This window comes from Carcharodon carcharias, chromosome 6 (assembly GCF_017639515.1).
Source record: "Carcharodon carcharias isolate sCarCar2 chromosome 6, sCarCar2.pri, whole genome shotgun sequence".
In the NCBI taxonomy this organism is placed as follows: Eukaryota; Metazoa; Chordata; class Chondrichthyes; order Lamniformes; family Lamnidae; genus Carcharodon; species Carcharodon carcharias.
The window spans coordinates 65,862,041-66,150,398 of NC_054472.1; positions in this window are offsets into that span (position 1 = coordinate 65,862,041).

The following is a 288,358-nucleotide window of genomic DNA, read 5'->3' on the forward strand; positions in this document are numbered from 1 at the left end:
TTGCTGCTTCAGAGAAGTTCCTGCTGTTCCTTTTATTTATTTTATTCATTTTAGTTCATCTAACCCCTTGTTAAATTTATTTCTGAGATGCTGTATGCTGTGCAATGCTGCCACTACCTGTTTGTTGCCGCCTTTACTGTTGTCTGCTCCTGCTGTTACTGCTATCTACTACTTCTATTGCTAAACACGTTCCTTAAAACTACCAAAAAAAAATCACATCCATGATAATGATTGCCGTAAACCTCTCCCCAAATCTGTGTTTTCTTACATATTGTAACAATCTCATACCCTGGTTCATGAATAGTCCATTCACATGTGTAAGTGGTTTTGATAGGCAAGGTTCTGGTTTTCATATCTTTTTTAAAATTCATCCATGAGATGTGGGCTTCGCTGGCTGGGCCACCATTTATTGCCCATCCCTAGTTGCCCTTGAGAAAGTAGTGGTGAGCTGCCTTCTTGAACCACTGCAATCCATGTGGTATAGGTACGCCCACAGTGCTGTTAGGAAAGGCGTTCCAGGATTTTGACCCAGTGACAGTGAAGGAGCGGCGATATATTTCCAAGTCAGGATGGTGAGTGACTTGGAGGGAAACTTCCAGGTGGCAGTGTCCCTATCTATCTGCTGCCCTTGTCCTTCTAGATGGTAATGGTCGTGGGTTTGGAAGGTGCTGTCCAAGGAGCCTTGGTGAATTCCTGCAGTGTTTCTTGTAGATGGTACACACTGCTGCTACTGTGCGTTGGTGGTGGAAGGAGTGAATGCTTGTGGATGTGGTGCCAATCAAGCGGGTTGCTTTGTCCTGGACAGAAGAAGTTTGGTTTTGATATCAGCTAGGTTTCACTCTAATCAAAATCTGGGATTAACATTTGCAAGGAATGCGGGAGACATTCAGACATAGTGGGCAGAATTTTGCCTTTGGTGGGCTTGCGGGCCCCACCGGCTCGGCGGTGGGTGGACAGCCGACCCCACCACCGAAATGGGACTCGCCACCATTTTAAGTGGGTGGGCCAATTAAGGCCCATCAAGTGACCTGCCCAACAAGAAACGCTATGTGCAGAGGGGGGAGGGAATCCCCAGCTGTCAAAGTGCGTGTGAAAGAACGCACTGCCCTCTGAGACAAAGTGCTGCCTCAGGGACATTACTGACAGTTCAGAAAACTTTAAAAATAGAAAAATTAAAAAATTATTAACATGTCCCCCTCACGTAACAATGTCACACAAGATGGGACATGTTAATAAATATCACATAAAATGGATTAAAGTTTTTAAAAACGGACATGAAATCTCATCCCGTCAGTAGATGAGGTTTCATGTATTATCTGAAGCCCACTGGGTCTCCTGGCCTGCCCGCCAGCCTTAAGCTTGGACAGGCAGGTCTTTAATTATCTTAATTAGCCTGTCAATGGCTGCAATTGGCCATTGACAGGTCGGCGGGCGAACAGCTGATTTCGCTGTCTACCCACCTTCTTAAAAATTTAAAGGGATTGGGGTGACGTTGACGTCATCTCGCGTCATTTTCCTGTCGGCGAGCAGGCCCCGCCCCCAAATCGTCAATGGGAAAATTCAGGCCAATGGCTCCCTAAAGCTTGAGAACCTGTAGATATTGTTTCCAGTTCTATAGTTTTGGCCACAGGAGTTCAACGGTTGAGATAAATTATTACCTGGATAGACACCTACCTATTGTGTGGTCTGATGTTTTTGTTAGTTGTCTCTTGACTAAGATATTGAAAAAGTCACTCATTGGCCAGAATTTTCCAGCCCCAGATGCTGGCAGGAGCTTCCGTTCCCATCGACATGACCGGAGATTTCAATGGCTCACTGGCCCTGCTGTGGGTGAACCCACCACTGGGGGGATGGAAAATTCCAGCCATTGCGTCAATGTAAGGTTTTCAATGTTCTGTGGAATGCTGGGAGTCAATGTTTGGCCAATTTCTGACAATTGTCTATTACCAAACAGATTTTTGTTTTTGCATTACCATTGTTTGGGCTTTTACATGTTGGCTTCTTTTAAGTTAGATGCATTCTTGTTGAAGGACCAGCTATAGTACTCGACCCCCAAGTGACTGATGTCTGAATCCTCAGAATATTTGTCACTTTTAAAATACTTCTCCTGTTTCTTGCTGAGCCAAGACCTCACACATTAACTTTTGCTGTTAGCTTTTAAAGTTGAATGCATTCTTGCTGAATGACTGTCGACAATCAATCTGTTCTCCACCCGATCAATAGACTGCTGAGATGTCGCCCTGGGGGAATGGTAGCGCTTCCATGGAATACGAACCTGCTTTCCTCTCTACAGACAACAGCATTTGTGCTCCCACCACTGCCACTCCATCAGTGCCTTCTCTGTTGCCAGTCAGCCAATCAGCCCAGACTATTACAGTTCAAGCTGCAATGGTATAGCCTGAAGACAGATCCACTTGTCCCTGAGCTATTTGAGGTCATCCTACAAGGCCATCTGATGTCTCCCCAATTAAAGATCAGCGATCTTCCATGACTTATGTTGTAACCACTTGAGAAGCACTTGTAGGAAAGCTAAGAGAGACAAAGGAACATGGAAGGCAGGCCCAAGGAAAACATACAAGGGTGATTAGTTTATTTTTGTATGCATTAATTCATGATTGAATTTTCAAAATTGTATCAGAATGTGAAGCTTCTATTGTTTTCATTTTATCTCTTTTTGTAAAGAGCACAATGGTCAGTGATAGATGAAAGGAGAGGAGCATGAGACTATTAGTAGACAGGGTCGTGTGGCTGAGGGTCCACATATCGCTCATGAATTATTTGATACCATAGAAATCAGGCAGAAATGGATTGTCTACCTTGTAGCCTGTCTGTCTCTTCATCTTCTTCCACTCCCAGTTGCAATTAACCTACTTCCTCCAATTGCTCCTGCACTTGCTCTTCATCTTCATGCTCCTGCTCCGCTGCTTCTCACTTAGTAGGTTGTGGCATGAGCTATTCCTTCACAATAGCCAGGTCATGCAATATACTACTACAAATCTTGACACTCAGTCAGCTGAGTACAAAAAGACTCCTCCAGAGTCTTGTGACAGTCTGTTCTTGTGACAGCATGGTTCTCATTGTAGGCCTGCTCTGCCCAAGAGCATGGGTTCCTTACTGGAATCAAGAGTCGCGTTATGATTGGATAACCCCTGTTGTGCAGTTGCCAACTTTTGACTTGCTATGTTATGGGTCAAATACAGCTGGCACAGAGGACTGCCAGAGAACAAAGCATTTGTGACTACAGCCAGGATAAGGGGCATTCATCTGCGAGATGAGATACCTATGGTTGCACACCAGCTGCACATTGAGGGAGTATTTTTGCACATAAAGAGCCCCAGTTTACTCCTTTATGCAGCAGTGTGCTGCAAACTGCAAAATGTTGGCTGAATTTCCACCATGATGGAGAAGCTTTCCATTGTAGAAAAAATCCGAGAAATGGTTGAAAATTCTAAGTCCCTCCCCGAACCCGGCATTTCCCATCTTCATGGGGGCAGAACTGGAGTCATGCCGGGTTCATGCATATGCGATTTGTGGAGGCAGCTGGCCATTTAAATAACCAACTGCCTCCACTGAAGTGGCATTTTGGAAGAACCGGAGTGTGGAACCCAGAGATTAGAACATGTAAGATCAGGTCTGAATTTATTGGATTCTTATGAATAGCCAGGATGTCCCTTTGGAGAGGTAAAGGAGCCCTGTGGATAGGGTCCCAGAACACCTTTGGGAGAGGTAATGCACCCTTTGGGAGAACTAAGACACCCTTTGGGAGAGGTAAGGCACCCTTCGAGATTGATAAAATTAAACATGATTATGGGTTTTCTATGCACAAACTCATTGGAACTGTCAAATCATAAAATAACTGCCCCAGCTGTCGAAGAACTGCCCCAGCTGTCAAGGAAGTGTTAAGGGGCTGTCTAGCTGTCAAACTTGTCAAAGCTACTCAGGAAGTGTCAAACCTGTCCAAGCTGCCAAAGTTACCTAGCAAGTGTCAAAACTGTCAAGGAACTATCTAAGGATGCCATGTGAGTTGGCATGGAGGGGGTAAGGGGAAAGGGTGGTGGATGGTGACATGGGTTGGCACGAGTTGGCACTAAGTTAGCATAGGGGTTTGGGGCAACAATCATGGGTACAGGGGCACTAAATTGGTATCGGGCGTATGGACCCATGGGGGTAGGTGGGGGGCATGGGTTGATATAGGTTACATGGGGCATAGGGAGTGTGTTGGGATGAGTAAGAGCTGGAGGAATTTTTTTTACTAATATTTTTATTTACTTAAACACAGTGCCCGAGCACAGAGGCAGGCCTTGTGCCCAGCCTACACATTCATTCCAGGGTTGCCCGCCCAGACTCCTGTTTCAGGCCGCACCACTGCGCACACCCGCTCTGCCCCTGCTACCCTGACCAAAAATCTGATTCTCAGGCGGACCTGCCGGGAAATCTCCCAACTCTGCAAATCCAGCCAGGGGATGAAAATCTGGGCCATTTCCTCTGTGTCCAACAGCAGTCTGGGGAAGGAACCAGATATGTGGAAGTTAAGGATCACAGTCTCCTTGACAGCCATAGGCAATACTGTCCTCACCTATTTGAGTTTGCATTTGTGGCCACAAATGGGTTAGCAAGTTTCGGTCACAACCTCTTTTCTTAAGCAAAGACGTCTCATGCATCAATTGGTCCTCTCGAAGTTGAGGTAAATGAATTGCATCTGAAAGACACTTGGTGGATATGGTCATCTGCTGAGAACCATCCCCCACTCCTCTGCCCTCATCTAGCATCTTGCACTGCTCTGTGTGGCATCTTGACATTTCCCCAGGCATACACAGGAAATGCTACCAGGAAGCAATTGAAAGCAACTTGCCTGGAAGCAACTTGTTGCTACATAAATTTTTAAACCAATAAATAAAGTATTTCAGTGCCTGTAGACTATTCAAACTTCAAAGAATATGGAGGTTTCGAAAACAAGTACAATTGCATCAACGGACATAAGCAATAATTCAGCAACCAACCTGTAAGTAGTTCATGATCAGGTGAGGGGGAGGGATGTGCAGGGGGTGGGGGTAGGATGTGCATTCCTTCATTTCATTTAACGTCATGATTAACTGTGCTAGTTTATAAATGGCAGCGTTGCCACCTAGTCAGTATTGAGGAACTGATTGAGATTGCAATCTGCCTGCTCTTTATGGTGCTGGCAGACGTTAGAGGTATGTATGCACAAATCCCTTTAGGAAAATAGCGTCCTGCACATTCCCCATTGGAAGTGTGCACATCCATCATGGACACATTTTCCATGCTTTAGGAGCTGACTTAGTGCCTAAAAATAGGCACGAAATAGCCCAATTTCACTTCTAATATGTCTTAGAACCTTCCTAGATTTAGTGAATGGTTGACAAACTATTACTTTTTTAACAATCTAAGAGTAAGAGAGCATATTATGAAAAATGAAGATAATATGATTGAATTTGATGTTAGATTTGAGAGAGAGTATTTGAAATTTAAATAGGTAACTTTGGAGGGATGAGAAATAAATGATCTTTAGTAATCTAGTCTGAACAGGTCAACCTACAGACAAGCAGTGGGAAAAATTCAGGGAACCATTTGGTACAGTATAAAAACAGTATGCCCTTCTAGAAGCCAAAACCTCCACTTGTAGTTAAGTAACCGTGGTCCACAAATTAAGTAGGATCCTAAAGGAGAGGCTTACACAAAATGCAAAGAAAAATGAAAACAGACTAGGAAATCTATAAAACAAACAAAACAGCACATAAAAGGAAGTCATAAGAGCATTGAAAAAAATAGGAGCATTAAAATACTTGAAAGGGATATCAAAACAAAAGTAAATATTATATAAATATATTAAGTGAAAGAAAGAACTAATGGTAAGTGTGGGCCCATTAAAGAAATACACAGCTGAGGCAAATAAACCATTCAGAAAAGACAGACTTGTTAAATGAATACATTTGTATCCATTTTCACAGTACAGGAAGAGGGGAAAATGTCAGCAGAATATTAAAGCTAAAAATTATTGGGTTTAATATCAATTTTTAAAATTACAATGGGAGAAAAATAATGGGCAGAATTTAGCCCTTGGCTGGCGGACGGGCCCCACCAACTCGGCGGCGGGTGGGCAGCTGAACCCCGCCGCCGAAACTGGGCCTGCCGCCATTTTGAGTGGGCGGGCCAATTAAGGCCCACCCAGCGGCATCCCTGATGCGAAGCGCTATGCGCTTCCTGTGCGAGGGGTGGAGGGAATCCCCATCTGTCAAAGTGAGCTCTTTTGCGCATGCACGAAAGAGGGCATTGCTCCCTTCATGACAGGTAAGTAAACTCTAAAAATAGATAAATATTAAAATTATTAACATGTCACCCTCATGTGACAATTTCACATGAGATGGGACATGTTAATAATAAACACACAAAATGTATTAAATTTTTAAAAATCGGACACGAAACTTCATCCCGCCAGTGGATGAAGTTTCATGAATAATCTGCAGCTCTCTGGGGCTCCTGGCCTGCCCGCCAGCCTTAAGGTTGGCCGGGTAGGGTGTTTAATAATGTTAATTATCCTGTCAATGGCCTTAATTGGCCACAGACAGGTCAGCGGGCGGACAGCTGATTTTGCTGTCCGCTTGTCTTTGTGAATATTTAAAGGGACCGGGATGACGTCGGGGGTTCCTTCTGACGCCATCCCGTGTCATTTTCCCATCGGCAAGTGGGCCCCGCCGCCAAATCGCCGCGGGGAAAATCCTGGCCAATAGGACTGAAGATAACCAAATCACCAGGGCCTCAATGTCACCCTTGACGTGCGCGCCTAGACAGCGGAAGCAGAAGTGGACGTGGACCCGGCTCCTAACTGCGGTCGCACTGCAAACGCAATTTCACACTGGATGGCCAATTAAGGTCCAACCACTGTGAAACGGGTCTTCTCAATGATCAGGAAGGGCCATACAGGAGTGGGAGCCTGTTGGGTGCCGGGTCCAATGGTGACCTGGTGGGTGCTTTAAAACCAGCAGAGGCAGCTCCCTGAAGGCTGCCAGGGAAGAATCTTTGGAGTCTGTCCAGGAAACCATTTCATTCAAACAATGGCCTCACCAGTGGCTAGAGATGTCAGACAGGAGGGCAAGTTGGGTGGGCACTCAGTCCCCCTATTTCTCGGACAAGTGTCTCGAGGAAATTGTGGAGGAGGTCAGTGTCAGGCGGGATACTATCCTGCCCAGGGATGGCAGGAGACGGCTGCCTCACCTAATCAGAAAAGCTTGGGAAAAGGTGGCAGCTGATGTCAATGGCCACAATGTTGTGCGGGGCAGATGGATGCAGTGCCACAAAAAGTTCAACAATCTGCACGGGTCGGTGGCATGGATTGGTGTGGAGAAGTGTTACAGGTTGGCCCGTGGAGCTCAGGGGTGTTAGAGTCTGAGTGCCAACTGTCACTGACACTGGCTCTAGCCAAGGGGATGAGCCCTGGCTACTTGGCTTGAGTGCCTTGCTGGTCAAGTGCCACAACTCAATGTGCCATGCAAGCTGTCCCAATGTGGGGGACTGCTGGAGACCAGGATGATGCTGATTAGAAGGCATTTGATGAATCTCTGGATTTGTCCATTAGGTTGCAGATGTCCAATGGGATGTGTGGGAGGATCTGGCAGACCCATGAGGGTATGCATGTCATGGTCTCTGTTATGGAGGAGTCCATGTGGAGCGTGAGCACTGTGTCTGTCATGGCCGAACGCACTGCCTCCTCCATTGAGAGAGTGGCGACTCTCATGGAGAGGCAGCTCCAGGGGCAGAATCAGAGATTCCTGGCATTGTGCTCGGACCTGCAAGTCCTCATATGGGCAATGGCCTCAGGAGGTCAGTGTCAGTGTGGTTAATGGATGAGGTACCCACTATCCCAGCTAGGTGCCCATCCTTTAATGGTCCAGAACGGCCTTATGTTGGTGCACGAGCTGCTTGTCATCTCTGCAGGCTCGTCTCTCGGCACTCTGGATGATGGCAGCAGCTCCATCACCCCTCCGCCAGTGACCCTGGCATCTGATCAGGCTGTGGCAACTGGGGAGATGCCAGCCATGGCACTGGTTGCTCCCTCTCAGGTGGGGCCAGCACAGGCTGCACTGGCCAGAGGACAACTGCCAAGGTCATCAAGGCCAACAAGACAGCAGAGTGAGCAGGCTGTCTCCAATTCCACTGCCAGCGAGGTGGGGGCAACAAGATGCAACACTCGTAAACATAAGTTTAAGACACTGTGAGTACAAGAGGGGCTGTTCACGAGTGATCTTCTGTTCTGCCTTGTTTTGCTAATATGTTTACTGGTGTGACCATTAACACCATATATCATTATTTTCATCTGATGTGCATGCCAACATGATATAAATGTTGCTTTTGTCTTAATGGCCTAAGTATGCAGCACTTGCTTTGTAGATGCAGGGCACACCAGTATCTGCTGGACATGAGTGGCTCTAAACTTCATTGCACAGGTCCTGAGTGGACTTTGGGTTCAAATGAAAGGTTAACTTCAGACATTCGAGATGGAGGTGGCAGCCCTGGCATGAGGCGGAAGCACATCTTTGGCATAAGCTGAAGGAGCGTTGGATCAAGGTGTCTCTTGTGTCCCTGTCTCTCTGAACGATCCAGAGGTCTGCCTCCACGTCCTCACTGGGCTCCTCTTCTGACTCAGCACTGAATTTATCATCTGTGGCCTGTGGAGTTGCGTCAACATCCACTTACTCCAGTGGGTCACCAGTGGCAGGTTGTGGAGAATGCAGCACACAACCACGATCAGTGATACCCGCTCTGGAGGGTATTGTAATGCTCCCCCTAAACAGTCCAGTCACTGAAAGTGTATATTCGGGAGACCTATGGTCCTCTGTATCACCACCTTTTTGGAGGCATGACTTCTATTATAATGCTGCTCTGCCTCTGTTCTTGGGTGGCAGAGAGATGTCATAAACCATCTTTTCAATGAATAGCCCTTGTCACCCAGCAGCCGTCCATTCAGTTGGGCTGGAGCACTGAATAGCCTCGGCACCTGAGGATATAAGCATCATGGGAGCTGCCCACGGACCTTGCACAGACTTGCAGAATCTGCATCTTGTGGTCACAAACTATCTGGATGTTCATAGAGTGGAAGCCCTTCCTGTTGACAACTGCCCCTAGTTGACCCACTGGTGGTTTGATGGCCACATGTGTGCAGTCTATTGCACCCTGGATGCGGGGGAACCCAGCAATTGCTGCAAACCCTCTGGCTTGCTCAGCCTGGCTGGCCTCATCCATACAGAAATGAATAAATGTCATTACCTGTCTGAACAGAGCTTCTGTCACCAGCTTGACATAACTGTGGACAGTTGATTGGGACACTCCACACAGATCCCCCACTGACCTTTGAAAACAGCCAGAGGCATGGAAATTGAGGGCCACTGTGACCTTCAGAGCCACTGGACAAATGGAGGTCACGGTCTCCCTGGAGAGGTGGAAACTCCTTCGGCAGCTGCATTGCTGCCTGTAAACCCTGGCAGCAGGGTATTGGTATCTTCTGCGGCCTCTTCTGCCTTGGACTACCTGCTGGCCCTGCACCCATTGTGCCTGCGCCTCTCTTCCCACAGGTCGCTCCCCTGGAAGCTGCATAGGGACACCTGTCCACCTGTCCTTTCTGCCCCTCTCTTGCTCCTCAGGAGGTGCCATCAGGGAGAACACAATCCCCATTACCAGGCTAACAGAAGGCTAATAAAAACAAAAAAACTGCGGATGCTGGAAATCCAAAACAAAAACAGAATTACCTTGAAAAACTCAGCAGTTCTGGCAGCATCAGCGGAGAAGAAAAGAGTTGACGTTTCGAGTCCTCATGACCATTTGACAGAACTTGAGTTCGAGTCCAAGAAAGAGTTGAAATATAAGCTGGTTTAAGGTGTGTGTGGGGGTTGGGGGTGGGGGGGGGGGGGGGGGGCGTGGTGGGGGGGGTGCGGAGAGAGAGAGAAGTGGAGTGGGGGGTGTGGTTGTAGGGACAAACAAGCAGTGATAGAAGCAGATCCTCAAAAGATGTCACCAACAATAGAACAAAAGAACACATGGGTGTTAAAGTTGGTGATATTATCTAAACGAATGTGCTAATTAAGAATGGATGGTAGGACACTCAAGGTATAGCTCTAGTGGGGGTGGGGAGAGCATAAAAGATTTTAAAATATTTAAAAATAATGGAAATAGGTGGGAAAAGAAAAATCTATATAATTTATTGGAAAAAAACAAAAGGAAGGGGGAAGCAGAAAAGGGGTGGGGATGGGGGAGGGAGCTCAAGACCTAAAGTTGTTGAATTCAATATTCAGTCCGGAAGGCTGTAAAGTGCCTAGTCGGAAGATGAGGTGTTGTTCCTCCAGTTTGCGTTGGGCTTCACTGGAACAATGCAGCAAGCCAAGGACAGACATGTGGGCAAGAGAGCAGGGTGGAGTGTTAAAATGGCAAGCAACAGGGAGGTTTGAGTCATTCTTGCAGACAGACCGCAGGTGTTCTGCAAAGCGGTCGCCCAGTTTACGTTTGGTCTCTCCAATGTAGAGGAGACCACATTGGGAGCAACGAATGCAGTAGACTAAGTTGGGGGAAATGCAAGTGAAATGCTGCTTCACTTGAAAGGAGTGTTTGGGCCCTTGGACGGTGAGGAGAGAGGAAGTGAAGGGGCAGGTGTTGCATCTTTTGCGTGGGCATGGGGTGGTGTCATAGGAGGGGGTTGAGGAGTAGGGGGTGATGGAGGAGTGGACCAGGGTGTCCCGGAGGGAGGGATCCCTACGGAATGCCGATAGGGGGGTTGAAGGGAAGATGTGTTTTGTGGTGGCATCATGCTGGAGTTGGCGGAAATGGCGGAGGATGATCCTTTGAATGCGGAGGCTGGTGGGGTGATAAGTGAGGACAAGGGGGACCCTATCATGTTTCTGGGAGGGAGGAGAAGGCGTGAGGGCGGATGCGCAGGAGATGGGCCGGACACGGTTGAGGGCCCTGTCAACGACCGTGGGTGGAAAACTTCGGTTAAAGAAGAAGGAGGACATGTCAGAGGAACTGTTTTTGAAGGTAGCATCATCGGAACAGATGCGATGGAGGCGAAGGAACTGAGAGAATGGGATGGAGTCCTTACAGGAAGCGGGGTGTGAGGAGCTGTAGTCGAGATAGCTGTGGGAGTCGGTGGGTTTGTAATGGATATTGGTGGACAGTCTATCACCAGAGATTGAGACAGAGAGGTCAAGCAAGGGAAGGGAAGGGAAGTTTCAGAGATGGACCACGTGAAAATGATGGAGGGGTGGAGATTGGAAGCAAAATTAATAAATTTTTCCAAGTCCCGACGAGAGCATGAAGCAGCACCGAAGTAATCATCGATGTACCGGAGAAAGAGTTGTGGAAGGGGGCCGGAGTAGGACTGGAACAAGGAATGTTCCACATACCCCATAAAGAGACAGGCATAGCTGGGGCCCATGCGGGTAACCATAGCCACACCTTTTATTTGGAGGAAGTGAGAGGAGTTGAAGGAGAAATTGTTCAGCGTGAGAACAAGTTCAGCCAGACGGAGGAGTGTAGTGGTAGATGGGGATTGTTCGGGCCTCTGTTCGAGGAAGAAGCTAAGGGCCCTCAGACCATCCTGGTGGGGGATGGAGGTGTAGAGGGATTTGACGTCCATGGTGAAGAGGAAGCGTTTGGGACCAGGGAAATGGAAATTGTTGATGTGACGTAAGGTGTCAGAGAAATCACGGATGTAGGTGGGAAGGGACTGGACAAGGGGAGAGAGAAGGGAGTCAAGCTAACGAGAAATGAGTTCTGTGGGGCAGGAGCAAGCTGAGACGATCGGTCTACCGGGGCAGTTCTGTTGTGGATTTTGGGTAGGAGATAGAAGCGGGCCATCCGAGATTGGGCGACTATCAGGTTGGAAGCTGTGGGAGGAAGATCCCCAGAGGAGATGAGGTCAGTGACAGTCCTGGAAACAATGGCTTGATGTTCAGTGGTGGGGTCATGGTCCAGGGAGAGGTAGGAGGAAGTGTCTGCGAGTTGACGCTCAGCCTCCGCGAGGCTGTCTGGTGCCTGGAAGGATTCACACGGTCATAATCCTCTGGGGACCTTGGAGACACCAATGAGTCCTGAAATGAAGCCTAGAAATGCTAAGAATGAAGCTCAGAACAGAGGTGAAGCTGTGAAGTTCAAATAAGCAACCAGCAGCAAACTATCTCCTAAACTTCTCACTACTCACAATGGCAATGCTGCTGACCCTTTTTCTCCCACCCTTGGATGAGGTTTCATTAAAAGTGGGCTACCCACCTGCCTGTTTTGCCTATACGACAAATGCAAAATTGCACAGGCATTGTGAAATCAGGATCAATTGTCTTTTTTGCACGTGCTGCCAACCTGAAGATTGCTCACACGTGGGATGACATCGGGATGCTTGCTCGATGTCGTTTGTGCTAGTTCACGTCTGTTTGGGTCAGCCACCTGCCTGCCTGCAAGACGTAAAATTCTGGCTCAGGGGTTGATATTTTCTACCATCAGGTATTAAAAGAAATAGATGAGGAAATCATAATTGCTTTGATCATAATTTTCCAAAGTTCTCTGTAATTGGGAATTGTGCATTCATATTGGCAAATTGTTAATAACACTCCATTACTTAAGAGAGAATTGACGGGAGTAACAGAAAATTACAGATCTGTTTGGTTAACATCAGTTGTTTGCAGTTTACGGGAATCTATCGTCAGGGACCAAGGCCTGAATTTTACATTTGGTGTGCAGCTCGGCGGGAGCAGGCGGAGGTGGTCTGGAAACATACCACCGCCCGCAATCAGCTCTGCACCGTAATTTCACGTGGGTGGGCCAATTAATGCCCACCCTACATGGATCGCAAGCAGCAGTGCTGAGCGCTGGCTGTGCACGAAGAGGGAGGAAAGAGAATTGGGTCTAGCGTGCAGATTGCGCAGGCGCTCAGAGGTGCGCTTCGATCTCCCTGATGCACAGAACTGTCTCAGGGAGATTGAAGCGCCTTTAAAAAAAGATATTAAAGACATAAAAAATTTAATGAAACATGTTGCCTCATGTGACTGTGTCACATGAGATGGGACATGTTTTTAATGGGAAAGGAAAGTTTTTGTTTAATTTGTATTAGCTTTAGGAATCCTTATCCCACTTGTGGATGAGGTTTCCTAAAAATGTAAAGGCCGCTTGGCATAATATTCAACTTAATTACTTTGTTAATGCCCTTAATAGGCTTTTCAATTATCGACGGGCACACAGCTGACTCCGGCGCATGCCTGCCGAACGAAATATCATCCGAGTTCACAATGATGTCGGGACACACGCCCTACGTCATCGTGCATCATTTTACATTACAGTGTGTTGGGCACGTGCCCGCACGCCAAACGTAACATTCTGGCCCAAGTGGCTGAGCATATGTCAACTATGAGCTGATCAAAAACAGCCAGCTTGGATTTGTGAAGAGTAGTTAATCTCTAACTAATCTAACTGATTTTTTTTTTGTCCCTAGTGTGGTGGATAAGGGAGTGCCTATAGATGTTCTTTAATTGTTTTCTCCATGGACTTTCTGAAGGTATTAGATAAGACTTTCCACAAGTGGTTATTAGCTGAGATAAAAATGTGAGGTGTAGGTAACCTTGTGGCATTTGTCAGCAATTAGCTTGGAAGCAGGGGGTAGAAAATAGGGATGGATGTGACAACTGGTGTTCCTCAGGGGTCTATACAGGGTGGGAGGTGGGGAGGAGTAGGGGGGAAGGTGCAAATGTTTTCACAACATATAGGCAGCTTATTATTCTTTTGTGACACTGATGGATCCTAATCGTGGCATATCTTGATTCTCCTCAAGGGAGGCCAATTGCAGAATACTGCTCAGGAGGAAAGTCACCATCACTGGCATCCTCTGGAAGTAATGCTTTCAGAAGTTGTGGAGATCTCTTGAAACTCCTTCAGCCCTGGATTAAAAGCTGCAGTCTGCATTGCCTTTAATTTGAAAATTGAAAAAAACAGAGACAATAAATACCCTTTTAACATAAAACTCTTCTAGAAATTAAATAGTAATGAAATTAATACATTTGAAGAAATTTAAATCTTGTGCAAAGTTTGGTGTCCTCCAAAAGTCTGTACTGCAATGTATATCTTGCTTGCTAGGCTTGTCTATTATTTACCAGTGTGCCAGTGGCATATGGAAGAACAGAATGATAGGAAATTTGGAGCTTTTGTTGCTTAATCATCCTGCCTACCACTAAGTTTTGAGCAGGCGGCAATCCAATAATCAATATTGCAGGGTCGGGGTGCAGGAGGAAGCTGGTTGGAAAACCTGGCAAAAAAAGGGCACTGTGGCACTTGAGCATGAATCAGTTTCCACCCACTTACCTGATGATTTTTAGGCTGCCAGGACTCCAAATAGCTGAGCCTGATGGCAGCACCAAGCCCAACACATTTCATTATAGGAAGACTAAAGGTGTTCCCTACTTTGTATTCACGACAGCACCTTCCCCAAGACTGGCAGAGGAATTTGAACTTGCAAAACTTTCAGTGACATAAGAGTTAAGCACAATCATAGACTGCTGTAGAATATATAGATTACATTGGTACTAAATGTGCTGCTACTACAGATGTTAGCAATAATCTGAATTTTAACTTGCTGGTGAGGTATGCGTGTGTGTGTGTGCGGGGGGGGTGGGGGGGGGGGGATGGTGCAGCGAGATGCCGTCGTGAGATGGGGCTGAAAGAGTGTCCTGCCTATACTTCCTAAGACATAATTATAGAAATATGCATCAATGGCAGACTTGACAATTGATCAATAGATGGAATTATACATCCCACCTTTCAAAATCATGTAAAGAAGAGTCCGCCATACTTTGAACTGAATTATCTGGGTCACACCTTTGTTTCATCTATGTAGAAGTTCATGTCTCTAGAAAATGCTGCTGAAATTCCCCTTATAAATAATAGTCATTCAATCCAAAGGATTATCTTACACACTTGAAAAAAAAACTCAATTTCTAGCATGCTTTTCAGGTCAATAATATTTTCAACATCTGAACATCAGCCTGTGTTTATTGAAGATTTTTTTTTGTCTTCACTGCCCGGTTGGAAATGACTGCTGAATATGCTCTGTCCTCATTCCATTAATTTCAATTGAAATTGGAATATTATACACTTGGTCTGAGTGCTATGTCAATAATTCATATTTCGGCTGAGGTTTCTTTGGCCCTCCATTTACTTCTGGTAGGGTTGTCACTTCATCTCCCACATCCATCCAAATGTTGCAAACTCCCTGTTCAACAGGGAGGTGTCTCTGGCATCTAAAGTGTAGCCACCTCAGGTCAGAACTCTCCTGCTTCTAATTTTCTTTAACTCTCTAGAGTTGTATCAAAAACTCTCTCTCTCTCTCTCCACCACCCCCCCACCCCCCACCACCACCCCCCCACTGCTCTCCCTCTCCATCTCTCTCTCTCTTTCACTCCCTCTTTTGCTTGAACCCAGAAAAACACTCCTATAATTAAATTATTTGACATTTTTCTCTATTGTTTATCTCCCAGGCAACTTGGTCATGTGATAATTTACAGAAGGCCAGTAACAGTTCACGTGGAATCAGGCCTGAATTTTTCGGATGGCAGATCTCCCTTCCCACGATCTGAAGAATCAGCAGGGAACACATCCCCACCAACTCCAAGTGCCCCACAGCTATTCCGCACTCAAATGAGCACCAATTGGTTGTAAGCAGGACTTCCTCCCCTCACTCGAGAGGAAGTCCATCCCACTTTTGAGAACTGCTGGCCCAACAACAGCTGGAGTGGACTGAAGAGGAAGTGCCTCAACATGCCTGAGACTAAGTCCTGGGACCAAAGGACAAGGTAAGATTAAGGGCTCCCAGGGTAGGGTGGGTAGGGAAGGCCTGGGGAGGTGCAAAGGGATGATTGGGGTGTTGGGGGAGAGGCCAGGGGTTGGGGGAATATCCAGCGGCCACTGGACCTTAAGCAGGGGGTGCCTGCAATCAGAAGGCGGCTCCTGATGGAGGCGTCACCCACTTCCCATCCGGGATCTAAGCCTATTCGTTCTCGTGCTTTCCCCACACTAGGTAAATCACCCGCCAGCCAAAACATTGAGGCAGGGCTGGCAACGGTCCTTAAGTAGCCAATAATTGGCCACATTAGGGCCTCAATTTGGGCAAAGTTGGGCTTCCTGTCCGAGGCCTTTCCCACCCCTGCGTAAAATCGCTGCATGGTCAGGGTGGATGGGAACCCAGAGACAATCGCGCTCCTTCAATTTTACAGCCCCTCCTCCCACCACGCCGAAAAACTTGACAGCAGGTAAGCATGAAATTCTGACCCAGAATCTAGAGAAAACTAGTTCTTAAAGGGATCAGCACCCCAAGATTAGAGATATTTTTTCTCCCCAAAAGCATATGTGCCATCACAGTTGACTAGTCTGACGCACTCATCAGTAACATTAGTTAGCTGTGGGGCATTGTTTTTCAAAATTATGGAAATGGTTGGAATCATCACTAATAATGGGTCCAATTTTATATAATTTTGCCTGTGTCAATAGGAAATAAAAATTATTGAGACAAAATATTGAAGTGATATTGTTGATAGTAAACATGTGTGAGCCTTAATATCATTTTGTGTGAGTAATGGAGAGCTCAACATCTAAAAGGTAAAGGGCTTGAAGCTTATAATTGCATCTTTACAATTAATGGAAAGTGACAATTTGTAATAAGTTTAATGGATGACTGTTAGGAAACGCTCACAAAGAGCTCAATTGCTCTTTTACTAGAAACGAAGTAAGGCATGTAAAATGAACAGGAGTGGTAATTTTAATTTCTCTATTATCTCTGTGAGACAATTATGACTTTAAAAAGAAAAAAAAAATGATGGAGAAACCCAGCAGATCAGGCAGCATCTGTTGAGGGAAACAGCGTTAACGTTTCAAGTCGATGGTCTTTCATCAGAACTTTGAAAAGTCATCGACCTGAAATGTTAACTTTGTTTCTCTCCACAGATGCTGCCTGACCTGCTGAGTTTTTTTCCTCACTTTTTGTTCTTATTTCAGATTTCCAGCATCTGCAGTATTTTGATTTTGTATTAGTGTGACTTTAATAGTTCAGTTTTTAAAAGCACAGTAAAAACAAATGAACAATTTAACCCAAGCCAGTTCTCTCAATAAAAAGTACACAGGATTGTTAAATGTATGAAGAAGAAAAATAGAAACAGAACTATAGTCTTAAAAATAATGCATCTAAAAAGTTACTTGGGAGGACTTTTTACATTAATGGTGTTACTAAATGCAATTTGTTGTTAACTTCCCTTGCTTTATTTTAGTATAGATTTCATATTTTCATGCTTGTATACCATTATTGTTTGTGGTAAATGCTTAGCTGAAATATCATCAGGATAAGGTGACCATGAGGAAGACTATGACGTTGGAAGCAGACTAGGGAGATTTTGCAGGTATAGAGTTGCACAATTGCATTTGTTTGTCTGTGTATTATGCCAGAAGCAATATTGAGGACCAATATATGTGATCTTAAAAATTTTAAAATGAATGGATTCTTGATAAGTAATTTCAAATTTAAGTCAAAACTGTCATAATTCAGATTGTAATCCCTTATAATAAGAAATTAAAATGCCATGTGCTTTTCTGAAAACATCTGCAAATAATCATTTATTTTTTTTTCCTGTGGCTACAAAAGACAATTGCCTAAAAGTCAAAGTTGAAAACAGTGAAGATTTTGTAAGTCCTTTCCTTCCAGGATAAATTGATTGTGAGGACCAGCGTTTTTAGCACAAAAGTAATTTCCTTCAGCTACAGGCACTTCATGAAATATAAGGCACATTTATTTCCCATGGGTCATGTTTCATAACCACAAGCTTGTTGTGGAATGATAAAGACGCAAAAATGGCTGAACTTGCTATCAGAGTTAAACTTGTTCTCAGCATAGAATCTGATGAATATGCAGCCCTGAGATGCTAGGCAGCAATTAATCATGGTTGTTTCGTAATTTAAAACATTGATATGATGACACAAAGCCCCTCAGTTTCTGACAACAATTGTTATTTGAAATGTAATAGGAGTAATTTTCCAATAAATATCACAACTCAGTGTACCAGATAAAGCACCAGAATGCAAAAAATATATGTAAGTGGTCAATAGGGGAAAGAAAATGAAGCTTAAAGATCTTATTATGCAGCAAAATTAAAATTGTTAAAACCTTAATAATAACTAAACAAATTGAGAAGTCATTTAGTATTATAACTGTTTCCAGCTTTTTCACCCATATTATTTATCAGTATTCTTTATGGAGTGGGAAATTGGTCTACACCAGCAGTGCAAAATGGACTCTGTGAATCGGCAGCCAATTTTTCCACCACACCAGAACTTCTTTACGTTGAATTTCACAGGATGAGAGTTCAAACTCTTTTGGGGGGCTCTATTCCTAGTCTCGCTGTTGCTTTCACTTGGTTTGAAGTTGAGAAGTCAGTGGAAAATAAAAATTAGCAGTGAAGAATTGGCTGCTGATTCACTATGAGCCCGTCATCCCCGATATATTTATATGTTGAATGTTTAAAATACAAGAATTAAACTGCCTTGAAAAATTATCTTGATTATTTGTGCTACCTATTAATGGATACTTTCTGCTCTCAGCAATTGCTCACACTTCATAGAATCATAGAACTTTACAACATAGAGGGCCACTCTTAGCTTCCTTGTGCTGGTGCTGTCTCTTATAAACAGCTGTCAAATTTAGTCACACATACTAACATTCTCTCATAACACTGCAGACTCGCCCTTGTCAAGTACATGTCCAATTGCCATTTGAAAGTTCCGATAGGATCTGCTTCCATTCCATCTTCAGGTGGAGTGTTCCAGATCTTAGCTTTTGATATGAAACAAAACTTTCACATTTCCACAGATCTTTTGTCAATTACTTTAAATTCATGATCTCCAGTTAGTGACCCACTTTCCAGGAGAAAAAAAGATTTTCCTTACTTGATTTATTAAAATCTTTCATAATTTTGAATACCTCAATTGAAACTCCCTTTAATCTTCCCTGCACTGAGAAGAACAATCCCAGTTTATCCAGTCTCTCCATATAACTGACTTCCTTCGTTTCTGATGTCATCCTGATGAGTCTCCTCCATACGTGCTCCAAACCTTTAGATCCTTCCTAAAATGTGCTGCCCTGAATTGTACACAATACTCCAGCAGAAGACGAACCAGTGAGTTGTAAGCTTTCAACATGATTGACTTGCTTTTGCAGTCAATCCCATCCAATTTGCACAGTCTAGATACCTATATGCTTCCTTAACCACTTATCAACTTGCCCTGCCAACTTCAAAGATTTTTGAATATGCATGAGGCCCCTCTGTTCTTGCCCTCAAATTAGTATGAGGTCAATTATACTGTTTCTCCATATTGTTCACCCCAGAGTGCATCACCTTACACTTATCCATATTCAGTTACTGTTGCCATGTGTCTGCCCATTTCACCAGTCTGTCTATGCCCCCCTGAAGTCTGCTACTATCCTGTTCATGATTTCCAACATAATCTTGTTTGTATCATCCACAAACTTAGAAATGGTACTCCCTATACCCAATGACATTTCTATATAACAGGAGAAACAATGGTCCTAAAACTGACCCCTGGGGACCACACTGCATGCTTCTCTCCAGTCAATTAAACTGCTCTCTTTCTCCTAGTCCTTAGTCAATTACTTACCCAAGTTATCACAATTCTTTTAATTCCCTTGTGCTTTTATACTCTGAATGAGTTATGTGATACTTGATCAAATGCATTTTGAAAGTGCATATATACATTTACTATACTACCATCATCAACCTTCGCTGTTGCTTTATCAAAGAGCTCCTTAGGTTAGTCAGACGTGATTTATCTTTCACAAATCAGTATTAGTTGTCTCTTGCTACTCCCAAGTGCAAATTCATTTTGACCTTGACAATTGGTTACCATTATTTTTCCCAACAATGATGTTAAACTGACTATTCTGTATTTATCAGGTTGAAATCTCTCCCCTGTTTTGAACAGGGGTGCTAAATTGGCAATTCCCCCAATGGTCTAGCACGACTTCCATATCCAAGGAGGAGTGAAAGATTGTGACTAGAGCTTCTGCTGTCTCTGCCTTTACTTCACTCAGCAACTTAGATTGTATCTCATGTGGACCAAATGACTTGCTAACTTTGAGAGATGCCAACCTTTTTAGTATTAGACCCATGCACTTACTGTTAAAAATTCCATGCTGTAGTTGTATAACCAATTTACACCAAACCATTGATCAGTAGGACAGAAAGAACATATTTTTTGGCAGCTTCATCTTCTACTTTGCACCATTCTAACTTGAACTTTTGAATGAAAAACACAGATGAAGACTAGGTGGAAAGGTATAATAGAACAATGTCCCCTTACTCCAGGAAACTTGTTTTTAACTCTCTCTCTCTCTCTGCTTAAGGATTCTTCATCAAATCTAAACCCAGTTAAAAGTGAATAATGGAACACTGCATAAAACAGCCCTGATTTGCAATCTCACTGAGAGAGACCCCACCTTTTACTTTCCTCTCTCTTGCTTTGTGTTTATGGCTTCATGTGAAATAATGAGAGGAAATCTTCACAAATACCATTGCTACTCCGGTGATGACAGAAGTATTCATGATAACCAAATGCAAAGAATACCTTGTATCCTTGTTTATGTAGTATAAGGGTCCGGCACATATAGGGTTAACGTGGGACTGAGTACAGTACCACCCACAAAGTGATGTAAGAGAACACGACCCACACCTAGGGGTCTGTCTTGTGTTGGACGGAGCCATGTGCACAAGCAAGCATGGCAACAGCTCCTAGCTTGAGCCCTATGTACATATAGCTAATTAATACATAGGGAAGAATCTTCTGCCTGTCGGGCTGGTCAGGAGCAGGGTGGGTGGGTACGGAGCCGATCGCTACCCGCGATTGGCCGCACTTCACCACTTTGAATGGGTGGACCAATTAAAGCCCGCCCAGCATGATGCGCACCAGGAAGAGCTCAGCACTACCTGTGCAGGCAGGGGAAAGAGGAAGAGTTGGGGCCTGCACTCTTTTGCACATGTGCACGAAAGAATGCAGAAATCTCCCTTGAGGCACAGAGCTGCTTCAGGGAGATTAAGTTCAATTTGAAACTTCAAAATAAATAAAGTTAAACATCATTTACACATGCCCCCTCATGTGTCATGACCTGGGACATGTTTATGAAATTTTTTTAAAAAATTATTAATTTAATAAACCCTTCATGGAGCCTCATCCTGCCCATGGATGAGGTTTTATGAAAAATGCCAAGGCCGCTTGGTCTTTCCGCCGGCCCGCCAACCTTAAGGTTGGACGGGCAGCCTTGCCAATTTGGTTAATTGGTTAATTAATGGCCGTAACAAGCTTTTGATAGTTCGGCCGAACAAAAGATCATAATGACGCGCGGTGATGTTGGGACGCATTCCTGACGTCACCATGTGTTATTTTATGTGTCGGTGTGCGGGGCCCACCCCGGCACGACGAAGGGAAAATTCTGCCAATACAGTTAACCTATTTAAGACTATGAAGACTTCATTAAGACCTACTGAATGGTATCCAACACCCTACAGCAGTTTATTTATTTTGTGCACCAGCGGTCGTTAATTGGTCTTTTGAAAGAAAAACACAAATGAGACAGGAGGGTGTATTTACACCTGGCTTATGCATGACCTTGAAAAATACAACGCTGCTAAAATAGAAGATCTCTCCATTCCCAATATTTAGTGCATGACCTTGATCTTTAAAATTTCAGCACAATAAAATATGAGGGCTTTTCTTGCCAACCCCCTGTCAAGTGTATGAAGATAAATCTCAGCTTCAAATTACAGCCTTGAAATTTAACGGTAAACCAGAATCCCATGCCAAATCCTCAACCAATAATCGAGAGGCTAGAATTAATGCTGCAGATAAAAGAGACCAAGTTCCAGCACGGCCAGCTGGAGAATTTAAAATTCAATTAACTAATTCAATTTTTAATTTAAAATAGTATCAGTAATAGTGACCATGAAACTACCAGATTGTTGTAAGAGTTCATCTGGTTCACAAATGTTCTTTAGGGAAGGAAATGCACAATTGATGCCCACTTAAGGGCCTCATCCTGGCACTGCTGGTACTCCCCCAGCAGGGGGCAGGGGCCTCGCCATGCAGGGAGCCCAAAAAGCAAACCCTGTTGGGGTTGTTTGAGGACTTCCAGGGGTCTCCCTCATAGTCAGGCACTCAACGCCTGATTGAGGAACCAGCCACAGGGAGGGAGGTGTCTGCTAAGAGCTATGCTCCTGTCCTATCTGCCAACCACCCTCTCCAGCCCCCCACAGTTCCCACCCATCGAACCCCACTCTGCCATTACTCACTTGTGGCCTGGGCCTTGGGTGGGTGCATTACTGCAGTAGCAGTTGCCTCCCTGTCATGCTGCTGAACAGTGCACAGCTGCTGGTCCCTGATAGGCCAGCAGCTCCTTGGGGCAGGATTTCCACTCCAGGTGTCCTTGATCCTGGGGAAGGCCTGCTGCCACCCAGTTAAGTGGCTGAGTGGCACTTAATACGGCGAGCCTTCCAAAAAATAGGTGAGATGGGACCCTTGCCTGGTCTCCAGCCAATAGGGAAGACCCCCTTCACTTTCATTAAATTTCATGCAATGATCTATCTCAGCTTTTTCCTGATGTCCCCGCCATCACAAATGCCATTTTAGTTAGTTTGATGAATTAATTAATTGAATTAATCAATTTGATTAATTCTACACAAGATCAAGAAATGACTGAGCACATTGGATTCAGGAAAGGCAATGGATCCTGACAACATTTACACTCTAGTCCTGAAGGCTGGTGCTCCAGAACTAGCCACAACCTTAGCCGAGTTGTTCCAATACAGTTACAACATTGACATGTACCAAACAAAATGAAAAATTGCCCAGCTATGTAGTGTCCACAAAAAGCAGGACAACCTGCTGGCAGCAAACTGGGTAAGTTGGGGGTCAGGTAAGCATTTCAAAAATCTCAAACCCAAGCTCAAACCACCCACTTATGGATATAATGGAGGTGAGACAGAGAGCAGGCAACCAGGCCACACCCAGGAGGCAAGTTGGACATTTAAATATTCTAATGAAGCTGCAAAGCAGTTAACCTGTTTTCAGGTTTCATCCTGACAGGCCATGTTTCTAAGCCTCAAGGGAACCTGCGGCAGCTGAAGAGAGGAGGGGACAGCTTCTGGGAAAAGGTAAATGTACTTACGTCACTGCTTGTGTTCAGGGGAGCAGAAGTGCTTCCCTCCCAGCACCATCCACAAGCGTCCTTTCTTCCCTGTCATTGGACTCCACTAAATCTTACATCTAAAGTGCCTTCCCCCAGGGATCAGCTGTCCGACTACCCCCTCACCCCTCATCCCAGTGAGAGATTGGAGTCCCACCCATGGTCTAACTAAGGTAGCTGCAGTTTCCTTACCTGCTCTTGCTGCCTCTTCCAGCATGGTCCTTGTCTGACAAGGAGGCAAGACATCCAAATTTCCTGACTGAAGCTCCTTATCCCGGCTTAGAAAACCCACCTTTGTCAATACTGGGGCCAAATCTCCAATGTGTACGTCATTAATGTTGTCACTTGTTTATTGTTAGACCTTGTGCGTACAAGCTTTGCTTCATGATATAACTTGTGTGAGACATGAGCATGGTCCATCTCTGACACTTCCCTTCCCTTCCTTGACCTCTCTGTCTCAATTTCTGGTGATAGACTGTCCACCAATATCCATTACAAGCCCACCGACTCCCACAGCTACTTTGACTACAGCTCCTCACACCCTGCTTCCTGTAAGGACTCCATCCCATTCTCTTAGTTCCTTCGCCTCCGTCGCATCTCTTCTGATGATGCCACTTTCAAAAACAATTCTTCTGACATATCTTCCTTCTTCCTTAACTGAGGTTTTCCACCCACAGTCGTTAACAGGGCCCTCAACCGTGTCTGGCCCATCTCCTGCACATCCACCCTCACACCTTCCTCTCCCTCCCAGAAACTTGATAGGGTCCCCCTTGTCCTCACTTATCACCCCACCAGCTTCCGCATTCAAAGGATCATCCCCCGCTATTTCCGCCAACTCCAGCATGATGCCACCATCAAACACATCTTCCCTTCACCCGCCCCCCCCAACCCCCCCCCCCCCAACCCCACCCCACACACCCCGCCCCCCCCACCCCACACCCCCGGCGGCATTCCGCTGGAATCGTTCCCTCTATGACACCCTGGTCCACTCCTCCATCACCCCTAAACCTCAACCCCCTCCCACGGCAAATTCCCATGCAACACCTGCCCCTTTACTTCCCCTCTCCTCACTGTCCAAGGGCCCAAACACTCCTTTCAAGTAAAGCAGCATTTCACTTGCACTTCCCGCAATTTAGTCTACTGCATTTGTTGCTCCCAATGCGGTTTCCTCTACATTGGAGAGACCAAAAGCAGACTGGATGACCACTTTGCAGAACACCTTCGGTCTGTCCACAAGCATTAGCCAAACCTCCCTGTCGCTTGCTATTTCAACACTCCACCCTGCTCTCTTGCCCACATGTCCGTCCTTGGCCTGCTGCATTGTTCAAGTGAAGCTCAACGTAAACTGGAGGAACAGCACCACATCTTCCGACTAGGCACTTTACAGCCTTCTGGACTGAATATTGAGTTCAATAATTTTAGATCGTGAACTCTCTCCACTCCCTTTCCGATCCCCCTCTTTTTTTTCCAATAATTTATATAGATTTTTTTCCCACCTATTTCCATTATTTTTAAATGTATTTCCATCCATTGTTTTATCTCTACCTTTTAGCCTTTTTTGATTCCTTCACCCCACCCCACCCCCACTAGGGCTATCTGTACCCTGCTTGTCCTGCTTTCTACCCATAATTAGCACATTCCTTAGATAATATCACCACCTTCAACATCTCTTTGTCCTTTTGTCTATGACATCTTTTGGCTATCTCCACCCATCACTGGCCCTCTATCCAGCTCTACTTGTCCCAACCCCCCTTAAACCAGCTTATTTTTCACCCAGTTCTGTTGAAGGGTCATGAGGACTCAAAATGTCGACTCTTTTCTTCTCCGCCGATGCTGCCAGACCTGCTGAGTTTTTTCCAGGTAATTCTGTTTTTGTTTTATATTTCACCTCTCTTCTATTTTTACTTACTTCTGTTGAACAGTCATACGGACTCGAAACATTAATTGTGTTCCTCTCCGCAGATGCTGCCAGACCTGCTGAGTTTTTCCAGGTATTTTTATTTTTGTTTTGTGTGAGATATGGCTGTGTATATATAAATTTTGAACTCACCACAGTACCTAGGATTATTTAAACAGTGTGCGTTGTATTAAGCGACTTCACACTGCTGCTGTAAAAGTTCAATTTTAAAAGTACTCTCATCACGGTGTGCATTCCCATACAGTTCAGTCAAAGCACTCAATAAACTGCACATTTGCTTTCTGTTAAATAAGCCTTCATCAATTCCCAATAATGTTACATCAACAACATCAACTTTCATTTATATTACACCTTTAATGTGGCAAAAAATCCCAAGGCCCTTCACGGGAGCATTATAAGACAAAATTTAACAACCAGCTATATAAGCAGACATTAGGGCAGATAACCAAAAGTTCGATCAAAGAGGCAGGTTTGAAAGAGCAACTTAAAGAAGGAGGGAGAGGTAGAGAGGCAGGGAAAAAGGAGGGAATTCCAGAGCTCAGCGCCTAACCAGCTGAAGGCATAGTTGTCAATGCTGGAGTGATGAAAATCGGAGATGTGCAAGAAACCAGAATTATGGGAGCGCAGAGATCTCAAGAAAATTGTAGGTCCAAGGGAGGTTATGAAGATAGTGAGTGGGTAAGGCCAGAGAAGCAATAGCCAGAACATTCAAGATTAGTTTGGATAGACTGATAAGGAAAAGGGATTGAAGAGATATGGAAATAGGGTGGGTAAACATGGTTAGAATTATTTGCTCAAATGTAGGCTAAATGCCAACAAAAATTGGTTGGGCCAAATTGCCTACTTCCTTTCTGGAATTCTCATGTAAGAATGTGGTCAATTTGAGAAGAATGGACCAATAGACTATCTGTCCATATCTAGTGTTATTCAGAGGACCCCAACCCTCCAAAAGAACCAGCAACAGGAACAAATGAGAAAAGAAAGCTGATTTTCCTCTGTTGAAGTAATGAGATGGAATTGTGTAGAATTCTGCAGCTGCACTGTCAAATCATGAAGCAAGTGCTTTATACCAGGCCAGTCCTCCAAATTGTTCAGCTGTTCTAGTAAGTTCCTGTTGCCACTTCGGTGGGTGTTCAATGCAAAAATCACAAACACCAGGACCTGAATTTTACCCTTGGCCAGTGGGCGCGATCAGCAGGCCCATGACCAGTCCGGAAACGGGCTGCCACCTGTAATTGGCCCCCGACCGCGATTCCACACTGGCTGGCCAATTAATGTCTGCCCAGTGTGAAATGCATTCTCCCAAAGGTCAGGAAGGGATGGGCAGGGACAGGGGCCTGTTAGCCACTGGGTCCAATGGCAACATAGCAGCCGGTTTAGAAACGTCACAGGCAGCTCCTTGAAGGTGGCCATAGAATAACATATTTGCAGTATGCAAAAGAGCAAAGTAATGGCCTCAAGTTCGGCTGGAGACGCCAGGTAGGAGGACAGGTCAGGTGGGCATTTGATCCCTGGATTTCAGATGAGTGCCTCATGATCCTCCGGGAGGAGGTGGCTGCCAGGACAGGCACCCCTGTCCCCAGAGAGGGAAGGAAGAGGCCACCAGACCATCAAAAAGAGTTTGGGAGGAGGTGGCAGCTGAGGCCAGCAGCCACAATGTTGTGCAGTGTACGTGGGTCCAGTGCTGCAAAAGGTTTAACGATATGCTGCGCTCAGTAAGGGTGAGTACCGTGTCGACATGAATCAGTGTGTTGAAGTGTTAAGGTCTGGCCATTTCGCCCCCACCACCTCCCACCCCCCCCCCCCCGCCACCGTGGAGCTCAGGGGTGCTAGAGTGCCAACTGTCAGTGACGCCGGAGCTGACCAAGGGGGTCAACCCTGGTTGCTTGGACTGAGTGCCTTGCAGCTCGAGGGCTGCCACTCGGATTTTCCCTGCAAGCCATTTCTCAGATGGGGTTGGCCAGGCTGCAATGGTGCTGTAGGTAGAGAGTGCACTAATCCATGCTCCTCTGCCCTTTTAGGACAAGATGGCCCATAACAACATTGAGAGGTCACAGACAGGCAAAGGGCCCCAAACCTCCTACTCCTATCCAGATTTGAGCAAGAGCTTGGAGCTGGAGAGGTGCCACACATCTCGGTCAACCGCCCACGGAGAGGCTGGGGTGTCAGAAGAAGGTAACAGTGAAGTGCACAGAAGTGAGAGTTTCAGACGATGCAAACATTCTTGTGTAGTCTCATCATTGATGCGAGCCTCAAAACTAAAATCCCCATTGATGATTGAAAGACGATGGCACTGTGATGTACATCTCCATTGTCTTATCAGGGTGTCTGGCATGCACAGTGACGGTGTGATGACTTAAACTAATGACATGTTGTTGTTCTTCCTTAGATTTACCAGCGCGCACTCAATCGCAGGACCCCGAAGACCCACCACTGACACCAGAGGATCGCTGGGCTTCACATGCACCTGAGTTGCACCCGCTCTCTGAAACAGGCACCAGCGCAGATACCAACCCCTCAGTGGGAGTTAGATCCTCAGCTAGAATGTCATTGCACAGTGCACTTCACTGTTACCTTCTTCTGATGTGTGGCACATCATGCTCACTTAAGGAGCAAGCGGAGGTGGAGACTGCCCAAGATGCCGGCATTCGGAGAACTGCTGGAGATCAGGACGATACTGGGTTGAAGGCAGATGATGAGCCTCTGGAGTCGTGCATTAGGCAGCAGATGCTGGATGTCCAGTGAGAGGATCTGGCGGAGATACATGAGGGTATGTGTGCAATGGTATCTTGTGGAGGAGCCCATGTAGAGCATGAACACTGACCCTTATGGCCTAGCCTACTGCCTCCTCCATTGAGAGATTGGCTCATGGAGAGGCAGCTCCAGGAACAGAATCAGGGGTTCCTGGTGTTGCGCTCGGACCTACAAGCTCTCACACTGGCAATGACCTCAGGTGGTCAGTGCCAGTGTGGGGGATGGATGAGACACCCAGTATCCCAGCTAAGTGCCCATCCATCAATAGCAAGCAGGGATGTCCAGAGCAACCTCATGGTGGATCATGAGCAGCTTGTCATCTCGACGGGTACCTATCAGGGTGTTCTGGATGATGGCAGCAGCTCCTCTGCCCCTCTGTCAGTGACTGTGGCATCTGATGAGGTTGCGATGACTGGAGAGATGCCAGAGATGGCACTGTCTGCTCCCTCCCAGGTAGGGTCAACACAGGCTCCACTGGCCAGAGGACGACCGCCACGGTCATCAAGGCCAACAAGATATCAGAGTCAGCAGGCTGACTCCAATGCCACTGCCAGCGAGTTGGGGGGGACACCAAGGTGTAGCACTGGCAAACGTAAGTTTAAGGCTCAAAGGACCAAATGGCCTACTCCTGCTCCTAGTTTCTATGTTTCTATGTGCCATGAGCACAGGATAGACTAGATCTTTTGTTGTGTAATATTTTGTTTATGTTTGCTTGTCTGGGAATGAAGACCTGAGAAGGTTATGTAGTTTTTTTTTGGATTGCCAAAATGAGATAAGTTTTGTTTTTGATGTAATGGCCTGAGTATGCTTCACCTTTTTATTTTTTGGTGCAGGGCACACTAGTATCTAATGCTGGTTGTGAGTGGCTCTAAATTTTACTGCACAGGCACTGAGTGGACTTTAATTTCAAATGAAAGGGTCATTTCAGACATCTGGGATGGAGGCGGCAGCCCTGGCATGAGGTGGAAGCAGATCTTTTGCAGCCTAGCTGAAAGAGTGTTGGATCAAGGTGTCCCTCGTGTCCTAGCCTCCCTGAAGGATACAGAGGTCTGCCTCCACGCCCTCAGCGCTCTCCTCACCGTGCTCCTCTTCTGACTCACCACTGGATGCACACTCTGTGGCCTGTGGAGCTGCCTCAAGATCCTCTTCCTCCAGTGGTTCCCCCCCTTGCCAGTGCCAGATTGTGAAGAGCGCAGCATGCAACCACTATCAGTGCCATCCTTTCTGGGGAGCATTGTAGTGCTCCCCCTGAATGGTCCAGGCAGCGAAAGCGCATCTTCAGAAGACCTATGGTCCCCTCTATTGCTGCCCTTGTGGAGGCATGATTCCTATTATAACGTTGCCCCGCCTCTGTTGTTGGTGACGAAGAGGCTTCATAGACCATCTTTTCAAGGGATAGTCCTTGTCACCCAGCAGCCATCCATCCAGTCAGGCTGGAGCACTGAATAGCCTCGGCACCTGGGAGTGTCTGAGGATATAATTGTCATGGGAGCTGCCAGGGTACCTTGCACAGACTTGCAGAACCTGCGTCCTGTGGACTCACACTATCTGGACGTTCAGTGAGTGGAAGCCCTTCCTGTTGATGAAGGCACCCGGCTCACCCACTGGCGCTTTGATGGACACATGTGAGCAGTTGATTGCACCCTGGATGCAGGGGAACCCAGCAATCGCTGCAAAGCCTCTGGCTCAATCAGCCTGGATGGCCTCATCCATATGGAAATGAATAAATGTTAATACCCACCTGAACAGAGCTTCTGTCATCAGCTTGATGCAACTGTGGACAACTGATTGGGACACTCCACACAGATCCCCCACTGACCCCTGGAACGAGCCGAAGGCATAGAAGTTGAGGGCCACCGTGACCTTCAGAGCCACTGGCATGGGATGTCCACCCACAGAGTTGGAGGTGATCTCAGGCCCAATCATCTGACAAATGGAGGTCACAGTCTCCCTGGAAAGGTGGAGCCTCCTTTGGCATTGCATCTCGGACATATTGAATTAGCTGCATCGCCGCCTGTAAACCCTGGCTGCAGGATAGAGGCGCCTTCTGCGGTGCCTTCTGCCTTGGACTACTTACTGGCCCTGCGCCCCTCTCCTCCCACAGGTCGCTCCCCTGGAAGCTGCATTGGGACACCTGGCCTCCTCTCGCTTCTGCCCCTCTCTTCTTCCTCAGAGGAAATGCCGCCAGCGGAGACCACAACCCCCATTACCAGGGTAACAGAAGCTTGCCTGATACCTGGAAGAGTCCATATGGTCAAAATCTTCCGGGGGCCTTGGAGACACCAATGAGTCCTGAAATGAAGCCTGGAAATGCTAAGAATGAAGCCCAGAAGATGAAGTTGTCAAGTTCAAATGAGCAACCAGTAGCAAACTATCTCCTTCACTTACACTGGCAATGCTGTTGACTCTTTTCAACTCCATCCTTGGATGAGGTTTTGCAAAATGTGGCCTGCCCACCTGCCTGTTTTACCCATGCGATGAGCGTGAAATCGCACGGGCAACATAAAATCAGGATCAATTGGGTTTTTAATGGCCTTATGTGGTCTCTTAATTGATGGCAGGCAAAGCTCTGACACCCACATGCACCCACCGACCTGAAGATTGAGTGCGTGTGTAAAATTCTGCTCAAGGTCTCAAAGTATTGCTGGAGTTTCCAGTGGTCTTGTTTGGAGGTGAAGCTGCTCCCTGCTAATGTGCAGGCAGAGAGGACTAAGATAAGGATTCCCTGTGCCACAGCTGTTGAAAAACTGCATCGTGCAGAGAACATTCTGTTGGAAAGCATGAGTATTGAATGGGGTATGAGTTATCAGTAATTATATCATGGTGTTGTAGTAGACAGAGTAGGGGGTTGTGGGAGCACAGATCACATGGGAGCAAAACATATCTATTACACTGGCTCTAAAGTTCAAGGACCAGTTAATATAGTTGCAGTAAAATAGCAACGTAACTTCAACTGGATTCCATCAAGCAACAGCTTACCGGCTTCCCAATATCCATTTCTAGTCAATCATATAATATAATTTATATTAATTGCACAAATTTGTCATGTGCAATTCAGCCTGCACATCCACAAAGCCCTGCCTCTGAACCTTTCAAAGCCTTTTGTCCCACAAAGCCCAGGGTTCAGTGCAAAGTGAGCTGAGGCCTCCATTCTTAATTCTATTAGTGCTGCTGGGGATGAGTTGCACCACAGAATTTGTTCTTCTGTATTGGTAGTGAATATCACCCACTAGTAAATGCTTTTTAAAATTGAGGGAATGTTGCAAATGGATGGGCTGCATGTTGCTGACTGGTGTCATCCTTGATGTACCTGCATCACTGCCAGGAGCGATCTTCTGTAGTTTCATTGATTTCAAAAGAAGCACCTCCTGTCTCTCATACTGGCATGGAACTGTTGCTGATATGAATTCCAACCAGTTGTCACATAATATTTCACAGTTATACCACTGCTTCTGATAAACACTGAGCAATTATGAGGTTCTAGATTTCCTCCAATGTGGTTACTCCTACTGTTGAAATGAAGTTGGCATGTACACTAATACCTCTGTAGCATTAATGGGAGTAATACCGAGAGTAGCGACTACTGTGCTTCTGGCCTGTAATTGTGAGTTCAGTATTGTGGGTGCCACTTGCTGATTATCAGACTGCAATGCATACAAGCTTTGCTCCATGACATGACTTTTATGGGTTATGGCTGTGCATATTTTATGAGCCCCATTAAGACCGATAGCTTTTATAAAGAAAGGAATCCACACGGCGCCAATGTAAAGAAAACCACTGAACAAGATTTCACTTTTTAAAACTTGTACTATAACAAAGCAATCAAAATCAACATAACTCAAACATTAATTAACAGGTGAAGGATATTTCAAATAAAAAGGCAAATTTTGCTTTAACTGGTTGATACAACAAAGATACACCTCACATTGTTATAAGCACTTGCAATACTTGCTGCACAAATGTGGCATTATGTGCAATCTCTCAGTCCTTCCAACCCGGCCTTTGTTTTGTAGCATCTTTCACTTCTCATCAGCTTTCAGCTCTTGAGTCACATTCACCAGCAGCCAAATTCCATCTGGAGTCCCTGAACAGTTACTACTGACAAGGTGCATGTCTACGAACCCTCTCTCACTTGGATCACGGCAGTCCTGATGGTACAGAACCTAGCGAATCCCTTCTCTGACTCCTTCAAATGGTCTTTTGGGCTCTGGCACCACTTCAGCAGCTGCACTGGGCATTCTCCAATCCACAGCCCCTCAGTCTCGGATTTCTGTCCTTTTCAACTGTATAACACACATAGTAATAAGTCACTGCTCTATTCTCAGGGATCTATTTAACACAAGGATCTGTTTGAAGGCAGCTAAACAGGAAAAAAAAGACAGACTGAAATCCAACTCCACTTCAATTAGCTTTCTATTTATCCTTTGCTCTTTGGCTATTCATCCCTATGATAAACCCAGGTCACATGGGCATTTCTTCTACTCTAATGATGTCATAATCAGCAAACCAATTTATGTTCTTTCATAATACACACCAGCACATTATGTTCTTAAAGTTTCATTGCAAAAAAGAAAGCAGAGGTTTTTCCAAGCACATGGGTCATCATTATATTTAGGTGTTCCCCTCTGCTATAATGCCCATGCCATTGTTAAATATATTGCACATGGAGTGAAGTAATTCTCCCATGCTTCATATATATGTGCTGGTACCACCTTTAAGTGAGGATGTTAATTCTAAGCTGTGTTGTGTCCTTCGGGCATAGCTGTTGGTTTATTGGGTTATCTGGATAGCTTTATGATGAAAGCAGATGAAATATTAGGAGAATAAATGCTAATTTATCAATGTGGGTTTTTCCTTGTTATCACGTGTTTAAGCTCAATTATTATTTAAGGGATAAGTGATTTAAAATATTTAGCAATCCATGGCATATATAATAGCAACAGTAACAAACAGTATTTATATAGCACCTTAAACATAGTGAACCATTGCAAAGTGCTTTGCAGGACTATTTTGGCATTGAGCTGCATAAAGAGATATTAGACAGGTGGCCAAAAGCCAGCTCAAAAAGGTAGATTTTAAAGAATCTCTGAAAGGATAATTTAGGGATGGAATTCCAGAACTTAGGGCTTTGACAAATCAAGATGTGGCCATCAATGGTGGAATGTTGAAAATTGGAGATGTGCAAGAGGCCAGAATTGGAAGAGCACAGGTATCTCGGAGGGTTGTGAGCTGGAAGAGATTACAGAGACAGGGAGGGCCAAGGCCATGGAGGAATTTGAAAATGAGGATGAGAATTTTAAAATCAAGCTCGTACAAATTCCTCTCAGGTAATGGCACAAAGCAAGAGGTATTGCATTGACCACCAGTATTACACAACACCTGTTATTTAGTTCTATCAGCTGCAATGGGACTGAATATCAGCTGCTGTGTATAACAGGCAGCCAATTTGATATTGTCGATTCTGCTCCATCACCCAAGGCAAATTTCTACCCCAAGGCAGAGCTGGACCAAGAGTCAGTGTCAAAAGAAGGGGACAGGATTGATGGATGAATGGAATTTGGGTGCAGGTGGGATTTGAAAGAGCTCAAAGTGTGGAAGCTGCAGGGGCAGCAAGGAGAGCATTAGAATTCTTGAGTCTATAGATAGCAAAGGCATTGGTGAGGGTTTCAGCAGTAGATGAGCTGAGAAGGAGGTGGAATTTGGAAGTTTTGATGATGAATGAATATGGATCAAACATTCATCTGAGGGTCAATTAGGATGCAAAGATTGTGAACAGTATGATTCAGCCTCTGACTGAGGGAGAGTGATAGAAATGGTGGATAGAATACTGCGTTTGTGATGGGGACTGAAGGCAATGGCTAGATCTTCCAGTCCCACCGAAGTCTATTGATGTTTAAAAGGCTCGCCACATCTGCCACGGGGAACATGCCATGGTGGGGCCAGAAAATCCTGACCTCTGGCTTTGCTATTCCCAATATTTAATATTTAACCGGGGGAGGCGATGGTGTAGTGGTATTGTCACTGGACTCATAATCTACAAACCCAGGGTAATGCTCTGGGACCTGGGCTTGAATCCCACCATGGCAGATGGTGAAATCTGAATTCAATAAAAAAACCTGGAAATAAAGGTCGAATGATGACCATGAAACTATTGTCGATTGTCATAAAAACACATCTGGTTCACTCATGTCCTTTAGGGAAGGAAATCTGCCATCCTCACCTGGTCTGGCCTACATGTGGCTCCAGACCAAAAACAGTGTGGTTGACTCTTAAATGCCCTCTGAGCAAGGGCAATTAGGGATGGGCAATAAATGCTGGCCTAGCCAGCAATGCCCACATCCCATGAATGAATTTAAAAAAAATAATTGGATGAATTTTCTGCTCATCTACTACCGGATGTTAGACAAGCTTCATGACTACCCAGAGGCAGTGCAAGGAAAGAGATAGATGGTGAGGTAGAGTTTGGTGTCATCAGCGTATATATAGAACCTGAGGTTATGTGCTCCATAGGAGTTCTTCTGTTGACCCCTTCAATCCCCATTGTCTCAGTGCCTTCCAGACTTTCTGAATCATAAGGAAGAATCTTCTATCCTCTCTAGTGGCGTGTTTGGAAGTGGGGAGCGTGAGATGGTACCTGGTAAGCACCTCGCTGCTTTTCCACCTCGACCCCAATTAAGTATGGAGCAAGAAGGCCCATGGTTGACTTTCCCACCTTGCTGCCAATTGAGGCCCTTAAGTGGATAGTTAATTACCACCTAAGGGCTTTATCCCACTGCCACTGGTATTAACCGAGCTGCGGGTGTGCCCATCACCATGCGGCAATACAGGACAAGTAAATCTGCACAGGCTGCTTGTTGTCTCCCAAGGTGGGGGAGGGTCTCTTCTTCAAAGGCACTCAGTGCCTGATCGAAGGACCACACATTGGGAAAGTGGGGACCCGCTGAGAGCCACGCCTCTGCCCTTGCTGCTCTTCCTGCCCTTCGATCCCCACACGTGAAACCCCTTCCATCATCATTTACCTGTGGCCTGTGTCACTCCATGATCCTGGGCCTCCAGTAGCTGTCATTCCAGGAGCAGCCACCTACTCCCCAGTGATGTTGCTGAGCAAAAGAGCTGCTGGCCTCTAACTGGGCGGCAGCTCTCGGTGGGGAGGGTTTTCCTTCTCAGGGTCTTAATCCAGGGGAAAGGCCCGCTGGTGGCCTCTCAACTGCCTGATTGCCTCATGATTCGGCCTGCCTTCCCCAAAGGAGGCAACGTGGATCTTTCGCCAGCTCTCCAGCCAGCAGGCAAGGCCCCCTCCTAATATGGAGTGAGCTGTTTCATGTCAGGAGGTGGGGGAGGCATCCTTGACTTATTTCACATTGTAGCTTCTTGTTGTATCAAGGTTTTATCTTTCCAAGTGGGATATGAAATGTAAGCATTTTAAGCCTGGAAGTTACCTCCTACAGGGTATTCTCTTTTTTTACCATGGCATATAAAATTCAATCTGTACAACCCTGATACTTCATTCTTAAAGACTGAAGTTGTAAGACACTGAATCTCACAGTACACAAGCAAGAATGACAGACCTGAAGCTGCATTAATAAAGACCTATCTCTAATGCAAGGCCTTGGAAGCACAGCCCTGCAATTTCAGCTCTCTAATACCTTGCTTGTTGCCTCCTTGTTAATAGTGGCTCTGTCAGTCAGAGGTTTTGAAAATAGCTTTGCACCGTGCAGGTTTCTTTCATGTCCTTAAGTATATCTTGTGCTGTATTTTAGCTTACATGCCTTACATTTGGGTTTGTTTTCCCCATTACAGGCTTTGAGCCAGGTCCTCTGAGTTGTTGAGGTCATGTCACTTTTTGAATGACATATTGCCAGATTTAGTTCCTCGATTTGGGGTTATTTTCACTCAACAAAAATCTGCTCAGGTTCCTTCAGAGGTTAACAGAATTTTTAGGCTTTTGAACCATTTTCCATATAAAATTGTACTTTCCACAGTTGAAATTGCAAACCATTTTAGTGTTCATACAAATAAATGGCTCATTAGTTGCTGAATACACATTACTGTATTATGGCTTCCAAGTGTTGTTACCACTATTGATTGGCCCTGATTTTAACTGCGGACGTAAGGGAGGTGCCAGCAGGTTGGGCTGGGGGTGGGATGGGGGAATGGCCATGATGGCACTCTTGCAAGGCCCAGGTAATTTTAAACCTAGCAGTTATAATGGCAAACGTGTCAGCAATGCAGCAGTAAGCATCCAATCACCCCATTTCCACCAGGCAGGCAAGCTTATAATCGGCCATAGGAATTGTGTTTCAAAGCAAGCAAGTTATATGAACAAAGTGGACTTCCCCTCTCTAATGAAAAAAACAATGTAAGACTAATGTGAGGAATAGTCCATTAACCCAAATAAGTACCGTCCCTCACTTACTTTATGTTCGATTTGCTACCTGAGGTGATCATTCATATCCAGAAACTCATGCAGAGTTAACTTGCAGGAGACAAATCAGTCAGCTGCTGAGAAGCCATACGTTAAGGATGGGGTTTTAACAATGTTGTATTTCTGGGAGACTTTAAATAATGTTCTGTTACAAATGCTCTAAAGTCATCTCGGAATATTAAATCAGGCATCATTTCTTTTAACTGAGTGAAGGTTAATTAGAGAAACAATCTATCACTCAGTAAATAAAAGATGCTTCATAACACCAACGCCTTGCGCAGTAATATTGAAAACATTGTGGTAATCAAGATCCTGAAAGCCTGGGCAAAGATCCAGTCCTTTTCAGCCCTTGACAAGAAATCCATAATTAATAATTACTTGCTCTGAATGTATGAAACTCATAGCACAATGAACACATTCATAAATCTGTTATTAAATGAGTTGGAACCTTTGTCAATGAATGCTAGTTCCTTCAACTATTGCTTATCTAAGCTATAGACCATACTGAGAATTGCAATACAGCTAATTTCTGTTATCTGTCACATCAAGAAATTATATCAAAAGGGTAAAACAATCAAATTTTATCCAATTGAAGTAAAACTTGTGGATTCAGGGCAAATAGAGGTTCAGAGCAAGTCGGCAACATTTGTCATTTCACATTGCTGACTGCAATATCTCCACAAATGTGCTTCACCAGGACACTCACAAGAAATTAAAATGATAAATGATTGATGGCTATGAAGAAAAATATTTATCCAGCCTGAATGTTGACCATTATGTATTCTCTTTAAAGTGCATTTGAAAGATAATCTTTAAATAAATTTATGATTTTATGCTTTCCCAGAGTGAAATTATGATACCTTCTAGAGGCCTGCAGACATTTGTAGCCATTGATAAATATGTAGGACTGTGCTTTGGTTCATTTAGCTTGGGAGGTCTGCTTATCCAACGACCACACCTGTTTTCTGCTTTTGACAGAAAATCTTTTTGTAAATTTGGCTTCCAAATTTCTGGACATCTCTGGACTACACTTTAAGGCTCACCTGCCATGTCTCTCTGATCTTCTGTTCTGTTGTTAACTTTCATCCGTTTACAGCACTTCTTTTATCATTGCTGTTCCCTAATGAGCCTGTGACCGACCAACTGGATCTACTGGATTTCAGCTTCAGCTGCAAATTGTTCCTGACCAGAGGTTCATTCTCCGGATGTGAAGTATATTTTTCTACCATTTCTGGATCTTACAGTGACCTCCAGTTTTGGCATCATTTTTCTTCAGTCCAACATCCATTTCTGTACACCTCCTGAATCTTCATCCGCATGAAAATCATGGCTCACCATCACTTCCTCAAGGAGAGTTAGGGATGGGCATTAAATGCTGGTCTGGCAGTGATATCATTTCTTTCACCCCGTGAAAGAATTTAAAAAAATAATCCTAGGTAGTGCATCCTTCAATTCTCCACCCCTTCAAATAGCCTCAGGTCTTCACTCGCCCACAATACATGTCTCTGAATTTGGACAGTTTGCCAGTGTGCCATGCTGACTCCACCCTACCTATATCAGCTTTATCCCAACACAGAACCACTGGCTTTAGCTCTAGGCTCCCTCCTATTTTCAAAATAAAAATTGGTATTCATATAGCACTTTTAACATAATAAAATGTTGCAAGGCACTTCGCAGCGAATTATAAAACAAAATGTCACTGAGCCAGTAAGATGATATTAGGGCAGATGACCAAAAGCTTGGTCAAAAAGATAGTTTTTAAGAAGTGCCTTAAAGGAGGAAAGCAAGGTAGAGGAGTGAAAAGATTTGCGGAGAGAATTACTGAGTACAGGGCTTACTGCTGAAGGCATGGCCATTAATGATACAACAATTAAAATCAGAGATGCTCAAGAGGCCGGAACTAGAGGAGCACAGATATCTTGGAGAGATTTTAGGCTGGAGGAGATTATAGGGATAGGGAGGGGTGAGGCCATGGAGGGGTTTGAAAACAGGGATAAGAATTTTAAAACCAAAGCATTGTTTAACACCATTATGACAGCACTCATCAAACTGTCAAATCTCCTGCCACTGCCCCAGGCCTGACCCTCTCTTAAATATTCCCGGAATGCTTTCTTCTGTACCTGTTGTTATCCTATGAAGGGTCCATGGAGGCACTCCTCACGGCCTCCAATTGAGGAATACTTTGAAGTGCTCTAGGGACCAAACTAAAATGCAGAACATCAAAGGCAATCATCTCTGGATTGTTACCTGACTCACACAGAAATTGAATTAGGGTCAAACAGATTAGAGAATTAAACATATGGTTCAAAGAGTGGTGTGGGAAGAAAGGGTTTCAATTCATGGGGTGCTGACATTAGTACTGAGGGAAGACTGAGCTATTCCATTTGGATGGGCACCACTTGAACAGGACTGGGACCAGTGGCCTGGCCAATTATAAAGCTAAGGCTGTGGACAGGGTTTTAAACTAACAGGGGTGGGGTAGGGTTCAAGTGAAGGGAGATTTCGAAATCCAAAGAGAAAGGTGGAGGCATCAGAATAGCAATGTGGGAAAAGACAAGCAGAATGGGTCAGGGAGGGTCAGAGAGTTTAACAAAATTTGTACATTGATAAATAAGGACATTGAAGGGAATAAAAGTAAAAAAAAATAAAATTATAGGTTCTTTATCCGAATGTACATAACATCCACAATTTTTTATATTTAATTGCCATTACAGAGACCTGGGGCAGAATTTTGCCATTGGCGAGCGGGTGGGGCGGGGCCCACTCGCCGACGTGTAAAATGGTGCATGGTGAGGTTGGGCGGAACCCCCGATGTTATCCTGGTCCATTTAAATTTTCAGGAAGGCGGGGGGCGCAGAAAAATCAGCTGCAGGCCTGCTGACCTGTCAATGGCCAATTGAAGCCATTGATGGGATCATTTAAACAATTAAAGGACCTGCCCGTCCAACCTTAAGGTTGGCGGGCAGGCCAAGAGCCCCGGCGGCAAATAGAAAAAACGTGAAATCTCATCCACCAGCGGGATGAGGTTTCATGTAGGGTTTCAAAAATTTCAGTAAAGTTATTCTGTAAATTATGAACATGTCCCATCTCATGTGACATTGTCACATGAGGGGGACATGTTAGGAAGTATTTTAAAAATATTTTTAATCTTTTTCAAGATGTAAGCTATCTCCCTGAGGCAACACTTAGCCTCAGGGAGCTCTGCGCTCTTTCGTGCGCATGCGCGAAAGAGCGCACTTTCGCCTTTGGGGAATCCCACCCACCCATACAGGCAGCGCACAGCGCTTCCCGCCGTACATCATGCCGGGTGGGCCTTACCCGACAGGCAGAAAATTCTGCCCATGGAATCTCTTATTAAGGAAGTCTTAACAATGCACTTAGAAAAGCATAGTATGATTAGAACAAGTCAACATGGTTTTACTAAGGGGAAACCCTGTGTGACAAATTTATCAGAGTCTTTTGTGGATGTAACTAGTAGGTTAGATAAAGAGGAGCTAGTAGATGTAATATACCTGGATTTCCAAAAGAAATTTAATAAGATGCTACACAAAAGGTTAATAGGCAAGATAAGGGCTCACAGAGTTGAGGGTGGTATTTTAGTATAAGTAAAGGATTGCTAAACGGACAGAGAGCAGAGAGTGGGCATAAAAAAAGACTTTTTCAAGTTGGCAGGCTGTGAATAGTGGAGTGCCACAAGGATCAGTGCTGGGGCCTCAACTACATTCTATCTATATTAATGGCTTAGATGAAGAGATAGAGAGTAATATATCTAAGTTTGCTGATGATACCAAATTTGGTGGAAAGGTGAGCTGTTGGGAAGACACAGAGAGGCTGTAAAGAGGTATAGATCTGGTTAAGTGAGTTGGCAACAAGATGGCCAATGGAGTATAATGTGGTGAAGTGTGGAGTTATTCACTTTGGTTGTAAGAATAAAAATAAGAATTTTTTTTAGAAGATGCAAAACTTCTAAGTGTTGATGTTCAAAGAGGCTTGGGTGTGCTTGGACATGGAACACAATGTTAGCATGCAAGTGCAGCAAGCAATTAGGAAGGCAAACGGCTTGTTGGCCTTTATTGCAAGGGGGATTGGAGTACAGGAATAAAGAAGTCTTGCTACAATTGTACAGGGTTTTGGTAAGACCACATCTGTGTGCAGTTTTGGTCTCCACGTTTAAGAATTTAAGAAAGTAAATACTTACATTGGAGCCAGTACATCAAAGGTTCACTAGCTTAGTCCCTGGAATGAGGGAGTTGTTCTATGATATGAGGCTAAATAGATTGGGTTTATATTCTCTGGAGTTTAGAAGAATGAGAGGCAATCTCATTGAAATCTACAAAACTCTGAGGGGCTTGATTGGGTAGGTGCTGAGAGATTGTTTCTGCTGGTTGATGACTCTAAAACAAGGGGGCACAGTCTCAGGATAAAGTTCCAATCAGTTAGGTGCGAAATAAGGAGAAATTAGTTCATGCAAAGAGTCCTGTATATTTGGAATTTTCTACCACAGAGGGTTGTGGATGTTCCATCGTTGAACACATTTAAGGCTGGGATAAACAGGTTTCTGGTCTCTCGGGGAATTAACGGATATGGAAATCAGGCAGGAAAATGGAGTTGAAGCCCAAGATCACCCATGATTGTATTGAATGGCGGAGCAGGCTTAACGGGCCATATTTGTTCTTGCTCCTACTACTTGTGTCCTTGTGCATCCTACTCTCTCGCTGAACTTGCCACTCACCATGCCCACTGGGAAATAATCTTCCAATCTCCTACCTGTCAACCTCCCTCTTCCCAGCGCAGATACTGTGGACTGTGCCAGCAGATCAGCTATCACTGCCCCTTTTGCAACACCACCCCCCAATATGTCCATTCATTCAAGAACATGGCCCTTGCCATCCATGAGCTCATTGTGGATGATTGCATTGACATCATGGCTTTGACAGAAACTTGGTTAAGGAATGATGGCACTTTCTCCTCCTTTGAACAACTGACTTTGTTCCTCCCCATTCATCTCTCATTTATAATGCTTGTTCTCTACAGCCCAACCTAATACCATAAGTTTTCTCACTGAGGTATCTTTACTGCTTTCCTCCCTTAGCCTCTGCACTTGGCAACTTCTCACCTTTGGTGAGTTAAACTTCATCACACCTTATCATTCCCTCTTTACTCTGAATTCGTTGCCCTCCTATCCTCAATTAATCTCTCTCTCCATATGAACTCCCCTGTTCATGGTCACCCCATTGAACTTGCACATAGCTCACATATTCTCATTGCTTCCACCATGTACAATTATGACCTTCGCTGATCACTTCCAAGAACTGTACCACACTCCACCTCCATACTCTTCCCAACTTCCAACCCCAGTTCCCTCTGCATCCATCTCTGAAAAAACTCCCCCTGTTCACTGACAACTACACTCTCAAAGTCTCAATTTTCTATCATCCATCCCTCCATTCAGCATGAGATTTTTGTAGTTAATCAATCTGCTCAAACACATCATCACCTCTACCTTTGATGCCCTAGTCTCAGTTAAACCATAATTGTATCTTGCTCTATTTCCCCAGTATTGCCCTCATCTCCACTTCCTTAAGTCTAAGGGATGCAGGCTTAAGTGGATATGGTGGACAACTAGTTTAGCCATTCACCAGCAGATCTGGCTGGGCCACATCAAGTATTAGCCGGTCCAACTCTTGTTTGCTCACTATTCCAGGATTAGCCCTAGAATGCAAAGCTAAATCCCAGCTTCTTTTCTCCACAGCAAACTGTCCTCTTAACCCCATCTCCTCTGTCTCCACCACCCTCAAGCCCAATAACTAACTATTATAAGGAATGTTTGGACTTTATCACTAAGATTGACCTCTGCTTCTCCCTCCTCCCCTGTAGCACATTGAGCCAAACCTCTTCTAAGGATTCCATCTGCATTAACCCTGAACTTTCATTTTTCTTTAGCTTCTCTCCTATCTCCCCTCAGCCCTTTCCCAAGCTCATCTTATTCATGAGAACTACTTCTGCTCGCTTGACCCTATTCTATGCTTACCACTCAATTTCTATTCCTGGCTCCCATGTTTATCTTATATTGTTAAGGACTTTTTATCCTCAGGTGTTGACCCTGTCTTCTTCAAACCTGGCATCATTGCCCTTTCTCTCAAAAAACCCTTGACCTCCCTGTCAGATTTTCATCCCTGCCATGGTACCGCAACTTCTGAAATCAAAGTCACAGATGATATCCCATTTGGCTGTGACAAAGATAAACTATCCCTCCTCATTCTTCTTGACCAGTACAGAATCTTTGAAGTAAAACAAAATAGTGAAATATTTTACAGGCACGCCAATAAAATAAGGGAAGGCTGCGATGGGAATTAAACTATTAAACTATAATACCACAAGTAATAATAGAAAGATAGCAGAAATATTAAATAAAAACATTTCTTTGGTATTTACCCAGGAGATAGAAAAGGTAGACTTGAAATTGAATAATGAGATGAACAATGAAATAAGTGCATTTAAAATTTAAAAAAGGGATGTATTGAATAAACTGCTCAAACTCAAAGAGGATAAAGCCCAGGTGGACTGCATCAAGTATTTTTAAAGATAAAGCAGAGGCATTAGCTTACGTAGGGCAGAATTTAGCCTTTGGTGGGCGGGTGTGGTGGGGGCGGGTGAGGGTGTCGGGAGGCTGACTGCTGCCCACGATCGAGGCCAGAAGGTGATTTCACGCTGGTGGGCCAATTAAGGCCCGCCCAGCGTGAAACGCGAGCTGTAGCGCTCAGCACTGCATGTGCGGGAGGGGGGAGGAGGACGAGCGGAGTGAGGGCGAAATTCACGCATGTGCGAGAGGGCGCACTTAAGAATCTCCCTGAGGCACGGAGCTGCCTCAGGGAGATGAAGTGATTAAAGAAAATAAAGAAATGAAAAGTGATTCAAAACCTATCCCCTCATGTGACTCTGTTACATGAGCAGGGACATTTTATTAATTAACTTTTAAAATTTTTAAATTTTTGTTTTGCTTTTATTTGATGTTGGAAACCTCATCCCGCCCGTGGATGAGGTTTCCTATAAAGTGCAAAGGCCGCTTGGCCTTTTTGCCAGCCCGCCATCTGTAAGGTTGGATGGGCAGCGAAAACCTTCTTTTAATTACCTTGCTAATGGCCTTAATAGGCCTTTCAATTGTCAGTGAGCATGCAGCTGACTCCAGCGTGCGCCCGGCGACTGAAATATAGTGTGACTGTGTGTTGACATTGGGACGCATGCCCGGTATCAACGTGAGTCATTTTACACTTGAGCATGTCGGGCGTGCACCCATCCACCAAGGTAAAAATTTTGTCCATAGTTAATCATTCATTAGAACAGATTGTAGCCCCATAAGACTGGTGGATAGCTAATGTAGTGTCGGTATTCAAAAGAGGAAGATAGAACATCCCCAGGGAGTTATAGATCAATCAGCTTAAAATCAGTGGTAGGAAATTAATGGAATCCCTACTAAAGGAGACAATAACAGATCACGTAGAAATGAGAAATATAATAATGAAAAGTCAGCTTGGATTTTAAAAGGGGAAAGTTTGTCTGACCAGCCTGATTGAATATTTTCAATATTTCAATATTTTCAGGGGTAACAGAAAGAGTAGACAATAGTAATATAGTAGATGTAATTTTTCTGAATTTTTATTAAGTGCCCCAAAATAGACTAAAAATAAGTTCAGAGAATGTGGAGGCAGGGGACAAGTGGAAGAATTGATTTCCAGCTGTTCATGAAACAGAAAGAAAAGAGGTGGAGCAAAGGATAGATACTCAGAGTGGCAAAATCACTCTGGAAGATGGGAAAGGGAATTCCACAAGAATCAGTGCTTGCATTACTGCTGTGCAAAATTTACATTAACAATTCCACAAGGATCAGTGCTAGCATTACTGCTCTGCAAAATTTACATTAACAATTCCACAAGGATCAGTGCTTGCATTACTGCTGTGCAAAATTTACATTAACAATTCCACAAGGATCAGTGCTTGCATTACTTCTCTGCAAAAGTTACATTAACAATTCCACAAGGATCAGTGCTTGCATTACTGCTCTGCAAAATTTACATTAACTATTTGCAATTGGGAATCAAAAGCATAATTTCTAAATTTGTGATGACATCAAATTGGGTGGAATGGATAATCAATACCAAGGAGAGCTGCAACAAATCACAGGGGGACATCAATAAACTTGCAGAATGGGTAAATAATTGGTAAATGAAGTTCAACACGGACAAATGTGAGGTAGTACATTTTGGTAGGAAGAATGGGGCTGTCACTTGTTTCTTGGAAGGTGTGAGTCTAGGTGGGGTAAAGGAACAAAAGGTTCACAGAATACAAAAACATCGATCACTCAAAGTGGTGCCACAGTTTAGGAAGCAAACCAAGCACTAAGCTTTATTTCTAGAGAAATAAAATTAAAATGTAGGAAAGTTATGCTAAACTTGTGTCAAACCTGGGTCTGGACATACATGCAGCAGTGCTCACTGGAGAGGGTGCAGAGAAGATTTACAAAGATGATACCAGAAGTGCATGTGTAGATATGGCAGGAAATGGTTGACAGGCTGGCTCCCTTTACTCTTGAAAATAGAAGGCTGCGGGCTAACCTAGTTAAGGTCTTCAAAATTATGAAAGATTTTGATAAAGTAGACACAGACAGAATGTCTCTCCTTGTGGGGAAGAGCATAACAGGAGGCCATCAATCCAAGATAGTCACCAAGAAATCCAATAGGGAACTCAGAAGGAACTTCTTTACTCAAAGAGTGGTGAGAATGTGGAACTTGCTACCATAGGAAAAAGTTCAACTGAATAGCTTAGATGCTTTTAAGAGGAAGCTAGATAATCATATAAGGGAAAAGAGAATAGAGGGCTATAATGGCAGATTTAACTAAGGAATAATGGGAGGAGGCTCAGAAGGAACATAAATGCCAGCATACGCTGGTTGGGCTGAAGGGCCTATTTCTCTACCACGTATCTTATGTAATTCTATGTAACCATCCTCCTCTGACTCTTTTTCACATTTACCCTGTTGACTGGGATTGCACTCTCCTGGTTCCATTCTTATCTATTCAATCATGGCTAGAGAACCCATGCCCCTCTACCCACACCCCCCATGGCCCTCCATATCCTCCATGCCAACATAGGCCCATCTACACAACCCTCATTGCCCTTTATAGCCCCTATGCCAATTTAGTGCCAACTCATGCCAATGCATGCCCCCCAACCACACCCTTTGACATTACACCCTCCATGCCAACTCACCCAGAGTCCACCATGGGCAGTCCTCAGGAGCTATACTGAGGTGAAATAAAATAAAGATCTAATTATCTATTATAGGCTTCACTACATTGAAAACACACCATCATTGATAAAAGCCCATTGGGTACATTTAAATTTCTTCAAATACTTCATCCCTCATGAAAACAAACATCCAGAAACCAAATGGACTAAAAGGAAATACACAGACATATGGACCAGGAGCATACATCTATGCTCAGTTTGCTGATCCCACCCAGGGTTGGGAAGAGGAAAGATCAACCAAAATTGTGCTCCTGATAAGTGATCCAGTGATTCCAAACATAATCTTTGTATGTGTATACATTAGATGAAAATGGGATTTCCCTCAGCTGCAAAGCCTCAGGGTCAAAAATCTTACCAGCAGCACTCATTGTCTAATCTCACTCATAAAGAATGACCACTTGGACAAGGTATTAATTTTCATGTTGTCCAGTCTGTTAATGGTCAGTATGATTACATAGCATGACATGAAAGCAATTATGCACAGTTTTTATTGCTGGTGCATAATTATGAAGTAATTATGTGTGCACCTGCTAAGTTATTGCTCATAATTTTTATGGTGTTCCATAATTCATTGACTAATAAACAGTGGAAAATTCACTTTGCTTCAATCTATTATTTGTAATTTTGTTGATGTAAGGGGCTGTGTACAAATACATATTTAGCTATGTATACCAATGCTGAGGAAGCAGTCATATTGGGCACGATAACCTGCTGCTCTTACAAACTTCATTACAATAGGTTTGATTAAAACAGGGAGAACGTATGTTTCTCAAAATACCTGCTCCTAATATCCATATATTTTATTTACCATATATTCATATACCATCCCTTGTGCATCTTGTTTTTAACAGTGAAATATTATTGTAAATAACTGAATATTTCTTTTGTTTTGTAAAATTAAATTACCCAGCCCTCAGCCATTATTGTGCTGTGCTTTTTTTTCTGCTAGCTGCTTTTATTCAATGCTCTAGAAGTTTCATCTAATGTTGGACCTGGTGCTAACAGAGCAGACATTATCACAATAATTACCCTGTCTTCTATTGTGCAATAAACAGTATTCTTCAGCCATAGTTGACTTATCCTTTAACACACAGGCACACCGAAAATGCGTTCATTGTTCAACTGTGGGGCCTGTAACAACATCACAAGTTAGCAAACACCTGCTGATACTAATGTTAAGGGAATTTCTGATTGCCATAATGTCAATTTTTTTTTTGGCTCCATTGATGTTGATTATAGTACTGTTACCAAATATCTTGATGCAAGTGTATTTTTATGAAGTATCGAAATTTCCATACTCTTTTGCAAGAAAGGGTTACATATGACATTGGTTATTTAAACAGCTGCTTCTCATCAAAAGTTTGGACTGCCAGAGGGAAAAAGAGGATGGAAAAGGTAAAGGGCCATACATCACCAGTCCGAATCAGGAGATAAATGTGCAATTTTAATAATTAGGTAAATAGCTCCTATCTCAGCCTGACAAACTTTTGTTCCACCTTTTCCTGCCTGGCCTAAGATTCTTTTAAGGGATGATCTGTGTTAATCAGTAACACTAAGCAAATGTACAGAGCTGCAAGAAATCCCAATGTACATACTTTCAAGTAACATATATGCTACGACGTAGCAAAGATAGTGTACGTTATTGTGACTTGATGAAGCCTGCAAACTTTGTATAGTCAATTGGATTAAAATATACACAATTACAGGGTTGGACCTCTGCTATGGGATTTTTGGCTATGCACTGATTAATACATTTGCTGAAATGTTCGTTTTAAACAGAGCAATGGCTGGGTTAAAGCTTAAGCAGAAACGTTTAAAACAAACATTAAAATATGTAGCAACATTTCAACCACAAAGATACTTTCACGCCAGTACTGATGAGTGGGTGGGAATGGTTGCCTATGGTGTGGATAAGCCAAATTATTTTATTCCCAAAAGAATTGTGATCCCATTGAAATGTGAGTCCAAGATTCTGTCAACTAAAAAAGGGGATTACTTGTAGTAACGTGAATTTTATTCTAGTGACAACAAGCAAAACAAATGCCAGATATAAAAGATTCAGTCCATAGGTTTCGTATCCACTTCACTGGACCCATCACTGCAGATTGGGAAATTAGATATTTGGTCTAATTCTTGCCCAATTCTAATGAGTTCCATTTTGCAGCTGGAAAAAATAACAGCATAAGACCATAATTGTACAAAGTATGAGGAAGCCTCAATAGAGATCATGAAATTATTTAATTTATTAAAGGTGAAATTTTCCAACTTTTCCATCAGGAATTTTGTAATTTGCTTTAGAACTCATTTCAATTAGATATAAAGCAAGCATTTGTGATGCAGCTCTCTTCACAATGCAAGTCTTCTGGGTGCCTTAGAACAATGCTTAGGACATCCATACTTGAACCCAATTGTGCAGCAGTGCTTCCATGTTCTCAGCCACCAAATACCTGGGCTAAAGTTTTGCTTCCTGATGCTAACAAAACATTGGGAGGGCAAAAACGGGAGATAAGCAGGCCACATTTTTATACTTTCTCTCTGATTCCTGCTGCCTGCCATTTTCACTGGGTTGGGAAAAGTGATGGGTTGTGACCTGATGCTCACACAAAGTGAGGATGGGTTTGCTATTTAAATATTTGCTGCAAATTCAATTTTCCCTGTCATTGCTACCTTCATGAAGGTAGGTCGGTTTACGAAGGCTTTGGGTGCTATGCCAGGTAAGCCAGTTTGTGAACCTTGGGGAAACCTGCTGTGGAGTCAGGAAACTTTTGGCAGCCATGTTTAAAAGCTCTTGCAAATTTTTGTAATGGTGTTTAACAATTTACTAGGACTTTGCTCTTAAAAGGTAAGAAAGCATAAAATTAATCAGCACTGTGTTAGGGGTCAGATGATGTGAGTGCTTTCTCCAGTGGATAAAGCCCTCTTCTGCAGTTTACAATAAGGAAAATCTGATATAAATGTATGTAGGGAACCATGTGGTTTGATTTTCATTTTGATTTTATTTCCTAACATCTGCTGAGCCATTGATGCGCTATTCCAGTATGCACTGGGTGTACAACCAATGAACCATATAATACCACTGGCAAGCCTTTCAAACCTCATGAAGGGACAAAACAAATGAGCCACTCAAAAATTCCTTTGAAAAAAATTGCCCCTCTTGTATTCTCTTAAAATGTTCAATCAGATACAGACAGTGAAAGTCCCTTTGAAGAAACCTTGCAATCCACTTACTTCCTAATCTTGTCTAAATAAACAAACAGACAGTGAAAAAACCTTTCAAAGAAAGATAAATTTATTACAAGCTCATGAATCAAATAAAGCTAGCAGTCCCCTCCAAGCTATGCAAACAACCCCCCACAGGGCTGAATGGCCATCTGTTCAGCCTGCTTCTGTTGGTGCATTTGCCAAATGCCCTCATAATGAATGTTTGGCTGAGTTCCAAGAATTGGTGCTGGGTGAGTGGACATGGTAGATACATGGGAGGCATAGGAGATATGAGATGGAATGGAGCAGGCGTAAGAGATTAGAAAGGGCATGGATGGGCATGGAGGCATGCAGGGAACATGGGGGTGGCAGTAGGTTAAATGAATAGAGGTCCTAACAATAGTACTGGGCTGATGTCCCAGTAAATGGAGGTGGGCCTTCTAATTTGTGAGCCTCACCATTTGCCTGTCTCCATTGCTGCCTCAGGCGACCACAGCTTTCACTCCAGTGCATACCCAAATCTTAGAGCCCAAAATACCAATTGAATGGACTGCCTTTTAGAAGTCAGAAACACAACATTTGGAACTTGCCCAACTTGTGGCTTCTGATCCAAAGATGAAGATCTGTTTCTTAGTTTGGGATACTGCGCCACCATTTGAGTTGTACATATAATTTTTTTTCCTGAAACCATATTTGCTTTGCCTTCCATTTGCTTTTGCCAGGCATTTCTTTCAGATTTTGGGAAGGCTAACAAATATTTGCAACCTTTTTGTTGCAGATGTGAACTGTTTCTTTAAAATATTTGATGCAACTGTTGAAGGCTGGTTTTATATGTTTTTGCCTGCATTTCCTTGGTCAAGCTATTGTTTGTAGGTATAAGCTTGGCCAGAAACAACCTGTGCACCAAAATTAAGAAATAGTTTCATTGTATTCAAGATCTGCACAACAAAATACAAATTTCTATTGATTGCTCTTATTCTGCTGCATTGAAAGACTGTGCGTAAAACATTGTTAGTGATGACAAATAAGGAAGCAGCTGCTAATAAATGTATTAAAATATACAGCTTTGTTTGCATGCCACTAAATACTGTTAACTCTGCACATTATAGGACAAGGCTGTTTATCAATAACACAAAGGTAATCAAATTCTGTCCCTCGAGTTTTCCATTATTCAGCTTTAAAATGTCACTTCTCTTTGAGTCATTGCCACCAAATGTTACTTTTATTGTTTTATGGTGGATCTGCACAAATTATGTGTGTGTGAATTCTGTGGTTTATAGGTTCTTACAAATTATTCATTTTGACTTCTAATTCAAGAAAATTTCATTTTGACAATTTATTGGATATATTTCCCTTTCAGAATTGAAATGCAGGAGATATTACCTATCCATAAGATTTAAGATAAAATTAAGCCTTGGTACAAAATGTAATGCTTTAATAACAAATGATGTGTTATTACATGGCAATCCTCTGAAAAAATATTGGATGAAAACAGAATATATTATGTAACCATTGCAAAATAATTATATTGCTAATTATATAGAAAAGAAAGCTGGTTTATTTTTCAGTGAAGCAACATAAAAATTATCATGATTTTAGATGCACTCCAGTGGAAACTTTGATAAATTCATTGAAGTTTAAAATTTCATGGCTCACAAACTTTATCCAATGTTAAAAAAATGCCAAAGTTTCTATTTAATGCAATTGACATTTAAAAATATTATTAATGGATGCCAAGAAATTTTCATTATGATACACAATCTAACCATCCATGGGCAGCATGCAAATAATGATGTTACATGGAATGTCATGCAGCAGACTACTGGGATGCTTAAACCATGCACCTGCTGCCTAGGCCAGTCCTGGAGTACTTGCCAGAGTGTGCATCACGATTCATCATGGTCTGCTGCATCATGTACAACCTTGCCATCATGAAGGCACATCATTACTACTAGGTAGACCGAGACCAACTGAGCAGGAGGAGAAGAGGATGAGGTGGAGGAAGAGTAGGGAGAAGATCAGGAGGGGGTAGGATGAAGATAAGGAGACAACCAACACACCCCTCGCCTGACTGGGCCTGTGCATGATCAATTCATCCAACTGTGATACTAATGAACACAACCCCAATTCCCCATTCAACAGCCGAGCCACAATTTATCATCCTTCTGTTACTGGCTAGCAGGGAGAATCACTAACCAGCACTGTATAAAGGAATCATTAACTACTCTCAGGTCTGTTACCTCTTGGGCATAAAGTTGAAATAAAAGCCACATCAAAACAAACACTCAAAACAAACTTTATCAAACAAATCACCCCAGTTTCCATTCAAAAGTCAACCAATTATGCTTGTGCATTCCCTTAAAACCTGTCTTCCATGCATCTTTTTTTGTTCAAGTGCTTGTGCACAGTGCTACCCCAGTGACTGCAGAATGGCTGGTGGAAGACTGCTGACTTTCAGTGACACAAACTGGTGATGACTCCCACTTGAATGGTTCCCTGTGTCATGGTGTCATTGGTAGTTTACTCATCCACCCTGCAACCCCTGCTTTCGTCCATAAAAGCTACAAGAAGTTCAAACCTTTTGGACAATTGCAAGGGTTGAGTCTCCTCCACTTGTACCTTCTCAGTTCCCATAGCTGCTTTGCTCGCAGTAATGCCTTCCTGCCCCTGACCATGGACCAAATCAGAAGAGCCTAGCCAAAGGGGTGTTCTGGAACAAAGTATACAGATAAACTTCCCCATCCCTGACGCAAGACAGTGTCTGAAGGCTAAGCTTAAGCTCATTAATTCTGAATCAAAGTCCCTTGAGTCACAGGCACTTACTGCAGGTGTGGTTGCTGTGAATCGCACTGGCATCCACCAGTCCCACATACTACAGCTGTAACACATCACCTGTCATGCCATCATTTTTGTGTTTTAAATAATTAATTAATTAATTTCTTACTTGAATTTTAATTAAACCTTTTAGTCCTGCTTGTGCTTATATTTTTATTCTTGTTATTTCAATTAATGTTATACCTACTCTGATTACACTTTTTCCTGTTACCTCATACTTTAATTTTTGTTAGAATGCTCTGAACCCACAGACTCACCCCTGTAGCACTTCACACTCTCACCACTGTCTCTAGGTTGCCCTCTATTTCTGGTATGCAGCTTGTCTTTTCTGGAGTCTGAAAAAATCTAGGAAAAGGAGCACCTCTTTCCCTGCCTCCACCGCCCCCACTGCTTCCGCTCCCCCCCACCGCCCCCCACCCCCGCCGCCCCCCCCACCCCCCCACCACCACCGCCCCACAACAAATTCTCGTGTGAACAAAGTTCCTGACTTCACATTCAGTCTACATCGCCCTTAGACATTTCTCCTCTCCTTTTCTTTCTATGCATCCCCTTCACCTTATCAGGAGGATCAGGTAGGAACATATATTCATCTTCAATCTTTTCAGCACTGCTGCTGGCCATGGCCTCAGAGATGGTTGCTCCAATGATGGCGAGCACTGTCTCCTCTACCGGGGTAAAAACATGCAGCCCTGCCTGGCCCCACCAAGTAGGCTGATGCTTTTGGCTCTGTGTTCAACATGGAGGAGTACTTATTCATCAGCTAAGGGTGGTAATTAGGTGGTAATCAATTAGAGATTTCCTTTCCTATATTTGACCTGATGTCATGAGACTTTATGGGGCCAGGAATCAATGTTAATGATTCTCAGGCCACTCCTTCCAGACTATACACAACTGTGCTGCACCTCTTTTGGATATGCCCTCTTAGGGGGGCAGAGCATACCTAGCAATGGTGATGAATGGTGATGATGGTGCCTGGACCATTGGCTGTAAGGGATGGTTCTGTGAGTATGACTTTGTCAAACTGTTGCTTGACTAGTCTCTGGGACAGGTCTCCTAATTTTGGTGCATGCCATCAGATGCTAGTGAGGAAGACTTTGCAAAGTCTACCAAACAGAAAGTGGCTTTATCATTTCTGGTGCCAAAGTCAGTGCCAGATGCTCCATCCAATGTTATTCTTATCCATCTTTTCTGTAGCGATTTGATACAACTGAGTGCCTTGATAGGCCATTTCAGAGGGCAGTTAAGACTCATATGTGTAAGCTGTGAAATGTGGGTGTGGCCTTGTGTATGAGAGTGAGATGAAGCTGTTAATATTAGGTATGAGTTGTGATTGATGGAGAATTTTGCCAGGTAAGTGATGGGGATGTGGTGCATCGAGTAGTGTCTGAGGGTAGTAGCGAAGTTGCTGAAGCGCATTAACTAACCTTCACCACTCATCTGAGATCATTGAAATTTTTCGGCACCGCATTCAGGTCCTCAGGGTCACACTGCTGTCATTAACCTCCATGGTGATTTACTTCCATTGCATTTTAAAGTTTGTCTGGAGGGCCTCCTGGCCCCTTCTGGGTAGTGGATTTGTCTGCACCTGCTCACCTCCTGTGCCAAGGTATCCAGTGCTGCATCAGAGAAGCTTGAAGCAGGCTTTTCAGCCATGTTGCACAATTTCTATGCCTTTTGTAGTTCCAAGTAATTCCTGCAAAGAACTCCAGCAACTGCTCAAGTCAAAATACACTTTGCTTTCAGGAGATGCAGGCTTGCTTTAAGTAAAGCAGACTAGCATGCTGGCTTTTCAAGACCGACCTCTGTTCAGCTATGCAGCTGTTTAACAGCATGCTTTGGACTGGCTTCATTCTGTAATTATGTAAATGAGAAGGCTCCTTAAAGTTTGTATCTAGAATGAACTAGGCATGACTAAAGCGCACATTGTAATTCCCGTGCCCAATATCCAACTTTTCCCTCATTTAATCTGAAATTTTAGGGAGATGCAAGATTAGTGCATCATCACCTAGCAGAGAGCCAGAGCCCAGTTTCAACTGAATTCCACCCGCTCTAACCAGCATTGCAAATCCTTATTGAGGAACAGTGGACAAACCTTTCACTCACCCCTCCTACGTAAAATGCTTTTCTGAGGAGTTCCCAGAATATTCCATTTTTTATGCATTCGCAAGGACTTAAAAGGAACTTCCAGCAGTTGCAAGATGGCTTAAGTTTTGTCTAAGCTCTTAGAAAGGCACCAGAACTTAGTAAGATAAATTGATTACTGAGGGAATCTGTAGCTTATTAAAATCCTTAATAATTCAGAGCTGAAGAAGAACATAATTTTGTTTCCTTTGGCTTGGGAAGGATGGGTGGTGCAGTGGTTAGTGCTGCTGCCTCACAGCTTCAGGGACTTGAGTTCAATTCTAACCTCAGGCTTCTGTCTGTGTGAAGTTTGTCCATTCTCCCCATGTTCACATGGGTTTCCACTGGGTGCCCCTGTTTCCTCCCACCCTCCAAAGATGCGCTGGTTAGGTGGATTGGCTCCAGTTAAATTTCGCCTTGGTGCGCATGTGAGTGAACATCCTGGTCTGGGTGTACCCCATCAGGGCAGACTCTGATTCCCTGTGACCCTGAATTGGATAAAGTGGTTCTGGAAAAGTGAGTGAGTGGCCTGGGAAGGGCTATGTGATCCCCTTGGTGGAGTAACTGTGGACCACTCTGTGGTTTGCCAGTTAAACAGGTGTGCCCTTAAATGCAAAGGTGGACCTACCCAAATCCCCACAATTTGGGATATGAGGCTTGCAACCTGCACTGTGGGCAGATCAGAGTTTTGTTTTGCCATGTACATTCCCACCTGTCGAGCATGACGTGCCCAGCATTTCCCGGCTCCTTCTATCATGACAATAGGTAAAATATGCCAGAAGCTATTACAGCTACAATATCTGCCAGATTATGTCTCACGCAAGCTGGCAGGGCAGGAGGCTCACAACCACTTGTACCCATTTCTGAGGCAGGTGGGAAAGCCCAACAAGTGACAATCAATCCTTAATGAGAGAGGAGTACATGCAAAGATTTACACTGCCCAGGAAGCTGGTTACTGACCTATAACACTTCAGTGATAGCTGCAGGGACTGCCTTTAATGAGCATTCATTTGCTGTGATAACTATCAAACAGATGGCTGTTGCACTGTCTGGCCCTGCTTGCTACTGCAGCAACATTTTCACAAAGCAGTGCCAATGAATCTAAATTTTAATGCTAGCTTTTTGAATTGTTTGCCTATTACTTCTATGTTCATTGTCAGTTCTTCATGTGATAGTTTAATTTATTCATTGTATGCTTATTATGATGTTCATGCACTTCAGCAATACAAAAACAGAGAATTAATTGCTCAAGACATCAAAACATCAATAACAACTTGTATCCGTGGAGCACCTTTAACATAATGAAACATCCTAAGGTGCATTATCAAACAAAATTTGACAGTGAATCACATAAGGAGACATTAAGACAGGTGACATAAAACTTGGTCAAAGGCAGCTAGATAACAATGACAGCAGGCATATGGAAAAAGCAACATCTCCAAGTCCCCCTCCAAGTCACAACCGATCCTGACTTGGAAATAGAGTGTTGTTCCTTCATCATCACAAGGTGCAAATCCTGGAACACCCTCCCTAACAGCACTGTGAGTATACCTACAATACACAGACTGCAGCGGTTCAAGAAGATGGTTCAGCACCTTCTGAAGAGCAATTAAGGATGGGCATTTTGTGCTGGCCTTATCAGCAAAGCCCACAGCCCATGAATTAACAAAAAAAAAGTAGATTTTAAGGCGCTCTTAAAGGAGGAGAGAGAAGTAGAGAGGCAGAGATGGAGAGATTCCAGAGTTTAGGACCAAGGCAGCTCAAGACATGGCTGCCAATAGTGGAGCAATGTAAATAACAGATGCGCAAGAAGCCAGACTTAGAAGAGCAGAAAGACCTCAGAGGATTGTAGGACTAGAGGAGATTACAGAGATAAGGAGGGAGGCCATGAAAAATACTTGAAAACAAGAATGAGAATTTTAAAATGGTAGCATTCCCAACCCAGGAGCTATTATTTCACACTGTGATAAATTTGGCTTTTGGGCAATCAGCTGGCAACTTTGGATTTGCAGCACCAGCTTTATTTACATCTGTGAGCAGCAGCTAGGTGCAGCTTGCCAGATTAAGAATAGCAAATATTAGCCAGTGTCAAGGTAAATATGGGGTGAAGTCGGAGAGTGGGGCTCAGGTCCTGGGCAGTGACTAAGGCCCAGGTGATTTCAATGGGGCCCAGAAAATCACTCCTGCTCCTTCATGGCCCACAAAAATACCATTTTACCTTTGGCTGAATGTCTTCAGTTTGCTCGCCTGTAGGAATTATTGGTACATTCATGGCACATGTTCTGATCATTTCAAAACTAAAATGCAATTGGTGTCCCGGGGGCCCAATGTGCATGTGAAACAAGTAGGTATTTTTGACGTCCCTTTCAATATGATGTTAGTCGTAGTACCGAGGTTAAAAGGATGGTAAGACTGCTGAAAGCCATTACTGCCCCAGTAACAGCAGACAAATCACAGAGAACTGTTATGGTGCTGAAGGTCGCCATTCAGTCTATTGTATCTGTACTGACTCCCCGAATGAACATTGTGATTGAGGGCAATTCTCCTGCCTTTCCCCTGTAACTCTGCACATTGTTTATATTTATATAATCAACCAATGCCCTCTTGAATGTCTCAAATGAACCTGTCTCCACCACACTTCCAGGCATTCCAGACTCGAACCACTCGCTGTGTGAAAAGCTTTTTTTCACATTGCTTTTGATTGTTTTGCAAATCACTTTAAATCTGTGCCTTCTTGCTCTCGATCCTTTTATGAGTGGGAACACTTTTTCCCTATCTGCTCTGTCCACCCCCTCATGATTTTGAACACCTCTATCACATTTCCTCTTAGCTTTCTCCTCTCAGCTTTCTCCTCCCCAAGGAGAACAGTCCCAACTTCTCCAATCTATCTTCAAAACTGAAGTTTCTCATCCCAGGAACCATTTTTGTAGACCTTTCCTGCACTCTCACCAATGTGTTCACATCCTTCATATAGTGTGGCACCCAGAACTGTACACATTACTCCAGCTGAAGTCTAACTGCTGTCCAATACAAGTTTTTAAAAATTCATTCATGGGATGTGGGCTTCGATGGCTGGGCCAGCAATTATTGCCCATGCCAAGTCGCCCTTGAGAAGGTGATGGTGAGCTGCTTTCTTCAACTGCTGCAGTCCATGTGGTGTAGGTATACCTGCAATGCTTTTAGGAAGGGAGTTCCAAGATTTTGACCTGGCAACAGTGAAGGAACGGTGATATATTTCCAAGTCAGGATGGTGAGTGACTTGGAGGGGAACTTCCAGGTGGTGGTCTTGCCATCTATCTCATGCCCATGTATTCCTCGATGGTAGAGGTCCTGGATTTGGAAGGTGCTGTCGTAGGAGCCTTGGTGAATCCCTGCAGTGCATCTTGTAGATGGTACACACTGCTGCTACTTGTGTCAGTGGCGGAGGGAGTGAATGTTTGTGGAACAAAAACAAAAATTGTTGGAAAAACTCAGCAGGTCTGGCAGCATCTATGGAGAGAAAAAGAATGTTTGTGGATGTGGTGCCAATCTGCTTTGTCCTGGACGGTGTCAAGCTTGTTGAGTGTTGTGGGAGCTGCACTCATCCAGACAAGTGGGGAATATTCCACCGCACTCCTAACTTGTACCTTGTAGATGGTGGACAGGCTTTGGGGAGTCAGGAGGTGCATTACCCGTCACATGATTCCTAGCCTCTGACCTGCTCTTATAGTCACAGTATTTATATGGCTAGTCCAGTTCAGTTTCTGGTCAATGGTAATCCTCAGGATATTGATAGTGGGTCATTCAGTGATGTTAATGCCATTGAACATCAAAGAGTGATGTTTGGATTCTCTCTTGTTGGAGATGGTCATTGCCTGGCACTTGTGTGGCATGAATGCTACTTGCCACTTGTCAGCCCAAGCCTGGATATTGTCCAGGTCTTGCTGCATTTGGACATGGACTGCTTCAGTATCTGAGGAGTCACGAACTGAAGCAGTCCATGTTCAAATTCAGCAAGACCTGGACAATATCCAGGCTTGGGCTGACAAGTTCAATATAACTTCCTTGCTCTTGTACTCTTTGCTCTTATTGATACAGCTTAGGATACAGTATACTTTATTAACTTTTCTCTCCACCTGTCCTGCCACCTTTAATGACCTTTGCACATATACACCCAGGTCCCTCTGCTCCTGCACACCCTTTAGAATTGTACCCCATATTTTATATTGTCCCTCCATGTTCCTCCTACCAAAATTAATCACCTCACAATTCTCTGCATTGAAATTCATCTGCCACCTATCTGCCCACTCTACCAGTTTGTCTATGTCCTTTTGAAGTTCTACACTGTCCTCCTCACAATTTACAATGCTTCCAAGTTTTGCAAATTTTGAAATTGTGCCCCACACACCAAGATCTAGATCATTATTACATATCAGGAAAAGCAAGCATCCCAATACGACAAACATTCCTCCAGCCCCAAAGGATATCCATTAACCATTACTCGTTGTTTCCTATTCCTCAGCCAATTGTGTATCCATGTTGCTACTGTCCCTTTTATTCCATAACTTTTCCCACAAGTTTGTTGCATGGCACTGTATCAAATGCCCTTTGGAAGTCCATGTGTATCACATCAACAGCATTACTCTCATCAACCCTCTCTGTTACCTATTAAAAATCTCCAGCAAGTTAGTTAAACATGATTTTCCCTTAAGAAATCCATGCTGGCCCTTCCAAATCAACCTACATTTTCCTATGTGACTATTAGTTCTATTCTGAATAATTGTTTCTATAAGCTTCCTCATCACTGAAGTTAAACTGACTGGTCTGTAATTGCTGGGCTTATCCTTACAACCTTTTTTGAACAAGGGTGTAATGTTTGCCATCCTCCCGTCCTTTGGCCCCTCACCTGAATATGGTGAAGACTGAAAGATTAGGGCCAATGCTCCTGCAATTCCTTCAATATCTTTTGGCATCTCATCTGGTCCTGGTGCCTTGTCAACTTTAAGTACCAACAGTTCATCCAATATTTTCTCCTTATCAATTTTGAACCCTTCTAGTGACAGAATTTCCTCCTCTATCACCATGGCCTGGTTATCATCTGCTTCCTTGGTAAAGACAGATATAAAGTATTTATTTAACATCTCAGCCATGCCCCCACCTCCATCTGTAAATCTCCATTTTGGTCCCTAATCACCCCTACTCCTCCTTTTACCTCCTCTTACTATTTATGCACCTATAGAAGTCTTTGGGATTCCCCTTTATGTTGGCTGCCAGTCTTTTCTCATAACCGCACCCCCCTTTTCTTCTCTTATTTGCTTTCTCACCTCCCCTCTGAACGTTCTGTATTCCGTTTGGTTCTCGATTGTGTTTTCTATCTGGCATCTGCCGTAAGCACACTTTTTCTTTTTTAATCTTAATTTCTATCTCATTTTTCATCCAGGGAGCTCTGGATTTGTTTGTCCTACCTTTCCCTTTGAGGGAATATGCCTTGACTGTACCCGAACCATTTCTTCTTTGAAGGTACCCTATTGTTCAGCTACAGTTTTTCCTGCCAACCTTTGGTCCCAGTCTACCTGGCCCAGTTCCGTTCTTGCCCCATTGATGTTGGCTCTCCCCTAGTTAATTATTCTCACTCTGGATTGTCCGTTTTCCTTTTCTACCATCATCCTAAACCTTATGATGCAATGATCACTGTCCCCTAAATGTTCCCCCACTGACATTAGATCTACTTGGCCCACCTCATTTCCAAGAAGCCGGTCTAGCAGTACCTCCTTTCTTATTGGACTGGACACATACTGCTGTAGAAAATTCTTCTGCACACACTCCAAGGACTCTTGCCTCTCTCTGCCCCTTACACTACCACTATCCCAGTCTCTATTTGGGTAATTGAAGTTCTCCATTATAACTGCTAAGAACATAAGAACTAGGAGCAGGAGTAGGCAATTCAGCCCCTCATGCCTGCCTCACCATTTAATACGATCATGGCTGATCTCATTTTGGCCTCGACTCCAATTTCCCGCCCTCTCCCCATAAAACTTCAACCCATTACTAATTAAAAATCTGTCTATCTCCTCCTTAAAGTTATTCAGCGTCCTGGCATCCACTGCACTCTGAGGTAGTGAATTCCAAAGATTCACGACCCTTTGTGAAAAGTAATTCCTCCTCATCTCTGATTTAAATCTACCACCCCTTAGCCTAAAACTATGGCCTCTCATTCTAGAATGCCCCACAAGGGGGAACATCCACTCCACATCTACATTGTCTAACCCCTTTAGCATCTTATATATCTCAATGAGATCTCCTCTCATCCTTCTAAACTGTAGCAAGTATAGGCCTAAACTGCTCAATCTCTCCTCATAAGACAAGCCCCACATCTCTGGAATCAATCAAGTGAACCCTCTCTGAACTGCCTCCAATGGAACTATATCCTTCCTCAAGTAAGGGGACCAAAACTGTGCACAGTGCCCCAAGTGCGGTCTCACCAAAGCCTTGTACAATTGCAACAACACTTCCCTATTTTTATACTCTATTCCTTTTGCAATAAATGCCAAAATTCCATTTGCCTTCCTTATTATCTGCTGTACCTGCATACTAGCTTTCAGCGATTCATCCACGAGTACACCCAGATCCCTCTGCACTGAAGCATTCTGAAGTTTCTCTCCATTTAAATAATAAGTTGCCTTTTTATTCTTCTGACCAAAATGGATTACCTCACACTTATCCACGTTAAATTCCATCTGTCAGATTTTGGCCCATTCACTTAACCTGTCCATATCCATTTGTAAATTCCTTATTTCTTCATTGCAACTTACTTTCCCACCTATTTTCCACCTATTATAATGTTTGCACCTCTCTGTAATTTCCCTACAGATTTATTTCTCTACATACTTCCCAGTAGTGGGTGGCCTGTAGACTACACCATGCAATATAATTTTTGTTCCTTAGCTCTAGGCAAACTGTTTCTGACCTTGAACCCACTGGGACACCCTTCTTCGGCAGCACAGCAATGTTCTCCTTAACCAATAAAGCCATCCCTTCTCCTTTTCTCCCTGCACTAACTTCCCTGAAAGCCTTGTATCCAGGAGTATTTAACACTCAGTCCTGCCCTTCCTTGCGCCAGATCTCTGTTATTGCCACTACATAATTCCACATGGCAATCTGCACCTCTAACTTGCCATTCTTATTTACTATACTCCATGCATTCAGATACATTCAGTATAGCCCTGATTTTGAATTCATTACTTTCTCCTTTATTCCGACTCTAGCTATTAACTTACTATTCTCTATTCTAGTGCTTTCAATCTCTCCCAGTATTTTGTGCACCTTGGCATTACTCTCTAATATTCTCTCCTGGTTCCCACGCCCCTGCAGAGTCAGTTTAAAGCCCCCCCTAATGGCACTAGCAAACGCCCCACAAGGAACTCGGTCCTGGCTCTGCTCAGGTGCAAACCATCTGGCTTGTACAGGTGCCATTTCCCCCAGAGCTGTACCAGAAATCTAAAGTCCTCCTTCCTGCATCATCTTTCCAGCTATGCTTTCATCTGCCTTATCCTCCTCTTTCTGACAAAACAAGATAAAATCGACTCCCACAACTGGACGTATTAACATGTATTTACAAAGAAGATTGATCAATCAAGGAACAGACAAAACTCACGATCACAGGATAAAAGGGGCAAATATAAAGAGATCCATTGCATCTATCTAACACCTTTTCAACTTCTGGAATATTTTATAATTATCAGTGTTTAATTTGGCATGTGTGTGACCAATTATTTCATTGCTATGTGTCCACTTGCAGATCTTTAGCTGCATGCTAGGTCTCCCTATGTGTTATCAGTAAACATGCCCAACCTACAATTGCTTTCTATATAGACAAAATTGAAATGCCAATCTGGTTAAGCCACTAGCATAATGTAGGTAGGGAAGAGGGAGGAACTTGGATCAGGAACTGATTCCATTTGGGTCATGCCACCCTGCCCTCATTGAGAAATTTTGACGGTGGAGTTGCAGAATTTCTTCAGCCACACCAACACAGCCACCACCACCACCCTCTATTATAAATGTACCGTCACTTTTAGAGAAAGGCCTCATTAACAACCAATTGCCAGCTGCCTGCCAGATACAATTTGAGGCAGCAACAGTTTTAGGCCTATAAACATCAGGAGACCCAAAGGCCACCTGGCTGACAGCCAAATAAGTCAAGGTGGTAGTGGTGGGGTTGGGGCTGTGGTCGTGGTTGGGGGAGTGTGGGAGGGGGGGCGGGGGAGATGGTTTGTAGGTGCTAAGGGAGGCAGGACCAAGGCAGCGGCCATGCAAGCCTTTTTGTGAAGATTGGAGCAGCACCATGGCTCCTCTGGGTCTCAGAACACTCAGTTTTAAACTCACGTGACAACATTTGTGCCTGTCAGAATGAGTGAACCTCGGTAGGAAGAGCCCATTTATTGGATAGTTAGAACAATCTCATCTAAGTGATTTAATCATCAATTTGCATATTTCTATGAGACTCCTGTTTGAGTTACGTTGGCAGTTCAATCAACCAAGGAAACAGCAGGGATGAAATAGTGGCAAATCAGAAGTGTCGAGCTTGGATTTCAAATATTTTTCTACATGGTTTTCATTAGGTGGAGGGAATTGAAATTACCCTTGTATTTTAAATGAAAAGTGTATAATTAAACAAATAAAATTTACTAATGGTCTAAAGGAAAGCTTACTGAACTTGGATAAACTTATAAAACTTATACTTTGATTAACTTTGTACAACCAATCACATTATATACCAATAATAACATTATTGAAATACACACTTTACTCACTCAGCCATAATGTTCAAAAGCATCCAGTACATAGCCCTGAAAACAAGAATGAAAGCTTCCATTTTACAGTTCAGTAACTCTTTTTTTTACTGTGTTTTTTTCCCCTATATTGGAATGCTTCTATGGCTCCACCACCTTTAATTAATTAGTTCTTGTTTAACTTCCATGCATTAACTAAACTCCATATATCCTGGAAAGCAGGAAATTAATTTTGTAGATTGTGTCCCAGATTTTTGCTACTCAGATGGGTAGCCTGAGCCGAGAAATTTTCCGAATCGTGGTAGAAAAGCCGCTGAATACCGTGATCTTCACTTTTGGGCGGGTGGGTGTGGGATGGAATCGGGCCCGCCATCTCCAGAAGCAGAGCGCAGGTGGCCATGGGGCCAGCCAAGTGCCGAGCCGGGCTGGTTAAAAGGCCCACCTTCTTTCTCTGGGACTTTGTCCCAGTTGTACTGTGATATTTTAGGCCTTCTAGCCCTCACCAAAAAGTGCTAAAAGCATATTTGCCAGTTGCACCCACGTCCCAAGAAAATATTTAAAAAATAAATTAATAGAAATTATTATTTTGAATAATTGCCCACCATGGGCGACATTCCTACACAATAGCTTCTAACATCTTATGTCTCCAATTGCAAGTGAGCTAATAAAACAACAATCTCCAGAGAGAGTCACCCCCTCACCTTCCCACGCACTTCCCATGGCCCCTTATACCTCCATGCCAACTCATGCCAACACACCCACCACCTTTGGCCTTATGCCCTTCATGCCAACTCAACCAGTTTCCACCGTGGGTAGAACTCAGGCACCATGTTAAGAAAAAGTAAAATTCTAAAAATCTAATACAGCCTTCACTATATTAAAAAACAACCTCCCATTCTTGAAATCTTATTCAAAGTTTTTAAATCTCAAGTAGTTAATCTCTTATAAAAACAAGCATGCTTTTGTTCATATCATATCAAAGGCAGCTAAATCCCTAATAGGCTCTTTGAGCTGTTAATCAAACTGTGAGTTCAGACCACCTGCTGGGACAATTATAGCTTTTGGAATTCAGCCAAATATTCATAAGCAACCCTTAGGGAAATGTCAACAAACATTTTTTGAAATTGCGGGAACAGATTCTACACTATGCCCCAAATTTTGTATTTGTTGGGCGCTTGCGATTGGTGGGCCCAGAAGTTGACGAGAAATGTGCATTCGGCTGCGATTGGCCCCCGACTGCAATTTCATACTGGCTTGCCAATTAATGGCCAGCTAACGTGAAATACTCGCTGAGAAATGCTCAGCACTATTGGAGTGGGGGCGGGAAGATGGTGGGTGCTGACCTAACTGAGGGTGCAGGTTAGCGCTTCTAGTGAACTCCCATAAGGCAGAGAGCTGCCCCAGGGAGCTGCAGACCTCCACAGAATAAAGGGAACAACAACAATTCTGCAAAATATGTCCACACAGCACAATCAAGCACCTGAAAGCATACCTCATAAAATATCAGTCCCCAGATATCTTTTATTTTATTTCCCCACATAGGTTTCATCCTGCCCTGGGTCAAGGTTTGAGAATAAATGTGAATGCCACCTAGGAGAATGGTCCATCTGCCAACCATAAGTGTGAACAGGCCATGTAAAATCGCTGTTAATTGTATCGTTAATGGGCTTAATTGCCCACTTAATTGTCCGCTGGTGCACTTCCGCCTACCGAGCGAAATATCGCGTGAGTGCGCGATGAAGTCGGTACACATGGCTGATGTCATGTTGCGTTATCACACGGCCATTCAGGTCAGGCACGCACCCACCCGAGGGATGTAAAATCCTGGCCCATGTGTCTAGCCGGCTGTTTTTTTTATTAAACTCCTACTGACAACTGTCATCAGTTTTTTTTTTAAAGTTTAAGGAGTGGGGATTTTAAAAATCTTTGCATTATATCAGTTGAACAGACCTTATCTGCCTTTCAAGAGCATTTGCATCCACTGTGTAAATTCATGACTCCCACCATGCGGCTTAAGTCCCTTGGAGCAGCCAAAATGGGATATGTTGGAAATATGCACTGAGTTCAAATGACCTGCTGAGTTTGGGTTTCCCCCATGTGTGAATCATATTCCCCACCACGACACCGCCACCCCAACCACCCCTCCACCCCTCCCATCCACCCCACCCCATCTCACAATCCTTCACCTCTACCAGCAAAAAATAGATCTGTTGGAAATGGGGACGAGTCTTCCACACCCGGGTCCCATCCACTATTTTGGAAGTTCCACCAATTCTCCACGTCTCCCCGAAAATCTGGATCTATATCCTGCCTGACACTTGTATATCTTGTCCGACACCTGTATTGTACTGTAACTGTTAAATAGACAAAAGAAAATGCGCAGTTAAGGCATCAGTCCAAGTGAGATTTTAATAAGCTATCAGTGGCTAGAGATTGTACATTGGAAATTTTGGGGTGTGGGGGTTGCAATTTGTGACCCGCCCATGTGTGTTGAGATTGAGATGGGGAATACACAAATTTGGTGTACCCACCTCAACTACATTGTAGTGTTAGCATGAATAACTCCTGATCTGCTCTCAACTCCTGAATCTTGTCTATAGTCTTTGCATTCATTAGGAGAGCCAGGTAGCTTTGTTAAGAAACTATGTGGGTAGCCAGCCTTCACTTTTTAAAGGCAAGCTGTCCCTCTTAAAGGGAAATTGCATTGAAGAAAATTGCTTCAGTTTTAAACATCAGAAAATTGAACACCAGGCCAGGGCGAGGTTTCCAGAGTGATGGATACAATGCTGGAGGTATTTGTGATGGAGTTGGGTAGGAGATGAGATGACATGAATCTGTGGTGAGCCAGGAGGCCTTTAAGACCACCCTCAGAAGGGAGTAGGAGCAGGTGACCAGGGTTGTCAAATCCCAGATTCTTGAGCCTAGGACCTAGCAGCAGTGCCACAAGAGATCTAATGGTCTCATGTTGGTGGTCAAGGTCACTGAATGCATCTTCACATGACATCTTCAACCCACTAGACCACTAACCTCTCAATCTGTTCAATGCACCATACCCCCATTACTCACCCAACTGCACTTTCTCACACCAAGATATTTCGTCTCGCCCTCAGTCACTTATCAATTTTGCCAGCCTCACATCCACCTCACACTGCCCTCTTATGCCTTCAGCTATTCATCTAAGGCAAATGTCAGGGGGCTAAGACCTCGCTCCAAATAAAATTAACCTTTTTATAAACTAGGCAAAGGCTTTAAACTGACTGAAGCCATTACTGGCTATGACTCACACAAAAGGAATTCTGGCCTTCTGAACAGCAGCAACCCTGTTATCTCTAAAGTTGGGCTAATGCCTCTGTGACTGCAGAGATCAAATCCCAAGGAGTTTACAAAGACCATTTAAATTTCTAAGGCCAGCCTCTGTCCAATAGAAATTATCTGTCAATGAGGACAAAGGACCCTTAAGCCTTGTTTTGAAATTATTAATGGATGAAGGATTAACCATCTCAAGAATCCAGACAAATAATATATGTTTTTTTGTCCAACCAAGGCAGAGAAGTGGGAATTATGTCACATGACACCTTCCCCAAGCCTCCAGAGCTGTAGCATCGCCTTGTGGAGTCGGAAAAAATGCAGACTGCCATTTTCTGTCCAGCAGTCTGCAGCAGAAAAAGGACTCTGCCCAGGTTTTTGAATAACTGGCTCCCCACCTACACTATTTTCCACTGGAATTTTGGAACTTCTGTACCAGCGCCTACAAGACTAATTTATCTTTACATGCCTCTTCCATCATGTAAGTCGTCTCTACTGAAAAAATGGATTACGCAGCATCAGCTTCAGCCTGCTAACCTCCCTGAAAGAATACACCATTGAACTTTTGATTCTAGTCTCTGGATTAACATCAAACAATTCTTAGTTTGTCTGTGGTCTTTGCCCTGTACCTCTTCTTTCCCTTATCCCTCTTTCATTGTATGAATGTATTGGAGGCAATATAGTGACTCCCCCTCACGCGTTTTGAGTGTGTGTAAAATAAACTAACCCTTTTAGTTCACCCTATCATGAGTTTGCTGGGAGGTTATTCATTGAGAATTGGATCACACCAAAACTGAAGGGTTGGGAAAATAGAGCACCAAATATGAAGGGGGATGCCATTCCGCGCTAGCACGATATTTTGGTCAGCAGGCATGCGCAAAAGTTGGAAAGGCACTCGTTGACAATTAAGAGGACAATTAAGCCCATTAATGGTGCAATTGACTCCCTTTTTCTGTGGCCTGTGCAACCTTACGGTCGGCGGACCGGGGTATCGGCCAGGCAGCCTTTACATTTTTCAGGAAACCTCAGCCATGCGTGGGATGAGGTTTTGATGAAATAAAATATAAGTAAATTTCCATGGGCAGCATTTTCAATAGTTAAATTTTCAGGTGATTTATTATGATACAAGCATACTTTCAGCTTCTGAAATCTTTAATTTTGATTTTTCAGGTCTTTGGCTCCCTCAGGCAACTCTCTGTCTTCAAGAAGTTTTCTCAGTGCTCACCCGATCCTGTGTTGATGTCAGTGCCAGCCTTCTTCCCGCCCCCCACCCCAGCAGTGCTGAGTTTATTAATTGACGAGCCACCGTGAAATGGCAGTCGGGGGCTGATTGCAGTCGCAGTCCATTCCCCGGCCGATCCCGGACCCCCAATCGCACCCACCCGCCAACCTAAAAATTCACGTAATGAGACACCGGACTTAAAGGGTAATCATCCCCATCAGCTGCAGAATCAGTCAACCAATGTCACAGCTTACATTGCAACACAAATAACTTCCTTCAAAGATTTGAGAGCTATAGTGAAAGCTCATAGACGGTTGCCTTGCTCAGGCATGTCATGTCCACAAAAGGCAGGACACGTCCAATCTGGCAAAGTAACGAAAGATGTCATCAACAGTGCTATCAAGCAGCACTTTACTCAGCAATAAACTGCTCCCCTTTGCTCATCTGGGTCTTGCTAGGAGCACTTAGCTCCAAACCTCATTAAAGCCTTGATTTAAATCTGCATGAAGGAATAGAAATCCAGAGAGGAGGTGAGAGTTAAAAACAAAAAATTGCAGATGCTGGAAATCCAAAACAAAAAATAAAAAATACCTGGAAAAACTCAGCAGGTCTGGCAGCATCGGCAGAGAAGAGTACAGTTGACGTTTCGAGTCCTCATGACCCTTCAACAGAACTAAGTAAAAAGAGGAGAGGGGTGAAATAAACTGCGCTTGGCATCAAGGCAGTATTTGACTGAATGTGCCCTCAGAGAGCCCTAACAAAACTGAAATCAATAGGAATCAGGAGAAAAATAACTCACTGGCTGGAGTCATGCCTATCAAAAAGGAAATGGTTGTGATTGTTGGAGGCCAATCATCTCTGGTCCAGGACATTGCTGGAGTCCCTCAGGGTAGTGTCCTAGACTCAACCATCCTCAGTTTCTTCATCAATGACCTACACTTCAAATTAAAGATAGAAATGGGGATATTTGCTGATGTTTGTATAGTGTTTAGTGCCATATACTCAACTTCTCAGATACTAAAGCAGTCGTACCACATGTAGCAAGACCGGGACAACATTCAGGCTTGGACTGATAAGTGGCAAGTAATATTTGAGCCACACAAGCGCCAGGCTATGACAATGTCCAACAAGAGAAAATCTCACCATCTCCCTTGACATTCAGCAGCATTGCTATTGCTGAACACCCCACCATCAACATCTGGGGGATACCATTGACCAGAAACTGAACTGAACCAGCCATATAAAAGCAATCCACTTGATAGGCACTGCACCTACCACCTTAAACGTCACAATCTCTCACACCAACGTATCATGTTTGCATTGTGTACCATTTACCAGGTGCACTGCAGCAACTCACCAAGATGTCTTCAACAGCACCTTCCAAACCTGTGACCTCTAGTGCTTAGAAGGACAAGTGCAGCAGGTTCCTGGAGCTGCAAATTCTCCTCTAAGTCACACCATTCTGATTGGAACTATCACTATTCCTTCACCATCACTGGGTCAAAATTCTGGAACTCCTATCAAACAGCATGGTGGATATATCTATGTCACAAGGGCTGCAGTAGTTCAAGGAGGCAGCTCAGCACCACCTTCTTGGGACTAATTAGAGGTGGGCAATAAATGCTGGCTTTTTCAGCAATGCTCACATCCCATGAACAAATAAAAAAAAACATTTCATTAGACATTATGCATTCAGCATCAGACTCTAGTCAGAATGTTTAGAATTTGTGTATTGAGCAGTTCATCAATTGCTGTCATACTCAACTATAGTCCCCACAGTTAGATAGACAAGAGGTTGTTTTAATCTTCCTCTTTACAAACTCAATTCTTTTAAATGAGGACACTGCCTTAGCTTTGAAATTTCAGAAATCTTTGCAATTTGGGAATAATCTTGAAAGTTAAATGAAAAAATGTTGCTGGATTCTGAATTGGTTCTATCTGAATGCTCAGATTTAGTGAGGTTTTTATTTTCAAATAAATGGGTCACACTTGCACAGAGGAGAAAATTGTACTGTTCCATTTATGGTGCTGTGGGATTCTTTAGACTTTTTCCTGTGATCACCCTTCATACAAACTAATTTGTTGTTTTGCTATTCATAGTGCAGAGAGGAAATCTTACGAACTGTAACACCAAAATTTCATCTCCAGCCAACATGCTTCCCATAAAATAAAAATAAAAATACCTGGAAAAACTCAGCAGGTCTGACAGCATCTGCAGAGAGGAACACAGTTAACGTTTCGAGTCTGTATGACTCTTCAGCAGAAGAGTCATACGGACTCAAAACATTAACTGTGTTCCTCTCCGCAGATGCTGCCAGACCTGCTGAGTTTTTCCAGGTATTTTTATTTTTATTTTGGATTTCCAGCATCTGCAGTTTTTTTGCTTTTATTTTTACTTTGCATAAAGATAGAGATTAAATTATGTTCTGCATGTTTAAAAAATCATTATCTGTGTTCTGATGTGTTTTCTTGCAATGATGTTAAATGGGGTCTGTGAATTGTGGCTTATGGATACACTTTTAAAAATGAAAGCAGTTTGTAAGAAAAGGTTTCAAAACCATTTCTTGATAGAAATCGAAATCTAATCAAATCCAAGGCAGACTGAGCAATATTACTTGTTAACAATATAACTGATGAGTCAAGGCTAAAGAGAAGGTACTATAAACAAATGTTGTTCACCACAGCATGTTAGTCCAATATATTCATTACTGAAATCTGGCTCGGCTGAACACTTCTCAATTGTTCTGTTCATACTTGCCAACAAATAAAAATATTTACTTACAAGCACTTGGCACAAAAGTAGAATTTTTATCACTCAAATCTTGAATTACAGTTCAGACTTCTTCCCAATTCTTTTGACTTACCCCAATGCAAATAAAAACCCTATCTTTCATAGCTAAGTCTATGAACCATCACCATCCAAATGCGTAAAGTGAAATAGAATGTCACAGTGTTGCCTCTGTAAGAGCTGCAAAGTTAATTGCCCGCCCTCCCCTCCTTAAAGCCAACTATTTTACCAAGCTTTTATCTTCTTTGGTTTGCTGTCATTTTTGTCTGATGACAATCTTGTGAAGAGCCTTGGTAGATTTTCCTACATTAGAGGCACAATATAAATGCAAGCATTTGTTGACGATGCTGATCCTGCCCACCACAAATTATGTTCATTAGCTACCAATTCCATCCCCATCCCTGGCCATTGTTATGGGATGAACCAGACTGTTCAGAACCTCAATGTTTTATTTGACTCTGAGCTGATCTTCTGACCCCAAATCTTCATCATCACAAAGACTGTCCACTTCCACTTTCATAATCGTGCCCATTTCTGCCCCAGCTTAAGCCTATCTAATGTTGAAAGGCACATTTATGCATTTGTTACCTCCAAACTCAAATTCCAAAGGTCCCCTGGCCAGCTTCCCATATTCCACTCTCCATAAATGTGAGCACATCCCAAACTCTGCTGCCCATATCGTAACTCTCACCCAATCCCTTTTACACACCGCTCTGTTCTTATTGACCTACATTGTCTTCAGCTTCCCAAGCTGCTTGATTTTAAAATTATTATCCACATATGTTCAAAGCCCTCCAGGGCATTATACTTCTCTTATTTTTGTAACCTTCCCCAGCCCTGCAACCCTTCAGTAATTCTGTCTTCCTCCAACTCTTCACCTCCTGTCCTTGCTACACTTATTTCCCACCATTACTGGTGACCATTTCTTCAGCTGCCTAGGCCCTAAACTCTGGAATTCATTCCCTGAACATCTCCACCTTTCTCTCCTCCTTTAAGACGCTCCTTAAAACCAATCTATTTGACCAAGCCTTTGCCCATTTATCTTAATAAGCACTTCAATGGCTCTGTCTTTTTTTGTTTGATTACATTCCTGTAAAACACTTTGCAGATGTTTAGCTATAGTAAAGATGCTATATAAATGCAAGTAGCTGTTATTGTCCCGGAAGGTGAAACAAAATAGACTAAGAGCAGAATTTGGCCATCGGTGAGCAGGGGGTGGGGCCCGCTCGCTGACACGTAAAATGACATGGGATGACGTCAGGCGGAATCCCCGACATTATCCCGGCCCATTTAAATTTTCAGGAAGGCGGGGGGCGCAGCAAAATCAGCTGTGCACCCGCCAACCTGTCAATGGCCAATTGAGGCCATTGACAGGATCATTTAAACAATTAAGGGACCTGTCCGTCCAACCTTAATGTTGCCGGGTCGGCCAGGAGCCCCGACGGGGAATACTGGCGGGATGAGGTTTCATGCAGTGTTTTAAACAGTTTAATAAAGTTTTACTGTAATTTATGAACATGTCCCATCTCATGTGACATTGTCACACGAGGAGGACATGTTAAGGATTTTTTTTATTTCTATTTTTAATCTTTTTTAAAGTGTCAGTGATCTCCCTGAGACAGCACTTAGCCTCAGGGAGCTGTGCGCTCTTTCGTGCGCATGCGCGAAAGAGCGCACTCTCGCTTTTGGGGAATCCCCCCGCCCCCACACGGAAGCACATAGCGCTTCCTGCCGGATGTCATGCTGGGTGGGCCTTAATTGACCCGTCCACGTAAAATGGCGGCGGGGCCCGCTTCTGCAGCAGAGATTGGCTCCCCTCTCGCCGGAGATTTGGTAGGGCCCGCCCACCCGGCAGGCAGAAAATTCTGCCCTAAGAAATGATCAATAGTTAAAACAGAGGCTGATTGTGAATAAGTCACAAATTTGAGCATGTGTAAAACTGGTGTGCTTCATTATCAGCTGTTTTCTGTGACCACTGACGATCAATTGCACCCCTTGGTGTCTGAAAGGATACTTTATCAAAGTATATAGCATGCACCAGTAGCCCTTATGATAATTTCAAAGTGCCATTTGACCCTGTTATCTCTTTAAAATTATTTTGAATTTTGAGTTTTATATATATCTCCCTGCTTTAAATGACGCTGCGTACATGTATGCATATGCATAACTATGGATTTTGGAAATGAGATGATGGATAAATAAATACTGAAGAATATTACAAGATTTTAATAACGCTCTATTAAATCAATGAGAACATAATTGGAAAATTGATTTTCCTCACTAAGTTCAAATTCTAATTGAGTTAACAGGACAATATAAAGGGGGATAAGAAAGAAAAATAAACTTTACAAGTCAATAAGTAGAAAAGGAAGGAGCCCAATGAGAAAAATACTGGACCTCCTAAAAATATTTTAAACATTAATTACATGGGCAAAGAGGCAACCAGAAATGGCAGCAGAATCCCAATTGAAGAATAAACAGTTCTTTCAGTTTTATAATAACAACACTGTTATCAGAACAGAATTTAAATCCCATTAGGATGTAAATGAGATTGAAAATTAAAAACAAAGCTGAAAGTGATTAAAATGCTAAATTCACTGAGCTCCAGTCACATGCAGTTGACATGTGTATCCCTGTCTCCACTCTGTACTCTTACTGAACACAGATCCACACTGGGAACATGGGATTAGCAAATTCACTCTCCAGGTATGTTTGCTGGTCAGAAATGAAGGAAATGGAAACCAAGTGTACAGGTGCGAGCCTGCAGGCAGTAACTGAGGCCATGATTTTCCAGCCCAATGGTTGCGGGACCTACGCGGGGGATTCAGCGGCCCAGCCATATGTCCATTGACTTTCAGTGTGACCGGATGGTCCCGGGAGCAAGCAGGGCCTGAAATCCTCCCCGAGTTTCCCAGTAATTAATCAAACCACCCCATCCCCACTTCTGATGGCTGCTAAAATGGAGGTGATGCTGTTTGAGGTTGCTGTGGCATGGAGAGTCATCCTGTTTGCCAAAATCAATATTGTAGCATTCCTGCAAGGAGCTGGAAGCAGATTTGAGTTTGCAGCTGGGCAGTATTGCAAGTCTCCTTGAAACAGCTCTGAATCTGGGTCACTGCACAGAAATCCAATCCAAATCCAGAAATGGTAGCATCTGGGCAGATATGTCCAATAAAACTATGCTGGTAGTTGTTCAGCCTGGCATGCCTCCCTTTATGCAATACCACTGAAATAATGTGCTTCCAAAGAACTACCAAGTAGTATGGTTAGTTGCCTATTCACATATTATACTTGCATCATCAGGACCACTGTCACGATCTCCCTTAGTAATTGTATCCTCTTGATGCATTAATCTTTTACAACAATTATGCAAAGAGTTTGCAAAGAAGTATTTTCACCTTTGTGTGTAGATGTGAGCTGAACAATCTCGGTCACTTGCAATTCATTGGTGTAAATGTGACTGAATATCCTACATCCTTCTGTTCAACATTCAGAAGGCCAAGTCATTGCCTTCTCTCCTCTCCACAAACTTTATATATTGCCCCCAACAATTTCATCTGCCTGTCCAGCCACCGTCTCAGGTTAAAGCCGACTGTTCAAAATTTTGGTAAACTATTTGACCCTAAGCTGAACTTCTGACCATATATCCAGTTTATCATAAAACTTGGCCTCCCATCGCCAACCTTTAGAGGAATCAAGTCATCCAAAGCTCTAGTGCTTGGATTCTAAAATGTACAAAGGCCTATTCATCCAGCAATCCCATGTATAATGGTTTATATTGGCTCCTGGACCCCAAGACTGCAAATTTAAATTATCATCTTCAAAAACATTAATTTGTCCATTCCTATGTCTGTTACCTCTTCTACTCCACAACCCTCCTAAATTACTGCACTCCTCAAATTCTAACTTCTTTTTCTATCCAGCTCCTTTCACCCCACCATCACCTAAGCCATGAATTTCCTAACCCAAACTTCTCTGCTCTTCCATCTCTCCCTCCTGCTTTTAAGACTCTCCTTAAAACTTACACTTTTGGCCAAGCATTTAGTCAAATCTCATCATATAATTTATTTTCAGTTGGTGACAACTCCTGCCTGATTATGCTTTTGTGAAGTTCCTTGGGATATTTCTCCATGTTAAATATTCTATTTAAATACCACTGCTGTTATATTAAATATAATACAGAAAGAAACTACACTGCTTTGGATAAAAGCTTCCTGTTTCTGATTTTCCTGGCCTAGAAATGTGTAAGCAGTGCAGAGTGGGGGAAAATCTTAATATTATTGATGGCCATCCAATTTTCCTTTTGAGTTCACTCAATTTGCACCTATAAATTGGATGAACCCAATTGTAAAATCTTGGCTGCTACACTTATCTGTTGGAGTGTTTTGGAAATGAAAGGGTAAGTGGGTTAGACATAGTCTGTATTTGGTACCTAAAGTTGCTGCAACAAGTTATTCTTGAATAACAACTTGCATTTGAATAGCATCTTTAAGGTTAAAAAATAAATGTTTCATTGTACTTCAAAAATAAGAAAAAAAATGAACACCAAATCCAAAGTAGGAACTAATACAAGGAGTGACCAAAGACATGGTCAAAGAGAGTGAGGATATTCAAAGGAGAAAAGAGGTCAGTGTAGGGATCAAATTCTGGGGTAGGGAGGGGTGCAGGGTTTGATGTGGTCGAAGGCATGACTACCAACACTGGACAAAAGGGAAGGATCATGTTCGTGAGTGGCCATAATTATAGGAATGGACTTCAGGGGATGGAGTTATAATGCTGGTGAAGGTTATAGACTTGGGGTTTGGGGTTGGACAGGGAAGGAAACACAGAGGGATGAATGCTTGCATTCGTCAATTTATTTAAAATGTAAAACATTATTGAAATAAGAAACTAAGTTCCTGGAGCGCTGAATTGATCAGACAACAGTTCCAATGCACATGGCTACAATTAGTCACTTAAGATAATGTTCTCTGCCATACTGCACCTATGTAATCATGTATGTGGCTTCCCGGAAGTGTCATTTCTATTTTGTGCATGACCCTATTAATAAAAAATCTTCCCCTCAGCTACAGTGGGTGGAATCTTCTGTTCTGAAGACTAAGTCCGGTGGCGAGCAGGAAAGTTGAAGTGACTCCTGCTGGGCAATGGGACGGCTGAACACGAGCAATCTTATGCCATTCAACTCATTACTCACGCATCCGCAAGGAGCGGGGTAAATTTCATGGTGGGGTGGACAAGAAGTCGCTCATGGGAATGAAAGTCCTGGCGCCATATTTAAACGGCACCTGGACAGACGTTCATTCGCTGCAGGCCAGGTGCACCAGATAACTTATCTAGGATGGCCCCAAAACGGAGATAACCTTTAACCCCATGGCTCAGTGGAACCTCTCTGGAGGCTCTCCTCCAAGCCGTCCTGGCAAGACAGGAGGTCCTATTCCTGATGGGTGGGAGCAGAAGGTCCTCCCACCTGACCATGCAGGCCTGGGAAGTGGTCGCTGGGGCGATTCTTCCCCCTGGAGTCCAAAAAACAGCCACCCTGCAGTGCAGGAAGAGAATGAAAGATCTGCTGTCCTCCATCGGGCCAAGTGTACTCATATTCTCAGAAGGGCATCAGACAGTCTAAGGATTAGAGTCCACAGGAATGTCACACACCACCAGCAGATAGGACATCAGACACTGAATGTGTGGCAGCCACTTTAAGCTCCCCATCTAATAATAGTTCCCAGACAAACCGTTTCTCAATCACTGACTGGGGAGAGATCAGTATCTATAATCAGTATGCATCTTTCTGAACTATTCATTCACCCACTGTCCTCCCAAGCAATCCTTCTGACTTTCTGCAGGACAAGATAGCTGATAACAAAAGAGAACATGGGAGTTGGCACGTCGGAGATCTGTCCCGTCACTAGTTTTGAGGGACAGGCCACATAGCTGGAAGGAGAGGAGGTAGTACATGCCTGCATGGAAGATGAGATGAGCTTCCCCTATCAAACCAGTATACATCTACAAGATGCGGGCATTGACTGTGTGTGATTTTTAGCGTATGAGCCTGCTTGGTCAGTCACTTTCATTTCTCTAATCCATCAAGAAAAGGAGGAGGAAGTCCTCCAGCCACCACAGCCCCAGCTCCCAGCTCCCAGCCCACCTCTGAGGAGGAAACCGCAGTATCTTCAGTGAAGAACCATCACTGACTTCAACTACACCCTCCACCAGTGCAGATACACGCACCTTGATGTGGTCTAGATGTAGAGTGGACTCAGGTTCACAATCTGGTAATCACCTCAGACACGAGTCCACAGCTGGTGGAGACAGTGACAGCCAGCGTCTCTGATACTTGCAGGACTGCTGGAGGCTAGGCCCCCGCTGAGACCGAGTCCAATAATCAGCCTCAGGGCATGGCCCTAAGAGATATGTTGCAGATGCAGTAACAGGCAGGGAACATCAGAGAAAGTTGTCAGAAGCCATCCGCAGGCTGGATTGAAGGATGGAAGAGTCCGCCCATGTTCCATCTGCTGTCATGGCTCCGGCCTGTGAGTGCATTAAAGTCTCCATGGGAAGGGCGGCAGCCATCTTGGAGACACAGGTCCAGCGGTTTATGCCAGATTTGCGTTCAGAGCTACACACCATCACTCTAGTAATGGGTGTGTTCCAGCAGTGGCTAGGCAAGACTGGGGGGTGGTGGGAAGCAGGGAAAGGGGCCACCTGGACCTCCATCCAGGTGCCCCTTCTTCTCAAAGAGTCAGGGAGGTGCCATCTGACACCCAAAAGGAGCAGCCAGGGATTCTGTGGGCATCCACCCAGATCATTCCAAGGATGCCCTGCTTCTCCACTTCCCCTCTGGCAGTGACCCCATCAACTTCAGCAGTCAGGCTGAAGAGGATGCACCTGAACCTGAGCAGGAGACCTTTAGCAGGTGGGGGCCTTCAGCCACTATAGGACGCCCACCGAAGTCATCTCAGACAACAGGGCATAGCAGCCAGCAGGCTGCCCCCACTTCTGCAGACATCGGGGCTATACCTAAACTTAGTGGTAAGGTTGGAAAAATTAAGAAGTGTTGAATGCACACTGTGGCATGGGCACTGGTGGCAGGTGGCATTGTATATAGTTGTAACTTTTGTAAATATATGTTCAATTTATCCATTGCCAAGTCTCATGGATTCCATTTTTATTCAATTTGCTTCAATGTTTCGCGCTCATATAAGGGTCCAGAATGTTACCCCCACAATGTAGTCCCACCAGGATCTTCAATTGCATAAATTCTCCCACATTTTCCTCACAGTGAGTAGTCTATAATTCCACATCAGCAACATCACGCAATGCATATCATTTGTAACATTACTGCTTGGCCAATACACCTGTCAGCCAACTATCACAGGGAACTGTGCTTTGGCCTCGGGAAAAGTGCTGTTCAAGGTTATTGATTTAACTGCTGCTGTTTCAGTGATGTTTGTTGTTTGTGGATGGCACGAGTAGTCGTCGCAACTCGAATTAGATTTATCTGTCCAATGTATCGTTTAGAATGGATTTTACTGTCTGCAAAACTGTTTTTGGGAACTGTACTGAAAACCTTTGAAGCCCTTAGGCTTCCATGCCTCCCTGCAGGAAGATGTACTGTCTGAGTTTAAGGCTGAATGTCCTTCCTAGGTGATTTGTCATTCTCTGCACACATGGCACAGATCCAGCCAAGTAAGGATACAACGGGCTTCTTAAGCTTAACTGCAGAGGGGTTAGAGTGTATGATTTAAGAGGTGTGTGTTCATCTTGATGAAGCCATTTCCTGACCTCCCACAATCTTTATTTGGACCTGCACGGATCTTTAGCAAGGCCTGGGTAAAGACACGGCACTCAGCTCAATTTGGAATTCATTGCATGACAGAGTTCTCATTGATGTAGGATATATAGATAGGAATGGTCTTGTGTGCTGTGCCATCTTGAGGAGTGTGATGCTCTCAGTGTTATGCAAATCCAACTCTCCTTAGGCCTCAACTGGGTCCATGCAGGGAAGAATTGCTCATTGACTGTGGTGACGAGAATAACTGCTCAAAGTTTCACCCTAATTCAAAGGACATCTGGGACAGAGACTTGTCAGTCTTCCGATGACTGCAGGGTCCCAAGTGGTTGCACCTCAGTCCTGATGAGGCACTCTCTGTGAGGGCAATGCAAACAAACCTTGAAACTTTACTGTATGATCTAGAGGTTAACGGTTACTGCTTAATGATATACAAATGGTGATTGGGGCAGTAGCAAGTTGATGCTGCAGCATTCTGCATTGATGGGAGCTGGTGATGGCACATGTGGTGCTCTCATGATGCTGTTCTCTGTTGGGTCATCCATCTGATTCGTCTGAAAAAGTGATATGTGTGGGCCTTAGCGAGCAGGTGTCAGGGTGACATGAGTGCATCCCTGTGTAATTTGGATTTCCAGCTGCTTATAAGCTGCCATACATACTGACTTGGTGAGAGCATGGGTGAAAGCACTATGTGAAGTGTTATGGCATCAGGTTAAATATGAGCAAGGAAACCTCCTGCTGATTACCGTATACCACACCCCCTTAACTGATAAATCAGTGCTCCCCCGTGTTGAACACCACTTGGAGGAAGCATTGAGGGTGGAAAGAATGCAGAATGCACTCTGGATGGGGGACTTCAATTTCCATCACCAAAAGTGGCTCAGTGGCACCACTACTAACCGAGCAGGCCAAGTTCTAAAGGACATAGCTGCTAGACTGGGTCTGTAGCAGGTGGTGAGGGAAACAACAAGAGGAAAAACATACTTGACCTCATCCTCACCAACCTGCCTGCTGCAGATGCATCTGTCCATGACAGTATTGGTAGGAGTGAGCATCACACAGTCTTTGTGGAGACAAAGTTCCATCTTCACATTGAGGATACCCTCCATCGTGTTGTGTGGCACCAGGCTAAATGGGGTAGATTTTTTTAAATTCTAGCAACTCAAGGGCATCCATGAGGTGCTGTGGGCCATCACAGCAGCAGAATTGCACTCAACCGCAACTGTAACCTTATGGCATGACTTATCCCTGACTCAATCATTACCACCAAGCCAGGGAATCAACCCTGGTCCAATGAAGAGTGCAGGAGGGCATGTCAGGAGTAGCACCAGGTGTACCTAAAAATGAGGTGCCAACCTGGTGAAGCTACAACTCAGGACGACATGCATGCCAAACAGCATAAGAAGCAAGCGATAACAGAGCAAAGTGATTCCACAACCAACAGATCAGATCTAAGCTCTGCAACCCTGCCACATCCAGTCGTGAATGGTGGTGGACAGTTAACCAACTCACTGGAGAAGGAGGTTCCACAAATATCCCCATCTTCAATGATGGGGGAGCCCAGCATATCAGTGTAGAAGATAAGGCTGAAGCAATTGCAACAATCTTCAGCCAAAAGTGCCGAGTGGATGAGTGGATATGGGGTGGCGAATGTGTAGGGCTATTGTTGCTGGACTAGTAATTCAGATACCCAGGTTAATGCTCTGGGGGCCCGGGTTCGAATCCCGCCACAGCAGGATTCAATAAGAATTTGGAATGAAAAGTCTAATGATGACCATGAAACCATTGTCAATTGTTGTAAAAGTCCATCTGGTTCACTAATGTCCTTTAGGGAAGGAACACTGCTGTCCTTACCTGGTCTGGCCTACATGTGACCCCAGACACACAGTAAAGTGGTTGACTCTTAAATGCCCTCTGAACCAGGGTAATAAATGCAGGCCTGGCCAGCGCTGCCCACATCCCATAAATAAATTAAAAAAAACCTATCCATCTCGGCCTCCTCCAGATGTCCCCAGATCACAGGTGCCAGTCTTCAGCCAATTTGATTCACTCCAAATGATATCAAGAAACTGCTGAAGGCACTGGATACTGTAAAGGCTATGGGCCCTGACAATATTCCAGTAATAGTACTGAAGACTTGTGCTCCAGAACTTGCCACACCCCTAGCAAAGATGTTCCAATACAGCTACAACACTGGCATCTACCCGTCTATGTGGAAAATTGCTCAGGTACATCCTGTACACAAAAAGCAGGACAAATCCAACCTGGCACCATCAGTCCACTCTCAATCATCAGTAAAGTGACTGAAGGGGTCATCAACAGTGCTATCAAGCGGCACTTGCTTAGCAATAACCTGCTCACTGACGCTCAGTTTGGATTCTGCCAGGGCCACTCAGCCTTGGTTCAAACTTGGACAAAGGAGCTGAACTCCAGAGGTGAAGTGAGAATGACTGCCCTTGACATCAAGGCAGCATTTGACTAAGTGTGGCATCAAGGAGCCTTAGCTTAACTAGAGTCAATGGGAATCAGGGGGAAAACTCTCTACTGATTGGAGTCATACCGAGCACAAAGGAAGACGTTTGTGATTGTTGGAGGTCAGTCATCTCAGTTCCAGGACATCACTTCAGGAGTTCCTCAGGATAGTGTCCTGGGCTCAACCATCTTCAGATTCTTCACCAATGACCTTCCTTCCATCATAAGGGCAGAAGTGGGGATGTTCATTGATGATTACAAAATGTTCAGCACCATTCACAACTTCTCAGTTGCAGATGCAGTCCATGTCCAAATGCAGCAAGACCTGGACAATATCCAGGCTTGGGCTGACAAATGGCAAGTAACATTCGTGCCACACAAGTTCCAGGCAATGACCATCTCCAACAAGAGAGAACCAAACCTTCGCCACTTGACATTCAATGGCATTACCATTTGTGAATTCCCTACTATCAACATCCTGGGGTCCACCATTGACCAGATACTGAACTGGACTAGCCATTTAAAAACTGGGGCTACAAGAGCAGCTCAGAGGCTAGGAATCCTGTGGCGAGTAACTCACCTCCTGATTCCCCAAATCCTGTCCACCATCTATAAGGCACAATTCAGGAGTGCGATGGAATACTTCCCTCTTGCCTGGATGAGTGCAGCTCCAACAACACTCAAGAAGCTGGATACCTTCCAGGACAAAACGGCCCTCTTGATTGGCAACTCATCAATAAACGTTCACACCCTCCACCACTGAGGCACAGTAGCGGCAGTATGTACCACCTACAAGATACAACACAATAACTCACTAAGGCTCCTTAGACAGCACCTTCCAAACCCACAACCGCTACCACCTAGAAGCACATGGGAGCACCATCACCTGGAGGTTCCCCTCCAAGCAGCTCACCATCCTGACTTAGAAAGATACCACCATTTCTTCATTGTCGTTGGGTCAAAACCCTGGAACTCCATCCCTAACAGCCCTGTGAGTGTATTTCCACCATAGGCGCTTCAGCAGTTCAAGAAGGCAGCTTACCACTTGTTCCAAAAGTATAGTAACGTTCATAATTGTTGTGATTGATTGTAAAAATAGGTTAATAGTGGGGTTTGGATAGTTTCTGTGTGTGCGTGTGTGTAGTATTTAATTGAATTGGAGACCGCTGGTCTGGAGGCTTGGAAGTATCAAAAGAAGTAGGTAGAGAAGGGTTTGAAATGCTTAATACGCAAATGTGGCTGAAGTCTTAGAATGTAAAGTGTGAAGAGAATTTGTATTTTTAGATACATCGAGATAGTTTGAATTTCAAAGAGAAAGTAGAATGTTTACATCTAACAAGAGAAGCTAGGCCAAGCAGTGTTTATTTTTCCCAAATGTTACTGACAATATTAGCACCATGAAAAGTTTATTTTATGGGAAAGAACATTTTCAAAGACATATGGGACAATGAAATTTACAGATTAAAGAGAGAAACACATGTAAGGGAGAATGAAAGGTACTGTGGCATCTAGTAGAAGTTTGCAGACATGGCTGGAGACTGTTTTGCATGAGACTGCTGCAGCCAGCCCTTAAAGGTCATGATTGTGCTGGCCTAGTTTTTTCCTAACTTTAAAATCTATTTGGGACTGTTGCCTTACAAGGGGGTGTACTTGGGAGTCAGGTTAGGTAGGAAATTTAGTATTTACTATTAAGTAACTGAAATATTATGTATGTGTTTGACATCTTTTCTTTTGTTAATAAATATTTTAAGTTAGTTTTTTTTAAATTTCTAAAAGTTTTGGTGGACTTGTTACTTCTGAATTCAATGCATGCATCTCAAAATAAGTACAAATTGCAAAACTGTTGTGGTAGTGGGATTTGATTCCGGCTGGCACAAATCATTCGCCACCATTACTATGCTGATGGTGAGGTCAGCGGTGCTCAACCAAGTGAAAATCCAGCAATGCAACTTCCATCAGACATCCAACAACCATGCTGTGAGTGATGTGTCCTGTTCTGCAGTCCCCTGCCAAGCATTAATTGTCCCCCCTTACTTTCTCAGGCATATCTGTGAAGCAGTTGAGGGGATCCATGATCCAGGTTCTCCACTCAAGCCCCAAAGACACCTCGGAAGAAGAATCTGTTGACACCTCAATTGAAGATTAGCTCACCCACACCCTCAACCAGTATAGAGACACACACTTTGGTGGGATCTTGTTCTAGAGTAGCCTCAGGAGCACAATCACGTGAGCACATCGCACTGTCTGATCCACAGCAGGTGGAGGCAGGGACTTCCCAGAGTTCCGGCACTGTGAGGATGCTGGAGGCCAGAAATCTGCTGAGTCCGAGTCAGATGATGAGCCTCTGGACTCGGTCATGTCACAGTTGCTTGAATTGTAAAGGCAAGCTCAGGAACATCAGGAAGGGATGTCCGCTGCACTCCTCTGGTTACAAGGCATGATGGAGGAGTCCATCCACCTTCACTTTGAGGAGATAGCGCTGGTATACCAACACACTGTGGTCAACACTGGTAGCATGGTGGCCGCAATGGAGACCTTAGTCCAGGACATCAATCCTGCATTGCTGCGCATTTTGAACTCCTTCGCTAACATCATAGTTGGCCTCCAACAGTGTCAACATGAGAGGGGTATGGGATAGCTCAATTTCACTGTAGCTTCCCCTTCTCTTCAAGAAGTCAGCCAGGGGCCATTGGGCACCCACAACAAGGAGGATCAACAGGTGCACACCCTGAGGCCATCCACCCATTAGACTCTGGCAGTGCCCGGCCCATCCAAATCCCCTCTTCCTGTGACCCCAGCAGCTCCATATCCACAGGCCAAGGAGGATGCTACTGCCACACAGCAGGACGCTGAAAGCAGGTTGGGGTTCTCCAGGTCTCGGCCCTCCAGAGGACACTCACCATGGCCATCGCAGACAGGGCGTCATAGTCAGCAGGCTGCCTCCACCTCCACTTTGGGTGTTGGGGGAGCACCAAGAAGTAGCGGCAGGGTTAGGAAGGTTAAGAAGATGTAGTTGCTCAGCCTGTGCAAGGGTGTTAATCACTGATACTTAACATTCACTATTGTAAATAAACTCCCAAGAATGTGTCCCTGTCTATGGCTCCTTGTTCTGATGAGCAGTGTTCTTCTCACTCAGATGTGAAATCTTAGTTCCTGCACAAAATAAAGGCAGGTATCTCAGGTCAGTACCTGTTCCCTGTGCAGTATTTAACCTTCAGAGCAAAGTGATGGTCCAGCTTCACACTCACTGGAAACATTACTGATACCTACACATCGATAGTGCTTGTCATTGCTGCTAGAATGTTGTGGATGGGCATCACGGAGTTCCGTCATTCTCTCTGTTTGCTCTCAGCATCTTTGAGGTAGGGCTGACCGCCCATCTCTTCAGCATCTGAGACCGGTGAATCTGTGCTCCTGAAGGGGTCACGTGCTGAAGGCTGACAGAAGATCAGGTGCATCTAAAGTTTCACACCTGCCTCTCCATGATATGACACTGATCATAGTGCACAAGTGAGCTGCCTTTAGCCAGAAAGGAGTCAGGCATTCATAGAGGCAAAGTAAAGATCCATCTGCATGACCTCATCATCCTCCTGGAATCCAGTGACTATTAGGGCTTCCACTGCATCTCCATGACATGAGCCTGAGCACTGAGGGTATGAGCACTGCCATCAGATACCCAGGAGTCAAACATTCACAGATGCAAGGTGTGGATGTCAGGATCCTCACTGCAACTCATTATCATCCTCCACGTTTCTTGCGACTATGAGGGTCTCCCGAGCGTGCCTGCCTCCTCTGGTCAGTGTGATGGCCTCATCACTGGCATCCTCACCTTCGAGGACCTCATTATCGCGTCCTCCTCATTGGAGGATACGAGCAGCTCCTCCATCTCCTCCTCAGCCAGGTCCTCCCCCCATTGCAGTGCCAGGTTGTGGAGCATGCAGCAAGAAACAATGATGTGCGACACCCTCTGAGGCCTATACTACGGTGCTCCACAGGACCTGTCGAGGCACTGGAAACTCATTTTCAAAATGCTTATTGTTTGCTTCACCAAAGTTCTGGTCACGGCATGAACCTCATTATACCATCGCTCTGTTGCATTCTGATGCACCCACATGGGTTTCATTAGTCACATCCTCTGAGAGTAGCCCTTGTCCCTGAGGAGCCCTGCAGCCTCTCTGGACCCTGGAAAATATCAGGGATCTGAGACCTGCTAAGGATGTAGGGGTCATGGAAGCTGCCTGGGAATCATGTGCAGACCTGGAGGATGTGTTTGTGGTGGTCACACACCAGCTGAAAATTCAGGGAGTGGAAGCTCTTGCAGTTGATGCAGTTGACTGCTTGTAACCACAGAGATCAAAGCGGCATGTGAGTGCCTGCATCTGTGGAAAGCCGTGCAAATCCCAGCGCTCTTGCATCCTGGCTTTCCGGATCCTGGGCAAAATGCACAAAGTTCTGAGCTTTTGTGAAGATGGTGCCCAAGAATTCCCGGATAGACTTGTGCGTGGAGGCTTGCAAGATCCCCCACAAGTCACCTGTGGGGCCCTGGAAGGAGCCACTGGCATAAAAATGGCCAGAGTCACTTTCACAGCCCCTGGCAGTGGATGGTCTCCAAGTCCCCATGGCGCCAAATCCTGCAGCATGTGGCATATGTGACTGACCAGTTCCCTAGACAGGTGCAGACTTCAGCGACACTCGTTCTCGGTCAAATTCAGGAATGACAGGCAGCTGTGGATCTTCAGTTACATGTGCAGCAGGCCCTGCCATCCCTTCATCTTGAGGGAGGTGCTCCTTCTTTGCTGAGAGAGGTGCTTCCGCCACTCTCTTCTTCTTCGCTGCTCTCTGTAAGCCTTGAGGCATACCGCTACAGCACCAGGCTCCCTGATCCTGATGTTCTCCTCCTGCAAGAACAAAGAGAGAGATGCGTAAGTTAGCATAGATATACTAAGAACCTCTCTTGGCTAAGTCTGAAGGCACCTTCACGTATGTAGGACAGTGCTGGCCATCACTTGGATGGCCAGTGTGTAGTGCGCTCATTGGCTGTCTGAAACCCGAGGCACCTCAGCCCCACTCCACCTAACCGATTGGCACCAGCTTCAGCCACTGGACTGCGTGCTGTGCTCTCAGCTCTGGCGCAAGCATTTTCCTATCCCACACTGCAAGGCTGCACTGTTAGCTTGAACCATAATGGATACTAGTCCAAACCTTAATAAAGACATTACAAGGGGCTGTGAGCGCCTCCACCAGTGACTGCACCATGGTCACCTTTCACAAGGGTATGACTTGCATGGTCCACCAAATGCTCTTCTGCCCCTAAAACACACATTAATTTTCAGTCTGTGCCTGAGGAGTGGAAAGATCTGGAGTGTTTGGTGGCATTTTCATGCTTTTGCGCTGCTTGAGTGGGCAGAAAAGCTTCAGAGATCCTACATCAAGCATGTCAATGGATCTGCTGCTGAATGGTCTCAGCTGCGGAAGAATGCTCACTCTTTTGGCAAGCTTTTCCAAGTACATGGCTGCTTCCCTCGCCCCCTCTGCCCCCACCCTCCCCCGATACCAGCATGTACTTGAGCATTTCCTTCAGTATGTGGTGCCTTTGATCTTTGATGATCACAAACTGGTTTCATGATGGCGCAAAACCGAGTTTTGGCCTTATCGCCATATTGTCCTGTCTACTCGTCCACCCTACATCAACGGCGTTGGAAAATTCCAACCAAAGTCATCAAAGGTAATTCTAATAACTGTCCAGCCTATTAGAAGGGAATAAAGAAAAAAAATGCAGGAGAAAATTATTGTTGCAGAATCTGAGCCTGGCCAGGAAATTAAAAGCAGCTAATATCATTTGTTTGATCACCGAGGAATGGACAAATTGGAACGCAGGTCAGGGTAATAAACATGTCTAATTTTATCCTTGCAGTAGAGATCACAATTCATTTCATAACATGGCTCTGCATTTAATGTGGATTTATGAGGAGATGTGACTACGGGCAGACAGCAAATAATTGCCTACGTACAGCACATAAATGTAGAATTGGCAGGGGTGAAATAAAGAAATGTTGAATTCGCTACTGAATGAACTAAGGATGACATGAAGATAAAACCCTTGCCTTAATTTGACACATTAAGTGTGGTCATCAAAACTACATTAATATGCATGGGAGAACAATATGAAAAAAATAGTCTTCAGTAGATTTTCATGAAAAGGAAAGCTTACAAACTTTAACACAAAAGACATTGCTATCAGGAGAACAAACAACTGGGCTTAGACAAGGGATAAAGGATGCTAATACCATTCATTACCTTGAGGCAGCTATAGGGAAATCAGTATAGCGACTGATCCTTCAGCAAAAGTAGAAGGCAAAAGAGCTCACTTCTGTGAAGAACAATCAGCTGCTGGAACAGATACAAGTCACTGGCCCTCGTTGCTTTCATTTTTCATGACCTACATATTAAATTATATTAATTAGAGTTCATTACTGGCACAATTTTTTAGATCCAAACACTAGTGAGTGCAATTAAAAAATAGTTGGAAAAACTCAGCAGGTCTGACAGCATCTGCGAAGAGGAATACAGTTAACGTTTCAAGTCCGTATGACTCATCATCAGAACTAAGGAAATATAGAAATGTGGATCCCTGCAGAATGCCGATATCATTCCCTCTGGGACACCTTGGTCGACTCCTCCATCACCCCCTACACCTCAACACCCTCCCACGGCACCTTCCCAAGCAACAGCAGAAGGTGTAACATCTGCCCCTTTACTTCCCCCCCACCTCATCGTCCAAGGGCCCAAACACTCCCTTCAAGTGAAGCAGCACTTCACTTGCACTCCCCTCAATTTAGTCTACTGCATTCGCTGCTCCCAATGCGGTCTCCTCTACATCGGAGAGACCAAATGCAGACCGGGTGACCGCTTTACGGAACATCTTCGGTCTGTCTGCAAGCACAACCGCGATCTCCCTGTCGCTTGCCATTTCAACACACTACCCTGCTCTCATGCCCACATGTCCGTCCTTGACCTGCCGCAATGTCCCAGTGAAGCTCAACACAAACTGGAGGAACAGCACCTCATCTTCCGACTAGGCACTTTACAGCCTTCTGGACTGAATATTGAGTTCAACTATTTTAGATCATGAACTCTCTCCTCCATCCCCACCCCCATTCTGACCCCCCTTTTTCCAATAATTTATAATTTTTTAAATACATTTTTCTTTTCCCACCTATTTTAAAATTTATTTTGATTTATTGTTTTATCTCCACCTTTTAGCCCATTTTGATCCCTTCCCCACACCCCACCCCCGTTAGGGCCATCTGTCACTTGATTGTCCTGCTTTCTACCCTTACTGTCCCCATTAGAACATTCCTTAGCTAACATCACCACCATCAACACCCCTTTGTCCTTTTGTCTATGACATCTTTGGCAATCTATTCTTTGCCTCCACCTATCACTGGCCCTCTATCCAGCTCTACCTGTCCCCCCCTTTAACCAGCTTATATTTCACCATATTTCTATATTTCCTTAGTTCTGTTGAAGAGTCATACGGACTTGAAACGTTAACTGTGTTCCTCTCCGCAGATGCTGTCAGACCTGCTGAGTTTTTCCAGCTATTTTTGTTTTTGTTTCAGATTTCCAGCATCCGCAGTATTTTGCTCTTATCTTAGTGAATACAATTGTTTCAGTTCCTCATCAACAATGACTCTAGTATCACTTTAGAACATGCCTTAGTTTTACTGAAAACAACAATGGCAACCATATGGGGTAAAAAAAAATAGTATATGTTGCATCCTTATTGATGCCAGATTTATTGGGTACATTTTTTAGGTGTCCCTAGCAGTTGCCTATAACAAGCATTAGGATCTTTGCAAACGATGACAGAACTAATGTATGTTTAAGGATCCCTCTGTAAAACTAATCCCCCCTGAGCAAAGCAGAAGCTGCAGCAATCCTTGTGGGTTAAACAGCACAAACTATTGACATATTGCTATGGAGCTAGCAGGAGTATAAGCACCGTGATTCCAACCCTTGCCGCTTTGAATTTTTGGAGTCTTCAGCCATATTACAAGCTTGGACACCAAATGAAGCCCACATAGTTAGAGCATGAATGCACTGGAGGAGTTTGAATTTTCATACTATACAGCACAGAATCAGTCCAAACAAACCAATCCATACCAGCATACAAGCTCCATTCGAGCTTCTCCCTCCATTCGAGCTGTATTCCCTTCTCCCTCATATCCTTATCCAGTTTCCCTTTTATGAATACTCGTCACCTCTATCATTTCATGTGGTAGCAAGTTCCATGTTCTCACCACCCATTGGTAAATAAATTTCTTCTGAATTTCCTATTTGTACTTCTCCACAATTGGTAACATTAATTTTCTGTCTCTGCCCCTATCAAAACCTTTCATAATTTTGAAGACTTCTGTTAGGATATCCCTCAAGTCATCTGTTCATTCTTTCCTTAGAGGCCTCACCTCACAATTCTGGTATCATCCCTGTGAGTCTTTTTTCTACATTCTCCAGTGCCTCTGTATCTTTTATGGCAACCAGAACTGTACACAGTACTCCAAGTCTCATCAAGGTTTAATACACATTTAGCATAGCTTCTCTACTTTTCAATTCTATCCTTCCAGGAATAAATTCAAGTGCTTGCTCTGCCTTTTTATGGTCTTACCAACCTGTATCACCACTTTTTGTAATCTGAGCAGTTGAACTCTAAAATCCCTTTGCTCTTCTACCCCATTTAGGTTCTTAATTTCCAAATAATATGCATTTTTTTTTATTTTTCTTGCCAAAGTGTAATATTATTTTGTGTTGAAATTAATTTGTCAATAACATTCCCACTCTGTGGGCAGAATTTTACAATGGGATTTTACATTTCCGCTGTTGTCAATGAGGTTTAGAATGTCTTGCTGTATTTTATGGCCCCATCCCACCGAAACAGGGCCATAAAATTCTGCCTTGTAAGTTTATTATGTCTTTTTGTAGTTTGCAATCTTCCTCCGTAATTACTTTTCCCCTCAATTTGAAATCATCCACAAATTTAGCAATTGTGATTTGACTCCAAAGTCTGAATCATTAATATAAATTGTGAATAGTGGTCCCAGGCCTCACCAGACTTATGACTCTCAGATACCCTTTACCTGTAGTCTCAGCTTTTTATGTTGCAGGCATCCAATTATCCATTCTACTTCTTGTGCCCTGATTTCACATGCTCTGACCTTATTCATTACACGGCACCTTATCAAAGGACTTTTGGAAATCTAGATAAATTACATCTACTACATTATCCTTGTCAACTTTCTCTGTTACGTTTCCAAATAACTTAATACGGTTGAGCAAGTAAGTTTTTCCCTTTTGGAATCCATGCTGACTATTCATTGTTATATTTTTGGTTTCCAGGTTTTTTTTGTTTTCTCCTTTACTAACGGTTCCATTATTTTTCCCACCACTGATGTTAAACTGACTGTCTATAGTTCCCTGGACATTTTCTATCTCCCTTCTCAAATATAGACATAACTTTAACAATCTACCAGTCCTCTGGCACTATAAATTTTAACAAATTATTAAATATATGTTTTCTAGAATATTTTACAATGTCCAGATGTAATCCTCCAAAACTAGGGGGTTAATGCTCTTTGAGCCTGATTAGTTTAGTTAATCTTCCTCTTCTTTGTAGTTCAAATGCAATTTTATCATTCCTAATCTTATTATTGGATGACATATCCACCTGATCTGTCTCCCTGGTAAACACTGAAGCAAAGTAATAATTTCATATTTCTACCATTTCATTATAGCTGCCTGTGATTTTTATCCTGTCAATTCCTTATGGTCCTATTTTCATCCTTTTTATATTTAAAATCCTATAAAATAATTTACTACTATTTTCCGTTCTTTGGTAATTTAACTTCATAGTTCCTCTTTGCTTTCCTGATTGTTATTTTGACTTTTCTCTTAATCTCTTCAAATTCAGCCCTGTCATGCTCACTCTTGCTCACTTAAGAAAAATGGCCAACAATATTGGCAAACAATGGTGTAGAGCAGCAATGGGTGATATTTAAAGCATTGGTCAACAATGTCCAAGGAAAATATACACTAGGGAGAGACAGTGGCCAGGATCTTATTGACATAAGTCCTGATGTTAGGTGGATGGGTAGGACCGCTGCGGCAATTTTACTGGCGGTGGCCAGTTAAGAGGTTGTCCAAAGTCCTGCCATCTAATTGAGGCCATTGGGCTGGATCTCCATGATGCTGGTCCAATGAGCAGGCTGGCAGATTGGCAGCCTTGGCAATGCCACCCAGCGTTAGCTGCTGCTGAATCTGCAATGAGAAGAAGAGGGCACTTCCACCTTCAGCTACCCTCAAAGGACTGGTAGGAAAGTTAATGATATGCCAGGATGGCAAGCCTTGGTTATCAGAAGGGTGAATGCTCCAATGAAGGCATCAGGGCCGCAGGGCCATTGCCTCTGGGGGGCCTGGCTTCAACCTTGGAGCTCCAGAAAGAAAGATCCCATTCCCCATCCCTGGGAAACCTCTGAAAGGCCACCTCAATGTAGCTGGCAGACTTCCCACATGGCAGGGAGCCATTCCAATGCTTTCAAAATGCTGGTGACCTGTTAAAATAGATGTCAATAGGCAAATTAATTGAACTGAGAGATGGAAGAGGGTGGAAAAATGGCATCAAAAGATGTCAGAAGGGAAGCCCAATGTGATTACACTGGTGTAATTTTCATCACTGGGAATATCCCCTGGTGGTGTGTACACATCAGGCTTCCCTCTCAATGCGTTTCATCACCATTTTGCCACTCCCTGGAACTTATTTTCCTAAATTCTATTCTCAGCCCCTCAACAACTACTTTTCTCAAATCTATTTTCCTGTTCTTCATCATGTTTATGTCCTTCTCAATTATTAGCTTAAAGCATATCATATTATGAACACTATTGTTTAGATATTATCTGAAAAGGAAGAATGTGCATGGCTATGGGGAGAAGGTGGCATTAGGGTTAGGTGAATTGCTCGTTTGGAGAACCAGTGCAGACATGATGGGCCAACTGGCCTCCTTCTGAGTTTGACAGTTCTGAATGTTTTCCTACTTTTACTTCTGGTTGTTTGGTGGTACAGAACTTAAATATTGCTGAAAAAAAGAGAAATATTGTTGAAGCTTTGCATCTTGCACTCATCAGGACAGATGCATAAGAAAACCAAATCTAAAGGAACAACAATTTATATTGCATGACTCAGCATTATAAATTGTTGTTCCCTTTAGGTCTGGTATTTTTGTGAATCTGTCCTGATGGGCAAGATGAAAGTTTCAACAGTATGTCTCTTTTTTCAGCAATACGTTTACTTCTCTTATCTGCTGTGATTCATGCCCCAATAACAAATCCTCTTTTGGGTTATACAGGAGACCTGTACACATTGTTGGAACTCCATTCCCTGTTCCTTTACCTACCTCTTCCGGCTAATTAATTTTGGAGTAATTGAAATCCTCCATGATTGTTATTCTATGATTTTTACTAATTTTCCTTATTTGTTTGAATATTTCTTCCTTCACATACATTTCATTATTAGGTAGCCTGTATACTACCGTATTAGTACATTGATCCTTTATTTCGTTTTACCACTAAGCACATGGATTCTATTTCTGTCTTGCTAATGGCTGTCCCACTTTTTTTCTGCTGCTGCTAGGTTTTCTCTAACAAATAAAATACTCCACTTCCCTTTTTCTACTCTCCATATTTTCTAAATATTTTATATCCTGAAATGCTTAATTCCCAGCCCTATTTTTGTGTAGCCATGTTTCAGTAATCCCTATTATACCTTGTTCTTCATTGAATACTATTGCCTCCAATTCATCTGTTTTATTATGGACACTGTTTGAATTGCTGCAAAGACAGTTTAATCCATTGTTAATAGCAGCTCCTTTCACTTTACTTTTAACCATCTTTTTACATTCCAGTCCCATAACTCTATTTATTCACTAGGCAATTAGGTCCTCCATTTATTTAGTCTCTCCTATGGTTTCCTTTCCTTTCATTTATATTTATCCATGTTTCACCTCTTGCAGATCCCTCCTCGCACTGCCCACCCCGTCTTACTAGTTTATAGCCTTTGCCACCTCAATTCCCTATTTACTCTTTCTGCTAGGTCCCATTTCAAATCAGGTGGAGTCTGCACTAAAGGTAGAGGTCCGTCCTGCCCGAATAATAATGCCAATGCCCCATGAAAGGATTAAACTACAAATTGTTTATTGAAACAGGTGACCAAGTTGGATTCTTATTTTCATCATGAACCTGAGCACTCTCTAACAGCCAACCAGTGAAGAGTTTGCATCTATTTCATCGAAATGGATGCTGGAAATACCCAAATATGCATGGTTAAAGTTATTTTGTACAATATTATGTAATTGGACTAAGTTCTGTTGGAACGATTTATACAGATAAAGCTATTTATGCAGTTTCTTTCGAGTTTCTGCTGATTTCCTGCTGGGTTTACAGCTGGAAATCGGGAAAACACTCCCAAAATTTTGACTGCTTAATTTTTTGATCCTTGAGAGGAATTTGTCCGATCAAATAGGTCTTCCTTAACATCAAAATAAAGCAGAAAGAAATATTTCAAGAATATTCCTGTTATCCCCTATTTCATACTTAATATCCGCACCCACATGACAGACGTGCTTTGTGAGAGGTCATTTCTCACATGAGATCAGGAGCAATGCTAAAGAGCACGGATTGATGTCTCAAAACGGAAAATGCTAGAAATGCTCAGCAGGTCAAGCAGTGCCTGTGGAGAGAGAAACAGAGTTAACAGGAGGAGTTTTAATTTGCAAAGTGAATGAGTTTGGAATCGGGCAGGTGAATAAAAGGGCTGAAACTGGTGATATGCTGGGAAGCTGGCAGCAACTTGCGAAGTCCAACTTTATCGTCAGTGTGATCTGCTGAGTGTGGGCTGATGGATTGGCAATTACAATGTGCAAAGCCTTCATTATCAGCTGCTTGAACTGGGATTTTTGAATGTGTTTCCCTAGATTCATGGAAGTTGCCAGGGAAACCAAGGATAGAGGTCAACAAGATTTGAGGAGGCTGAACAAGTGACAGGAAAGAAATTCTTTAAGTACTAAGATGCCTAGTATAAAGGGTTATGCCAAAAAATACTGCAGATGATGATCTATTACTGAAATCAGTCAGTCATATGTTTGGCATGATTTCAATCTCTCTCGAGAGATTCTAAAAGCTATGTGCCTAATCTGTAATTTGTTTAGATGCAGTACTAATAAAGAAGCATTAAAAAGATACCAGTGTATGTCTACAATCTGTCTAAGAAACAAGTCACAGACCTAGAATTCAAGACAGAAGGACCCAATCTCAGAATGTGGTGGCAGCGCTGGGATTTGATATGAAAAGAGACATTGGTGTTATCCGAAGAACCACAGAGTGAAGAAACCGTTGATAGCAGCTTGAGAAATTTTGGTGGATGATGGAGGTACACTGGAGAGAGGTAACAATGACCATATCTAGTAAGAAGTCCCTGCCCTTGCCCTGCCCATTTGACTGCCTTGAGGGCCTACAGAGAGACCAGCAGTAGGAGTTATGGAAATGTTTTCTCTAGTACTGAGCATATCAGGTCTGCACAAATAGACCCAAAGCTCCAAGTTGGTACACTTCTTTATGCAGTAGGTCCAGTAGCAGACATCGTTCTCTTAAGGCAGGCTGTGCAGGAGTCCACCGTGGATTTTGATTTCATTATTAAAGACATCCATTTTATCTCAAAGCAAAATTTAGTGATTGAACATGCATGTTTTAACTAGCACTTGCAATGACCTGGGGAAATCAACTGAATTATTCCTAAACAACCTACATCACCGAGCTAGTTCTTATGGATATGGGCTGCTGAGGGATGAAATAATCCATGATCGCATATTCATGAGTGTACAGGATGAAAAGCTCTCTGACTTTTTGCAGACCAAAGATGATCTTACATTGGATCAAGTGATCCAGTATGCAAGGCAGGCTGAACTTTGAGTCCTTGATCAGGCTATAGTTTGTGATGACACCAATGCTTCAAATAACTCCATAGATTTGGTAGGATCATAGGCAAACCATAGGAAAGCCTGTCAAACAAACAAAAAGGGTGGGAAACCTCACACTGGCATCCATTTTGAGATGCTTGCGTTGTGGTGTGAAAACTCAGCATAAATACCGAGGCTGCCCAGCAGGGGGGTTGGAATGCTTCTAGTGTAGCAAAACTGGACATTTCAAGTGTTTCTGCAAATCCAGCAATTTTAATTCAAGACAGTTCAGAAATCAATGACCCTACAGAGTTCCTAGGAGATGTAGATAGTCTTAATCCAGTCTACTGGTCAGCTGCAGTCCAAGTTCAAGGCTTTGATACTTCTTTTAAAATTGATACTGGAGCTTCTGTTAACATTTTAGCAGATGACCTGGACTGGTTTCAGCCGATCACCCTTTATCTATCAGACATCATGTTACAAGGTCCAGGCAGCACAGACATTCCAATCAAAGGCAGGACTATTACTCCGTTCAGCTATAAGGGGTGACAGACCATTGATTCTCTCTATGCTCTTCCCAATCAATGCACATCCTTGTTGAGTGGTGATGTTGACATACTTCTAGGAATCCTCAAAAAAAGGGTGATGCTTACATTTGAACAACTCACTGTCTTTCCTGCAACAATCTTCAACCTTGTATTTAGAAGCAGTGAGAATTCAGCTTCAGAAGCTGAGAAAGTTTATACACTTGGCAGCAAGTCCCTTTCTTTCTCAGAAACGCCCACCACTAGATGCAAAACTGACAAGAAATATATGAATTTCTCAATTCTTCACAAAGTATTGCTAGAGGTGGAGGATACAGAAGGCACTGCAGCAGACAGTAACTTTGCCCATAAAGGCCTGCTGGATTTGAATTAGTTCTTCCTAGAGTGTGATGAATGATCTCTTGGAGATGGAGGCCCTAGAGAATGAATCATTTTTCACATTGTGCATGCACCTCATGAAGCCTCTGTTGTCTTTTTAGAAAAATAAGCTGTGCTTTTAGTGGCTAAGCATCATTCAGATCTTAGTTCCAATGGATCTATCAATGTATTGCCTACAGGGTAACCCTGTTGTCCATGAAGAGTCTTCCCCAGAGGATGCCTTGTCTGAGTCCAGGTCAGAGTCCATAGAGGGTCATATTGCTCAAGAGCTGGGACCTTGTAAGGGTGAAAGTTAATTGGCACGCATACTTCAGGTGCAGCGAAAGCTATCGAGCATGTGGCGCAGATTGAAATTGGCAGGTATGATGTGCTGGGCATTACGGAGACATGGCTGCATGGGGATCAGGACTGGGAGCAAAATATCCAAGAATATACATCCTATTGAAAAGATAAGCAGATTGGCAGAGGGGGTGGGGTTGCTTTGTTAGTAAGAAATGAAATTAAATCAATAGCAAGAAATGATGTAGGGTCAAATGATGTAGAATCTGTGTGGGTAGAGTTGAGGAACCACAAAAGTAAAAACAAAACATAATGGGAGTTATGTACAGGCCTCCGAACAGTAGTCAGGATGTGGGGCACAAGATACGCCAAGAGATAGAAAAGATGTGTAAGAAAGGCAAGGTTACAGTGATCATGGGGGATTTCAATATGCAGGTAGACTGGGAAAATCAGGTTAGTAGTGGATCCCAAGAAAAGGAATTTGTGGAATGTCTACGAGATGGCTTTTTGGAGCAGCTTGTGGTGGAGCCCACTAGGAAACAGGCAATTCTAGATTTAGTGATGTGCATTGAGGCAGATTTGATAAGGGAGCTTAAGGTGAAGGAACCCTTAGAAGGAAGTGACCATAAAATGATAGAATTTACCCTGCAATTTGAGAGGAAAAAGCTGGAATCAGATGTAACGGTATTACAGTTGAATAAAGGCAACTGTAGAGGCATGAGGGAGGAGCTGGCCAGAATTGACTGGGAGATGAGCCTAGCACGAAAGACAGTGGAACAAAAATGGCAGGAGTTTCTGGGAGTAATTTGGGAGACACAGCAAAAATTCATCCCGAGGAAGAAGAAGCATACTAAAGGGAGGATGAGGCAACCATGGCTGACAAGGGAAGTCAGGGACAGCATAAAAGCTAAAGAGAAAGCATACAATGCGGCGAAGAGCAGTGGGAAACCAGGGGATTGGGAAGCCTACAAAGACCAGCAGAGGACAACTAAAAAAGAAATAAGAAGGGAGAAGATGATATATGAGGGTAAACTAGCCAGTAATATAAAAGAAGATTGCAAGAGTTTTTTTTAGATATATAAAGGGTAAGAGAGAAGCAAAAGTGGACATTGGGCCGCTGGAAAATGACGCTGGAGAAGTAGTAGTGGGGAACAAAGAAATGGCGGAAGAACTGAATAGGTACTTTGTGCCAGTCTTCACGGTGGAAGACACGTGTGACATCCCCAAAGTTCAAGAGAGTTGGGGGGGCAGAGGTGAGTATGGTAGCCATTACCAAGGAGAAGGTGCTTGGAAAACTGAAAGGTCTGACGGTGGATAAATCATCTGGACCAGATGGATTACACCCCAGAGTTCTGAAGCAGATAGCTGAAGAGATAGTGGAGGCGTTAGTGGTGATCTTTCAGGAATCACTGGAGTCAGGGAGGGTCCCAGAGGACTGGAAAATTGCTAATGTAACTCTCCTGTTTAAGAAGGAAGTAAGGCAAAAGATGGGAAATTACAGGCCGATTAGCCTGACCTCGGTCGTTGGTAAGATTTTAGAGTCCATTATTAAGAATGAGATTTCAGAATACTTGGAAGTGCATAGTAAAATCGTGCAAAGTCAGCATGGTTTCAAGGGGAGGTCATGCCTGACAAATCTGTTAGAATTCTTTGAGGAGTTAACAAGTAGGTTAGACAATGGAGAGCCAATGGATGTTATCTACCTGGACTTCCAGAAGGCCTCTGACAAGGTGCTGCACAGGAGGCTGCTCAGTAAGATAAGAGCCCATGGTGTTAGAAGCAAGGTATTAGCATGGATAGAAGATTGGTTGTCTGGCAGGAGGCAGAGAGTGGGGATAAGGGGGTCCTTCTCAGGATGGCGGCCCGTGACTAGAGGAGTTCCACAGGGGTCAGTGTTGAGACTACAACTTTTCACTTTATACATTAATGATCTAGATGAAGGAACTGAGGGCATCCTGGCTAAGTTTGCAGATGATACAAAGATAGGTGGAGGGACAGGTAGTATTGAGGAGGCAGGGAGGCTGCAGAGGATTTGGACAGGTTAGGAGAATGGGCAAAGAAGTGGCAGATGGAATACAACGTGGGGAAGTGTGAGGTCATGCACTTTGGTAGGAAGAATAGAGGCATGGACTATTTTCTAAATGGGGAGAGAATTCAGAAATCTGGAGTGCAAAGGGACTTGGGAGTCCTAGTCCAGGATTCTCTTAAGGTTAACTTGCAGGTTGAGTCAGTAGTTAGGAAGGCAAATGCAATGTTGGCATTTATTTCGAGAGGACTAGAATATAAAAGCAGGGATGTGCTGCTGAGGCTTTATACGGCTCTGGTCAGACCACATTTAGAATATTGTGAGCAATTTTGGGCCCCATAATCTCAGGAAGGATGTGCTGGCCCTGGAGAAGGTCCAGAGGAGGTTCACAAGAATGATTCCAGGAATGAAAGGCTTAACATATGAGGAACGTTTGAGGACGCTGGGTCTATACCTGGAGTTTAGAAGAATGAGGGGGGATCTGATTGAAACTTACAAAATACCGAAAGGCCTGGATAGAGTGGACTTGCGGAAGATGTTTCCATTAGTAGGAGAGACTAGGACCCGAGGGCATATTCTCAGAGTAAAGGGACGACCTTTTAGAACAAAGATGAGGAGAAACCTCTTTAGCCAGAGAGTGGTGAATCTATGGAATTCATTGCCACAGATGGCTGTGGAGGCCAGGTCATTGAGTGTATTTAAGACCGAGATAGATGGGTTCTTGATTGGTAAGGGGATCAAAGGTTATAGGGAGAAGGCGGGAGAATGGGGTTGAGAAACTTATCAGCCATGATTGAATGGTGGAGCAGACTCGATGGGCCGATTGGCCTAATTTCTGCTCCTATGACTTATGGTCTTATCAACTAATCTTCAACACTCCTGATGCTGCAGAATCCTGTACAGAAGTTTTGTCCCAGGGTTGATTGTCTACAGGAAATTCCTCTCATTACAGAAGATGAGGTTGTCTTGTCTCCATATTCTCTGCAATTCTTTCCAATGCCCTTAGTACAGCAATCTCACACAGAGAGAAGTATGGCTGTCTTACCACTGCCTACAGAAAGTAGATGATCATCCTGGAAAATTATTAGGAAATCATCTCTTTCTCTTTTCCTGAAAGGCTTACTGGAATGTTGTCATTTTTTTCCTTTGTCATCTAAGTTCATTGAAATCTCAGATTTCAGATGCCTTTTCAGTCTTTCATACAGCAGTGGATGAAACAGCTATGGTAGTCCTCCCAGGCATTGAAGGACATTCCTCTTCAGGAGCTTCTACCCAGAGTCCTTCAAGGAAGCAACAAGTTCCTGAGAGTGTCCTGAGGTCTTTTCTTCTAGTCCTAGAGGATCCAAAGATCCCTCCTTGAAGAAGTTCTGTTCATCTCTGCGACAAGATTTCCGTATCTCTCGTTTGCCTTGCTCACCTTCATTGCTTTCCATTTCTATCCTGGTGTTTGACAAGGTGTTTACTAAAACCCGCTTTCACAGCAATATCTCCTTTCTCAGTGACTGTCTCCGTCTCCGACTTACCCCACATGGATTTCAACTGAAATTCCACACCTCATGTTTTGAACCCACCCAGGATTACAGGTATCTCCGGGACATAAAACGTTTCTCGGACTGCTGTTCCCATCACATTCTGAGATCCACACTCAGTGCCATGCACCGCCATATGAACACAGTTGACCTCTCCCTCCAGCAGCACCGCCGTACCCTTTTTCAAAGCTGCACGTGCCCCCAGTTTCATTTTATTCTTCGTCTCATCCGACGCCTCAACAAGAAACTTTTTCTCTTTCTCTCACGTGCTTAGGAACACAAGCTCCAACAACTCATCGACACCAACACCCATCTAGGACACTCCACCCCTGCCTGTCCCTCCGTCCCCACCCCATCTTCCAATCTCAGCCCCAGCCATGTATTCACTATACCCCCTGACCTTCCCCTCTCTGATGCTGAATGTTCAGTGCTCAGCAAAGGACTTAGTTTCATACCCTTACGCCCTCACCTCAATAAATTTCGGGCTCGGCATGATGCTGAGCTCTTCTTCCGCCGTCTTCGTCTCCGGGCTCATTTCTTTGGGCAGGAGTCCTCTCCCCGTTCAACGGATCCTTCACCCACCTCCAATATTCTCCCTCCACCTGGACCCCTCCCTCTGGATTCTTACCTTCTCTTGATCTTTTCATTGAGAACTGTCGGTGCAACATTAGTTGTCTCAATTTCTCTGTTCCTCTCAACCATTCTAATCTCTCTCTCTCTCTGAACTTACTGCACTCCATTCTCTCAGGTCCAACCCTGACATTGTCATCAAACCCACTGACAAGGGCGGAGGCTGAGCGTCAACTCGCAGACACTTCCTCCTACCTCTCCCTGGACCATGACCCCACCACTGAACATCAAGCCATTGTTTCCAGGACTATCACTGATCTCATCTCCTCTGGGGATCTTCCTCCCACAGCTTCCAACCTGATAGTTGCCCAACCTCGGACGGCCCGCTTCTACCACCTACCCAAAATCCACAAACAGAACTGTCCTGGTAGACCGATCGTCTCAGCTTGCTCCTGCCCCACAGAACTCATTTCTCGTTATCTTGACTCCCTTCTCTCTCCCCTTGTCCAGTCCCTTCCCACCTACGTCCGTGATTCCTCTGACACCTTACGTCATATCAACAATTTCCAGTTCCCTGGCCCCAACCGCTTCCTCTTCACCATGGACGTCCAATCCCTCTACACCTCCATCCCCCACCAGGATGGTCTGAGGGCCCTTAGCTTCTACCTCGAACAGAGGCCCGAACAATCCCCATCCACCACTACGCTCCTCCATCTGGCTGAACTTGTTCTCACACTGAACAATTTCTGCTTCAACTCCTTTCACTTCCTCCAAATAAAAGGTATGGCTATGGTTACCCGCATGGGCCCCAGCTATGCCTGTCTCTTTATGGGGTATGTGGAACATTCCTTGTTCCAGTCCTACTCCGGCCCCCTTCCACAACTCTTTCTCCGGTACATCGATGATTACTTCAGTGCTGCTTCATGCTCTCGTCGGGACTTGGAAAAATTAATTTTGCTTCCAATCTCCACCCCTCCATCATTTTCACGTGGTCCATCTCTGACACTTCCCTTCCCTTCCTTGACCTCTCTGTCTCAATCTCTGGTGACATACTGTCCACCAATATCCATTACAAACCTACCGACTCCCACAGCTACCTCGACTACAGCTCCTCACACCCCGCTTCCTGTAAGGACTCCATCCCATTCTCACAGTTCCTTCGCCTCCGTCGCATCTGTTCCGATTACACTACCTTCAAAAACAGTTCCTCTGACATGTCCTCCTTCTTCCTTAACCGAGGTTTTCCACCCACGGTCATTGACAGGGCCCTCAACCGTGTCCGGCCCATCTCCCGCGCATCCGCCCTCACGCCTTCTCCTCCCTCCCAGAAACATGATAGGGTCCCCCTTGTCCTCACTTATCACCCCACCAGCCTCCGCATTCAAAGGATCATCCTCCGCCATTTCCGCCAACTCCAGCATGATGCCACCACCAAACACATCTTCCCTTCACTCCCCCTATCGGCATTCCGTAGGGATCGTTCCCTCCGGGACACCCTGGTCCACTCCTCCATCACCCCGTACTCCTCAACCCCCTCCTATGGCACCACCCCATGCCCACACAAAAGATGTAACACCTGCCCCTTCACTTCCTCTCTCCTCACCGTCCAAGGGCCCAAACACTCCTTTCAAGTGAAGCAGCATTTCACTTGCATTTCCCCCAACTTAGTCTACTGCATTCGTTGCTCCCAATGTGGTCTCCTCTACACTGGAGAGACCAAACGTAAACTGGGCGACCGCTTTGCAGAACACCTGCAGTCTGCCCGCAAGAATGACCCAAACCTCCCTGTCGCTTGCCATTTTAACACTCCACCCTACTCTCTTGCCTACATGTCTGTCCTTGGCTTGCTGCATTGTTCAAGTGAAGCCCAACGCAAACTGGAGGAACAACACCTCATCTTCCGACTAGGCACTTTACAGCCTTCCGAACTGAATATTGAAATCAGCAACTTTAGGTCTTGAGCTCCCTTCTCCATCCCCACCCCCTTTCTGTTTCTTCCCCCTTCCTTTTGTTTTTTCCAATAAATTATATAGATTTTTCTTTTCCCACCTATTTCCATTATTTTTGAATATTTTTAAATCTTTTATGCTCCCCCCACCCCCACTAGAGCTATACCTTGAGTGGCCTACCATCCATTCTTAATTAGCACATGTTTAGATAATATCACCAACTTTAACACCTATGTGTTCTTTTGATCTATTGTCTGTGACATCTTTTGATGATCTGCTTCTATCACTGCTTGTTTATCCCTACAACCACACCAACCCCCTCCACTTCTCTCCCCCGACCCAACCCCACCCCCCCACACACACACACACACTTTAAACCAGCTTATATTTCACCCCTTCCTTGGATTCACTCAGTTCTGTTGAAGGGTCATGAGGACTCGAAACGTCAACTCTTTTCTTCTCCGCCGATGCTGCCAGACCTGCTGAGTTTTTCCAGGTAATTCTGTTTTTGTTTTCCAAAGGTCCCTTCTCTTCAGTCTTCTCTTTTGACCTAGTCTTTCATTGAAAAACCTTTGTTATCCTTGCAGTTCAGTCAATTTGCAGCCTACACTCTGCTTTCCAGCTATGTTGTCAGCAACGCTGATAAAGTGTTGTCCTATTCTGCAGATGATGATGTTCTAGCAGATGCAGAAGAAAACTCTTATGTCTTCAAACCATCTTCCCTAAGGGCCCAGAATATTGAGGAAGATTGAATCCCCTAGGGCTGTGACTTGGGGAGGGGAAGAGTAGGAATTAGAGTTGGCTAGACTCTGTAGTTGTAAAATGGGAGTTACAGAGATGTAACGTAAAGAGTTAAAGACACAGGGCAGAATATTGCTGTCGGCTTGCAGGGGCCGACCCGACATGCTGAAGCGTAAAATTTGCGCAATGACAATGGGTATGCGTCCTGACATCATTGCACGTCATTTCAATATTTCGTTCAGTAGGCACGCGTCAGCCAAATTTTCAGTGGCCTATTAAGGCCTTTAAGAAAGTAATTTAGCTTGTTAACAATGTTGCCCATCCAACCTTAAGGTTGGCAGGCAGGCAAGTGCCTTTGTGGTTTTCAGGAAACCTCATCCATAGGCTGGATGAGGGTTCCAGATGGCTTTATTAAATAATTAAATACATTTTCCACACTTCATAAACATGTCCCAGCTCATGTATCAATGTCACATGAGGGAACATGTTTAAATAATTTTTTACTTTATTCATGAAAAAGCTTTATTATCTAAGTAATCCCCCTCCATACCTCAGGGAGGTTGCTGCACTCTTTTGGGCACATGCACAAAAGAGTGCAGGCCCCGACTCTCCCTCCTCCCCCTGCCTGCACAGGCAGCGCTGAGCGCTACCAGCTGCGCATTATGCTGGTCAGGCCTTAATTGGCCCACCTGTGTAAAATGGTGGTGAGCAGCCGATCACGGGTGGCGATCGAACAGCCTGTCCACCCGCCATAGTTTCATGTTATTATTAAAAAGTAACATACTTCAGGGGAGGTGTAGTATAAAGGGTTAACAGATGGAATATACTAATATTTGGTATAGATGATGATCTACCACTGACACTAGTCAATCATATGTCAGACTCTCAAGAGAGAAGTTGAAATCATGCCTAAGAGCTACATGCTTACTCTGTAACCTGTTTAGATATAGTACTAATAAACAAGTATGAAGCAGATACCAGTGCTTCGTATTAGGCTGATCTGGGTTGAAGATTGATGTGTGGGATTGTGGAAACAGTAATGCCCACATGGTGACATAAGAGACACATGACTAAGAGTCAATAGGGAGAATGCTTATACCTAGACTGAGTAGCATCTGGTCTTGTACATCTGTATATAGTTATGTTTATCGAATAAACCAGCTATCGTTCAGCTCTATCAATGTCTCAGTAATCATTTCTCAGACAATCACAATCAACATACAACGCAGGGTATGTCTATTGTCTGCCTAAGAACCAAGTCCCATGCCAAGAATCCTAGACAGAAGGACCCAATCTCAGAATATCTGGGTGCAAGAGGTGTGCTCATAGGACTTGTTCTGAGCCTGTGCTTTCACATTATTGGAGATATCTTCCACTACTTTGGAGGTCATGTCTATTACTTTGGAAGCTGGTATGTTTGATCAGCTATCTAGTTCAGCATACAAGCTGCAGTGCAGCTCTACCTTGGACCTTGGATGAGGAATGAGATGAGGAGCAGCAGGAACAGCACCAGCAAGAGCAGCAGCTGCCTTCTCCTCAACCATCTGTTACTCCACTCGACAGAGGAGTTGAGCACAAAGGACCAACTTGTAGGAGGTGATAGTCCCAACACAATAGGTACACTTCTCAGCAGTGCCTCAGGAGGCTCAGGGTTCTGCTTCAGACGGTTGCAATCTCCTGGCAGAAGACCTCCTGCCAAATGGACCAGGTGGACACACATTGCCGGTGGCTGTCAAAGTTAACACTGTTTTAATTTCATCACATCTAGCTATTTTCAAAGATTTGCATTGTCTCCAGTTTGAAGGGACCCAACTTCTACTGCTGATTTTCTCAGTCACTTCCATCCATGCCGGCTTAGTTGGAAAGGTTATCCTATTTCTCCCATCCTTGAGAGGTCACCTCTTTCCAGTCCCTCAGATCCCACAGCAGGAACCCCAGCTTAGAGTAAGAGACCCCAGGAACAGCTTTCCCAATGCCTGTGGTTGCTGCAACCTCAAAAATCAAAGTGAAGGTAATCCCTTGTAACCTATGTTATGGTCCTTTAATTAGAAGTCCTTTCTTTGACAGATCCAATGTATCATTACACCCACCATCCCTGATTGGTAGGGAATTCAGTGACAGAATGCTAATACCATGGCTCTGGGAGAGAACCTCAGTAAAGCCTGACAATTGGAGAATTAGTTTCCCAACCTGTAAATTGCCCCACCATTCTAGCAGGGACAAAGTTCAGAAGATTCAGTGTTTTGACTCTGTTTCTCTCTCCACAGGTGTAGCCTGACCTGCTGAGTATTCTTGTTTCAGATTTCAGCATACATGGTGTTTTGCTTTGTTATAAGGGCTTGAGTAGATTTTAAGTTTGAGGCAGCTGACCAGCAGAGCATGCCAGTCAGCATCTATTGCGGCACCAAAAACATCTTTCTAATTTTGCGGCCCAGGTCTTGTTTCAATTTTGCTGACAAGCTGTGAATGTCAATCAGTTGTCATGAGGCAGCTTGTTGGTTTTGGGTTACAGGAATACCATCATCAACTGCAGATGGGTTCTCAGGATGTGGGGGTGGCGGGGGAAGGTTGGTGGGAGGGGAGAAGAAGCTGTATATTCTTGGGACACGGAGTAATATTCCTGTCCCTCTTGCCCCACAAAAATAACTTTAAACATAACTTTATTGGGGCTCCTCCATCCTGTTGCCAGTGAAACCTGTCAAAGATACATGATTTTTTTTGCAACAATATACTTTATTCTTAAATCTTCAAAAACATTTCAGAACATTTCAAAATCACCTTTACAAAAATACAATCAGGTTCAACTTTTACAACATGAATCACAAGGTGTATCAGTACAAACAATGAATATTACAATCATTGGCAGACATTCATTTTAAGCTGTACAGCCTGAGGGGCTCTTTACAATTCCCAGCCCCTCAGTGCACTGTGGCAGAAAGGTCTTAGGCAGCGAACCTTCCCCATTGCGCCTTTGTGGCGGCTGCTCCAAGCTTAACTGTGTCCCTCAGCACGTAGTCCTGGACCTTGGAATGTGCCAGTCTGCAACACTCGGTCGGGGACAACTCTTTGCACTGGAAAACCAACAAGTTTCAGGCAGACCAAAGAGCGTCTTTCACCGAGTTGATGATCCTCCAGCTGCAGTTGATGTTTGTCTCGGTGTGTGTCCCTGGGAACAGCCCGTAGAGCACAGAGTCCTGTGTCACAGAACTGCTCGGGATGAACCTCGACAGAAACCACTGCATCTCTCTCCAGACCTTCTTCGCAAAGACACAATCTACAAGGTGGTGAACAACTGTCTCTTCCCCACCACAGCCACCTCGAGGGCAACGTGCAGAGGGGATGAGACTCCTGGCATGTAGGAAGGATCTTACAGGGAGGGCCTTTCTCACCACCAGCCAAGCTACGTCTTGGTGCTTGTTGGAAAGTTCTGGCGCATGCAAACCAGTGCTATTAGATCATGGCTGATCTAAAGTATTGTGATGTGTCTTTCTGTTTCTATATCATTTTATGCACATTTTAGTTGTAGTCTTAATATGCTTCATGGTACCTAGTGCCTTTTGTAATTGGCAGGAGAATATGATCCGTAGCCTCCCACATAATATAAGTCACAGCTAAGCAAAATAAGTTTAACAGGGAGGGTGACTTCATTTGTGCTGATGCAAGAGTAAAAAGTATTGACTCTACATAGATGTTGCAATTTCATCCATTTCCAATTGTTTTTTAGAATAATGTAATAATTTGATGTACTGGAAAGAGGGGTCACTGCCTTCATTTTACTTGGCATCAATGTAAGTGAAACTCATCAACATTACCTGATGAGACTGCCACAGAAATCAATACAACACGCAGTCATTTGATCTGGCATGTATTGAAAAATTAGCAACTCCAGTTTTTGTTGAGGCATACTCCCACTGCATCTCATGGTATTGGTGGACTATTCTCAATAACAATTTTGAATGTTTACTAAAACAACGTGAATTGCATATTACCACAGATCCATAATTAACTCTTTTCTTTTAGCCCCTTGCTGTAAACAGTTGGCTACGATGTGAAACCAATTTCTCAATTTACAATTAACTGATGTTAATATTGTTAAAAGTAACGGACTCCTAAATTTTTACTTTATGTGTAGCAGTAAGTTACTAGCTATTAGCTATTCAAATAGCACCCCTAGCAAGGCTACACAACACCTAGACCAGCTAGAATGCACCATAAGGAATAGCTGAGACTCTGGTTAAATATATTTGGAGCTCTATAGCACAGGAGCTGTGCCTGAGGACTGAATGATCGCAGCTGCTTGCTAGCTTCTCAAGGAAACAATACTCAAATAGAAGCCCATGGCCTCAATATAATAAAAGCAAAATAATGCAGATGCTGGAAATCTTCTGAGGAAGAGTCTTTTGGACTCGAAACACTAATTCTGTTTCTTTCTCCAAACATGCTCCCAGACCTGTTGAGTTTTTCAAGCTCTTTTTGCCTTTATTCCATGACCGCAAAGTTCACTGTCAACTGTTTGCCTTATTATGTACTTCCTTTTCTCATGAAAACCTGTTTCCTTTAGCATTGGATTTGAAATTTTCATGCATCTGTAATTTTCATCACTGAAGAAAGAGAGAACATGCATTTATTTGGAAACATTCATGAGTTCAAGATACTCCAAAGCATCTTACAGTTAATAAAGTAATTTTAAAAGTGTAATCACTGTTGTAATAAAGGGTTTAAGCTTTAATGGGGACGTCTTTGTTTTCAACATGGGATAATTAAACTTTATCACCTGCACAATTTTTTTTTGAAAAAAGCAGAATACTTGTTGATTCAGCAAGTCCTGGGTACTGGCAAGGAGATTAATTATATGTAGCTGTACCCTAGCAATACAATGGGAGCCACTTGCAGTAAATTGTCAACATATCCATTTTGTATCAATAGGCAAGCATAATCACAGATGAAAATATAGCTTATTGAACTTGGTTGCCATCAAGGGGATGTTATTGTTCTGACAGTGGATTGCAAGACCCATTGTGAGCCTATGCTGCAACTGATTACAGGAAGATAAGGTTGTTCAAACTTGTGCATGCTATCTTGTGATCCTGGTGTGTTCAAATGAAGACATTCTGATGAAGCAAAAGATGGCAATTGCATAACAAGGTTGATATTTGAATGTTTAGAAATTTAATAAAAAATCATCAAATGTGAAGGTTTTAAAGAAATTGAAGACATCTGGAATTTATGGCCTGTTAGATGGGTGGGTTCATTACTGGCTTGACAGTAGAGAACAGAAGGCAATGATGAATTGAAAAAAAATGTAGTGATAGTCTAGTGAAGATTCCCATCAATGTGAAATTATTCTTAGTAAGGGTGCCAAGATGCACCTTAATGGCAATTAATGCCACTGCAAGTTTTTGTTCTTATGTAATTCACTGATATCTAATTCTGTCTAACCTTACCTTCAAAAGGGCATTAATGTGTTGGAGATGGAATAAGTGATTTGTTGCAGTAAGTTGTTTATCATTGAGATCTACCCAGAAGCTGGCATTATCACTGCCTCTGTGGCATTTATGCCAAACTATAGTATTCAAACATTATTTTTATATAGTTACCATGTGCATCAAATTACAAAATTTGGTCTGGGGTGTCCCATTGTAGCAATCATGAGCCCTACAGCTGGTTTATAACAGTGAAAAAAAAATGATTCCAAGATTTAGGATTCTATTTATGATCAGATATTTGCAGATTTAAAGTATATTTGTAATGGAAAAGAAAATGGAAAACTATGAACCAGGACTTTAGTGAATGGACAATATATAAGTAAACATGTTACTTAACTGATGCTGTGGTCACAAAGTCCAAAAAAAACATCAGACTGAAATAAAATATGTGAATGAGACATTTTTCCCCCCAACTAGATGTTAGTATGTAAAATGCATTTGCAGAAAATGCAGTTCAATTAAATGATTTTTTTTAAAGCTATACACATCCCTTTTGAAACTTGTAATATTGCAGACATAGATGATCAAATAATATTGGCAGAATTTCCTCTTTTGTGCTTAGTCATAAATAAAGGTCTGGCCAGAACATAAAGGAAAATTAAGGTGAAAATCACATGCTGATGATAGAATTCAACTGATTTTTCTGTTCATTTAAATGAATGGATGGGAAGTCAAGAAGGCTCTATTATAGGGATGCAATCTTCCCACTTGATTTTCCCACCAAATGTGAAAAAAGGAAATCTGCCCCATGCAATTCCAACATGCGTCGAAATTTTACATGATACTGTAGAGCACTGATCAGTGTAGGATTTAACTTTTTAATTCCATGGTTTGTAGCTTTAGGAAGAGTTGGCTAATCTTAGACTGTATAAACACATTTAGATAAACTTGAAACATTCAAACAATCTCAAAATTATAGGGAAAACAATGTTGCGGCTCAAGGTAAATGATTCAACCCATTTCAAGCTAAACAGATTATTTATATAGCCAGGTGCTAGGCTAAACAGTATTGATCAGAAAGTACCTTTATCTTATTACGATTGCTTGGGGGAACCGTAAACCAAAATAATCAAATTTACTAAACGACCGCTAAATGAAGAAATTACTAACAAGATTTCACAACACAAATCAGAACCAATGCAAATTAAATATGGATATACAGGCAAATGATGCTTCAAATGTAAAGGTAAATTTCACTTTATATAGTCAATACAACCAAGATAATTCTTACAAAACACCACATCATTCCCCGCACAGACATGTGTCATTACATGTAGTTGTTAATTTCTCTAACTTGGCCATGGTGCATAGGATCTCTCACTTTCCTACTCAGTTGATTGAGCCCTTGAGTTGCATTCACAAACAACCTTATTCCATCTGAGGTCCCCGGACCCATCATCCAAAAGGCACACTCCTACAAAACCTCCTTAGCAGGTTCATCATAGCCTTGATGATACAGATTTCTCAGAGACTCCTGTATTTGACTCCCTTACTAAAGCCCATTAAAAGTTCTGGTTAGCTCTGGCGAAGTTAAAGCAGCAGCAGTAAAATTATGCAATTTGTTGTTCGGCTTTCTGTCCTGTTTAACTGTCTTACACACATAGCTCCTTGTAAATGTGCTTTCTCTGTTCTCCCCTCTGCTCCAGCTCTCTTTTAATCCCTGCCAGTCACATAGCTTCTGGTCTTAACTTCCATCCTCCTCTTCTTTTCATGGTTTCTGACAAATTCACACCTCTTTGTTGTATTACTGCCACCTAACGTATTGGAGGAAGAAGCTCAATGCAAAGAAAAAAATAAAAAAAAAAAATCTATGTACTAATCCTGTGAAATATAAAAAAGATAAAACAAATTATAAATACCCTAATACCTAAATCTAACTGCTAAAATACTAGTCAACATATCACACCGTATACCTTTCCATTATAAATTAGACTGCACAGTTCCCCTTTCAGCTGCAAATTTATTACAGTGTAATAAAACATGCTCCATCAATTGCAGGTATCCTTGCTCGCATTCCTGACACAAACCATCAATGTATTTCCCTATTAAATACAGAGGTTTATTCAACTCACATGCCCAATCCTAATCCTGCTCATGATCACCTCATCCACTCCACACTTCACAGTGAATTTACTAGATAACTTCACATTGTTTTGAATCTGATATAAATGTCTCCCTTTTCTCAGCCATATCCCACTTTTATTGCCATAATGCATATAGTTTATCCTTAATAATAGATTTAATTTCCATCTCTCTAACAAAAGCTCAATATCTGAAATCAAGTGATTTATAGAACTTTGAGCCTACGAATCTGCTGCCTCATTCCCTACCACACCTTTATGCACCGGCATCCATAAAAAACCCACCACAATACCCAACTGTTATATGTTATTCAATAAGCAAAAAAATTCCAAAAATAAAATCCTGTCTGAATTCAGAAAAACAAGATTGGATAGAAAGCAATGCTGATGACGAATCTGAACAAATGACTACTCTCAATGGTTTTACCTCCACGACCCACTCTAATGCCAACATAATTGCCATCAACTCAACTGAAAATACTGATAAATTGTCAGATAACCTTCTCACAATCTTAACATTAAATTCTGGAATAAAAATTGTTGAACCTGTCCTTCCCACCCCAGGACCCTTAGAACCATCATTATAAAGCTGAATATAAGCAAACCAATTCTTATCTATATATTCTTTTTCAAAACTAGACAAATTAAAACCTATACACTTTCATTTAAGTTTGTCCAGTATTGTAAAATCAACCTCTGGATGTTGAAAATACCAGTATGGAACTATTGACCAGCATGCATGTATGCTTATATTGAAAACTTGCAGACCCAACTCTTCCACTAAGCCACTTACTCTTTTCCAAAAAAAATCCCCCTTATTTATGATCCTTGATCCTGACTATGTTGAAGGACATATTTGGTTAAACGATTGCCTTTCTGCCCTACCAAGTTAATTCCCATCCTCGTAGTACTGCTTCCAGGTCAAGGATCACCAGGTTACTTGGACCAGTATTTCTTATTATCCAAGGAAATTATAATTGATCCCTTTACAATTGATGCAAATTCTTAAAAGTTCTTTTCAAACATTCTTAAAAACAATTACAGATTCCATACATATTTTAAATCAAATTACATATCTTCCTTACAGCAGTGTTTCCAGGCCAAAAGTCATCACACTCTACATCTTTGAACCGCTGCTAATATTTTCCAAAAAAATGTGATGGAATTATCTGAATAGATTTTCTTCACTTCCATCATTGGTTACTTACTGACAATCTTTTCAAAAGAAGCAGCAAGTAAATTTATCTTTGGCAAATCTTAAACATAAACCATGCCATTGGGTCCTCAAGAGATAATGCAAGATAATAAGCACTGGAATATTAAAGAGATCACAAGATTAAGGCTACTATTTACCATTCAACAATCCCTTCGGAATTACAATTTGCACGTCACAATGTTGTCTTTTAACATTTTGCACAACAGAGAAGAAAGAATTTGTGTCATATCATTTATTTGGCTTGCTCCAAAATGTTAAAAAACTATGGACAGAATTTTGCCCTTGGTGGGCTGGCAGCTCCACCGGCTCGGCAGTGGGCAGACAGCTGACCCCTGCCACTGAAATGGGGCCCACCGCCGTTTTGAGTGGGCAGGCCAATTAAGGCCCGCCCAGTGGGCTGCCTGATGGGAAGCGCTATGGGGGGTGGGGGCAGGGAATCCCCATCTATCAAACTGCGCTCTTTTGCACATGTGTGCGAAAGAGCGCACATCTCCCTGAGATGAAGTGCAGTCTCAGGGAGATTAGTGACACTGTCAAAAATGTAAAGAATAGAGAAATAAAAATATTATTAACTTGTCCCCCTCATGTGACAATGTCACATGAGATGGGACATGTTAATAAATATCACATGACATTTATTAAAGTTTTTAAAAACGGACATGAAACCTCATCCCGCCAGTGGATGGGGTTTCATGTATTATCAGAAGCCCGCTGGGGCTCCTGGCCTACCCGGTAGCCTTAAGGTTGGATGGGCAGGGCCTCTAATTAGCCTGTCAATGGCCTCAATTGGCCAATGACAGGTCGATGGGCAGACAGCTGATTTTGCTGTCCGCCCACCTTCCTGAAAATTTAAAGGGACCGGGATGAGGTCGGGGGTTCCTCCTTTGCAAATTTGTGAAACTCAGTGCCTGAGAATTGTGAACTGTTATCTGAGATGAGCACTTCAGGTATGCTGTGGTGAGCAAAAATTGATTTTAAATGATTTATTACAATGATGCTCTTATTGTTATTGCTCAGCAGCCCAGACTCAAAAAACTTTGAGTAATAACCTACTGCTGGTAGGTATTACTGTTGTCATTAAAGCAAAATACTGCAGATGCTGGAAATCCGAAACAAAAACAAAAGGTGCTGGAAAAACTCAGCAGGTCTAACAGCATCTGTGGAGAGAAAAACAGAGTTAACATTTCGACTCCGTATAACCCTTCTTCAGAGTCTGTTCTCAAATGTAAACAAGTCCAATTTTCTGCCAGGGCCTCTCTGGAACACTGTGTGGTTGAAGTGGCTCTTTTGGTTGTGACTTCCTGTACTTTTGGCACACTGCAAACGCATTTACCATTTCCCTGATTTGTGCTCCCAGTCCAGGCCAATACATTACATCTCAAGGTCTTCTCCTGCGTATTTCTATGCCAAGGTGACATTCATGTATGCGCTGCAGCGTTTCTTTCCTCAGTGTTGCAGGAATCATGATTTTTTCTCCCTTGAAAAGTATTCCTTCTGCTACATGAAGTTCCTAATGGAAGTTTCAGCATCTTCTTTAGCAGAAGGGGCTCTGCTCTGATGTGTGGGACAGCCAGTTTGCACAACCTGCTGCAGCTTTCTCAGGGTGGCGTAGTTCTTGGTCGTTTCCCTGATCTCATCCAGTTGGTTACAGTCATAGGTAAGTTTTTTGTCAGCATGTGAAGCTGTGCTTCTGTTTCTTTATCCTCTTCCTCCATGATAGATATACATGTGACAGAGTGTCTACGATGTACATTTTCTTGCCTGGTTTGTATTTAATTCTGACCTGGTACTTCTAGTAATCATTGGATCCTTGGTAGTGCACAGTTCAGGGGATTTTTAAGTATTGATTCCAAAAGTTCATGATTAGACTCTACCTCCACATCTTTGCCATTGACAGACTGGTGGAAGCTTTCTAGGCCAAACACAATTGCTAGCATTTCTTTCTATATTTGGGCATACTGCTGCTGTGTCTTAATCATCGCCTTTGAGGCCACTGATGCCTGATTTTGCAAGAGGACAGCTCCCAGGTCAGTCTTTGAAACATCCACTGAGATCTTGACTGGCTGACTGACATTGTAATACTTTAACACTGGTGCCTGAGTCAGTGTTCTCTTCAGACTGGCCAAAGCTTCCTGGCGACTTTGTTCCCAGAGCCATTCCGCATCATTTTGCAATAGTTCTCTGAGGGGTGCTGTCAAGTCTGACATGTTCAGAATGAATTTCCCAAGACAGGTCACCATTCCCAAAAACTTCTCCAAGTCTTTCTTACATTCTGGGGGTGGCATGTTCATGACTGTTTCAATTTTACATGGGTCCAGATTCAGTCCCTCACTTGTTAGCACACGTACCAAGTATTTGATTTCATGAATATCTATTTTGCACTTTTCCTTCTTTAACTTGAGGTTCCTTTCTCTAGTTTTGGCCAGCACCTGCCTCATTCTGTGGTCATGACCTCATGAGGCTCCCCAGACCAGCACCTTGTCGATATAGGTTTCCACGCATGAATTAATACCAAAAGGTAAGTGTTAGAACCTATATCACCTGTATGGTGTGTTGAAGGTACAGAGATGGGAGCTGTGTTCATCCGGCTTGACCTGCCAGAAGCCTGAACTCACATTCAAGACTGAATAGCATTTAGCATCAGCTAACCTACATGTGATCTCTTCTACTCTGGACAGCTGGTAATGCTCTCTTTGTACTGCCTAGTTTAGGTCTCTGGGATCCAGACAGACTCATAGATTTCCATCTGATTTTTCTACAATTACAATTGTATTAACATACTTTGTCAGTTCATCAATTTTCTTGATGATGTGGAGTTTCTCCATTCTGTCCAACTGTGCTTTCATTTGGTCTCTCAGCATTACTGGTATATTCTTGGGTGGGTGTATTTTGGGTGTCACAGTTTCATCAATCTTGATAGTGTGTTCTCCTTTGAAGCAGCCAATCCTCTGGAACTCATTGTTATACTCGCTCAGGATGTCATCAGTGGCGACAGTCATTATTCTCCTGATTAGCTTCAGATTTTCACAAGCTTTGATTCCAAGAAGGGGTTTTGCATCAGTTTTCACCACTATGAATGGAAGTGCTTGCGACTGTTTTTTTTAGTTCACTTTAAGTGTGCACTTGCCTTCTACTGCAATTTTTTCATCTGTATAAGTAGACAGCTTCACTTTTGTTTTAGCGAGCTGTTTTTCTATGCTTATCTTATGATGCAGGCTTACGGGATTGACATTTGCTTGTGCACCTGTGTCAAGCTTGAAATTCACCATCACATTGGTGATTTTTAAATCAACCTTCCATTCGTCTTGTTTGGAATTTGTTGTTACTGCACCAACGAAAAGGTCAGTTTCAGTGTCTGTGTCAATCATGTGTACTTTCTTCGATTTACTCATCTTAACAAAGTGATTTAGTTTATCACAGTTATTACACTGTTTTCCATAGGCTGGACAACTACGTGGTAAAAGTTCTGTTCTGCATTGGCTGCATTTAAATGTTTTAATCACTGTTTTGTTCTTTTTACATTCAGACTAGCTATTTTTTCTTTCCAGGGGCTGTTTCTGTTTAACTGTATCTAACTGCTTGACCATGTGTGGCTTATCATCATCTGTCAACTATTTAATCTGGCATTTCATTGTCTCTGCCACTCTGCAGATACTTATTGCTTTCTCCAGCGTGATATGAACTTCTCTCAGAAAGTCTTTTACGATTTTGTAAATTATTCTATCTTAGATGAGTAATTCTTCAAGCTCTCCAAATTCACACAATTTAGCTCATTTTCTCAGCTCAGTTACGTACTTACTAATGTTGTCACTGCCTTGTGTGCACATAAAAAATCGATATCTATCATACGTGATGTTTTTCTTAGGGCTGTAGTAGGCTTCGAATTTTACTGATATTTCTTTCAATTCATTTTGTTTATCCTCATTTTCAAATGTGAATGTGTTATGGGCTTCGAAGGCTTCTTCCCCTGCACCATGAAGAGATGGAAGACTGTACTTGAGGGTCTTTTTGCCACTTTCCATCACTGTGAGGTACAGCTCGAATCGCTGCTATATCCTCCTCCAGCTTTTGGAGAGATTTGCCTCCAAACAGAGCCCTGTTGGTGGTTTCAGAACCTCCTTTGTTGCATTTAGTTTACTTCTGACACCATGTCTTGTTCTGTGTTTCAATTATGTCCACAGGCCATCAACATTATAGCTGAGCAATCACAACGCTTTTGCAATTTGCATTTATTATGATATGTGTGCCGTGATTTCAGAAATAATAAGTCCACCAAGACTTTTAGTCAGTTAAAATATTTATTAACAAAATCAAAGATATTAAGAACATACATAACACTACAATTACTATTATAATAACTCCTAAAATTCCTAATTATCCTGGCCCCAGTTACACTCCCTGTAAGGCAACTGTCCACAACAGATTTTAGATTTAAAATAAACTAAGCAAGTTAACACAACACCTGGGACAATGGAATTCCAAATGGCTGTTCTTCAGCTTCTGTTTAGTTAGGCAACAGACTTAAGGACAAATGCTGGAGGCTTCATTAAGACTATTTCATACATAGCTGTTAGATCTTACATAGTCTTCTGACACCTTTCTCCTTTATATATGTTTCTCTCTTTTTAATATGTAAATTCTATTGTTTCATAGGTCTTTGAAATCATATGTTCCTCATAAAATAAAACTTTAATGTTGCCAATATTATCAGTAACCTTTGGGAAATATAAACATATTCCTTAGCCTTGGTTATCTGGCTAGTTGCAAACAGACTAAGATCCCTTTGAAATCCAAATCTTCTTTCACTTATCTAAAAATGCAAATTCATTTCACACCTTACATGCTAAGCCAGCATCCATGTTTACTTATTAGCATACCAAGCACCTAGCTTCTTTTGATGATTTAAAGTTTGTGGTCCACTTGACTACAAAATGTAATTAAATCACACACAGCCAACAATACTTACCCCTATAAACCAACTTCACAATAAAAATATTATGAAAATTATTATGCTTTCATGACAGGTTCAGGAAGGCTGGTCACCACCACCTGCTCAAGGGCAATTAGGGGTGGGCAATAAGTACTGGCCTAGCCAGCAAAATGCACATCACTTGAATGAATAAAGTAAATAAACTCAAGCTTCCATCTGTCTGTCTCTCATGCTCACCGCTTCCTTTTCGACTCTCCAGCTCCCTGCTTCCTGTCTGACTCTCCTCGTGCCACTTTCCTGTCTGACTTTGCAACTCTTCACTTCTCTGCTCAACCCTACTACTAACTATATCCCTGTCCAACCCTCCTACTCATCGCTTCCCTGCTCAACTGTCCCACTCACCACTTCCCTGTCCGACATTCCCACTCGCCGCTTCCCTGCCCTACTCCCTTACTTGATGTTTCCCTGTCTGACTCTTCCACTCGCTGCCTTCCTGCTTGACTCTCCCACTCACCACTTCCCTGTCTGACTCTCCCACTTGTTGCTTCCTTGTCTGACTCTCCCACTCACCACTTCCCTGTCTGACTTTCCTACTTGTCGCTTCCCTGCACAATTCTCCCACTTACCACTTCCCTGCTTGACTCTCCCACTTGCCACTTCTATGCCCAACTCTCCCATTCACCACTTCCCTGCTGTGAGAAATTGTTTTTTTTTAAATATTTTTGCGGAATATTCTATTATTCTGTGAAGAAGGCTATGTGTGTCTGTGTGTGTGCATATGATTTAATTAAGCTGGGCAGAGATTAAAGGAGTCAGGTTGTCTGGGGAGTTTAAATCATGAGGAAGATATAGGTGTTAGGTTTGATGCACAAGTGAATAGGTTAGACATCATATTTGCATTTTTGGTTAAGTTGAGAGTTTGTTTGAATATCGAAGTGAAGTCAGAAGTTACAAGAGATATGTTTGCACCTTGGAGGAGTTCCATATGTACAAAGAAGTGGGGACATTGTATTTTATTGATTTAAACACAAATACAAACTGGAGACATGGAAGATTTTATATTTGGAAGGATTTGAATTTCAAAGAGGTGTGAGAACAATGTAACCTGAGATGAAAGGGGGGGGGGGAAAGGTATTTAAGAGTTACTGTAACTGAGAGCCATAGTTGTTGAGATCTAACAGCTGGATTTGTAGCTGTACCTCTGGACTGAGAGAGGGTGCAGTTTGAACTCACCATCCAGTCAAGACAGAAAAGTCTTGGGCTGCAAAAAGCAGTTTTATTCTGAAGTTTGGATTTCCATGGTAGAGTGGAAGAGAGTTAGCGGTCAACTGGGATGCCTTTATTGAAGCTACAGCAGTTTACCTTGGGTAATATTATTGGGTTTTTATAGTTAAACATCTGTAAGGGAGTGTTGCCTGGAAGGTGTATACTTATGGGTCTGACCAGGTAGAGAATCTTCTTGGAGGAATATTTTGTAAAACTAAGTTTAACTGTGTAACTATAATCTTATGTGATTAAGTTTTCTTTTATTCATCAATAAAACTTTTACTTTTTAAAATCCCAAAAATATTACTGGACTTCTTGCTGCCGAGATCAGTACTTCTTCTTCTCCTTTTTAGAATGGTCCATAAGCCAAGTTTCCCTCTGGGATTTGGTTTGCACAACAATTAATATCAGTTCTTGTAATGACACTCCCCTACTCTCCCACTGGCCACTTCCCTGCCTCACTCTCCCATTCACTGCATCCCTGACAGACTTTCACTCTCGCAGCTCTTTTTGCTCACGTCCCTCCTCTCGCTGCATCTCTTTTGAGCCCTCACTTACAATGAGGATTCGAGAGAGAATGCAGCAAGTGGATGAGTCAAGCAGGGATCCGGTGAGTGAGACAGAATCAGTGCAAGGGAGAAAATCAGCCTGCAAGAGAGGCTGCAAGTGGGTCATAAGTAGAAAGAGATAGGGTATTTTGGCCAATAGTCGAGGATTGACTTTTACAGAAGATATATGAAAAATTAAAGATTTGTTGGCCAATGATTTGCATCAACTTTTACATGAGGTCAGCTATCACTCAAGTATATACGCATATCAAAATGAGAAGAAAGGTATAACAGTGAAATAGCAATAGATCAGAAATTATGCTGTAAAATAATTGCTGTTCAATGTGTTTCCAAGCCATCGAAGAGTTTGTTGTAAAAACACCAGATTTGCTGTTGTTGTGCTTTAGATTATACATTTCAACTTTCACATTCTAGAGATCAGTTTTAAGATTTACTTGGTATTGTTTTACTCTATTGCACCATTCAACTGCTCAGGACTATTTTGCAACACAGCTGCACTGCCATGAGATATAACAAGAAACAATGGACAACTAATGAGTTTTAAATTAACATAATCTAAAATGACATAATAAAATGGGAAAATAATTTCATTTTAAAAGAAATAGGTGCTAGAAATACTTTGGGAGCAAGTCATCCAGCTGGCCTGTTCAGGAAGTGAGGTCAGCGGTGCTCAACCAAGTGAGGATCCAGCAGTGCAACATCTATCAGACAACAATGCTGTGAGTGATGTTTTACAGTCCACTGCCATGCACTATTGATCTTCCCTTGCTTTCGCAGGCACATCTGGAAACAGCCGAGGGTGCCCACGACCCAAGTCCTCGACTCAAACCCCGAAGACACCTCAGAAGAGGAATCTGCTGAAACCTTCATTGAAGACCTCTTATAACACTCAACCTCACCCTCAACCAGTGCAGATACACACACTTCGGTGGGACCTAGCTTTTGAGCTGCTGGAGACCAGAAATCTGATGAATCTGAGTCTGATGATGAGCCACTGGTCTCGGTCATATCTCAGTTGCTGAAGCTGCAAAGGCAAGTTTGGGATCATCACGGAGGGATGTTCGCTGCACACCTCAGCTTGTGAGGCATGATGGAGGGGTCCATCTACCTTCAGTCTGAGGCAGGCCAAAGCATCGGGGTCAAATCTGGTAGAATGCTGGTCACCTTGGAGACCTTGGTCCAGGACATCGGTCCTGCACTGCTGCATAGGCTGAACTCCATCACCAATGCCAGAGTTGGCCTCCAAAAGTGTCAACATGAGAGGAGTGCAAGGCAGCTCAATCTCACTCTCACCCTTCTCCTCAAGGAGTCAGCCAAGTGCCCTCAGGCACCCATAGGGAGGGGAATCAGCAGGTGCATACCCCGGGCATCCACCAAGGTGACTCCAGGTGTTGAAGGGGTCTCAAAATTCCCACATTTTTCATATCATCAACAAGGATATGACTTTTGGACTTTTAAACTGCTGAGTTAAGTGTAAAACCCTGCAGACAGGAGGCTGGGCCCATGAAGGCCTGGAGCTGCACATGCCCGGGCATGTTGTGTGCAGTGTGGATTGTTTTGCCTAAACCAGACAATGAAAGGAGATGAAATATGCATTCTTCCCTTTAATACAATCAACCCAGTGAAAGACTTCACCTCACACAAAACTGAATCCCATCAAAATCTTGCATAAATAATCGCTGCTAACTACTAAGGCAGGAAGGCACAATCAATTCAAATATGCAAACCCATCAATACTCCATACATACAATGGCTTTCAGTTCAAAACTAGTTACGAGGCAGGAAGACAATGATAAACATCATGCGAGACCATTAAAAACAACAAGACATCAATCACCTGGGGAAGCCCACCAAAGTCAAACAAAGAACTAACCTTGATCTGGATTCCGATAAGAAATTTGAAAGACACTATAACTGTCCCGGTCAGTTACGAGAGGGAGAGAGGAAAACCAGCTAGCAAGCAGTGAGCAGTTGGGAGCGGTTGAAACAGAGTTTAAGCAAGAAGATCTGTAGGTTTTGCAGGCCCGCAGGTGACATCACGACGAGGGGCACGGGGTGGCAGGCTCAACTGAAGACAACAAGGCTGTTACCGCAGCCCTCTATGAAGATCGACCACCCACAATCGCGTCCTCCTCTCAACTGAAGAACCTTCGCAGATTCCACAGACCAGGACCACGTGGGGATGGCAGGCCCCACAGGACAAAAAGAGCGTACCCCAAAACTGCAACTTGCTTACCTGGCTGGATTTCGAACTGACAAGGAACTCTGGTTGGTGAGCATGATCCCTGACCTCTCCTAGTTCAATTTGGTCAGGTTTTGGGGATGTGACAAGGGTAAGGGGATTAGTAACGTGATTTTCCCTCATTATGCCGTGTGTTCCCCATTCTTAGCTAAGTTTACTTTGTAAGTCTGTATAATCTCAGTATAATCCTAATGTTATAAGTTCATTTGTGACTTCAATAAACTGAGTTTTTTTTTCTTGCACCAAAACCAGTTGTCTGCTGCAATTTGTCACAACCCCCAAATAAGTCTAAGGCCTAGAACCCAGGGAGTGGGAGCAATTCGGACTGCTCAGAAGTCAGTGGTGAAACTGACACACATCAACCCCCTACAGTGTGTCTGGACCATCTGAATCCCCTCTTCCTGTGGCTCCAGCAAGTCCAGCTTCACATGCCCAGGAATATGCCACTGTCACACAGCAGGACCCCAAAAGCAGGCTGGGATCTTCCAGGTCTTGGCCCTCCAGAGGACACCCATCAAGTTAATCACAGACAGGGCGTAGCAGTCAGCAGGCTGCCTCCACCTCCACTGCAGATGTTGGGGGGGGGGGGGGGGGGGGGCACCAGGACATAGCGGCAGGGTTAAGAGGGTTAAGAAGATATTGTTGCACAGTTTTGACATAGGTGTTAATCACTTGTACACAATGTTCACTTTATTTGAAACTCTCAAGGATGTCTTCTTGTCTATTGCTCCTTGTTCTGGTGAACAGTGTTTGTATCACTTAGATGTGAAACCTTGGTCCTTGCACAAGATAAAGGCAGGTGTCTCACTCCAGGGCCCCTTCCCTGTGCTTTGTGCAACTTTCCCAGTACACTGATGGTGTGCCTTCACAGTCACTGGTCACATCAGTCATGCCTGCATCTCGATCGGGATTATCATTGCTGCCAGAATGTCCTGGGCTAGCAGCACAGGGTGCCGACATTCTTTCTATGTGATCCCAGCACCTTTGAGGTGCAGCTAGCGCCCCCATCTCATCAGCACCTGTGTCCGGTGACAGTGTGGTCCTGAAGGGCTCAGCTCATGAAGGATGCCATAGAATCAGGAGAAGTTAAAGTTTCCCCACTGCATCTCCATGATATTACCCTGCTCACACAGCACAAGTCATCAGGCAGACAGGAGTCAGACATTCATATAAACTATGTGAAGAACCAAGGAGGGTCCCAACTGCATGTTGTCATTATCCTCCTGGAATGTAGTGAATATGGGCATCTGCCATGTCTCCATGACAGGAGCCTTATCACAGAGGGTATGTGTGCTGTCATCAGCCAGACTGGAGTCAAACATTTACAGATGCAATGTGAGGATCTATGGTGTCTCCTCACTGCTTGTCATCATCATCTTCCATGAATCTAGCAGCTAAGAGGGCCTTGGAGTGTGCCTGCCTCATCTGGCTGGTGCAATGGCCTCATCACAGTCATCCTTGTCATCAAGGACCTCCTCACCATCATTCACATCAACTTCCTCCTCATTAGAGGAGATGTGCAGTTCCTCCATCAACTCCTCACCTAGCTCCTCTCCCCTTTATAGTGCCCAGGTTGTGAAGGGCAAAACAGGTGACGATGAAGCGTGACACCCTCTGCGGACTGTATTGCAGGGCTCCACCAGACTGGTCCAGGCACCCGAACCTCATTTTCAACATCCTAAAGATTTGCTCACCAAGCTGTGAGTTGCAGCATGATCCTCTTTGTACCTTCTTTCTGCTGCAGTCCGAGGCTGCCGCACATGTGTCATCAGCCACGTCCTCTGTGGATAGCCCTTGTCCCCGAGAAGCCAACCCTGCAGCCTCTCTGGGCCCTGGAAAATGTCAAGGATCTGAGACCTACTGAGAATGTAGGTGTTGTGGACACTCCCTGGGAACCGTGTACAGACCTGCATTTGTGGTGGTTGCACACCAGCTGAACATTCAGCAAGTGGAAACCCTTGCGATTGACATAGTTGACCACTTGTTGCCTTGGAGATCTGAGCACCATGTGAGTGCAGTCGATGGCACCCTGCACCTATGGAAAACCTGAGACCTGGGTAAACCCCTGCACTCTCGCATCCTGGCTTTTCTGAACCTGCGCAAAATGCACAAAGTTGTGTGCCTTCACAAAGATGGTGTCTGGGACCTCAAGGATGCATCTGTGTGTGGAGCCTTGCGATGTCCCACAGAGGTCACCTGCAGAGCCCTGAAAGGAGTCACTGGCATAAAAAATGAGCACCGCGGTCACTTTCACAGCCACTGGCAGTAGATGCCCTCCACGTCCCCATGGCGCCAAATCCTGCAGCAGCTGGCAAATGTGACCGGCTAGATCCCTGGACATGTACCGTCTTCAGTGACACTGGTTCTTGGACATCTGCAGGAATGACAGACACCGTCTATAGACCCTTGGTCCAGCTAAGTGCTGACCAGTGACGGTTCTCTGTGGATATTCGGCAGTGTGCACAGGAACCTCAGGTGCCCCTTCTTCCTGAGGGTGCAGCTCCTCCCTCTGCCCATCCAAACACCTCCGTCACTCTCTTCTCCTTCATCTCTGCTCTCTGTAAGCCATGAGGTATACAGCTACTTCATGAGGCTCGATGATCCTGATGTACCCCTCCTGCAGGGTGAAAGAGAGAGATGCATGGGTTAGCTTGGGTATACTAAGATCATTTCTTGGTTAAGTCTGATGGCCCCTTATCACATACCAGAGAGTGTTGGCCACCACTTGTGTCGCCAGAGTTTAATGCGCTACACCCATTCGCTCCCATCCCACTGTACCTGACTAATTGGCAGCAGCTTTGCCCACAGGACTGCATGCTGTGCTCTCAGCTCAGGCACAGGCATTCTCCTAACCCACACTGCAAGGCGGCACTGTTAGCATGAACCATGGGGGAGACTGGCCCAAACTTGAATGATGACAGTACAAGGGGCTGTGAGTGCCTCCACCTGTGACTGCTCCATGGCCAGCTTTAGCAAGGAGATTGTACAATGTGCTCAGTCATCCAACTGTTCTGTAGTCCAGCAAATTTGTAGTCTGTGCCCTAGAGGTGAAAAGCTCTGGAGCATTTGGTAGCAATTTCATGCCACTGCGTTGCTTGAGTGGGCAGATAAGCTAGAGGACCAACTCTAAGCGTGTCAGTGTGGCTGCGTCTGAACTGTCTCAGCTGCAGAGGGATTGTCACTTTATACGTTTCGCTAATGCATGGCCGATTCCTACCGCCCCCCCCCCCCCACCACCGCTCCATCCTACATGTGCTTGTGCACTATCATCAACCACAGCGCAGCCTTCCCCCCACCCCAACTCACCTCAGCCACATTGCAGCCCTTGCCCCAGCACCGTACTGTCAGCCAGTCAGGAAAATGTGACTTGCCTGAGCCCTCGCCTGAATGTGCGGCGCCTCAACCTTGAGATCCAATAAGTGACCCATGCAAGCGCTGCACAAAATTACTGTGCACTCACCTCCAACTTCGCCTTGAAGTACAGTTCACCAGGTGCACGCCTTATAAATCCTGTTGTGAAACACATTGGCGTGATCCCGGATCATCCAGTGTGGAGGGGCTGATTCCAGCGAGCAGGGCTTATAATGACATGCAGATGTGTTAAATTGAAGTTCCAAACATGCGGTGCTGGGAATCTTGGTCTGCCATTGATGGGCGGAATGGACAATTGCAAAATGATTTCACGATGCCGTGAAACAGATTTTTGGCCTCCCCGCCATATTGTCTGCTCAGGCCCACCATGACGCCCAACACCAATGGGCACAGAAAATTCCACCCTTTGGATCAGTCATTATCTGACAGCAAGGAAACAAAAAAACAAATTAAAATTTTATTGGAAACTTTTGTACGATGCCAATTTGCCTCACCATATTTTTCCACCTTTACAAACATTTAGTATTTACTGTGCCTCCTTATATCTTCAGAGTTAAGTTTATTAAATTATCAATCAGTAATACCAGGGGTAAGAATCCCATATCTTTTTCCCTGCTCTTCCCCTGTAACTTCAGCAATGAATCAGCGAAAACTCTTCTGAAACTCATTTAGAGCCATTTGCACTGTTTATGCAGCGTTTCCATCAATAAGTGCCTAAGTTACAGTGGAAAATGCTACAGAATGTCCATAGTGAGACCATTAGAGAAAGCTACCTCAAAATGTCCTAATGAGTCTGCTATAAAATTTGTCGTGATGGACATCAACTAAGAAGCTCAGCATTGAAACCATGTTAAAAAGTGGGATGGCTAAACACCTCTTTTTGGTGCTCATGGATTTAAATTTTCACTTGAATTAATGACTGATTTCTAAGACTCCTTGAAGCCAGGTGGAATGACACAATCTCACTTTTTATTCTGCAATTGTTTAAAGTGTTTTTTTTATACATTTCCACAAATATAGGCAAGAAAAGCAATGTGTAACTTTCACAATGGATCTTTGAAATATTACTGTGTGCAACTGTCCACTGCACTTAATTCACCCCACATCCTTCAAGTTCCTCTGCAAGAGAGTGATGTGATTTGGTTGAGAGCAATAGCTTTCAAGGCTGTTATGTCCATTGAGGAAAGAAGAGCCATGTTGCAGAAAAGAAATCAATAACAATGCAGTATATTACTTCAACTATTTAGAGGTCAATAACAAGAGTTTGAATTTCTTGTAATTGAAAGTGGCAATTTGCAGATGGGAGAAATTCAGTAAATGATCTTTCATCATAATTTGCTATCATTTTCCCATTTGAAGATTCAATATCAATATTTGTTTCAAGGTTATATTGCACATTCAAGCACAGGGCAAGAATAGTAGCTGTAGACCAGGCAGAGTGCTACCACTAAGATTTGATATTGACATGTAACGTGTCCTCATGCAGCTCGAAGTCAAATAATGCTGAATGTTGGCACCACGCCAATGAGCATGAATGCCAGCTGCAGTGGAGGCTGTACATTAATTTTACTTTTCAATGGAGAAGAGAAAAAACTTTTGGTCACTAAAATGTGATTTGTTTCTGGATTAATAATATTGTAAATTTTGCTCTTAAATGAAAGCATAATGTATCAACTTTATAATGAATATCGCTTGCACAGATAAGTTTGGGATCCTGTGTCTTTTTTGCCAATTTATGAAGAGGAATGCAATGCCATTATATTTGTTATGAATTCAATGCTGCATCCTGTGCTGCCTGCAATACCTGCAATAAATGAGACTAATGTGGAGGAAGAAAACCATTTTCCAATCACAACTGATACAAACTACAAAATAATCAAGAACGGTTTGGAGAGTTAAAATGATTTGTTTAATAAATTTGGTTAGGCCAGATGGTATTAATACCATAATAGATTGACTATCTGGCAAGGGGGACACAGCGGTATGCAATAGCTAGCAGACAGACGGCAGAGGAGTAAAAATTGGTTATACCTCAAAAATTGAAAGAACACTTCATTCACTGTGTTCATTAAATCAGATTGGCAACAACAACTGATAAGATCCCTTGGCAATTAAATTATGTTATTCCAGGAGTGGTGTGAAAAGAGATATCAAACTGTATGCATAGCATTTTGGCATTTGCCAAAGCAATTAAACCTAACAACTTAAAAGCTGTAAGACATAGACATGTCTGTTTGAAGGGAACAACACATATTTAGACTGGACATCACTGGCGTTTTGACTTCTAACAGAATATTTGTTGGTGATTAAAGTTCTTTTCACAAAATAGATTTTCCCACTCATATATAAAAGCAGTTGTGAAAATTAAATGATTTTCTCAATGCAGTTGCCCCAATTTCTTATTACTAATAGCACTTTGATCAAAATGAGTGCAATTACCCGAGAGACTTTCTGTAAACATTAACAAATGTACAGGATAATACACATCAAAATGGACACAAGAGTCTTTCATCCCTATGAAGTCTATATGAAAACGAATAGAAATAACAAGGAATAGAAATAGGAATTGCTTCTCAAGCCTATATTTAACTGGAATAAAATCAGCTTAGGATCCTTGTTATAGAACATAAGAAATAGGAGCCAGAGGAGACCATATCAAGCTAGCTCCAGAAATATAGTTAATTCTCTTTCATTGATCTTAGAACATTTTCTGTGAATGGACATTGTTCCCCACAAATAAAGGTCAGGTCACACTGTTCTACCTTTGCAGAGGGGAACATAGACCAGTTCTAACAATGGACATAATTACAACCAATTGATGCAGGACTTTTATATAAATTTATTCTGCATTTTTTCTACCTCCTCAGATAGTGGGATGTCATCACAAAGATCTGGTGAGATATAATATAAAATAATTACTACTAGCAGAGACCCACAATATATTAGTAGTCAAATGAATATACTTAACCAATTGCATTGGGCGGAATTGAGGTAGTGGACATCAAAAATTTTGTTTTAACCGCCAGCCACAATGCCAGTTTTCACACCATATAGCCCCATTCCTGGCACGTCCCACATCATTAGTAATGCATTCATGGGAAACACTCTGGATCGCTGGTGGGCAGGCTCAGGTTTGCCCACCACGCTGTCACCTCAGTACCTCATCGCTCCAGGTGCCATATTTGAAGCACACCAGGGATCTCACACCTCAAGGGGTAACAATGTTAACTCTCACACACACCCTCACATTTCCATTAAGCTCATATCCTCTTGAGCTCACTTCCTCATCCAATCCATGGCTCCGCTCACTACAGAACCTTTCCATGCTGTGCCATGTATTCTGCTCATACTGTCTCCATCTGTTTTCATGCAGAGGAAGCTGGCTCCCAACAGCAGGGAGCAGTCCCAATCCAGGGGTGGAGTGGCCCACATTATATCCCCTTACTCATTTTGAGGAGCATGCCATCACGCTGACTGGTGAGGACGTGGACCCTGCCTGTGGTGACAGTGAGGTGGGAGACAAACACCTTCATCAGGATCCTGCACCACATCATCCCTCTCCCAACACAAATATAAGTGCTCTCTCTCCTGCTTTTGACTCTGCTGCCATGCACTAATTACCTCTACTTTGGTTCACAGGGAGCTCTGCCAAGCGACTGACACCCTCAGCCAGCCAGTCCCCCAGCTCCATCCACGTCCTCATCTCCAGCTAAGAGGACACCTCCTCCCTTTAAGAGCTGGAAATAAGCAGCTTACCAACACCCTTCACCAGCGCAGAGACACATACCTCGGTGGGACTTAGATCTAGAGCAGGCTTGGGGTCACAATCTGGTAGTCACTATATGGACACCATTCCACAGCAGGATGAGGCAAGTTCAGCCAAACTCCCCGGCACTTGGAGGATTGCTGCAGAGGAGGCACCTGTGAGGTCCAAGTCAGATGATGAGCCTCTGGATTCAGCCTTTTAACTTGAAAGAGAATCAGCAGAAGGTGGGGGAACATCACGCAGAGCTGTTGGAAGCCCTCAGCAGAGTGGCTCGCAAGTTGGAGGAGTGCGTCTGCCTGCTCTCTGATGAAATGGTGCCCATATGTGCACGTATGGAGGTCTCCATTGGGAGAATAGCGGATGCCATGGAAACCCAGGTCCAGGAGAACACGGAGGTGTGTGCAGACCTGCACTCCATCACGGTAGCCATGGATGAGTTCCTACAATGACAATTAGAAAGGGAAATAGGGCACCTCAATTTCCCTTCAGGCGATCCTCCCCCTCAGGGAGTCAGATCGGGGCACTGGGGCGCACAAAGGGAGGAGGAGCGGCAGCAGGACACCCCAGGTCATCCACTCAGTAACCTCAGAGATTATCCTCTCCCTTCGAGTCCCCTTTGCCTGTGACCTCCTCAACCCCATCCTTTGTCAGTGCAGAGGGAGTAGCTGGTTCACAGGAGGACAACCAAAGCAAACCCGGGCTCTCAAGGCCTCATCTCTTCAGAGAACGTAAACCAAAGTCATCAAAGGCAACAGGGCCAACTATTGCATAGGCTGTCTCCAACCCTGCTGTGGATATCAGGGCAGACCTAAAAGAAGTGGTAGGCATAGAAATGTTAAGAAATTCTGATCACAAGTGTTGCTTGGGTGAACATATTTATTCAGTTTATAATCTGAAAATATATTCACTTTCACCAAATAATGTATAATGGCATCTTTCAGCTTCATTGACAGGATTTGTGAGTCATCGCCCTGTATCCCCCACCACCCCTTCCCCCCACCACCCCCCCACCCCCCCTCCATGGTGCCTGCTGGATTTCTCTTTCAGTTGTCTACTTGAGTTGACCTGCATCTCCGTCCACCCATTGATTGCAATCTTATGCACCGCTTGTACCCGTCCAACATACACTGCTCACTTTCGATTTTTACCACAGTGGTCGTGAAGTATATTGTAACCTCCTCCATACTTTCCTCTCCCCCAGTCACCCACATCCTTTCCTCCATCACCGTTGGTCCCCCTGGCATCACATTCCACCTCCCCACCATCAATTACCAAGCCAAATCCTTGTCATTCCAGGATGTCCAGGTGACTGTGCATGTTCCCTATCTTCCTGAGAATCCCATACCCATTCACATTAACCTCCCTGACCTCCCCCTTCTCAACCACAGCCTCATATCCAAATTTCCCGAGGACAAAAGATGGATGACATTGCAAGGAATGTAGATGGAAGCACAAAATTACAAAGAGATATTAAATGTATGGGAAAAACTGTGGCACTGGATTTTAATGTCAAAAAATAGTGAGGCCATGCACTTTGGACCAAAGTAGAACAGATTATTTGCTAAAGACTAAGTCCAAATGGTTAATGATTTCTCCAACACACTTGCCTCTCTGCCAGAGACTAAGTCCAAATGGTTAATGATTTCTCCACCACACTTGCCCGGTCCAAAGAGTCAAGTACACTGATCATTAAAATATCACAAACAGGTAAAGAAAATAATCAAAAAGGCTAATGGAATGATGTTCCTTACATTTAAAGGGATAGAATACAGAGGGCTATAGATTATGCTTCAGCTAAAAGAAGCATGGTTAGGCCACACCTGGAGTACTGAGAACAGTTCTGAGCACCGCATCTAATGTAGGTGTTATGAAGTTGTACTTTACAAAATGATTATGTTATAAAATGTCTCCTCAAACTTAAGGTGAACAGAACATTCTGAAAAGGGGTATGGTGAGGTCATACTCAACAGCTACCCATGCCCATGTGATCTGATAGTCATGGGGGAGAAACACAAGTAGAAACCTATTGAAATACCAAGAGAAAGTTTTCACACCTTCACATGGAAAAGAGACAGCTGCTTTTTGAGATGAAGGGAGAGAGACGGGGAGTGAGACAAAGCAGCTACTGCAATGTAGAATCAGGACTGTTTTGTGTTAGCGACCAAGTCGGATGCTCATGAAAGTTTGTTTTCTATTTGAAAGGGACAGGACAGATGGGACTTTTGGGGATTTAAGGTGGGCCTTGCTGGTGAAAATTAGATCTGGAAGCCTCGAGCTGAGTGGAAGATTTCCAAAGGATATTGGAAGCTTCTACCTAGCATGACAGAGAGAAGTGAGCCAAGTGGAGAGCTGGTAACTGCTTTGGACCTTTCCTATATTGCCACACATTTGATAGAAGTGTGGTGCACAGTGGAAAGGATTGTAAGACATATCTCAATTGTGTTAGTTAATGCAAAAGTACTTTTTCTTTATTTCAGTGAATTAGTTGCCTTCTAAGTAGTGTTTGATCCATGTTAATTTTTGTTTGTTACAGTAAATTCTTAAAATGTGAAATGTTGCCCTTTGGTTATTTTCATCAGTTGCTGGGAAATCATCTTTTTTTAAACGATATTAGTCTTTATGGCAATCATAACAAAAGCTATGTTGATGTTGGATGGAGTGCAATATAGATTTATCAGAAAAATACCTGAACTCCAAGGGTTAAACTACAAGCAGAGAATGCAGAAACAAAGTTGTATTCCTTGGAGTTTTGAGGATTAAGGGTGATTTGATTGAAGTTTTCAGGATATTAAGGGGAACAGATAGAGTAGATGGAGGGTAACTGTTTACCATGTTTGTGGAGTCTAGGCAAGGGATCATAGTCTAAAAATTAGGCCTACTTATTTCAGGACTGAAACGAGGAAAACACTTCTTCACACAAAGGATGGTAGAAGTTTGAATTTCTCTTTCACAAATGGTAATTGATGTTAGATTGTTAATAGATGTTAAAATTGATTTTAAAACTCGCATTGCTAGATTTTTGTGTGCCAAATATATCAAGGGATATCGGGTAAAAGCAGATATCTGGACTTAGGTCACATACCTGTCATGAGCTCATGGAAAGGTGGAAACACACTTGAGGAGCTAAACAGCCTACTCCTGTTCCTAAGTTCCTGTGGCCTTATGTTTTTTAACATTTGCCAGGAGCTGGCTTTCAGGTAAACCAATTCACCCAGAATTTTGATGTGCGTCCTCATCATTGTCCTCTTGTATCTAGCCTTATTGAGATCTTCATCTGAGTTCCATCTAACAGCATCATCAATGACTTCACCCACTTGGGAGCTGGCACACAAAATATTCTATCTCTCTGGCCTAGCTGTAGCCCACTCATGCACGGGGACTCACCAAAAACAGATCCTAGCTTTATACGGGACCCTAAACAACATGCAATAATAGCATCTGAGCTGGTGGCTACAAGTGTCAGATCAAGTGAGGGGACCTCTTCATCATTGCTATGCAGTTGCTCTCTCACCTCCTCAGGGTGTGTTGTGTGATGGAATACATGATTTCAAGACTTGTGTTTATCAAGACAGACGCTAATTGAAAAGGGAAACTGAAAAAGGAAACTAACCCTTCCAGTTTCTATGGGAACCAAGACTGAAACTGAGATTGCAAACCAATACTTCTGTGGAGACTGAAACTGGATGAAACCATATAAAAAGACACAGAACTATCCAAGCTCAAATGATGATTCCAGTGGTGCAGCCTATGCAGGCTGAAGAAGATGGAGGCTAGATCCAGAAGCTGAAAATAGGCAAATACACAGTTGCTACAGCTGTTTCTGTTACTCGGAGATAACATTTGTGCATCTACCCCATCCAGACCGTAATAAGCAGAGGTGAAGAGGTCCTGCAGAGGTGTCATTTTTAGTGAAAACAGTGCCTGTGGAACTTGTGTTGGTTGTGCACTGCTTTCAGATGATGATCAAGCTAAATCCAAGAAGAACAGGAACTGAAATATTTCGTGAGGAAGGCAGAGTTTTGAAGAACTCTGTGACTGAGATTGGTGACATATATGCTGAATGGACTGCTGAGCTAATTGGATAAGAGCACTCTTAGTTATATCTGTCATATAACGTGAAATTTATAATTTATAATCAAACTCAATTTGCCTGTTAATTCATGTTTAACTTATGTTGATTCTGGGTTTTAGGGTATGGATGATTTCCTAAGATAGTATTTAGTGTTTTGCATTGTTTGACTCTTGTATAGTAGAAATTATTTAGTTTTAAACTGTGGAATTTTCTGGCTTCATTATTTCAAAGAAATTTTAATATATTTTTTTTAATTACCGTGCTCTAATGAGATCATAACATCTGTCACTAGACAGAAAACAATTCTTCGGTGTCTGAAAGCAGGAAATCAGAAAGGGAAAGGTTAGGGTGTGGGAAGAGAGTTGGAAAGCAAGAGGTCCATGGTCACATCTGCAACTTGCCCTTCATGCTATATAGCAGCATGATGGTGAGGTGGAAGCTGAGAAGGGGCATAAGTCAAGAACCCTGTGCCACAGGTTCTCTCACAGCTGACTGCATGATGTGGACAACCATCTTCCCTATCATGCTCAGGACATGCAGGTATCCTTATCTCTCACTGTTCTGATTTGCTCCCTTCTATTGTGTGTTTGGATGATGTGCCTTTCACAGCTGAATAGCCAGAGGTATGTGGAAGCAGTAGGAGCTGGCATCATTGGGGTGTGTATGAGGGTGGTGCAGAGTCTTTGTGTGTTAGGTATGAGTTCTGCGTGCAAGAAATTGCTGCTCGGTCAGTGATGGGCCTATGGTGCATTGAGCAGAATGAGAGGTTGGTGGAGTGGTGGGTAGATGTCGTGCAAATCTGCATCTAGTGACCTTGACCACCTGCACGAGGTGATTAGATCTCTTGTGGCATTGCAGCGAATCCTCAGGCCAGACCCTGGAAATCTGGCCACTGTACCCAATCCCTTCTGTGAGTGTTCCTTGAGAGCCTCCTGACTGCACACAACATTATGACCTCTCTCCACCTTCCCCTCAGCACTGCATTTGAGTAATGAGGAGCTCTCTGTCTTCATATAAGCAGCTTCTAAATGCAGATCAGTACAAGTAGCCAGTAGCAGTTCTCTTCTGCTGAGGGGGGACAGACTATCTTTAAAAGGAGCAGGATGGCTGTATTATATGCTATCAGCCAATGCTGCTCAGCTTCCTGCTTAACACTCAGTCAGCCAGCAGCACACCTCACTTGGAGCATGCTACAATCAGAAAAATGAGGTATCAAATTTGTGTGCTGTATATCTCCACAGCAACGTGCAATCCCCACATTCAAAAACTAGAGCAGAATAATGTTTAGCCTTCTGTGTCTCCTGTGGAGTCTCGTAAAATCCTACAATATGAGATAAAATTAGTGATCACTTAGGAAGGCTTGGGCTAATTTGGAAGTCAGCGTGTATTTGTAAGGAGCATATTGTGCTTGTTCAATTGATTTGAATTTTAGGAAATCGCATGGTTTATAAATAAAATGAATGTCATTGATGTAACCTTGATGGATTTTCACAGGACACTTAATAAAGTTCCAGAAACTCATTACAGAAACTTGGGGACATACTATTAAAATGTGTAATTATACAGAGGAATGGTTGAACGCTGAATAGTAAAGAGTGTGGGCAAATCAATGTTTTTGCAGTTGATAGGAACTGGTTAGTGCCATGCCTGACAGATCTGTGCTGGGATCTCTTATCTTTTCACAAAGGTAGTTTGCTGATAATACCAAATTAGGGAGCACAGCAAACTGTAGGAAGAAGACAGAAGATTTCAGGAGGGTTTAATGAAAGGGAAGCAATGTAATAAAGCTGAAGGTACCTCTTCTGCTACTATTTGTGATTTCTACTGTTAGTGGGTGTCACTTCCTTGGTGTAGCAGTGGACAGCATGGCACTGCGTCAGGTGATTTCTCCTGTTGTTGCCTGGAAACACCCTGCACCATAAATATTTATAGCAGTGGTGATTTTCACAGATGGTGCTAATGAGCTACAGAAGATCGAGGGACAGCCAACTATCTGAACCTTAGTGCCAGTAAGCACTGATTCTCAAAAAGATCTAGATTCCTAGGTCGATTGCAGAGATTTGTTGCATTGAGCAGCATATTCTCTGAGTAGCGAACATTATGTGTCCACTAGACTCTCAAACTATCCTATGCTTGAGTTCAACTTGTACTACTTAATAACTGACAGTAGTTGCACCACTTCTGTGGAGGTTAAGGTCACAAAAATCAGCTCTGTATTGCCAGTAGTTCCAACGCTATGCATGTTGGTTTAGTATAAAACATCATCAGCATCGCTTCTGCCCACTTCTGACAAGGCCAGTGCCGAATGCCATCTTGGTGAAAGAGTCAGTATTGGCATTACATGCTAGTACTGTAATTAGCCAGAGCAGGCAGATTGCAACATGAGTCAGCGTGTAATGCTGATTTGACATCTGTCTGCCATTTTTAGTCCTCATCAAGATGGCACTTGGCAATGGGAAGGTGTACGGAAACTGCAAAGGTTACCATCCACTCAGCGTGAGGTTGGTATGCAACCACGCTGAGCACACCATGTTATTGAATGCCCACTATCTTGGCAGCAGTCATGATCCTGCATCAGTTCATTGTTTCAATAATCTTTCACTCAGCGTGCCAAACCAAAGGCTGCTGACTACACGAGGTTAGTGCTCCTATAATGAGTGCCATGCTACTCCAAAAAGCAACATCAAACACGCAGCTGGAGTCCTGAAGCAAAGGCTCCATTGCCTAGACTGCATTGGAGGAGACCTTCTGTATTCGCTGGAGCAGATGCCCTGATTGTGGTGGTCTGTTGCATCTTCCACAACAAGGTCATCATGAGGACAACACCCTTAGCACCAAAAGATGGGTGAACACCTCAGGAAAAGGAGAAAGAAGAGGAGGAGGAAGAGGGAGCAGAGAAAGGAAGGAGGCAACTGGAGACATCCATACGCCTGATAGAATGTCTCTGAGAGCATCATTCAACTCAGTTTCATGTGAAGAAAACCCCATAACCTTTCCACACCTTACCTCCTTCACAGCGTCCCTTTCCATGGGAACGTAAGAAATAGGGTGAGGAGTAGAAAATTTGGCCCCTTGACTCTGCTCTTCCATTCAATAAGATCATGGCTGATCTGATTGTGGCCTTACTCTTCTTTCCTGCCTGCCCTCCATGACCCTTGACTCGTTTGTTGATAAAACTATCTGTCTAACTCAGCCTTTAATATATTCAATGGTCCTGTTTTCACTGCTCTCTGGGGTAGAGAATTTCAAAGATTACCACTGTGAGAAGAAATTCCTCCTCATCTCCATCTTAAATGGGAGATCCCTAATTTTGAAACTATGGCCCCTAGTGTTAGATTCCCTCATGAGGTGAATCAGCCTCTCAGTATCCACTCTGTCAAGGCCCCTCAGAATCTTATATGAATCAATAAAATCACTTCTCATTCTTCTAAACTCCAATGAGAATAGGTCCAACCTACTCCACATTTCCTCATAAGACAACACCTTCATGCCAAGAATCAACCCAGTGAACCTTCTCTGAACTGCCTGCAATGTAAGTAGATGGCTCCTTAAGTATGGAGACCAAAACTAGTACTTGAGATGTGGTCTCATCAATGTCCTCTACAATTGTAACAAGACTTCCCAATTTTTTTACTCCATCTGCTTGCAATGAAGGCTAACATTCTATTTGCCCTCCTAATACCTGCTGTACCTTCATTCGAGATTTTGTGGTTTCTCTATGAGGATACCCAGGTCCTACAGGTTCTCTTCATTTAAATAACATTCGGCTTTTCTATCTTTCCTATTAAAGTAGGTAATTTCACATTTTCCTACATGATTCACCATCTTTCAAATTTTTGACAACTCACTTAACCTATATCCCTTTGGGTTGTTGCAAACAGGTGAAGAAAGGTTAAATACCCTCCCTCTTTTCCCTTTCCTCATTTGACTGAAACAGTTTTTTTAGAAGAAAGGGATTTCCTTTCCAATTGTGTGTGGTTAAATATTTACATGCGGTGATCGTAAAAGACACAATCAGACAGGTTTTCTTGAGTTTTAAAAAGGGAAACAGAATCATTTTTATTGTACTTAATCTGGCCTAATTAAAATAATAAAATAAATGCTCCAACTTTTTCACACATACATGCGCATGCACACACACTTACTCAAAGTTCAGACACACACATACAAATAGATTACAGAGTTTGGAGGATAGATTAAATAATTTAGAGTCCAGTTAAATTAAAAGGGTATATGGCTCCTGAAGATTCATGACTTGGCTGGCTTCAGGCTGGAGTTGGTGATCCTGCTGCATTTTGCCCCGAGGCGGTTTAAAGATGTAGACGGGTGATTTATTTGTTCTTCTGGAAACAGTTGTGTTGAGTTATTTTACAAAAACATCCTTCTGCGGCACCTGGATAGTCAAAATATTCAGACTGGGTTCAAAACTTGCTAGTTGGATGGAGAAAGAGAGAGAGAGAGAGAAAGAGAGACAGAGACAAAGAGGCAAGGAACCCACTGAGTTTTGTTTCCTAATGTCTCAGTTGCTTGTCTTGTTCTGCAGAGAAATCAGGTGCTTAAATTACACAAAGAGTTGTTTTGTCAAATGGCCTATCTCCAAATGCTGAGGGCCTCAAATATGGTTATGGGTACTTCCCATTACCTTGATTAGATCATAGCTGGGAAATCCCTCTTCCAGCCATGGTTCCATTGTACAAGTGATCACATTTAATAGTTTGGTCCACCCAGTTGAGTGTTCAGGTGATTGTCTGGGTGCTTTGCTAATGGGAGATGCTCCCCATTCATCTCTTTCAAGGTAATTGTTCCTGGTGTGACTTTCAGGCAGGTTGTCTCCATTTCAATAGTTTTGGGATGTAGATCAGATCAAAACGCTGTAGTCTTTTCATATTCAGTTGTGGATGATGGCGGACAGTTAAAACACAAACCAAGTTGGATGTTCCACCAACATTTCCATCTTCAGTGATGGCCGAGCCCAGCACATCAGTGCAAAAAACAAGGCTGAAGCACATGTAACTACCTTCAGTCGGAAGTGTCAAGTGGATGATTCATAGCAGCTTCATCCTGAGATCCCCAAAATTACAAATGCCTGTCTTCAGCCAATTCGATTCACTGCATGTGCTATCAAGAAATGGCTGAATGCACTGGATATAACAAAGTTTATGATAATATCCCAGTAACTGGCCGGGATTTTCACCCTCAAGGCGGGTAATAGGAGTTGGGAAAATTCCTGGATCAGCCCACCCACCTCAGGAAAAAGTGCCCGCAAAGGTGGGATTTTCATTGCCAAGGAAGGCAGCTGTGAGCTGGAGATCCACAGTATACTCTCTAGAATCAAATAATATTTTCTCTGGGGTGCAGGTGTTTTAGTGCTGTAATGGTTGTCAGGGCTCTCAGCCAGCCCTCGTTATGTATGCTTGGCTGAGAGACCTGATGATCATTGGAGTACTAAAACATCAGAGCCCCAGATAAATCATTGTTTGATTGACAGCTCAGGCTGTCTGATCTCTGCTGACATTTTCACAATGTTTGTTTTTTCAACATAAGAGAAACCTATGAATAAATTATCATTTCAAAGCTTTTCTTTATACATCACACTATACACTATTGGGTTTATTAGTTCCAGACAGTGCATGGTGGATCAGTGGGCATCAAAGTGCCCTAGTTTACCATAGGGGCCATTGGGCATTGGTGGAAATGCCATAATTTGGTATAGGAGGCAAGAGGAGCCTTAGGGGATGGGTGGAAGGGCAGAGCTTGGCATAAGGGGCATGGGGCTCATAGCTGGTGGGCAGAAGGGCAGAGCTTGGCACAGGAAGCAGGAGGAGGACCTTCAAACTTGCATTTTAAAAGGTGCCCTCATGCAGACTAGGGTTCTCGTCTTCGTTGAGAGGCCATGAACCAATAAGACTGGCCCAACTCCATGAAAATTGCAGAGGAGGAGAACATGCCTATGTTCACAATGGATCTGGCCATGTCAGGAGCCGTAGATGCAGGCTTTTGACAGCCCACACCCTTTAAAGGAACCCCTAAAAATCAGATAGCTCAGGAATGGGTCAGGAATCTTGGAACCGGGACGCACCTGCGATTTTTAAAGGACTACTGAGTCAAACCGACTCATGAAAATCCAGGCTGTAGTATTTGCTCTAGAACTAGATGCACTCCCAGTCAAACTGTTCCAGTAGAGCTACACCACTACTGCCCAATAATGTAGAAAATTACCCAGGTATGTCCTGTCTGTAAACAGCAGGACAAATCCAATTCAAACCATTACCACCCATCAGTCTACTCTCAATTATCAGCAAAATGTTGGAAGTTGTCATCAACAGTACTATCAAGCAGCACTTACTCAACAATAACTTGGTCAGTGATGCTCAGTTTGGCTTATTATAATCTTAATCCAAAGTTGGACAAAAGAGCTGAATTCCAGAGATGGGGTAATAGTGATTGTCCATGACTTTAAGGCAGCATTTTAGTAAGTATATCATCAAGGAGTCTAAGTGAAATTGAGGTCAGCTGATCTCAAAGGGGGAAATCTGAAAGCATAAACACAAGGGGTTGAGTTTTCTCCCCATTCGGGGTGAAGTTGAAGAGTGGGCGCGTAGAGGTGCGCTTCCGATCGGCATCTCCAATCGGGGGCGTGGAGCCATTTTGTATAGGCGGGCCAATTAAGGTCCGCCCAGTGTGACGTCCACACAGAAGCTCTATGTGCTTCCTGTGCGGTCATTTGCGGGGGGGAGGGGGAAATCACAAAATCGAGTGTGCGATCTTTCGCGCATGCGCACAAAAGAGTGCATTCATTTCCCTGGGGCTAAGTGCTGCCTCAGGGAGATTGGCTCTAAATGTAAAAAAAACTCAAAATAGAAAAATAAAATTTTCCTAACATGTCCCCTCATGTGCCACTGTCACATGAGTTGAGACATGTCCATAATTTTTACAAAAACTTTATTAAAATTTTTAAAAACCTACATGAAAACTCACCCAGCCAGTGGATGAGGTTTCATACTGTTTCCAATTCGTGCCGGGGCTCCTGGCCTGCCCGCCAATCTTAAGGTTGGACGGGCAGGTCCTTTAATTATTTAATTGACTCTGTCAATGGCCTCAATTGGCCACTGGCAGGTCGGCGGGCACACAGCTGATTTTGCTGCGCCCCCATGTAACTGAAAATTTATATGGGAAGTGGTGACATTGGGAGTTCCACCCAATGTCACCGCGTGTCATTTTATACGTTGATGAGCGGGCCCCAGGGAAGAGTTGGGATGAGGGATGTAGGGGAAAGCAACAGATCATTATATCTTTTACACTTCGTATATCAAAATAGAGTATGGGATAAGGGCAGAAGGAGATTTGAGAAGGTGCATTAGAAAGGAACCTACTGTTATCCTCTATGGTCGCCGGCCACTGTCTTAATGAAGACTGGGATCATCTCCTTCAAGCAGTGAGATTTGAGTGTACAGCTTCCAGTAGTGCTCAGTGTGTGGTTAAAGGCGAGTGTGTGTTTTAAGCTGGGTTAAGAGACTACTGGCAGGCAAATGGAGTGGGTGTGGTGAATGGAGCAGCCTTTGAGGCTGGTGGCTCAATTGGTAAGGAAATAGTCTGAAAAATGCACTTACTGACCTTGACCACTCATGTGAGTTCAATAAATTCCTTTCTGCACTGCATTCAATTTCTCAGGGTTAGACTTCTGGCATTGACCACAATGACGACCTACTCCCACTGCATTCTCAGTGCCTGTCTGGTTTGTCTTACATGCTCCAAAGGAAAAAAAAAAACCCTCTTGTTCTGTTGACCTCCTGTGCCAAGGACTCCAGTGTAGCATCCAAGATCTTTGGGACATGCTCTCTGGCTGTGTTATATCATTTTTGAAGCTTCTTTCTGGCCTTCAAGTATAATTCTTTCCTCAATTCCAGCCCCTATTGCAACCAGGTGTTATGACTCATGGCCTGAGTCCTAATGAGGAGGCAGAGCATTGGCAGAGAAGGAAAGAAAAATAAGCAAATCCTGAACTCCAGTTCCCACTACCTCTTGGAACATCTTGCCCCACGTGCCCAAAGATCTGTGGGTCAAGAATCAGCCTATTCAGTCACATGAAGACTCATGGCAGAAACTCATAACCCTGAGTAGACACCAGCTTTGATTCAAGGGACAGCCAATGACATGTGCACCTAGATCCACCTGACCTTTAAAAGGTGTTAAATTTAAGTATTTAAGGTTTTAAGTCGTGCAGGCAAACTTTCAGTGGTGCTAGTCTCACGTGAACTTCGGCTCCTTATTGAGACATTCAGCCACTCAGTTGTGCATTTAGAGCTGGGCTGCCTGCCATAATCATTATAATTAACAGTTAAAACAAGATTTGCATACTGCCTGAAACACTTTGGGCAAATGTGTGGTAAGTGGGCATGGTGATTCCCATGACCGATTTCAGGGATGATCCAATTTAGACTTCCAAAACTCTTGTACTATTCAATTCTGTCTCTCTTGGAACTTTGGCATTTTTCATTTCCTTTGCAAAACTAATAAATGGGTTTGACTGTGCATTTAGAAGTTGTTCTTTCCGTGGTCTCAATGAGAAAGTTTCCCTTTCTTGTCACTTAAAGTTTTATTAGCTTTTAATAAAAACAATTTCTCCTTTTTGCGGTGGCTATTCTTCACAAGTATGTTTCAACATTTTGGAATAAACAGATAAGAGCTCTGACCCCACCTATAGTCATTAATGCTCACATACTTTTACACCTACTTTTTAGTTAACCAGTACACAGAGCAAAATACTCCAATGTTAAATGTTTGATTCTATATTTTAACAAAGTTTATGGCAAGCCACTTCTGTGCAACTTGAAAAGCTTACATTTTATGGGCAGGTTACACTCAAAAGTTCAGTATCCTACTTTTAGACTGTCAGCAATAAAATTATTATGCTTTCCGTCTAGCCATTAGCACATACTGACATAGTTCTGCTGCACCTGTGTTAACAAGTATCCAACACTTGGGATGCAGCCAACAAGCCACTTAAATGTGGCATCAGCATATAGGTTACCTCTCCAGCTGCTCACAAAACAAAGCTCATAACTTAGAAAGCCAGGCACAGGCATAAATCACATTTTCCTATGAAGCGTTCAGGGTCTTATCTTCTATTAGTAGTCGTGTGACAGTGCCACACTGCACACTCAGACAGGCACACCAAAGAGAGGCATATGCTATATTTGATTTTCAATTCCATCAATGTCAATCAGCAGGATAATTAGGTAGGATGTACAATAGATGTCCTATCCACAGCTGTCCATGTTGCCTCCCCAACCTGCCAATGTTGAAAATCATCCCCATTGATATACAGAAAGGGTTGAAGTTTATACTGGTCCCAGGTCCTGACACCAACACCCACCACCCCCAACACCCAGACCCCAAGGTAAAAGCCATTGCCGAACCTGCTTCTGCCCTGCAACCACCATTTTACAGCCACCAGGCCACTAATTGTGTCAAGTCAGGCCTTCCGTCCTCTTTGGAGAGGAAGTCCTGCCTCCCAGAGCTGCAAGCCAATCAGAAGGCTGGCAGCACTTTTGCCTCAGCAGCACGACCGGGAGTGGTGACCACCACTTGGACTGAAGGCAATCTCGAGGAGGAGATGCCAACAGAGCTTGGACTTAAAGGCAAGTCTATGATCTCGTCAGAGGCAGCCTGGTAGGCCCCAGCAAGGGGCCCAGGATTGTCAAGATGGAATGGGAAGGGCAACCCAGGGATGAGAATTACCTGGTGGAGGGAGGTCTCCATTGGGCACAAGGTGCCCGAAAAGGAGACAACCCCTGCCCAACCCTCTCCCTCCATCTTGTCCAGCCAGCTGTCCACCAGGTTTCACCTGGTCGCCTGGGCATTTGGTGCCAATACCCCTCCAGTAATTGGCTACTTAAGGGCCTCAATAGGCCCAAGGGTGAGTAGGTTGCCCATCTCTTCTGCCGCTGCTAGTTAAATCACAGTAGGGTGGTTGAGAGCGGGTAGGCGACAGTCAGGACGCCACTGCCATGCCACCCAATTTAAGCCTGCTATCCTGCCCCTGGGGGGTTGTTATAAAATTACAGCCATAGGGTTACAGACACAGACAAGTTGGTGTTGATATACATGGACGTTATAGAAAAGCAACTCATTAAAGTCTTTCTGTATTGATTGTCGGACCTGTTAGTGACGGGGCAAAGATTATTTACTGCTGGTTGTGCTGGGGTCAGCTTTTGAAAATTCAACTTGTATTTTTAAATTGTAATCATTTCTATATTCAGTTAATTGGTCACAAATCATGATTGATATCTTCAACTCTTTTTGGTATCGCAACAATTGTATTTGCATCAATGTTGAATGACAAGCCATCCTGCTCTGTCCAATATTTAACACATTAAGAATGTCCAGTCAAATATAACAAGTGACATAGTTTCTATATATTCAACTGAAGCTACAGTAGGTAAGGAGGTAGTTCCTTATAAATAAATAACATTAGGCGGCATTTAACGTGTGTCAGGGATTCCCGCCACCACCATCGAAAAAGGTTGATGAGGAACTCACCTTTTCTTTCGATGGCTGCACTGCAGCCATTTAATACTCCAAGAATCTTTAATTGACTGGAGATGGTCCTTCTGCATCCATGCAGGGAGAGTGCCCCACCTCTGAGAGCTGCCATGGCCATCTGATTGATCCCGTGAAAGAGGCTCCCCCTTTCCTGCCTGAGGATCGATCAGGCTACCCTGCTGGGTTTCCCCCCCCATCACTGGCCTCCTCCGTATGCCAACTGAGAAATTGCACCTGGGGCAGGAAGTGGTCTTTAAGTGGTCATTAGTTGTGATAAGGGCATTTGGGCCACCCATGTCTGTTATTGTGTGTTTGTGGAGGCAATTTCAAAATAACTTCATTTATATCACTATTTACAAGGTTATAGACATTAGGACATAACTAGAGTTACTTTTTGAGATACTTCTCACTCATCTTCTCTCAGTGAGTGACATAGGAACATAGGAACGGGGTAGGCCATTCAGCCCATCGAGCCTGCTCCGCCATTCAATGCGATCATAGCTGATCATTCACTTCAATGTCTTTTTCCCACACTGTCCCCATATCCCTTTAAGTAATTGGTATTTAGAAACCTGTCAATCTCGACTTTAAACACACTCAATGACTGAGTTTCGACAGCCCTCTGGGGTAGAGAATTCCAAAGATTCCCAACGCTCTAAGTATAAAAATTTCTCCTCATCTCGGCCATAAGTGGCTTCTCCCTTACTCTGAAATTGTGCCCCCTGGTTCTAGACTTCCCATCCAGGGGAAATGTCTTAGCTGCATCTACCCTGTCTATCCCTTTAAGTATTTTATAGGTTTCAATGAGATCACCTCTCATTCTTCGAAATCATAGTGAATACATGCCCAGTTTTGCCAATCTGTCTTCCTAGGACAGTGCCACCATCCCGGGAACAAGTCTGGTGAATCTTTGTTACACTCCCTCTATGGCAATAATATCCTTCCTAAGGTAAGGGGACCAGTACTGCACACAGTACTCCAGCAAAGGTCTAACCAAGTTCTATGCAATTGAAGCAAGACTTTGCTACTCCTGTACTCAGATCCTCTTGCGATAAAGGCTAACATACCCTTAGCCTTCCCAATTGACTGCTGCACCTGCATGTTAGCCTTCAGTGACTTATTGACAAGGACAACCAGGTCCCTTTGTACAGCTACACTTTCTAATCTCTTACCATTTAAGAAATACTCTGCACATCTGTCCCCCTACCAAAGTGGATAACCTCACATTTTTCCACATTATATTCCATTTGCCAAGTTCTTGCCCATTCACTAAGTCTGTCCAAATCCTCTTGAAGACACTTTGTATCTTCCTCACAACACACATTCTCACCTAGCTTTGTGTTATTACAAACTTGGACATATTACATTTGGTCCCCACATTCAAATTATTGATATGTTTCGTGAACAGCTGGGGCCCAAGTACTGATCCTTGCAGTACCCCACTAGTCACAGCCTGTCAATGTGAGAATGCACTGTTTATTCCTGCACTCTGTAGTCTGCCTGTTGGCCAATCCTTAATCCATGCTAGTATATTACATCCTTTCCCGTATGCTTTAATTTTGCTCACCAACCTCCTGTGTGGAACTTTATCAAAAACCTTCTAAAAATCCAAGAATACGGTATCACCAACTCCATTTTATCAATTCAGTTAGTAACATCCTCAAAAAACTCCAAGGTCAGAATTTTATGCTCTAGGAGCAGGTGCGCGTCCAACTTAAACTCACATGAGAAAACATTGGGTGTGCATCCTGAAGTCATCGCGCAGTTGTGCCATATTACGGTCAGCAAGCACATGTGGGAGTTAGAAGATCCAAATTCTTTTTTCGATCATTGAGTATCTTTTCTAATGTACATTCAGCTTCCATGAAAAATATCCTACCGGATTTTCAATACCTGTTTCATTTTTTTGTAACAAAACAGCATCAATGCCCAGATCACTGACATCAATAGTCAACTTAAACTGCTTGGATGCTGCTAAAACTGGTGTAGTAGTCAACACAGTTTTTAAACTGTCAAATGCATTCTGACACTCTTGTGTCCATTGAGATTTCTTGTTCAGTCAATGGAGCAACCACACTGCTAAAATTTGGTACAAACTTCCGATTATTTTATTTTATTCATTTGTTGGATGTGAGCATCAAGCATCACTACCTGGGCCAGAATTTTTATTGCCCATCCCTAATTGCCCTTGTTCCCTAAAGGACATTAGTGAACCAGTTGGGTTTTTATGACAATCAACAATGGTTTCATGGTCATAATTAGACTTTTAATTCAAGGTACTTATTGAATTCAAATTCCACCTTCTGCTGTGAGCATTACTCTGGATCTCTGGATTACCAATTCAATGATCATTATGCCACCACCTCCCATCATGTCACACATGTCAGGTGATAGGGAAATCTCAAGCAATAATTAAACCTGCACCTTTAATTCCGGTTCCAACATTTTAGAAATCATTTACCAGTGTTCTCATTAACTGTGGAGGACCGCTCCCTAAAACCAGGAGGCTGAAAACTGAGCAAGCCAACGCAAGGCTCGCAGCTGAGCCGGGAAGTCAATGAGACGGCCAGGAAGGTGCAGGAGGCATGGTAGAGGAAAGGCCCCAGGTGGCCCTATGGTTTAGTGATGTCTGCCTGCAAGTTCCCCTTCAGGCTGCAAGGGAAAGGCAGGAGCTTCCCTTTCCTAGGGACTTCAAGAAGACACCCCCCTGCCTTTAAAAAAAAAATCACTCATGGGATGTAGGCTTTGCTGGCTAGGCCAGCATTTATTGCCCATCCTTAACTGCCCTTGAGAAGGTGGTTCTGAGCTGCCTTCTTGAACCGCTGCAGCCCATGTGGTGTAGGTACACCCATAGTGCTGATAGGGAAGGAGTTCCAAGATTTTGACCCAGCAACAGTGAAGGAACAGCGATATATTTCCAAGTCAGGATGGTGAGTAGATTGAAGGGGAACTTCCAGGTGGTGGTGTTCCCACGTGTCTGCTTATGCTTCTAGATAGCAGTTGTGGATTTGGAAGGTGCTGCCTAAGGACCTTTGGTGAGTTTATTCAGTGCATCTTGTAGATGGTACACACTGCTGCTAATGTCCATTGGTGGTGGAGGGAGTGATTGTTTGTGGATGGGGTGCCAATCAAGTGGGCTGCTTTCTCCTGGATGAGGTCAAGATTCTTGAGTGTTGTTGGAGCTGCACTCATCTAAGCAAGTGGTGAATATTCCATCAGACACCTGACTTGTGCTTTGTAGATGGTGGACAGGCTTTGGGGAGTTAGGAGGTGAGTTATTTGCTGCAGGATTCCTAGTCTCTGACCTGCTCTTGTAGCCACAGTATTTATATGGCTAGTCCAGTTCACTTTCTGGTCAATGCTAACCCCCAGGATGTTGATAGGGGGGGATTCAGCGATGATGATGCCATTGAATGTCAAGGAAGCCTGATGGTAATGTTATTGAGTGTCAAAGAAGCCTGGTCAAAGATAGCAGAGGATGTGGACAGCCTTGAGGTCACCCCCTAGTCTTGACTGCAGTGCTGCAAACATGGTTAATGGACTCCTCTCCTCCACTAGGATCCGCCCCGACATACCACTCTCCTTGTCAGGGCTTGCAACTGGCAATGTGAGATGGATCATCACATGGGAAGAGAATGACCAGCCAAGATCTACTTTCATTGGAGCTGGTACAGTGAATGTTCACTAAATTGGTCCCCTTGACAAGGGGTTGCCGTATGATGTGAGGCTAAGTAAATTGAGCTTATATTCCCTGCAGTTTAGAAGAACGAGAGGCAATCCCATTGGAATCAACAAAATTCTGAGGGGGCTTGATAGGGTGGATGCAGAGAGATTGTTTCCGTTGGTCGGGGAATTTATAACACTGGACACAGTCTCAGGATAAGGACCGATCATTTAGGACTGAGATGAGGAGAAATTACTTCACTCAAAGGGTTGTAAATCTTTGGAATTCTCTACCTTAGGGGGTTGTAGATGGTCCATCACTGAATACATTCAAGTCTGAGATAGACAGGTTTCTGGTCTCTCAGGGAATTAAGGGATATGGGAGCAGGACATTGAGCTTATATGTCCACCACTGGACATATGGAGTTCTACATCAGGCATGGATGGGAGGAGGAGATGTGAAATCTTTAGCCCCTAACTGTTTGTGTTCTCTCATGCAGGTCTAAGCACTCCAGGAGGACAGGCAGCCACTGAGACCAGAGGCCTGCAGCCTACCTCTATGGAGGAAGAGAGATCCTTAGAGAGAGCACCTTCACAGCATTGCTCATGCCTTCTAGCACTGCAGATTTTCTTACATTGGTGGTCATGCATGTATTCATGATTATTGTCAGGGTCACAAGATGGTGAACACTTCACACACATGTCCCAGCAGCTGATAGAGGCTGTGAGAGCTGAGGCCAATGACAGCCAGAGGACTAGAGGAGGTCAGGCCCATGCTGAGCCCAAGGTTGATGACGGGCCCCTGGATTTGGCTACACAGAATATGCTGTAGGTACAGCCTGACGGAAGGGAATGTCTGGCAGAACTGCCAGAGGTTATGGTCAGCCATGTGCAAACTATGGAGGAATCCATCCAGGCCATGAATGTTGCCAAGGCTCAGGCATGTGCATGCATGGCTTCCTCCATGGAGAGTCTGACAATGCTCATGGGGAGTCAGATCCAGCAGATCAGTCAGTAAATGCAGGAAGTGTGTGCAGACCTACATGCCATCACTTAGCCCACGAGCTCAACACTGCAATGCCAAAGCAAGAGGGGGATAAGATGCTTAAAATCTCTACCAGTTCCTCATCCTTCTCAAATCAGTAAGGAGCTACAAGCGCGCCTTTCACGGGATAAGGAGTCACTGCATTCTGCATCTGAAGGCTTCTGTCAGGCTGTTCTGACTGTGGACAGTGGCTTCTCAGCCCCTCTGCCATCAACACTAGTAACTGCAAAGGCAGGATGTGGTCCTCCATCTGTACAGGACCACTCAGCATCCCGGGATCCTCCAAGACTCAGACAGCCAGAGGACGGTTGCAACGCAGGCAATGGAGCAGCCCCATTAGCAGTCAGCCTTCATTCCAGCTGCAGACATAAGGGTTGCACATCATAGAAGTATTCATAAGCACATTAGGAAGAGCAGTCAGCTGCAGCAGGTGTTCACCGGTGTTCAAACTTTGCAATTATTAGGATCTGAGAAGATGTTCCAACAAAAGTATTTCAGTTTTAAATGTTGATTGTTCCTGTATTTATTTTGCCTTGTCTAATGCCATTACCTCAGTGCTCCCTTGTTGGGTTCCCAGTGTAGGGACAGGGCCAGATTTGGTCCTATTCTCAGCTGCGACAATGTACGTGGAGAAGCGGGTGTTCAGCAATGGAGCACAATGGGAAGGAATTGATATCCGGTCAACATGAGCATGTCTTTATGTCAAGATATTGAAAGGGCATCATGGATGCAAGATGCAGATACGAAAGAGATTAAAAACAAAAAACTGCGGATGCTGGAAATCCAAAACAAAATTACCTGGAAAAACTCAGCAGGTCTGGCAGCATTGGCGGAGAAGAAAAGAGTTGACCTTTTGAGTCCTCATGACCCTTCAACAGAATGTTCTGTTGAAGGGTCATGAGGACTTGAAACGTCAACCCTTTTCTTCTGTGAATGAGATTGTCTGAGCTGCCCTTCTGTGTCACTCAATGCTCCTTGCCCCTGCTCAAGGGACTCATCATCCTGTCCCTCCTGCTCTGCCCCCTCTTCCACATCCTCCTCATTGGCTGAGAAGTGGTGATCAACAAGGTCCTTATTATGCAAGGCCTCCCTCCTTTGCGGTGCTGGATTAAGTATATTAGGATATACTGCAGGGTTTCACCGGATTGGTCCAGGCACCTGAATCTCATCTTCAGCAGGCCAATGACCTGCTTGATAGTCGCTAAGATGGGCCTGTAGCAGGTATTGTAGCTATCCTTGGCTGTAGTGCAAGGGTTTCTCACAGGTGGGAGCAGCCATCTCTTAAACAGGTATCCCTTGTCCCAGAGGATCAATTCCTGAATATGTGCAGGGGATTGGAATGGCTGTGGCACCTGGGACTTTCTTAGTAAGTAGATTTCCCCCAGGAACAACCACCTGGATACTGATGGAAAAGAAGTGCTTCCTGTTGATGAAGGCCACTGCCTGGCCTATGGGAGCCTTGATGGCCAAATGCCTGCAGGTGATGACACCTTGCACCTAGGAGAATCCAGCAATGAATGGCCTGACTGTCCTGGCCATAGTTGCTGGCCCTCTTGAACAAGGCATTGGTCAGCTCCTTGATGCAGTGATGGTCTGCTGCCTGGCACACCCAGTGAATGTCCCCTCTGGATCCCTGGGAAGGACCGGATGTGGCATTGGGTGTCTACTGAGGCCACAGATCTCAGTTCATCTGCAGCATGGCACATCAGTCAGTGAAGGTCTCCCTTGAGTCTTTGTTGACACTGTCACTCCGACATCTGAGTGCCTGGGTGCACTCGAGAGGACCAGAGTCTCTTGGCCACACTTAAGCCTTTCTTTGCACAGCTGCTGTCACTCCCCTCTGCCCAGGGAGAGGATGGCTGTCTTACTGCTCCTGCTGCTGCAATGGAACTTCCAGCGCTTGGTGCTTCCACCCTCTTCACCTATCCTCATCCACATGAGGGTCCAAGAACACTGGGTGTATGAGTACCATGGCAGGTGCTGTCTCCCTCTCTCATGCACTTGGAATCAACCTCCCATGGGACCCTCCCCTTCTGCACTAGTGGCAAAGCCCCTTTGTTTCGCTTGTCGGGAGCCCACCAACAGACTCTTAGAAGCCCTCCACCACAGGTCGACAATGGTCTCCGCCCTCCTTTCTTCCACTTCAGGTCAACCACAAATGAATTAAGGCAAAATGGCTGGCTTCTAAGGCAGCACTGAAGGCTTGCCTTGATGCCACCAGTTTTAACCAGTTGGGAATCTGAAGGTCCATGATCCCCTTGTACAGTATGCGGAATTCCATAAAATTGAAGTCAATTGCATTGAAATCACTGTTGAGTACTAGCTCAATGAGTTTAATTGAAGTTCTGCTGTGTTGTAACAGTAATTGTGCTTTGGAGCTTTTCCAATGGAAGGATTCTAGCTGATTTTTTTTGCCCACCATCTGGCTCTATCCCACTCTATAAAATTCAGCCCTAGGAACTATACTTCCAGTGCTTTCAGCACCTTCTTATCTCATATAACATGCCCTTATTACATTTTACAAGTCATTGCTTCCATGCTGACCTTTTCTTCCATGCTGGAACTTATTTAAATGACATCCTATATTGTACCATTGTAAAAAAAAATTGACAGTATAAGGAGAAAATGGAGGTGAGGTCATAACCTGAGAGCCTGCTTCCTGTACTTTAGCCACTTCAGCAGTGCACTGACGATAAATGATAAAAAGGTATTTAGTACACTCTGAAACACTGAGGGTGATTTTTGAAGTGATGACTTCCATTGGGCAGGAGCAGTCAGGGGCTGGATCATTTCCATGGTCGGGCTACATTTAAGTTCCATATCCGAGCTGCTTGCATATTTGGAGTTGCTTGTCATTCAGGGAGGGGATGGGATTTAGTGACTCACTCATGAGTGGAACACGGATAGGTAAGTAAAAAAAATTGGGGCAAGGGATGTGGTGAGAAAAGGTTGGGAAGATGATTGTTGTGCAGCCAGAAGAAGCATTTATATTCTTCTTAGTCTCATGTAAGTCATTTATTTCCTTTAAAATAAAATGGACCATCTTGCAGGAGTCCCTTTAAGATTGAAAGCTTAAACATTTAAAATTGTGTTAACTGCTACAGGCTGCTATATACCCAGCACCACTAGGCTGAGTGCACACAGTGCATGTTTGGCACTTTGAGATTGCAAAATTGCATCGGGATCTTGATAGAATCACAGGAATTTCATTAGATAATAAAGCTCCCGTGAAGAGGCTGGATTTAATTCAAGGCCTCAAAATGGCACTGGTTCTAACATCAACAGGCATGGGGGCACTCAGGCACTCCCATTTCCAAACTGATATCACCCATACTCTCTGCTGGTTGGAGTCATACCTAGCACAAAGGAAGATTGTGGTTGTTGGAGGTCAATCATCTCAGTTCCCGGATATCACTGCAGGAGTTCATCAGGGTAGCGATTGCAGGTTTCCCCCGCATCCAGGGTGCTATAGACGTACACATGTGGCCATCAAGGCGCCAGCAGGTGAGCCTGGTGCCTTCGTCAACAGGAAGGGCTTCCACTCCATGAACATCCAGATAGTGTGTGACCACAGGATGCTGATTCTACAAGACTGTGCAAGGTACCCTGGCAACTCCCATGATGCTTATATCCTCAGACACTCCCAGGTGCCGAGCCTATTCAGTGCTCCAGCCTGACTGGATGGATGGCTGCTGGGTGACAAGGGCTATCCCTTGGAAAGGTGGCTCATGACGCCTCTCAGCTACCCAAGAACAGAGGCAGAGCAGGGTTATAATAGGAGTCATGCCCCCACAAGTGTGGTGGTAGAGACCATACCTCTTCTGAAGATGCACTTCCAATGCCTGGACCATTAAGGAGGTGCACTGCAATACCCCTCAGAGCAGGTGTCACTGAGAGTGGTTGCATGCTGCGCTCCCCACAATCTGGCACTGGCAAGGGGGTCCCACAGGAGGAAGAGGATCTTGATGCAGCTCCAGAGGCCACAAAGGATGAATCCAGTCAAAAGGGGAACAGGTGAGGAGAATGCTGAGGGCATGCAGGCAGACCTCTGTATCCTTCTGCGAGGCAGGGACACCAGGGACCCCTTGAACCAACGCTCCTTCAGCTAGGCTGCCAAAGATCTGCTCCCAGCAAGGGCTGCTGCCTCCATCCTGGATGTCTGAAATGACCCTTTCATTTGAACCCAAAGTCCACTCAATGCCTGTGCAATAAAGTTTAGAGGCACTCATGTCCAGTATTACACATTGGTGTATCTTGCACCAAAAAAAAAAGGTGAAGCATACTTAGGCCATTAAGACAAAAACAAAATTTATCTCCTTTTGACAATCCTAAAAAATTAACATCATCTTCTCTGGTCTTAATTCCCAGGCCAGAAAGTATAAACAAAACATCACACAACATAAGATCAGGGACCAGATCCTCTTGTGCTTATGGTGGCTTAAAATTACATTTGAGAGTGCTATGTGTTAGTACCGTCAATCCCTCACCGGCACCAGCATTGGAGGCAGCCTGCTGACTCTGGTAAAAGCAAAATACTGTGAATGCTGGAAATCTGAAACAAAAACTAAAATTGCTGGAAAAACTCAGCAGGTCTGACAGCATCTGTGGAGAGAAAGACAGAGTTAACATTTCAAGTCCATATGACTCTTCTTCAGAACATTTTGAGTCACATGGACTTGAAATGTTAACTCTGTCTTTCTTTCCACAGATGCTGTCAGACCTGCTGAGTTTTTCCAGCAATTTTAGTTTTTGTTTCTGCTGACTCTGGTGTTTTGTTGGCCTTGATGGCCTTGGCATTCGTCCTCTGGCCAATGAAGCCTGCCCTGGCCCTACCTGTGAGGAAGCGGCTAGTGCCAAGGCTGGCATCTCTCCAGTCATCGCAGCCTCATCAGATGCCAGGGTCACTGGCAGAGGGGCGGAGGAGCTGCTGCTGTCACCCAGAGCGCCTGAGAGGATCCCGCAGATGTGACATTCAGCTTGTCTGCCAGTGTGAGGTTGGTTTGAACCTCCATGCTTGCCATTGATGGATGGGCACCTAGCTGGGATGCTGGGTGCCTCATCCATCTCCCATACTGGCACTGAGCACCTGAGGCCATTGCCTGTATGAGAGCTTGTAAGTTCCAGCACAACCTCAGGAACACCTGATTCTGTTCCTGGAGCTGCATGTCCATGAGAGTTGCCACCCTCTCAATGGAGGAGGCAGTGCACTTGGCCTTGAGGGTCAACACAGTGCTCATGCTCCGCATGGACTCCTCCACAACATACCCTCATGGATCTCTGTCAGATCCTCCCGCATATGCTGCTGGGCATCCAGCATCTGCCACCTAATAGATGACCTCAGAGGCTCATCATCTGCCTTCGACTGAGCATCATCCTGGTCTCCAGCAGTCCTCTGACTGCCGTCGCCCTGGGCACTCTCTGCCTCCGCCTGCTCCTCAAGTGTGTGTGAAGTGCCCTCACCGCAGTGCTCCAACATTCTAGCCGAGCATCTAACACCCTCCGAGGTGCTGTTCCTGCATTGGTGCCTGGTTCAGGGAGCGGGTGTGACACAGGTGCATGTGAAGCCTGACGGTCCTCTGGCATCAGTGGTGGCTCTGCAGGGTCCTGCAATTGAGTGCGTGCTGGTGAATCTAAGGGATAACAACAACAACATGTGATTAGCTTAAGTCATCACACTGTCACTGTGCATGGCAGGCGCCCTGGTGAGACAATGGAGACCTGCATCATGGTGCCATCGCCTTTCAATGATCAATGGGGAATCCAGTTTTGAAGCTCCCTTCAATGATGGGACTACACAAGAATGTTTGCACCCTCTGAAGCTCTCACCTCTGTGCACTGCACTCTTAACTCCATCTAACACCTCGCCCTCTGTGGCTGATTGACCGAGGTGTGTGGCGCCTCTCCAGCTCCAAGGCTCAAATCTGGATAGGTTTAGGAGGTTGTCTGCCAGTCCACAACCTCTCAATATTGTTTTGGACTCGTCTTCTCCTGAAAGGACAGGGGACCATAGGTTAGTCCACTCTCTACCTTCAGCACCATTGCAGCCTGGCTAACCCCACCTGAGGAACACCTTGCAGGGCACATCTGAGTCATGGTCCTCGAGCTGCAAGGCACTCAGTCCAAGCAGCATGGGCTTACCCCCTTGGCCAGCTCCAGCGTCATTGACAGTTGGCACTCAGACTCTAACACCCCTGAGCTCCACGGTGGGGGGGGAATGGCCAAACCTTAACACTTCAACACACTGATCTATGCCAACACGGTACCCACCCTTCCCAAGCGCAGCAGGTCGTTACACCTTTTGTGTCATTGGACCCATATGCGCCGCACAACATCGTGGATGCTGACCTGCACTGTCACCTCCTTCCAAGCTCTTTTTGTTAGGTGCGGTGGCCTCCTCCTTCCATCTCTGTGGACAAGGGTTTTCCTCCTGGCAGCCACCTCCTCTAGGAGTATCACGAGGCACTCATCCAAAGACCAGTGGGCTGAGTGCCCATCCGACCTGTCCTCCTGCCTGGCATCTCCAGCCAGACTTGATGCCTTTTCTTCAGTGTTCACAATGCAGAAGATACGTTCTTCTCTGTCATCCTTCAAGGAGCTGCCTGTGCAGGTTTAAATTGGCAAATGGATTAGTTTGACTGAAAATGATGACCTGTCCAGAAGATACACAAGAGGAAACCTTGAGTGGTTTTCACTAGATAACTCATCAGTGTTAATGTCTTGAGTGAGTTATAAAGTCTTTACCATAACTGACTAAATATTTAACTGCTTCTGCTTTGCCACCATGTGTATGTCGTCATTGGACCCAGTGGCTGTCAGGCTCCCACCCCTGCCCTCTGCTTCCCGACCATTGGGAGGATGAGTTTCATGCTGGGAGGGCCTTAATTGGCCAGCCAGTGTGAAATTTGCGAGTGGCGGCCCACTTCCTGACCGGTCGCATACCAACCAATCGTGCCCGCATACCAAGGGTAAAATTCAGGCCATGGGAACACCACCACCTGGAAATTCCCCCCAAGTCACTCACCACCCTGATTTGGAAATATATCGCCATTCCTTCACTGTCACTGGTCAAAATCCTGGAGCTCCCTTCCTAACAGTATTGTGGGTGTACCTACACCACATGGACTGCAGCAATTCAAGAAAGCAGCTCAGAACCACCTTCTCAAGGGAAATTAGAGGTGGGCAATAAATGCTGGCCCAGCCAGCAAAGCTTACATCCTGTAAAGAATAAAAAAAAACCTACCTAACAACAGGGATGAAAATTGTCTCCTGTGGTTCAGAGCAGAAACAAATGTTCTTCTTGAAGAAAACTCATTACCAGGACATAACATAGATCAAAGAAATGATTTTGAGTACACATTCACTGAAGTCTGCTGCACTTTAAGATAACTTCAATCTCTGGCACACTGATAAATGAAAGCCCTTTTTGTTCATAAAATGGAGTGGGTTTTCATTGCGAGCTTTGAGTTGTACACAACTTCTCCCAATTGTTTCTTGAACCTTTGGTAAGCCAGTTACAAATTACAACTTATCCAGCAATGTGTGAACTATATTTTGCTTGTATATTGCCAACACTCCAAGTATTCCATCCTTCCCAAGCTCCACTGGGTTCTTATAGCCTAAAAGATTCATTATAAAGGTGAGGGCAGAGTGACTGCCCTTGCCATCAAGGCAGCATTGACCTAGTTTGGCATCGAGGAGGCCTAGCAAAACTGGAGTCAACGGGAATCAAGGGAAAACGCTCTGCTGGTTGGAGTCATACCTAGCACAAAGGAAGGTGGTTGTGATTGTTGAAAGTTAGTCATCTCAGCTCCAGGAAATCACTGCAGGAATCCCTCAAGATAGTGTCCTCAGCCCAACCGTCTTCAGCTGCTTCATCAATTACCTTCTTTCCATCATAAGGACAACAGTGGGGATGTCCATTGATGATTGCACAATATTCATCAACGTTTGCGACAACTCAGATACTGAAGCTGTCCATGTCCAAATGCAGCAAGACCTGGACAATATCCATCTCCAACAAGAGAGAATCCAACCATCACCCCTTGATGTTCAATGGCATTACCATCACTGAATCCCCCACTATCAACATCCTGAGGATTACCATTCACCTGAAACTGAACTGGATTAGCCATATAAATACTGTGGCTACAAAAGCAGGTCGGAGGCTAGGAATCCTGTGACAAGTAACTCAACTCCTGACTCCCCAAAGCCTGTCCACCATCTACAAGGCACAAGTCAGGAGTGTGATGAAATACTCCCCACTTGCCTGGATGAGTGAAGCTCCCATAACACTCAAGGAGCTTGACTCCATTCAGGACGAAACAGCCCGCTTGATTGGCACCACATCCACAAACATTCATTTCCTCCACCACTGACGCACAGTAGCAGCAGTGTGTACCATTTACAAGATGCACTGCAGGAACTCACCGAGGCTCCTTTGCCAGTACCTTCCGAACCCATGACCATTACCACCTAGATGGACAAGGGCAGCAGTTTGATGGGAAACCACCACCTGGAAGTTCCCCTCTAAGTCACTCACCATCCTGACTTGGAAATGTATCGCTGTTCCTTCACTTTAGTTGGTTAAAATCCTGGAGCTCCCTCCCTAACAGCGCTGTGGGTGTACCACAGCTCACCACCATGTTCTCGAGGCTCAACTAGGGATGGGCAGTAAATGCTGGCCCAGCCAGCGAAGCCCATTTCCCGTGAATGAATAAAAACAAGTAAAATAAAAACTTTGTCATCATGTTCAAAAGTTTAAGAAGACAGCTTACTGAGAAATCAGAGGCAACTGGCAAATGGATTAGTCTGACTGAAAATGATGTCCTGTCTACAGCATACATAGCAGAAACCTTGAGTGGTTTTCACTAGATAACTCATCAGCGTTAATGTCTTGTGCGAGTTTTAAAGTCTTCACCATAACCGAATAAATATTTCACTATTTCTGCTTTTCCATGTGGTTTTTAATGAAGTCATTCTAGTCGAACAACATGTTCATGCTATCTTTGTGACCCACCGGTGAAATACTGAGGGGAATTTTAAGCCCAAGGAATAGATGGGTCAGGTGAAAAGTTGAAGCACGACGTCAACCTGGCTCCAGCGCACCCACTTCCAGGTTTAACTGATTCGTGCTTGGCTGTGTGTGAGTAACCCACTCACTAGAGTCGGAGCTGCCTTTAGGACAGGTAAATCATCATTAGAACACTGTAATGAAGTGATTTTCAATTGAATTAAAAACACACTGAATTTTATGCCACAGCACATGGCTCAAAAAGCTTGTCAGTGAAAAGGAAGTAAGTTTTGTTGTTGCTTTGATGGTTCCCTCTGGCAAATTGTACATGGTAAGTTCATGTCAGCATAGTGGTTGTGGGAAGTTTTCAGCTCTTCAAATGAACATCAGCGGGGTTGGGTGGGGAGGTGCAATGGCTGTATTTGATGGTACATAGAACATGAAAGGATATCACAATTTACACCAGCAATGTGCTATAATGAGATTAGCAGGTGCACTGGAGAGAGGCGCCCTGGAGAGAGGGTGGAGAGGGGTGTACAGGTGGGAGATTACAAGACAGTGGGGTGCAGGGGACAGGTGGACAGAGAGAGGTGCACAGGAAAGTGGTGGACAAGGGGGAGGTACACAGAACAGAGGGATACAGAAGAGAGGTGCAGAAGAGAGCGCTGTAGAACAGCAAAGTGGAGAATGACAGAGAAAAGCTACAGAGGAACCAAGGTTGCAGGAGGTACTTCCTGTACTGAAGGGATCTGTAGAGAGGCTCAAATTCCTAGAACTCTAGGAAGAGCAGTACTTCCACAGGTTTAGATTTGTGTGGCATGTGGGCACTGACATTTGAAGCCCCCTTCAGGAGAGCTATTCCTTGCTGGAACTCATGGCCATGTACTGCCCACTGCTAATAATGTTAGCATGCTCATTATTTCTTTGGCTTTGACTCCTTCCGGTGAGCCAATGGGCACATGTATGAGGTCTTTCAGAAGCCTGCCAATAGCTGCATAAGGCAGGACATTAATGGGTCGCTTGCTAGGGCAATGACTTATGGTAAATTCCCCTGTGATTAAAATAGCCAAAATGGGCAACCAATTGCATTTGCTTCTCTAGCTATCCACAGGTGTATTGTGTCAAAGATTACAATCTGAGGAACATCACAGCCAGCAGGAGTATTTATCACCTGCAAGGATATTACTCTATTGATCTATACCTGTAATCACAAGAAGTTTATCTAGGTCTGTCCCAGAAGGAAAAAAACAATAAAAACAGGGAAATAAGAATACTGGTCCAAACTGGTCTTGTATACCTTAAAATGGAATACCAGTAAAAACTGGGAAAACTGGTCTGAACTGGATTTTCCCTCATGCCAGATTTCCTGGGAGCTGTCATGATAGACAAATATTGGGGCAGTCCAACATTCCAGATGTATTCCTTCCAGGAAATAGAATTAAAGTTTGGCTCATAGGAGACAAGGGGATACCTCTTTCAATCTAGGCTCAGAGGTTCAAATCCCACCATGGCAGCTGGCGGAACTTGATTTCAATTAATAAATCTGGAATTAAAAGATAGTCTCAGTAATCATGACCATGACGCAATTTCAATTGTCATACAAACCCATCTGGTTCACTAATGTCCTTTAGGGAAGGAAATCGACCATACCTGGCCTGGCCTACATGTAACTCCAGGCTCACTGCAATGTGGTTGACTCTTAAAGCCCTCTGAAATGGCCTAGCAAGCCATTCAGTTGTATCAAACCTACTATGAAGTCTAAAAGGAACCACATGGCATTGGCCTAGGGATCAGAAACAACAAGGGCAAATCTAGCACTGTACAGTACTGTGGATGCTCCCGCAATACATGGAACGCAGTGGTTCAAGAAGCAGCTCACCTCCAACTTCTCAAGGGCAATTAGGGGTGGGCAATAAATTCTGGTCTAGCCAGTGATACCAGCAACCCATGAATGAATAAATAATACAAAAAGCCCCACCAATAAGATACAGCAACATTACAGCAAGGTCCACATGAACACCAGGTATGTCATTTGCTTCCGTTGCCTACATGGGTTTTGGAGTTCTCTTCAGTACTCACCCATGAGAATGTTCCTGGTGCAGCAGAGAGGATTCCAGGTGGTGGAGGCACAAGGAACTAAATAGGCATTTTCTGAAGTGGAGAACATTGAAAAAAAAGAGAAGAAAGAGCAACATAAAGATGAGGCAGCAATCACTAGGCCAGCCATATGCATTGCTACCCACAGTGTGAGAGATACCTTCTTAAATCTAAAGTTCAGCAACTTCAGTTTCAATGGGAATAAATAACAAAGAAAAGCCACCACCACAACTTCCCATCACAACAACCTCCTGCTGCTCTCCTTTGTACAAAGCAGTACTACAATCATGCATACTCCTATTGCACTTCCACATAATGGCTCCAATCATGTACTGACCTAGCCTACCTGGAGGTTAGAGTGGACCTGTGGTAGACAGTCAGAAGTAGCGGAGTGCCTATGAATAAAACACGAAGATTGGAGTGTGGCCAAACCTACCTGGGAGTCAGTGCGGACCTATGGGAGACAGTCAGGAGCAGTGGAAGATACCACTTCAGCTGCTGTGAGCCAGTGCATGCTCAGTTTGAAGAAACTGAGTGAAAGAACAACTCTGATATCACAGGAAACTAGTAAGTTGATTGGCCGGTTAGGGCTTGGTGAAAGGGACAGTGTGTTAATAGCCAGCTTAGGGCAACAGAGTTAAAGAAGATCTATAAATAAAAATAACAAAAACCTTAAAAACCTAAAATACATACTTTTTAAAAATTCATTCAAAGAATGTGGGCTTCGCTAGCTGGGCCAGCATTTATTGCCCATCCCTAACTGCCCATGAGAAGGTGGTAATGAGCTGCCTTCTTGTATTGCTGCAGTCCATGTCTTGTAGGTACACCCACAGTGCTGTTAGGAAGGGAGTTCCAGGATTTTGACCCAACGGCAGTGAAGGAATGACAATATATTTCCAAGTGGTCAGGTGAGTAGCTTGGAGGGGAAATTCCAGGCGGTGGTGTTCCCATGCATCTGATACCCTTGTCCTTCTAAGTGGTAATGGTCATGAGTTTGAAAGGTGCTGTCTAAGGAGGCTTAGTATGTTTCTGCAGTGCATCTTGTAGATGGTACACACTGCTGCTACTGTGCATCAATAGTGGAGGGAGTGAATGTTTGTGGATGAGGTGCCAATCAAGTGGGCTGCTTTGTCCTGGATGGTGTCAAGCTTCTTGCGTGTGGTTGGAGCTGCACTCATCCAGGCAAGTGAAGAGTATCCTATCATACTCCAGACTTGTGCCTTGTAAATAATGGACAAGCTTTGGGGAATCAGAAGATGAACTACTCACCATAGCATTCCTAGCCTCTGACCTGCCCTTGTAGCCACAGTATTTATATGGCTAGTCCAGTTCAGTTTCTGGTCAATGGTAACCCCCAGGATGTTGATGGTGGAGGATTCAGCAATTGTAATGCCATTGAACATCAAGGGTCGATTGTTAGATTCTATCTTGTTGGAGATGGTCATTGCCTGGCACTTGTGTGGCATGATTGTTACTTGTCACTTGTCAGCCCGATATTGTCCAGGTCTTGCTACATGTGGGTATGGACTGCTTCAGTATCTGAGGAGTCGTGAATGGTGCTGAACATTGTGCAATCATCAGCGGACATCCCCACTTCTCACCTTATGATGGAAAGAAGGTCATTGAGGAAGCAGCTGTAGATTGTTGGGCCTACAACACTGCCCTGATGAACGCCTGCAGTGATGTCCTGGAACTGAGATGATTGACCTCCAACAACCATAGCTAGCTTCCCTTGTGCTAGGTATGACTCCAATCAGTGCAGAGTTTTCCTCTGATTCCCATTGACTCCAGTTTTGCTAGAGTTCCCTGATGCTACACTCAGTCAATTGCTGCCTTGATATCAAGGGTAGTCACTTTCACCTCATCCCTAGAGTTCAGCTCTTTTCTTCATGTTTAAACCAAGGCTGTAATGAAGTCAGGAGCTGAGTGGCCCTGGCAGAACCCAAACTGAGTGTCAGTGAACAGATTATTGATAGCACTAATGAATCCTTCCAACAGTTTGCTGATGATCAAGAGTGGACTGCTGGGGCAGTAATTGGTTGGGTTGGATTTGTCTTGCTTTTTGTGTACAGGACATACCGTGGCAATTTTCCTCATTGCTGGTTAGATGTCAATGTTGTAGCTGTACTGGAACAGCTTGGCTAGGGGTGTGGCAGATTCTGGCCACAAGTCTTCAGTACTATTGCCAGAATATTGTCAGGGCCCATAGTCTTTACAGTATCAGGTGCCTTTATGTGGAGTGAATCAAATTGGCTGAAGACTGGCATCTGTGACGCTAGGGACTTCCGTAGGAGGCAAAGATGGATCATCCACTTGGCACTTGTGATTTACGATTTTTGCAAATGCTGCAGCCTTATCTTTTGCACTGATGTGCTGGGCTCCCCCATCATTGAGGATGGGGATATTAATAGAACCTCCTCTATCACCTGTGTAATTAAGAAATGTGTAAGTCTTAGTTATAGGTGGCAGTAGCATTTCATAGGTACAGTAAATTGTATACATGGGAATTATCCTAAGTTAATTAAGAAAGTAATTAAATTAAATTAACTATATAAGTAACAATGGCAGAACAGGTGCTGTGTTGCAGCTGTGGAATGTAGGGTGTTTTGTATGCCAAAGCAATCCAAGGCAAACACATCTGCAGAAAGTATAAGCAGCTAGAGAAATTCCAGATTGGAATAATTGATCTGCAAGCCAAGCTTCACTGCACAACATCACGGTGGGGGAGAGAAATACCTGGACTCTTCGTACCAGAAGATGGTCACATCTCTTAGAATAGGGTTGTCTGTTTTGGTCAGCAGTGAGGGACAGGAGTGTGTGACCATGAGTAAGGCTGGTAAAGGGACTGGGCAAACAGTAGTGAAAGACCCTCTGATGTTGCAATTGTCAGACAAGTTTGGGGTGCTTGCAACTTGTGTAGATGAAAGCGAGGTCTGTAGGGTGGATGAGCAGAGTGGGAATGGCACCATGGTACAGGAAGCCATTCAAGCTCCGGGACCAAAAAAGGAATCTAGTGGTAGTAAGGGACAATACAGTGAGGGGGATTGACACTGTTCTCCGCAGGAAAGAGTGAGAGTCCAGAAAGCTGTGTTACTTACCCAGTGCCAGGGTTCAGAACATCGGCTCAGGGCTGGAAAGGAACTTACAGTGGGAGGGGAAGGATCCAGTCATTGTGGTCCATGTAGATACCAACAACTTAGGACAAGGAAAGTTGTTCTGCATAGTCAGTATGAGGAACCAAGTGCCAAATTAAAAAGCAGAACCTCAAAGGTAATCTGTATTATTACCTGAGGCACAAACAAATTGGCATAGGGAAAATTAGATTATAGAGATGAATGCATGGCTCAAAAGTTGGTGTGGGAGAAATGGGTTCCAGTTTGTGGTGTACTGGTACCAGTATTGGGGAAAGTGGGAGCTGTACTGTTGGGATGGTCTAACCTGAACTGCGTTGGGACCAGTGTTCAAGCAAGCCATGTAACTAGGGAAGTAGAGAGGGTTTTAAACTAAATAGTGGGGGCAAGGGATCAAATTTAGGAAGATATGGTAAATCAAAGAGTAGAGACAAGGCAAGAGAGGAAGGTGTGAACATGGGAAATGATAAACAGACCATGACAGGAAGGGGCAGAGAGTACAAATCTAAGGGCAGAATCTTACAGCCCCTTCCTGCTGGTGGAATTTTCCAGTCTTGCTAAAGTCAATTGACTTTTGAATGGCTCGCTGCATTTTACAGCCCCACACCCACCGTGACGGGGTGTCAAATTCTGCCCTAAAAGTAAATCAGCAGATACGCCTAGAGGTTACAAAAATAATAAAATGACATGCTAGACCACGCCTAGAATACTGTGAATAGTTTTGGCCCTCCTATCTAAAGAAAGATATACTGGCATTGAAGGCAGCCCAGAGAAGGCTGAGACCAACGAGGTTGATCCCAGGAGTGGAAGGGTTTTCTTATGAGGAGAGGTTGAGTAGGTTGGGCCTGTACTCATTGGAGTTTAGAAGAATGAGAGATGACCTTATTGAAACATACAATATTCTTAGGAGGCTTGACAGGGTAGATGTGGAGAGGTTGTTTCCCATTGTGGGAGAGTCTAGGATCAGAAGGCATAATCTCAGTGTATGGGATCACACATTTAAGGCAGAGAGGAGGAGGAATTTCTTCTCTCAGAGGGCATTGAATCTGTTTTTTTTTTACTGCAGAGGACAGTAGAGGTTGGGTCTTTAAGCATATTCAAGGCTGTGAAAGACATCAGTAAGGGAATCAAGGATTTTGGGAAAAGACAGGGAAATAGAATTGAGGATTATCAGATCAGCTATGATCTCAATGAATGGTGGAGCAGACTCAATGGCCCAAATTGCCTACTTCTGCTCCTGCGTCTTATGGCCTTATGGTCTCATGGACATAAAAGGTCTGTATCTAAATGCTTGTAGCATGAACTGATGAACTGACAGTGCAAATCCGGATAAATAAGTATCATTTGATAACTATTACAGAGGCAAGGCTAAAGGATGACATAGATTGAGCCCTGAATATTAAAGGGCACATGACATTTAGGAAGTTCAGGAAACTAGGAAAAGGTGAAGGGGTGGCTCTGTTAATTAATGATGGTATTAGCACAATAGAGGTGGATGACTTATCAGGAAACTAGAAGCTGTTTGGGCATATATGAGAAATGATTAAGACAAGAAAACATTTGCGAGAGTGTTGCACAGGCCCCTGAACATTAGCCACATGGTAGGATGGGCTATAAAAGAAAAAAACATTGGGAGCTTGTCAGAAAGGTATAGTGCTTATGATGGGGAATTTCAATCTTCATATAGACTGGAAAAATCAGATGGGCAAAGCTAGCCTCGAGGAGGAATTCACAGAATGTTTCTGGGATAGTTTCTTAGAACAACACATTCTGGAACCAGCCAGAGAGCAGGATATCCTGATTCCTGTGGCACACCGCTTATTGTGCAGTGTTGTGCAATGAGATAGGATTAATTAATGACCTCATATTGAAGCCATCCCTAGGCAGCAGTGATCATAATACGATTGAATTTTACATTCAGTTTGAGGGAGAGAAGTGTGAGTCTAAGACTAATATTTTTAAACTTAAATAAGGGCAATTGTGAAGGCATGAAAGCAAAGCTAGCTAAATTGAACTGGCAAATTAGTTTAAGGGATAGGTCAATAGTGGTGCATTGGAAAACACTTAAGGGGATGTTCCAGAAAACACAAAATTGATACATTCCAATAAGAAAGATTCCAAAGGGAAGACCTGCCATCTGTCGTTAACTAAGATAAGTTAAAGATAGTATCAAACTTAAAGAAAAAAACTTAAAATTGTGAAAAGATGGCTGGTAGGTCAAAAGATAGGGCAGAATTTGTTTAAAAAACATAGAATAGCTAAAAGATTAGTAAGGAGAGAAAAATTAGAGAAGAGAAAGCTAGATAGAAATATAAAGACAAATAGTAAAAGTTTCTATAGGAATTGAAAAAAGAGAAGAGTTAACAAAGAGAGTGTTAGTCCAATGGGAAGTGAGTCTGGGGAATTAATAATAGAAAATAAGGAGGTGCATTGGGTTTCACTATAGAGGATACAAGTAACAGCTCAGAAATAGCTCTAAATCAGGAAATGGAAGGCAGGGAGGAACTCAAGAAAATTAATCATGAGGGAAGTATCACTGAGCAAATTGCTAGAGCTGTGGGCTGACAAGTCCCCAGGTTCAGATTGGCTGCATCCTAGGGTATTAAAAGAAGTGGCAAGTGAGATTGTTGATGTGTTGATTTTAATTTTCAAAAATTCACTAGACTTGGTGAAGGTACCATTAGATTGGAAAATAGCAAATGTAACTCCTTTATGCAAAAATGGAGCGAGACAGAAAGCAGAAACTACAAGTGAGTGAGCTTAGCATCTGTCAAAGTCAAAATGTTAGAAGTTGTTATTAAAGATGTTATAGCAGGGTACTTAGATGAATTCAAGGCACACTCAGGCAGAGTCAACTTGGTTTTGTGAAAGGGAAATAATTTATTAGAGTTCTTTGAAGACGTAACATGCGCTATGGATAAAGGAGAACTGGCAGATGTACTGTACTTTGATTTCTGGAAAGCATTTGTTATTGAGGAAAATAAAAGCTCATGGTGGAGGGGGTAACATATTGATATGGATAGAAGATTGGCTAGCTAACAGGAAACAGAGTAAGCATAAATGGATCATTTTCTGGTTGTGCAAGATGCAATGAGTGGTGTGCCACAGGAATCAGTGCTGGGGGCTCAACTTTTTGCAATTGATATAAGTGACTTGGATGTAGGGACTGAAGGGATCGTTGTTAAATTTGCTGATGACACACAGATAGGTAGGAAAGTAAGTTGTGAAGAGAAGGCATAAGGAGGCTACAAAGGGATATAGATAGGTTAAGTGAGTGGGAAAAGGTCTGGCAAATGGAGTATAATGTGGGAAACGTGAAATTGTCCATTTTGGCAGGAAGAAAAGAAGCATATTATTTAAACAGTGAGAGACTGCAGAGTTCTGAATTACAGAGGGATTTGGGTGTCCTAGTACATGAATTGCAAAATGTTAGTAGGCGGGTACAGCAAGTAATTAGGAAAGCTAATAGAATGTTACTATTTATTGCGAGGGAGATTGAATACAAAAGTAGGGAGGTTATGTTTCAGTTGTACAGGGCATTGGTGAGACCACATCTGGAGTACTGTGTACAGTGTTGGTCTCTTTATTTAAGGAAGGATGTAAGTGTGTTGTAAGCAGTTCAGAGAAGGTTTACTAGACTGATACCTGGAATGGGAGTGTTGTCTTATGAGAAAAGGCTGGACAGGCTAGGCTTGTATCCACTGGAGTTTCGAAGAGCAAGAGGCAACTTAGTTGAAACATATAAGATCCTGAGGGATTTTAAGAAGGTGGATGTGGAAAGGATGTTTCCTCTTGCAGGAGAATCTAAAACTAGGGGGACACTGTTTAAAAATAAGAGGTCACCCATTTAAGACGGAGACCCAGAGGGCTGTGAGTCTTCGAATTTCTTTAAGGCAGAGCTAGATGGATTCCTGATAAGCAAGGGGCGAAAGGTTATCCGGGGTAGGTGGGAATGTAGAGTTGAGGTTAAAGTCAGATCAGCCATGGTTTTATTTAATGGCGGAGCAAGCTTGAGGGACTGAGTTGCTGAGTGGTCTACTCCTGCTCCTAATTCTATGTTTGTATGTTCATGTTGAAAGAAGTGAAAGAGCAAGTGAAAATGATACTCAGGGCCCAATAAAGGGCAAGACATGGAAGTAATACTAATAAATAACTTACCTGTTGCATTATATGATAAAAAAGAAACATTACAAACATTGCATTTGTCAAATACTCATGTGCAAACAATGGTGAATTACAATTGCTTTAACTTAAGCTTCCCATCGCTTCTACGTGGTGCATCTTGTATGGCTTCTGCAGAGGGAGAGGATCTACTTAAATTATTGCCCTCACCAATGAGATAATTTTAGCTATGCTCTTTAGGCTTTAGAGCGCTTAAAAGTCAACCAAAGACTGCTCCACCTGCATCTATGCAGGAACAGATTCAGCCATTGGGTGATGAGGTAACTTGTCAAGTTTTAGCTGAGTAGGGTTAAATATGTAAGAATTGGGAGCATTCTGAGTGGAATTCCCATTTACATGTTCTATTTTGCTCTCATTCCTCTCCTGGATCTGTGCACCAATACTCCAACAATCCTACTGAAGACTGGCCTGATGCAACCAGTGAGGTAAGGCCAGCAATAAGGCCTTTGCCATCCTTTTTAAGGCTTCAAGCATTTTATCATCCAAATTCTGCATGGTCGTGGTCATGGCCTACTTAAACTCATCTGAGAACATTGCTTGAAGCTTAATGGGACCGGTCAACCTCTCCATGCAAACATTCTCACAAATGCCCATGCCACCAAACCACAACTGATCAACCTGAACTCCTCCATCCTCTGTGGAGAATACGTGTGACACATCTGTCAGTATCTCACAAAGTTGCTGATCCATCTCTGATATTCTCCTTCTCAAAGATAGATACTGGGGTTCAATATCTGTGTTCAGCTAGGCATCACTTGGAGTCGATGGTGTCCACCTTTTCAAGACTCTCTGCAGCTGTCCCTGACAGTTTTTATGTTACCATGAGTGCATTGAATCTTAAGAGAAAGAAAAGACTTCTCACCAGTCATGCCGCTTTGGTAGAATCGATCCTTATGTTGTGAATATGGAAGACTGGTGCCAGTATCTAGAGCGCCTTGGTTTTTATTTTGTAACAAATGAAATTACCGCAGAAAGCCATCCTTTTTTGAGTGTATGTAACAGTAAGACATACAATCTCATTCGCAACCTGATGGCCCCGAATGCGCCCAATTCTAAGGCCTATAATAAATTAGTGAACCTCATGAAAACACACTTCCAACTGAAGCCATCCGTAATAATGCAGCATTTTAAATTTAATTCCAGAGTTTGGGCCCCAGGAGAGTCCATCACAACCTATATAGCAGCCCTTAAGCAGTTGACAGAACACTGCCACTTCGGGGACACATTAAATGAGATGCTGTGGGACCGATTAGTTTGTGGAGTTCAGGATGATGCCATTCAGTGCCGTTTATTCACTGAGGTTGACATCAACTTTAATTGCACCCTAGAAATCACCCTCACCATGAAAAGTGCTGCGAGAGACTCACAGGCTTTGCAACACATACAACAAGGTGCTGGAGTGGGGCGAGAACCTGCTCCTGAGCGTGGCGCCAAAACCAGACCCACAGCATCGAATCGAGAGGCAATGTCCACTGTTAGAAACATGAGAAGGCCGAGCAGAAACACTTCAGCAGCAACTTCAAGGTTAATTTGTTATAGACGTGGAGATGGCCACGGACAGGACACCTGTAAATTCAAGGAGGCAGAATGCAATTACTGTCAGGAGAAAGGTCACGTAGTAAGGCAATGCAGAGCAAAGCCGAAACAGCCCGTAAAGCAGCAAACTAACATGACTGAATTAAAAAATACAGCAGATCCTGAAGCTGCCAACACTGACATTTATCCCCTATAAGGTCACTGCTGTAAAAACCAAACCTATCACTGTCACGATCCAAGTTAACGAGAAACCACTAATAATGGAGGTGGATACGGGTGCCTCAACTACAGTGATGGGACAGCACACTTTCAAATACCTTACTGAACATAGACAGCCAATAAACCTGGAGCAGGCAACCACTAAATTAAAGGCATACACTGGAGAATCTATTCAGGTAAAAAGCATCACCACAGTACCAATTATAGGCAACAGACGGCCCAGCTGCCTGTGATAATAGTGAAAGGAGAAAAACCCAGTCTTTTAGGCCCTCACTGGTTACAGAAAATCAAGCTTGACTGGTTTGAGATATTTCATCTGAAAACAGGAGGAGTTCCTGAACTGCTAAAGAAATACGACATGGTATTTCGGGATGAATTAGGGAACTTAAAAGATGTGCAGGCCAAGATATTTATGAATCCTCGGGTAACACCACATTTCTTTAAGGCCAGACCTGTGCCTTATGCATTAAAGGAGAAGATGGATGCAGAACTGTGCTGGTTAGAAAAATTGGGCACCATCCAACCTGTCCAGTTCTCCGAGTGAGCAGCACCCATAGTTCCAGTGGTTAAACCTGACCAAACCATATGCATTTGTGGGGACTATAAATTGACTGTAACTAAGGCAACAAAATTAGACAAACACCCCATTTCAAGGATGGCCAGCTTATATGCAAAGCTGGCTGGAGGCAAGTCCTATACAAAATGGGATATGAGCTATGCCTTCCAACATTTAGAACTGGATAACACGTTGAGAGGATATGTGACAATTAACACATATAAAAGTCTTTATCAGTACACTCACCTACCCTTTGGGATATCGTCTGCATGCACTATCTTCCAGAGAACAATGGAGAATCTTTAACAAGGACTTCCCCGAGTGGTAGTATACATAGATGATGTTCTGATCACAAGGCCAACTGAGACCAAATACTTGGCCAACCTGGAGAAGGTGCTAAAAAGGTTCATGGAAGCCAGTGTACAGTTAAAGAAGGAAAAATGCACTTTTCAAGTGTCACAGGACGGATGCCATGGGTTTGCATCTAGTAGAAGAGAAAGTTCGGGCAATAAAAGATGCACCCTCACCATCCAATGTAATCAAACTCAAGTCCTTCCTGGGTATGATCAATTACTCTAGCCGCTTCTTGCCTAACTTATCAACTGTGTTGGCATCATTGCACTTGTTGTTAAAAAAGAATCATTACTAGTCGTGGAATTGACAACAGGAAGAAGCCTATGTGAAAGTTAACAAACTGTCGCATTTGTCGTGTTTATTGGTACACTACGGCCCATTGAAAGAGTTGCTAATAACATGTGATGCCTCTGCTTATTATTTAGAAGGCGTGTTATCACATAGAATGGAAAATAGATCAGAAAGGCCCATTGGCTATGTCTCAAGTACTCTCTCCACAGCCAAGAAGGGTTATTCCAGCTAGGAAAGGAAGGTTTCTTGGTGGTATTCGGGGTGAAAGAATTTCACCAGTACCTACATGGACGACATTTCACCATTGTATTGGACCACAAACCATTAAGGTTTATTCAGTGAGGATAAGGTCATTCTGCCAATAGCCTCATCAAGAATACAACGTTGGGCTCTGACATTAACTGTGTGTTAGTATACTTTCATGTATTGCCCTAGCTCTGTTGAAGGGTCATGAGGACTCGAAATGTCAACTCTTTTCTTCTCCGCCGATGCTGCCAGACCTGCTGTGTTTTTCCAGGTAATTCTATTTTTGTTTTGGATTTCCAGTGTCTGCAGTTTTTTATTTTTAGCATTTTTCATGCTCCAGTTCCACAAGAAGTTGTGTTATTACTGAATTTCTTGGATTCTTCACCCGTTGAACAAACAGAGGTATAATATTGGTGAAAGTCAGGGATGTTGTGTTGCAAGGAAGATCAAATTCATCTGCACCTGAAGATTAGAGACCATTCCATGCCAGAAACACAGAGTTAAGCTCTCCAGATGGAAATTTGTTGTGGGGATCAAGAGTTGCTGTCCCATCACAAGGTAGAGAACCACTCTTAACAGAGCTTCACAGTATGCATCCAGGCATATCAAAGATGAAAATGCTTGTGTGATGCCATGTCTGATGGCCAGGCATTAACAGTGACATTGAAAGCATGATCAAGCATTGTCTCATTGTCAGCAACAGCAGAAGTTGCCTGTTTCAGCTCCCCTGCATTCACGGGAGTGGCCTGGTCAACCCTGGGTTAGATTACATATTGACTATGTGGGACTATTGTTAGGTGCCATGCTTCTATTGATTGTCAGTGCACATTCTAAGTGGGTGGATGTATATGAAATCAAATCACCAATATTGAGCACAACTATTGAGAAGCTGTGTCACTGTTTTAGCATACATGGTCTACCTGATGTCGTTGTTTCTGATAATGGTACAGCCTTTACCAGCACAGAGTTTCAGAAATTCATGAATCTGAATGGAATCAGACATATTAAAACAGCCCCTTAGTAATCGTTTAGCTGAGAGAGCTGTGCAACTTTCAAATCTGGAATGAAAAGATTATCAGAAATTACCTTAGAACCTCACTTTCTTCTCAGTTATACAGTGCCACATTCAACTAAGGGTTCAACACCATCTGAATTGTTGATGAAACGTCGCCTACATACACTGTTAAGCCTGATGTTTCCAAATTTAGAAAGGAAGGTAGAGCGGAATTTGCTTACCAAAAAATTGTACCATAACATACAAAGCAAAGCTTGCACATTCAGTGTAGGTGAAATGGTATTCGTGCAAAATTTCAGAAGTGGACCTTGTTGGGTTCCTGGAACCATTGTCTCAGAGGCTGGTCCATTATCTTTCCAAGTTCAAGTGGAAGATAGAATCACCTGTAAGCATGTAAATCACATTTGTGCTAGACTCAACAACCAGCTATTCCGCTGGTCGAACTGTCAATTCCTGAGGTGACAGATCGACCTAAAATAGACATGCCCGATATCTCTATAGAGTTGCCAAACCTAGAACTGCCACTTTCTAATGATGTGTCTCGTGTTGCAGTTCCAGATCCTGTTAAACCTGTTGAGGAACCTCAAGTGGTAGAGCTATGCTGCTCTAGTCATAAAAGGAGAACACCTCAGAGACTTGATCTTTAATCACCTGAAGTTATATATATGTATATGCTGTTGGATGGTATGTTGCCTCCCTGGTGCCAGGGACAAGGATGTCCTTGAGTGGCTGCCAGACATTCTAAAGGGGGAGGGTGAACAGCCAGAGCTTGTGGTCGATTTTGGTACCAGTTAAGTAAGTAAAAAGAAGGATGAGGTCCTGCAAGCAGAATCTAGGGAGCTAGGAAATCAATTAAAAAGCAGGACCTCAAAAGTCGTAATCTCAGGATTACTCCCAGTACCACGTGCTAGCGAGATCAGGAATAAGAGAATAGGCCAGATGAATGCGTGGCTGGAGAGACGTGTAGGACAGAGGGATTTAAATTCCTGAGGCATTGTGACTGATTCTAGGGAAGGTGGGACCTATACAAGCTGTATGGGTTGCACCCCAGCAGAACCAGGCACAATATTCTTGCAGAGGTATTCACTAGTTTTGAGGAGGAGGGTTTAAACTGGAGTAGCGGGGGGCGGGAATCTGAGTGGGGAGACAAAAGAGAGGGAAACAAAGAGAGAAATTAAAAACAGAAAAGTAAAAAGCATAAGTGGAAGGCAGAGGAAACAGGGGCTGGCAGCAAATAGGGCCCCACAGTACAAAAAAAATGTGTAAAAAGATAAGTCTAGTGGCACTGTATCTTAATTCACGGAGCATTCGCAATAAGGTAGATGAATTAACAGCGCAAATAAATGTAAAAGGGTACGATATGATTGTGATTATGGAGACATGGCTGCAGGATGACCGAGGCTCAGAACTGACTATCCAAGGGTATTCAATATTTAAGAAAGACAGGCAAAAAGGAAAAGGAGATGGCGTGGCATTGTTAGTTAAGGATGAAATCAATGCAGTAATAAGAGAGGATACTGGCTCAGAAAATCTAGATGTAGAATCAGTCTGGGTGGAGCTAAGAAGCAACAAGTGGCAGAAAACATTAGTGGGAGCTGTCTATAGGCCTCCAAACAGTAGTGGTAAGGCAGGGGATGGCATTAAACAGGAAATTAAAGATGCATATAACAAGGGTGCTACAGTAGTCATGGGTGACTTTAATCTGCATATAGACTGGGCAAACCAAATTGGCAATAATACTGTGACAGATGAATTCCTTGGGTCTGTCCAAAATGGTTTTATAGACCAGTACATCGAGGAACCAACTAGGGATCAGGCTATCCTAGATTTGGTTTTGTACAATGAGAAGGGGTTAATTAATAATCTTCTTGTGAGGTCCATTAGGGAACAGTGACCAATAACATGAAGGAATTCTTTCTTAGGTTGGAAAATGAAGTAGTCCCATCTGAAACTAGAGCCCTAAATCTAAACAAAGGAAACTATGAAGGTATGAGGCATGAGTTGGCTAAGATAGATTGGGGAACTTCATTAAAAAGCATGATGGTGGATAGGCAATGGCTAATATTTAAGGAACGAATGTATGCATTGCAGCAGTTATACATTCCATTCTGGCACAAAAACAAATTAATGATAGTATTAAATCCAAAGAGAATTCAAATAAAGTTGCTAGAAAAAGTAGCAAGCCCGAGGATTGGGAGCAGTTTAGAATTCAGCAAAGGAGGGCCAAAAGATTGATTATGAGTGGAAAAATAGAATATGAGAGTAAAGTTGCAAGGAACATAAAAGAGGGCTGTAAAAGCTTCTACAAGTATGTAAGAAGAAAATGATTAGTGAAGAAAAATGTAGGTCTCTTACAGTCCAAAACAGGAGAATTTATAATAGAGAACAAGGATATGGTAGAGTAATTAAACAACTACTTTAGTTTTGTCTTCATGGAGGAAGACACAAATAACTTGCCAGGAATGCTAGGGAATCGAGCGTCTAGTGAGAAGGAGGAATTGAAGGAAATTAGTATTACTAAAAAAAAGTGCTGGAGAAATTAATGGGACTGAAAGCCAATAAATCCCCAGGGCTGATAATTCACATCCCAGGATATTAAGGGAAGTGGCCATGGGAATATTGGTTGTCATCTTCCAAAATTCTGTTGATTCTGGAAAAGTCCCAACAGATTGGCAGGTGGCAAGTATAACGCCACTATTTAAAAAAGGAGGCAGGGAATAAAAAGCAGGCAATTACGCACCAATTAATCAAACATCAGTCGTAAAGAAAATGCTAGAGTCTATTATAAAAGATGTAATAACAGGACACTTCGAAAACATCAACAGGATTAGACAAAATCAACATGGATTTATGAAAGGGGAATCGTGTTTGACAAACCTACTGAAGTGTTTTTGCACATATAACTAGCAGAATAGATATGGAAGAAGCAGTGAATGTGGTGTATTTGGATTTTCAGAAAGGTTTTGATAAAGTCCAACATAAGAGGTTAGTGTGCAAAATTAAAGCACATGGGGTTGGGGATAATATATTGGCATGTATTGGGAATTGGTTAGAAGACAGGAAACAGAGAATAGGAATAAATGGGACTTTTTCAGAATGGCAGGCAGTGACTAGTGGGGTACCACAGGGACCAGTGCTTGGGCCCCAGCTATTCACAATATATATCAATGATTTGGATGAGGGAACCAAATGTAATATTTCCAAGTTTGCTGATGACACAAAACAAGGTGGGAATGTGAGTGGTGAAGAGGATATTAAGAGGCTTCAAGGCAATTTAGGCAAGTTTAGTGAGTGGAAAAATATATGGCAGATGCAATATAATGTGGATAATTGCGACGTTGTCCACTTCAGTCGGAAAACTAGAATGGTAGAGTATTATTTAATTGGTGATAGATAGGGAAATGTTGATGTACAAAGGGACCTGGGTGCCCTTTTACACCAACTACTGAAAACAAGTATGCAGGTGCAGCAAGTTGTTAAGAAGGCAAATGGTACGTTGGCATTCATTGCAAGAGGACTTGAGTGCAGGAGCAAGGGTGTCTTACTGCAGCTATACAGGGCCTTGGTAAGACTATACCTGGGGCTGAATTTTCCGTTCATCGGGCGGGCGGGGCTGACCCAATCGAAGGCCTCAACGCCATTTTGTGCTGGTGGGCCAATTAAGCTATGCGCTCCCTTTGCTGGCGGCTAGCGGGGGGGGGGATTCCCTAAAATTGAGAGTGCACACGAAAGAGCGGACTCATCTCCCTGAGAACAAGTACAGCCTCAGGGAGATCTCCTCTACTTTTAAAAATATTAAAAATAGAGAAAAAAAATTCCCTTACATGTCCCCTCATGTGACAATATCACATAAGTTGGGACGTGTTCATAATTTCCAACAAAACTTTATTAAACTTTTTAAAACCCTACATCAATCCTCATCCCATCGGTGGATGAGGTTTCATGTTTTTTCTAGTTCCTGCCGGGGCTCCTGGCCTGCCCGCCAACCTTAAGGTTGGACGGGCAGGTCTTTTAATTACTTAATTACCTCTGTCAATGGCCTCAATTGGCCATTGACAGGTCAGGGGGTGCGCAACTGATTTTGCTGCGCTCCCGCCTTCTTGAAAATTTAAATGGGGCAGAATGACGTCAGGCTTTCCGCTTGACATCATCCCGCATCATTTTACACATCGTTGAGTGGGCCCCGCCCCCGCTCACCGACGGCAAAATCCTGCCCCTGGAGTATTGTGTGCAGTTTTGGTCTCCTTACCTATGAAAAGATACACTTGCTATAGAGGGAGTGCAGCGAAGGTTCACTAGACTGATTTCTGGGATAGCAGGATTGTTGTATGAGGAGAGAGTGGGCCAACTAGGCAGGCTCAAAGTGCAGAATGGTCTACTCCTGCTCCTAGTTTCGATGTATTCGCTGGAGTTTAGAAGAATGAGGGGATCTCCTTGAAATGTATAAAATTCTAACAGGGCTAGACAATTAGATGCAGGGATGATATTTCCTCTGGCTGGAGGGGCCTAGAACAAGGGGTCACAGTCTCAGGCTATGGGGTAGATCTTGCAGGACTGAAATCAGGTGAAACTTCTTCACTCAGAGGGTGGTGAATATGTGGAATTCTCTACCAATAGGGCTGTGGAGGCCAAGTCACTGAAAATTAAGAATTAATGAATTAAACCAATTAAGTAAATTAAGAAGGAAATAGATAGACGTATCTAAAGGCATCAAGGGGTATGGGGAGAGAGTGGGAGCATGGCATTGAGATAGAGGATCAGCTATGATCATATTGAATGATGGAGAATGCTCGAAGGGCCAAATGATCTACTCCTGCTTCTATTTTCTATGTTCCTATATTGTTGGATATTCAAATGTTTCTCTGTAAATAGAAATTGTAAAAAAAAACTAAAGGGGGAGGAAATGTAGTAACTTTGGGTATAGCCTCCCCTGCTGTCTATCAGGGATCATGTGAAGTTCTGGGAAACTTCGACCAGTGAGCCCTAAGTGCAGTCACCCTTCAACTTTCGAAACTCAAGTCAAGTTTATGTGACCTGCCTATCATTCTGATGAATCTGCACACTATATCCCTAAGAAACCAATGAAGTTCAAACCTGAATGTAGTATTCTAGATTGGGTCTGGCCAAAGCTCTGTACAGCTAAAACAGCACTTCATTTTTATATAACATCCTCCTTAAGGTAAAGATCAATATTGCATCAGTATTTTTATTGTTTTTTGTAACTGTGCATAACTGTTGGTGATCTGTATGCATGGACACCCAAATGTTTTTATTCCTCCACAGATTACCATTAAGAAAATATTCTGATTTGTTTGTCTTTTTCAATGAAATTTGTGTTTAAGTGCACTAGACTGGCCACAAGTATTCCCCAAACAGAGCATAAGATGTATTTCAAAGTATGGTCCTGGTATGAGAGCCTGAGGGAGAGCATAAGACAGGCAGTAACATTGCAACTCACTGACATGTGTAGTGATATTTGGAGGGGTGGTATCAAGGGAAAAGGGACTGTATGAATCACACTACAGTTAGGAAAGGAATTTTAGTAAAGACATTGACATTCCCATTAGTTTGCTGTATTTGTACTTTTCATCCTTGCTTTGAGACTCTGCTGAATGTGTGCATATTCCTGTACTGCCACCTAACGCCTTTGTAATGCAATTGTATGTTTACGCACATACTCCCAGGGCTAAAATACAGTGAAGTCTTCTTCAGCTAATGTTACGTGACAGGGTTGGCATTATTGACATTCACTACGCCACCTTCAAGTGAAACAAGTACTTTGTAAGTAAATATTGACAGTTTTATAATGAAGTAATAAACAGAGCCTAACACAGGAGTTTTCAATACATTTTGAAAATAAACTTCCCTGTTGTGAATATTTAAAGGGACCGGGATGACGTCGGGGGTTCCTCCCGATGTCATCCTACGTCATCATCTTCCCTTCAGTGAGAGGGCCCTGCCCCCAAATCGCCGAGGGGAAAATCCTGGCCATCGTGTTTTCCCACTGATGTGGGCGGATGATCCAGCAATGGCGGGGGCGGTGGGGGTGGGGGCGGTGTTGGGAAGGGGGGCGGTGAGTCCGGCGGACTGGTGTTATAATGATAGCTGATGTATGACAATGAGGTTTCCACTGTCCGATGGTGGGAAAAGTGGCTTGCCATCAGTTGGCGGAGTGGACAATCGCAAGCTGGTTTCATGATGTTGTGAAACTGATTTTTGGCCTTCTCGTCATAGTGTCCGCTCATGCCACCGAACACGCCTGATGCCAGCTGGCACGGAAAGTCCCAGCCAATTGTCATTATACAATTCCAAGTCTCTTCTTCCTACTCAAGTGAGAAATTTAATCTAGTGCCCTCTTTCCTTAATGTTCACTCTTATATCAATGTCAGGGAGGTCCTCTTCCTTTGCAATTAGCACAGATTTATTAATATTTATGTTTTAATCAATATCCCATTGTTCTATTATTTATCTTACTCACTTTATGTAACTATTTCTTTTTATATTGCAATCAGAATTATATTAGTGGCATACTTTGGGTTATTTATTAATCTTGCATTGCTCATAAACCAACTTCTGAAACATTCACACTGTCTGCCATAATGAATTTGTCTTATATGTTGAAAAGGTAGATAATATAATAGCCCCTCAACTCCCTTCTCTTTTGATCCATGTCCTTTTTGTTATCAATGCTTACTGCTGTTTATCATTCTCTGTAGATTTCCAACTAGTCTTTATCATTAATTCCAACTCTTTTGCAGGACATCTATTAATCTTGAATGCTTCATTCTGTCAAATGTCTTCTCATAATCTATGATGCATAGACATGCTCCTCTTCATTATTCGTTTGGCCTGCTCACCTATCATTCTCAAGCCTTTCAGCAGTGTACATTTTGCCTACAGTTGAGAAAACATCTGAAATTAAATAACATCTTTTTTTCATGCATCTTAAAGCAAGCAATCTGCCAGTGATTCCGGTATCAAGACCCAGCAGCCCAGAGACTGCAGCACTATTATTGCTGTTTTACTGAAACTTTTTCAGAGAATTTCCACCTGTTCAATAACCCCTAATGCTGTTGTTTCAGCTGCATGTGTAAAATGTGTAATCTTCCAACACAAAATGGACTGTACAATGGTTCACCAGGATCAAATAGGCTGACCTCAAATGGATCCAACAGGCAGTTAAACCCCAGGTATGCCCAAAGGAGTGCAGATCTGTGATTAGTGAAATCCCATTCCTGTAAAATGCAAGCTGCTGGAGTATGAACCAACCAGGTGCAAGGAGTCCTTATTGGGAATAGAAAAACAGGGGTAGGCCATTCAGCCCTTCAAACCTGTTGTGCTATTCAATTAGATCATAGCAGATCTGTGCTTTAACTTCATTTATCCATCTTGATTCAATGATTTTAATAGCCTTGCCAAACAAAAAATCCATCAATCACCATTTTCATGGAGTGTAGGAAAGTTAGAATGGTATGGAACAGAAGAACACCCTGTGCAAAAAAACCTATTAATCAAGTGCGGGAACAGATTGTAGATAGATTAAATGCTGCAGAACTCTGTGGACCTGAAGATAGATTGCTTGTCTTTCTTAGACTCTTTATTACATTCTTTTGTGCTGGTTATGATATACACAATGTTAAGTTGTGTTATTGGCAGTTGTTACTGCAAATTATACAAAATAAATATTTAGCCGTTTGGTAGTACAGAACTTGAATATTGCTGAAAAAAGGGCATTTTTTGTCAAATCTTTTCATCTTGCATTCTTCAGGACACTTTGCAAGAAAATACCCTGACATTGATGAGGGTTACTATCAGGATGATACCCAGGTGAGGGGAGCGAAGACATGGTAGCTAAATTTGCAGATGACAGAAAGATAGGGAGGAAAGTATGTTGTGAAGAAGACATAAGGAGTTTTCAGATGGGTGTAAATAAGTTGTGAGTGGGCAAAAATCTGGCAGATGGGAAATGTTAGAAAATGTGACATTGTTCACTTTGGCAGGAAGAATAAAAAAGCAGAGTATTACTTGCATGGAAAAAGACCGCAGAATTCAGAGGCAACATAGGACAAATATAAGCAGCAATTTATACCACACTAGATGTCTAAGGTATACCTTTATCCCCACATTGCTACCTGTGTTCCCTTACTTCTGACCTTTGAATCTAGTCTAGCTTTGTCATTTTTCATTTTCTGCAATTTTTGGTTTGTTATATTTCTAAGATCTTTCTAACTGCATTTTTTATTTACATATTTCTTCAATTTTTATTTGGCCATTCAATTCCTTCACCTTTTAACAGCATCAAGTGGTAAGCTTTGTGACGATGGACTTCTCCCACTCCTGTTTCTCAATAGCTCAGATTGCAGGATTGGGCATGGAGGCCGGCATTCATGATGTGTAATGTCCCCGATATTCTTCCATGCCCAATTCTGTTATTAGAGTGCTGGTCAAATCAAACTCTTCAATGAAAATGCAGCTTTACTCTAATTTTTTTAATGATATTCTTAATTACTATATCATCATTATGGTTTATATGAGATGGAACATTGTTCTTCTCAATATTTTTAATATTTCTGTATAATTATTGTTGAATTAATCAGGAAATGTTATTTTTGCAAAGCACCAAAGAGCTACAGTGTTAATAAATTGAAAATTATGCCCTTCTTTTCTGTTGACACAGCACAAAACTATTTAATTTCGACATAATGCTTTCCGGTTGCTTTAAATATCCATCCATAATGAGCACATAGAGGTGAAATTAGGTTAGTTTATGCTTTGGCAGTATTGGCTGAAACACATGTGCCCCTCATTAATATCAATAACATTAAAAATTGAAAACCAATGAGCCCAGTAATCATTGATATCAGGACTCTGAATTGTGTAGTATTAAGTACAAACTTCTATAAACAGCTATTCTAATATCTTTATGTTTAATGATGAAATAAAGTCATTGATGCAATAACCCAAATTTTGTTCTGTCCAAATTTTGAACATGCATTAAGGCACATTCCTCATAAATTGTTTTGTTTTGCTGTTTATTTTAACAGCATATCATTAATCTCTAAGCTCATATTTTGAGTTAGGTAAATTCCCCAAAGAATAATGGAGAGGAATTCATTCACATGTCAGCTATTTCATTCAGCTATTTCTGATGTTAACCACACATGGGATCATTAGGCCTCTTGTGACACTGCTGCCAGGTCCAAGGGGTCCAGGACCTGGGAGTTGACCTTTCTGCCTATTTGCTCCCACCCCCTTCTAAGGATGATTCTTGAGAATCTCGTGGTCCCATGCAGGACCATAATGTTTCTCCTCCTGCCCACCTTCACCACTAATGCCTCCAGTGGTGCACCTGTCAGTCTAGATCCCTCCATAAGCCCTGCTGAGCATTTGTCCACAATTTACATCACATCAATTTTTCCACATTCCCTTTAAGAGGCAGCAAGCTTTTATGCAAAATTAGGCTGCCTGAACTGCATGAGCATCAAACAACGGCACTGGTACCATCTGCTGTGTGCAAAGCTCACCTGCAGCATGCCATTGAGGAGACTGGCACCAAAAGCCCAGGTACTTGCCCCACAATCATGTAGATGAAGTATGTAGACCAACTTGCGTCTTGCCCACCTTGATCTGAACGGATGTGGGCATGCCACAAATCACAGTCCTCATGCCCAGAAATTAGTGTGGAATGAATTTTGTGCCTGAATACTTTTACTATAATCAATAGTTCTGGAATAGGTCACTATTCTGTCCAGTTTGTTGCTTGATCTTTATTGTAAAAATGGGAACACATTCACAGAAATGAAGATGGAATCTTCATTGACAATATTTAAGGCAGTCTCAAGGCTAGATAATCTAAGCCATCTACGATGAGAATTAGTTAACCTTCCAGTTTACTATCAGCACTGTATGTGTATGTGTATTTAGTTCTCCACAAAAAATGTGTAAAGTAGCACCAGCAAGTAACATTAAGTACAAAGTGTGAATATCACCATTTCTTCACATATCTTTAAATCAATGCACCAGGGTTATGCTCAATTTGCTTAAATTTGTTGAACAAATAACAACTACCTCGCAGTTCCTTCACCGTTGCTAGATCAAAATCCTGGAACTCCTAACAGCACTGTGGGCATACTTACACCACATGGACTGCAGCGGTTCAAGGAGGCAGATCACCCCCACCTTCTCAAGGACAATTATGGATGGGTAATAAATGCCAGTCTAGCCAACGATGACCACATCCTGTGAAAGATTTTTTAAAACTAAATTGCTTGGAAAGAATAGTATCTTAAAGCACATTCAGGTTATGTCAGTGTTACAGTTTGAAAATTTGTGGTTGACAATTTTAGGGGAAAATAACTTTGATGGATTGCTGACATCACCTTAAATTTTGTCTTATTATTCAGCTGAGTATTCAGTAATAACTTTGTTAGAAAAATGTGCCACAGTCGAGCAGATTTACATATTTTTAATCTAGCTCTCAGATCGTTGTGGAAGAAATGTTTTCCTGGGTTCTAAATAAACTACTGCAGAATTGAGGGGAAAAAAAGCTTCAAAGCATTCATTTTTGTAGAACTCCATGCTTTGGGTACATCAGTGGCAAGAATTTAATGAAACTTCTGAAAGATTCTATATATTCATTTCCACGTCAACGGAGACACTCAGGGGACTTTAGTAATAATTATACAAACTGCAAAGGTAATCCAGAGTGCCTCGAAACTAGTAATTCATCATCTGGTGCCAACAAATACTTTCAATGCAAAACAGAAAATACAGTCTGTTTTGTGTTACATTGCAAATTTTAATGCACCATAAAGTTCATAAAAGATTGGAATGGAGTTTGACAAAAAATACCAGGATAAAAATAAAACAATTGCAGATATATTATTGTATTTCTACATGACCTAAAGTATCCCTGTACAAAAGCAAAACACTGCGGCTGAAATATGAAATAAAACTAGAAATGGGAAATAGTCAGCAGATCAAGCAGCATCTTCGAAAGAGAATCAGAGTTGCTGGGCAGAATTTTTTGGAGGTGCCAGAGGTCTCAGCCTCTTTTTGGGAAGACTACAGAAAAAATTGGCGGTGTGGTCGGGAAGATTGCAGGTCCCCATTCATTACTCTCACTTGTTGTGCGCATTTGAAATTTGACATTTTTGCACTCGTCCTGATAAGTGCAAGATGATTAAATGCCCCCCTCCCTCCACCAACAAACTCACCAAGGGGTATGGTAAAAGCAGTTCTGTCAGAACTGGAAAGTTCTACATCTGGAGAAATGACAGGAATTCAGCAAGTACAAAAGCAGGGGAAGGGGAAATAATAAAAGGGAAAGTCTGTGATTGGAGGAAGGCAGGAGAGATTAAATAATAAATGGGATGATGGTGCATGACAAAGGGTGACAGTAATGGGACAAGTAATGAAGGAAAAGATAGGTCTAGCAGAGATGTAAAGAATAATAGCAGATCATTACCAACTACTGCTGCTCAATAAAAGTGAGGGAAGATGTTACAATCTGAAATTGTTGAACTTTTTGTTATGTCAAGATATAAAGTGGCTAATCAAAAGATGAGGAGCTGTTCCTCCAGCTTATAGTAAACTTCGCATTGGAACAGTGTGGAAGGCTGGGAACAAACAAAGACAGAAAAAGACAGCAGCTGTCATATTCAGGGAGATGGTGCATAGTGGTACTGTTGCTGGACCAGGAACCCAGATAATGATCTGGGGACCTGGGTTTGAATCCTGCCATGGTGGAATTTTAATTCAATAAAAATCGGGAATTAAACGCCCATTGTTATAAAAACCCATCTGGTTCACTAATGTTTTGGCTCATTGTGGCTAAGTGATTAAGGCGATGGCTTTGAAAGCCTGTAAAAGTTTCCTCTTGCATGTTTGAATCCTGTCCACTTCTCTTGTGATTACAACAAGCTGCCAACCGTAAATGAAATAAAAGATGAGGTGCTGTTCCTCTAGTTTATACTGAAATTCATTGGAACAGTGTGGAAGGCTGGGGACAGAGAAAGACAGAAAAAGACAGTAGCTGTCATATTCAGGGAGGCGATGGTGTAGTGGTATTGTCACTGGATCCAGAAACCCAGGGTAATGCATAGGGGACTTGGATTTGAATCCCACCACGGCAGATTGTGGAATTTGAATTCAATAAAAATCTGGAATTAAACGCCCATTGTTGTAAAAACCCATCTGGTTCAGTGATATCTTAGGGAAAGAAATCTGCCATCCTTACCTGCTCTGGCCTACATGTGACTCCAGACACACAGCAATGTGGCTGACTCTTAAGTGTCCTCTGAATAAGGGCAACTAGGGATGGGTAATAAATGCTGGCCTGGCCAGCAACGCACATATCCCATGAACGGATAATAAAAAAGTCTTTAAAGGTCTTGGGTCTTCAGTAAGTGAGTCTGTTAGTGAATGGATGAGTGGGTCAGTAGGTGAATGGATGAGCGTATGAGTGGTTAGTTGGGTTAGGATGGGGGCATAGTTGGGTGGTTGAGGGCAGGGTAACTGGCTGAAGGGATGCAGGCTTGTGATTGGGGGGGGTAGTTGGGTCATTGGGGAGTAGCTCGGTGAGTTTGGGGGGATAGTTGGGTGGTCAGGGGGCAATTGCATGGGTGTAATTGGATGGTTGGTCGGGGCTTAGTCAGGTGGTCAGCTGAGAGCAGCTGGGTCATCAGGGGATGATCAGGTAGGGGAGTAGTTGTGTTGGGTGTAGTCGGGTAGGGGATGAGTTGGGTCAGGGGGTGTAATGGGGTCGGGTCAGTGGGGTGATGGGAGTGTCAGTAGTGGTGCTGAGTTTTTTATGCTGGAGAACCGCTGGGTTAGACAAATTATTAACCAACATAACATTTCCTGAGTAAGTGTCCAGGTAAGTCCCATGTGTCTGGCCCAAGCCCCTGAAATGAGCTCAGTGTTAGAGACATTCATGAGAGCCCCAGGCAAAGCAAAACAGCCCATCAGAAGATAAAGTTCCTGGGCAATTTCGGTTCATGTGTGTCAGGGCTTCCATGGGGTCCTGACACAAATCTCCCACTTTATGCCCAATCTCCAAGGGTCCAGATACCAGAGGATTTAGGCCGATATCTTGAAAACTTTGATCAGGGAGTACAACCCTAGTCCGTTTAATTTTTCTGCAAAATTTAATCAAAGATCACATTTAACTGTAAATGTTTTGTTTTAGTTTTGCAAGCGCAGGCTTTAGTTTGGTCTGTACTCTGCCTATTATGAAGAACCGAAGGAAGATGCTGTTTGATTCGATCAGCTAATCATTGGGATGTAAGACCCACATACTTAGCATCATACCGGCACTGAAACTCATACATGACATTGCTCAATTGTGTAGTAGTTGGGATGTCTTTTTGCACTGACAGCAGCATCCTGTTAGTGAAAAATACCACTATCATAGCCACTATATAGTAGCTGCTCTAATGTCTACTGTTCAATGTGATTCCCAATTGGACAGCACTCACTGGACAATCCTGAGTGTATTAATAGCTACACTAACAACCAATTTAAGATAATCAGTTGCGCTCATTTTAACTTGCTGGAAGCAACACATCCATACAGAAGGACCCATTCTCTGCAAACAAAAGGAATATGTTCAAGTCTTGCACCTTTTATGAATTACCTGAGGTCTGGTGAGTCTATAGTTCCCTGTTGCTTTTTCCATGGCAATGTCTTGGCCAGTCATAGTGAACTTGGCAACTGATCAGCACCCTTTTCTCCTGTTATATAAGTTGTTGTGCTAGTTTGAAATTTGGCATTTTTGCATTTGCGCTGATAAGTGCAAGATGAAAAGCTTCAGCAACATGTATCTCTTTTCAGCAATATTCAAGTTCTATAGTAGCAAGCAACTGTATGTATACCTGAGATATCTCTTTGTAATTTTATGCTTTCATCTGCATAACATACCATGCTGACTATCTTTGTGTCATTAGCAAATTTGGATGAGAGGCTTTCTATCCCATCATCTAAGTCATTAATGAATACCATGAATATTTGATGCCCCAACACAGATTCTTGCGGAACATGACTAGTCACATCCTGCCGTTTAGAGCACCTGCCTATTATCCCTATTCTCTTTGTCATGCCGCTGTGCCAATTTCCTAACCAGATCAATTATTTGCTTTCAATTCTATAAGCTACAACAAACAGTCCCTTATGGGGGACTTTAACAAAGGCCTCATGGAAGTCCCTATAAATAACATCTGTAGACATGCCCCTGTCCACGTGTTCAGTCACCTCTTCAAAGAATTCAATCGGGACTGTCAGACGTGAGTTGGGTCTGTCTGATCAGATGAAAATTTTAAAGGTATTCGGTTAAACTTACGCTTAATTTTAGATTCCAGTAATTTCATGACAACAGATATTAGACCATAATATAACTTCTATAACTTCCTAGTTTCCCTCTGTCAACTTTTCTTAAATAACAGAGTGAGATGCCCACCTTTCCAAACTAAAGAAATGGTTCCCACATTGAGAGATCATTGGAAGATAATGGCTAAGGCATCTCCAAGGCTATCACCTACTTCCTTTAAACCCAGTATGGAATCCATTTGGTCCTGGGGGTTTGCCATTCTTTAATGCATTATTTTCTTCATTATTATCATTGTGCTGCCATTACTTTTGGTGAGGCTCGGTCCCTAATTCATTGTTAGTCTCTTTGGGAAAATAATGTCCTGTCACCCTTTTAACTGATGGCCATTAAAATAAACAACAATGCTAACAAGTAGAAATCATTGCTATTCACTAAAAAGCTACTGTTTCATACATTCATTATCATAATCTTATAGTTTATTATTAAAACAATTTGCACGAGAATTCTTAATGTGTTGAAAAATTGTTTTCATTTCCCTTAGCAGGTAAGCTTCTATTGGTGACCATTTCATGTTGAAATATTACCTACAATTTAACGTAGAGGGACACAGTCTAATTTGTTCAGCAGCAAGCAAGGTAAATGTCAATATTGCACTAATTTGTGTTGTCTTAATATCTTATAAAATTACGCTGACAACTGGGGCTTTGAATGACTTCTCTGGAGTAAAAAATGCCACGAGTTCCATTTTGAAATGTGTCTTTATTTTCAGAATTTGTTTTGACACGTTTATCTTGAATGGTTATATAGAATTATGAATCATTATCAAAATGTGCATAATGTAAGAAAAACATTAGATCACAAACCTGCCATGCAGGAGTATAAGTTAATTTAACTGCCACTGCTTCTGTAGCATTTGGCACATGCTTCCAATTTTATAGTGAAGTAATTTAAAAAAGTGAAGCATCTCATAATCAAGAAATAATAAAGTTATGTGAGCTGCTAAGTGAAGTAAGAAAGAAAAGTTTGATTAAAATGAGCCTTTGATATGGTTACTGCAGGGTGCACAGTTGATAGAGTTTCTGTATCAAGCTCAATCACATAACATAGATTAGAGTAATTTAGTTGATTTTTTGGTTCAGTACATTTGCAGCAATTCAGTTTTCTAATTGTTAGAATAGTTTGAAAGCTGAATAAGTCTGCCAGTCCTCAAAGGAGATTTCCAAGAATGTATCAGAGATAAAGGCCACAAAATTAATTTGCTTAATGCCGTTTCTAACAATGTTTTGCAGCCATAACTGCTGAGTTGGAGCATGGCAGGCATTGCTGGCTGCTTTCCATGCAGCCCACATGGCATGAGGCAACTGGAGTGGTGTGTCCCATGTGCGCATCTAAAGAGGTTGAAAGAACGAGATCAACGGACCAAAACAACACCTGTGTACTAACGTTGGCCAATGTTTGTGTAGGGAATACCTTCCTTATTCACTCTTGAAACAAGAAATAGACAAACATGTTGGAGCTTGTTCAGGGCTGTTTAAAGGACCACACAACAAGTTGCAGCTGAGGTGCTTTTGACTTCGTTGTGCTGAGGCAAGGTTTTTGGAAACACTGTGTTGAGTTGCTGAAAGACTTTGAATGCTTTTGCTGAGCACAAAAAAGGCAGAAAATTACAATGTCTCAAATAAGTATGGGTGCAATAGTTGCAGTGCCACTGGCTCAGCAACATGAGCAGGATATGGAGAGGAGGAGGCAGAGAGGGGAAGTTCTGCAAGGAGGGAGGAGAAAGAGGGCTCTCCCTGGAAGGCCCTACCTTCAAAGTCTCTTCTGGGGCCATCAGTCCTAAGTTGCGATGAGCCAGGAGAGATGCTTCAGGAGGCTTCACTTTACTAAGGACATGGTGACAATTGTGTTGCCTAATTCACAGAGACCTGGCACCTCAAACCAGGGTTAAGATTGCTCTCACAGTGACTGTGAAGATCACTGTTGTCCTCTCATTCTTTGCAACCAGATTCTTCCAAGCATAAACTGGCAGCATTAGCAATGTGTCACAATTTCCCATCCACGGAAGTATCTGGGAAGTGACAGAGATTCTCTACAGGCGAGGGGATCTCTTTCCCCTCTCTCTCCCTGAGGAGGGAAGACCAAGATGCAAGGGTGCATGTGATTTCCAAGATAGCGGGCTTCCCGATGTGCAGGGAAAAATTGACTAAACATAAGTTGCTCTGCAAGTCTCTCACCTCAGTGGGGAGCAATACTGCAATTGCAAGGGCTACCACTCAGTCAATGTGCAGTTGGCGTATGACCACACCAAGAAACCCATCTTGTTAAGTGTCCGCTATCATGTTAGCATTACTGGAACAATCTGCCATCATCTTCAGGCCTCCAAGATGCAGCAAAAGATGGTTGCTTTGGTATCAAGGGCTACCCCCTCCACGCATGGCTCATGATCAGTTTTACCATCCCACACACAAGACCAGAGGGGCCTTTAATGAAAGCCATGGAACCACCCAAGGAGGAAGTTAGATCACTCAGTGTATCTCTGCGGTACACGCCAGTGAGATTTCCATGTTTATGATACTGTGCTACATTCTCCATTACTTCACAATAATGAGGGTTCAGTCACAACCTTCTGGATTTGGAGACCAGTTGGGAAGGAGGAGGAGGAACAGGAACAGATGAGACCACATGCACCACGTGCAAGTGGATGGAATGAGAGGGACTGCATAGTGAGGCTTCACTTCAGTTAAAAGGACTTTCCTAACCTAACATGGATTCACCATTTCCTTACACAACATCCCATTTCAGACTTGCCAACAAAAAGTCTCTTTAGTCTACATCACTCAATAAAAGCCTACAGCAAAAACATTAAAATAAAAACTTCATCCAGCAATACAACAATGATGCAAAAAAATTAATCAACCTTGAGAGTTCACTTAGTGCCTGTTGTGTGACTGTCCTTGCCAGGCCTAGTTCTCTTGCACAGTGATACACTAAAGGCTTCAGTATGTCTTGTACAAGGCTGCTGACTTTCAGCAAGGAGATTACAGATGGTTTTGGAGGTCACGCTCAAGTAGTTTTTGGCCTAGAAGGCCCGGCTTCTGACTGCACCACTCAGCTGTTGGCAACAGACTAGGCTGGCTGGTTGAGAGGCAACAGCAAGGGCATTGGCAAAGTGTGGTGGTGGGAGCACGAGTTTAGCCATCCTGAGAGATGACAGTAGATTTGTGTTCCCCAGTGCCACTGGCATTGTCCCAATGTGGCACCTCAGTAATCCTATTAATCTGTTGGAGCATAGAATGTTGAACGGCCCCTATTGAACACTGAAATTTGCATCCATAATTGCATTGAACTTGGATGCCTGTAGCCAGGAATCTCATGGTCTCTGTCTGAGCTTGCACTGCCTGTGTTCCAGTGGAAACTGAGATAGTGGCCAGGAGACACTCCACTTGGCAGTGCTCCCAGGGAGGTGCCCACGCTTCCATGATGGAAAGGATGGGCCTCAACACCTCATATTGCCCTGTGCAAAGGTGAAGCCAGAGTCCTCCATGCTCCTAGCCAGTGACTGAAGGCTGTTTGACAGATTAGCCAATGCACTAACAATCTTGCTGTCCATATTCATCAATGCCCCTCTGTTGTCTGTCCCAACAAACTCCTCATCTAAGTCCCCTGTAGCAGAACCTGTGTGTGACCTCACCCTTAAGGGAGTTGTACACCATCTGACTTATCCCCCTGTCCTGGCTGCAATCCACTCATATCTGGTGACTCATGAGGTATAGATCCTGACTCTAAACTACCTCTACAGTACCCAATGGCCAGTATTTGAGCTGGTGGCTGCGAGTGTTAGATCAAGTGATGATTCGTCATCCTCTCAGCCTTTCTCCTGAGGCTGTAGTTGTTGAGCAGTAGGCAGTTCTTGACTATCTGAAAGCTGGAAAGCATTAGGGCAGAGTAGATGTAAAAGGAGAGATAGTGGAGAGGAAGGCACATGGTCACTCCACTGGCATTCTCCATTGCATGGCAACTTTCAGATGAGAATGAAGAGTTAGTGGAGAAAGTGCATGAAGCAGCAACTTGCCATCATACAGGATGGCCTTCAGAGTACCAGGTGCCACTGGCTCTGTTGCTCATGATCCTCAGCACCATGTGTTAGAGAGCACTGATTGTAGCTGGTATTCCACCTGTCTTCTGCCTCCCCCACCTGTTCAGGGCCACTTCCCTTGCAAAACAGGGGGAAGAATTGCATTGACTGTGTGTCAGTGTGCCTGTGTGATATGCCCATCATTCCTGAATAGTTGGAGGCATGTGGAGACAGTGAGAGGTGTGTGCGCAGCTGGCATGATTAGATGGTGTTTGTGGGTGAGCTGTAAGAGGAAGATGTTAAGCATGTGTCCTGAGTGTCAGAGAGTGCTGCTGGGTGAATGGTGGGGGTTGTGATGGATTGACCAGTGTGAGAAGTGTGTGACATGGTAGATGAAAGATGTAATGTGCAGATGCATTCACTCGCTTTGACCAACTGAGTGTGCTCATTAAACTTTTTTTGGCACTGCTGCCATGTGCCTGGTGCCACAAAACCTGGAAGCCCTCTCCTCCCCTGGGTGTACCACTGCTTCTCCCTGAATAGGAAAAGAACAATTATTCAGCAGTCTGCAATGCATTGTCACAACTTCATTTTTATAGGGACTGTACTTTTCAAAAGGGAACGCTGCCAGGAGCATATCATTTCTTCAGAATGCTACACGGTCTCCTGAGTACACAGAGGATGCCTGCACAGCAGTGGAATTTGGGGATGTGAGGAAGCCACTCAAGGGCATTCTACATCATGGATGTGAGGTGGGTAACTAAATGTCATGTTTTACCCACCTCATTACTTGTGTACAAAACTCTGAACACTTCTCCTGACCCCAAAAATCTTGTCACCCACCGTAAGATGTTCAATAGCCCTCCCTATCTTGGATTGCCTCTAACCCCTTTAAGATCTAATTTGTAGTTCTAGATGATCTACTGTATTTCATTCCCCACCGCAATGGTCAAACCACCTGTCAGTGCTCAGTGAAGGCTGGCAGCTTGCTGGAAGTATTACGATGATACTCGACCATGAAAATAGAACGGACCTCTCACTCTTCTCATCGGGTGGATTGTGTGATTACTGCACCTGCCGCTCACCCAACTGAAATAAAAATGGCTCCATCTGTATTTCAGTAAATGATTGAGAACCAGCAAGAAGAGACCTTTGTTCAGACGAGGTTCCGAGATAGATAGGTTCTTGATTGGCAAGAGGATCAAAGGTTACGGGGAGAAGGTGGGAGAATGGGGTTGAGAAACCTATCAGCCATGATTGAATGGCAAAGCAAACTCAATGGGCTGAATGGCCTAATTTCTGCTCCTGTGTCTTATGGTCTTATGGAGGATCTGCCATTTGGTATATTCTGCCTGTTGAAAGTATGGCAATTGCACATGGATGCTTTGATATTTTAGCATTGAACCTCAGGAAAATAATTATTTTTAAAAAAGCCTAGAATACAAGTTTGGATAAATAATCTCTGGTATGAGGGGGCTGGATAGAGTGGATTTGGAGAACCTGTTCCCACTCGTAAAAGGATCGCGAACGAGGGAACACAGATTTAAAGTGACTTGCAAAAGAAGCAAACGTGATGTGAGAAACAACTTTTACACACAGCAAATGGTTCATGTCTGGAATACACTGCCTGGATGTGTGTTGGAGGCAGGTTCAAATGAGGCATTCAAGAGGGCTTCAGATGATTATTTGAGTAGAAACAATGTGCAGGGTTACAGGGAAAAGGCAGGAGAATGGCACTGAATCATCATGCTCATTCAGAGAACTAGCACAGACACGATGGGCCATATGGCACCGTAACAATTCTGTGATTCTGTGATTTTGTGCATGCTTTCACTTCTGAAGTTAAAATTGTACCCCATCCCCAACCCTCCCCATCCCTTCGCCACTGGCTTTTGGATGAAATGTTAAAGTGAGACCCAGTCTGCTGTCTCAAGTGGACTTGAGAAATCCCATGGCACTATTCTGCAGAAGAGCAATTTTCAACCAGCACCATGAAAACAGATCATCTGGTCACTTATCATTGCTATTTTGGAGGCCTTGCATTGTGTAAATTGGTTGCCTCATTTCCTATGCTGCACAGTGACTACACTTCAAAAATACTTATTAGCAGCAAATTGCTTTGGGACGTGGTGAGTTTGTGAAAGGCATTATAAAAATAAAAGTCCCTCCTTTCTCTTGAAAGATCTCAAATTTGACCAGACCAAGTTAACTTGATATAATAATCAGAGGAAATCAAACATTTTTAAATTTGGATATGATTCCCCCTTTTAAAACTGTGTATTTCCGAAATCAAAGTTGCCTACATGTGGGATATAAACTAATCCACGAGCAAAATAGCCACTCAGATTGTCAGTACATGTGACTTTCATTATTTATTTCCAATCTTGCCCTGGATCCAATTAGATTTTGTAGTACAAATGCTTTCAGTTTATTGATGTTATATGTCAAAACCTGCACCCATTTAAGCCTTTGTCATTTTCTACCATTTTCTTGATTTCATTTCTTACTTTGCAAGGAGCTCAAAGAGGGTACATTAGAAAATAAAAAAATTCCTGTCCACTGTGTTATCGATGCCAATCTGTCACAATAAGATCAACAGGCAGCAGGGAACTTTGTGCCAAATATAAAGCCAGGAATCCCACCAAGCTCCAATGTTTGTTTGTTATTTGCTAGTATTGAAAGCTGGGATAAACATATCAGCCATTGGCTGTGCTGCTTCTGATTTGCCACTGTTCTAACTGCAGTGCATTCTTATTGATAATACAGGAAAATAGTGAGGAAGTCATCAGTGAGATCAGCGTGGTAGACAGTTAGTAACCCTTTGCATTCCCAGAATTACTTCTGTTACTATGAGAGTCATTTTCAAGCTTAGGTCCATGGTGGCAAAGTATAGATCTGGGAGTTGAGCAATGTGTTTCATTTTTGTACTATGGTCTTGTCTCTGGTTAATGCCCTTTAAACTACAATAACCACAGCCTAAATCTAAAATGTTACTGTTGTGTTCTCTACTATCACATTTTAATTTCCTCATCTAGATTTGGAAGAATCTATCTGACCAGCTCATACAAGTTGATCACTACTAACCAAGAGGGAATGCTGTCAGATTTATAACTTATCTTTTCTGGTTGCTAGGATACATCAACCTGCTGCGTATTGGAAGGTTATGGATAGTAGATATTGGTGAATTCAGTTGGAAGGAAGTTCTGTATCCTTGCTGTTATAATTTAAGGTGAAGCAAAAAATGTTAAATTTCTTCAAGTTAAATTAGAAGCTAGAAGCTTAGCAGCATCGTTTACAAATAGTCTGTGGGCTTAAAGGCAGTTTGCCCCTCTTAAATGGAAGCTGCGCTGACTGAAAGGAAGCTATTGCTGATTGACAGTACTGCAACGAACCACAATTAGGAAAAAACAAATGTAGTACCAGAGAAGAGAAAAGGCTACCAAATTCATGAATAAAGCACTGGAGGCCTTGTTCATGGAGGTCGACAAGAAGAGAGAGGCCATGGTTCCACAGGAACAGGCTTGGTAGGATGCTATGAAGAAATGCCCTCTGAAGGGAATGGGAGCATGTGGTCAAGGAGGTCAATGTCATTGTGGCCCGATCATCTGGCAGCAGTGTAGGAAAAAGTTCAATGGCCTGTTACACATAGGAGGGGATTTAATTTAAACAACCCTGATTTCTCCTCTCACCACCCATATGTTAATAGAAAGGTGTTTTGATTTTAATTTCCCCCTTTATAAGTGGTGCATATTTTTCCAACCCCTCAGTTTTGGTGTGATCCAATTACTAATAATGCCACAGCAAACTCAAGATAGGGTAACCTCAAAGGGGTAGTTTATTCGCACATACTGAGACACAAGAGGAAGGGTCACAACATAGCCTCCTTTTTCACTCAAAAAATAAAACAAGGAGAGATAGAAGAAGAAAGGAATTTACAGGGCAAAAGCCACAGAATAAAGGATTATTGATTCATGTGGGTCCAGAGTCCAGAATCAAAGTCCAGCAGTATTCTTTTACAGAGTCAGCAGGTCGAAGAATGATGGTGGATAATTCACTTTTTCAGTACAGATGATTTCCACGATGGGATGGACAGGTAGAGATGAATTAGTCTTGTAGGCACTGGTACAGGAATTCAGAATTTCCAGCAGAAACAGAGTAAATGGGGCCAGGCAGTTAAACCTGCACAGCGCTCTGGTTTTGAGCTGCTGCTTGCTGGTTGGAAGAAGGCAGCCTGAGCGTTGCAGCTCCACCAGCTTGGGGTGGGGGGGTGGGGGTGGAGGGGATCACGTGAATCCCAGCTCTCCACTTTGGCTTAGACAAAGGATGTATATTCCTTCTTGAGATTGATAGTGTTTCAACCATTAACAATTTTAAAAGAGGTTTCAGGGTCCTTTGTTCTATCAGATTGGTAGTCTCCGTTGGCCAGCCCTGACCTTAGAAATGTAAATGGCCTTTGTACAATTCCCTTATATTTGATCTCTGCAGTCAAAGGGATCATTAGTGTCTCTTTGGAGATAAGGTGTCAGCTTTTCTGAATGCCACAACGCTCCTTTAGTCTGAGTCATGGCCAGCCATGGCTTCATTCATTTTAAAGCTTTTGTCCAGTTTTCTTTAAGATTTTATAAGTTAATTAGGGTATAATAAAAATATAGAGTGAGATCTTAGCCCCCTGACAGGCCTCACACAAGTGATGGAGGTCAGTGAATGCACCTTTACAAAACATTTCATTGTTCACTGTGTGTCGTACAAACTCCGAAGTGGGCTGAAGGCCATCACTTTCAGACCTGAAAAGTGTCCAGCCTACATAAAATTACCTTGGAAAGGTAAAGTGTCTAAAAAAATTGAACATCAGGTTAAGCAAGCCGATTCATGCTATTACTATGCAATAATGTCATAAGTGTTATGCTGCCATCAGACCAAAAAGACACAATTTAGCGACATATATTATTGAATTGACAAATGTGAAGAGCTTGCAATATATTAGCCAGTTTGGATGGTTTTTCATACAACTGGGGAAAAAAAAACAAAGCAGGAGCTCATCATAATGGGCTAGACAATTAGTTTATTCGACAGAAGCTGGTGGAGCTGCAAAGCTCAGGCTGCCTTCTTCCAACCAGCAAGCAGTAGCTCAAAACCAGAGCGCTGTGCAGGTTTAACTGCCTGGCCCCATTTACTCTGTTTCTGCTGGAAATTCTGAACTCCCGTACCAGTGCCTACAAGACTAATTCATCTCTACCTGTCCATCCCATGATGGAAATCATCTGTACTGAAAAAAATGAATTATCCGCAGTTCCTGTTGGCTCCTATATGTAGTATATTACAAGATCTAAACATTTTGTTGTGCTGCTCTCTTTACTGCCCTCTCTGTTGGGGAGGTCTAAATAAGGTTAGTTCAATGATGCTGCCTGCAATTGAGCATGTGTTTGTCTTAGTGCAATACAAACATTAAATGCACATTTATATAAATTGCACAGCTTCATTTATGACTGCTGAGCATGATTAGATATTCTGGAGGTTAGTTTGAAATTTCTGATTTTTGTTCATGGCATATGTTTATCATGTGGCACAGTAATAAAATTAGCAACTGCATTCACAGAATGAAATCTAGAATTTGTTTCCATGGCATAGTAAAATATTAACCATTCTCACAGAAACAGGTATAATGATAATGAATCTGTTTGTGCAAAAACACAACTAAACTTATGAATATTATAGATTGCCAAAATAAATGTCGTTGATATCCTTGAGTCAACAGTTGTGATAATATTTAATAATTTCTCATTTTCCCCTTCTTACACTGCTCAAAGCTTTTTCATATTATGCATTACAGTACATTATGAGTAATGTCACTTATCCAAGTAAAAACTGCAATCAGAAAGAAATTTCAAAGACTTGGGAAAAATTGGATAAGGCCCAGAAATGGGCACAAGGATTGCGACGTGAGCTTAATCCACACTCATTCCTTCTGATGAAGGCAGTAGCCAAACTCATTTGCATAGCTGAAACATGCAGTTGGTGCTGAACTTGCACAAGGTCAAGCTAGCTTCTGCTTCTTAAGGGGGAGCATACAGTTGGCTGCAGCAGGTGTTGGAATTCAATGTAAAAGTGGCTTTGAACTGAGAAAGGCACAGGAATGGCACAATGTGACAGAGAACAAGATTCAAGGCTCTGCAGCATAGCATCGGATATCTTGGTGCAGGAAGATGAAAAGGAGAGATGGCCCTAAAGGCCATCTTTGAGAAGGCAAAGGAGTGGATCACCATTCAAATCAATGCCAGCAGCATAGCCCCAAGGACTTGAATGACGTGCTAAGAAGTTTAGAGGCATCATATGAGTGCTCTAAGTTAATGAATGCCTCTCCAAATGCCACATTCCACCAACTACACCATTATCCTCACACACTAATCAATGTACCAAACCCACACCGCTGACATATGAACAATCTCCAACAATCGCAACTCATACTCAGCATTCAAAGCCTCACTTCATCCTCAATTATTTAGGACTGTCACAAGTCTGCCATACACATCTCACAGCTTGTAAACACTGGCATCAACAAAATTAAATGTAGCAATTACAGTATGGATAAACATAGGACTGTAGCTTTAAGACATGACCTGTATAAACCAATGAGTTAGCAGTGCAGGGAACCTCTAGGGGAGCGTTCTTCTTTAGTTATAGAGTTTGATGATAAATCCGTAGTTGCTGCTGCTGTTTTGTAAATAAAGTTAAATGTGTCCATGAAGAAAAGTTGTCTGGAAGATCAAGTCTACAACATTAACATTCACAAAATAACAGTAAATACGAAAGTAATGGCACTAAAGAATGACAAATCCCCAGAAGCAAAAGGTTGCCATCCCAGGATTTTAACAGAAGTAGGTGGGAACATTGCAGATGCCCTAGCTATAATCTTTCAAAGTTTTCTCGATTTTGGAACTATTTCTTCAGAACAACAAGCAATTAGGAAGGCAATTTGCATGTTGGTTTTTATGCAAGGGGACTGGAGTACAAGAATAGGGAAGTCTTGCTATTATTGTATAGGATTTTGCTGGGACCACATCTGGAGTACTGTGCACTGCTTTGGTCTCCGTATCTAAGGAAAAATATGCTTGCATTGGAGGCTGTCCAGCAAAGGTTCACTAGGTTGGTCCTGACATGAGAAGGTTGTCCTAAAATTCGGCTGAGTAAGTGGACCTGAAGCACTTTGAAGTTTAGAAGCATGAGAGGTGATCTCATTGAAACATTCAAGGTTCTAAAGGAGTTTCACAGGGAAGACACTGAGAGGTTGTTTCCCCTGACTGGGGAATCTAGAACAAGGGGGCATAATCTCAGGCTAAGAGATTGATCAGTTAGGACTGAGATGAGGAGAAATTTCTTCATTTACGGGGTTATGTATCTTTGAAATTACCTACACTAGAGATATGAGGGCCTGGAAGGTGGGTGAAGGTGAAGGTGAGCTCCATCATTGAGCCGATTCAAAGCAGAGGCAGACTGATTTTTAGGCTCTCAGGACATCAAGGAATACGAGCAGCAGGCAGGAAAGTGGAGTTGAGACAGAAGATAGGCCATGATTGTACTGAATTGTGGAAAAGGCTCAAGAGCTATATGGTCTAGTCCTCCTCTTATTTCTTATTTTCATATAGGAAAGTTACACTTGTCACTTCACTATTAAAGCAAAGGGAGGAAGGAAAACTTGGAAACTATAGACCAGTTAGCCAACATCTATTGTCAGAAAATTAGTTTAATTAAGGATAGGGTGACTGAACACTTTGAAAATTTTCGGCTGATCAGAGAGAACCTACATGGATTTTTAAAGGGTTGGGTCATGCATGAAGAATCTTATTGAATTTTTAGAAGAGATGACTAAAGTAGTTTATGGAGAAATGTCTATGTAAATTATTTAAATAGACTTCCAGTACCCATTTGATAATGGCTCTCATAAGAAACTCATGGAATTGAAAGTAAATTATTGACCTGGCTAGGAAACTAACTGCGTACAGAGAGTTAGCAGGGTGGAATTTCACTACTGAGGTGGGTAGCTCAAGTCAAGAGTTTTTCTGACTAGACAGGCTTGCCTGGGTTTATAGGGCCAAATTTAACCAATTTTTTTGCCCTGGGGGTGGAAGCAGGAGCAGGAGTGAGTTGGGGCTGTTGACCCTGGGAGCAGTTCTCAGGTAGCCAAGGGGGCAGGCGAGTGCTAAAGTGGGCTGGCTGGAAGGCTCACCTCACATTTCAAGGACTTTGTTCCTGTTGTTTTAGAAGCTGTCTCACGCTCACCTTCACCCACCTTCCATGCCCCTCATATCTCCCATGTTACCTTCATAGCCACTCACCCATTATCTACCATGGGAAGATCTCAGGAGCCATGTGGAGATGAAAAGAAATGTCTAACAATCTTGAAAAAGCTCTCACTCATAAACATATGACAGTGAAAAATATTCCAATTCATAAAACCAATTTAAGCTTTAAAATCTCAAGTGGTTATACTGTATTTAAAAAAAACATACCCCTATTCAGTAGCCATGTCAAAAACATCTAATGATTTAATAGCTGCTTTAAATTGTTAATAAAACTGTGAATTCAGAACTCTTTCTGAGTTAATTTTAGCTTTGGAAACTTAGCCAAACATTCATTATGAATTAACAGCCCTTTGGAAATGTCAACAAATATCTCGATTGAAACATGCTTTTTTTTCTAACTTGCATGAGATGACTTTTCAATCATAGTAGTTCAGCACAGCTTAAGCCTGTGGTTTTTTTTCAACTTTAAAGAGCAAGGGATTTAAAAAAGCAATTCAAATCATGGCGCTTAAACAGACTTTATCTACAATTCAGAAGTGTTTGTGTCTCCATAAATTCATGCTCCCACACAATGGGTTAAAGCCTTTGGAACAGCCAAAACGGGGTCGGTTTGAACTCAATACTAACTTCACGTGTCCCTGCTGAGTACGCATTTCCTACCTGTGTAAATCATGCCCCCACCCCCCTTCCCCCTTCTGGCAAAAGTCAGATTTGTTGGGAATGGTGGCATTATTTCCATGTTTGGGTCCCACCTGTCATTATTAAAGGCTCCTAGACTCTTCCCCACTGTGCAAAAATCTTGCCCACAGGCTAGGGATAATGGGCAGACACTGTTATTGGCAACATCCCACAGGTGGTGACCTACAAGGATCTGTGTTGGAGCCTCAACCAGTCACAATACTTATTCATCACTTCAATGATGGGATAAAAAGATACATATCCAAATTTACCTATGACACAAAGATAAATGAGATTGTAAGCAATGTAGATGAAAGCATAAAATTAAAAAGTGATTTTGATACACTAAGTGAATTGCTACGATCCCAGCTGATGTTACAACTGGAAACGTTAGATCCCAGAGTGAAACCTGGCTTGATGGATCCTGTTTTTTTTTAAAAGAACTGTGGAGTCAAGTTACTGAACAAATTCACAGGAGTCTGCTGATGAACTTTTAACAAAAAGAATAAAACATGTTTTGAACAAGAAAAACTGACTATATTACATCAGACAAAAAGGTAGGAAAGATCTCAATACACACACAAGAAAATGATTCAAATATTCATAATTCCTTCACCCCAGCCATACCTTTACAGATATATACACAGTCAGAAAGATAAAACAATTTGCCTTATACTCTATTATTCAGGGTAAGCATGAAATAGATGTGAACCAACAGGTAAACTGTGATCAGACACATCACACTCCAAAGTAAGTGACAGGTGCAACTGAAGTAGATTCTATGGATTTCTCAACAACTCACCCAGATGCTTGTCACACTGTGAGCCAACTGCCCTCACTGAAATTCTATCTTTCTCACAAGCATTTTCAATCTCCACATTTGAAGAACTCTCTTTGGAATTCTTTCCAAACATTGCCCCTGCTCGGATGGCTTCGACCAAGATCTACCTCCAGGGTTTGCACCTCACCTTCCGAGATTCCTTTCCCTTGGGTCTCTGAGTACACTCAGCATCATCTTCCAAGCATGCTGTCAGACCTGCAGCCGAACATCACTGTTCCAAAAAGGTACCTTTGCACTTACGGCCCACACCATGGAGTCACTAAACTTCAGCTGCCCTCTTGGATCTTTTGTGCTTCACTTGAGACTACTTTTCTTCAAGTCTGCTCCCTGCAGCTCTGTCTTTAATTTGAACCCTATTTTTCTGTTTCTTACTTTTAACTTTACTTAACAGGACCTGTTTCAGATTCCTGTCCTTGTTCCTTATCTTGGGACTTCCATCTGCAACCACTTTTTGTCCCATTCTCTGGTTCGGGATCTTCTTCTTGCTTTGGGACCTTCTCCCTGTCCCCCTCCCAAGCCCTTCTCCCTAGGACACTCTCTGCAATAGTGCTCCTCTTCAGGTCACTTGACCTGAAGATTCATGCTGCTCCACTTTTCTTCTTCCTCGTCAACGCATGTGCGCAGGACCGGCTCCCAGCCCAAAGAGCTGAAGAAACAAACTGCGCAGGTGCGCAGGTCTGGATCCCAGCCTGAAGACATGAAGGACACCAACTGAGCGTGTGCAGACCTTTCCCAGCCAGCGCATGCACAGACGTCCCGAGGCCTGCTGGGAGCTGTAGTTCCTGGCCTCAGAACTCCCAATCTCTGACTTCTAAATAAGGTAAATATCAGAGCTCGTCACAGAATGGAGAAAAGTTTGGCCAGCAGATTTCAAAGCAGACAAATGTGAGGTCATTCATTTTGGACTAAATAGAATAGAACATGGTATTTTCTAAATGGTGAAAAGCCCAGGAACAGTGGAGCTCTAAAGAGATTTGGGGGTCCAGGTACATTGATCAATAAAAATTTCATATACGTGTAAAGAAAATAATCAAAGGCCTGAATTTTTCAGTTGGTGGACGGGCTTGGCGGAAGTGGGCGGGGGCAGGGACGGTTGCGGAGCCGATCACCACCCGGGTTTGGCTCCGCGCTGCCATTTTACGCGGGTGGGACAATTAAGGCCCGCCCAGCGTAAGGCATGAACTGTAGTGTTTAGTCTACCTGTGCGGGCGGTGCGGGGAAGTCAGGGCCAGCACTCTTTTGCGCATTTGTGCAAAAAGGCGCTTCAATTTCCCTGAGTGAGATTGAATCACTATTGTAATTAATGAATAAATGAATTAAAAATTTATTTAAACATATCCGCTCAAGTGACTGTGTCACATGAGAGGGGACATGTTGTTATATTTAGGAAGTTTTTAAAATTTAATTAATAAAAGCTTTAGGAAACCTCATCCCACTCATGGATGAGGTTTCCTAAAAAACATAAAGGCCGCTTGGCCTTTTTGCCTGCCCACCAACCTTAAGGTTGAATGGGTAGCATTAACAATTACATTAATTACTTCCTTAATGGCCTTAATAGGCTGTTTACACATCGGCGGGCACACAGCCAACTCTGGCGTGCGACCGCCGAACGAAACATCACGAGACAGCGTGATGATGTCAGGACACACACCCGACATCATCGCGCTTCATTTTCTATGTCGGTGTGTCAGGCCCGCCCCCGCGCGCCGATTGCAAAATCCTGCCAATAAAGACTATTGGAATGTTGGCCTCTATATTGAGAGGATAAATTAGTTAGGGAGAAACTAGTTATGTTGTTTGGGAATCTAGGACTAGGTGGAATAGTCTAAAAACTAGAGTTAAATATCTCAGCAGTGAAATTCAGAAACACTTTTACACACTAAGGGCTGAGTTTTATGGTGGTAGCGATGGCCCAAATGGTGTGGGCTGGAAAGCTGGGAGTAACACCACAGCAGTCGTTTCCAGGAGCCCCAGTGCAATTCTATTGTCATCAGGCAAGCAACTGCTTTGGGTGAGGGCTTCTGTCCTTTAATGGCAAAGATCTTGCCTCCAAGAGCTGTCGGCCAACCATAGGGCTGTCTTTGGTCCCAGCAGCACCACCAGGAGCGGTGGCCACTGCTAAGAACTGGAGCTGGCCTGGAGCTGCAACCATGGAGCAGCAACCATGAAGCAGCCCAGGTAAGTAGATAGGGGTCCCTGGGACCTACCTCAGTGTGTGGTGTGAGTGTCATTGTTCTGGAGAGAGTGGAGTCTTCCCATGTTGTGGGTTGGGGCGTGGGATCCACCACAGACAACATGGTGCCTTCTGAGGCTGCAAGGAAGCCGCCAGCTTTTAATTGGCAGCCTTCTCACATCGCATAGGCCCCACCCACCACTAATGGAGCAGCGATGGGATAAAGCCCTTAAGTGGCCATTAAGTTTGGCCTCTTATGGGCCGCAATTGGCCTTCGGTCTGGAAAACCACCCTTGTCCTTCCCTTGCCCTCACTGAATCGCATGTTGGAGTTGGAAAGGCAACGTGCACTCCACCACACAACCTACCCACTGCCCACCACCAATTTCCTTCCAGCTTCTATGATCCTCCATCAACTTCTCCCAAGGGTCAGATTAAGTTCCACTCAGAGGTTGGTAGAAGTTTGGAACTGTCTTTGACAAATGACAGTTGATGCTCAATCAGTTGTTAATTTTCAGTTTGAGGTGAATATATTTTTCTTATCCAAAAGTATTAAGGGCTATGGGGCCAGGTTCAAAATCAGGTAAGCCAAGTTAACTGATCTCATCCATGAGGATAGTTGAATGCTCTACGTTTACCCTCAGCTTCCTGGATTCAAAAGGGGAAAGTCACCCATGATTCACATTTCTGGTCATTCTCTGGTGATTCCTGAGGATGACTAGTCCTCTATGCTCACTGTCAAGGTACAGCTGAAAAATGGCCACTTGGATGAAGCATGTACTTCAGCCTGCTCTGCACCATGTAACTATAACCCGCAAAGCAGTCAACACTTTAAGGAGGGGAGAAGAGAAAAGGAGAAAAATATCCTTTGAAAATGTTTACACTTTTCAAGGCAATTGTTATGATCTCATTAATTCCCCATCTCATAATGGTAGTTAAGGGTAACTGCCTTGCTCTTATTTCTTAGTTAGCAACTTCAGTTATTTTCTAATTTGAAGTGGCTTCCTATAAGAACAGAAATGATATCTAGCACCATAAAGCAAGAAAATGACAATACTAATGCAAACCTTCAGTAGATTTACACTCTCTTTTAGGGTTAATAAAATGTATATGTATTAATTTGATTGTGTACTGTTATAAATTTATAACTGTTTTGTGACCATTCTGTTGTATAATTTGTTTATAGTACTGCTGAATTGTTCTAGCAAATCGACAACATTTGCATGGTTATTTTGCATTGCTCCTCTTCATGGCAGAATATTTTTTTTCAGCCGCATACAATTTTCATTTATACAGATTTTTCAGAACAAAGATCAATCATTTGTAAATCTTAAATATATCCACTGAATTCTGAGCTGCTTGTTATTTTGTATATTTAATACAACTGAATCACCCATTATTTGGCCAACAGCAAAGGAAACCAACAATTTTCTGTTTGGCTGCAAAAGTGTGTTCAATATATTTTCAGAATACTTATTCTATAAGGAGAGAAAAAACAAATGCGGCAATTTTGAAATAAGGAGAAAATGCTTTGTTGCTGTTTCTCTGACAAACGTGTGTAAGCCTTTTCAATAGTAATATGGTGAAATATGCAGTGTGTCACTTTAATTCTGCTAATCTATGCGCATATGACCAGTTGCGCAGTTGCGTTATATCACATTATGCCTGTGCCGACGATACTCAAGGTTCAAGTAAGGGCTTGGGTTGGGAGAATTCCAAGACTCACAATTGGCCAGAACCTTACGCCAACAACTGTGCTTGGGTGGTCAAAGTTTTTTTTTAATTCTTTCATGGAATGTGAGGATCACTGTCAAGGCCAGCATTTGTTGCCCATCCCTAACCGCCCTTGACAAGGTGATGGTGAGTCGCCTTCTTGATCTGCAAGTACACCCAGTGAGGTGTGTGGAAGGGAGTTCTAGGATGTTGACCCAGCAACAGTGAAGGAACAGCGATATAATTCCAAGTGAGGATGGTGTGTAGCTTGGAGGGGAACTTGCAGCTGATAGCATTCCCAGACATTTGCTGCCTTTGTCGTTCACTGATGTACTGGGCTCCCTCATAATTAAGAATGGGAATATTTGTGAAGCCTCCTCCTCCAGTCAGCTGTTCAGTTGTCCACCACCTTTCATGACTTGATGTGGCAGGACTTCAGAACTTAGATCTGATCTGTTGATTGTGAAATAGCTTAGTTCTGTCTATCGCATGTGTTATGGCACAGCCAAAGTTAAATGCTGAGTTGTTCAAGTTCCAAAGGGAAACCTGAAAAAATTGCCACAACTTCATTTGCAATTTGTATAAATTTTGGGATGTGTGCCTTGTATTCAGTAGTAATAAGACCACCAAATCTTATAGGTTTTTACTAAACTAGCTTAAACATGTATTAACAAGAAAAATGATTTTAAGCACATTATATATCTACAAATTACTACCATAATAACTTCTAAATCCCCTACTTAATCTGACTACCAGTTATACTTTCATTAAGGCAACAGTAAGACACAGATTTTAAAAGTCCCTGGCAAAGTGAAGCACAATACCCTGAACCAGTCAAATTCAAAGTGAGTTTTCTTAACTTCAGTTCTTTGAAAACAGCAGCTTGAGACATAGATGCTGAAGGCTTTTCACACTTGTTAGATCTTAAAAATGCCTACACTTACACACAGCCTGCACTCCTTTATACATGTTTTCCCCTTTGAATGCAAATACCCATTGTTTTGCTATGTGCTTAGACTTTACCTACCTGATAATAAAAATCTCTCATAGTATTAGGGTTTACCAGTAATCTTTGGGAAAAATAAACACACTGTTTCTAAACTTCACCTGGCTAGGTGACACATTTCAATCCTCCTTTGAAAACAATCTAGTCTTGGTTATTTAAAAATGCAAATATCGTTTTATACCTTACATTCTATGCTTCCCCCATGTTTACCATGTTTACAGCAAAGCCTTTAATCCAACTAAGCCTCGGTCAAACACATGCACACACACACAAACACATACACACAGAGATAGACACAGATACCAGTATTTTACAATAAATTCCAACAAAATTATATCTTCCTGACACATGTTGCTTCTACTGTTTGGCAAACAAGCAATCCTGTGTTGTAGCTTCAGCAACATTTTTAGAAATGTCCATTGTTGCTCCTGACATGCCCTCCTGCACTCTTCATTGAACCAGGAGTTGATCCCCCAGCTTGCTGGTACTGGCTGAGTGAGGAGTATGTTGAACCATGAGGTTACAGATTGTGGATGAATATAATCCTGCTGCTGTTGATGGCCCACACTGCATCACGGCTGCCAAGCTTCGAGCTGATAGATCTGTTCTGAAACTATCCCATTTAGAATGATGGTAGTGCCACACAATACGCTCGGTGGTATCCTCAATGTGAAGATGGGACTTTGTCCCACAAAGACTGTGCAGTGTCATTTCTACATACACTGTTAAGGAAAGGTGCGTTTGTGACAGATAGATTGGTGGGCCCAAGGCCAAGTAGCTTTTTTCCGCCTTGTTGGTTCCCTAATCACCTACCTCAGGCCCAGTTTGGAAGATATTCCCTTGAGGACTCGGCCAGCTCAGTCAGTAATGGTGCTACTGAGCCATTCTTGGTGATGGACAGTGAAGTCCCCCACCCAAAGTATATTCTAGGTATATTCTATTCTCTTACCACCCTCCCACCGGACTCCCATGTGTAAGATGACACGCGGTGACGTCGGGATGCTCGCCATCACGATATTTCGTTGAGCCGCCGTGCGTTGATGTCCGATGCAAGGCTGCCATTAATTAACGGGCCACTTATGGCCCTTGAGGCGTCAATCAACAGCAGTTTTTCGGCGCCTGTGCAATCTTCAGGTCGGCGCATGGGCACAACAGGCAGGCGGGTAGGGCACATTTGTATAAACCTCACCCACGGGCAGGTTAAAAGGGCTCAGTGGGGTTGCAAGTGTGCTCTGTCAAATATTGATTTTTCAAAGTTACTGATTCTTGCCTGTGTCATCTGCAATTCTTCAAAACACATTCCAACTGTAGTGAGGAATCTTATTTTGGGCCTGCAGGTTTCAGGGAGCCTTCCCATAGCCTGGGAATGGGAGCTGAACTCTCCACTGGAGGCACCTCCTCTGAGGAGGAAGGTAGGGCTAGAAGGGGGAAGAGGCCAGGAGTGCACATTCAGCCTCCAGGAGAGCCACCTTTGGGAGGAGAAGCACAGCCACAAGGGGTGTACGGCCAACAGGTAGTCCAAGGCAGAAGAGGCCGCAGAAGACGCCACTATCCTGTTGTCAGGGTATACAGGTGACAAAGCAGCTACCTCAATATGTCTGAGGTGCAGTGCCAAAGGAGGCTCCGTCTCTCAAGGGAAACAGTCAACTATATCTGTCAGAGATTGGGCCTGAGATCTGTGCCAACTGTGTGGGTGGACACCCCATGCCAGTGGCTCTAAAGGTCACAGCTGCCCTCAACTTCTATGTTTCTGGATCCTTCCAGGGGTCAGTGGGTGATCTTTGCCATGTCTCCCAATCAGCTGTCCACACTTGTGTCAAGCAGGTGACAGAGGCTCTGTTTAGGCGTGCATTGACCTCCATCCATTCCCGTTGGGACCAGGCAAGCCAGACACAGTGAGCCAGAGGCTTCACGGCCATTGCTGGCTTCCCCCGTGACCAGGGTGCAATCGACTGCACACATGTGGCCATTATGGCGCCAGCAGGTGAGCCCGGTGTCTTCATCAACAGGAAGGGCTTCCACTCCATGAACGTGCAGATAGTGTGTGATCGAAGGATGCTGATTCTCTGCCTGGCAGAGGTACTGTGACACTGGTGAGACGTCAGGGTCCTCAGGTGTGAAAGGGGGCCTCTGCTGCTCCTCCCACTGGCCCTGTTCTGCTGATGCTGAAAGGAAGAACATGGACATTGGGTCAGTTAACATGGAGACAATGTCAATGTGCATCCCTGTGACCTGGATAATTATGCGCTCATCCTTCCATAAGCAATGGTCAAGCTATATTGTAAACATCAATCATTGAACATTCAGCACTGCCATGGCTGTTGGGAAAACAATGACGACCTCGCTGCTGGGCAAACATACCTGGCCGTGGCACCCCAGCCTCACCGACAGCAGTGGACCTGGGCACATGGCACCTCTCCAAATCTAGTACCTCCTGCTCAAAGCAGCTAAGAATCGCCATCTGGGCCAGCCGTCCGCCATTTGGCGACATTATGTGCATTCTTCTCCTGAAAAGGAGAGAAGAGCATTAATTAGTGCTACTTGTACCTGGACTTCCTTTGCGGACGGCCCACCCCAACCAGAGTGGGATATTGCAGGGCTCCAGTGCCTCATCACCCCGCTGCTGCCAAACACTCACACAAAGATCTCACACAAAGATGCTTAGCCTGTTCCTGCCACCTCTCCGCCCCCCCCCCCCTCCCAGCCCCACTCCCCCTTGGCCAGATGCTGTCTATATCACATTAGGCACCACACAGTCTAACCTTCCATAGCAAGGAGGCACAAACATGTGGAGGACAGAGGGCAGCAGATTGTAGGGCTCCCAGCATGTCAGCCCCCTGACTTTGAAATGTCCTGGAGGTCTAGCACTGCGTCTAGGTGCAGCTCCTCCAGGTTACCCCCAAAACAGTCATGTGGGTCTCAGTGTATGACATGTTGCAGGGTTGGAGCCCATCTCTTCACCACCCTCTCAGGGTGACCTGGGCAATATCTGCTGACCCACCCAGTGAAGGAAATATGTCAACAATGATTCAATGCAGCCACTACACTTAGCCTTGGTATGGGGGAGGTGGGGGGGGAGGGGGTGGTGCTGGTGGTGGGGGCGGGGGGAGGTGGTGGGGGGGTGCTCCAGGGGGGAAAGCCTATCTGCTGGGTTAAATGACCATTGCCAACATGGTACTCACCCTTCCTGAACGCAACAGGTCAATGAAGTGCTTGCGACACTGGATCCAGGTGTGCCGTACCACGTCAAGGGAGCTCACCACCTCCACCACCCCGTCTCAGGCACATTTCATCATGTGGGGCCTCCTCCTTCCATCCTGGGGTACAAGAATCTCCCATCGTGCTGCCACCTCCTGGAGGAGGACAGCAAGGCAATCACCTGCCCTACCCTCCTGCCTGGCCTGCTCACTAGCAGCGCTCTGGGGAGCCCTTCCATTGGCTATGATTCACAGCCTTTGAAAGGCTGCAGTGACATTTAAAAACAGGCTGCCGGGTTGCCATTGGACAAGGTGATCATAGCAGTCCCACCCCTGCCCACCCACTCCTGCAGTCCTCGGGAGCCACGATTCACACTGGGTGGGCCTTACTTGGCCCGCCTGCGTAAAATGGCAGCATGGACCCGATCACGGGTGGTGATCGCGTCCGCACCCATTCACACATGCTCCTGCTCCGCCCCCCCCCAACCAGCCAGAAAATTCTGCCCTACAAGTCTCTTCCTTTCCTCTAATACCACCTTTACACATATTACTATCCAGTTAAAACTGCAGGGATTTTATACCTTAAAGGAAGGTATATTTGTTGCAAATTATGTATTAATTTGTTAAGCTCTGGACATTACTTTCTTTTAATGTAGTTTCCTAACCTACCTTAGCCAATTCACCCATCATGCCTATGTAGTTTCCCTTGCTTAGACTTAAGCCCATAGTTTCGGATTTAACTAAATCACTTTCAAACTCAATATCAGTTTCTATTGTATGTATTCGCTCTTCCCTAGAATCCCCTTTGCTACAAAGTTATTAATTAACTCTTTCTCGTTGCACAATACTAGATCCAAAACAACCTGTTCGCTCATAGGTTCCTTGACATATTGATTTTGAAAACTATCTTGTACATATTCCATGAACGTGTCCAAATTTGGTTTGCATGTCCATATGAAGATTAAATCCCCCATAATTACTGCATTTGACAAACAACTCAAATTTCCTGATTTATATTCTGTCCTACACTACAATTATTGTTATGGGACCGAAAAACTTTTCCCATCCATATTTTCTGACCTTTGTTTTTCCTTAGCTTCTTGCAAACTGATTCTGCTTACTAATTTTCTGAGCTAAGATCCTTTCCCTCTATGCCTGTCATAGAAAGTAGTTAAAAGTAGAACCTCACAGAGATCGATGCTGGGTTGTTACTCTTCACATTATACAATAATAATCTAGATGAAATTGCTGGAGGTGTGATCAGCAATTTTGCAAATGTCTCAAAGGAGAAGAAAAGATTAGAAACAAATCTAGATATAATGAGGAAATGGTCCCACATCTGCAGCTGACATTTAATATTACTAAATGCTGTTTCATGTATGTTGGTAAAGCTGAAGCTAAGCGTATATACACCATGCTGAACTTCGAATTAGAGTGCGCTGAAAGGAAAGAATATATGGATGTTAAAGTGTCCAAGTTGCTAAAGGTCCACAACAAGTGCCAAAAAGCTTTAGCAATAGTGTTCAAGCTGTGTATATTTATGACAATACAAGGTGAAACTAAGAGCACCATAGTGTCCCTCTACAAGGTCTTGAGTAGGCCTCATCAGGAATGCTATGACCAGTTCAACTCACATTGTGGAACATAATGGGGCTTTAGAAAAGCCTCAGAGGGAATCAGAATTGGATTTATTAGGCATTTTTGATAGGCTCAGAGGACAGCAGCATTTAACTCTAGAAAAATGTAGCTTTATTTTAATATGACTAGGTTTCTGTTTCCCTGAGGATTGGTTACCTTTGGAATAGGTTGCTGGGTCATGTTTTGGATCCATAATCACTCTAAATGTTCAAGAGGATGTAGAATATGTTCCTGAAGGAGGTGTAAATTACTGGATATAAAAGATGGATGGGATGTTAGCTAATGTGATCCCTGTCATCCCTTCAAATCTATTTTTGATTGTTTTTTGGGTCAGACAGGAATCTCCCGGAATTTGTTTTTTCCATGAATGGACCTAGGTGTTTTTAGTTTAACCTGTAGTGTAGTGATTGTGGGTAAAACCTTTCCTACTGCTTTTAGGGATCAAGTGATTGTACTTGATGAACCAGCCCTAAGCATGGGTAATCTTAGGGGTGGAGTTTTCTAGTCGTGGACCTGGTTCAAGCATGTAGCTTCTACAAGAGCTCTGTAAATTAAGTTAAAAGTTTCAAGTAATAAACTTGTCTGGTACATCAATTTATTACAATTGGCGTTGAGGATGAATAGCTCCGACACTGCATGTACTGTGAGTACGTCAATTCTTAAGGAAAGAAAGAAAAGTATACTCACCAGTCATGCAACTCTTCACCAGAATCAACCCTTATGACTTGTCCATGGAAGACTGGAGCCAGTGCACAGAGCCCCTAGTTTTATATTTCATGGCTAATGAGATAACAGCAGAGGAGAAACGGAAAGCAATTCTTCGAAGTGTCTGCAGGAGCAAGGCATATAACCTCATCCGTAGTCTGATGGTTCTGAATGTGGCCAATTATAAATCTTTTAACCAGCTTGTAGACCTCGTAAAGACACATTTTCAGCCTAAGCCATTAGTGAATATGCAAAAATTTAAACTCAACTCCAGAGTAGAGGCTCCAGATGAGTCAATCGCAATGTGTATCACAAAGGTAAAACAGTTGACTGAGCATTGCAACTTTGAAGATATAATGATACGATGCGAGATTGTTTTCTTTGCAGCATTCACGACAATCCCATTCAGCGCTGTTTACTTGCCGAAGTTAATATTGAACTGAAGTGCACCATGGAGATAATGCTAGCAATGGAGAGTGCTGAGAGGGACTCGCAGGCTTTACAGAGTGTGCAACATGGTGCCATTCTTCAGTTGGGGCAGGAGCCTACCACCAGGCATGGCATGAAAACTAGGGAGACAACCGTGAAGCGGGAAACAGTCTCTACTGCTTGAAAAATGAAAGGAAATAGTGGAAGCATCTCACCAGCGATTCAAAAATTAATTTGTTACTGATGTGGGGGTAACCATGTACCAAAAACCTGCAGGTTTAAAGAGGCAGAATGCCACTACTGCCACAAAAAGCTGCATGTTATAAAGCAATGAAGGGCAAAATCAAGACAGCCAATCAGACAGCAGGCCAAGATGATTGAATTTCACAATATAACTGAACCAGAAGCTGCCAATATTGATATCTATTCCCTATGCAATGTCAAAGCAGTAAAAACTCTGTCCTCTCCTACCAGTGTCACTGAACGCAAGGCCAACATTTTCTCCCCATCAAGGGGGAAAAGTGGGAGTGGGCACTGGTGGACGGATCTCCAATCGCCATCCCCCGGTCGGGGACATGCAGCCATTTAAGGCCCGCCCAGCGTGACATGTGCCAGTAAGCGCTATGCGCTCCCTGTGCAGGTGGGGGTTGGATTCCATGAGCCTGGAGTGCTGCCTCAGTGAGATCTTCTCCGATGTAAAACTTGAAATATAGTGAAAAAATTCCTTGCCACGTTACCTAATGTGACACTGTCAAGAGTTGGGACATGTCCATACCTTTTATTGAAACCTTTCATAAAAATTTAAAGACCCTCAAGAAATCTCATTCTGTCCGTGGATGAGGTTTCATGCTTTTTCCAAGGCCTGCCTGGGCTCCTGATCCGCTCGACAACCTTAAGGTTGGACGAGCAGGTCCATCAGTCATATTGATTGGTTTTGTAATGGCCTTAATAGGGCCCGCCGAACTAACAATCTAAATGATGCGGGGTGACATCAGGACACACACCCAATGTATTCCCATGTCATTGTATGCATTGGAGACCAGGCCCCGCCCCTGCTCACCAATTGGAAAAACCTTTGTCAGGCATGGTAAATTATTACCGTCGCTTCTTGCCAAATTTGTACACCGTGTTAGCCCCTTTACACTTATTATTGAAGAAGAACCACAGATGGTCATGGAAGGCGCAACAAGAAGAAGCATTCATAAAAGTCAAGAAGCTATTGCACTTATCATGCTGACTAGTACATTATGACCCATCAAAAGAATTAATATTAACCTCTGATGTGTCTCTTTACGGGATGGGAGTGGTATTGTCACACAGGTGAAAGACCAATCGGCTATGTCTCCAGAACCCTCATGCAGCCAAGAAGGATTACTCATAACTTGAAAAAGAAGGCACATTCATCATATTTAAAATAAAGAAATTCTATCAATATTTGCATGGTCGACATTTCACTGTAGTGTCAGATCACAAGTCACTAATGGGTTTATTTAATGAAGTTAAAGCAATTCCACCAATAGCCTATGCCAGAATTCAAGGATAAGGCTTGATTTTGTCAGTATATGGTACATCTTTATGCACCATCCAGATGTGCATATAGCAAATCCAGATGCCTTCAGTCATCTTCCATTGCCAGATAGCATTGTACATGCTCCAGTGCCACAAGAAGTTGTACTTGTGTTGAATTTCCTGGTTAATCTCCAAGCTGTCATCCCACTAAAAGTTGTCTACTCAATCTTGCAATCTCCGCTTGTTTGAATTTGTCGGTGGTCATGGTATACCATGCATTCACCCTAGCATGTAATGAAACCCAAAGAGGCACTTCACATCTAACCTGGCAATTGGAAATTCCTCTTTTTGCTATGCTTAGCACCTTTAGGTTAACCTGTTTGCATCAAATACCTTTCATGTTATGTCAATGAAGCCATTAAACTATTTAAATAAGGACCAGGACAAAGAGCTATGATTTCAAGAGGACAAACCTTGATTGAATAGGGAATTGACAATAAAAACAAATAGGATGCGCTACTAGAAGGTATCTCAACGGGACACTTTAAAACTGCAATATCGATTAATGAAAGCTAAGTTTACAGCCTTAAAAAATAAATGCAAGCTAAAGAAAAACAGTCCCATAAACAATATAAATGGAAATACAAATAAAATATTTTATAGAAAACCCACAGAGAAAAATATGGTGGAAAACTTTGATTGGAGTCAAAGCATAAATTGAAACAATTACAGTGTGCAAAAAGATATTTACCTAAAGGTAAAGGTAATAATAGAAGTTATGCACAATAATAAGAGATTTTAGTGTCATAAATGGAGATTTTGGAGAGGAGTGGGTAGAGACCTTGCCTCTGAGCCAGAAGATCTGGATTCAAGTCCCACTCCAGGACTTGATGGCCAAGGAAGATTCATTCATAACACAGCCAAAAAGGTTGAGTACCAAGTTGTAAGTCCCTCCAATATAGGAAAGATGGTAAGAGCAGGAGAGATTCTTGGCCAATTAATTAATGGAAAGAACTTGGAGCCTTTGCCATCACTATCCATAGTTCCAGGCTACAACATGCTCACAAAAGTGTGTGATGCCACATCAACTTGGACTCTTTGGAGAGTTGGATCAGTTTGGTACCAACAGCATAGAGTTTAACGCCTGTTCTGGCTGGGGTGGATTCGGAACGTGCCTCCTTGACCTACCTATGGCAGAGGCCATGGCGCTGTGAGTCAGACACACCTACGGGCAGAGAACTCAAGAAGTATTATCAAATTAAAATGGTTGAGGATTTGAGATATCTAAAGAGTAAAAATTGTGATAAAAATAAAAACTAGTCAACATAATTAATATTTTTATATTTACTAAAGAAGTTAATATTAATTAACTATCCAATATCCTTTGAAATTAAAATGTTACATATTAAAACTACTAAAATTCACAGATCCTTTGGATAAAATTATAATTATCCTAAAACAAAAAAACTAGTGAAAGAGTATGTTTGGCTACTGGAGAACATCATAAACACTGGAAGGTACTGCAAGAATGGAAACATGGTAACATAGTGCTGGCATTGAAAATAAACACAATTCTGACCAAGTACGTCTTTAATATAATATTAATAACTGCTAAAATAAGGGAAACTCTTATGTAGATTTAGTTAGACTGCTCACATTAGAATATCTTACGAAGAAGCAGCAGCATGGATTCACATAAATTATACCCAACCTCCTTGAGGACAATAAAAATAAAGTAGATTTTAAGCCAGCTAATTTGTAACATATTACACTTTAGGAAGCTATTTGGTGGTTGAATCTGCTCATACTCTTCCTCCTCTTGCCTTGACATTACTTGCTCCCAAGGTGGTAGTAAGAGTTGATTGTTCATTGTCGGAAAGCAAAACAGCATGCAGCACACTAGCACAAATCTGGAAGTATACTTAGGGCTGTAGTGTGAACCTCCTCCTCCTCCAGTGGAAGCATTGCTTGAGCACAAAAATGAAGGTGAAGAGGAACAGGAGAACTTAGATCAGTTATATAAAAAAAAAGCCTTTCCTTTATATAGCACCTATAATGATTTGACATTCAAAAGCACTTTACAACAAACGATATACTTTTGAGGTGTATTCACTGTCGCAATGTAGGAAGAAGGACAACCAATTTATGTACAGAAAAGAGCCTCAAATAACAATGGAATAAATGACCAAATCATTTTTAGTGATGTTAAATGAGGGATAAATAGATTCAACAACTCTACTGAAAGTTGGCACTTCCAACAGTACTGTATCAGCCTGGATAAAATGCTGGAATGGGACTTAAAACTACAACTTTTTGACTTTGAAGTATGAGTCCTACCAGCTGAGTCATAGCGAACACCTCATAGACACCATAGAACCATAGAGAAGTTACAGCACAGAAGGAGACCATTCGGCCCATCTTGTCCATGCCAGCCTGAGGACACCCAAGTGCCCTTTCTAATCCCACCTTCCTGCACCCGGCCCATAGCCCTGCAGCTTACAGCATTTTAGGTGAAGATTGTGTAATTAAAGCGATAAATAGCAAATGAAATTGATGCCTGGATTTCCATCCTTGAGGCAAATAGAGGGAATTCAGAAAATTCCCAATTTGGCTGTCCAGCTCGGGAGGAAGGCATGCAAAGGCAGGATCTTCATTGCTGAGGGCTAGGTGTAGGCTGGAGCCAGGCCAGCCAACCCGGAAAGAAATATGGAGGCAGCTACAAGGGCTGCCGAGCGGGGAGGGAGGTTCTTTAAAAAGCTGCCTTAGTGTTGTGGAACTTTGTCCCAGTGAAAAAAGACACAAAAGCCTTTAGGCCCTCACCCCTTCACCCCCAAACACTCACCATATCCCACACATGCTACCTCATGCACCCACCCACCCCCTATCTTCCCTCTTGCTCCCATGCCAAGCTCTGGCACTTTCCTGACTATTGACCTACTGTACACTTCCTAGAACAAAGGAATGCCTATTGTATAGTGGTATGTGTAAAAAAAGCTTTGAGAAAATGTAATCTATGGATACCTTTCTCCTATGCTTGAAAAAAGTCTGGACTTCAAACTAATAAAAGTGTCAATCACCCAGGGTCTTTGAAGTTCCATAAACCACTAACCCTTGAATCTACTTAACTTGTGTCAACAAAAAATGTAAAATTGACTGCAGAGATCAGAGGCTGAGCTGTCAATCAAATAATGTTTCCTCTGGGGAGTAGTTGTTCCAGTATTCTAATAGCTGTCTGGGGTCTCAGCCAAACATACACAATGAGGCTGGGAGAGAGCCCAAATAACTATTATAATGATTGGCAACTTAGACGCTCTGATCTCTATGGTCAATTTTACAATGTTTATTGATACAAGTTAATTGGTTTCAATGGTTTGCGGGTTGTGGTTTTTGAACCTTCAAAGGGTTCGGATGAATGACATTTTTATTAGCTTGCAGTTGATACTTTTTTTCAACCATAAACAAAAGTTATCAATGCATTACATTTTATCAAAGCTATATTTTTTTACACGTTCCACTCTACACTATGGTGTTCTAGAATTGTGTACAGTGGGTCAATAGGCATGGAACTACCAGAGCTTGGCATGGGGGCATGAGGCGATATAGGGGGTGGGTGGAAGGACAGAGCTTGGCATGGGGGCATGAGCAGGACCTTTTGACTTTTCCTTTTAAAAGATCCCTTCATACACACTAGGATTCTCGACTCCTCTAAGGAGTGAACCATGACTCTTCAAAAACCTGGCCAGCTCCATGAAAGTTGCAGAGGAGTCGGGAATGCCAGTCTCCGCAATGGAGTTGGCCAGGTCAGGAGTGCAGGGCACAGGATTGTGACAGGAGCCAGCCCGAACCCTCTAAAGGCATTCCTGAAATTTAGACATACGGTCAGTAATCTCGGAATCAGGACCCGCCTTTCATTTTTAAAGGGCTCCCGAGTCACCAAAGCTCAGTGAAAAACCAGACCTTAATATTGAACATGTAAAGCATCCAAAAAGGCATAGATGTGCAGAATAAAATGAATTCAGAGAGACTTAGAGTGAGACTGGGGAGTGACAAGAACACTTTTAATGTCTAAACAAGTTATAAAATAAACAGAATAGGGTGATATATAGCCAGGATTATAAAATGAATTTCCACAGGGTTATATTTTATGGCTTGCAATGCATGTGTCAGACCACAGTTAGAGTAGAATTCTGGGTGTCATGTTGCAAAAAGAATCATAAGCATTAAAACAGATACAGAAACAAATGAGTAAATATGATACTAAGTGCAAAAGGACGAGCTGTGGACAATGTAGATAAATTTAAGATCTGCAGTTTAGAAAGAGACATTTCGTAAAGTATTATATGAAATATAAAACATTTATTGACATTGTTAAAGCTAACCCAGAATACTGCTACAAAATGAATGAAAAATTTAGAATAGAAACTTCAGCAAAGGGTGTTAGAGACAAAGACATTTAGGGAAATCATATGGATTTGGATAAAGTGAAATAAGAGGCAAAGTAATCAGGGGGTGAGTTTTCATGTTCTATTGCCCTTATTCATTCTGAACTCTACTTATGCTCTTAAGTCAAATACTCTATGATCCATCCTGCCACTCTTTCGTTTTGTCATATCAGCAAGTTCTTCCAGCCAATTTAAACATTTTCTTTTTTGCTAAGTTTATTTCTGCTAAGTTTAGTCGGTGGTATAATAAATATAGACCTCTCCGGGCACCTCAGCCTCATTGAATACACATCCTGTGCCATGTGGGAACACCAAGGTGCTTCTCATGTCTCGTAGAATCACATATGCAGGAAGTGTCATCAGCTGGAGGAGCTTGAGCTCTGAGTTTTGGAATTTGAGCAGCAACTGGTGTTGCTGCAATGTATTTGCATGGCCAATAGCAATGTGGACAGTACATTTCAAGAGATGGTCACACCACAGCTTAAGAGTGTGTAGTCAGATGGGAATGAGTACTGCCAGATAGATATGGAGGACCTGAGTGTATCTTATACTCTAACTGGTATTCAGCTCTGAAGAGCGCTGAGGACTTCGCTGGGCAGTATGACCAGAGCAAAGACCATGGGTAGCTCAGCTGTACAGGGCGGGAAGGGGAGGATCATAAAGGCACCACTGGCAGAAAATTTGATAGTCAAGCGTGTGTCTGAAACCACAAACATGAACCCAGGATGGTATGTTGCCTCCCCGATGCCAGGGTCATGGGTATCACTGAGTGGCTGCAGACCATTCTAAGGGAAGTGGGTGAGCAGCCAGATTTCATGGCCCATATCAGTACCAAAGATACAGGTAGAAATTGCCTTCTAGCAGATTTTTGGGAACTATGTAAGAAATTAAGAAGTATGCCTCAAAGATGATGATCTCTGGATTGATCCCAGTGCCATTTGCTGTGAGTACAGAAAAGGGAGAACAGTGCAGATGAATGTATGGCTAGAGAAATGAGGCAGGAGAGAGGGAATTAGATTCTTGCAGCATTAGGACTGATTCTGGAGCTGGTATGTTGCACTGCAACATGGCTGGAACTAATATCACGGCAGAGCAGTTTGCTAGTACCTGTGCACCTCCTTGTGACTCTGATTTTCTATTTTTTTTTAGGTAGTGTTGTTGGGGAGGTTTTAAACTGACTTGTTAGGGGATGGAAATCTGAGCAGAGATGCAAAAAGGAGAGAAACAAATCTGGTAATAGGCAAAAAATTGGTGAGTGAATATAAAAGGCAGAGAGAGCAATAGCTAGAAAATGGACAACAAAGGAGTTATGCAGTGATTAATGGTTTATATTTCAATGCAAGGAGTCTTGTCTAAAAGGCAGCTGGGTTTAGAGCACAGGTAAACATTGGGACAGAATTTTTCATCCCATCGGGAGTAAAATAGTGCATGATGACATTGGGTGAGCACACCCATGCGATATTTTGGTCGGTGCAGTTGCGCGAGAGTCAGTCACATACCCACCGACAAATAAAAGGCCTGTTAAGGCCCTTAAGCAAGTGCTTGAATGCTATTTTTTGCTGCTCATCCAACCTTACGGTTGATGGGTAGGCGAATAGGCCAGGCGACCTATGCGTTTTTTACGAAACCTCATCCAACAGTAAATTTAAAAAATAAATAATTTTTAATATATTTTTAACATGTTCCTCTTCATGTGACTTAGTCACACGTGCGGACATGTTTATGTCATTTATAAAATCTTTATTTTTCATTTTAAAATTCTTCAGCTCCCTGAGGCAGCTCTGCACCTTCAGGGAGCTTTCAGTGTACATTCCCTCATACGTGTGCAGATTTCAGCGCTTGTCCTGCTCCCGCACCTACCCTGGCAGTGTTGAGGCTCTCAGCGTGCATTTCACACTGGCTCTCCATTAATCGTTGTTGCAGCCTGATCATGGTTGGCAGTCCGTTCCCCGGCCGATCCCGGGCCCACCCGCCTCGCCCATCAACAAAAGGAAAATCCTGCCCCTGAACTCATTTTTTCATCTGCAGGCTGCCCCCTGGTGACATCATCCTAAGGCACAGTGTTAGTTTTCACATGCGTGTTGATGACACCCAGTTTTACTTCACCACTGCCTCTCACTCCTCCACTATTGCTAAATTATCAGAATTCTTACTTGGCATCCAATACTGGATGAGCAGAAATTTTGTTCAATTAAGTATTGGTAAGATTGAAGCCATTGTTTTCAGTTCCTGCTCCAAACTCCATTTCCTAGCTATTAATACCATCCCTCTCCCTGGCAACAGTCCGAGATTAAGCCAGCCCATTCACAACCTGGGTGTTACATCTGACTCTGAGGTGAGCTTCCAACCTCATATTTATGCTATCTCTAAGGTGACCTTTTACCACCTCCATAACATCACTCAACTTTGTTTTTGTCTCAGCTCATCTGCTGTTGAAAACTTTGGCCATGCCTGCATTACTTCTAGACTTGACAATTCAAATGCATTCCTGGCTGGCCTCCCACATTCTACTCTCCGTAAACTGAGGTCAGCTGACTGTGCCTTAATTCACAGCAAGTCCAGTCCTTGCCAACCTACATTAACTCTCATTCATGTAACATCTTGATTTTAAATTTTCATCCTTTTTTTCAATCCCCCCCATGACCTTGCTCCTCCCTATCTCTGGAATCTCCTCCAACACCACAGCCCTCCAAGATATCTAAGCTCCTCTAATTCTGGCCTCTTATGCATCCCCAATCATAACTGCTCCACCATTGGTGGCCATGCCTTCAGTTGCCTAGGCCCCAAACTATGGAATTACCTCCCTATATCTTTTTTGTCTCTCCACCATGTTTTCCTCCTTTAAGACACTATTTAAAACCTACCTCTTTGATCAAACTTCTGGTCATCTGAACTAATATCTCCTTATGTAGATTGGTATCATATTTTGTTTTACAATGCTACTGTGAAGCACCTTGGGACATTTCATTATGCTAAAGGTGCTATATAGATACAAATTGTTTTTGCTGTTGTTCAAGTATGATGTCACAGATATTACTGAAACAAGGCTTAAAGAAGGGAGGAAATGGCAACTCAATACTCCTTGTTAAAGGACTTACATATAGGAAAGAGAGGGAGATTAAAAAGGAAGGTGTCGCAATAATGGTTCAAGAAACAGCTGTGAGAAGGCATGATATGCTTGATAGACCATCACTAGAGGCCATATGAGTTGAACGGAGGAACCAAAAAGGCACTAATGTTGCTGGGTGACTAAAGACCCTTAAGCAATCAACGGGGAATGAGAGAGCAAATATGTAGTTAAATTGCTGAAATGCACAGAAGCAATAGGGCAGTAAAAGAGAGGGTTTCAACTACCATGATAATAACTGAGATGAGCTGTTCTGGTCTCCACATTTAAGAAAGGATACACTTGCATTGGAGGTGTTACAGTGAAGGTTCACTAAATTGGTTCCTGTGATGAGGGGATTCTCCTATGATGAAAGGCTAAATAAATTGGGGTTATATTCTATGGAGGTTAGAAGAATGGGAGGTGATCTCAATGAAACCTGAATCATTCTGAAGTGGTTTGATAGGACACATGCTGAGAGATTGATTCTGCTGGCTGGGGAATCTAAAACAAGGGAGAACAGTCTCAGGATAAGGGACCGATCACTTAGGACTGAGATGAGGATAAATTACTTCACTTAAAGGGTAGTGGATTTTTAGAATTCTCAGAGGGTTGTGAATGCTCCTTTGTTGAATACATTTAAGGCTGGGATAGACAGATTTCTGATATCTCGTGGAACTAAGGTATATAGAGAGCGGGGAGGGGGAAATGGATTTGAAGCCCAAGGTCAGTCTTGATTGTATCTAATGGCAGAGCTGGCTCGATGCGCCACGTCATCTACCCTGATCCTATTCCTTGACTTATGAAAGCTATGTAAAATGTATAGAGGGTGCAGAATTCTTAAAATGCATTCAGGGGAACATATTTTTTAACCAGTATTCAGCAAGCCCAATGAGAGAAGGGATAGTTCTAGATTTAGCTTTAGGAAATGAAACTAGGCAAGTGAAAGAGACGTCAATGAGAAATAATTTTGTGAAAGTGATCATAATTCAGTTAGATTTAATATAGTATTGTCAAAAGGCAACAATAGACAAAGAGTAAAGGTTTTAAATTTGAGGAAGGCTAACTTTACTGAGCTAAAATGTGACTTGACAGAAGTGGACTGGAAACAGCTACTTGAAGATAAATCACTGTCAGAGATGGTGGGTAAATTATAGCAAAACCTTCTGACAGACAGTATAAATAATCATGTAGAAAGGCACAAATTAATCAAGGACAGTCAGCATGGATTTGTTCAGGAATGAACAACGTCTGATTGATTTTTGTGAGGAATTAACAAGGAGGTTCGATGAGGGTAGCATGTTTGAAGTAGACTACACAGTCTTTTGCTTTTTGTGGTTCAAATTGATGATTTAGAAATAAATACAAGAAGTTTGTCGATGATACAAGAATTGGTTGAGTGGTTGATAGTGAGGAAGAAAGCTGTAGAATGCAGATAGACTTGTCAGGAGGGCAGAAAAGTGGCAAATGGATTCCAATCTGGAAAAGTATGAGGTAATGCATTTGGGGAGGGTAAACAAGGCAAGGGAATGCACAATAAGTGGTGTGATACTGAGAAGTGTAGAGGAACTGAGGGACTTTGAAGTTCGTGTCCATAGATCCGCGCAGGTAGTGGAACATATAGAAAAATTGCTTACGAAGGCATACAGGATGTTTTCATTTATAGCTGAGGCAAAGCGTATATAAGCAGGGAGGTTATGCTAGAACTTTATAAAACACTAGTCAGGCCACAGCCAGAGTACTGCATACAGTTCTGATGACTGCATTATAGAAAGGATATGATCGCACTGTAGAGTACAGAGATTTATGAGGGCGTTGCCAAGAATGAATGATTTTAGCTATGAGGAAAGATTGGATAGACTGGGGTTGTTTTCTTTGGATCAGAGGAGACTGAGGGAAGATTTGATTGAGGTATATAAAAATAAACGGATTCTGGAAAGAGTGGATAAGAAGGACCTGTTTCCCTTATCAGAGAGGTCAATAAGCAGGGGTCTCAGGTTTAAAGTGATTGACAGAAGAATTAGAGGGTAATTAAGGAATTTCTTTCTCACCCAGAGCATGGTGGTGGTATGGAAATCACTGCCTGAAAGGATGGTAGAGGCAGAAATCCTCAAAACATTTAAGTGGTACCTGGGTGTGATCTTAAAGTGCCAGAGTCTATAGGATTATGAATCAAGAGCCAGAAAGTGGGATTAGGCTGGATAGCTCGTCTTCAGGTGACACATACACTCTGGGCCATATGGCCTCTTTCTGTGCCATCAATTGTCTATGTTTCTATATTCCTATGGTAATGAGATTATGGCCCACATTTTTTGTTTTCAATTTAGAAATAATTATCAAAGTTCACTCATTTTTGTTTATGTCACTGAGCTACATTTGGAATTCATCACATTGAATTTATGCCTCACAAATAATCATGCCCAGCAGAAAGTGCCCAATTAGCAAATGACAGCACCACTGTTCATTTTCAGCTTTCTTAAGCAATTATTGAGCTGCTTAACCATTAAAAGTTGCAAATTGGCTGTAAATAGAGTTGTGTAGTAAGAAAGTCAGAATACACTATTCATAACATTCACTTGTCATCTCTCAGTCTTTTTTGGTAGGGTATCTGATGATTAAGATGAATCTTTTGGGACCAGAGGACATCCCACTAGCCAGGTTGCCTGAGGAAATCAATGATGGTTCAGAAATCCAAGGCTGCGAGAGGATGTTGGGAATAAATATCATAAATTTATGGATAGCCACCAATGTGACATTGAAACAGCACTGAACATACTCCTGCCTTTACTTTGCACATAATTTAATCTGATTGATCATAATAAATATTACTATTGAAAGCCATACTGAACATTGTATCGAATTACATAGAATTTACAATAAAAGTGTGGGATTTTTGATTAATGTCAATGGTGCTGTTTATCCTCTGCAAAAACAATAGTCACAATTCTTGGTTCCTGCCCTGATTCTATATTGGTTCATTCCCTTTTCCTTCAGCCACCTACCTAACTTAATCTTAAATGTTGGCATTGTCTCAGCTTCAATCCTTAACATTCTAGCGCATTCTATAATCCTGCAAAGCGTCGCGTAGAAGTTTTTTCTGTGCTCTGTCCTAAATCTTTTATATTAATTATTGTATCCATGTGCCCTCATTTTGTCAATCACTAGAAACAGTGGGGGGAGTTTTCCCGGGCAAGAGGAGATAGGTTTGCATATGTGTATGAATGTTAAATCCCCTGAAATTGACACTGAATCTTGCACCACTAAGGGAAAGGGATTTAATTGTCTCTGTGTGCATAAAAAGCTTAGCAATAAAGTACTTTTCTGGTATTTTCTAGGGCCTGCTGCTTATCCTCTATTATCTCATTATCCTCTTCCCTCAGGCTCCCACCTCACATGTAACAAATCTCTTTTTACTGATATATATTTAAAAATGTTCATGTTAGTATTTTTTGAGATTCCTTCCTCATGCTCCCCCCATGGTTTTCTTATTCCTTTTTGAATCTCTTTCTCTACAGTAATAAACTTGAGTAATTGAGCAGGTTTCTTGTTAGAAACAGTAAACTTTACTTACAGAGCTCCTGATGAAGCTACAGGCTTGAAATAGGTCTGCAACTAGAAAGTTCTACCCCTAAGATTACCCGCACTTAGGGCTGATTTGTCTGTATAGTCACAGGATCCCCAAAACAGTATAAAAGGTTTTACTTATGATCACTATATTCCTACCCCTTTAATTTTGTTTTACATATCTTATTTACAAGAATATCTTAATCCATAACATATACAAATATACACAGTTAATGTGATTATAGACTAAATCTCTGAGGTGGTTTTCTAATTTGGTTAGAGCGACATATCTCTACGACTTGTGATTCTTCCACTGGATTGACTTGATCAGGAACTGCGACAACAGGGACATCAATTGACAATGCCAGTTCAGAGCCATTTACTTCAACAGAGACATCAGGTATGTCAATTAGATGTTGATCTGGCACCTCAGGGATCGAAGGTTCAACTTCAATTTCAGATGGAGTAATTGATTGTTGGAGCGTCTCTGTACTTCATACATGATCCACATGTTTTTGAACAATCTATTTTTCCACTTCCACTTGGTATGACAAAGGCCCTGTTTCAGAGACAATTATACTAGGAACCCCTCTAGGTCCAGTTCAAAATTTTGCATGAAAACTGTCTCTCCCACAGTAAAATTTTAAGCTTTGCTGATTTACTTTCTGACTACTCTGGTTCTTCTCTACATTCCCCTCTAAGTTAGGAAACCAGATTCAACCTTGTACAAAGGCAGCATTTCATTAATAGTTCAGGTTACTTTGAACTTATAGCTGCATGAGGAGTCATGTGATAGTTATGAGGAAATCACAAAATTTGTGTTTCTAACGTTCCCTCAGATAATTTCTTCATTCTTGTTTTAAAAGTTCATATTGCGCTTTCTGCTAACCCATTGGATGAGAGATGGTATGGTGTGTTTTAATGGGGAGAATTTTCTCCCCATCATGGGGGCTGGGCGAGAGCGGGCGCAGGCGGTCGTGGGCAGGCCGATTAATGCCCGCCCAGCATGATGCGCACCCGGAAGCGGTCAGCGGTCCCTGTGCGGGTTGGTAGGAGAGGGAGAGTCTGGGCCTGCACTCAAAAGAGCGCAAAAATCTCCCTGAGGCACAAAGTTGCCTCAGGGAGATTATTTTCATTTTGCAAACTTGAAAAAAGGAATAGTAAAAATTATTCTGACATGCCCCCTCATGTGACAGTGTCACATGAGCTGGGACATGTCAATGAATTTTAATAAAATTTTTTATTTCATTTATAAATCCTTCATGAAACCTCATCCAGCCCATGGATGTGGTTTCATGTGAAATGCAAGGGCTGGCTGGGCTCTTTGCCTGCCTGCCAACTTTAAGGTTGGACAGGCAGTTCAGACAATTAGTTTAATTAGCTGTTAAATGGCCTTAATAGGCCTTTGACAGTTTGGTGGGCATGCAGCCGACTCCAGTGTGTGCCCGCCAAACTGAAGGTTGGAATGAAGCGCGGTGATGCTGGGATGCATGCCCGATGTCATTGCGCATCATTTTACGCTTCGAACAAGTGGGCCTGCCCCCGCATGCCAACCAGAAGATTCAGGCCAATATGTTCAATCCCATTTAAGTTCATGCATCTCTGGAATTCCATATTAGTGAATGCAGTACAGTTATCCAAAACAATGACTTCTGGTAAGCCCATGTACACTAAAGCATTGGCACAGCTTTTCAATAGTTGAAGAAGATGTCGGTGATTTACCTTCATACACATCCATCCACTTAGAATGTGCGTCGATGATCAATAAAAACATGGCACCTAAAAATGGACCTACATAGTCCATATGTAGTCTAACCCAGGGTAGACCAGGCCACTTCCACGGATGCAGTGGAGCTGAAACGGGCAACTTCTGTTGCTGCTGACACTGGAGACAGTGTTTAACCATTTTTTCTATATCACTGTCTAAAGCTGGCCACCAGATATAACATCGCGCAAGCATCTTCATTTTGAAATGCCTGGATGCATACTGTGAAGCTCCCTCCAGAGTGGTTCTCCTCCTTGCAAAGGGATGACAATGATTGCTCCCCACGACAAGATTCCATCTTGGCAGCTTAATTCAGTTTCAGGGTATATAATGGTTTTAACTCTTCAAAGTCTTGTACATTCAAGCATCCTTGCAATTCCTGTTCTTGGACTTTTCATAAAATTGGATCCCGGTTTGTCCAATTCTTTATTAGTTTTGAACAGTTTGGCGAGGAGTCCAGGAAATTCAACACAAGTGCAACATCTTGTAGCACTGAAGCATATACAATGCTATCTGGCAAAGGAAGATGACTGAAGGCGTCTGCATTTGCCAAATGCACATCTGGACAGTGCAGAAAGGTGTAATCATATACCGACAAATTCAAAGCCCATCTTTGAAGTCTGGCACAGGCTATCAGCAGAATTACTTTTTCTTCACTAAATAAATCCATAAGTTGCTTGTGATCTGACATTATGGTAAAATGTTGATCATGCAAATATTGATGGAATTTTTTAATCCCAAATGTTACAAGTAAGCCTTCTTTTTCAACTTGTGAGTAACCCTTCTCGGCTGCAGAGAGTTCTGGAGACATATCCTATTGGTCTTTCAAAACCATCTTCTATCCTATGTGACAATGCCACTCCCACACCATAGGGAGATGCATCACGGGTTAATATCAATTCTTTTGATGGGTCATAGTGTACTAGCAGACATGATGAGTGCAATAACTTCTTGACTTTTATGAAGGCTTCTTCTTGTTGCACCTTCCATGACCTTTTGTGGTTCTTCTTCAGTAATAAGTGTAAAGGGGCTAACATTGTAGACAAATTTGGCAAGAAGCGACTATAATAATTTAGCATGCCCAAAAATGATGTACCTTCAGTGATACTGGTAGGAGAGGGCACCTCTTTGATTGTCCTGATTTTCTCCTCTCTGGTAGCAACCCTTGGGCATCCACTCGATGACCTAAATGAGTGGCTTCAGTGGCTTGGAAAGTATACTTTCTTCAGTCATACACCAGCCTCCAAAAATCTCCTTAAACCTCTTCTAGGTTGGCCAAATGTTCAGTTCCATTGATCCTGTGATCAGGATGCCATCCAGGTACACTACAACTCGGGGAATTCCTTGTAGGCTTTCTATGGCCCTTTGGAAAATTGCACAGGGAGATAATACACCAAAGGGTAGGCATGTATATTGGTACAGGCCCTTGTGCGTGTTGATGGTTACCTACCCTCTAGATGTGCTGTCAAGCTCTAGTTGTTGGTATGCATGGCTCATGTCCAGTTTAATGTTGGATTTTCCTCCAGCAACCTTAGTGTACAGATCTTCAATCCTTGGGATTCGATATTTATCTAATTTAGCCTCCTTGTTCACAGTTAATTTGTAGCCTCTGTCAGTGCAAATAGTTTGATCAGGTTTAATCACAGGGACTATGGGCACTGCCCATTCTGAAAGTTGGACTGGCTGGATTATTCCTAACTTCTCCAGTGGCACAATTCTGCACCTACCTTCTCCTTTAGAGTGCAAAGCACAGGTCTGGCCTTAAAGAACTGGGGTGTTGCCTCCAAATCTATGTATATTTTTGCTTGTAGGCCTTTAGAGGTGATACCTTTCACCTGAATTGCCTTGCCTCTCCAGTGTATGTCTTTAGTTGAGCTGTGGTTTGCTCCAGATTCAGTGGTTGGTTATCTTCATTTAGGTATTTAAATGTGTGTTCTCCCATCACTGTGGTCGATGCTGCTGTGTCGCCGCCATGCCTCCAAATCTATGTATATTTTTGCTTGTAGGCCTTTAGAGGTGATACTTTTCACCTGAATTGCCTTGCCTCTCCAGTGTATGTCTTTAGTTGAGCTGTGGTTTGCTCCAGATTCAGTGGTTGGTTATCTTCATTTAGGTATTTAAATGTGTGTTCTCCCATCACTGTGGTCGATGCTGCTGTGTCGCCGCCATGTCCAGAGGCTTCCCATTTACTTGAAGGGTGACAGTGATTGGTTCAATTTTCACTGCCTTGAGATTGTATAGAGAATAGATATCAGTATCAGCAGCTTCTGATTCATTTCTATTATGCAGTTCAATCATCTTGGCCTGCTGTCTGATTGGCTGTCTTGATTTCACCCTTCATTGCTTTATAACATGCCCTTTTTGTGACAGTAGTGGCATTCTGCCTCTTTAAACCTGCAGGCTTCTGGGGCATGGTTACCACCAAATTGGTAACAATTTGATTTCTGAATTGCTGGTGAGATGCCTCCAGTATTCCTTTTTGTTTTTGAGGGATAGGCACTGTTTCCTGCTTCACAGTTGTCTGTCTGGTTTTCATGCCACACCCAATGGTAGGTTCCTACCCAAACTGAAGAACGGCGCCATGTTGCACAATCTACAAAGCCTGTGAGTCCCTCTCACCACTCTCAATTGCTAGTGCTATTTCCATTCTACCCTTCAGGTCAGTATTAATTTTTGCAAGTAAACAGTACTGAATGGCATCATGATGTACACCACAAACCAAACGATCTCGCAACATATAATTGAGACTGTCTCTGAAATCATAATGCTTAGTCAACTCTTTTAACTTTGCGATATACATTGCGATTGACTGACTCGGGGCCCCTACTCTAGAGTTGAACTTGAATCTTTGCATGATCGCCAGTGACTTAGGCTGGAAATGTGTCTTCACGAGGTCGACTAATTTTTTGAAAGGTTTGGAATTGGGTTCATTCAGAGCCATCTACAAATGACTATGGATGAGGTTATATGTCTTGCTCCCACAGACACTTAGAAGAATTACTTTCTGCTTCTCCTCTGCTGTTACTTCATTTGCCAAAAAATAGAACCTAGGCGCTCTATCTATTGGCTCCAGTCTTCCATGGATGAGTTGTATGGGTTGGTTCTGCCAAAGAGTGGCATGACTAATGAGTGTACTTTTCTTTCTTCCCTTAAAAATCGATATACTCACATTCAGGAGGTGAGGTGCAGCGTCATAGCTATTTATCTTCATCGTCAATTATAATAAACTTGGTGTACCAAGCAGGTTTCTTGTTAGAAACAGTAAACTTTATTTACAGATTTCCTGATGAAGCTACATGCTTCAGGTCTATGACTAGAAAGCTCCGCGCCTAAGATTACCCGCACTTAATTCATCTGTACAGTCGCGTGATCCCAAAATAGTATGAAAGGTTTGACTTACAATCACTACATTTACTTTTTCCTATTCTCTATTATGTTTAATATTTATATCAGGCGTCCTTCAATTTGTGTTTGTCTCTAACCTCTTTTCTCACACCTGGTGGTCAGAAACCAGAAGCAATCCCCTCCTAGAATATATTTATCCTGCAAGTTTGCAATATCTTTTTTCAAAAGGTTTGATTGTGTAAATATGCCAGAATGGAAAAGAATATTAATCATGGAAAACATTGGGCAGTTAATCAGCAACTGTGGAATTTCTGCTTGTGCCCAAAGTGAAACTTACCCAGACCACCCCATGCATTTATTTAAATATCTTTTGGCAATGATTATGACTGATAACTCTAATGGAGTGCCATCTTTTTCTGTTGATCAATGGCACGAATACACTGGACCATGCCTTGTGAACTTAGAATGCTGCATTTTTCATGGAACTACATCTGTCCCTCTCACTGCCTCTGCATCCTGAGAATCAATGTAGTGGTGTCACAGGCTGGTTGAGAAGGTGCCTCTCTGTGAGTTGAGTATCACTGTGCTCAGTTGCAAACTGACTGATCTTTGAAAGGTCAGTACTTCATCAGAATCTGTGGCATAAAATTTGAGCGAAAATTTTTATTTTTCCTGTTCATGGCATCGAGGTGCTACCTTGCTACAGGGCAATTCCTGAAAATGGTATAGTTTTTGACTGGTGATCATGGTTAGGTGAACATTCTTCACCTTGTACTCCTCAGTTATGTTGAAACAACCATGTAACCTGGGCTAGAACCAAACCCAAATAGGCTTGACACACAAACTCAAGCCTGGCAGACCCTCTCTTTCACCTACTCCTCCTAATTCTCCCTAGTCTCCTCTTCTCTCTCATCCAACATGTTCAACATAATGATGGATGTTGTTGCACACTAATATTATGTACACTGTAAATGCTGTGTAGCTCTGACATCTTTTGGTCTGGTTCTTGCTGGGCCTCCACCAGCTTCTTTGGCTGCTTGACTGAGAGCTTTTATTGGGGCATCGTTAATATAAAGTCATATCGAAATGACGACTGTGTGATATTGCACCAATCTGCTTAATTATTGCTTAACAAGCCTTTGAAAAGCAAATTAACACATTAAAGCTGGTTCAATGCTTTAACATACTGCACCCTGTTTTATTCTAAGCAGCAGTTTTCTGAGCATGAGGAAAGTTAGCAACACCTTTCTTAATACAAACATATGATAGAATAAAAATCTTCCTCATCCTGATTGTAATGACATTGTAAATCTGTTTATGGTGATCTTTTATTTTTCTGTGCAGGATTTCTAGCAAGATCATGGAATAATTAACTGGAGGATAGCCGACTTCAGTGGGTCATGAACGGAGATAGGCCAGATAGGCTGGAACCAAAGGTTAACAGGAAAAGCTGTAGCTGAACAATGGGCGACCTTCAAAGAAGAAATGGTTCAGGCACAGTCAAGATATATTCCCTCAAAAGGGAAAGGCAGGGCAAACAAATCCAGAGCACCTGGATGAAAAAGGTGATAGAAATTAAGATAAAGAAGGAAAAGTGCGCTAATGACAGGTGTCAGGTAGAATACACAATTGAGAACCAAACAGAATACAGAATGTTCAGAGGGGAGTTGTAAAAGCAAATAAGAGAAGCAAAGAGGGGTGATGAGAGGAGACTAGCTGCCAATATAAAGAGGAATCCCAGTCTTCTATCGGCACACAGAGAGTAAGAGGGTGGTAAAAGGAGGAGAAGCGCCGATTAGGGACCAAAAAGGGGATTTAGAGATGGAGGCAGGGGGCATGGCCAGGGCGGTAAATGAATACTTTATATCTATCTTTACCAAGGAAGCAGTTGCTAATGAGGTCATAGTGACAGAGGAGCAAACTCTGTCAGTAAAAGGGTCCAATATTGGTAGGGAAGAAGTGTTGGGTAAACTGTTGATACTTAAAGTTGACAAGGCACCAGAGTCACATGAGGTGCATCCAAGGATATTGAAGGAAGTAAGAGTGGGAATTGCAGGGACACTGGCCGTAATCTTTCAGTCTTCCCTAGATTCAGGGGCAGTGCCAAAGGACTGGAGAATTGCAAACATTATGACCTTTTCAAAAAAGGTTGTGAGGATAAGCCCAGCCATTACAAACCAGTTAGTTTAACTTCAGTGGTGGGGAAGATTCTAGAGACAATTATTCAGGATAGAATTAATAGTCACATGGAAAAATGTGGTTTGATTAGGAAGAGCCAGCATGGATTTCTAAAGGGGAAATCATGTTTAACTAAATTGCTGGAGTACTTTGAAGAGGTAGCAGAGAGGGTTGATGAGGGTAACACTATTGATGTGGTGTACATGGACTCCCAAAAGGCATTCAATACAGTGCTACATAACAGACATATGAGAAAAGTTATAGCTCATGGAATAAAAGGAACAGTAACAACACGGATACAAAATTGGCTGAGTAATAGGAAACAGAGGGTAATGGTCAATGGATATTTTTTGGGCTGCAGGAAGGTTTGCGGTGGAGTTCCCCAGGGATCAGTATTTGGACCTTTGCTGTTCCTGATTTAATAGTTTATTAGTGATCTAGATCTTGGGGCAGGATTTTACCATTGGCGAGTGGGGGCGGTGCCCGCTCGCTGACATGTATAATGACACGGGATGATGTCGGGTGGATCTCCCAATGTCACCCCGCCCCATTTAAATTCTCAGGAAGGCAGGGGCGCAGCAAAATCAGCTGCGCACCTGCCGGCCTGTCAATGGCCGATTGAGGCCATTCTCAGATCAATTAAAGTAATTAGTGGACCTGCCCGTCCAACCTTAAGGTTGGCGGAGAGACCAGGAGCCCTGGAAGTACAAAAAACATAAAAACTCATCCACAGGCGGGATGAGGTTTCATGTAGGCTATTAAAAATTTTAATAAAGTTTTTTGGGAAATTATGAACAACTCATGTGACATTGTCACAAGGGGACATGTAAGGGATTTTTTTTTTCTATTTCTAATATTTTTGAAAGTAGAGGCGATCTCCCTGAGGTAGCACTTAGCCTCAGGGAGATGGATGTGCTCTTTCATGTGCATGCTAGAAAGAGCGAACTCTCGATTTTAGGCATTCCCCCCCACCCCGCCCCTCCTGCACAGGGAACGCATGGCGCTTCCATGCAGACGTCATGCTGGGGGAACTTAATTGGCCCGCCCACATAAAATGGTGTCATGCCTCTGATAGGGGGCGCCGACTGGAAGCGTGCCCGCATGTGCCCGCCCATCAACTTCCCCACCGATGGGAGAAAATTCGGCCCATGGTGTGCAGGGAACAGTTTCAAAGTTTGCGGATGATATGAAACTTGGAAGCATTGTGAACTATGAGGAGGACAGTATAGAACTTCTAAAGGACATAGACAAGTTGGTGGAGTGGGCAGATAGGTGGCAGATGACGTTCAGGGCAGGGAAGTGTGAGGAGATGCATTTTGGTAGGAAGAACATGGAGAGGCAATATAAAGTAAGGGGTACAATTCTTAAGGATGTGTAAACGCAGAGGGACCTGGGTGTATATGTGCATAGATCGTTGAGGGTGGCAGGATAGGTAGAGAGAGAGATTAATAAAACATACAGTATCCTGGGCTTTGTTAATAGGGGCATGGAGTACAACAGCAGGGAGGTTAAGATGAGTTTATATAAGATACTGGTTAGACCTCAGCTGGAGTGGAGTGCACAGTTATGGTGCCACATTATAGGAAGGATGTGAAAGCATTGGAAAGAGTGCAGAAGAGGTTTACAAGAATGGTTCCAGGGATGAGAAACTTGAATTATGAAAGTAGATTGGAGAGGTTGGGACTGTTCTCCTTGGAGAGGAGAAGGCTAAGAAGGGATTTGACAGAGATGTTCAAAATCATGAGGGGGCTGGACAGAGTAGATAGGGAGAAACTTTTCCCGCTTATAAAAGGATTGAGAACGAGAAGGCACAGATTTAAAGTGATTTGCAAAGGTAGCAAATGTAATGTGAGAAAAGACTTTTTCGTACTACGAGTGGTTCGGGTCTGGAATGCACTGCCTGGAAGTGTGGTGGAGGCAGGTTCAATTGAGGCATTCAAGAGGGTATTAGATGATTATTTAAATAGAAACAATGTGCAGGGTTACAGGGAAAAGGCAGGAGAATGGTACTAAGGCATAATGTTCATTTGGAGAGCGAGTGCAGAAAGAATGGGCTGAATGGCCTCCTTTTGCATCGTAACAATTCTGTGATTCTGTGAAGTAACAAATAAAGGAAATCTACGCTAAGTATTTATGGTATCATGGTAAAATATGACCGGAGACATTACCTTCACGATTATTCCAACTCTAGCATATATTTAGTATATGCATCTGCTCTGATGCACAAAACAAGTTGAATCGTTAGGTGATCCTTTGGATGCGGAGGCTGGTGGGGTGAAAAGTGAGGACAAGGGGGACCCTATCATGGTTCTGAGAGGGAGGGGGAGGGGTGAGAGCAGAGGTATGGGAGATGGGTTGAACACGGTTGAGGGCACTGTCAACCATAGTGATGGGGAGAAGCCTCCATTAAGGCAAAAGAAAGACATGTCAGAAGCACCATTTTGGAAGATAGCATCATCTGAATAGGTGTAACAGAGGCATAGGAACTGAGAGAATGGGACAGAGTCCTTACTGGAAGCAGGGTGAGAGGAGCTGTAGTCAAGGTAGCTGTGGGGATCAGTGGGCTTGTAATGAATATTGGTGGACAGTCTATCACCAGACATGGCGACAGAGAGGTCAAGGAAGGGAAGAGAAATTTCAGAGGTGGACCGTGTGGAGATGAGAAAGGGGTGGAAATTGGAAGTAAAATTGATAATTTTTTCCAGGTCCAGATGAGAGCATGAAGCAACACCAATGAAGTCATCAATGTACTGAAAGAAGAGTTGTGGAAAGGGACCTGAGCAGGACTTGAACAAGGAATGTTCCACATACCCCATAAAGAGACAGGCATAACTGGGGCCCATGCGGGTACCCATAGCCACACCTTTTATTTGGATGAAGTGAGACAAGTTTAAGGGGAAATTGTTCAGTGAGAGAAGTAGTTCAGACAGATGGAGGAGAGTGGTGGTGGATGGGGACTGTTCGGACCTCTGCTCAAGGAAGAAGCGGAAAACCCTCAGGCCATCCTGGTGGGGGATGGAGGTGTAGAGGTATTGGGCGTCCATGGTGATGAGGAGGTGGTTAGGGCCAGGAAACTGGAAATTGTTGATATGACGTAGGGCATCAGAAGAATCATGGATATAGTTGGGAAGTGACTGGATGAAGGGAGAGCGAATGGAGTCAAGATAGGGAGAAATGAGTTCCATGGGGCAGGAACAGGCTGACATGATGGCTCTACTGTTTGTGGATTTTGGGAAGGCGGTAGAAGCGGGCTGTGCAGGGTTGGGAGACTATGAGGTTGGAAGCTGTTAAAGGAAGATCTTCAGAGGAGGTGAGGTCAGTGACAGCCCTGGAAACAATGACTTGGTGTTCGGTGGTGGGGCCATAGTCCAAGGGGATGTAGGAAGAAGTGTCTGAGAGTTGACGCTCAGCCTCAGCGAAGTAGAGGTCAATATGCCTGAAAACAACAGCACCACCCTTGTCGGCAGGTTTGAAATTTGTCCTAGACCCAAGCAGCTTCAGCTACTTTATCAATAACCTTTGCTCCACTGTTTTAACGTCAGAAATGGGAATGTTTGCAGTTAGCGGTTATATTTGCATGTCCTCAGGTAACCATTTCCCCCAGACATTCAGTAGTGTTTACTTTGCTGAATCAACCACCATCATTATGTTATGACTGAAGCAATTGGTAAAGTGGAGTTATAAATCAAAGGGAAATATTAAACAACTGTCATAACCAATAATTTAAGTATTACATTTGAGATGTGACTCTAAACTCAGGAATCAGACCATTAGTTCTTGAGGTTTTACATTAAATTAAATGAAACATTTTATTAAATTACATCAGTTAAAATATATCTACACATGGTTACAAATTACTACTATCATAACTTTTAACAAATTCCCAAATCAATCTCCATTAAGGCAACAGCAACCCATAGGATTAACCAAAACACCAGGCAAAGCATTTTCACCTCACAAATTCAAAATGAGGTGCTTTTCACTGTGAAGCCAGTTGGACCAGTTGGAGGCTTACAGCTGCCTTTTGATCTTACATTGCCTCTGCTCGCACACCTGAAAACTACTGAAGTTATACCTATCAGCCCCATTGAATGTTAATTCTCATTGTATCACCAATCTCTTTGAATTTCACCTTTTAACAAAGAAACCCCTTTCATAATACCAATTTTATTAGTAATAAAGACATATGGTTTGCTATCTAGTATCTGGTATTTAGAAAGGCTACAAGTTTTCACCCCACTTCTTGAATGCTCTATTCAACAAATGCAAATGCACGCTATCTCCTTGTTTATATCTCAAACTAGTATATCAAAGCACCCAGACTAGCTGGCTTTAACCCAATTAAGAAATACCCACAGGCTAAACATATATTTTAAAAGGAAAATATTTTCCAAAATATTATATACATTAATAGCTTCATGACATCCACCCCTTAACGATAAATTAACCGTCATGATTCTAAAAGATGACTTCATTTTAATAATCCATCTCACACTATCTCCTATATTCATTACACTATTACGTTACCAGGTGCATGCATTAACATACCTATATACAAGTCCTTGGTATCAACAGAAATCATTCCAGTTCAGGATTCTTCTAAGTGTCCCATTTTCCTTTAAGCTTCAAACTCTTGATAATACATCTGCGAACAGATTTTCTCTTCCAGCAATATGTATAATATGTACATTAAATGGTTGTAACAATAGACTCCATCTGAAAAGCCTTGCAGTTTTGTCACAAAATTTATCCAGAAACTTCAAAGGATTATGGTCTGCATGAACTATTGTTTCTGATTAACTGTTTACAACATAAATTTCAAAATGCCGCAATGCTAACACCAAACTCAATGTCTCTTTTTCGATCATTGAATATCTTCTCTGTTGTACATTCAGCTTCCATGAAAAATACCCTTTCGATTTTCAATTCCAGTGTCATCTTCTTGTAACAGTACAGTCCCAATGCCTATATTGCTTGCGTCAACGGCCAACTTGAATTGCTTGGCATAATTGGGTGCTGCCAACATCGATGTTGTAGTTAATATAGTTTTCAAACTATCGGATGACTTCTGACACCCCAGTGTCCATTGAAACTTCTTGTTCTTTATTAACAGTTCAGTCAGTGGAGCAACCACTTGGCTAAAATTTGGTACAAATTTCGGTTAAAACTCACTCAGGCCCAGAAATCTCAAAACTTCTCGTGTTGTTGTAGGCACTGGGAAATTCACAAAAGCCTTGACATTCACATCTCTCGGAGCCACCTTACCATGTCCAATGGTATGGCCTAGATATGTAAGTTGCCCTTTTGCAAATTCACTTTTAGCCAAGTTCATCACCAAATTAGCTTCTTGTAGTTGAGTAAATCATTCTTCCAGGTGCTATAAATGCTTCTCCCACGTTTGACTGAAAACAATTAGATCATCAATATAAACAGCACAATTGCTTAGACCTGCAATTACTTTGTTTGTCAGTCTTTTAAATGTTGTAGGTGCATTCTTCATACCAAATGGAATGACTGATATAGTCCTCTTGGCATTATGAAAACTGATATCTCCTTTGCTCTCTTTGACAATGGTACCTGCCAATTTCCTGTTAACAAGTCAATCTTTGTGATAAATTTCGACATCCCACTTTCTCAATGCAATCCTCCAAGCGTGGTATGGGATATGAATCTGCTTTTGTCACTGCATTCAACTTTTGATAGTTCACACACAGTCTTTGTGTTCCATTTGGTTTCAGTACCAGTACAACAGGTGAACTCCAGTTACTGCCACTAGACTCAATTATATCATTTTGAAGTATGAAATTAATTTATTTTTGTACTTGTGGTAACTTTGCCGGATTTAATCTATAAGGTTGTTGCCTCACTGAAGATGATATTTCAATACATACATCATGTAAAGCTAAATGTGTCTTTCCTAACTTATTTCCACAAATAGGTTTGTGTGACTGTATAGCTTTTCCAAATCACTTTGACACTTGCTTGGAAGGTAACTCAATGTTCCATTTAAATTTTGAAGCATCCACTCGTTATCCAATTTGATTAGAGGAAAATTAATTTCAGAGTCCTGAACTTCTACCCTTTCTCATCATCCACCATCACTAATATCTCATTTTGTTCCTCTTCCCCATCAAAGTACTTTTTAACCGTATTTATATAACACACCTTCTACTTCTTTCTTCTCTTTGGAGTATTTATTAAATAATTTACTTCACTCAATTTCTTTTCACTCCTGGAAGGCCCACTAAATCTTATATTTAAGGAACCCCCTTGTCCTGGTAACGAAACTAATACTTTCTCTCCAGAAACAAAGCTGCAAATTTTAGCCTTCTTATCTGCTTTCATTTTTATCATTTGCTGTGATTTTCCTGTTACTTAACATATATAACAAGTTCTACAGAATTTGACTACATCCCTACGCAAACCTGGCCAAAAAAAACCTCTGCATCTTTTCCTAATTCCTAAATGTCCCCCCATTGGAAGTTCATGAGCAATCCTCAGAATCTCATTTCTATAACCAAATGGTATAACATTCTGATGCACCTCCCTCCAGCTTTCATTTGCTGGGACGTAATCTAATCTCCATTTTCTCATTAATATATTCCCTCGGAGATAATAACACACTGGAATACATTTTGCTTCAGCTTCTGAATAAGCTTTCTGATTTAACTGTTTTAATTGCAAATCATTTTTTCTGTAATTCCACTAACCTCTTTGAGTTAAACACTTCAGCTGAACTATCCTGCATTCCTTCCTCCTGAATAATGTTATCAAATACAGTGCCAGCTAATTAGATTTCATTACCTTCTTCTTGCCTTTGAACTGCTTGCTTATCTTGTTTATTTTGTTCTTCCCAATGGGCTTTTGATCTTGCTATAACACAATCAGGAAACAATGCAGGATGTTCCTTCTGTAACACCTCTGTTGAAAACACTTCTTTTGGCTGCTCAACTACCATAGGCATCACCCACATTTGCAATCCAGCTCTTTCATTACCCAGAATAAATTGAACCCTGCAATGGGCAATTTTTCCACCACTCCAACTCTAACCTCACCATTCTTCCATCTGCTCTTTAAATTAACCTTCCACAACGGAATAGATTTAGCATCTCCATGAACCCCATTTATTATTATCTTTTCCTGCAACACTCCTTCTGAGCAACAAATATCATTATCCCACAACATTAAGGACTGACTAGCCCCTATGTCTCTTAATATTTTAACATCTTTACCTACTCCACCCTGTAAATGTGAAAGGACTTTCCCTTCACATACAAGGTCATTAAACATTTCTGTGACCTGCTCCTCAGAATTCTCTGGAGCAAACTGTGAACATATTCCCACTTCTTTACCTTTTACTGATTCTCCCTGTTTCACCTGTACACAAACCATTGGTTTCTCCTGTGCCTGAACCTCAGAACCCACAGGACTTTTACTTCCCGAGCTGTTCTGTACCCCAATAATTCCTACAGATTTTTCCTGTAACCTCCAGTATGCTGACTTCATGTGCCCCACTTTATTATAATGAAAACACCTCAATTTTTGAATGTCACTTTTACCTTCAGCACCTTCCTTTTTATTCTAAGAAAAAGCTTCCTGGGAACTTCCAGCTATTCCTTCTCTTCCCTGAATACCTGCTTTCCTTTCACCTTCCCACTTTTTATCCTTTTCCAATTTGAAAAGGTGACGGAAAAAAGGTTTAGCTCTATGAACTAACTCCTAATCATCAACTATCTCTGCTGCTTGTCTTACAGAATCAATACTCTGTTCCTCCATGTGAGTCCTCATTACCAAAGGGATTGAATCTTTAAATTCTTTCAAAAGAATGACTTCCCTAAGAGCTGCAAAGGTCGTTTCTATTTTTAATGCCTGTATCCACCGGTAAAAATTACTTTGTTTTACTCTTTCAAACTTAATCTAAGTTTGCCCAGGCTGTTTTCGCATATTCCTAAATTTCTGCCTGTATGCTTCGGGAACAACTCATATACACTCAAAATAGCTTTTCTCACCACATCATAGTTTACCAAGATTTCTTCTGAAAGCGAAACATATACCTCAAGCCCCTAACTAATAACTTAGATTGTAATGATAATGTCCAGTTTTCCTGTGGCCATTTCATCTGTTTAGCTAGCTTCTCAAATTAAATAAATAATGCTTCAATATCTGTTTCCTCAAACTTTGGAAGAGCTTGTACAAATTTAAACATATCCCCACTGGTTCTACTCTAGAGACAAATCCTTCCTCACCTGTTGACATCTCTTTTCTAACTGCTAACATTTTCAGTTGGAATTCTCTTTCTCTCCCTCTTTCTCTTTCCTCCTTCTCCATCTTTGCAATTTCTAATTCCCTTTTAAAAGCCATTTCTCTGTCCTTTGCTTCTAATTCAAGCCTTCTCATTTGCAACTGAAGTCTTACTACCCCCGGTTATGACACACTGGTGTCAGGTTTCACTTCCAACTGTAGATGCTGTACTATATTTTTAACTATATCAGATTTCCTAGCTTCCGCAGGTAACACCAATTGTAACTTATCCGCCAACTCTGTTAACTTGCTTTTGGTTATTTTCTCCAACCCAGTTAGAGTTATCTCTTCTATTCCCAGACAAGTGTTGGCAATTACCAAAGCCATCTTGCAGTCTCACCACTTCTAAAATACCTCACCAACTCCTGAATTAAAAGTGCCTCCCATACTCTTAAGCTTTAAAATTCGCCAATTTCTAACCAATCAAGCATTTAGAAATATAATATACTCCGGACAAGCCCCAATTATTATGATTGATGCAGTCAATAAAGCAGAGTTATTTGTGGGAAGTTAGGAAATGAGTCCCTCCCTGCAAAGGATCTACCTTGTGACCTGCATTTGTAGCTACAGTATTTATGTGGCTGATTCAGTTGCATTTCTGGTTAATGGTGACATGTGGGACAATGTGTCATGAAGCTATTAATGTATATAATATTTTGGAAAATATTTTCCTTTTAAAATAGAAATTTAGTCTGTGGGTATGTCTTAAATGGATTAAAGCCAGCTAGTCTGGGTGTTTTGATGTACTAGTTTGAGATATAAACAGACAGATAGTGTGCATTTGCATTTTTTAAGAGTGGGGTGAAAACTTGCCACCTTTCTAACAGATACCAAGCCATATGTCTATGTTTCTAATAAAATTGATATTATGAAAGGGTTTTCATTGTTAAAAGGTGAAGTTCAAAGAGGTTGGTGATACAATGAGAATTAATATTCATTGGGGCTGGTACGTATAACTTCAGTAGTTTGCAGGTGTGCAGGCAGAGGCAATGTAACATGAAAAGGCAGATGTAAGCATCCAACTGATCCAACTGGCTCCACAGTGAAAAAAATCTCATTTTAAACTTGTAAGATGAAAATGCTTTGTCTGGTGTTTTGGTTAAGTTTACAGGTTGTTGTTACCTTAATGGAGATTAGTTTGGGAATTTGTTAAAAGTTGTGATAGTAGTAATTTATAACTATGTGTACGTATATTTTAATGAGTGTACATTAATAAAATGTTTCATTTAGTTTAATGTAAAACCTCGAGAACTACTGGTCTGATTCCTGAATTTAGAGTCACATCTCAAACATAACACTTAAATTATTGGTCATGACAGTTGTTTAAAGTTTCCTTCTGGGATTTTTTAAATAACTCTGCTTTATTGACTGCATCAATCATAACAATTGGGGCTTGTCCGGAGTATATTATATTTCTAATTGCTTGATTGGTTAGAAATTGGCGAATCTTAAAGCTTAAGAGTATGAGAGGCACTTTTAATTCAGGAATTAGTGAGGTATTTTAGAAGTGGTGAGACTGCAAGATGGCTTTGGCAATTGCCAACACTTGTCTGGGAATAGAAGAGATAACTCTAATTGGGTTGGAGAAAATAACCAAAAGCAAGTTAACAGAGTTGGCGGATAAGTTACAATTGGTGTTACCTGCGGAAGCTAGGAAATCTGATATAGTTAAAAATATAGTACAGCATCTACAGTTGGAAGTGAAACCTGACACCAGTGTGTCATAACCGGGGGTAGTAAGACTTCAGTTGCAAATGAGAAAGCTTGAATTAGAAGCAAAGGACAGAGAAATGGCTTTTAAAAGGGAATTAGAAATTGCAAAGATGGAGAAGGAGGGCTGGAGAATCCTGGCCTTTATCTTTAATGAATTCCATTGCTTTGCTTTCCCTTCAGCGAGTTCCTTTCTAACTTTGATTTGGAGTCCTTTTGTTTCATTGATCAGTTATCATGCTCCATCACTGAACCATCCACTCTTATTAATTTGGTCTGACTCTTTCTCATGGCTCCAATGTTCAATCAGCAAATATCTATTACAGTGATTTTTTTTTAATACAGCCATTGCCTTTTGGAACCTTATATCTATTTTATGGCAGCTTCTTCTGTCGCACCAAACTTTTTACATAACAGCATTTTACTATTGTCTATTTCTCATTGGCACAGCCCTCCTAAATTGTATTTTTCTCCAAGTCAATGTTACTCACGATTGGGCATGAGCTTCGGTTGTTCAGTAAACTTGTATCTTGCAGTGATGGAGAATACCCTGTCAAGCACACATATAGTGTAGATTAGAAATCGAAGCTGAGCTGAAACTGAGAAAAAATGACATTCAGAAGACAGTAAGAAATAAGATAAAAAAGCATAATTGACATGGAAAAAGACTTATGTACATCTAATAAGTTGCAGTTCTGTTACTCTACATAAATTCCATGTAATGACGCTAAAGCAGTGATAGCACTCATCAAAACATTTCTCATGCAAATCAGCTGTAAATGTGACAACAGTTGATAGTTTCTTGTTCATTTATACACAATTGTCTGTCACTCTGGACTTGAGCTTCTTCACTTCTTCCTGCCTGGTGGTTTTTATGTTTACTCTGTTCCCGATCCTTATCTTCCACCTCCTGCTCATCTCCCAATGTTCCGATTCATGCTCTGCATCCCTCTTCCCTAATTTACCACAGCATGTGCCTGTTAATCCTCTACCCTATCAGTTACTACTCACCTTATGAACCTTTTCACTCGTGCCATTGCTTGCTTTGGTCTCTATTGGGTACACTGCCATCTTTTTCTGCTCTAATCAGGTTATGCACACAGTACTGGTGGCTCACTCTAAGCAGCTATGTGATATTGATTTTTTTCCTCCCTTAGTGTTTACTTATTTGTTGCACTGCTTACCGAACATGATTTCTAATCTCCACTCTATGCGTGCTCAACAGAGCATTCTCCAGTGAACCTCCTCATTTATCAGCAAGTTTTCAACTCTCTATCTTGTCTGTGTCACCTTACAAAATGTCTATTCTCTCACAACAACAGCAAACCACCCATAATTTAACCCTGAATGGACAAGCAAACATTCAATGTCTGATCAAAGCAACGTCCAAGGATGGAAAATATTTTCTACACACAGAGATGCTTGACCAGCTACACCAGCTTGACCAGTTCCCCCAAATAAACCTTTGTCACAGCAGTTGGCAGGACATGACACTTAACAGCTGTGGGTGAATTTTCTCAGGGCACCTCCAGCTCCACTGATTTAACTTTGATTATTTGATGGAGATTTGGCAGAAATTTATTTACATGTGGTAGGTGGAACTTAATATAAAAGTGTGAAGCAGAAAGAATAGGGAGAGGCCTCCAAGTTAACCTGCTTCCCTCCTCCCGATCAAAGCCTGAATCAGACCACCTCTGCAATTGGGTCATCCCCCCACTCCTCCCAACAACCCACCTTTCCCTGCGAAATCATTGAGTGGATTAGATGTACCTTTTTGATATCTGGTGTACGTCAATGCCGACTGGTCCATTCAGCTTTGTTCTTATTATATTTTCCCTAGCAGCTTGACACAACTGAGAGACTTGTTGGACCTTTTCCAGGGGCAGTCAGCCATCAATCACATTCCTGTGAGTCTGGAGTCATATATAGGTCAGACCAGGTAAGAACAGCATGTTTTCTTTTTTACATTAGTGTACAGACATTAGTGACCCAAATGGGTTTTTATGACCATCTAGTTCCACAGCCACCATTGCTGGTTTTTATTTCAAGATTTATCTAATTTAAATTCTCCAGCTGCCATGGTGGCATTTGGTCTCTTGTTTCTAAATCATTAATCCAGGCCTCTACTTGACTAGTCCAGTACCATAGCTACTATATGACTGTCCCCTATCAGTACTTTGCCAAATTTAAAAAATCAAAATTGAATGCCAAAGCAGATTTTTTTTTACCTCACCCACATGTATCAGGTCCACTTACTGCTGAAAATTTGACCTTCAAAAAATTGTTTACTTTTCGTAGAATCAAAACAATGGAATGAAGGTTAGAATTCTGGCAACAACAGGATGAGTCTGATTTTTTTTCTTTTTATTCCTTCATAGGATGTGGGATTCACTGGCTGGGCCAGCATTTATTGTCCACCCCAAGTTGTCCTTGAAAAGGCAATGATGAGCTGCCTTCTTGAGCTGCTGCAGTCCATGTGGTGTAGGTACACCCACAGTGCTATTAGGAAGGGAGTTCCAGGACTTTGACCCAGCGACAGTGAAGGAACAGTGATATATTTCCAAGTCAGGATGGTGAGTGACTTAGAGGGGAACTTCCAGGTGGTGGTGTTCCCATGTGTCTGCTGCCCTTGTCTGCTGCCCTTGTCTTTCTAGATGTTAGTGGGTTGTGGCTTTGGAAAGTGCTGTCTAAGGAGTCTTGGTGAATTCCTGTAATGCATCTTGTAGGTGGTACACACTGCTGCTACTGTGAATGTGGTGCCAATCAAGCGGGCTGCTTTGTTCTGGATAGTGTCAAGCTTTTTGAGTGTTGTTGGAGTTGTACTCAACCAGGCAAGTGGGGAGTGTTCCATCACACTCCCAACTTGTGCTTTATAAATGATGGACAGGCTTTGGGGAGTCAGGAAGCGAGTTATTCTTCGTAGGATTCCTAGCCCCTGACTTACATTTCCAGATTTTTATTGAATTCAAATTCCACCATCTGCCGTGGCAGGATTCAAACCTAAGTCCTTGGAGTATTACCTGGGTCTCTGGATTACTAGCCCCACAACAATACCACGTCACCATTGCCTCCCCTTGTTTACAGATCTAAGCAGACCACTTTGTGTTGTACCATTTTCTCTTTCTGTGCCAAAAACTTCCAATGATTTCAGAATCATCATCGAGAACAAAGCAAAGCCAAAACTTTTTTTCACCATAAAAAACCTCTCCAATATTCCTTTCTATCTTCATTTGTGACATTAGTTTTGAGGACCCTATGCTTCTTGGTTTTGGAAATGATGCAATCTAATCAGTGCCTGGCCTCTTCAACCATTGATTCTTTCCCCCTTTCCTTTATCTAAGTTCACACTAAATCCAGCTCATCTTTTCCTTGCCTTCACCCCTCTAACCCTTCCTCAAGCCTTGTCTCCATCATCTAAACTCTGCAGCTTCTTCCTCGTTTCTGCTCCAGCCATCATAAGTCTAATTTCCTTATGTAGCTCTTGATTCCTTAACTTAATTGATCCAAATTCTAACAATTCAACTGCTCTCTATCCTTCAACATTTTTCCCACCACTTCAAATATCACCTCTCCTTAAAAAGTCCACCTCAATCACTTCATATTCACAAACAATGGCTCTACCTCAAAAGTACAATTTCTCCTCAGGACCACTGAGCCATTAACACTCAACCAAGTAATCACCTTTCTCATCGTCTGTTCAAGTTTCTCCCATCCCTAATCTCAAGGACTAGGACTGCCATGCTGAAGGTTACCAGTGCCAGTGGTTCAGTGTCCTGCATCATCTCCCTGAGACTGTTTGATATGTTTGATGCTGTTGACTATTCCATTCTCATCCACATCTCACATTTCTGCTCCATCTTCTTGGCACCATTCTGACCACTTGCACTTCACTTGATAGTGCTCACATATCTTAAAACATTTTGGGCTTGGGTTTAAGCTCATAACCTAAAACCCCAGTGCAGTACTGAAGTAAAACTATTTCATTGGAGGAGCTGAGTTTCAGGCATTAAACCAGGTTCTATTGGCTGTTTTGGCGGTTGAGGAGAAAGCTAATGATCCTATAAGCATAATTCGAGAAAAGACGGAGTTCTCCTGATGTCAAGTATATGATCGAAAAGGAGAAATTTGCAGGACAAAGGGCAAAGAGCAGGGAAGTGGGACTAATTTTGTGGATTATTGAATGATCCTTTCAAAGAGCTGGCATAGCATGATGGGCTGACTGATCACCTTTGGTGCTCTGTGATTCAATATTTCTGTGCCTTGACTAAATTGCTTCCTTATCAACATCAAGAATAAATTAATAGATTATTTACCTTATTAGTGTTCGTTGCGATGGCTCCAGAATTTTAAAAAATTCTTTTGTAGGATGTGAGCATTGCTGGCAAAGCCAGCATTTGTTGCTCATCCCTAACTGTTCTTGAGATGGTGATGGACTGCTGCAGCCCATGTGTTGTAGGTACACCCATAGAATTATTCAGAAGGTGCTTCTAGGGTTTTAATCTAGTGGCAGTGAAGGAATGATGATATAGTTCCAAGTCAGGATGGTGTGTGACTTTAACCTGCTGGCGGTCATGTTCTCAGGCATCAGCTGCCCTTGTCTTGCTAGGTGGTAGAGGTCACAGGTTTGGAAGGTGCTGTTAGAGGAGCCTTGGTGAGTTGTTATTGTGCACATTGTATATGATACACATTGCTGTCACATCACGTCGGTGATGGAGGGAGTGAATGCTTAACGTGGTGGATAGGTTGCTGATCAAGCATGAGGTTTTGTCCTGGGTTGTGTCAAGCACTTAAATGTTGTTGAAACCGCATGCATCCAGGCAGGTGGAGCATATTCCATCACATTCCTGACCTATATCTAGTAGAGGGTGGACAGGTTTTGAGTAGTCAGTGGGTTACTCCCTCAGGATTCCCAGCCTCTGGCCTGGTCTTGTAACTACAGTATTTATATGGCTAGTTCAGTTAAGTTTTCACAAGGTCATAAAAAATAGGAGCAGAAACAGGCCATTTGGCCCATCAAGCCTGCTCTGCCATTTGATTATACAATGGCTGATCTCACTGTGGCCTTATCTCCACTTTCCTGCCTGTCCTCCATAACCCTTGACTCTCTTGTCGATCAAAAATCTGTCTAACTCAATCTTGAATATGCTCAATGACCCGACCTCCACTGCTTCCTGTGGAAGAGAATTTCAAAGACTAACTACCATCTGAAAGAAGAAATTCCTCCTCATCTCTCTCATAAATGGGAAACCCCTTATTTTTAAACTGTGCCCCCTCGTTCTAGGTCCCCTGTGAAAGGAAACTGCCTCCCAGCATCTAGCCTGTCAAATCCCCTTGGAGTAGTATGTTTCAACAAGGTTACTGCTTATTCTTCTAAATTCCAATAAGTATATGCCCAACCTCTTCAACCCTACCTCATAAGACTGCCCCTTCATCCCAGGAATCAGCCTGGTGAATCTTCTTTGAACTGTTTCCAATGTAAGTATATCTCTCCTTACTTAAAAAATCCAAAACTGTACACAGTGCTCCAGTTACAATCTCTCCAATGGAGCAAGGCCTACTTTTATGCTCCATCGTCTCACAATAAAGGCAGCATTCCAGTCAATGGTAAGCTCATTTCCAAACAGAATGACAGATATTCCACGTTCAAGGTGATCAGAAACAAAACAAAATGTTATATAATGTAATTCTTTTTTTTCTGTTTCAACCCAATAACTACAGAGTTACTTTTCATTCCAACACCCACCCAGTGTACCCAAAGTGCACTTTGCTGTCCAAGTCTCTCTGTACCTGATTATGGTGTCCCAGTCCATTAGAATTAGCCAATCACAGACCCATTGCCTGGATGTAACAGAGAGCAGCATTCAGAAAACGCAAAGTCTGAAGATCAGTTTGGAGAGGTTTGTTGGCCTTTCTTTTGGCCCTCTCCTCTATGGCTTGTTCCTAGTCTCCCTCAGACTATATAACCTGAAGAGACTCTGGTACAAGCCCCTCCACCAATCTCTTGCATTTAGACTAATCTTGTTGCGATAGAGGCTGAAGTACCTCTTAAGCTTTCGAAAACTGCAGCTAACTCCATTCCTATAGATAAATCCCAGAAATTCTCAGCAAACACAAAGAAGTGGATTTCTATCCTATTTTTCTGTAGCAGTAACTAGTGGGGTTGTCTTCGAGGAAAGATTGGGCAGGTTGAGCTTAAAATCATTGGAGTTTAGAAGAATGAAATGTGGTCTTATTGAAACATTTAAGATTCTGAGGAATTTTGACAGAGTAGATGCTGAGGAATTTTCCCCTCGTGGAGGAATCTAGAATCAGAGACATGGGGCAAAATTTTGCCATTGGCGTGTGGGGGCGGGCCCCACACGTCTGCGCGTAAAATAACGTGCAGTGACGCCAGGCAAGTGTCCCAATGTCACGGCGTGCCATCACAATATTTCGTTAGGCCAGTGCACAGTGATATCCGCTGTGCACCCATTAATTAACGGGCCACTTAAGGCCCTTGACTTACCAATCGATGCTGATTTTTCAGCGCCCGTGCAACGCTTGGGTCAGTGCATGGGCGCAATGGGCAGGCAGGTAGGACACATTTGTATAAACCTCATCCACGGGCAGGATAAGAGAGCTCACTGGGGTTGCGAGTGTGCTCTCTCAGTATTGATTTTTCAAAGTTATTGAAGCCGGCTTGTGTGATCTGCAATACTTCAAAACGCATACCAGCTGCTTTGTTTGGACTCTTAACCCTCAGGTCAGCACTCTGCAGTGAAGAATCTTTTTTGAGACTGCAGGTTTCTGGAAGCCTTTCCTTAGCCTGGAAAAGGGAGCTGAACTCTCCACTGGAGGCACCTCCTCTGAGGAAGAAGGGAGGTCTAAAGGGGGAGGAGGCCAGAAGTGCACATTCACCCTCTAGGTAACCCACCTTTGGGAGAACAGGCACAGGCACAAGGGGTGCAGGGCCAAGAGGTGGACCAAGGTGGTAAGGGCCGCAAAGACGCCACTATCGTGCTGCCAGGGTATATAGGCGGTGAAGCAGCTACATCAATATGTCTGAGGTGCAGTGCCGAAGGAGGGTCCAGCTCTCAATCTCTCAAGGGAGACAGTCAACTATACCTATGTCAGATGATTAGGCCTGAGATCTCCCCTAACTGTGTGGGTGGACACCCCATGCCAGTGGCTCTAAACATTACAGCTGTCCTCAAATTCTGTGCTTCTGGCTCCTTCCAGGGTTCGGTGAGTGATCTTTGCTGAGTCTCCCAATCAGCTGTCCACACTTGTGTCAAGCAGGTTACAGACGCTCTGTTCAGATGGACATTTACCTTATCCATTCCATTGGGACCAGACAAGCCGGGCACAGTGAGCCAGAGGCATCGCAACCATTGCTGGCTTCCCCCGCATCCAGGGTGCTATAGACTATACACATGTGGCCATCAAGGCGCCAGCAGGTGAGCCCGGTGCCTTCATCAACAGGAAGGGCTTCCACTCCATGAACGTGCAGATAGTGTGTGATCACAGGATGCTGATTCTACAAGTCTGTGCAAGGTACCCAGGCAGCTCCCATGACACCAACATCCTCAGATACTCCCAGGTGCCGGGTCTCTTCAGTGCTCCAGCCCGGCTGGATAGATGGCTGCTGGGTGACAAGGGCTATCCCCTCAGAAGGTGGCTCATGACGCCTCTCTGCTACCCAAGAACAGAAGCTGAGCAGCGGTACAATAGGAGCCATGGCTCCACAAGGGCTGTGGTAAAGAGAACCATCAGTCTTCTGAAGTTGTGCTTCCGATGCTTGGACCACTCAGAGGGCGCACTCCAGTACTCCCCAGATTGTGTGTCGCTGATAGTGGTTGCATGCTGCCCTCTCCACAACCTTGCGCTGGAAAGGGGCGACGCTGTGGACGATGAAGATGTCAATGCAGTGGATGTGGCTGCACACGATGAGTCCAGCAGTGAGCCTGAGGATGAGCACGCACAGGGAAATGCTGAGGGGGTAGACGCTGACCCGGGTATACTTCAGGGAGGCAGGAATACCTGGGAGGCTTTAATCCAATGAACCTTCAGCTAGCACACCACAGATGGATCTCCTGGACAAGCCTGGGCTGTGGGCTCCATACTCGATATCTAAGTGTAAAATCTTCCAGGTTTGGAATTATAACTAAGGGCCATGTTAATAAAGCTGAATGTCCCACAAAGCACTCCTCATATTTTTTGGAAACCATACACATGCAGAAGAATAGAGGTAACCTCAGCCATTGTCACATGTCTGAATTTAATATCACAGGAAAAGGAACTTGATGAAACAAAATGACAACGGTGTTCCAATTCAAAGCAAATTATAAAGACCTCATCTAGTGCCAACATAAAAACACCAGTGATAGTTCCATGGAGTGCCCAAGTTGCCTAACGTTTACGTTTCTGGGTGCTACGTTTTGGTCCTGACCCCTCACTGGGAGTGGCATCTGTGACAGCCTGCTGACTCTTCTGTCCTGTTGGCCTTGATGACCTTGGCAGTCATCCTCTGGCCTGTGGAGCCTGTGCTGGCCCCGCCTGGGAGAGAGCTGCCAGTTCCACAGCTGGCATCTCCCCAGTCGTCGCAGCCTCACAGGATGATATGGTCACTGGGAGAGGGGCGGAGGAGCTCCTACCTTAATCCGGAGCGCCCTGAGAGGAGCCCGCAGAGATGACAGGCAGCTGCTGTGCCGATGTGAGGTAGCTTCGAACCTCCCTGCTCACCATGGATGGATGGGCACCAAGCTAGAAAACCTGGTGCCCAGACCATCTCCCACACTGGCACTGACCAGCTGAGGTCAATGCTGATGTGCGGGCTTACTGGTCAGAGTACATCCCCCAGATGCTTTGATTGGTCTCCTGGAGAAAGCTCTCCACGAGAGTCACCACTCTCTCCATGGAGGATGCATGGCGCTTCGACATGTGGCTCATTGCTTCAGCGATTGTCCACGTAGACTCCTCCACTACGGAGACCATGTGAAGCATAGCCTCATGTATCTCCCCCAGATGCTCCCGCATACCTGGCCTCATTTCCTGCCCCTGCTGCATCACGGACAGCTCCAGAGGCACATCATGAGGCACCTCCGACTGCTGACGCCATGGGCACTCGCTGTCTCTGCCAGCTTCTTGAGTGACTGTGAAGTGCCCTCACCGCTGTGCCCTGGGACACTAGCCGATGTCCTAACTCCCATCGAGGCGCTAGTATCTGTGCTGGTGTCTGCCAGGCAGAGATGGTGTGATGCTGGTGAGACTTCAGGGCCTTCAGGTGTGAGAGGGGGTCTCTGCAGCTCCTCCTCCCGGCCCTGCTCCACTGATGCTGAAAGGAAGAACAAGGACAGTGGATCAGTTAATGTGGAGACAATGACAAAGTGCATCCATGTCCCCCGGATCATTATGCGCTCATTCTTCCATAACCAATGGTCTAGCAATGTTGCAAAATTAAATCAATGAACATTCAGCACTGCCATGGCTGTTGGGAGAATAATGCTGATCTCACTGCTGGGCATAAATAACTGGCCTTGGCACCCCAGCCTCACTGACACCAGTGGACCTGGGCGCATGGTGCCTCTCCAAATCCAGGGCCTCCTGCTCAAACTGGCTGAGAATGGCTAACTGTGCCTGGCTGCCAACAGTCCTCACACGCTCTGCCGCATTATGAGCATTCTTCTCCTGAAAATGAGAGACAAGCATTGATTTGTGCAAATTGTACCTGGACTCTCTTCGCGTACGGCCCATCCCAACCAGAGTGGGACATATTAGGGCCCCAGAGCCTCCTCACCCGCTGCTGCTGAACACAAAGATGCTAGGCCTGTTCCCCACCCCCCACCTGCCCCCGTTGGCCTCATGTTGCCTACATCACATTAGGCACCACCTGGTATATCCATCCATAGCAAGGAGGTGCAAACACATGGAGCACAGAGGGCAGCAGATGGTTCTTTGCCACCTTGAAGCTCCCGTCCCAGCATGTCATTGCCCTGATTTGGGCACATCCTGTAGTTCAAGCACTGCGCCTAGCTGCAGCTCCTCCAGGTTGCCCCCAAAACAGTCATGTGGGTCTCAGTGTACCACATGCTGAAGGTGCATAACCCATCTCTTCACCACCCTCTCAGGGTGGCCTCGGCATGGGTAATATCTGCTGGCCCACCCAGCAAAGGACACATGCCGTCAATGATTCAATGCAGTCACTACACTGAGGCTTGGGGCGCTCCCACTGCCACCTACCCACTACTGCTATGCACGGGCATCGTGAAGTACGCTGGGTGGGTCTTAATTGGCCCGCCCGCATAAAATGGTGGCGCGGATCCGATCACGAGCGGCGATCAAGTCTGCACCCGCTCGCGCTCCACCCCCTGCAATCCAGAAAATTCTGCCCATGGTTTCAGAATAAGAGATTGCTAATTTGAGATAGAGATGAAGAGGAATTTCTTCTCCTGAGACCAGTGGAGGCTGGGTCATTGAATATATTCAAGGCTGAGTTAGACAGATTTTTAAACAATAGGGGAGTCAAAGGTCATCAGGTACAGCCAGGAAAGTGGAGTTAAGGTCAAGAACAGCTTGACTACAATTTTATTGAATGATGGAGCAGGCTTGAGGAGCAGTATTGCCTACTTCTGCTCCTTTTTTGTAATGCGCTAATGTTTTTTCTCTCCCAAGTACCTGGTAGCTGATTGTTCCCTGGGTGGCACAAACAGGAACACCAGCCCTTACATCTCATCAAAGGTCCTTCTTCAAGTATCTGTACAGTTATTCTCAATGTGCCTGCTATCCAGCTTGCCAGCTTCTGCTCGCACCAGGCTGGTTCCATGTGTACACTGAAGCTACACAACTTCAGCTCCATGCTACCATAACTAATTACAAGCCTGTTGCTGTACAATATGACTGTTCATTAAAGCTCTATATTAACAATTGAAATCATTCTGTTCATCTTTCAACAGCATCTACATATCTCTGGCTCTGACTGCTTCAACCTGAATTAATAATTTTTTAAACTCAGGCTGAACTCACTATTATGCTTAACACTGAACTGATATTTTTATCCCTCATCAGGATTTGCTATTTCCATTTCAATGTGTGACCCTAATTAGTCAGTTTCACATTTTTACACACCTTCCTCATCCCAAAAAAATGAGCTGTTAAACTAGTTTTCTTTCTTTCACAAGCTTCAGTTAATCCAGAACTCTGAAGTTTGAATCCTCCCCATACAAAGTCCAACACACCCGTCACACTCACTTTCCTGCAAACGTCAATGGCTCCCTGTTCCCAATGTGTTCACTCCCTGGTCTCACATTGTTTTGTCTGGATTTTTTTTTTTACAGCTTTATGTCACTCTCTACACTGTCCATTCTTTTAACTCTGAATTAATGACTTTCCCTGCTTGCTTCCATGTCACCATCAGAAGTTTATCTTTCAGATTATCCATCGCTGCTGTCTGACATTATCATTCAAACCCTGTTGTCAAGCTATTTTTCTCCAAAGATGCTTTCTAAAGCCTCCTTAAAGTCTATTTCTCCCCTCATATGCAAGAAAAAAATCAACATCACGCATCTGGCAGAGAGTTTCAGATCCTAGAATCACATATTGGCAATTTGAGTCCGTGCTCTGCACAATTTTCCAACAATTATGTTAAATAGTCAGAATATTATGACAATATGCACATCAGGCTTTACAATAGGTGCTCCTGGCAGGCACCCTCCCAGAAGTGTGAACATGACCCCTTTTGTCTTTTGTGGCCCTTCCCAAAAATGTCCAGCTGTCCCTGGTGAAACACTCTGATACAATGCTTTAATGTGAAGATTGCAATTTGAATGTAGCTTGTTTCTGATAATCTTGTTTACTTGAGCTGTATGGTCAAGCTGATTCACAGTATTCTGGGTACTTTTTATATGATGTTGGGGGTTTCATATATGAGATGTTTAAAATGTCTAATTAGCAGGCTGTTAAGGTATGCAGCTGAGCGCATCATTCTGCATTTTACTAATAACTGCAAATTCTAGGCCAATCACTTATGTATGTGCGTTTTTTTAATGCAAAGTAATTACTTACAACCTTTGCCTTGAGGTGGTCAGTCATTAGCACAACCACATGTTTTGCAATGTTATTAGTTAACTGTACCTTGCAATTTGCAATAAAATGCCTTTCATTTTACTTCCATTATTCTTATTCTCAGTGGTAACCCAGCACTTACTGATTAACTTCACGTACCCAGTAACAAATTTGATTATTATCCGTAATTAGCTTCCATTCAATGAAAACATTTCTCAATGATGTTTGGGACATTACTTCCTGATCATGTTTATGCCACCGAGACCCAGAGCTCAACATCCCATTCTCACTGCAAAACAACTGAAACTCTTACTGTCATGAAGAGATTAATGCCTATAATGTTATTGGAAATTATTTTTAAAAAAATAGAGTTTAGTGGTGTCTGTTTTGATGTGTGTCAATGTATGTGTGTCTTAATTGGATTAAAACCAGCTGGTCTAGAGGCTTTGATGTATAGAAAGAAGTAGGTTTGAAATAGTAATTCGATAAACATGGGGGAATTTAGAAACATGGGTAATGAGGGGGGGTGGGGGGTGGGAATTTTTATTTTTAAATAAAGCATTCAAAAGAATGAGTGAAATCTTGCACCTAGCTAGAAGATGCCAAGCAATGTGCCTTTTTTTCCAGCTTACTAATAAAATTGGTGGAATCAAAGGATTTTATTGTTAGAAGATGTAAAATTAAAAACCTAGTAATATAATAGAAAATTTATATTCAAAGAGAAAGATATGTATAAAGGAGAAAGGAGATTGTGTGTAAGGCAGAAACATTTTAAAATTCATCAAGTGTGAGAAGCCTTCAGTCTGTTAAGCTTCAAGTTTGTCTGCAAGGACCCAGAGCTGAAAAAAACTCACTTTGAATATGCCTGTCCAGAAGTGCTCTGCCAGACATCTGTTAAATGTATACGGTATATTGCCGCATTACCGGGGGTGTAACTGAGAGTCAGTTTAATTTGGGGATGTGTTTAAAAGTTATTATAATAGGAATTTGTGCTCATGTGTATGTGTTTAATTTGTTGTTAAATTAATAAATGCTTAAGTTAGTTTTATATAAAAAACCTCTTGAGACTCGGTGGTCCCATTACTATTGAATTCAAAGCCTGCATCTTGAAACATACAAATTCCAAAAATGGATAATGAAAGTGGTTTCTTGGATTTGAACAACTCAGCCCTTACCACCGGCTGTGTCATAGTACTTACCTTTTCCCAGATTCAGTGAGAGCACTGGCGACATTTAATCAGACAAAACAATTGATTAGGACACACAAAACAAGAAAACATTAATGGAGCACCACTCTTGTATTCTAAAATCACAAAAGTGAAAATGTTTGTACATGGTACCATTTTCACAACAAGGATCAAACACTTTTGTCATTGCACTGGGTCAAAATCTTGGAGCTCTCTCCCTAACAGCACTGTGGGAGCACCCTCAACACTGACTGCAGTGGTTCAAGAAGACAGGTCACCACCACCACCTTCTCAAGGACAATTAAAGAGAAATAAAAAGTTAGATAGTTAAATTTAATGACCTTTCAATTCCAAAATTAACCTGTTCTCAAAGGGGAAAGAGGACCAAAATCGGGAAATGGTGTTGAACTGGACAATACCTGAGAAAGTGGTTGAGTTAGCAGTGTTTGGAGAAGTGCCTTTGTACATTGGGGCTTGCCCTATTCTTGTGACCTCTGATGCCATCTTTCATAATTAAAGGCTTTACAGCAGTAGCCATTTTACCCGCCGTACAGAACATGGTGTCAGGAGTGCTCAGATAAAATGGAATGGATTTTCATAGCTATATGGGAGCCAACAGATGTAAAAAATAGAAGAAAATAGTTAAAAATTCACTCTGCAACTTTGTACAGGGCATCAGCTGTTGGGTGAATCAATACAACTTTGAATATTCTAGTACCTGCTGCTATGGGGTTGAAAGTGGATTTGAGACTGGATTGGAAATTCTTCCTGTAGCAATGGCAGAACAATGATTTTTATTTATGAACACTATGGCCAGAATAGTTCGGTCGCATTGGCGCTGGGTGGCATGGTGGGTGGGGATGGAGCAGTTCAGCGCGAGGGGCAGAAATTGGCTTTACGCCAGTGTGAAAACACAGCGCTATCATCCAATGGTCTTCACCTTAGCGGAATGCGAATCCCAGCGTGAACCTGATTTGCATCCTGGTAATGAGATGCAAAGTAACACCCAGCTGAAATCGTCCCCCATGACCAATTTACCACCACGTCGGCAGGAAAACACACTGGTCCAGAAAACCTCTGGGCAAGCATGACATGCATAAGTTGGAATTACCTTTTGTTCAGGTTGTGGACATCCAAGGAGAAGATGATGCTGGAGCCCTACATCTGGACCCTGGAGGAACATGTGCATCACATGCTCGGTGGATTCTCATGGATGTGGCTCCACCGTGAAGCAGCTCATGGGAGGTGGGAGGTCTCTGTCGATGCTTCAGGCCTGCTTCAGAACGTTGTGGTCTTGGTCATGGGCTGCTACGGATGATCGGTGAGGTGGGGAGGCGGTGGAGAGAAGAAGGTCCAGCTGCGAGTGCGAGAGGAAGGTGCACTGGGGACTTGATGGGGGTGGAGGGAATGGGGGCCTGTGAGGCTAGGAGGTGGGGGGGGTCGTTGTGGTGTGAATGTGTCAAGGTGGGTGAGATTGCGGGGGGAGCGATGGTGTCAAATTGGGGGAGGGGTGAATGGGGGGGTTAGTATTGCGGGAGGAAGGTATAACAGGGAGAATGCAGCAAGCGGGGAGTTAGGTGTAAGGGAGGGTGTCCAAGGGGAGGGAATTTGGAGGGGGCATGGTATCTGGGGGAAGGCAATAGTTCGGAGGGGAGAAGATGTTTGGGGGGACAAGAAAGTTTGGAGGGGGAAAGGTGTCTTGGGGGAGGAGGGTCGAGAGGAGGGAAGGTTTCCAGGGGAGGAAAATGGTCAGGGCAGCTAAAGTGTCTGGGAGGAGGAGGGAGTTTGGAGGGGGGAAGGTGTCTTGGGAGAGGAGGGTCACGAGGAGGGTCAAGAGGGGGGAAGGTGTCCAGGGAAGGAGGGAGTTCAGGGTGGGGAAGGTGTCCCGGAGGAGGAGGGAGTTTGGAGGGGTGAGTTTGGAAGGGGGAAGGTGTCTGAGGGGCGAAGGGTGTGAGGGTGGAGGATGGAGTAAGGGGGAGAAATGTCCAGGTGAATGTGCAAGTGAGTGGTCTGTGAAGTCAATAACTGACTCCTGGGAAGTGAACTGAAGGTGAGTGTGGTAGGAGGAAATGGTGATTGTGAGATGGATCAGAGGGAGCCAGAGAAAATGCTCAGGACAGTAAGATGAATGTGATGGATGGAGCCTCCGCTTGCATGGTAGAAGGAATGGTGAGGGTGGTTGGTGGAGATTCGGAGGCAGATACGGACCCTGGGGTTGGGAAGGAGGAGGTTGAGAAGGTCAATGTGGTTGGGTGTGGGATTCTTGAGAAGGTATGGAACTTCCACGTTGACCTGGACACCGTGGAAAGACAAAGCTTCGGGTTGGTATGGGGCGGTGGGGAGCTGGAAGGTGATGCTAGGGGTGTTGACAGTGATGGGAGAAAGGACATGGTTAACTGGGAGAGGGGAAAGGATGGGGATGCTAATAATGTACTTCTCTAATACCTTCTTGCAAAATTGAAAGTGAGCGGAGCCTTGTGCTGGACGGGCAGAGGTGCTGTATGGGAGGGCAATCAGCAAGTGGGCACAGATGCAGGTCAGCTTAGATGGACAACTGAAAGAGAGCCCCAGCAGGCAATATTGAAAATGCTCAGGACAGTGAGATGAGTGTGATGGATGAAGGATCCACATGGAAGAATGCTTGCACGAGGCTCCGCAAGGCCCTGCCACAAACACTTCTCCCTCCCGAATCACTCATGGTCCTGCTGTGTGCAACTGAACTCCTGGCTGGGGGGCGGGGGGGGGAGAGAATGGTGGTGGTTGCAGGGAAGGACTCGCAAAGCCTGTCAATGAAGCTGAAGGTCAACATTGCACATTATTCAGTGAAAGTGAATATATTTTCAGATCATAAAGTGATAAAATGTGTTCACCCATGCAACCAGATGTGATCAGAATTTCTAAGCTTTTCTAGGCCTTACAAATTAGACCATAAGACCATAAGACATAGGAGCAGAAATTAGGCCATTCGGCCCATTGAGTCTGCTCTGTCATTCAATCATGGCTGATAAGTTTCTCAACCCCATTCTCCCGCCTTCGCCTCGTAACCTTTGATCCCCTTACCAATCAAGAATCTATCTATCTCAGTCTTAAATACACTCAATGACCTGGCCTCCACAACCTTCTGTGGCAATGAATTCCATAGATTCACCACTCTCTGGCTAAAGAAGTTTCTCCTCATCTCTGTTCTAAAAGGTCTTCCCTTTACTCTGAAGCTGTGCCCTCGGGTCCTAGTCTCTCCTACTAATGGAAATATCTTCCCCACATCCACTCTATCCAGCTTTTTAATATTCTGTAAGTTTCAATCAAATCCTCCCTCATCCTTCTAAACTCCATCGAGTATAGACCCAGAGTCCTCAAACGTTCCTCATATATTAAGCCTTTCATTCCTGGGATCGTTCTCATGAACCTCCTCTGGACCCTCTCCAGAGCTAGAACATCCTTCCTGAGGTACGGGGCCCAAAATTGCTCACATTATTCTAAATGTGGTCTGACCAGAGCCTTATAAAGGCTCAGCAGTACTTCCCTGCTTTTATATTCTAGTCCTCTCGAAATAAATGCCAACATTGCATTTGCCTTCCTAACTACCGACTCAACCTGCAAGTTAACCTTAAGAGAATCCTAGACTAGGACTCCCAAGTCCCTTTGCACTCCAGATTTCTGAATTCTCTCCCCATTTAGAAAATAGTCTCTGCCTCTATTCTTCCTACCAAAGTGCATGACCTCACACTTGAACACGTTATATTCCATCTGCCGCTTCTTTGCCCATTCTCCTAACCTGTCCAAATCCTTCTGCAGCCTCCCTGCCTCCTCAATACTACCTGTACCTCCACCTATCTTTGTATCATCTGCAAACTTAGCCAGAATGCCCTCAGTTCCTTCATCTAGATCATTAATGTATAAAGTGAAAAGTTGTGGTCCCAGCACTGACCCCTGCTGAACTCCTCTAGTCACAAGCCGCTATCCTGAGAAGGACCCCTTATCCCCACTCTCTGCCTCCTGCCACTCAGCCAATCTTCTATCCATGCTAGTACCTTGCCTCTAACACCATGGGCTCTTATCTTACTGAGCAGCATCCTGTGTGGCACCTTGTCAAAGGCCTTCTCGAAGTCCAAGTAGATAACATCCATTGGCTCTCCTTTGTCTAACCTACTCATTACCTCCTCAAAGAATTCTAACAGATTTGTCAGGCATGACCTCCACTTGATGAAACCATGCTGACTTTGCCCTATTTTACCATGCACATCCAAGTATTCTGAAATCTCATCCTTAATAATGGACTCTAAAATCTTACCAACGACCGAGGTCAGGCTAATCAGCCTGTAACTTCCCATCTTTTGCCTCACTCCCTTCTTAAACGGCGGGGGGTTACATTAGCGATTTTCCAGTCCTCTGGGACCCTCACTGACTCGTGTGATTCCTGAAAGATCACGACTAACACCTCCACTATCTCTTCAGCTATCTCCTTCAGAACTCTGGGGTGTAATCCATCTGGCCCAGGTGATTTATCCATCTTCAGACCTTTCAGTTTTCCTAGCCCCTTCTCCTTGGTAATGGCCACCATACTCACCTCTGCCCCCCGACTCTCTTGAACTTTGGGGATGTTACTCGTGTCTTCCACCATGAAGACTGACGCAAAGTACCTATTAATTGCTCCGCCATTTCTTTGTTCCCCACTATCACTTCTCCAGCGTCATTTTCCAGCGGCCCAATGTCCACTTTTGCTTCTCTGGGTGCTGCCCTGACATCTACAGCAGGAGTGGAGAGAGGCTTTGCAATGGTTGGCCTTGTTGCCTCTGATGACTTCGATATACGTCATCTGGAGAGCCAAGGCCTTGCGGGCCCCAGCTTGATTTGGCTGTCTTCCTATGGGCGAGCTGCTCCCTCTGTGGCGACAGAGGATTAGTTTGAGGGAGTCACAGGAAGAGGATGAATGCTCTCATCCATTCGGCCAGAGTAATTGAACCACCTCATTACTCTCAACTCACACACTCACAAACCTATCACCCACCCACAGGGACATAACACCTCAAGGGACAACACCATTAACTCTCACACACACCCTCACATCTCCATCAGGCTCATATCATCTGGGGCTCACGTCCTCATCGCATCCATCACCAAACAAACATTCCATGCAGTGCCATACATCCTGCTCAGGCTCTCTCCATCTGTTTTCATGCAGGAGAATCTGGCTCACAACAGCAGGGATAGATCCCAGGCTGAGATGGAGTGGCCCACATTAAGTCTCTCACTTACTTTGAGGAGTGTGCTACTGCGCTGGATGTGATGGAGGGAGCGGACAGCCTCTGAGATTCCGGAGTGGATGACCTAGGGGTGTCCAGCTGCTGCTTCTCCTCAATTAGGGTGCCCGAGGACATCGGACTGACTCATTGAGGGGGAGGAGCACCTGGAGGGATGTTGAGGTGCCCCATTTCCCTCTCGCATTGCCATTGCAGGAACTCACCCATGGCTACCATGATGGAGTGTAGGTCTGCGTGCATCTCCATGTTCTGCTAGACCATGTTCTTCATGGCGTTTGCCATCCTTCCCATGGGGACCTCCGTGTGTGTGCACGTGTGGGCAACATTTCATCAGAGAGCAGGTGGACGCACTTCTCCGACTCATGTGCCACTTTGTTGAGGGCTTCCAACAGCTGTGATGTTACCCCGCCTTCTGCTGACTCTCCATGAAGAGTCGGTAGGCTGAATCCAGACGTTTGTCATCTGACTCAGACCTCACAGATGCCTTTTCCTGAACAGTCCTCTGAGTGCCGGGGAGATCAGCTGAACCTGCTTCCTGCTGCTGTGGACACGTGTCCTTACAGTGATCACCAGATTGTGAACCCAAGCCTGGCCCAGATCTAGGTCCCATCAAGGTGTGTATCTCTGCGCTGATGGAAGGTATGGGTAAGCACTGTGCCTGGTCTTCCAGGTTGCTTATTTCCAGCTCTTCAATGGAGGAGGTGTCCTCTTGGCTGGAGGTGAGTACATGGATGGAGCTGAGGGACTGGCTGGCTGAGGGCTTCAGTCGCTTGGCAGATCTCCCTGTGAACCAAAGTACAGACACCTAGTGCATGGCAACAGAGTCAAAAGCAAGAGAATGAGCACTCACAGTTGCATTGAGAGAGGGATGATGTGGTGCAGGATCCTCACGTGGGTGTTCACCACCAACCTCATCGTCGCTACAGGCACAGTTGACATCCTCACCAGACTCTACGATGGCATGATCCCCAAAGTGAGTGAGGGGCCTAATGTGGGCCAAGATCACCCCCTGTTGTTGTGAGCCAGCTTCTCCAGCATGAAAACAGATGGAGAGAGTGTGAGCAGGATGTATGGCACCACTCCGTGGTGAGCGGAGGCATGGAAGGGATGAGGACGTGAGCTCCAGAGGATATGAGCCTGATGGAGATGCGAGGGTGTGAGTGAGAGTTAGTGGCCCCTTGAGTTGTGAGATCTCTGTGGATGTGTGAATGGGCTTGTGAATTGAGAGTGATGAGGTGTTGACTTAACCTGGAGGAACAGGTGAAAGCATTCCTCTTCTTCCTGCACTGGATAACTGACCTTCGTTATGCTCTGGTGGCATTGACCACCACTGCCTTCGATTCCCAGGCCAGATTGGTGACTCTGGTGGACCGCCTGTGGCCAGAGTGGAGGTAGAGGACACCGCCAAGGTCTTCCAGCATGTCCAGCAGGTGCCCCAGAGAGGCATGAATAATTTGGGGGCTACCGTCTTCTTGCTTTTGGGGCTATCTGTCGCCTGGAGCAGTCTTGGTCTGTAAGCATGAATCGGGTGCGCTCTGGTGCGCTTTTGATATGGCGCCTGGAACAAGGAAGCACTGAAGTCACAGCATAGTGGGAAAATTGAGCCCACCCACTAGTGATCTGGAGTGTTCGCCTTGAATGCATTATTAATGAAGTAGGACAGACTGGAACAGGACGATACAGCGCAAAAACTCACCACTGCGGCCGGCGGGTAAAGCAACATTTTTCAGGCCCGCTACTTCATTCAGTGCATATAGGTATCATCCTAAATTTGCACTAAGTACAGTAACGAGTGGGAAAAAGAGTGTTTTATCTGCCAGCCACAATGGCAGCTTGTTATGCCATATCATCTCAATCCCACCTCATTAACCATGCATTCTCAGGAAACATACTATTTCCCGGGAAACATGCCATTTCGATGGTGGGCGGGCTCTCATTCGCCCGCCATGCCACCACCTCGCCACTCTGTCACATCCAGTGCTATATTTAAAGTGCAGCCACACACACACCTTTCAGTGCTTCCAGCCCAGGACTGCTGCACAGAAGACATGGCCCTGAAAGGTAAGAAGACTGCAGCCCTCCGATTCAGTGGCTGGTCCCTGGAATGCCTTTTTGACACTGAAGAGGCCTGCAATGATGTCCTCTACCTCTTCCCTGCCTGCAGGAGGTCCAGCAGTCTCACCACTCTGGCTTGGTAGGCGATGGCAGTGGTGATCAGTGCTAATGTTGCACAGAAGGGGTTGGCCATTCAATGCAGAAAGAGGATGAATGATCTTATCCATGCCGCCAGGGTAAGGCAGCTATTTCATCACTCTCAACTCACACACTCAAGCCTATCACACATTCACTGGCATCTCACTCACTGCCAGCTCAAGGGACATCACCACTCATTCTCACACACACCCTCACATCTCCATCTTAACACATCTCCTCTGGGGACTGCCTCCTCAGCCCTCACCATCTTGAGGGCACCTGCACAGATCAACTTCTGCCCCCACACACACCCTGGGATATCCCCATTACCTAGTACAGCCCTCATCCTAAAGCCTCTTCCGTTGCCTGAGGCCACTTATCCCCTTTCCCCACGGAAGCCCTAGCCCTGCAACCATTGAAAATCCACCCCTGTCTCATGGCTGGTCTGGGAGGTAGAGACCTGTCCTTGAGCACCCCCCAATAATGATGTGGTGCTGCCAGCGAAGCCTGTTGCTGATGACTGTGACTGCTGCTCGAAGCAAAGTAAGCAATGAAACCTCAAAGTCCCGAATGAAGTGCAGCTCGCCAGCTGCACATCACTTACGTACAGTTGTGAAACACATCGGAGTACAATCACGCTGACATGCTTGATGATCCAGTGGGGGGGATAATTCCGGCGAGCTGGGCTTATAGCAGATGTATTGCAATGAAGTTCCCAACGTCCGACAGCAAGGAACAGGGCCTGCCATTGACAGGCAGACAGACGACTACAAACAGGTTTCAACGTTGTGAAACTGATTTTTAGCTTTCTCGCCATATTGTCCACTCACGACGGCAAACACGCCTGACGCTAATAGGCAAGGAAATTTCCGCACTATTAGATTCGAGAAGAATGGGAAAATATTGATCAGCATGTGACTATACTGAGATGTCTGGCTGAATCTTGTGAGCTTGGGCAATTGAAGGATGAACTCATCTGAGACAGGGTTGTCTTAGGTATAAGAGATCCCAGCGTGAGAACAAATCTGCTGATCTGCTGAGAGAAGAGAAACTTACTCTCAAGAAACCTAATGACATGTGCAGCAGCTCTGAGGTGGTTAAGCATCAGCTGAATGGGAGAGCTGACAAGGCTTTGCTGAGAAGCAAGCCAGGCCCTCCAAGCACAAGTCAATGAGATGAAGAACAAAAAAAAAGGACAATTTACAGAGGGTCAGCAGAAGGATCAAAGCCAGAGTACTGGGTGTAAATATTGCAGAGGACACACGTGAAAGAAAAGGAAGCATGTCTAATGTGAGGGAAGGCAGCTGTAAGAAGCTGAATTATAAGGTGATCACTGGAGAACTGTCGGACGATGGTTTTAACTAATCACTCTACACCCTAGAACAGTTTGTCACCATAAAGTCACTAGGTAAAAAATGGTTTGTGACTGTTGGAGTAAAGACTGCAGAAGGAGGATGTGATAAAGTGGAGTGTTATGTACGTTTAAGAGAATGTAAGTAACTGACCATGTGACTGTATCGACCAATCGCTGTACACCAGGGCCTACTTTATAACTGTAAGTCTGGAGCTGGAGGTGATTGAAGAAGCACACATTTTGTTAGTGCTCTGTTCTTAGTTACAGTGTTTGTTCAGTTAATCAGTCTCTCTGCCTATATTGTCTCAAGCACCAATTAATATGAGGACAAAGTGAACCTTATAACCTAAAACATAAAGGAGAGCATCAGGTTAATGTGAAGTGTCAGATAGGCACTGGTCCTACTTGCAACATCATGAGCTTTGCAGAGCTGTGCAAAGTTGCTTAAGATAATGGCCTAAAAACGAAGCCAACAAAGGTAAAGCTGAGACTATAGGATGAAACGATGCTCATCCCAAGAGGGCAAATAAGCTGAGAGCCCAATGCAATGGGAACAAAAGATCTACAGTTCCAGATGATGGACAATAAGCAAAATCACTTCATCTCAACTGAACAGATCCTGGCAAATTCCAAAGATGTTTTCATCTTGGATGTCTTGGATATCTTCCTGGTGAGTATCATCTTGGAGTAGATGAGAGTATGAGACCAATTCAGTATCATCCAAGGAAAGTCCAGCTGCCCTCAAAGTCTAGCCTGAAAGACCGGCCTAATTTCTGCTCCTATGTCTTATGGTCTTATGGTCTAAGACAGGATAGATGAGCTTGAAAAGATGGGAGTAATCAAGAAAGTGACAACTCCTACAGACTGGATTAAGAGTATGGCAGCAGTGAAAAAAAACCTCTAAAGCTGAGAGCAGGCATAGATCCAACGGACCTCAATAAATCTCTGAAGAGTTCTCACTACCCCATGCCAACTATTGAAGACATTTTGCCACAACTTGCCAAGGCAAAGGTCTTTATTACCCAAGTTGCGAAGGATGAAAACTGACAAGTAAAATTGGATGTTAACAGCAGTTTTCTGTTTGTGTTCTGGATGCCATTTGGGAGATATGGATGGTTGTACATGCCGTTTGGCATTTCTACTGCTCCGAAAGTGTATAAACGCAGACAGCATGAGATAGTCAATGATCTTCCGGGAGTGGAACTGATCATGGATAAGCTGCTACTCTATGGATGTGGAGATACGATGGAAAAAGCCATCATGGACCATGATCAGAATCTAGTGAAACTGCTAGAGAGAGCTTGCCGGATGAACCTGAAGCTGAAAAAGAACAAACTGCAACTGAAGATGACTAAAGTCAAGTATATAACTGACAGCAAAAGAACTTCGCCTGATCCTGATAAGGTGAGAGCTATCGTTTCATATACAGAGATATCACTTGGAACTGGAATACAAGCAATGTAAGAAGATATTGACATGCTGTTGAGAGCTGCACTCCCATTGAAGGAAGTTGATGATGCTAGTATAGAGTATGAAATCTTCCAGATTCAACAAGAAGCAACAGCTCAACATGCTCTGGAAACCATCAATCGAACAAAGACAGTGAATCTGACAGACAAGCCTCTTGCTCAGATCAAGCAAACTACACAACGAGACAAAACTCTCCAAGTACTGCAGGAAGCAGTGATGAAAGGATGACCTGAAACCATCAAGGATGCACCTGTTGCTGTAAGAGAGTATTGGGCAAACAGGGAAGAAGTGATGGTCCAAAATGGCATCTTGTTAAAAAGAACTAGAGTCATATCCCTAAATAGATGAGAAAAGAGATGAAGTGTTTCCATGCAAGCCAGCGAGGATTTGAATCTAGTCTGAGGAAGGCAAGGGGCGGCCTCTAATGGCCAAACATGAGCAATGTGTGCAGTGCTTGTAACGATCATCAAGTTAAGCAAGATAAAGAGCCACTCATGACTCATGGCATCCCAAACAGATGAAATTGGGGGAGACTAGAATGAACATACAGTTTTGTGTTCATGTGGGTGACTTTCTTTACAGAACATGTATGTGGGTAACTTCACAACTGCAAATGATAATGCATGCATTTTTTTTTTCTTTTTCATGAAAGAGTGGATGTTTGGAGAAGTACACTGTGGCTTGCCATAGTCATGTGACCTCTTATGTCATCTTTTGTAATAATGATTTTAGGGCAGTAGCTATTTTGCCCCCAACATGGAACAAGAGGAACAAAAAACTGATAGCTGACCATAATGTCAACATAATCCTCTAATATTTCTTGAGCAGCTACCGAAGCACTTAAGTAAAAGTGAAAAAGTTCTGTATGACAGCTGTAAAGTGTTCAAATTTGTGAAAATTGACTTAGTGACGATTGAGAAGAGTGCAATTTTCAGATCACATCCTGATAATAAGTAAAAAAGTTATATAGAATCATCTAGCAATTACAGATGTGTTGACATATGTGTAGACATTCTGAGTAAAGTTCAAGGCATGCTGCTGTTTGGAGAAAATTGTTATTCACATTGTTATTCAGCATATTTCACACAGCTTTTTAATGTTAATATTGTTATTAATGCTGCGTTAAGTTTTATAAAGCCACTCAGCAACTACTGGAGAATGCTTTCAAAGAGTTTGAAGATCAAATTGAATAATGTTTCACAAAGGATGATAGTTATGATGAAGTATGATGACATTTTAATTGTGTTGCATTATCAGTTATTCTGTCATATGTCAATCACAGTGTGCTTTAATCACATGCACACCAAAAGTTATTAAATGCTAAAGTTGCTCAAGGACTTTATAAATACCATGTAGATATTCAGCGCTCCCAGATTGTATGAAATGGGAAGGAAATATTGTGTAACATGGAGGAAGTGGAAACAATATGTTGAAATATTTGGAATGACAACAAGCTTAGAAGAGTAAATAGATAAGGTGCTGATCAATACTTTACTATATATGATAATGAAGAAGCATTGGAAAGATGGCATACATTTACAAATGTTGAATGACAGGAATAATGGAAACTAAAGGTGTTAATGGATAAGCCTGAGGAATATATCACACCTCAGAGAATATTATGCATAAAAGACAATTGGTTAATACTATGTAGTCATGCAAGAATAAATCATTTGACAATATGCAGTACATTTACAAAAAAGTAAGCACAGATCTCTCGTACACAGCCACATTAAAGAAAGAATTATAATGATAGATGAGCGAGTTAGAACCACATTACTAAAAGAGTCTAGGGCATAGAAATTGCTATGTGCAGAGCTTGTGTTTTTAGGGTGTTATATTGGTGCAAAGAATACCAAGTTAACATTGAAATATTGAGCACCCAATCTGTCTAGGCACTCGTCCCACTGATGAATCCATGGGGTTGATATTTAGGTGTCTCAGGCAAACACTTGTATTGGTCCCTAATATTAAAGGGTTCTTTTAACAAATTAGTCAACAACCAGTGAAGCAAGCATTGGGCCTTTGCTGTTCAGGAAATGTGAGTGGTCCATGGTCAACAGCCAATGATTAATATTATAACTATTTTTATCTAAGCAACACCTTCCAGTGGAGCCAGGACTCTCCCTCACCCTCTCGGGATTTAACACAGGGTCCTTGTAAAGAAGAAAGTGGCATGAAATTGATGTATGCCCTTGGCTGAGCTGCATCAGTTATTCAGAAGAGGCCCATGGACTTTTATGCATCAATTCTTGGGCCTCTTGTTTCAGACGCACCCTATCAAGACTAATTTCTACCCTCTTGATCTACAGAAAAAGCAGCAGAAATCAGCAATATGCAGCTGGACCACTTGTGTAATACTAGCAATGCTATAAGTAATGTGAGTGGAAAAGATATATCATCAACAACAACTTCAATTTATATAACACCTTTAACATAGTAAACTGTCCCAAGGTGCTTCAGTGCCTGAAAAGATCTTTATTAAACAAGTTGACACTGACCCACATAAGAAGAAACTCAGACAGATGACCAAAAGCTTGACCAAAGATATAGGTTTTAGGGAGTGTCTTAAAAGAGGAAAGGGAAATAAAGAGGCAGCAAGGTTTAGGGATGAAAATCCAGAGTTTAGTGCCTTGGCAGCTTGTTATGACCCTTGTACAGACCGATAATTTTTCCAAAATAAATTTAAACTTCCAGTTGAAAGCTAAATAGATGACAGAATAAGTTTTCACATTTTAAAACATTTACTGTAACAAATAGACTAAAAGCAATATTTACCAAACACTATTTTTGTAGGTTACTTATACTTTAAACTACAGAACAGAGCTTTTAACAGCCCAAAAAAACAACAGCAGGAGCTCGGGGTTGAATATGGCACCAAGGTTGCAAGCAATCTATTAGAGCCTAAAACAGTTGCCAGTGAGGGGAATGGAGTCGGTGGCTAGGGAAGAGTTTGTGGCAAAGACCAAAGTCAAAGGCTTTGATCTTTTGCAACATTTAGTTGGGAAAAAAAATCCGCTCATCAGTACTGGATTTCAAACATGCAGACTGACAATTTAGAGACAGTGGCGAGAGAATCGAGAGCGGTGGTGGTGAGTTATAGTTGGGTGTTGTCAACGTATATATGGAAACCTACAGGGTTTTTCAGATAATGTTGTCAAGGGATAACATGTACATGCGAAATGGGAGGGTGCAAGGGTAGATCCTTGGAGAACTTCAGAGATAATGGTACGGAGCAGAAAGTTAAGCAATTATACTTGATTCTCTGGCTATGTCTGAATAAAGAAGAATTGATCCAGACAAGTGCAGCCCCATCCGGCTGGGTGTTGGAGGAGAGATGTTAGAGGAGGATGCTGTGGTCAACCATGTTAAAAGCAGAGTTTCAGTCTTGGTCAAACTGGTAGCATTCTTGCATTGAGTCAGAATGGTATAAGTCCAAGAAAGACCTGCATTTATAGTGCGTTTTTTGCAACTATGGTGACAGACACAGAATGCCATTGTGGCTTGGGTAAGAGCCATTTTGATACTGTGGCAGGGGGGAAACCTAATTGGAAGGATTCAAACATGGAGTTCTGGGAGTGATGAATTTGGGAAGCAATAGCTTGCATTACTTCACATAATGAAACATAAAATAAGATCTTGCTGGTCAAGAACAGATCACATAATGCCCTGTGAAAGCCCGAATATTCATGCGGCTTAAAAATCAAACTATTTGTTAACGTCAGCAAAGCCACAGCGATCCCATTCTTATTGGGTTAGCAAAGCATTTGAAAAACGTTCACGAAAAAGCAGTCTCAAATGAAGATTAAATATTTTTTTCTATGGATATGACCTGTGCACAAGATGCTGTTGGATGGGCATTTAATCTCATAATAAAAGACAGAACTGTTTGTTTAAGCTAGACACGGGAACTCAATATACTGTCACAGCACAATCAGTTTACAAGAAGCTAAGTACAAAACAAAGCAAGTCTGATTCAAAGTTGATTGATGTACTCTTCCAAAACATTGAGGCAGTTGGAAGATGTAACATGGTCTGTGCTTATAAAGACAAATGCCAAAGTCCAGAATTTACCAGTGATTATGGCTAGTCTTTGGACTTTTAAAATGCCAACAGTTAGAGTTGACAGAAAAAAAATAATACGTTCACTAACAATAAATGCCTAAAAGTGTCAGAAAAGTCTGCTTATGAATTTAAGGGCCAGGGATTCAGAAAAGCAGAGCATGTGATTAAAGTCTGACTCTCAGTCAGTCATACACCCAACAAAGGAAATGCTAGTCACACTTAATGTTTAAGTCTGCGATGAACTAGATTGAATAAATGGACAGCCTTAAAACGAAGAGGCTGCAGGTTCCAATGGGTCAGATCTAAGGTGGTGGTGGTGGTATGGGTTGGGGGGGTGTGGTCTGATCCCTGACCTGAGGGGAAGTGGGGATCGAATCCTGGACAGGGGGGTTTGGGTTCAATCCTCACCCCAAGGAGACACTCCGGGTTGGGAGAGGACAGGTGTCTGATGCTGGGGTTGGGAATGTTGGAATCTGCTTCCTGATCTTGGGGCCTTTGTGTGGTGGAGGGGGTGTTTAGATAGAGGGGAGCTTTGATGTCAGGATTACCATTGACAGGTCTAGGGGAATTTTGGTTTTCCAACCCTTTCATCAAGTCAGGAGGGTTTTGGAAGGTTCCTGAAAGCCCACCTTTTTTGATAGTTCAAGAATCTTTGAGGGAAGCCTGCTGAGGAGTCAGGAACATTCTGACAGGTGAGTGTTAAATGGTTTGACAGCTTTAAATGTCATTATTAGATGCTATTTTAAAGGTGGCTGTTTTTTAACTGCAGTAATTGATAGTAGGGCTCTGTCCTGAAAAGGTAAATTGAACGTTATTACATTGATCAGCATTGTGTCAGTGTTGGATCCTGGTCACTAATTTGGTTGGACTTATGGATCCGGGTTGCACGAATGTTTCAGGATGGCTGAGTTGGTGACATAGACAGAGTAGATCAGCAGACAGTTCTTAAGCGGAACATGTTCTATTTATTTACAAAGGAATTCAGCAGCTACACTTGTGTGCTTTCCACTCAAACCCTGTCTCTCCATTACAGGCTCTAATTATAGATTACTGACAACTGAAGTAGCCCGTACTACTCTACTATTGGATACTAAGACCATGTGATCTTCCGTTATAACATTCTTCTTAAAGGTATCTTATACCACGGTAACTGTTATTGGGAAAAGTGACACTATATGCATTCAAAGCTGAGGAACTGCTTGGGAACTTTACCACCATGATCTGAAGTGATTAAATGCCCACAGCCCTTTAAATTTGTAAACAAGAAATGGTCTGCAGCTTTCACAGAGATAAATACTCATATTTCAGAAATCCATACATTCAAGATGCAGTATGCACAGGTGAGAAAGAACACCTGTGATGCCAGAGGAGCAGCAGGATAACTACGTCTCTGTCATCAATAACCAACAAAGCTGCCTTATACGTTAGGAAATGCAGCAGAATACTAAAATTCAATAGCTATGATATACGCTTTTTAGTTCTTCAGTAGAAAAGTCTGCACACTTTGCTTATACTAGCCTATAATTATAATGAATTCTAATCATAACAGCCAAGCACACTCATGCATGATGGCGAGTTTTCCTGTCAATGGAATTGGTGCCCCTACATTTTAAATTGCCTGTGGGTGTCCTTGCAGCAGATGGCCAAATTCCACAACAAGCAGCCTACTGAGTTAAAAGAGGCAGACCAGTTATCTCCTTTATTCGCATTTAAGGATGCCAAAGCCTGCAGATATGGTTGGCAGCATAATAGCGGGTGGTGAAAGTGTGGTACTGGGGCCTGCTGATTTCACTGATGTGCTTACTTTCATCTTTGTCAACTTCAGTCATGTTTTTGGGATGCCCACATCATTACTTTTACTTTGACTTGACAACCTCCTTGGGACTCTGAAGTTTTCAAGTAGGGGCCATATGGCTCCCTGATCCTCCATGAAAGCTTGCTTTTCATAAACCCTCTTGTTTTAGTCCTATTGTGCTGTTGTCTGGTAAGTACCCCAATAACAGTACTGGTCTACTTTTTTGACAATTTCTTAAAATAAATTCTGGAAGTGAAATTTATTGAAGCTTGCCTCTCAGCTAGGCCATAACTTGGGCAGAGGGTCAGCTGAAACCCTTTTCATTCACAAAAAAGCAGAATTCCTGCCAAAATTACAATAGTGGAATTAAGGAAGTTCAGAGGAAATTGCAGTGCTACTGTTAACAGGGTTAATTTGGATTTTGGATGATAATATAAAACTGGCAAGATCAATTCAATACCTGTATACAGAACTGAACTGAGATGCTCTTGCAAGATGGACTGAATGGCCTTCTTTGGTGACCATGTTACATTCTCTGATTTGAGTAGAGGTTATACCTATCAGGAAAGATTAAACAGACAGAGTTATTTTCTCCAGAAAAAAGATTGAGGGGTGACCTGATAGAGGTGTTTAAGATAATGATAGGTTTGATAGGTTCGACATAAAGAAGGTGTTTCTGCTAATGGGTGAGACCAGAAGTAGAGGCCATCAATATCAGGCTGTGGCTCATAGATCCATTAGGGAATTCAGCAGAAACTTCTTTACACAGAGATTGTTGAAAATGTGTAAGCAATGTTTACAATCTTCTTGTCATGTTGTTACACCTTCCCTCACTACTATTACATGCAGGCTCTGGTTCAAGAGTTGAAGATCTTTAGATCTTGAGTGCTCTGATAACAGAGGGCAATCTAGGGGATAAACATCCCAGCATTCCCAGCTGGGATCCTTGTTGCAGTCACCGTTGGCAGAATTTATTTGGCTGCATTCTCATCCTGCATAAGGGCTTTGCACTGGCTGACAACCATCCTGAGGCAATTTAGACACAGCCAAGTAGACCATGTTTCACTGGCTCTTGGTGGGAAGGATTCCTCTAGGTCTTCAGACAACTTGTGTGCCTTTTTCTATCGATGTGTTGGCTGATCAGCAGGGTGGCAGCTATGGGAGTCGTAGTCTAGGGGCTGGAGATGTTGCAGTGATGAGCTTGGATATGTTTAAAGGGAAGATAGACAAATGCATGATGGAGAAAGGAATGTAAGATTATGCTGATGGGATTGGATGAAGAGGTGTGAGAGGATGGTCTTGTAGAGCATCAATACTGGTATGGATTCGATGGGCAGAATGGCCTCTTTCTGTGCTGTATATTCCATATGGTGTTATTTATGTATAAGAATTGGGAGAGCTGTATAATAAAGCGGCTGGATTGATAGTGTTCATCACTGCAGTGGCTTGATAGAGTGGACAGGTAACTTTATTACAGGAAGCTTTTCAGGTGCTACATGCTTGATCAGGACTCTCGTCATGAAGCCCCACCCCACCCGCCCCCCCTCCCCAGATTACCTGCTCTTAGGGCTTATTGGTCAGAGCCTCCAAGAACATCATGTGACCCCTGATGGACAGCAGGAGAGGTTATACCTTCAGTTACTACATTTCCCCCCTTTAGTTTTTTTTTTACAGTTTCTATTTACAATGAACATTTAAATATCCAACAACATATATATGCGTACAACTGCAGGTGATTAAAGAGTAAGTCTCTGAGGCACTCTCCTTATTCAGCTAGAGAGGCATAGCTCTACCACTTGAGGTTCCTCAAAGGAATGACACGATCAGGAACTGCAGTACGGGACACTTCATTAGAAAGTGCCAGTTCTGCGTTTGGCAAGAAGTGGCTATGGTAGTTGGTCATGCCCAGGATGGTCTTGAGTTTGGTTACATTGGACTGTGAGGGTGCACCTTTTAATGCCTGAACTTTATCTTCTACTGGCTGCAAACACATGGTGTCCACGCTGTGAACCAACTAAGTAACTTCTGGTGTTTGGAATGTGCATTTTTCCCTCTTTAATCGTATGCCGGCCTCCATGAACTTTCTTAGCACCTCCTCCAGGTTGGCCAAGTCTCGGATGACCCTTTGATCAGAACACCATCTATGTAAACTACCACTCGGGGAAGCCCTTGTAAAAAACTCTCTTTTGTACTTTGAAAGATAGAGCATGCAGTCTATGCTTCAAAGGATAGGCAAGTATCCTTGCATGTGTTAATAGTCACATATTCTCTCAATGTGCTATTCAGTTGTAATTATGGTAGGCCTGGCTCATATCCAATTTTGTATAGGATTTGCCTCCAACTAGCTTTGCATCTAAGTCATTTATCCTTGGAATGGGGTACTTTTCTAGTTTTTGCTGCCTTATTTACTGTCAATTTATAATCCCCACAAATACATATGGTTTGGTCAGGCTTAAACACTGGAACAATGGGTTCTGCCCATTCCCAGAATTGGACAGGTTGGATGATGCCTAGCTTTTCTAACTGGCACAGTTCTGCATCCGCCTTCTCTTTCAACACATAGGGCACAGGTCTGACCTTAAAGAAACGTGGTGTGACCTGAAGATTCACAAATATTTTTGCTTGCAAGCCGTTTAACTTAACTAATTCATCCCAAAATACCATGTCGTATTTCCTTAGCAATTCAGGGACTCCTTCTGGTTTCAGGTAAAATATCTCAGACTAGTTAAGCTAGATTTTTGGTAACCAGTCTCAGTCTAGAAGACTAGGCCCTTCTCCTTTCACTATTATCAGAGGCAACTGGACTGTCTGTTGCCTATAAAACACTGGTGCTGTGGCAATGCCCTTTACCTGACTGGATTCCCCAGTGTACTTCTTTAATTTAGTGTTTGTCCACTCCAGGTTTAGTGGCTGGATACCTTTATTGAGGTATTTAAATGTGTTCTCTCCCACCACTGTGGTTGAGGCTCCTGTATCCACCTCCATCATTAGTGGCTCCCCATTAACTTCAATTGTGACAGTGATAGGTTCAACTTTTACAGCAGTGACATTATACAGGGAATAGATGACGGTGTCAGCAGCTTCAAGTTCTGCTGTATCTTTTAATCCAATCATGTTGGTTTGCTGATTTATGGGCTGTTTTGACTTTGTCCTGCATTGCTTCACTACGTGACCTTTCTTATGGCAGTAATGACATTCTGCCTCCTTGAATTTACAGGTGTCCAATCCGTGGTCACCCCCACATTTATAACAGATTAACCTTGCAGTCGCTGCTGAAATGTTTCTTTTATTTTTATGCATTCATGGGATGTGGGCTTCACTGGCTGGGCCAGCATTTATTGCAGCGGAGCTATTTTATCCTTGTCACCAAATGTGATAACTTGACGGAGCAGACAGGTTTCAACAAGAAACAGATGAACTTTATTTGTTGTCCTTGAGAAGGTGGTGGTGAGCTGCCTTCTTGCACCGTTGCAGTCCATGTAGTGTAGATACACCCACAGTGCTGTTAAGGAGTTCCAGGATTTTGACCCAGTGACAGTGAAGGAATGGTGATACAATTCCAAGTTAAGATGGTGAGTGTCTTGGAGGGGAACTTCCAGCTGATGGTATTCCTATCTATCTGCCGCCCTTGTCCTTTCAGATGGCAGTGGTCGTGAGTTTGGAAGCTGCTAGGCCTTTTCATATTTCTGACAGTGGACATTGCCTTTCACTTCAATGCTGGGTCTCTGGTTTTCGCGCCACACTCGGCGGTAGACTCCCACCCCCACAAGAAGAACAGCGCCATGTTGTATGTGTTGCAAAGCCTGCGAGTCTCTCGTAGCACTTTCCATGGTGAGGGAGATTTCTAGGGTGCGCTTCAAGTTGAAGTTGATCTCAGCAATAAATGGCACTGTATGGCATTGTCCTGAACTCCACAAACTTCTCAGTCCCACAGCATCTCATTTAACTATCGCCAAAGTCACAGTGTTCTGTCAACTGCTTCAGTTTCACCACATTGGTTGCGATGGACTCTCCCTGGGCCCTAACTCTGGAATTAAACTTAAACCATCGCCTTATTACAGATAGCTTCAGCTGGAAATGCATTTTAATGAAGTCCACTAATTCATAGAAGGAGTTTGAATTGGGCGCATTCGGGGCCATTAGGCCGTGAATGAGATTGTATGTCTTGCTACCACAGGAACTCAAAAGGATGGCTTTCGCTTTTCCTCTGTGGTAATTTCACTTGCTACGAAATTAAATCCGAGGCGCTCTTCATACTGGCTTCAGTCTTCCATAGTTGCACCGTAAGAATTGATTCTGCCCAAGAGTGGCATGACAGGTGAGAAGTCTTTTCTTTTTCTTAAGATTCAATGTACTCATGATAACAGGGCGAGGTGCAGCTTCAGAGCTATTTTACCCGAGTCACCAAATGTGATAACTTGACGGAGCAGACAGGTTTCAACAAGAAACAGATGAACTTTATTACAGAGAGATTTTCAGCTGCTACAAGCTCGATCAGGACTCTTGTCTGGAAGCCCCAACCCCGGATTACCCACGCTTATGGCTCATTGGTCTGAGCCTCCCAAGAACATCACGTGATCCCGGATAGGCAGCAGGCGAGGCTTTACCTTTAGTTAGTACAATTATGCTGTCTCACAAAGTGAAAATTACACTCAATGAGTGACCATAAATAATGGTAACCATGAAACTACTGAATTGTCCTAAAAGCCTAATCAGTTCATGAATGTCCTTTAGAGAAAGAAATCTGCTGTCCTTACATGGTCAGGTCTGCACCAGACTCCAGAGTCACAGCAATGTGAGTGACTCCTAACAGGCCTGAAATGGCCCAACAAGCCAGTTATCAGTTATCACCATCACCTTCATAATTGACAATTAGGGATGGGCAATAAATGCTGACCTTGCCAGCAATGCTCACATTCCGTGGATCAACAAATTAACAGAAAAACAAATGACACACTGGTGAAGTCAAAGAATGCACAGCATCAAAGCATTGTAGAAATTGGGGAAGATCAAAGAACCAGCCAAAGCCTAGGCCATTTTAAGAACTCCATTAGACATGAAGTCTCTATTGAGCCCTTTGAAAATATTTACGAGGAACAAAATGCAATCCTGGTGAAAAAGCAGGGTATGGCACCAGGGAGTACTTTACATATATTTTCACATAAATTCTCAAGCCATAATGAGATTGTCACACAAAATGTGCAGGAGTACTCACAAGCAAAAATCCTTTGGAGCCTGAAAATCATGAGAGATGAGAATCAATTTCAGCCATCTTCAACCAGCTTATATTTCAACTCTTTCTTGGACTCGAACTCAAGTTCTGTCGAAGGGTCATGAGGACTCGAAACGTCAACTCTTTTCTTCTCCGCCGATGCTGCCAGACCTGCTGAGTTTTTCCAGGTAATTCTGTTTTTGTTTTGGATTTCCAGCATCTGCAGTTTTTTTGTTTTTATATATGAGAATCAATTTGTTGGGCCCTGATTAGAGTGTAGCTGTTGATCAACATTACTAGCATGAAGCAAAAGAAAGTCAGCAGCCTAGGTGCCCTTTAGGGTAAGGACCTCCTGATTTATAATGTTGAACAAGGAAGGCAAATGGAAGCTCAGTTGAAATGTGTCAACTCACATGGCAAGGAATGGTTTTCACCAACCCAGAATGAAAATGAGGTGACCGTGGAATTAAAATCAACTCTAAAATTCATTGGTGCTCAATTCCCTGCCATCTTAACTGGAACTTTTCTTCAAAATTCACTAATGCAGGTGGCTCATTGATACATGCAGATGGGGGTCTGACATTGTCATTCGGGCCCTGATAGCATTTTAACCACCACCAAAACAGGATGACTTCCATGGTTCGTCCTGCTTTCTGCCACCTAGTCTGCTGGAAAAATAAGTCATGTAAGGTAAATTTTCCTTTGTGTGAAGGAAAGTCTATGCTTCTGCTGCCCATGGCTCTCATCTTTCCCCTGGGCCACCTGGGAGACCCAAACAAGACCCTGGCTCTATACTTGCCAAGTGTTGATGGCTGGCCTCTAGGTCACCCAGTCTTCATGGGTAGCTGACTCTTTCCACATGTTTTGGGCCAAGAGTTCAAGTAGCTGATGCCAGAGGATATGTTGTGTTGCCTACCTGCCCCTTATCTGCCTGAAGCTCCACTGCTTGTTCCAATCCCTCTACCATCCCTACAAATGATTATTGGCTCTCATTCTGTGGTAACAGAACTGTAATTTTCACTTTTCACCTGATGTCACAGAACTAGGGTCTAAATCCATTGTTACATAAATTGAAGAAAATATCTATCAATTAGCTTAGCTTTCTTATGTTTTTTTTCACACTGAAGGATATTAGATTGCATGCTGCTTTATTACAGTTGATCTCCCATGAGACTTTAAATAACACTTGACACCTTTTCACTGTAATTATTTGACTGATCAAAAATTTAATGTCAAACTCAGCTAAGTGCAAACTGCAAGTAAGTAAGAGGGTGCTGTTCACAAATGTATGCAATGTAGCTCATATTCTCTGTATGGCAGAACCAGGACTGTCAATACTGAGACTGCAGGTGTGCCTGAGGGTAATGCAGAAGTAATTCACTCTAGAAATGACACCTCCATTTCTCACTGTTTCATCATACAAAAATTTCAATCTTAGGCAAGTTGTTAGATACATTATCAAGTAGATTGAACCACTAATATCAGGACTGTCATTTTAATTTTTTTATTATTTTGGAACAATTTTAATTGGTTATATACCTTTCCTATTGAAAAGATTAGTATTGTTAAATCACAAGAGTGGCATAAATAATCAATGTTACTGCAAAATGCTAAATCCATTCCATCTGCTGCAGAGACTCATCAAGGATGAAGTTCTAAAGTGAATAAAAATATTTTCCATCTGAGTGGAATAACTTAATATTTTGGTGTTTTTGTTTGCTTTATTGTATATTTTGTTGGACCACATACAAGCACTGAATAAAATAGAGTGCAAGTACCTTGTATGCTTCTTTTTAAAATATTCATCCTGTACAATTTTTTAATTTAGCAATCTAAAAAAGATGCTGTGTGACATTCTGCAATGGACATTTAACCAATGTTAAGTAAATGGCTTTTGAATTCCTCTTTTTAAACTATTGCTGAAAAAAGAGATGTTAAAGCTTTTCAGCTTGCAGTCATCAGGACACTTTGTATGAATACCAATATAAAGGAGAAATCATCAATTTATTCTGTATGAGAAGGGAGTGCTGATTGGTCGGCAAGTGCGCTCTGACGGTACAGGCGTTCCATGGAGAATGCACCAATTAATGATGACTGACAGTTAACTACCAAGCATTGTTTGAAATTTAAGCCAGGCAGCTTGACCCTGATTGGTCAGGGTATTGCCCTGAGGAATGAGTCAGTGAATGGCTGTCACTTATTTTGTTCTGCTTAAACTGAAGCAATATGTGTACATGTTCTTTCTGTCTGCCAATTGGAGTCCACTTGCTAGCCAATCAGCTCTCTTTTCTCATACTGTATAAATTGTTGTTTTCCCCTCATATTGGTATTCTTGTGAAGTGTCCTGATGAGTGCAAGATGAAATGTTTTGCCATGTCTCTTTTTTCAGCAATACTCAAGTTCTGTGGCCCCAAACGACTATTTATGAAATATTAATTTCCATGAACTACTCAATATTCAATAAACAAAACTTTTCTCTAATATCATTTTTACAAAGAATGAGTTTGGTTGGACTAATAACTAATCAGAAGTCTCAAAGCAGATCAAGCTATGATCAGAAGATGAAATCCTACAAAATAAAGCAGTGATCAATGAATTTAGGTAGTGTTGTAGGGTGGCCAAGTTGTAGATTTAGTGATAGAGTTGATCTGCAGACACTTCTTAAGTGGAAAATTTAAGTTTATTTACAATATACTCAGCAGCAACTGCATGTGTGCTTTCAACTACAAGGGTTGAATTTTGCCGTCGGCGAGCAGGGGGCGGGGCCCACTCGCCGAAGCGCAAAATGACACGGGATGACTTCGGGAGGAACCCCTGACATCATCCCATACCATATAAATTTTCAGGAAGGCGGGGGCACAGCCAAATCAGCTGTGCACCCGCCAACCTGTCAATGGCCAATTGAGGCCATTGACAGGATCATTAAAGCAATTAAAGGACCTGCCCATCCAACCTAAAGGCTGGCAGGCAGGCCAGGAGCCCCGGCGGCAACTAGAAAAAACATGAAATTCTCTGAATCTGGGGCACTGGGCGCCATCAAACTTCAAATCAAAACTGTCAGTTTTGCTCCCACAAGTACTCAGGAGGATTGTTCACTTCGTCTCTTCCTCTATAATCTCGTTACCTTGAAAAAAGAACATGAGGCATTGTATGTATTAAGACCAATTGTCTGTGGCAGGTTCAAAAGGATCAATTCTCCTGAATTTGTGACATTTTGAGAGAGGATAACTTCTTCAATTCTAATGGAGCTTGCTACTTACAATCACTAGGTGAGGTACAGCGTTGATTTCTTTTTAACTTGATTTCTTCTGTTCAATCCTGTTTTATCCTCACCGCCAGTTTGTTGTAGGGTGGCCGAGTTGTACTATTAATGATAGAGTTGATCTGCAGACACTTCTTGGGTGGAAACTTTAAGGTTATTTACAATATACTCAGCAGCAACTATACATGTGCTTTTAACTCAGACTCTACCTCTACGCTGACTCTGAAGTATCCCGTGCTACTCCCCTATTGATTACTACAGATCATATAATCTGGCCTGACAAGTACTATTCGTAAAGGTACATTACACACTAAATAAAACCATAATTATTACAGGCAGTCTCAGTTCAGTTCCTATTGAGCCTGGACCCAAGGAAAACTGATTAAATTCAGCACCTAACTGACAGTCTCACTTGGAAAGAATATCTGATATGAGAAATAAAAATGCTACATTGGTACGGGATTATGGTTAATGCACCCTAATTTGAGAGCAGAGTGTGAAGAGTTTTACTTTGTAACTAATTGCGCTAATGCTGACCTGGGAGCACTAGATGTTGACTTGAATTTTTTGAAATGTGAAAGCATTCTATTCCCCAGTTCTAATATCACAAAAAATTGGAAGAAAAGTAGCTTCAGCATTTTAACAAGCCAACAAGATGCTTCGGATTACCCTCCTAAGGGTGGAGTTTTGATGAATAGAAATCTCTCTCGCTCTTTCTATTTCCTCCCCAAATCTGACCAGTTTTCCTGTGTTAGGGATTATTATTGATGTATGGTGGGTTCCTGTGAGAATTTCCACCTCCAGGAGGGGGTATGTCATCAGCCCTGAAGGAAATACAGATGGTGCTCTCACTGCAAGAGGCATCGATGGAACATAGGGAAATATGACTTAGGAGCAGGAGTAGGCCATAAAGACATTTCAGCCTGCTCTGCCATTCAATAAGATCATGGTGGATCTGGTTGTGGTCTCAAATCCACTTTGCAGTCTGCCCCAGTGACCCTTGACTCCCCATTTGGCTATCAAAAACCTGTCTCACTCTGCCTTGAATAAATTCAATTACCCAGCCTCCACTGCTTTCTGGAGAAGCAAATTCCACATACTCACCTGAGAGAAAAGAATTCTCTTCATCATCGACCTAAATGGTGGACCTCTTATTCTTAAACAGTGATTCTAATTTCTCCCACAAGTGGAAACATCATCCCAGTATCCATCCTATCAAACCCCCTCAGAATCTTATATGTTTCAATAAGATCGCGTCTCATTCTTCTAAACTACAATGGATATAGGCTTATTCTGCTCAACATCTCTTCATAACATAAGACCCTCATTCCAAGAGTGAGTCAAGTGAACTTTCTTTGAACTGCTTCTAACATAATTACATATTTTTCAAAATAAGGAGACCAAAACTGTACACAGTATTCCAAATATGGTCTCACCAAGGCCCTGTATGACTGCAGTAAAAATTCCCTATTTTTATATTTCATTCCCCTTACAATGAACGCTAACATTCCATTTGCCTTCTGAATCACTTGCTGTACCTACGTATTAACTTTTTTGTGATTTATGTACCAGGGCACCCAGATCCCTCTGTACCACCTAGTCCTGCAATCTCTCTCCATTTAAATTGTACACTGCATTTCTATTCTTACTGTTAAAATGGAAAAGTTCACATTTTCCCATGTTATACTGCATCTGCCAAATTATTGTTCACTTATTTAACCTGCCTATATCCCTTTGCAGACTCACTATCTCCTCTTAACAACATACTTTCTTTGAGTGATTGGCAAATTTAGCTACCATATTTTCAGTCCCTTCATCCAAATCATTGATGTAAATTGTAAATAATTGAGGCCCCAGCATTGATCCTTGTGATGCTCCACTTATCACAGCTTGCCAATCCAAAAATGATCATTAATCCTTACTCTCTGCTCCCCGTTAGTCAACCAATCCTTTATCCATGCAAATATGTTACCCTTTATACCATGTAATCTTAATTGAAGCCCTCTCTATCACTCTAGTTATGTGACTCACCAGAACACTGGTCCTAGCACAGTACAGGTGAAGATTGTGCCAATAGTACAGCTCCGACTTTTCCCCGTACTGATGCCAGTGCTCCATGGATCAAAACTCATTTCTCCCACACCAATCTTTGAACCATGCATTCATCTCTCTAATCTCATTTGCCCTATGCCAATTTGTCATGGATCAGGTAATAATCCAGAGATTATGACCTTTGACGTTCAGAGTCCAGTCTGTATCATTGGTGCCAATGTGGATCACAACAACTGGATGAAGCTTCCACCTTGTAGGCCTTGACAGAGACTCAGGCTTACACAGGTAAGTCAATGGGGGCCAGTTTGGAAGGAGAGGACTCTACCTGCTTGTATTGGTACATTTTATCTGATGACTGCAGGGAATTTGAAGTCTGTGATTCTTCCCTTAGTTTAATGGAAAGAGAAAAAACATTTTCTGAGCATAGACTGATTGTTAGAATTAATCTATTTAAGCAGTTTGAGATTAATAGGATGAATGAGTTTAACCTAATAGAAGCTTTCTGAGAAACTAAGATGAAAGGCCGAGGCACCTACTATAAAGCTCCACAAAGATTAAACTAGGCAACAGAGATAAATTAGACCAATAATTAATGCATCACTAGGAAAGCCAATTAAGGCCTGCCCAGCATGAAACGCATGTGGCAGCGCTCAGTGCTGGGTGTGTGTGGGGAGGAGGAGGGCAAGCGCGAAGTTCGTGTATGTGCAGAGGTGCACGCTGGAAAAACTCCCTGAGGCACAGAGCTGGTCAAGCGGGAGAGATGCGTGTTTGGTTGAATAGATACCCAGGAGTTAGACTAAGATTTTGCCGCTTAACATTTCCTGGGTAGCAATCCAAGTAAGTAAGTCAGAACCGTCCAAAGTCTCCAACTCTAACTCTGGGTCAGATAATTTTTCGGAGGGTCCTGGGGAGCAGGGGAATTGCCCATCAGAAGTTCAAACTTGCCAGGTAATTCCCACGGAGTCGATGCATTGGGACATCTGTGGGGTCTCGATGTACACTTTGGCTCATATATCTGGTCTCCGACAACCCAGAGGCCAGAAGATCTGCACCATTTTTTCAGATAGATCCAATGTAATAAAACCACCTTCATTTCATTTTCATCAATTGCTCAGGCACTCATCTGTCTCTGCAACAGACTATTAATATTTTGAACAAAAACAGAATTACCTGGAAAAACACAGCAGGTCTGGCAGCATCGGCGGAGAAGAAAAGAGTTGACGTTTCGAGTCCTCATGACCCTTCGACAGAACTTGAGTTCGAGTCCAAGAAAGAGTTGAAATATAAGCTGGTTTAAGGTGTGTATGTGGGGGGCGGAGAGATAGAGAGAGAGAGAGAGAGGTGGAGGGGGGTGGTGTGGTTGTAGGGACAAACAAGCAGTGATAGAAGCAGATCATCAAAAGATGTCAACGACAATAGTACAATAGAACACATAGGTGTTAAAGTTAAAGTTGGTGATATTATCTAAACGAATGTGCTAATTAAGAATGGATGGTAGGGCACTCAAGGTATAGCTCTAGTGGGGTTTTTTTTTAAATAATGGAAATAGGTGGGAAAAGGAAAATCTTTATAATTTATTGGAAAAAAAAAGGAAGGGGGAAACAGAAAGGGGGTGGGGATTGGGGAGGGAGCTCATGGCCTAAAGTTGTTGAATTCAATATTCAGTCCGGATGGCTGTAAAGTGCCTAGTCGGAAGATGAGGTGTTGTTCCTCCAGTTTGCGTTGGGCTTCACTGGAACAATGCAGCAAGCCAAGGACAGGCATGTGGGCAAGAGAGCAGGGTGGAGTGTTAAAATGGCAAGCGACAGGGAGGTTTGGGTCATTCTTGCGGACAGACCGCAGGTGTTCTGCAAAGCGGTGGCCCAGTTTACGTTTGGTCTCTCCAATGTTGAGGAGACCACATTGGGAGCAACGAATGCAGTAGACTAAGTTGGGGGAAATGCAAGTGAAATGCTGCTTCACTTGAAAGGAGTGTTTGGGTCCTTGGACGGTGAGGAGAGAGGAAGTGAAGGGGCAGGTGTTGCATCTTTTGCTTGGGCATGGGGTGGTGCCATAGGAGGGGGTTGAGGAGTAGGGGGTGATGGAGGAGTGGACTAGGGTGTCCCGGAGGGAGCGATCCCTACGGAATGCCGATAAGGGGGGTGAAGGGAAGATGTGTTTGGTGGTGGCATCATGCAGGAGTTGGCGGAAACCCCCTCCTATGGCACCACCCCATGCCCACGCAAAAGATGCAACACCTGCCCCTTCACTTCCTCTCTCCTCACCGTCCAAGGATCCAAACACTCCTTTCAAGTGAAGCAGCATTTCACTTGCATTTCCCCCAACTTAGTCTACTGCATTCGTTGCTCCCAATGTGGTCTCCTCTACATTGGAGAGACCAAACGTAAACTGGGCGACCGCTTTGCAGAACACCTGCGGTCTGTCCGCAAGAATGACCCAAACCTCCCTGTCACTTGCCATTTTAACACTCCACCCTGCTCTCTTGCCCACATGTCTGTCCTTGGCTTGTTGCATTGTTCCAGTGAAGCCCAACGCAAACTGGAGGAACAACACCTCATCTTCCGACTAGGCACTTTACAGCCATCCGGACTGAATATTGAATTCAACAACTTTAGGTCGTGAGCTCCCTCCCCCATCCCCACCCCCTTTCTGTTTCCCCCTTCCTTTTTTTTTCCAATAAAAAATGAAGATTTTCCTTTTCCCACCTATTTCCATTATTTAAAAAAAAAACCCCACTAGAGCTATACATTGAGTGCCCTACCATCCATTCTTAATTAGCACATTCGTTTAGATAATATCACCAACTTTAACTTTAACACCTATGTGTTCTATTGTACTATTGTCGTTGACATCTTTTGATGATCTGCTTCTATCACTGCTTGTTTGTCCCTACAACCACACCCCCCCTCCACCTCTCTCTCTCTCTATCTCTCTGCCCCCCACACACACACCTTAAACCAGCTTATATTTCAACTCTTTCTTGGACTCGAACTCAAGTTCTGTCGAAGGGTCATGAGGACTCGAAACTTCAACTCTTTTCTTCTCCGCCGATGCTGCCAGACCTGCTGAGTTTTTCCAGGTAATTCTGTTTTTGTTTTGGATTTCCAGCATCCGCAGTTTTTTTGTTTTTATCTCTGTATTAATATTTTGATATGTTTTGCAATCAGAAAAGCTACATTATATTAGGGGGAGCCTAAATAAGTTCTGATTATTATTCACTAAAATTGTGAAGCCAAGTTGTGCTAACAGTCTTGTTAATAACTTGCGCCTGAGAAAGTGCAGTTGTACCATTGCTTTTCTTCTAGAATGTTTTCTTTTGGGGCCTTGTTGACAATCACAAACAAATGCTTCTTATAAATCACGACACATGGGTCAATAGCTTTAAGATAAACCATCATTATGCATGCGCCTGTAATTACATTTTACAGCACATAAAGTATAATTACTATAAACAGATTCATTAAATATGTTCATTAGTCACTGACTTATATTTTTCTCTAATTTATCCCCATCACCCTCTGGTACCCCAAGTAATTTGAAATTGGTTATTTTATCTCTGAGTTTTGACAGTATGATGTGGACTGCCTGTTCAATTGTGGGGACATCATAATCACAGTTGAGTCTAATCTTGTATTCAGCGAAAGTCAGCATCTACCCGTTTTCTAGCAGAGGCCACTGATTAGCAGTCAGGAGTGGGAACATTCACTGATTGTTCTTCTGCCTAGCCCAGCGGCACTGAATCAAGCTGTAGGAAAACCTCCTGATGTCTTGACCGAGATGGGCTAATTCTGGAGTTTGAACCTCCAACACTGTGAACTTTATGGCTGTCACACATTACTTTAGCAAGTCAATGGGGGCTCAATTTATTTGTTTTATTAATTGTGTTTTTATCATTTTAATTTTATAAACCATTGTAACTATTTGGAGTTTTGCATCATTTGGTATGTAGGCTTTCCTTTAGCTAGCAAATATTTTCTTACAAATTAATCAAGCCCATGAGAAAGGATCTATGGTATGTTCTCCAAAATGGGATTCAATTGTTAATGGTATTTCACATCACAGTGCTACACATTGGCAGAGGGAGGGGGTACAGCTGCCATTCACAGTATTGATAAATGTGTTACTATGGTAACGTGGCTACATTGGGCAGCTAAATTGCAGTCATTTGGGTGTAAAAACATAACAGTAATAAGGGGAATATTTTTTTGCAAATAATTGTTATCAGGGCTGACATGACAAGGATGCAAAGTTTGCAGTATTTCTAATAGTTTATAACACAAATTGAAAAGGCAAAATAGGAGGGATCAAGGTTGATATTCAAGCTGATTCATGCAAAGTCTGAAATTGGACTATTACAGTTTAATTTATCTGGCATTGAATGTGCGTTAAAAGCATGGAGGAACATTAACCACAAAACAAAGCATGATCTACTTCAGAAGAATTATGATTGCCATTGCAGTTGTTTAAATTATATGTGTACAGATAGAGTTAGGATATTTATTTTGAGTTGATTTACAATTGTAATTTTACTTAACTTACTGCTTGCAATATCGTAAGAACAATAAGGAGCATAATACGTTATCAAGATGTATAGTCCAAAGAGAAAAGGTCCCTGCTCTCTATTTGTAACCAAAGACAAATATACAACTGAAACACTGGGACAGGCACTGATTAGAATATGTTTCCCTTCAAATAGCTTGAAAATCTTTCAGAAAAACAAACTAGCAGTTTTATGAATTCTATGTGTAATTTAAAAATCAATTTTCAAGCTGAGGATGTCACCTTTGAAAGACCAGTTAAATAGTTTTTGTTTCCACAACATAGCCCACTATTGCCCCCTGCAGCTTATTAGGATAAACTGTCTCAAAAATCTGAAATTAGAATGCAATATTTCAAGGGCAGCCATTTATTCTTCTTAAAGAGTTCTTTAATATAGCTGTGTACATGTTAATGGAGAGTAAATTCCAACAGAGTGTAAAAGGAGCAGCTGATTTGATGCCGTCAGTTTTTTGTCAGGCATGTCAGGTTAAAATAATCCCCCAACATTTAGAGGTAAAAGGAAGAAGGCCTTCCCTATTGAGTTAAAAGATTAATATAATTATGACTGACCTGGAAATTAGTTCTAATAAAATTTGGGCCAGAATTTGCTGTGGTAGGCCATTTAATAGTATCTGCTATTCTTTAGACTTGAACTTGCATGCAGATATTTTGTTTCTGCAGAGCAAGTTGATGAAAGTTCAATGCATTTAATTGTATCAAACTAAGACAAAAATACAGATAACAATAAAATAAAATAAACCGCCCAACATGACCCAGGTACCAGATATGCCAAAGGTGCACATAGCCCAGTCAACCCTGGAACGCCCCCTCATTAATATTTGTGGAGAGCTGCCCTGCAGACTAGTGATGTAACAGCTTGACATAATCATTTTCATAGAATCATACATTAAAGCCAATGTCCCAGAATCTTCCGGCACCATCCCTGGATACGTCCTGTTCCACCATCAGGACAGATCAACCAGAGGTAGTGGCATAGTCGTATACAATCTGGAAGGAGTTGCCCAGAGTGTCTTCAATATTGGCTCTGGATCCCATGAGATTGCATGGCATCAGGTCAAACGTGGACAAGAAAACCTCCTGCTGATTACTACACACTGTGCCCTCTCAGCAGATGAATTAGCACTCCTCCACATTGAACACAACTTGGAGAAACATCAAAGGTAAGAGCACAAAATGCACTCTGAATGAGAAATTTCAATGTCTATCAGCAAGAGTGACTGGGTGGTACCACTAGTGACCAAACTGGCTGAGACCTGAAGGACATGTCTGCCTGACTGAGCCTGCTGCAGCTGGTGATAGATTCAACCCAAGGGAAAAACCTACAGGACCTCAACTTTACCAACCTACCTGTTACAGATGCCATAACAATATTGGTAGGAGTGACCCACACACAATCATAGTGGTAAAGTAACTTCTTCACTCTGTTGATGCTGTCCATATTCTTGTGTGGCATTATCAACATGATAAATAGGATAGATTCAGATCACATCTAGTGTCTCAAAACTGGACATCCATGAGGCCATCTGGGCCATCTGGAGCACCAGAACGGTATCCAACTACAATCTTTAACCATGTAGCTCAGTATCTTCAGAGAAGGGAAGCTGGTGTTCTTAGCTGGTCTAGCCTATATGTCTCTCCAGACGCACACCAACATGGTTGATTCTTAACTGCTCACTGAAATAACCTAGCAAACCACTCAGGCTCATCACCACCTGCTCAAGGGCAAAGAATGATGGGCAAGAAATGATGGCCTTGCCAGCTGAGCTCATATCCCAAGAACAAATATATTAAAAATAAAACCCTTGCTTTATCATTATAATCAAGGCAGCATTTGACTGACTATGTCATCAAAGAACCTGAATGAGTTCCAGGGAGCAGAGTCGGAGGGCAGAGTTCCAGAGCAGTGAGTATAAAAACCTTACCTCGGGGATTTATGGCCTACTTCCAGGGAGCAGAGTCAGAGGGTGGAGTTCCAAAGCGGTGAATATAAAAATCTTACCTTGGGGATTCGCGGCCTAGTTCCAGGGACATTGGGTCCTAAAGTAAAAGTAAAAGTGGCTTCATGGTAAATCTGTGACCTAATTGGCTGATAGGCAATCTACACTGAATTTGAAACTAAAACATTGTTACATTAATTAAACCAAATAAATTAATCACTTAATTAATAATCAGAGGGTATCTACACCAGAAGCAGACGATTACTGTTCTTAGAAGTTAGCATTTATAGTAGAAATCTATCCGTAGGGAACGTTTAGTTAATAAGGAGTCAATAAGCAGTTATTAGATTTCAATTAATTTATTAAATAGTTCTAGAAATGGCAGCTGCTGGGGTGAAGTGCTTCACCTGTGGGATGTGGGAAATCTGTAATGCTTCAAGTGTCCCGGACAATGACATCTGCAGGAAGTGTACCCAATTGCAGCTCCTCACAGACCGCATGGATCGGTTGGAGCAGCAGCTGGATACACTCATGAGCATTCAGGTGGCAGAAAGCGTCATAGACAGGAGTTTTTCAGGCATGGTCACACCCAAGGTACAGATAGATAGATGGGTCCCCGCTAGAAGGGGCTAGCAGTCAGTGCAGAAATCCCCTGTGGCTGTCCTGCGCACCAACACATATACCATTTTGGATACTGTTGGGGGGGATGGCCTATCAGGGGAAAACAATAGCAGTAGCCAGAGCAGTGGCACCATGGCTGGCTCTGTTGTCCAGCAGGGGGGGTCAAAGCATAGAAGATCAATTGTCATAGGGGACTCTATAGTCAGGGGCTCAGATCGGCGCTTCTGTGGTCATGAAAGAGACACCAGGATGGTATGTTGCCTCCCTGGTGCCAGGGTTCAGGATGTCTCTGATCAGGTATGGGACATTCTGAAGGGGGAGGGAGAACAGCCAGAGGTCGTGGTACACATTGGTCCTAACGACATAGTCAGGAAGAGTGACGAGGTCCTGCAGCAGGGGTTCAGGGAGTTAGGCAGAAAGATAAAAAACAGGACCTCAAGGCTTATATCTCAGGATTACTCCCTGTGCCACGCGCCAGTGAAGCTAGAAATAGGGAGATAGTGCAGCTAAACACGTGGCTGAACAGATGGTGTAGGAGGGAGGGTTTCCGATATCTGGATCATTGGGATCTCTTCCGGGGCAGGTGGGACCTGTACAAGAAGGACGGGTTACATCTAAACTGGAGGGGCACCAATATCCTGCTGCAAGGTTTGCTAGTGTCACTCAGGAGGGTTTAAACTAGTATGGCAGGGGGGTGGGAACCAGAGCAATAGGTCAGCAGGTGAAATAAATGACTGGGAACTAGCGAATATGGCCAGTAGGGCTAAGAGGAAGGGCAGGCAGGGAGAAATTACTGAACACAGTGGGACTGGGGGTCTGAAATGCATTTGTTTCAATGCAAGAAGAATAACACGCAAGGCAGATGAGCTTAGAGCTTGGATTAGTACTTGGGACTATGATGTTATTGCTATTACAGAGACTTGGTTGAAGGATGGACTGGATTGGCAGATAAACGTTCCAGGAATTAGACATTTCAGGCAGGATAGAGAGGGATGTAGAAGAAAACAAAAACATAATTACCTGGAAAAACTCAGCAGATCTGGCAGCATCTGCGGAGAAGAAAAGAGTTGATGTTTGGAGTCCTCATGACCCTTTAGCAGAACTGAGTAATATTAGGAGAGGGGTGAAATATAAGCTGGTTTAAAATGGGTAGGGGGCGGGGGGTGGTGGAAGTGGGGGAAGAGAAATTGGTGGGGGGGGCGGTGGGTTGTAGGGACAAGCAAGCAGTGATAGGAGCAGATAATCAAAAGATGTCACAGACAAAAGAACAAAGAGGTGTTGAAGATGGTGATATTATCTAAACGAATGTGCTAATTAAGAATGGATGGCAGGGCACTCAAGGTACAGCTCTAGTGGGGGTGGGGTGGAAAGATTAACAAGGCATAAAAGGTATAGATTTAACAATAATGGAAATAGGTGGGAAAAGAAAAATCTATATTAATTATTGGAAAAAACAAAAGGAAGAGGGAAGAAACGGAAAGTGGGGGGGGGGCGGATGGAGGAGGGAGTTCAAGATCTAAAGTTGTTGAATTCAACATTCAGTCCGGAAGGCCACAAAGTGCCTAGTCGGAAGATGAGGTGCTGTTCCTCCAGTTTGGAGAGACCAAACGTAAACTGGGCGACCGTTTTACAGAACAGCAAGAAAGACCCAAACCTCCCTGTCGCTTGCCATTTTAACACTCCACCCTGCTCTCTTGCCCACATGTCTGTCCTTGGCTTGCTGCATTGTTCCAGTGAAGCCCAACGCAAACTGGAGGAAAAGCACCTCATCTTCCGACTAGGCACTTTACAGCCTTCCGTACTGAATATTGAATTCAACAACTTTAGATCTTGAACTCCCTCCTCCATCCCCACCCCCTTTCTGTTTCTTCCCCCTTCCTTTTGTTTTTTTCCAATAATTTACATAGATTTTTCTTTTCCCACCTATTTCCATTATTTTTAAATCTATACCTTTTATGCCCTGTTAATCTTTCCACTCCACCCCCACTAGAGCTGTACCTTGGGTGTCCTGCCATCCATTCTTAATTAGCACATTCGTTTAGATAATATCACCACCTTCAACACCTCTTTGTTCTTTTGTCTGTGACATCTTTTGATTATCTGCTCCTATCACTGCTTGCTTGTCCCTACAACCCCCCCCGCCCCCCCCACTTCTCTCCCCCCACCTCCGCCGCCCCCCACCTTAAACCAGCTTATATTTCACCCCTCTCCTAATATTACTCAGTTCTGCTGAAGGGTCATGAGGACTCGAAACGTCAACTCTTTTATTCTCTGTCGATGCTGCCAGACCTGCTGAGTTTTTCCAGGTAATTCTGTTTTTGTTTTGGATTTCCAGCATCTGCAATTTTTTGTTTTTGTTTTTATAGGGATGTAGAAGAGGTGGGGGAGTTGTACTGCTGGTTAAGGAGAATATCACAGCTGTACGACAGGAGGACACCTCTGTGGGGCAATATGGTAGAGTTCCGGAATAGGAAGGGTGCAGTCACAATGTTAGGGGTTTACTACAGGCCTCCCAATTGCCGGCGGGAGATTGAGGAACAGTTATTTAGGCAGATTTTGGAAAGATGTAAGAGCAATAGGGTTGTTGTGGGGGGTGATTTTAACTTTCCCTAAATTGACTGGGAATCACTTAGTGCTGGGGTTTAGATGGTGCAGAATTTATAAGGTGCATCCAGGAGGGTTTCCTGAGACAATATGTAGATAGTCCAACTAGGGAAGGGGCAATACTGGACCTGGTATTAGGGAATGAACCCGGCCAGGCAGTCGAAGTTTCAGTAAGGGAGCGTTTCGGGAAAAGTGACCATAATTCAACAAGTTTCAAGGTACTGTTGGATAAGGATAACAGGAATCCTCAGGTTAAGGTGCTTAATTGGGGGAAGGCCAATTATAACAATATTAGGCAGGAACTAAGGAATCTAGAATGGAGGCATATGTTTGAGGGCAAATCAACAATTGACATGTGGGGGGCTTTCAAACGTCAGTTGATAAGAATTCAGGACCAGCATGTTCCTGCTAGGATGAAGGATAAGTATGGCAAGTTTCAGGAACCTTGGATAATGAAGGATATTGTGACATTAGTCAAAAAGAAAAGGGAAGCATTCATAATGGCTAGAAGGCTGGGAACAGATGAAGCCCGTGGAGAATACAAAGAAAGTAGGAATATACTTAAGCAAGGAGTCAGGAGGGCTAAAAGGGGTCATGAAAAGTCACTGGCAAGCAGGATTAAGGAAAATCCCAAGGCCTTTTATACATAT